The sequence below is a fragment of the Pantherophis guttatus genome, chromosome 9, assembly GCF_059756535.1.
Source record: "Pantherophis guttatus breed Tessera chromosome 9, ASM5975653v1, whole genome shotgun sequence".
NCBI classification, from domain to species: Eukaryota; Metazoa; Chordata; class Lepidosauria; order Squamata; family Colubridae; genus Pantherophis; species Pantherophis guttatus.
This window is the reverse complement of record NC_142071.1, coordinates 31,620,495-31,864,287: the sequence shown is the minus strand read 5'-3', so window position 1 is coordinate 31,864,287 and position 243,793 is coordinate 31,620,495. Positions and strand designations below refer to the sequence as shown.

Sequence of the window (243,793 nt, the reverse complement as noted above, 5' to 3'; positions counted from 1 at the left end):
CCGCGCCTCCTTAGGATCGAGCGCAGCCGACGGCGGGGCATTTCCCGGGCGCTGCGCCCGCGGGCACCAGGCTGGCGGCGGAGAGAGATGGTGCGGGTGGGGGTCTGCACCCCCCCTCCTCCTTTCGGAGCCGAGTCCTGCAGCGGCCGCTCCCATCATCCCCAGCCGGGCGGGGAGCGATGGGGCGGCGAGTGCGAGCGCTGCGGAGGCGGCCGGACCGGGCGCTCATTTGCGTACGGGGCGTGGCCGAGCGTTGCGGCCCCGCCCCCGGCGGCGACTGGCTGGCGGGCGTGGGCGGGGCGAGCGCGGGGCGCGCTGGCTGGCGGGCGGCGAGGCCCCGCCCCGTGACGTCGCGCGTCTCGTGAGGCGCCGGCTCGCTGGCGCGGCGGGTTCGGGCGGCGCTGCCAGAGCCGAGCAGGTGCCCGAGGATGGCGAGCCGCAGCCGGACGAGCGCGCCGCAGAGGCGGCGGCCGCAGCCCCACCAGCCGCCCCACCGGCAGCCGCCGCAGCAGCACCGGCCCCGGCCCGCCCCGCCGCCCACGCCGCCGCCCGCCCTCCTGCTGCTCCTGCTGGCCGCCGCCGCCGCCGCCTCCCTCCTGCCCACAGGTAGGAGCGCCGCCGCCGCCCAGCACCATGGGCCGCGCAGTCCGCCCGCACAGGCTCCCCGGGGGCCGCCCCCCGCCTCCCCCCCCGGCGCCCCTCGCGCTCCCCCGGCGCCGCCGCGCTCCGGCTGCCGCCACAGGTGTGGGGAGGAGGGGAGGGGGCTGCGCGGGACCCTCCGGGGAAGAGAAGCGCCGCTGCCGCCCCCCCTCCCCCCCTCCCCCCCTCCCCGCAGAGCGGAGCAGAGCGGAGCCCCCCGGGCGGCGGGAAGGGGCTGCCGCCGTTGCCATGGAGCCGCTGCGGGCGCCCCGCTTCCCCCTGCAGCCTCCGGGCGGGAGATTTCCGGGCGGCGACTCGCCTTGCGGTCCTTCGCCCCCCCCCACCGCCCGTCCGCCCCGCTTCTCCGTCCGCCTGCCTCCAGCGCTGCGGCGGGAACTTCGGGCCGCTTCCCGGGGGCTTCGGGGAGGCCGCGGGGGTCGATCCGGGAGGGAGGCAGCAGGGCGCTCGAGAAGAAGGCGGCGGGGAAGCCGCCCGTCCCCGGGTGCCGATCCGCAGGCAGCGCAGCCCGTTGGCGGAGTGCTGCCGTGGGGGGGGGGGGGGTCGGCTGTGTCCCGCAGGGCATCCTCGGGGAGGTGGGGAGGGGGCAGCGCGGAGGGCTCCTTCTTTCCCTCCCTCCCTCCTAAAGCCGGGGGCAGGGGAGGGTCTCGGGGCCTGCCCGGGACCGCTTTGCCGGGGAGGAGCCGCCGCGCCGTTGAGCGGCCCTTTGCGCGGGGAAGGCGAGCCGGGAGCTCCGGCGGGAACAAAGAGCGGCATTCATGGGGAGGCAGGTTGCACTTTGTCAAGTTCTGCAGAAGGGCCCTTCGGGGGGGGGGGGCGGCCGCGGAGGGGAGCCTCGCGGGCTGCGCCACCTTCCCCGGGAGCATCGCGCCTGCCAGGCTGGCACTGCGGCTGCCGCGGTCCCAAGGCTGGCTCTTCCGGGCATCTGCACCCCCCCCAGTGCCGGAGGGCTTCCTTGTGGCTTCGGGGGGCTGACGGGAAAGCGGCCTCCGTGGACGATGGGTGGGGGGTGGGGGGGGTCTTCCGAGAGGGGCTGCCCGCAATGCCAGACACCCGGCATGCCTCGACTCAAAGGCGGCTGGTCCGCTTCTGCGACCCTCTTCCCCCTTTCCGGAGGATCCCCCGGTGCGGGACCGATTCTGTTGGAAGGACTCGCCTATCCTGCCGCGGTCTTTGTGCACTCCGGACAAGGTTTTTGATCTTTCCGGGTCTGTTTTTTGGCCTGGAGGAGCCTTTAGGAATTCCAGTGGCTTCCTTTGGGGAGGTGGGCTGGTGGTGGAATGACTGCCGGTTCTCTCATCTGGACACGAACATCTGGTACTTCACCCTCTCCCTATTGAAAGCCCATCGGACTGGTAAAGAGCAGCCTCTTTGGTGCCTGCTATCCCTCCGCCTCTTCTTCCTGAAATCTGGCCAAGGCAGGCAAGGCAGAGGCTGAGCTCAAACAGCCCCGACCCTCTTTCAAGGCAATAGGAGAAGGAGCCGTTGGGAGTTTGGCTGCCTCCCTGAAACCCTCCATCTCAGCTTAGAAGGGCCCCAGCCTTGGGATCCCCCCAAAGGAATCTGCAGCCGAATGAAAAGGCTTTGAATGGGTGCAGAGCAAAGACGGGGCTGGCTCTTGCCCTGGGCATTTATCCCCTGGGATGCTTGACAGGGAGAGACCACTAAGCACGGATGCTCTGCTTTTGGAGCTTGTAAGCCTCAAATGGGCAAAGAGATTTTCCTGATTCTTATTCCACGGAAGACGGGGTCAGGAAACAGACCCTGTAAGGAGGATCGTTGTTGATACCCGAATCTCAAAAGGTTTCCTGGGGGTGCCCTTTGCCCCCATTATACCAGGCAGGATGCAGGCAGGGCTTCTCCTGGCCTCACCTTTCCCAGGGCGAAGATAGTTTCCGTTGTCCCTTATTTGCAAACCCTTGTATACCTTTGCCATATTTATTTCTCTTTTCCTGACTGATACAGTGTATTTATCTTTGTTTTTCCTTAACCGATACAGTCTGCACCTAGCTGTTGCTGCTGGTAATACTGCTTAAATATGTTAGTAAGAATTTGAGATATTCTTGTTTCTTCGTTCCTGGTCTGGAAGAGGCCTCAGATGTTTGGGCCGTGTTCCCCCCCCAGGGATGTTGCAAGATTCTGCACTTGGCAGGGTCCTCCGTAGCATTTGTGAGTCAAAGGACAAGCCTTCCTTTGAAGGAAATAGCTCTTGTGTCTATATAATGATGTTTGGTCCCTAGGATTGTTTCCCCCAGAGTCCGGTGGGCTTCTCTTTGGTTAATGTGGGTCTTGGAAGCTATCTCTGAAAAGGTTGAAATCTTGAAACGATCTCCCACGATATGATATGGTAATCAGGGGCGTGTTATTGAGCATGTAGGAATTGTAGCAGAAAACCCAATTCTAGCTTGGATAATTGTAATGGAGCTAGGTAATATTAAAACGTGGTTTAAAAAAAGCTGGTACTTTAATCTGTGCCTTCCTATGGCGCCTTTCATCTGAAGATCACTCTTGCTTTACAGTTAATTAAGCTTAGAAGCTGGAAAAAGGGCCAAGATTCCAAGTGTTATTGAAATCTGGTCTTCAGTGGGAAGAGGCTGTGAACAGAGAGTGGATACTGTACTGCAACCCCCCTCCTCAAAACAACAACAGCACAACAAGGCTGTGGTGCAAACAGACTGATTGGATCTTGGGGCTGTTTGGGGCTTTGGGTGGCCCCGCGGAAGCATTGCGATCGGAGTTCCTGCCATGTGCTTAAGGATCACATCTCCCCAGGAGAGAACTCGGTAAAGGAAGATTGCTTGATGCTTTAAATAATATAAACAAAAATATAAATATGGGAAATGGATTTGAACAGTTGGGACAACAGCATCGTCATTAAGCTTCTCTGTGGTTTGTCTCGTACTTGTGTTGAGTGCTTTATCATTCAGAGGGAACAAATTGCTTAGGCAGCTTTCCTTAACTTGCTACCTCCCTCCCCTCCTCATTTTTTTTTTGTGGTTCAATGCCCAGAATCCACATCTGGAGGCAACCACGTTGAGGACAGCTGTCACAGCTCCTGTAATTTAAAGCTGGAAGGGCAATATTGTGTATAACCAAGGCATTTCTCCAAAACTACCAATCTCCAGATCAGTCACGAGTACGTTCTGGTATTTTGCACAGATACGATGAGGCGAATTTAGCTGGTTTTATTGTGGTCAGTTTCTTGCTTCCCATCCAGAATCGCTGTTGGTTGCATCATTGTTTAGAGTGCAGTTTTACTGTTTTCATCCTAGAAGCTGGAATTTTAAAAAATCCACGATTCGTTATTTACAATAGCGATGCAGTTGCAGAAGGGCCAGTGAGTTGGTGTCAAAGGGAGGCCCGGGAGATGGGGGTCCTTGATCCAGCCTCATGCACGGAGGCTCAGAGCCTCTGGGTCAGCCTGTCTCTCTGCCCAGCCTAAATCCTGGCTTTGTTGTGATGGGCATCTAACGGGAGCCTCTGTTTGAGGTGGGGGAAGAATCTAGGAAATGCACAGAGTGGATGCTTGCTTGCTTCCAGGAGGGATTCGGATGTCCAAAGCCCTTGAAGTGATGGATGAAGGGGACGGTGTGGGCGGTTGCAAGGCATCGGCAGCCTCGGCCGCGTGGCCTTGCGGCTTGCCGTTGGCATCTGCTTCCTTGTCTCTTTGCTTTCCTTGGCTAGTGATGGTGCCTCGCCCTTTGCCCCGGGGGCAGAGATGGTTTAATAATATGTTCTGCCAGGGCAGCAGACAATAGACACGGTCTCTGCCCTGCTACTAAATGACAGTGCCGCATGTGAGAAGTGTCAGCTCCTAACCCTGTGCGTGTGCCTGGTCAGAGTTAATAAAATGTATTTTGCTTTGGATCAGGCGTGCTGTTTCATTCCACATCAAAAAGGGCCTATTTAAATGCTATTACCATTCTGTTTGTATGCACCAGAAGTGACTTACCTAGTAATTTCCTCAGGGTTATACATATAGTGTGCATTTGTTGACGGGCTTTGGGCTGACTTGACTGTAGAAACACAATAATTTTACCTCTCTAAAGTGCCTTTTCTTTGACTGCATCTCGCGTTTTGCACAAAATAGGTTGGAGCACCGCAACATCCATTTCCAGAGGCCCTTTCTCCACCCTTCAGGGCCAGGGATGTGAATGATACTTTAAAGGCTTTGTGAGTCGACATCTCTTTCGGTTGCGTGGATGCGGGTGGGACGGTGGCTGCAGGTACAAATAAGTCGAGTGCCTGAGCTGAGCAGATCTCCTTTGGGCGAGGATGAGGCGAGGGCTTCACCTTTGAAGTTTCTCCCTAGATGGGCTCCTCCCAACCACGGAGCGACCCATGGCCATCCCAGAGCCTCTGGGCCTGCTTGGAAAGCTGGCCTGGAGGCCCTTCGGCCAAGCTGCCTGGTGACCTGAAGGAGCTAGAGGGCTGCTCTTGAGGATGGAGCTGGCCAGGGTAGGTCACCCTCCCAGGTTAACCAAGTCTTGGTGGGTTGGGTGAGGCTCTTCTGCTAAATGCACCATTTGCTGCTGCTGCTGCTGTCTTTTTACATGCCAGTGTTTGGAGACGTTTAAGTCAGTGATGGTTTGGCCTCTCAAGAATAGAATTTGTATGCGCTGCCTAACTGGGCCGGATTATGTTTCCTCGTGAAGTCAAGTTTGCTTTTGGGTGCTCCTCAACATCTCTCTCGTCTCATTTGTTCTGGAGTTTTTAATCCCCTCCTCCTGGAACAGCACCTTCATTACCAACTCTTGGGTGCTCCTCCTCATTTCTAATTCCTCCCCCCACCCACCCTCGCGCATCATTCACAGAAGGAGCAGGACGTGTGATGGATGCCGGGCCCTCACCTGTTACTGGCGGGAAAGTCTTCCTACTCTCTTTCGGGTGGTTGTGTGTGTGTGTGTGTGTGTGATTGATTAAGCCGAGAGACCATTTCTTCGGCGGAAGTCAGTTGCCAGGATCCGACTCGCACACCTTGCATATTAAGAGGGAGAAGCTGGCCTGGTTATTGCCTGCCCAGAGCACAAAACGAGGCACTCAATGTCTCTTCCTGCTTTTTCCAAGCAATAAGTAAAATGACACAGCAGTGTGTGGCTTTGTTTTTGTGGGTGTAGTGTGCACCATTGCAGCATAACGTTGTACTTTTCCTTTGGTTGTGCTTCAAAATAGATGGGTGTGTGTGTGAGAAGGATCTCGTGCGTCTCTCGGACAGCACACGGGAGCCTTTGAAAGGTGGAGGGTCCCTTGGGGTCATGCTTTCAGCATGGTGGGTGTGACTAGTTGCAAAATATCCATATACCAGTAAACCAAAACAATGATATTCTGCACCCCCCTGCCCTTTTAGTTTCTACCCGTGGCTCAGAGACATTTCTGGAAATACAGAGAATGCTTTGAAGGGAGATGCTTGGCTTTAAACCACGCTTGCTCCTTGATCGTTTTCTAAATTAAAGGTATTTTTTAAAAATAAGCTTGCACGGCTCGGTGAAATGCAACAGTTTGTTAACCTGCTGCTGCTTCCTGGGGCCCCGTGGGGTTTATTGTCTTCCACGACACCAGTGGAAACGTGTCTCCCGAGTGGAAGAAAGGGCTCAGATCATGGCATTTGACAGCATTCATACCGAAACGAATATTTTCTATCTTTGGTACTGAACTAATTCTACAAGCCATAAGACAGGATTTGTTATGTGTCAGTGCTCTCTCTAATGGCGTGTTCGGAAGGAGGTAGCTCTCTGCTAGAGGAAATAATGAAGTAGAAAAAGACTGACAACTAGGCTGGACGAGTTGAAGGCCTGATGTGGCAGAGAAGAAGAAGGAGGAGGAGGAGGAGACCTGGGTTTGCAGTCACACATCCTGGCTCCTTGTCGCTACGTTGGCTGGTTTTGCTCGGAACGCAAGAGTTTTGTTTTTCAATATGGAGAAGGATTTTCTGAAGATTTGGGGCTTAGCTGTGCTATTGCTCAAAAGGTGGTTGGGATTGCCTTGAACCCGGATTGTCCCTGGATTGTCATTTTGTGTTCTGGGAAGATGCCACACCCAGCAGAGGGGTGCAGATTCCGGTGCCTCCTGAATTGCAGCATGTGAAGAGGAGCCTTTTCCTTCCTTGGTTCCAGAGAGCTGTGCTTCCAGGGGACATGAAGCATTAAGGACGAGGCTGACGTGGTTTCATGGTGGATCAATTTAATTTTAGCTCTTTTTTGCCTCCCAGTTTGGAGAAGCATTTCAAGCTTTTTAAGAAGCTGGAGAATCTTTGTCAGGCAGAAAATCAGCCAGGCCTGGTTGAAGGCCAGCTCCTATCAGAAAGACCATAGAAATTAGTGCACAAATTGGGATAATTAAGGTTAAACTGACATGGGGTGGTTATTCCAGTATTTATTCTAGCATTATTATGTGCATTATTTATGGTTGTTGAATTTTGGTGTGAATATTAATGCGCGCCTTGAAATCTTACGATGGGAACTAAAAATAAAAATTGCAATAGCGTCCGTGCCTGTTTGGAAGTTCTACTGAACTCATTAAGATCGATTCCCTCGGACGTGATGAGAATATGGAGCTTCTTCACATTTCTCCAGATCGAGCAGGGAAGGCCGCGTGGCTGGTTGGCAGAGAGAGACTCACTTCTCCGGTCATCCCGCTGGAAGTCCTGAGCAAGCCCAGAACCATCTGGGTTCAAGGTCAGCCCGTCAGTTGCACTGCCCTGTGTCTGTCTGGGCCTCTCAACGGGGACCAGGACTAATGGTTCCATTAGCTTCATTAAGTCCCACAGGTGCTTTTTCCAAAGGCAGCTGGACTTTGTTTTTCCTTGAAGGCTTCTCATCCAAGAAGCTGAAGAACTGAAGAAGCCTCTTGGATGAGAAGCAAAACGTCTTCAAGGAAAAACAAAGACCAGTTGCCTTTTGAAAAAAAACACCTTTGGATCAACCATGACCTGGATGACTGAGAATCTCCATAGAGGTTTAGCTTCCCTAAAGATTTATAACCAGGCACGTGAGTTGGAATTCTGACCCACTTGGAGGAATTGTGAGCGTTGCTCATCCTGCTCTTGTGTATTTTGAGGCACTGGTGCTGTGCCCCACGCCCTCCCTCAACATGCACCTGAGCTTTGGGTAGGCGTGTGGCTGAGGAGCTCCGGCCAGGGGGAACCATGTCTAACGCTCCCTTGGTGCAACTTCCCTTTTGAGTCGCGGTCTCAACTTGCTTTGCGTAGGCCGTTAGTGAAAACGGGAAAAGGTAGTTCCTCCTCCTCCTCTTCCATTGTAGTCACATTGCGGTAATTACCTGCCATCCCGATTGTAGAGCGCCTTCAACAAAAACCGTTCCGATCGATCCTGTTTTTTAAGTTAGAAATTACTGCAGCGAGTCAGTCATGCCTCTACCTGCGGACAAGCACTTCGCCCTTCCAGAACTCCCGAGTTGCTTTAGTGGTTGTCTTAATTATAGCCTTGACTTCAAATGCACTTCTTCCTTCATGCAGGGGTGGGTTCACTTTTCTCCTAACAGGAGTGAAGGTCAGTGAGGGTGCTGGGAGGTGCTGACAGGGGGACTCTTTTGCCCTGGCGGAGCCTGTAGTGCTCCAGGAGAGATTCAGGTGAGCCTGGAGGTGCTGCTTCTCCATGAAATTCGATCCCTGGGCTGGTCTTCTCCAGAAATAGTTGGCCTCTTGCCAGTGCCTGCGTTGGGTGATGAAACAGAATATCAAAGGGCGTGTCAAAATTAATAACTTCTTAAGCCTTCATATGAGAGAGGATTTCTTTTAGAGTTTATAAGAGACTGTTATTAACAGCGAAGGTTTGAAAATCCTTGATTTAGTGTCTGAGATTAATCCCACAGTAGGATGGGACCTGGGCTTGTGAAGATAACTTTCCTCCCTGCATTATTGCCTATGAATCTTTTTTCTTTTTTTTGGTCTCCCAGTGTTAGTTCAGAACCAACTGGCTTTGTAATTATTTCCACCCATGAGGGTGCTTCCAGATGGATGGTTTCCAGGCATCCTGACAGTTTGTAGGCCAACACTGTTGCTTCTGAGATGGAGAGAACATCTAGGATACCTCCTTGTTTCATGAAGGAAGCAAGATAAGGCCCTCGTGTCAACCTCAGCACTGCCCTTTAACCGGAGAATTAAACCTGGCTAATTCGCTCATTGCTGTAATGAAGGACAATAGCTTGCTGTGGTTTCCAAGCAAACCAGCAATATATTAGTATACCAGCAAGTGTTTACCCGAGTGCCACGTGCACATCTCATGCCAATGTGATGATCAATATGAAAAAAAGGACGTGGCAGCAGCTGGGACCCCTGAAGAAAGTGAATGAGGGTCAAATGCAAAACAAATAGGTGAAGGAACAGCAGAGTAGCCAAGAGGAAGGCGAAGGCTAAGGAGGTGGGTTGGATGGAGTTGATGAGATCCTCAGAAGAATTCATGGCTGGTGGAAGCCAGGAGGTTTTGCCAGGAAAGAAAAGAGGTGGAAGGGGGAGGGGCGGTGAATATTCTTGATAGTCAGTCAGTCGTTTTTATTCCGGTCATTGACCAGCAAAAGCGCTTGGTAGACCTTGCCTTGATCTTACCTGAAGGCTTTGATTCCTTTGCTTTAGTGCTTCTTACTCTGTCTCTGGGCCAAAGGGGAGCCATGCGTTGAGTCTGTATTGCAAGTTCCGTAAATGCCTTACTTTTGGTTCAGCTTTCGTAGGAGAGGAAGCATCCTTTGTGGTCACAAATCTCAACAATTTATGTTGCTATTTTCACTTAAAACTTGGAAAATCTCTTGCTCCTTTTACAGGAAGAGCTTAGAAATTGCAGCCACATGAACGATGATGAGTGATACTTTAAGTCCATTTTATTCCAACCCCACTTCCTTAGTTTCATTTTCTGCTGGACTAAATTGTTGTCTGGCTGTTCCAAAATGAAATGTTTTAAGACTTGTTGGCTGTGCTTTTTGCTTGGAAATGACAGAAGTGTAGTTGGAAGCGTAGCACGGCAGTCATACAAAGAGTGATGGGGGGGGGGGTGTTTGGTCACCCAGGGGCTTTTCTTTCCTTTATTACAATGCCTGATTGTATCCTTTTGGAATGCAAATTAAAGATGGAACCCACCGGCAGCAAATGTATGCTGGCCAGCTGGATGTTGGTGTAGTTTCCAAAGTTGTATTTCAAAATACCCAGAATTGGAGGGTTTTGTCTTTTGTTGGCAATATCCTTACGGAGGTTGAAACCTTCTTGTTAATCTTTTGTTGTGAGATTGTCCTGGAATGAAAAACTGTGGTGAACTCCAAAGCATTCTGGGCTTCCAAGCAGACCTACATTGAACCTCTGTGCCATCCTGGGGTCGGTCTGGTGGCATCTAGAAGTCATTTCTCCAAACTCCGGACAGTTTGAAATGCCCAGCCAAGGAGGGTATGTCCCAGCCCTTAAACAGACCCGATTGGGTTGAAATGACGGATCAAAGTTTACATCCTCCTATCATCTTTTGTGCGAGAATTTTCTCATGCTGAGTGTCCCCCATAACACTGATTTGGCACACAATTCGGGCCTCTATATTGCTTTTCCCGTCACTCACCTGGAGCCCTGCTTGCCTTTGGAAGCAGTGATGGGTTATATATCAGGGCATGTGCATTTGCTGGGGAGGGGGAGGTAGGTAGGTAGACTTGATGGAAGGCCAAGAGAGGCGTTGAGATCCCATGAACATTCCCATGGTTTCCCCAGACGGCTCTTCCTCTGAGGTCCCAGAGGTTGGGAGTTTTCTAAAAAAAAAATATTGGGATGAGGGCGGGCAGAGTTCTTGCCTTAAATATCGAATTTGGACCTCCTGTTTGAAAGCATCATGTTTGGATGGATGTTCAGGAGGAAAGCAGAGGTGGTTATAACCCTGCAGAGGTCTCTTCCTACGCTTCATGGCCCCCTGCATGGAGGAGCTTGGGGGAAATTTACCGTGGCCAGGCTTGAAAGCAGCTGCTTCTCCCTGTTCAGAAACAGAAATATGAGCCGGTGTCGACCATCTCAAAAGATACATCAGAGTTATCGGATTAAGCATGAGAAACTGCCTGTTTTTGCAATTCTGTCTTGTAAATGAGCTTGCGATGCAGCTCCCTTGCCGTGTGAGGACACTTTAAAATATTTGCTCTATTAATCTCCGAAGTTGCTTTCTGTTAGCGGTTATAGGGCTTTGTCTGAAAAATTGAGTGGAAAATAAATTGTCCTCAAACGGTTGCTATTTTTTTTTTTTTTTAATATACCTCTAAGGTGAAAAGGTTACAGATGGACCCACTTAGATAAAAATCCCATTCCGGGGAGAATCTTCGGGCTTTGCAATTTATGGACTCTCTTAGTTGCTGTAACACGTCGGTGGCCAGTCTTTCCAACTCCTTAAAGTATTGTAGGTAGCCATCGACTTGTCACCGTTCATTTAACGACTGTTCGAAGTTATGACGGTCCTGGAAAAGGTGGCTTACGACCAGTCCTTGCACCTACAACTTCTGCAGCCACCCTGCAGTCGAGGGATCAAAATTTGGGCATTTGGCAACTGACCTGCATTTAAGGAGGGTTGCAGCATCCCAGGGTCACTCGGTCGCCATTGGAGGCCTTATCCAGGGGGTGGTCAGTGGGGGGAAGCTGGACTTGCTTCACACTGCATGATTTGCTTAATGACCACGGCAAAAACGGTGGTAAAATCAACCGCAACGCAACTTGCGTGTTGGCCCCAATCAGCCATCATCATGGAAGGTGCCAGGCGTTGGGCTCGTGCCATAGAAGAAGCCAGAATAAAACCAGCAACGTTTGCTGGCTTTGTGCATTGTGTGACAGGGTGGCATGTTGGGGCCTGTCTGGGGAGGCTTTGTGGGAAACGAAAGGCTTTTCTACTTAAGAGCATAATTGCAACAATTGTGTGCCTCCTTTGTGATGTGCACATTGTCATTTTGACATCATTATGGCCTGCTGTTGACTCCTAGGTCTCCTTCGTAACATTTTCGGATTCCGGCATTATCTCGGTTTGAGAGCTTTGGTGAACTAGATGGGCCTCCTGGGGTTTTAAGGACAATGTTCTCATTTTGCATCCATGCTTCTGCGTCTGGACTCTTGCCATCTCATGCCAGCTGAACTCCCGACTGCCCATCATTGGGCTCAGTCAAGTGTTGAAGTTGTGGGGAAGGAATTTTATTCCAGTTTGTACCCATGAAAGGTGGATGCCAAAGGCTGGCCTGGCAGAGGGATTAAATCGGTCTGCAGAGCAATCCTGCCTGGCCTCGGGTTGCAGGATGTTGTTTTTCCTCTCAAGATCCCTTGGCAGCGTGGAGGGCTTTGCTTCCAGATGAAGTCCAAGGGAGCAGGCCACCAGATATGGCCAGTGGCTGGTGTTGATCATGTTTGTTTGTATGCGTTGATGGCACTCTTTCTGCTCAAATTGAATTTCTTGGATCTCGGCCTCATAACATAATTTGGGGAAATAGCTGAACAACTGCTAGATGTGACTGTGGGAGGGAAGCCTTGTCTGCTTGCAGGCAGTTCGTAGCTTCTCCATTCTCGAATGTCTTCTGCTTATTTGACCTCCCCGTTTCCCCTGGAGCAGACTGGCTGTCAGCTGTTTTCTTAGCTGCTGCCACCCTTGCAGCTGCACAGTTGGTCATCTTGGGTTCCACATCTGTATTTCTGTTAAAGTCTTGCAGAGCTCACCTGGGCTGCTTTGTTTTTGTTTTTTTAAGAGAATTTTTCTGCAGCTTTCCTGCAGCACTGAGAGATGTCCCGTGCTCTTTCTAGATCAATATCCCCGCTGAATTTGTGCCAAAGGAGCAGGATGAATCACAGAGGCCCATGAAACGCTTGTCAGGAGGCACTGCTTTGAGCAAGCCTTCCTTTGCGGAGTTTGGGGCCGATGAATTGACCAGAAGCAGAGCAAATCAAGCTGGTTAGAAGGGATAGTTGCTCCACAGCAGATCCCACCATTCTGCAGAGATGCTTTCCCGCTGCCTCTCTAGGTAGCTTTCCCTTCTGCTTTCCCTCTGAAGCTCTGAAGAAAGGAAGCCGAGAGCTGCAGAATCAAGTTCAGAGCACAGAAACTGCCTCCCATATTTGAAAGCAATCAATTTTGGTGAAGGTTAAGGGCCTCGGATACCCTCGGCGGAATGAAGAAAAGTGGAGCTTATTCTTAGTCACGACAACATGTCCCATGCTGGGGTGGGCAGAAACATTGCTGCTCTGTTTACGCACATGCTGCCTACCTCTGGAGTGTGTGTGTGTGTGTGTGTGTATGTGTGTAGTTAAACCTTTTGTGGGTCCCCCACCACCCAGTATTACTTAATCGTTCTTTTCAGCTTTTCGTCTTCCAGCCTTTCGGTGCCAGCTGCTTTTCTGTGAAAAAGCAGGAAGGTAAAACCTATGAAATGCAGGCCCACCCAAAATGCAGCACTTTGCAAAAATAATGGCCTTAATGGTGGCAAGGAAGCTTTTGTCTTCAGAACGGTTCTTTTTCCAACTCAGAACTCCGTCCCTCGTTCCCTTGGAGTGGCTGATTCTTTTTGGGTACTGAGATGGAAATAAGTGAAGTGGACATGCTGTTTTCCGGTTAAAATGCAGGCAGCTTTGGGGTGGTGGTGGGGAGGGAGGGTTGGATGCCAGCTTTTATTGGAAACACTCAGCATTTAAGCCCTGCATTTTAAGTAAGAAAAATAATTGTTTGGATTGGCCAGGATCGGGGGAAAGGAAAACTATTTTGTACAGCTGTTTTAACACTAATATACAGAATGCTGCAGGAACAGTTCATAGCTAGAAAGCCAAGCTGGAAACTTCTCCAGGCCTGTGAAAGCTGCTGGAGGTCAGTGGGGCTTTGTGCCCAGTTTGCCTGGGTGAGTGGGGGAGGAGAAGGGGGTTTAAATTGCCCTCTTGGTCAGGTGGGGCCGGGTGACCATCCAAAAAGACAGGATCCTCTGAAGGGAAGCAGAACGACCGGGACCAGTTCAGCTGCAACTGACCTTTTCTCTCCTTGTTGCCCTGCTTTTGAAGCAGGCTATCCAAGGAAGCCCAGCATCGTCCTTCAGTATCTACTCGTCAGCAGGATTCTGGAATTAAATTGATTTGTGATACTTGGCTCCATAGTGAAGGTCTGTTTCCTCCTAATATTTCTCCCTGTTGAGGGAAAAGAAAGCGGGTTTTAATGCAGGAGCATCCATCCAGAATGTTTCCACCTCACCTGCAGGAAGGAGCAAGTAAAAGGTGGCAAATCTTATCCCTGGGGCTAGAAGATGATCAGGGGAAGAGGGAGTTTCCTTGGGTTGGGTCATTGCCACCCAGCTCAGAGGTCCTGCATCTTGCCATGGACCACCTCTCCTTTTCAACCCATGCTGCCTGTCCTGGCAACACAGCTCCATCTGGACCGTTGGAGACCATTCAAGGTAGTGACAAGCAGAGGCAGGAGATGGGTTGAGGAGACATTTCTTATAGAAAACGAGCCATTGTAGAAGAAAAGATCAGCTCTGCTCGGGTGTGGCACTAGGAGAGAAGAAAGAAGACTCGGATGGGAGTTGGTGCACAGGACCTTCTGCGGAAGAGACTCCTTGTGTACCTGACTGACACCGATTCATCATCCAGTCCCTTTGGGAGATCCTTCATGGGTGACCAGCTGCCCCTTGTCTGGCATCCTAAGGTCCCTGCACCAAGAGACCGAGTCTTAGGATGCCCAGTGTAGGCATATGGTGCTCCCCACCCCTTCGGCCCTTAGTTCCTTTCACTGGGGCATCCATAGCTTTGAAGAACTGCCATTGCTTCTTAATGGGAGGCTGAAAGAAGGTCCCCCAGTCCGGCTCACAGAAATTGTGTCAAGTTCATTGCTTCCTATCAGCCCGCAGAATATCAGGGCTCCTTCCTGGTTCTAACCTCGCAAGGGCTGGGCAGCCGTAAGTGCAGCAGGTGGAATAATTCTAGCCAGGCATCCAAATAGGTTGGCCTGAGAGCTGAAGGAAGGGCATAAAAGCGTCTGGATGCCAAGGAGGCTTTTCCATGTTGCAGGATCCGAAACCTCATGTGGGGATGAACGTCGCAAGAACAGGAAGGGAGCCGGCATCCGTTTAGGTGGGAGGAACAGATGGTGACGGGCTGAAGTCGAGCGCTCGTTTCTGGCCTTCGTATTAAAAATGGCGGGAGAAGTTATTGAAGTACTCAGAGCTTAGGGGTGAAATCCTTGCCATAAAGGCCTTTTCGGGGATTAGAGAGGCCTTCGCCTGAATCTGCCTCAGAGGTATAAGGTGGCTCACGTCTGCTTATAGAGTATTAAAATAATTTATGGTTTGGGGCACTTGGAAAGAAAAAGTAACATCATGAATGGCTGCACGGAACAGGTTAGAACGTCCCAGCAACTTGGATCGGTCTGCTTGGCCAGAACATCTCTCCAGAGTTTGACCTCGTTTCAGACATGGCGCAGCTGCTTCTCTGGAAATTGGGGATGGCTGTACAGGGTGGTTGTCGGTGTAGTACGTGCTCCAACTGAGCTCCTGGTGGCTGCATGTCCTTGTTGGTGTTGTTTATTTGTGTTGCGTCTTAGGAAGTTTTGGTGGGGGAGGAATGACATTTCAGGGTAGCTCTTGGGTTTCCCAGTAGTCTCCTGTCCAAGGAAGGGTCAGGCCGAATGATGCTTCGCTTCTTTGGAGATCACCCAAGATCTACCAGGATCAGGGTGGATAAAAATCAATGATTTTTTAAAAAAATAATAAAAAAAATCAGATTTTTTTGATTTAAATCGGATTTTTTTGATTTTTATCGAATTTATTTTAATAAAAAACTTTTGGGATAAAAATCTATCGTAAGATAGTTTTCTATTTAAGATACATAAATAATTTAGTTTATTCAGCATGAAATGGAGCTTAGTTATGTAGCATGAGGCTGTATATTCTGCAACACTGGGACTATCGGTGAGTCAACAGTGGGTCAAAGGAGTAGCAGAGATGACAGTTGCTCTTTAAAAATTATGATTTAAATCAAGTTGATTTAAATCAAGCCTTTTTACTAGTGATTTAAATCATGATTTAAATTGTGATTTAAATCAACTCGATTTAAATCAAATCCACCCTGACCAGGATCTAGAAGGGCTTCCACTAAACAACCCCAAAGCTAGGTAATCCTGGATTCATGGGATTTTTGTAGCGTTGGTTTTACATGATTGGGTGAGCCTCTCAAGCCCGGATGAAAACACTGCACAGTAACCTGCAATAAGGCTTATTTCAAATGTTTGATGAAGAATTCACACTCTAATTTTGATTATTCTGTATTATGACAAGTCCCTCGCCTGTTTGCTTGTCTGTTAGCGGTTTTGTCTTGTTCTCCTCTTGGATAATTTTCCTAACAGTGACAATATTTCATCCACCTTTGCGTGAATATTCCGAGAGGTGTGCTTGCTACTCCAGAAAGAATTAATTACAACGGAGAGGTTAAAAAGTTGCCCCTGCTATCTGCAGAGAATAATGGCATAGCAGCCTCCGTCTGAATGAGCTGCATCAAAGTGGTAGGAGGTGGGCTTACGTTGGGAAGAGCCCAGCAGCGGCTGAGCAGTGAAGGGTTTGGGCTCAGGGCCAACGGGGTCCCGGGGTCAGGAATTGCAGAGAAGCGGCTATTTGCTTCATGACACGGATAAGCCAGTTTCACACGACTGGGGAAAAAAATGGAAAGCTGTACATTTAGAGTACCTTCATTCTTAAGAGGGATTCCTAAGAAATTGGGAAGAAGACTTTCTCCTAATTTTCAAGGGGAAGCGGGATACTGAAAGATTTCCTGAAGCTGTTGAAGAGACAGCAAATGCTGGTTGGGGGCTCTCCAGGAGCAGCAGGCTTCGGCTGGGGGCTGCCAGGACTTCCATCTATATTTGTGTTTGGTATCTGCTTGCAGTGTTTGGCAAGGAGGGGGGGGGTCTCAAATCAGCAGCACCTTCCTTTCAGCTGAATTGGGTCTTTAGGAGAAACATGCAAGGCATTTACTGTCTGTAGCAAAAGGTTGGACTTCTCTTCGTCTTGGGATGTTCTCTAAAGAGTTTCACCCAGAACTGCAGAAACAAAACAAACAAAAAAAGTTGATAAACCCACATGTGCCTGAGTAAAATTGGTCCCATGAACTAACTTTTCCAGGGGGGGTTACATAAGGAACTTGAGCGATCTTGTTGAAAAACAAATAATTCATTATGCAGTGATGAATAATCAAGCCTTACCGTTTCATTTCTGGAGATGCCTTTTTTTGGTGGCGATTTTGATAAGTTTGGTAATTGAAAGCTAAAAGCTATTACACCACCTGCGTGCTGATCAACTGGTAATTAAAAAATTGATGGTAGATACGGCATTTTATGGGACTGAATGGCTGAAGTCCATTCCCTTCCTATCTTTAAACTTGCCATTTTACCGTGGCCTCGACCTGGGTGAGCTTCTTGAGTCGAATCTTATAAATATCAGTGAATTATCAAAATTTGCATACTATAATTTGAGACGTTAATAGATCACATTACTTCAGTGCAATCCAATTTAAGCAGGTTTCTTTTTTTCTTTTGCATATGTAAAATGCCATCTTTTTTTAGAGTGGCTTTTAATTAGATCTGACTGTGTCCGTGTAGGATTTAGATCTTAGGAGGATTTAATAGCAGCCCAAAGCAAAGAGCAGAACCTTCCTTTCAAAGCAGACAGAGAAGAAAAGGAGGGCAGTGGGAAGGGAGGGCTACCATTGCTGTCCTTTCTCCGTCCCCTCCTTCCTCTGAAAGTTCTCCCCAAGTACAGTTTCTACTCCTGAGGGTAGATGGGTCCAAGAAATGTGGATGGATAGAACTCAATGGTTGGGGGGGAGGAAAGGGTCCTGGGACCCTCCTTTTATAAGCTGCTGCGTATGTTCCTCACCGTAAGGGAAACAAGTAGAAGAAAAGCAACTGGCATCAGTGGGATGTCCAGGATAGGTTTTCTAGAAGAATTTTTATGCATGTGCATTTTCTATTATGTTTTTAAAAAAAAACAGGTTAAGGAATCAAGAGAACATGTTCTGAATGATCTGCCTTCTTTTCCCTGTGGAATGTAACCTCGTGGCCCTCAAGAATAAGTTGGCTACATTGCCTAGGTGCTTGCTGTAGTTCAGCCGTAGCAACTTCAAGAGGTATGGACTTCAACTCCCAGAATTCTCCAGCCAGCATGGATGGCAGGAGAATTCTGGACGTTGAAGTCCACACGTCTTAAAATTGCCAAGGTTGAGAAACGCTGCTGTGATTGCTTCCTGCTTCCTGTTCTGAAACTTGGATCCTGGTCTTCACACGTTGTGTTAGCAAAGAAGTATACCCCCAGCACCCTTGCTTGAATTTCCTATTTAGTCTCCAGACCCATCTTGAGTAATGAACGGTTCATTCAGTTGACCAGACGTTTAGAGGACACCTATGAAACACAATACGTTGGGGTGAAAATTCTGCACTGCAGCACTGCAGATCCAATTCTCCTAACCAACCTTGCCCTTCAGAGGCCTCACAGATGTGTGACCTGGAGTCAGAAGGGTTCCTATGTGGTTTAATGGTCTGAATTCGGTTCTGTTATGAGAAAGGCAACAGCTGCTGCATCTAATCCTCAGGATCTCTTTGCTCTGTGGAGACTTCTGTTTTGGTTTTCCCCAAAGGTGCTGAGTTTGTTATTTCACCTCACTTAAGAGTTCCCCATATGAATGGTTTAACATGGTCTAGCTGAGATTGGAAGTATGCAGTGTTTTGTGTTGGAAGTACAGTGAATTAGGGGGTCCTTGAAGTTGAATTTCATTTTTGTTGGCTGCCAGGCAGACAACCATTAAAGACAACCATTTGGAGAGTATCTTGTGATTTAATAGGATGACAAGAGATTGGAGATGACTGTGTGACAATATTCTTGAGTAGCCTAGTCTGAGTGTTTATGTGTATGGTTACCATTCCAAAACATCTTGGAGGAAGATGGAAGAAAATGTGAGTGTACAGACAACATATTTTAATCTGTTACGATAATTTTGCCCTGTGTATAAGCCAAACAGTGCTTTGTTGTATAGCATCTACTTACGGCACAATAAATCTCTTTTCTAACCCAACCTCCCCGGTCCAGCCCCGTAGATTTCTTCTAATAGGCATAGAAGACGTCCTCTCCATGCAAATGGGATTTGCATACCTTCTGCGCGACACAGTTAGCTCTAATTCTTAATGCTTGCCTGAGGCTCAGAATACCGGTTCTTAGGAAAGCTACTTTTCCTCATCCCAGCTAGATGATTATAAGTCTGAGGGTTGCAGTGTCCAGTCTTAGAAGGTACAGAAAGAGGAGTGGGCTTCAGTAATTCTGGATTGTATTACATCATGTGGTTATGGGCTTTGAAGACCTTGGGTTGCCTTCCAGAATCGGCTCTCTTTATAAGGCGGAGCGTGTAATGGACCTTCGGTAATTGAAAGACGAGCAAAACAGAGGCTGCTAGCATTGGTAGATCAGCCTTGCGTCTCCTGGTTTTGGAAGTGCCTGGGGGATTTTGAGATTAATGGGTTTCTGAGCACAAAGAGCTCCATGGATTCCAAGAGAGGTTGGTTCCTTTGGCATAAACGCCAGTTCTCTTCTTCCCCATTTCAAATTCTGATAAAGCCAAGGCAGAAAATACTTTTTGGCTAAAGCTTAATCTGGCAGGCTCCACTAAAGAATTAAACATGCTCCCGCTCGTAGTGAAAATGATCTGAAAATGATAAATGCGTACGCCGGGGAAAAAAAGAGTTTCAAAACAGTCTTTCATAATCAGGAAACATTTTTTTTTCAAAAAAAAAATATATATATCCCTGGAATGCTGTCTGAGGTAGTTTATTTATAGCCCGTGCATTAAAGTGAAAAAGTACAGGAGGGGTCTTAAGTGGCAGGGTGCCTTGAAATATTGCTTTGTTTAAATAACAGAATTACTCAGACTGATTTGTTGGGAGGAGAAATCAAAAGATGTGCTTAAAAGCAGGGGAGTGGAAGGGCTGAGGGAAATTACCGAAGGCGGATGTCCCCCCCCCCCCCAAGCCTTTCTCCGACTGATCGGTTCCTCTGCAAAAAGTTTTGCCTTTGGAGATGTGAGGAAGTGACACACGAGGACCACAACCCAAGGGGGAAGATGCGCAGCCGGTTCTGAATGGTGGCTTGGGCCTTGTCAGCCCATTGCTGTAGCCGAATTGAGTGGGAGGGGGTTGAAATTTGGGCTAGTGGTGCAGAGGAGGTGCACATCTCCAGCTGAAAGTGTGGAGGGTAGATCTACATTTAAAGTTTCCCTCTGCACAATAAGAAGGCCTTCCCATTTGCCACTGAATTCCCTGCGGGGATTTTTTTTTTTTAATGGTAGGAATTAAAAAGAAGAGTCTCGTCATTGGCGGCATCAAGAAGCTGTTCTGGTCCAGTCCAATCATCTGTTTTGCTCTGCTTCATGTGGGCTCCTTGGCAGGTGGATTATTTTTTTTTTTAATTTGATTTATATGCCGCCCTTCTCCGGAGACTCAGGGCAGCTTACAATGCGCTAAGCAATAGCCTTCATCCTTTTGTATATTTATACAAAGTCAGCTTATTGCCCCCACAAACTGGGTCCTCATTTCACCTCCCTTAGAAAGGATGGAAGGCTGAGTCAACCTTGAGCCTTGGAGAGATTTGAACTTGCAGTAATTGCAGACAGCTGGTGTTAATCACAATGCTTTTAGTCTGCTGAGCTCCCAGGCCCGTAATGCCTCGGTTGGACCTCCAAGCAGAGGAAGGAAATGTTCTTTTTCTCCGCAAAGACTTCCCTCCTCTTCCGTGTCAAGAAGGCACCGGGTACATTTCTGTTTGCAGGGAAGGTTCTTCTCCTTCTTCATACATAGCTGATCTCTCACCTGTTTGAGTTCCTTCTGCCGAATGCGTAGGCCAACGGCAGGAAAGATCACGTTTCCGCCCTTCCTGGACCCTCTCACACAAGAAATGCCACTCGGGGGTTGTTGCTGGGCTGCCGGGGCTCCTGGTGACCTTTTTTGAGAGAAAGACGGTTAAGCGCAATTCCTGCGGATTAAGCTGTATTGCTCCTGGAGATGAGGTGGGCGGGAAAGGTGGAAATGTGTTGTCTAGAAGATAATCGACATGTAAAGGACCCTCTCTGCGTTTTGTTCTGTTTTCTGAGAACCCAGCCTTTAAAGTGTATGGGATTTTAATATGAATCTGCCCCCGTGACACCTCTAGAGCTCAGCTCCAATGTTTTGATGTGCAGAACTTGTGGGCTGGCGATGCTTGGTTTGAACTAATGATTTAAACATTCTTACAACTGCTTTCATTGCCTTGTACATCAATACAGGCGAGATGGCTGTTTAGCTGCATGGAGGGAGGGAGAATGTAGATAAAGCAGTCGACACTTCAAAATATTAATCAACTCAGCCACAGTCAGGTACTAGAATGTTTTCTGGGGGAAAAAGAGAGAGAGAGACTTAAATAGCTTAGTATCCTTAGCTGCGTTGGTGTGTGACAGCTGGTTCCAGTAATTTGCTTTTATAGAGCGGTTTGTTGTAAATGAATGGCATGTTGAATATTTTACCACAATTTCAGATTATCTGAAGAATATTTTCTGGTTTACTAATTGGTAGCTAATGCTCAGTACATTGATGTTGACATGAGCAAATGGATTTAAAATGATTTTGAAGTGAGCTTCATTAGAAGATGCTCTAATTCAGAGTCAACAAGAAATGTCAACCATTATGCCTCCTCTTGCTCCTCATCTCCATCTTGGCAAGCTGCACAAAGCAAACCTTATCCGGGCCTGGCTTTGCTGAAAAGGATGTGTGCCATTAACCCAACAGGGTTATTCGGAAGTAGGAAAGGACAGAATTCATAGGCCCGTCTGGTTTGCGGTGGTTCATGCAGAAATGGAGACCTGCGTATTTGGTCTGAAGGGGAACCAAAGTAAGGCTGTGGGATTCTGGATTGAGACCGAGACGTGATTGCCTTGCACAGGAGCGTTTCAGGAGGAGGGAACAGCTGGAAGAAGCCAAGGTCAGTGGTGGCAGGTGAGGTTGAGGTGAAGCCGGGAAGGGGTGGGAAAACCATGGGTTGCCAGATGAGCTATGGCTCAGGGAGATGGGTGCAACAGACACCAGCCGGCCTGACTGGCTCTGTGAAGGACTCTGGTGCCCTTGTGGTTTTTGTTTCTGCTGACCACTTCTGAAGGCTTTGGCCGAAATGCAGCGTGCTCAGCTCCAAAACAAAAGACATCTTCTACTCTGGACGGACCTTGGACAGGTATTCCTGCTTGGAATGCTCCTGTTCATGTGCTGCACACCTGGTGAAACACGTGGAAGCCCCTGGATGCCTTAAGATTGCAAATTTGACATTAATATTTGATGCCTGTGAGACGTTATTGTGTGGAGCATGCTGTGGCATAAAACATTCAGCTGCTGCGGATGAATACGTGTGGCTCAGAAAAATCTGGATGTCCGAGTACTGTAAAATCCCTATGTGAGTTAGCAGCAGTGTTATGCTTCAAGATTTGCTATACATAGTTCTTTACTGAATTAGCTTCAACCTGGTGCTGTCAGATCAGGGAAAGAAATTTAAATTCCAGGTAGGGTGGAAACCCATCATAGGGGCACCAAAAGAGCCCTGTTTGATGCATCTCATTCCTGGTTCCTGGCCCAGAACTGCCACCGGTTGCACCTGGGAAGGCAGTGAGGCCTGAATGAGATGCTCTCCTTCCACGTCAGCCCTCCCAGCTGGGATTTTGGGTCTCCTGTCTGGGAACCAAGGGGTTAGAAACAGCCCTCAGAACTAGGAGCCTCTCTGGTGGCTCAGCCAGGTCACCTTTCAAAAAGTTCTGAGTTGGTAATGCTCTGCTTTCTTTCCTCTTGGCAGCAAGAAACCGCTAATACTTAAAAAGAGAGAGAGAGAGAGAGAGAGAGAGAGGGGGGAAAATAGGTGATGGGGGTCTGGGGTGCAGAGAGAAGCCTTGAATCCAATTTCTCTGGGCTTTCAAAAGATTGTATGCAGTGACTTGGAACTGGCGACCTGGGGCTGCTGGATGTTTAGGCTTCCTGCCTGGGCCTTGCTCAATTATAAAGCAATCCAGCAGGAAGTGAGTTGTACCATAGACCTGAAGGTGAACAAATGAGACCGAGATCAAGATGAAGAACTGGGTTGAGCACTCAACATGGAAGGGCCCCAGCTGGATGACGAACGACTCCGCAGTGCAGCTCTGGGTGTAATTGTGCAATACTGTTGTTCTGCTGAGTTAGTTCCCGTGGCTTAAGGCCCTTTGGTCTCAAGGTGAATTCAGGGCATCCTTGTCAAAGGGAGGAGTAAGTGGACTCCTGGAGGTCGTGCTTTCCTTGTTCTGAGAGCCTTTGACCTTGCTGAAGGTCACCAGGGCTTTGAGCAGGACTGACCGTCTGTGGTAGACCAGAAGGTGGGAGAAGCCTTCTCGGAGGGCTGCAGGTGAATGGGCGCCTAGGAAGAAGGAATGGGTCTCTCCTCGCTTATCTGATGTCCAGCAGGGTTGGGACATTTAGCTTTGAGGGGGACAGGTGCAGCCAGCTAAGAAATGACCGCATTGTGTCATCTAATTGTCCACAGCACAACCATTTGTTTCTGATAAACCATCTTCGGGATGCATATTGTGATCTTCCTCCTGTGGCAAAGATGCATTTTGAAACAGTTGACTGATCAGTGGAGGCAAGAGTGAACGGCGCTTGAGAGGGGCTGCCGAGGAGCCATTCTCATTAAAGGGGCAGAGGTGAGCACGAGGGTCTAAAAGTCTTCGCTCCCAACCTTCAGGAATCTATCCCCGGAATGAAGGCCGCTTGGTTGCTTTGGCAAGATACTCTTCCAATGATGAGCCTCCGTGCTTTCCTTCCACCTCAATCCAGGCAGCTGGAGGGCAGCTTCATGCAACTCGCTTCTCCTCTCCCAAGTGGGGCAAAATGGCTGCTGCCTTTGTGGTTTTGGGTTCTTGGAAAGCAAGATGGGTTGGTATCATTATGGGGTGGTGTCTGTTTGCATACATGAAAGGGAAGGGTGAGAGGCCGTCTGTTCCCTGCCGTGTTTTGGATCGATCGTTTGTTCATCCATCCATCCATCCATCCATCCATCCATCCATCCATTTTTCTACCATCCATCTCACCACCGGAGGACTCTTCATAGTTCTTCAATGGGTCTGACATGCATGCAATGAAAAATCTCTACTTGGTCCCCTAGCCAGTTTGATTCATTGTTGCTTGGATTGGTGTCTGGACCATTCACACTCCTGGGCTAGCTAAGTTTTCCTCCCTCCATGTGAATACACCAGAGGCGGTAACATAACACCTTGTTTCTGCAGAGTGACTCCTGTCATGGGCTTATGCACAAATCAAATTATTCATCCGAAAACTAATGTTGCAACTTCAGAGGAAACGTGGTGGCCCTTGTCCTTGTCCTGCTCAGTCTTTGGTGCTGGGGAGGGCGCAACACTCAGCCCCCAGCTCCAGATAGACAAAAAATTGCAAAGCCCACTGGTGGAAGATTCTGGTTGGGATCTTTAAGTGCATTGCTAGGGAGCTCTGCTCTGTTTTAAGCACGAGGCCTTGAGGATTTAGAGGCTGTTGGGAGTGGAACTGACATTATTACTTCAGTCACTCGAGTCCTTCTGTTTGTTTATGTGTTCATCTTAATGTGTTCATTTTGCCTGAATTCATTTTGTTTGCTCCACTTCCGGTCCATTTCCTGTCTTGCACTTTTCTTGGCTGTTCAGTGGCATAAGACTAATGTGTTAAATATTTAACACTGTTAATTGATTCAATAGAAAGGGGAAAAAAAAATGAAGACCTGGAGATTGCTCAAAGCTGCGGTCAGCATTTTATCTTAAGCAGCCGAGCGATCCACTCTCTGTGGGCCATGGTGGGTGGATTCTGGAGTCCTGTTGGTGCCACGTCCACGAAACTATGTCAAGGAACTTTTGGGGTTCCTCTTTCAGTTTGGTTTCTGGTCAGGGCTTCTTGTGGGCTGCCAAGGAGGAAGCGCAGCCCCATTTTTCCCAGGGGACCATCCTCAGAAGGTAAAAAACACAGAGTGCCGGATTGGCCTGGGTCTCCTCTCGGCCTCATCTTGGCACAAAATACCAATTCTGGAGCTACTTTGGCATTCATTGAGTGCTGCAGGTTAATCAAATATATTTTGAAAATAGTGCTTCTGCTGCAGAACTCTTTGAAGAGATGATACGTAGAGGCACAATTTAAGGGTGTTTAACATTTCTCAACGCAGGTAATGCAATATTCCTCCCTGAGCTTTGAAAGTAATCTGCAGAGAGATCTGATATGAAGATGCACAAAAGGTTAGTTGAACGAAGACGGGAACTAAAGCATCAAACTGAATAGAAAACCGGTATTGTGCAAGCAACACTGCTCTTTGCCATTCATTACTGCAATTATAATTACGCGACTCAAACATATTTAATTGGCATAAGGTATTTTTTTACACTGAATAGGTCTCATTGTTTTCCCTGGGGAAAACACCCACCCCCTTTTGGCTTCTCCGTGGTGTGTGTGCATCTCTCGTGTACTCAAGAGCCCCTTTGTTTACCTGGAAGAGATTAATGGAATTATGATTCTTGTAAGGTAGAATTGACAGCGCGGATCAAAGGAGGGGAAGCTTCTTCAGGCCCTCCTTTTCAAAGAGAAGCTTTATGAAGCAGTCACATTCATCCTGATTTGAGTGTCACAGCAGACCTGGATGTGTTCGGGAGATGCCAGAGAAGTGGCGGGAAATTGTGTCACCAAGTCTTCTCCAAAAGGAGAGTCCACATTCTTTGTGCTGGATAAGGGACAGCTTTTGGGGACCAGATGCTGCTGTAGCCCATTTGGGGATTTGGGAGATAAGCAACCAAGAAGGGCGAATAAAGACCAGCAAGTGATCCAGAACTGGTGGCTTTTTGATTAGGTTTTACGTAATGCCAGCTAGAACCTCCGTGGTGCTGTTAACAATCCCAAAAAAGCATTTTCTGTCTTACTGAACACAACTTTCCCCTCCCCTTCTTAGCAGCTTAGAAGAATGTCTCTGCCTAAGATGTAGGATAAATCAGTGGGGAGCAAGTTAGGGTTTATCATTAAGAGGAGTTCTCTCTTTGCATTGTTAGTGGCAGCATAAAGGAATCCTATGGGGTTGAATGAAGTCATGGTAGATACAATTCATTCTAAAAATAAATTCTCAGTTTAATAATATGGTAAGTTCTTAACATTTTGTGAATAGTTTGGCTACTAGTACAAACTACTAATAGTTTGGCTGGGAACTGTTGGTAGTCAAGTACACCCATTTCTCTATATACTAACTAGAACATTGCAAATGGAGCAACATTAATTTTCAGTAAGTCATTTTTCAAAGAGCTGTGAGAAGAGACAGGAAGCATGTTTATGACAAAAATCCGTAAAGGCATCAAAGATGGAAAAAGACACAGCAAAATAGAAGGGCTGTGAACTCAGAAGGAGGTCATAACCTCAAAGTGGTATGCTAAAGGATCAGTGGTAAATAGTCACTGATTCAAAGAAAATCAAAGAAAGATGGAAGGGTTCTACTGAAATTCTGGGCAATAGGTAAGTCAGCATCGAAGATTCTCTTAACAAGAACCTCTAGGACTAGAAGAAGATGATAGATCTGCAGTTCGATCTTGAGTGGGTCAGTCGGCTACAGGGGTTGATAGAATATCTACAGGATTAGGACAAACAATAGAATAAGAATCAATAATGGTTCTAATCAAACTAGGCCAGCAAATCTGGAGGACAGCAGATTGGAAGAGGTCGGGCTACATACCAATACAAAGAAAGGAGGATATCAACAGAATATTCACACTGTTGCACAATACTCTTAATTTACATGCTGTCAAAAGTGCTTAAGCTCATCCACTGCAGATTAGAATCATGCAAGGAGATGCCAGATGTTCAGGCTTGTTTTGGAAAAAGATGAGGAACACGAGACAGTATTGCTGATGCCTGCTGGATAATTGAGACAGCCAAAGCATATCAAAAAGAAGTCAACATGTGCCTCATCAATTATAGAAAGGCTTTGATTGTGTCAGTCATGCCGGGCTGTGGGATATCTTTGGGAAAATGGGCATCCCAGAATACTTCACTTGTCCTTATGGGAAATTTGTACCCAGGACAGGAAGCCACAGTCTAGAGGAGGGGTGTCAGACTTGTGGCCTGTGGCTCGGATGCGTCATGTGCTGGCCACGCCTACACCCGGTTTAGCAAAGGGGAAAAAAGTCACGTGACGACTCTGTGACGACGCGACTTTGACACCCTGGTCTAGAGAGCAGAGGTGAATCTGGCTGGCTCCAGTTTGACCAAGGAGTGAAACAAAGCGCTATGCTCTCCCTTTATTCATGCTATTTGTATGCTGGATAGGAAGAAGATGGGCGTGGCTTTACATTTGGAGGAGGAAATCTGTGCAGTACTGATAACACTACTCTGGGTAGTAGAAATTTTAGTAACAAAAGTAAAGGAGCCTTGTAAATAATAGAAGTAAGATTAAATTATAAAGAAGACCAAACTATTGATAATAGGTACAGCAACCAGCCTTAGAACTGATAATGAAGATACCGAAATGTCGGATAGCTTCTGCTTTGTAGGACTATCTATTAACTGATAATAGTCAAGAACTAGAACTTGGCTGGTAGCAATGAAGGCGTAGGAAAAGATACTCAGGTTCTATGATGTGTCTCTGTCTACAAAGATCAGAATTATGCAGCCCAAGTTTTTCCCCATGACCCTTTAAGGATGCAACATTTGGACTTTGAAGAAGCAGAAATAGAAAGAATATTGACCATTTGCAATGTTGATGTTAGATGTTCTGAAAATACCATGGATAGCAAAGAAATAATAAAATGGATTTTAGGAGAAATCAGTCCAGAGTTCATATTTGAGGTACAGCCCCAAATTGTTCTACTTCAGACGCATTATGTGATGACCTAGCTCCTTGGAGAAGGTCTGCAGAGCCGGGAAAGCTGGAAGGAAAGAGAACAGCCAGCAGCAAGGGGGATGGATTAGTTGCAGTGGCGATGGTGCATTGTTGGAAGACCAGAAAGACCAGGTTAGGGACAGATGGTCATAGAGAAAAACCTATTAATGCGGTTGCTAAGAGTCAACACCAACTTGATGTCCCACCATCTATTGTCCTAGCTTCCCATTGCAATTGAAATGGAATCTGTACTTCCTGTACCTTCTTGTGCAGCTACAGTAAGATGGCTTTGGGTAGTAACTCTGTTCTTGTTGCTACTGGTGGGTTTTGAAGCATGTGCCAGAATGCACCATTGAGCTAATGGGAAGGCTTTGGCCTGTAAGCAGAAAGGTGGGGTTGACTAAGCATTCACTGACCCTGTGTGTTCCTTGTTTCCTATTGCATTCAGTGGTCAGTGTGTTTTCCATTGGCGGTTGAGCCTGTTGGATGCTATCTGGGACGCCAGTCTTCACCCGGTCACAGTCCAGGGGAATCTTCTTTCCTCAGCTCAGTGCCGCCGGATGCTGAGGGCTCCTGGTTCAATTTCTTGCTGGAATGAATTCCTCACAAATATGGATAATTCTTCGTTTGATGTGTAGTCACTTGAATACCTCCCTGTATTCTTCACCGTCCACATCAAGTCTTTGCAATTTTTTATTTATCCTTGCCGGTTCGTGCTTATTCATTAGATTTTATATATATATATATTAGAGTTATGGTTGAGGTGGCACTTTCATTTCACTGTTCCCTTTTCAAAGGCATATAACTTTCCAGAACAATTGCGCTTGATAGAATAAAAAGTGTGTTACTGCAAAGTTTTAAAAAACGTTGAAGGGCATTTGATAACGCAGAGGCACAATAGGTTAGAAACCAGACGTACTTGCTTCCTTGAAATAAAACTGTTCATTTTCAACAGTCTTAAGATTTGGTCTGAATTTGATTGATCCCATTTGACAATACTTTATTACAATAAGTAGATACATCTTTTCTTAGAGATAATAATAAAAATAAATGCAAAAAGTAATGTATATACAGGGATAATATAAGGTTTACCCTCATCTGGAGAAGTTTTTAGTGTGGAATTGGGAAATCTATAACTATCTTGGCAGCTTATCTGATTTTATTTAATTTTATGCTTTTAATTTTTTTTTCATTTTGTTTGTCCATAGATAAAGTGCTTGGCTTTATATAAAGATGGGGAATAACTAAACAAACTAACTAATAATTTTAATCCTTGAAAAAAGGAAATGAAAATACAAGCATTCCTACTCATAGTTTCCACTGTGGTGGTTTTGTGACCTCACCTGATGGAGTGGAGGCTTCTAGTCTGGAGCATAAATTAGATGTGTAAAGCCTTCCCAAAGATTAGTAGTAGATTTGCCTAAGGCTATTAGGAATACTTAGAAGCTTAGGATAACTGTAGAAACTGAACTTCTACAAGCCGAATGAGCTGATTCAAGACAGGAGTTGTGCGTACAAAAGCTTCCCTCTGAAGGTCTCTTGTAAAACCCTAACTGATAATGAAATGAGCAAAAGGACTAAGATTATGCTATGGCGATTTCAAATTGCTCTGGAAAAATAAAAAAATATGTCAGGAAGAACATCAAATAGGCCCCACAGGTAGAGGCTGGGCCCACGGAGGTAGCCCCACGGTCCTTGCGTAGAGAAGGTCCTTTTGGTGAGAAGACCTTAGGGAGGAGTTTCCTCGGAAGGTCTCAAAGCACGGCCAATCCTTTGTGTTTCGAACTCTCTGGGCTTTACTAGCGTTCTGCTTTCTTGCACAGTGTTGTACATTTGCATTAATTGCATGCCACGGCTAAGTCACAACATGGAGGGTGGGCCACAATTAAGGAACAGTGTGAAGAGTTCTGTGCCTGCAAGTGATCTTTCAATCTGTTGTGTTCAGCAGAGCCCGTCTCAGGCACTTGCTGCTGCTTCACAGCATCCCAGCAAGGGAGGGAGAGAGGGAAGGCTGTGATTTGCAAAAGATGATTCAGAGCCTTCCATCTTTTCTGCTTTTCTAGTTAGTTAACTTTATTTTCTGGAGGCAAGAAGATCCCGGCGCAGGAGAAGGCCTTCTCTCGCTTGAGCGTGGCTCTCCTCTACCTCTCCCCCAGCTTTGGTTTGGTGCTGTTGTCGCCCCTGTAAATTGGGGGTGGGGGGGGGAAGGCAGGCTAAGTCCAGCAGCTGCTTTAGGTCATGAACTTAACAGAATTGCTGAGCAGTTGAGGAGACCCGGTTGCACAGCTGCTGCTTGGACCTTGTGTGAATCATGAACAATTGCCCTCATGCCCTTGGCTGTTGTGAAGGGCTAGAAACTATGGTTGCTTCCTGGCTTCAAGGAAGGACACATCTTCACCCCCCCCCCCAGGAGGCATGAATCTGAAGCTCAGCCTTGCTTGTCTTCCGCCATCCCAAGAGGTCATCCATCCCTTGAAGCTTGTTCCTAGACCTCCTGATGGATGAAGGAGGGAGGCTAAGGCTGCTTTCTAATCTGGGGTAACCGCTGGGGCTGCCTCCTGTGTCAGCGTATCATAAAAATACTTTTTTGCCCTTGGAGTGACATGCCTGACTCGAGAGCAATTGGAGCCGAGACTCTGCAGAAGGAATCCTATTCTTTAATTTTCTCTCCCCTCTTCCCCCCAAGGTCAGGCACATCTTGGTAAAATAGAATTTAGTTACCCTTGTTCCACCCTTGATAAGAACAGGATCACCTGTCATCATCCTGAGCAGGAGCTGGTTCCCATGCCTTCCCTGCCTGCTGTGTCATCCAAAATAATAACAAGAAAAATGGGGGGATTTAAGGCGTCCTTATTAGTCCATCAAGAAGACATTGGGCTTCTGAAAACAAGTGACGCCAGCCTTAAATCCCAGACCAAGGACAGTGCTTGCCTCTTTCTTTGAACCACGGTGTCCTCCTCCCTCGGCCTTCATGTGTTGGGAGCTGCAGCTGAGCTTCCTGAACCCTCAGAAGGTGATTTCTTTTTTGGGGTGGGTGGGGTAGGTTAGTGCTCCTGTTCTCCCCTTCGCTTCCTGCAGTCCAGGTGGCCCCAAATGTGGGGGCCCTTTTTGTGGGTGGGGAAATAGAGGATGGCTTCCTGGGGGCTTCCAGCTCCTTTTCCCTCTCCACCCTCACTTTTTCTTTTGAGAAAGCCTGAAAAATCACAATAGAAATTTGAGCATTTTGGCCACTGAAGGTTGCCTTCGGGATGCCACCTGTTGCAGGGCCTATAATTGGACCCAGATTTATTTCACTGGCAAGACCAAAACAGAAAACTCTGATTTGAAATTTCCAGGTTCACCCACAGAGTGAGGAGCAAAGAGTTTTCTTTTGCAGCACAATCTTCCTTCAACTCTCTGTAAATCATTCCTTGGGTTGGTCTGAAGGAGGCGTCGTGAGGCAGAGGGGCATGGAGAGCGCTTGATCCACAGAGTGGCCGAGGGTTGGACAAGACCGAAAGGCTGATGGCGATGATGATACCCCAAATGCTATGATCTTCCCAACTCCATATGTCAGTGCACCCAGAACTAGAAGAGATGCAGAATAAGCCTCATTTAGAAGGCAGTCCTGATGGCAGGACAAAGCGTGAGCAGCAGAAGATAGAGGTCAGTTATGCAGAAGATGCGTTGCTGCCTGCTAGATCTGGGCACAAGTTGGTTTCAAATTCACTTGGCCTTGGGCATCAGGCCTCCTTCTTTTGACTGCCCAAGAGTTGTTGCAGAGAGAATGTTCTCCTCCCATTTGCAGGGAAAAATGGTAAAAGAAAGTTCCGGTAACTGAAATCACGTTTGCTTCAAATCCAAGCCTCGGAGGAGATGCGTAAAAGCAGTGAAACTTGACTGACAACCCATTTGGGAATCATTGCCAGTGTGAGCCCAAAAGTGATATTTGCAGCTTACATAGCAATTTGGGTGGGTGTGGAGGAGGAAGGGGGGAGGGAGAGAAGCAATACGAAATCAGAGGAAAGTGTGCTCTGCACACTTCAGAGCAGGCTGGGGGCTGCATCTGTCCAAGATGCCTTCAGGGTGCACAATGCCAGCCTGCCCAACCCTTCATCTTTCGGGTTGCTTTCGAAATGCTTTGTGTACCCTGGACATGTTGCATGAATAATTAAATTCTGCAAAAGCTAAAATAATTTTAGATGTTTATGTTCTCGCTGTTCCAGGTCTAGTAAAGTAGGTGGCTCTGCATATCTTTTTGGATCTGGTTATAATTAATTCCTAATTAATTACAAGATGAAAGTTAGCAGAGGTTTGAAAAAAAACCCAGCTCTCCCCATAGGTGTTCAGCGACAGATGGTGACCGTATCACCAGTGCTTCCTACAGTCTGTCTTTGGGGCTTTGCATTTTGGAACTGACCATAAAGAAGCAATTTTTTAACGTTATGAGTCCTCGAATAAGGCACCGCGCTCCCCAAATGCAGTAGGAAATGAAATCACTAAAGGGAGGCACCATTTTTTCTGGGGCATAAATTCCGAGCGATTGTCCCCATCCGTCCCCATCCCCAGTTTTGGAAGCTGCAGCTCGTTCGTCTGTTGGTTAATCTTCTCAGCAGAGTGGGCGAGGAGAATATGATAGGCAGATATATTGTGTGTAACACTTGGCAGCGAGACTTGGAATTGGATTACAAGCTGCTATTCTAGCAAGTGAGCCCAAATGGTGTTTTTATAGCTTATCTCTCTTCATCTGTGTTCTGTGGGCTTTGCTTGCCAAGTGTTAACGGAAACATTCTCCATGCTCTCAGCCCATCAGCCTCCCTGAAATCCCTCCTCCTCCTCCTCCTCTTCCTCCTCCTCCTCCTCCTCCTCACGTGTTCCTTTTTGAAAAAGGTTGTACAATCATAAATCAAAACTTAGCAGAACTGCAGATGAAATGACTTTCCCCAACTGCATAAAATGCAACCATGATTTCCCACCTGAGTCCACAAATTCAGATTGGTTAAGTGGGTTGAGCTCACAGAGGGGTGGAGAAAAGGGCCTGAGATGATCACTTCGGATGCTGTTCCTAATCATCTGTTTTTTCCCGCCTCTCCCTTTCTTTAGACAAAATGCATTGTCTGAATGCGTCTTGTTGGACATAGCCATGGGTTCTACCAGGTTAGACTTGGAGTTCTCCTTACTGCCTGTTGTGACCTAGGCCCAAGTAGTTATTACCAGACACAATCAGTCCTAAACAAGCATATTTTATTAGAACAGCTGAGAATTACTTCATTCTCAATTTAGTCCAAATTAATTCCAAAACAAGTCCTTCAGAAAAAGTCCTTTGGCCTTATCACAAACCTTTGTCTTCTTTCGCACCCTGCCAAAGGCTTTTCTTGGCAAAGCCCCACAAAGTTCAGAAACGAGACGCCGACAAGAAACAAATGTAGCAACATAGCTTTCCTACAAAGAGCCCAAGAGCCATTGCTGGTCTTTTAAGCCTTATGGGAGGGGCCAATCATCTCCTGGCCTTACTCCCGAGTCGTCCTTTTTGCTTTAGCTGCGCTTGCCTTCTGGCAGCTCTGCACATGCGTGCACTAGGAATAGGCTCCTCCTGTTCCTCTGCCTCTCTGCTGTCAGCCTCTGGAGGCTCCGGAGTCTGCACATCGCTCCCAGATGGCCCTGGCCCCATCTCTGATGCAGAGCCCTCGTCCGGGCCTTCCCCAGACACCAGGACTGGCCCATGTTCTTCCCCAGCCTCCTCCGGCTCCGCTGCCAGCTCCGCAGCCTGCTGGTGGACCACAGCACTGCCCATATATGATTCTGAATCCTATCCTGAATGCCCAGCATAAAATGGTGATGCTGGCTACCTTCTGTCTATAATTCCATGAAAGCAGAGAGTGCAGTCAAATAGGGAATTCTTCCATTTGCAACATTCTCTGCCCTAAGTATTGTAGTAATTCAGGTGCTATCAGAATGCCCAACTGTAAATATTGACCCAGCCTTGACAGGCCGAGATAAGAGTCCCACTAAGAATCTGCCAACAGCAGCAGCAATGGAAATGCAAATTGCCCGCTGGGGAGATGGGACTGCACCACCACTGACCTCTTGGTCACACTGAGGTCTGACCCCTCCCCTCGGTGGGCTAATGCTTTCTCTTCTCTCAGAGTAAAGCAAAAGCTGCATTTATCCCACATCCTTGGAGAAAGAGCAAATCCAGTTACCGTTTTTTTGCCTTAGCATCCTGGCCTTTGGCCATGATAGACCTCATGCAGTTGAGGTTCCTCTCACGTGAAGGGTCAGCTTCAGATGTCTTTCCCTCGTCTTCTGGTGATTATATGGACTTACTTTGTTGCTGCGTTTTGGGATGTTTTTCAGTTGTCCAGTGTGACCTGCAGCTCTGGGATTCTGTTGGTGATGTACTGTTCCAGGATTAACCAGGGGCAACCTAGTTAGCCTCCAGGCCTAGCTGTAAACTAGCGTGGCAGCTGTGTTGTGCACAAAGGTTTCGGCACTCCCAGCCAAAGGGTGTGATTCAGTGACCCTTGAAGTGAATAGAAGCTGACATAACCTCTACATGGCACAAAACTTTTCTACCAGTTTGAACGTATCTTATTATTCATTTGTCATTTGCTCATACAGTCATATTAATAATAATAGAATTGTAGCAGCTGCAGAAGTTTGGACACCCTTCCAATTGACTCCCGCTGAAGGGAATCTCACACCTTCAGTGGATCCAGGGCGATGCTAAGACTATTTCTGAGCTAGCTAAGTTCTTCAAGGAAAAATGGAAGACAATTCCATGTAGCAAGAAGAGAAGACATGTCCCAGAGCTGCTACTTTTACTTAAAGAAAGATGATCTAAACATCTTCACTTTGCCATATTTGTGGTTTTCTTATGTTGACTCTAAACAAATTTTCAGGAGCGTCTAAACTTTGCGGGTAATTTCACTTCACTAATAATGTTTCTGAATAAGTTATTGGCTGCGTTCAGAGCTTTGGCAAAAGAAGAATTGAGAAGGGAAACTGGAAGAGACATGGCCCAATGTTGATGCCTGCTTCTGCTTTGTGGGCTTAACAAAGCACTTTCTGCCCTAACCACCCATTTTTAACACTTTGCAGTAATAAATAGTTCTTGGACGGCCTCGTTTCTGGCAAGAAGGATCGGGCTAAGCCATTACCTGCTCACAGCCTTTCCCCTCCGCAGTGACTGAGAGGATGAGCTGCTTGATTCTCCATCACTAGGCTTTGCATTTGATCTATGTTCTTGGCGGTTTTTCTGCCAATGACATCTCATAATTAACCTGTCCAGATGTTGACAAGTGGCGAGTCTTGCTTGGACAAGGCCTGGTTTTTCAGGGCTTGATTATATGGGGGAAGATGCTAAAATCAATTAGCGTGGCTTGCAGGTAAAATAATGGGAAATTCGCAGCTGGCAGGGAGTTGGCTTCTGTGATGGCTTTGCTGAGCTGGAAGGTGCCACAGCAACGGCGGAATGGGCATCCTGTCACGGTTTATTGATTGACGGAAGATAGCTATATTTTCTCACTGAACCAAAACGTTCCTGAGTCTAGAAGTAAAGTTTTAAGATATAAAATAAATACAAGCACAACCATTTTGTGGCTTTCCACCCAGTAAAATCCCAGTAACATCATTGTCTCGGTGAAACACTTCCTTTTGACCATTAAGGGAAGTTGTTTTATGATTATATCAACAAACATAAAGCTTTTTTTTTTTTTTTGGCTTTATGCAATGCATTAATAAGGTTCTTATTCTTAGTTAAGTTAGTGTGAACCTTCAAGGGTTTCAGTATTGCAGTTTTATTATTTGTTTATCCATCTTGGATACTGTAATTGGTGTTGGTTTATTATCTCATTTTCCTGTTCCTTTGGTTTTATGAAAGCCACCGCAAATAGCTGCTTTGGCAAGTTTTTGAGCCAACGAGAACCTTCAGAACAGTTCTGTGGCCTTCGCTGGGTGAGTCTCTCAGGTTCTCAAGGACTGGGCTGCTGTGTTCCTTTAGTTCTGGGGATGTCTCTCCTTTGAATTTCATGGGAGCTGTGCCTAGGACGGGTCAGCAACCTTAAACACTCAAAGAGCCATTTGGACCCATTTCCCACAGAAAAGAAAACACCACAAAACCCTTCCTGTGCTTGACTATTTCTTGAGCAGCCACAAAACTAGCACGTGTAGTTGAATTAAATGTTCTGTTTTCTTCTGAAACTTTTTTTGGATTTATCCATGGTTGGCCTACTGGGGGTTGAAAAGCTCAATAAATCGCATATTGGCGGGTGTCGCACATTGGCAGTTGTGACGCATATTTTGAATGACAGGGAGCCGCAGCAGAGGGGTGAAAGAGTTGCTGACCCCTGGTCTAAGAAAACCCTCTAAAATCTAAATGGTTAGATGATTATTGTTCCTCTTTTGGTGACGGTGGGGGCTTCTAATGGGAATGGAAAGGTTATTGGCTTCCTGTTCTAAATTCCTAAAGTGAGTGGGATTGATGGGGCAGAAGGCCTGGTGATCTGTGGTTGGCAAGAACTACTTCTGATTTTTGGAGCCATTGTCCATCTTGATGTCAATCAAGGAAACCACAGATGAATCTTCTCCGTGGCCAGGGATGAAGGGAAGGAGTGAACATGCCTTCTGATAAACCCTCGGCAGAAGGCTGTCCTGAGCTGTGGGAACATTCTGGAGATGTCAACACCTACCTGCCGCGTTCTTCTTAGGCATAAGCTTAACTTTTTTTTCAAAGCCTATAGAGAACGCTCGCGAATCAACCAAGCAACGTGAGGCAAGATGAAAAGCGTGGGTGGAGATGGCAGAACTCAGCCATGTTTCCTTCTCTTTTAATCGTGTAGTGAAAAACAGACCTCCTCGCAGTGCAGGGAGTAAATAAACCTTGCTTGTCGTATCTATCAGGAGTGGAGTGTGTGCGCACGCACAAATGCACAGAAGATGGCATGAATTTTTCATTCAGTTCCTTGTGTCTTCATCCAAGAGGTGGAAGATCCAGCCTGTTGTATTAATAAGCAAGGAGAGGCCATATTTGATCCTGCAGTAATCTTCCCATCTGCAGCGCTGGGCTCGTCCAAGGTGTATCTACCTGCGTTAAGGACAAAAGGCTTTTTGCTGATGGCCGGACACGTGGGGCATTTGGGAACACTTCCTGCCCCCATTTCTAATCATCTGCACCATCCGAGATGTCAAGTCTTCTTAGGACCCCGTCCACATCTCTATGGAAAACGAAAGTGATCAGCTCTCATGCTGACAAATGGAAACTGTCATTTCATTTTTATCCCCAATTATACAGCTCCGGGACCAATTTTTCAGGTGGAATGTTGGAGCCATTAAAAAGAAATAAGTAAACTATACCACATTCCATCATTTTCTGGCAGCTGCCCAATGGTCTGTACCCTTATTACACGTTCGTTTTTATATAGATATTTTTCTCTTGGCTTCCCCTGTTTTTACTCCCTATTGTCTTCTGTTGAGGCAAGAATCTAAAAGCAAGAACATGGCTCCGTGTTCTTTCTTTCTTTCTTTCTTTCTTTCTTTCTTTCTTTCTTTCTTTCTTTCTTTCTTTCTTTCCTTCCTTCCTTCCTTCCTTCCTTCCTTCCTTCCTTCCTTCCTTCCTTTCTTCCTTCCTTCCTTCTTCCTTCCCTTCCCTTCCCTTCCCTTCCCTTCCCTTCCCTTCCCTCCTTTCTTCTCTTTCTTTCTCTCTCTCCCCCTCCCTCCCTCTCTCCCCCCCTCTCTCTTCTTGAATGGAGACAAACCTCCTTGTCTTTGGATTCATAGATGGTTCCTTCTGCCCAGAGATGGCCCCTCCTGTGGCCCCTTTCCCTCAAGATGTCAGGGTGGCTCCAGACTCACATGCTGTTGCAAGAGGTTGAGTTTGCAGCAGACCTCACTGGACAGTTTGCAAAACAACTCCATTTTAATAGCGCCGAGAAAGCTGTTTTATTAAAAGGAATTCTTGCCGAAGAAATATCTCTTAGACATTTCCCTCTTATTTATCAAGGGAAGTTTATAAGTTGCAGACTTGGGTTTGTGACATATACAATATTGGGGGATGAAACAGCTTTTTGAACCTGATCCTGTTTATTAAAATTCTTTTGTAGTATCGGGAGATAAAAATCTAAATTCTTGTATTGTTCAGTTATGCGTACATTCCTGTTTCTGGGTTTTTTCCCCTTTTTGGCTGATGGAGAGCTTCTTTTGGCAGCTGTTGGAAACATCCCACTGACATTTTTGTTTTCTAGTGTGTGAGTGAAATTATATGGTGCCTTGGTCCTTTCTTTGTTCCTCTCTGGTTTGTTGGCCAGACAACAATAGCAAGGAGCAGCCGCTTGCTTGGTACTTGAATATGGCTCCTCCGAGGAGACTGCCTGGTTTCTTTCCACACTAAAAATCTGCAGGCTGCAACCTACCAAGGAGGTTCAGAAAGCCCATCTTAAAATCCCTACAATAGCAGGCCCCTGGTTTATACAAAAGAGGCTTCAGCAGCAGGGGTATGCACAAAATGGGCAAAATGCTTTGTTTCACATTAGAAAAAAAATACAGCATCAATTAAAATACTCTGTTGGAAAAATCTGACAGAAGAACATTTACATTTTTCAAGGGTTCCAGCCCTAATAATAAAAGAAACTGGGAACAATTTCCTCACCTGTTGATTTCCTCAGCCCAGAAGCTCCAAAGTAGCTGAGACTCCATTCTTACTGCTACCCAACACCCAACCCTACAGCAAGGTTGGCCAAGGGGATGATTTTTTAAACGTTAAAAAGGTCTCCATAGGAAACAGTGGGCGAATATTTTGATTTGATTTACCGGGTAACTGGTGTGAATCATTACTCCCAGATGTAAAGGAGGAAAGGAAATATACCCCGTTTCGGTGAGCAGTCTTAGCATATTCACATTCTAATCTACTCTGCAACTGGAAGATTATATTCTTTCCAGAGTAAGAGGGGGCTTATGCGGGCAGAATGATATCAGTGAGTTTGCAAGTGAACCTAATCAAGTTAACATGCCAGTGAGCATATGGTGAAATTTTTTTTCTATTTGGTACTAGTAATGTCATTATTTTGCACAGGCAAGGGGCAGAATTTAAAACCCTCTGTTCTGTTTCCTCTTTGCCCCAGTGGAACCAGTCACCCCACCTGTCCTTTTCTACCTGCAATCCTGTGTTGTACCTGCTGGAGCCTAAGCATCTTTAGAAGACTCAGAGAAGCCCCGGCCATTCCAGGTCATCCATCTGTCTGTCCTTGGCCCAAAACATGTTTATTAACTGGCCTCCTTTAACTATGAGCCCTCTTGAGTGTCATCAATTTCCAGATGTTCTGGTACCATAAAACCTTCCAACTGCTCCAGTTAAATGCCTGCTATAGCTTTTACCAGAACAGCTTGTTAAATCTCCAACTAAGTTTTTAAATCCGTTAGGTGGAATTCTAACTAGTCTCTAGAAAACCTACAGGTTGTTTTTCCCCCCCACTCCTAAGAAGATCATCGTAGAGAATACGGAAGTAGAGGAAGGAGTAGATGGTTCTAGAATACCCAGGTGGGAGATGCTTCAGGAGAGAAGAGTTGAGGATGTTGGTTGATTTTGTCTGGTCTTTGACCCTCTGTTAGCACATAGAAGCCATTAGATGAACGTGACAGATTCTTCATAATGAACGTAGTTTCATAAATCCTGTTTTTGTTGTTTGTTTGCGCCAACAGCATATGGTGTAGCAGGGCTCCCTCCCAGACAGCCTCTCGGAAATAGCCTCTCTTTCTATTAGGGAGGCCATAAAAGATGTCACAGTTGGAGAAGGGAAAAGGAAATGCTGCACTGCAAATGAAATATATTTTATAAAACTGTCCGTGACCCCAAAGTCAAACGTGCCGAAGACTTGATGGGCAGAGTTGTTTTGCCAGCAACGATCCAATTATAAATGCCATATTTCCCTTCTGCTACAGTGTCTGTTCTGCTAAAAGTCTTCTCATCAACCCCTTCTCCCCGAGCGCCCCCCCCCCCCCAATTTCGTGCATCTCTTGCCATTTCTCTTGGTGTATCATCTTGTGGTTCTGCAGGATGCAAGAAAGGGCCCGGTCCTGACTATGCCAGGAAGGGCTGGGTGGCAGCAGGCAGGAGAACAGAATTTGGCACAGAGGAGGATGGCCCAGCCTACTTTTCATGTTGAACTTGGCTTCAGAGAATTTTGCAAGGCCATTAAAAGCCCCTTTTCTCCTCTTTATGATTAGTAGATGGATTTATGCTTTGATCTGCTTAAAAAATGTGTTGATCAGAATCAAAGAAGAAATCAGCCTATCTTAGATGGAGCTAAAGCAGAAAGCTCTGGAAATCTATTTTGATACATGCAGAACGAAGCTAATGCTGAACACCAGCGTGCGTAGAGAAAAAACGGACACTGTTTTTGAGAGAAAAGGGAATCTGTTGGAGCGGTGAGCATGTTGTGGGGTGTGTTTACATATATCACCCATCCCCCATGATTTCTCTGCATGCATTTATGTATAATTTAGAAGCATCCCCTGTAAATCTAGCAGCAAACCTGCCATTCATGCCTTCATTTTATCCACGACAGTCACCTGTGGGGAGGTCGATCTGTGGGCCATGGGTCCACAGCACTCAGTGACTGAGGACAGACTTGAAACAGGGTTCCTGCCTCTATTTCATGTTCCTGCTTTTAATGGTCTGGTCATTATAATACATGTTGCAACACCTTTGTTTTGGAGCCCTGGCTCACAAGGCCATTGAGTTGACCCTTGAGCTTGGAGTGGTGGGCCTGCCCTGTCCCTTCTCATCACTCGAGGATAGCCTTGGGTGCCAAATACATGGGAAAGGAGCATATTCTTCTCTTTCTAACCGCAGGCATTCTCTTCCCTTAGACTGCTAAGGTGCATTTATAGGAAGTGACTCATCAAATTGGTAGATTCCTTGGCGGAGGATGGGTACCATAAGTCTTCTAGGAAGGGGCTGATCCAGGGGTGAAATCCTACCGGTTCGGACCGGATTGGGCAAACCTCTAGGGATTATTGGCATCAGTTTGCCGAACCGGTAGTAATCGCCCCTCGTTGGCCCCACCCACGCCCGACCGGTCGCCACTCACCTCTTCTGGCCACTTGATATTCTGCAGAATTCAATGTTAAATGCAGCAGAGAGAATGCTAACTTTTCTCCCTCCATTCAGAACGAGCCTGTCCCTTTTAAGGTAGTCCCTAGGAGGGAGGGGGATGGGGGGGGGAGCAGCTGGAATGGAGTTATTTTCGTGAGAGGCAGGAAAATGGGGAAGGGGATTTTCCTGTCTGTCATCCATTCCTCAATCTCAGCACAGACTGAGGGAAGGATGGTAGGCAGGAATATTCTCCTCCCCATTTTCCTGCCATTCGCGACAAGGAGTGGCTGGGAGGCGAGGGGCCAGTGAGGAGCCCCTTGATGTGAGTGATATCGAGTTGGCCATGCCCACCCAGTCACATGACCTCCCCCCCAACAAGCCACGCCCACAGAACCGGTAGGGGAAATTTTTTAATTTCACCACTGGGGTGATGCTAATGTTTAATGTATTCCCCCATTACACATTTAAGGAGCTTTCCTCAGTTTTCTTGTGAGTTGGTTGTTTGTGTCTGTAGGCACATTGCATTCCATGGAGGGCCTTCCTGGAGATGACCAGGCCAGGAAGATAACAAAGACCATCCAATCCCCTTTTATGGCCAACCCTAGACAGCTATGCTCGACCTCTTGTAAATCACCCTGATTACGCGAAGCCTCTTATGGTCTTCCTGTGTGGATCGTCACGGGAGAGCCTAATTTGAAAAGCATTGCTCGGTTGAGGAATTGTGGGGGGGTTGGGGTGGGGTGAGAGGTTTGAATCCCTTCCCTGAGACCCCTTGAGCCTTTTCCCTGTTTGATATGTAGTGTCATATTTGATGACCTCTCTGGGGGTGGGAGGAATTGGCGAGCTGCCAGTTGCTTACTTAAATATATAGATGTTTGCCTTGAAACAACAATTCTTGAATGCTGGCAGGCTAATGAATTCAGGGGGCTGTTTCAAACCCTCTCGGTGTAAAATGTAATCCTATTAAAATAATGGAGTATTTCCAGAATTCCCTCATCTGCCTGTCCACCAGGGAGATGGGAGTCATAAAAAGCTGGCTCGCCCATCCTCTGGATGACCTTGGACTGGTTGGGGTGTTCATGCATTCCTTCTGGGAACTGTCAATCAGCAGGGCAGCTTGGAGGTCATAACATGAGGGGCCGCATCTCAGATTGTCTTACTTGAGTTGAGTTGAGTCCTTCCTTCCATGTAAGGGTAGCATTTCAGGGCAGGGCGTGGCTTCCCGTTTGAACCCCCGTCTTGTGCAGAAGGCCAGAAGTTTACCTTTCCATGATGTGGGGGTTCAGAGGAGAAGCCACCCCTCTTTTGACATTGCACTGCTCCCGGAGCGAGGTCATTGCCCCAAAATGCTACCCCTACATGGAAGTAACAACTCAATTGGTTTGTATTTTTGCATTTTAGTTTTATTTAAATATTGATACGGTGCCTTCCGTGCAGAGTATCCACAAATGGGGTGCAATAATTTGGACAGAAGATAAACTGAGAAGGCAACTATTTCTGCCACAGTTTGGTGCAGAAAGCGAATGTTGTGGGCAGTAACGTGGGTGTTGTTAGATCACCCGAGTGGAAAGAGATGTGTTGGTTTTCCCCGTTTAATTAGGAAAGTCACCATCCCATTTGCTCTAACAAGCACTTGAAAAGAAATGAGAGGCTTTGATCCTCTGGGGGGGCCTTTCTTACGTTGCTTCTATTTCCAAAGAATGGGGTTTTCTTTCCCTTGAACAATTAACTGTCCACAAAATATACGTGGAGGAAAGCAGTGGTGCCATTTCCGGTGTGTGCAGCTCTATTTTTAAGGAAATGGCTGCCCTGAGAATTAGTGTACCCAGTGTCAGCAGCTGAGAAAAGGACTTCTTGTTGGGGAAGATCCTTGGGGGTATCTAAGGTTTTGTGCCAAGTCCAAAAAGGGCTCCCCTCTTTTTTGGGGTGTGTGTGTGTGTTTAAAGAGTCCCATCCTTGAATTCCCTCAGTTGGTGAGGTGCCACGTCATTCTCTAAAGCTGCCAGGATGGCATCACTGCAGTTCTGGAGCATTGGCCCTTTGGTCACGTTGGACGATACGCTGCAGAGCCTGATGGAGCTGGATGTCCTTTGGGACTGGATGCAGAACGTGGGGCTGTTCGGCATTACCCAAGGGCAAGAGGCGTTTTCCCCACTGTGTCTTCTGCAGGGAGAAAGAGGTGGTGATTGTTGAACTCTTCCCGGTGTGTATTTTGGGGAGATGAAGAAAAAGCACTTTGCAGTGATATCTGTCAAACGTAGGAGTGCCATAATGGCTTGGTTTGTACCTGGAAAGGTGGCTTGATAGCATCTCCTTATTATGCACATGTTTAAAAGCCTCACACTGGGAAGGGAATCTGTCATTGTGCTTGGTGTGCATCCCTCTCCTGCCTGGGAACGAGGGTTTGAAATGTATCCTTGCCGCTTTGATTCTGCTTCCTGGCTGCTTACGATGCAGGATTCAGAAGAGAGCATCACAGAAGGGGAGTCAGGAGTGCGGGGTCTTCAGGCTCCCTCCCCTGCCTGGAGACAGGCGTCCCACTGCGCCAGTAAAAAAGGCAGATGGGTTGTTACAGCAGGGGCCTTGGCCAAAGGTAGGGGGAAGCCAAGGCCTCCTCGCCTTGAGGCAGGATAATCTTGTCTGGAGGAGGATAACCAAGAGGGGCCCACTGTCTTATTGTGGGGGGCGAACGTGCTTGTGGCTTGATCTCTAGAAAGGGGGGAATTGCTGCCCTTCCTCCTTACCAAAGATAGACCATTCCTGGTTGAGCTTGAAGCGAATGGAGCCTCCACTGAAGGATTCCACCTGCAAAGGCTCAGGGATTTCCCAGCCAAGATGGTTGCCCACCCCCCCAGCCCTGAATAGAGGAATGACTTGGGTGGTCAACGGGCATAACTTCCATCCTGCCTGAGTACTGTGTCATCTTGAAGCTGAAACCAGCAAAGCAAGGAAGGGCAGAGAAGCACAAAACCTTTTGATGGGGCTCAAGCCGAGAGAAGTGACGGAGCAGCTGTTTTCCGTGACGTTCCCTCAAAAGTGAAGCGGTCATGTCTGCCCTGACTTGGATGCTGAGATTAATGCGGCATCCTTACTAGAAATGCCGAGCATCGCAGCTGGCCTGGAAGGTTGGGGTGGTTTTTAGTTCCTGAAAAATAGATCACGTGCTTGGTTGAGTCAGCTGACTTTGTGGTTGACTAAATCTTCCAGGGATCCCTAGACAATCCATGCCTCAGTGGGGGAGAAAGGTTTCAGATCTTTCATGGAGCCCATCAGGCGACGGTGGGCGAGAGAGTTTGGTGGTGTCCGCAGTGGCTTTATTCTCAAGGAGACGGACTCGGCTGGTTGGACAATGAGGACTTTCATCTGGGTGAAACTGGTTAACCTCCAACCTTCCTAAATCTGGTCTTGCCTGGAGAAAGAGCTCTTTGGAGAACCGGCATCTGTATTTTAGCCATTCTCTTATATTTGGGTACGAGGGGCGTGTTTTTCTTCGCCGGATGGGAAAGACGCTCTCTGTGTATTTTCAGAGGCATTTTTGTTGTGTTTCCAGAGCCAGCAAGAATGGAATCATGTTTAGCTATTAAGACCAGCAAAAAAGAAAATAATGTTGATTCATCTACTGTGGCATTCTGTACTTAATCCCGTCCTTGCCAGCCAGTGGAAACCACAGTTTAGTGTTTGTTTTGCGGTTCTCATTAGAAATTAGGTATTTACAACTTGCTGCTGCTCGGCTGGATGAAATCCCTCATGGGAACAAAATCGCCAAGCTGGCCTGGACACTTCTGAGTTTTATATCTTGTTTGTTCAGCTTTTCTTGCCCTTTATTCCTGCTTGGAAGATGGAACTTCATTTCTAATCATTGTAATTGAGGACGGAGAAGTTCTCGTGGGCAGATTGGCAGCTCCAAATGCCAAGGAAAGAGGGAAACTGAGCCAGGATCTGAATTAGGAGCGGGGGCTTGGCTAGGATGGCTGCTGGCATCTTGGCCGCGGAATTTAGATTTCTGAAATTGCAACTCTATTCCTTTTATTAGGCTATCTTCATAACGCGCACATATTTATTTTAATTATTTTTTCCTAATGCATATGTAAAACGCTAGACTTTTCCTTAAAAAAGTAACAGTAATTTATTTTATCTTAGAAGCATTAAATTAGCTGTCAGCCATGCTGCACAGGTGAATAGTGACTTTTGAATAGAATTATCAAATTGTTCTTCCCAAAGCATTTTTCATCCTTCTTCTACGATTAAAGGAGCTGGGGAGGGGGCAAAACGGAACATTAAGGTAGCGGTCACACTGCTTCAAGAGGTGTCTCAGCCTAGATTCTGTTTTTCTGTGCTCATTACAGAAATTTGGTAACCTCCGTTTTCACAGGTGCCTCACCGGGACAGTTAGCCAAGCTGCAAACTGAGGGGTGGGGGGCTGAGGAGCCATGGTGGGTTAACCTGACATGGGGCCATGCCGGAAACTTCACAGAGCGGTGCCGTCCCCTTCTCTTGGCTGCATGGCAATTTAACATAGGTTCCTCATGCGGGAGGGTGCCATGTATAAGTCTAGACAAAACTAAACTTAAGACTGTAAATGTAAATCTGTTGTTTTGAACCTTTCTGGCCAAACTGCATGGTCTAGAGAGGAGTCTCCAACCTTGGCAACTTTAAGACTTGTGGACTTCTGGGAGTTGAAGTCCACAAGTCTTTAAGTTGCCAAGGTTGGAGACCCCTGCTTTAGAGTCAGGTGTTAGGACTGGTAAGGAGCTGAATTTGGCAGTGTCAGACCAGAATTCACCTGATGAAGCTTTCCTCCTTCTGATCCTGATACGAGGCCCTCTCACCCATACTTGGGGTCTCATGTAGGTTTGATCCTGGGTTGTGCCGCAGGAGGCTCACCTCCTGTGGAGAGATGTCCTCCCACTTCTGGTTTTTGAAATCGCAGGTGTCATGCTGCTAGCGTCATGACGATGGAAGATTTTCCTCTCTTGGTTCCAGACAGGAATGATGGGGAAACATGGAGATTTTTCTTGAGGGGCCAGAGATGGCGCTGACCTTCTCTGCTGAAGGAGTATGTGGCCTGCTAGTGCACATTGAGTAGCAGGATGATGGGTTTGGTGGTTCGGCTACGTGGGGTTAAACCCATTGGTCAGAGAAAGTCTCAACAACGTTAATTGGCATGCAGTGAGTTAAAGGTAGGGAGATGTCAAGTGTACGAGTCTAGGCAGTTCATATGAATTTATAGGTTTATTGTATGCTTAAGCTCTCTACAAGAATCTGAGCTACTAACGGTCAAAACAAGTTGGTGGCAGATAAGAGTGGAATTCAAGGTGGGCTGGTTGTAGATCTCTTGTGGGTACAAAGGGTCTCGAGACCGATGACATGCTTGACTCCTCCCTCCCTCAGGCTCAGCTGGGTCATCTCCTCCAGGAGAGTTGGGATGGCAGCTGGTCACGTGATCCGCTGGCTTCCTGTGGCCTTTGGGCTTAGCCCTAAACTGCACATTGTTCATTCCTGCTCTCTAAGCAGTGTAGTGAGTTACTATCTGATAAATGGGACTTGCAGTTTTCCCCACAGCCCCTTTTCCTCCAGATTTGTTGTTTTACTGCTTGTAAACATTGCTTCTAGCCCAACTTGTTTTTCAGCATAATAAGGTCTTCCGCGAAGAGCGGCTGGAGGAGGGGGAGGCCCCTGCAGCAAGCAGTTTCTTTTCTACTCAGCCTTGCATGCCTACCAGCGGCCCCTCCATGCCCCAGCCATGTCCCTCTTCCGCTCGGTTATTAACCCATCTTTCAGCTCTCGTTGGCAGAGGCTGCCGGGGATGCAAGCTGCTGGGGGTGGGCCTGGGTAGTTGGGAACTGGGTCATGCCAGGATTAGAGCGTACAAAACACAGTCATTTGGCTGGACAGAAAGGCAATTCTGCTCTGTGAAAGGCTGTCCAGGGCAGTCATGGGAGCAGAGCAAAGGCAGGCTCTCCCTCCGGGCCCCACAGCAGAAGGGCTGCAGACACGGCAGGGCTCCCTTGCGGAAGCGGCCACGGATCACTTGGGACTGATCCGGGAAGGCTTCATCAAAATCCGGCTGGGGGATTTGAGGCCAGTCCCTCTTTCTCTGCTCAACCCACCTGGCAGGGAGCTGTTGGAGGGGGAGGCAGATAGGAGGAGGAAGGGTCATTGAGTATGTTCTCCCACTTGCATTATTTATAAAAATGGTATAGGCGGGATATAAATAAGCAATACATAAATAAATCTCCGTATCCTCACGAAGCCCTTTCTTCTTTCGGCCCATGTCCTGAATTGATTTGAGAAGCCATTTGAGAGGTTGACTCTTCGGCACCCTCACCGATCGAATTGACTTAGATGATAATAAGCCGTGAGTTTGCTGAAGTTTTAAGAAAACACAAGATTACGGCCATGTGCCAGGTTGGGGTACGTCAATTAAGCTGCGAGAGGAAAATGCTTGAATTGCACTTGCCGTTTCAACATTACGCTACGTGGCCAAGATTCAAGGTGCTGGTAATTACCTATAAAGCCCTACATGGCTTAGGCCCAGGATACCTGGCGGACCAGCTGCGGCCAGCGACAGCTCCCCATCGCCCGGTGCGTTCTCACAGGGAGGGCCTCCTTGGGGTCCCGTCGGCCAGAGAGTGTCGACTGGTGACTCCCAGGGAGTGGTCCTTCCCTGTGGGCACGCCTACTCTGTGGAATCAGCTCTCCCTGGAGCTCCGGGTGGCTCCTGACCTTCGGGCCTTCCGCCGTGATCTTAAAACATTGTTATTTGGCCTGGCCGGATTGGACTGAAGGGGTTTTAAATGTGATTTTAACGGGTTCTTATATTTGTTATATTTTATAATTGAATTTTGTATTTATTGTTGTGAGCCGCCCTGAGTCCTTTGGAGAGAGGGCGACATACAAGCCCAAATAATTAATAAATAAATAAATAAATAATAAATAAATAAATAAATAATAAATAAATAAATAATAAATAAATAAATAAATAAATAATAAATAAATAATAATAATAATAATAATAATAATAATAATAATAATAATAATAATAAATAAATTAATAAATAAACAAACAAACAGCTTCACAGTGCTTTACAGCCCTTCCTAAGCAGTTTACAGAGTCAGCATATAACTTACAGTATCTATATGTTATAATATAGCTAATCTGTTGCACTCTTCCGATGCTTTGTTCTTCTGTGGAAGGTCTCTTGGCCTTTGAGGAATGCCGGAGCAATGGCCATTCCCTAAACCAGGGATCTCCAAACTCGGCAACTTTAAGACTTGTGGACTTCAACTCCACCTGGCTGGATGAGGAATTCTGGGAGTTGAAATCCACAAGTCTTAAAGTTGCCAAGTTGGGAGAACCCAGCCCTAAACACAAGGCCTTTCTAACTTTCTGGAAATTCATCGTGAGACCAAAGAAGCTCTACAGCTTAAGGAGCCTTGGAAGATTCTTCTTCTCTTTAGAAACTTTTCCACATTGGGTTAGCAAAGGGAATTGCCAATGATGAAGAGGTTGACTATTCCAAAGGCATTCATGCAGGAAGAAAATCCGGGGCTTCAAAGTTTCGGTCTATGTCTTATCCTTCAGTGTGTACTGTACCAACAAACCTACTTCAAAGGTTCTCTGGTCCAGGTGCATCCATTCTGCCTGGGTCATGAGATCTTCCTGGGAGCTCCTCCTTTACGCGCCTCTCTTAAGGGAAAGTTGGTGGAACTCTTTGTCTGACATCTCCTTCCAAAAAGATGGTCCTGGCACCTATCTCACAAGCTTTGGGGCATCAGGTTGGGACTCATATTTCACCAGATAGTTTAAATGTATACAGCACCCAGAATTTTAATGAGCAGGTTTCATTTTAGAAAAACCGTGTATCATCTTGAAGCATCATTGCTTGAAGAATGTTATTACACTGTTGTTCATTAAATAAAGCTGGGAATTGTCAGCCATTTTCTAAGGCTTCCATATCATTGAACATTGCAAAATTCTTTACTTTGATTTTTTACTTTATTCTGATCCTATTACCAGTCAGTCCAAATTGGATTTGCTTGGGCGTAGAACAAATGCTTGCTACATCCTGACTCAAAGGAGAAAGGTGATCCTTCCTGTTGCAACCTCCTGCACAATAAGATGTCATTCAGTTGGACTTGGTGAGCATCGCCCACTCCACCACCCTGTCTACTCAGTAGAAGGAGATGAGCTTCTACCGCCCTTCCCTCTCCCCTGAGTCCTTTCCTCCGACGGAAAAGGAATCATTTGGTCACAGCCTGCTTCCTTCCTTTGGGTTGGAAGGAGCCACGGGCTGCCCAGGCAAATTACTAATGCTTCTCCCATAGATTCCAGGCCGGAGTTTCTCCTGAGTTGCATCTGGAGATGCTATGGGTTGGGTGTGGGGCCATCTGCATGCAAAACATGCCCTCTTCCCCTGAGCTGATCTGCCACCTCTGGACCCTTTTGCAGAGAAAGGGTGAAAACACAACCCTTTTGTGAAAGGGTTGTGTTTGACCGGAGCATTTGTGCTTTGTTAAGAGCTGCTTTGGCAAAGCTCTGATGGTGATGATGGTGTTGACCAAAGAAAAGGACTAATAGGAGCAGGGAGGCCATCCTGCCAGTTCAGGAACCCAGTTCCTCCTTCCTCTTCCCCAAACTCTCATGGCTTCTGCAAGGAATGATGTTCCCTTCCTCTTTTCATCCTTTGCTCCTCTGGAATGGGCTGTTGATGATCTCCTCCAGGTGCAGCTTGCCTTGAGTCCCAGGCCTCTTCCTGAGATCTGGAGGTTGCTCCCCATAGCAGGACTTTCCATTACAGTCTTCAAGATTAATTTGAGAAAACACAGCACCCACAACTCCCCCAAAGCCTGCAGTTGGGGACAAAAGCAGATCTGGTAAAATGTAAATAACTGACTTCTGGTCACATGTGTACCTTCCCTCCCTCCCTCCCTCCCAGCCCAGCACTAAACACCAAATCATAATTCCTGCCATTCCCGTAATTAAATCACACGCACAATGTTAAGTAATAAAATTCATTTATATGAAACGTCAGAAGTGACACTGTCTCTGTGATTAGAGACAAATTTATAACGGTCGATGGTAAATGTTGCGTTCAGCTACTCAATTCTGTTTCGAGAGCTGGCCATTTTCAAGTGCAGCCCTGACAATTTTTGGCTCGCACGTTTTAAACATAATAAAATAAACTCCTGCATGTAAAAAGGCTAGTCTCACAAGTCAAACACTCTCATTTGGCAATTTGTTTTATTCTGTTTGCCTGTGTTGTGGATGATCACAGAGGCTGAGCTGGATCAGACATGAAGATTGTCCTTCCGACCTCTTCCAGAGGGCTTTTGCACAGTCTACCCTTCCTTTATTTCTTCCTTCACTAATATTTTGTCTTTATAAGAACCTATGAAATCAACACAGCCCATGAAATTAAAAAAAATAAAATAAAAGCATCATATTGCTGCTGCATTGTTCACATGACCTTGATAGCAGGAGAAACAGCTGCTGGTTGCGGCAGGAAGATGGATGGCCAGGGTTGGTGGATTGATGCAGGATGAAACCCCCCTTCTTCTTCTCATTCGAGGGGACCCGGAAGCTGGGAGGCAGGGGCGAGGTGGCTGCTTCTGATCAGAATTTCTAAGGAAGGGAAGAATCTGAATCCAAGTAGCTTCTGGAATTTTAAGAAATCAAGGTGTCTCCTGGACCCAAAAAGGTAGAAGGAAGAGTGGGGAGGGGGAATCCTTGGGTTAATGAATGAGGAACGGGGAGTTAAGAACCTTCCCACTGAACGAGCTTCATTCTCCAGCCTAGCCCCATCCCCAACGGTGGTGGTAGTGCCGGCCTCTGGGCTTCTCGGGTGAGAAGGTGCAAGCCATTTCATGCTCTAGATTCTTGGCTGCCAGGATGTCCCCAGGGAAGACGCTGCTCCAGAATCTCGGGGAAAGGCAGAACATCCCAAAACTTTGACCAGCCTGAGAATTCCTTCTGTTTTGGAGTCTCGTAAGATGGTGTTTGAGAAGAGCCGCTTGTTGTTAGATAGTCAAATAGCTACGATGGAAAATAGTCTTGGAAATTTACTCAATGATATTAATGCTGCTGCGTTTTAACTGCAGGTTGGAGCTAAAAGTGGTGAAAATGTGAGAATGGAATGAGGTCTTCCCATCTCCACCGAGGACAGACAGTGCCCGCTCCTAGTTGCACAAGGCACGGGAAGAGTCTGGCTGTGTGGTTCTTAGATAACCTATCTTCTTAGGAATGGCGTAATAACCTCAGTCTTGTATGTCCCATCGAAGTTTCATTTGGTTTTTCACCTTTCCAGCAGTCCCAAATACCTTGATGTGAATCTCAAGGGCTTTTAGAAGGGACCATGTCTCTCTGGGCTCAGCCCTATTCTGCCTGCACAGAGGGGCTTCTGGTCAACTGCGCGGAGTCATCACCCAGAGGAAGGTCAAGGCTTTGTCCCGTGGGGCCTCCAGCCCTACCGTTTATCCTTCCTAACATCCCTTCTTCTTCTGCACCGGGGCCTGGACTCTCTTCTGCTGCATCAGGCCTGGGCTGAGTCTCCTCTCTCGGGCTGTGGAAACGCTGTGCATTGTACCTGAACTGGCATTCCGCTTTTCGTCGCAGCTCTCCATAATTCATCTCCTTCCCTCCATAAATAACACTGTGCTGCCACCACTTCAGTAAACTGTGAATAGCTTTCTCACTGTAAAACACAAATCCAAGACGATTCCTTTTTATAAGGTGCGAAGTCAGAGATTTGCCCAATTTAGATAAAGAGAGCTTACTCTGAGAGGAATGTTTGCCTCCGAGAAATAAATAAATGTCGACATAGCTTAGATTGGAGAAATGTTTGACTTCATAATAAGTTTGCCAGGCTACAGTGCTTGAATTTTCATTTCCCCGGTGTCCACAATGCATTGCTTGTTGAGCAGGTGGCCCTTGCTAGATGTGGGCTTCTGTTCCGGCCTGAAATGGCGAAGGAGGAGACTGCAAACCGATGGCCATCCTCTTCCTCCCATAGAGACCGCAGAAGCCGCAATTGCCAGAGTCCTGGTCAGAGGTAAGGGGTCTGCCCAATCTCAGCAACCCCCACAGCCATCTTGGTGAGCCTCAAGAGCTCCATTGGCCATGCTGGCATCCAGCAGTCTTGCCGGAAGACTTCTCCTCAAAGATGGCCAAGGAGCTGCTGGGAGTGAAGAGACCAGCATGACTGGACAGAAAGGGGTCTCTCCTCCATCACCAGCCATGTGAAGCGGGGTGGGGGGAGAAGATGATCACCAGGTGTCCCAAGGAAGCTACAGGGAGCCTGGATCCCATGGTAGCACGGTGAGATCTGGTGTAATTGAATATGGAGAAGAGGGAAGTGTGTATTGTGTAGATAACCCAACACTGTCTTTTAGAAAGTATGCATCTGCTATTTTGCTCACACTTAAAAAAAGAAACAAGCAAATAAAAAAAAAACAAGACCAAATCTACAGCTACAAAAAGTCTTTAATTGTGGTCTTGGTTAAACACAAATCTGTGTAAGCACAGGTGAGAAAACCACAGGTAGCGAGGAACGCCCATGGGTCTCTCTCTTTTGCTTCTGAAGGGAGGACGCATCTGTTAAGGGTTCCTTCATTGGCAGCCCAGAAGACATTCCCTGCTTCTGTATTTACATCCTGGAAAGGGAGAGATGGGCTTCAGCGGCACAAATCCACAGGAGAAGGCCTGCCTGTTGGTGGCCACTGTGTGGCTGGCCAAGAGGTCCTCCCCAGAGGCAGAGTTGGTGGGACATGACTTGAGAAAGAGGCAATTTCCCTCACATTAACAGCCCCAGTTAACAAAGATGCCGTTCCCGCTCCTGCCTGTTTTGTTAAGAGCGCACGGAATGATTGTTACGGAAATGATAGGAAAGGATCTGCTTTTATCTGGTGAGAATTAAAATCTGCAGTGTTGGAAAATATCGTAAAAGACTTCAGAGAACGAAAAGCTTAAGAAGGAGAAGCAGCAGCCCAGTGCCAAACCGGGGGATGATTTTCTGGGGGGAAATCCTTTGCTTGCTGCTCAGAGGGGCTCCCCCCATTTAAAAGAGAGGCGCATTTGCTGCATAATAGCTTGAACTGCTGAAGTCACACTGGCGGTTACCTAGCAACAGGTGGGAGCGTAACGAGAGAAGAAGGCGCGCATGTCTCTCTTTGAAGTGGGTGAAAGATACAGTGTGCGGCTGGCTTGCTTTGCCTCCCTTCTCAGAAAAACCAAGAGAAAAGGGGAGTTTCAGCTTTGCATTTTCTTCAGCGCCATCGGGGTGTGTCTGTACGTGTGTGTTTATTCCCCTTCTACCCAGCTGATTCCTCACCATCCGCTGGAGAGAAGCAATGGTCGGTTGCAAGTCAACCAGCCCCCTTGTTCTTCTGAACTGCAGGGCTTTTGACACGTTCCCACGTTTGCCTCCCATCAGGGCTGGGAGACACGCTCATCCCACCGAGGGCTTTTGGCAGGGAGGGGAGAAACCCATTTTGGCTTTGACAGACGTTGGCAAAGAAGACGTGATGGGGTCTCTTTCAGAGATTCTGGGTTTCTCGCTCTTTGAAGAAACACTATTCCCACTCTGGACACTCCCAATTTAGAATAGGTGGCTTGCATTCTGAGCAGTGGTGGGTTGCTACCGGTTTGCCCCGGATCGGGCAAACCGGTAGTACCGGTGGAGGGAGGCTCCGCCCACCTTCCCGGATGCTTCTGTGCATGCACACGAGTGAATTGGTAGCAAACTAAATTGAAACCCACTACTGATTCTGAGCATTGTTTACGTAACATTTTGGAGTTTTTTTCTGGAAAGTGGAGTATATGTAGGCAATCTCGGGATAAAATCCAGCAAGGGTGTGACCATGTTTTAAATCTCTTTTGGGAGCATTGAGAAAGCCGCTTTCTTCAACGGGGTCTTTGTTCCACAGCAGGCCCCGTCCTCTCCTCTCCCACCATGGGCGACTCTGTTGAATGATACCAACCACAAGATCCGCAAACTCCTATTCGAGGCGTCGTTGGTATGTGTTGTTGTGCAGAGCAGTGTAAACATATTTCCCACACAGTGACTCACATTTAGAATAAGCCTCTCTCTCTCTCTCTCTCGAAAACAACCTACCTCTTCTCCTCCCTTTTCTTCCGAGTTCTTCTGAGTAAAAGGCTCTTCTGTTTCCACCAAGGGGCCATCACACTTTCCATGTTTACCTATTTCTTTCTCCCAGTTCCGCTCTCAAGATGCCTTGTAAATAATTGCCTGATAAGCAGATATCACTAGAAGCACTGGAGTGCCGTCCTGCTGTTCTGTCTTAAGTATTTCTAGGGCTATTGCATTTGGCACCTTCTTGGAAAGTTAAAACAGCTTTAACCACACAAGACAGTTTTTATTATGAAAAGTTGAGGACGAAGTTCTACGTAACTCAAGTGTCAATAAAAAGAGACTCTCAAAACATCAGGATGAAGGATGTGAGCCGAGTGCATTTGTGGTATTGAAATGCCGTATTATTGATTCTCGCTGTGTGTAGTTGGAAGTGTCCATCCACAGGGAGACATTTTCCCTGGCAAAAACAGCAGGTAGGCTTCCTAATGGCTTGTTTAATTGCTAAGTGCCGCCTTGCCAATAAGTCCTCAGAAGTCACCAACCCGCACACAGCTATGCTAAGCCACAGGCTGAGACGAAGCGAGTGAGCTCTGAGCGTGGCTGGTTTAGCCATGATGGTTAACGCGACTGGGAGGTGCCTCCGAAGCTGCAGACAAGAGTTTTTAACCTTCTACCATGCTAGGCAGCTGGCTGTTGAACCTGGGACCTTCATTTTTGGAAACCAAGCTTCCATTAGGAATGGGATAGAAGTCCACTTTGGTCAATCCTTTCTGCCTGGCCACTTGAGGACCCTCATTTGTTCTTCTCTGAGACTTTGGCCATCCCGGGCTCCTTTCCGAAATGCCGTAGAACTCAGCTAATTCCATCTCTCCAAGCGACCCTGTGTTTCGTCCGTCAGTGGCTTCAGAAGTGGGGAGGGGGAGGGACAGGGGGGCGGCTAAGGAAGCTTCCTCAGGCATGCCTGTGCCATTTCCATGATTACTTCTCCTCTTCCTTTGTCTTTGCCATCAAGGGGATTCTGAACTTGGCAGGCACCCCCAGCCTTTCGCTCCCCGTATCCTGATGCCGTAGGATGCGTCTGTGTAGCAGATGGAGCTATTAGTGAGCTGTGCTATCTTGAAGAATTGCTTTCCCAGGTAATCAGCCAAGCTCATTTAGGTTGCCGTTTCCCCACCTCGATATGTCAGCTCGGAAAGCGGGAATGATTAATGGCTGCAGCCTGGATACTGCACTAGAACCACCACACTGGGGTGTGTGTGGGTGTGTATGTGTGTGTGTGTGTGGGTCGTTCCAGGGAGTGCCAGCACCCCAGGGAGCTTAAAGCACTCGGATGCAGAGAGAGGGAGACGGGAGGAACGGGGAGGATTGTGGCTGCTGTGTGCAGAGTTTCTGTGGCAACTGAACGTTGGCCCCGCGCGAGAGGGACAGGAGCCCCCACGGCTCCATGGCTGCCTCCCTGTTATTGCCGTGTTGAACTGACTCCATCAGCATCTCTCAGCTTTTCCCTAACTGACTCCAGTCACGCTTGGAGGAACACATCACAACGGAGAGTAATACATAGAATGAGCCCTGTTAAATATATAGGCCAGTTATATTTTAAATGAGTTGGAAGTAATTTTGGGGGGAGGGCGCGGAAATCAATATAGGTTAATGGTGTTTCTAGTCAGTGATTTTTATCTGAGAACCTCTATTTTTGTGGAGCAGGACTTCTACACGAGCCACCGAGCGGAGGGGGAGATGTCCTACTCCTGCTCCGAGGCTGAAAGGCTGGAGAAGCTGAGGTGGAAAGTGGATCTCCTTGCTAAAGCGAGCAGGTTTTTCTCTTGGGGGGGATGAGAACCACAGAGCAGGGGTCTTCAGCAGAAGGGGCTCCCTGCCAGCCCTTAGCCTGCTTAGCAGTGGTGGAATTCCAATTTTTTAACTACAGGTTCTGTGGGCGTGGTTTGGTGGGCGTGGTAGGGGAAGGATACTGCAAAATCCCCATTCCTTCCCCACTCCAGGGGGAAGGATATTGAAAAATCTCCATTCCCACCTCACTCCTGGGGCCATCCAGAGGTGGTATTTGCTGGTTCTCTGAACTACTCAAAATTTCTGCTACCGGTTCTCCAGAACCTGTCAGAACCTGCTGGATTTCACCCCTGCTGTTTAGAGACTCCGGAGCAAGATCTGGGCTTTGTTGTTAGGTCTGAGTAGCCAGTGCTGAGCTTTATGAGTTGGGTGCCATCCAGGCTGCCATTATAGCTGGGTCAAGGGCTCCACCCAGGAGACCCTGCATGTCGATCATAAATGAGCAAGGAAATCTTTTCTCCCTCTTTAATTGAGTGTCTGTGGGATAGAAAAGTGGCAGGATAAAAACTGAAATAACAATAGCAATGCCAAATAATATCACTACCACCAGTTTTGCTCAAACAGAAAAAAAAATTTTCACTGTAGCTTTTGACATATCAAACATTGACGCCTCTCTTAATAAAGATAGTTGACGCTCGGGAATTTTATATATTCATTTATTTGGTCTCGCAAAAGCTGGATTCAATTTGTCTCGCAATTTACGGCCTCTGCTTCCGCAGGAGGAGGAACATGTACAGTCTTGTAAAGCAGACCAAAGGCAGTTTTTAGCTGAACTGCAGAGAAGTGCCTGCAATGAGATTTATTTTCCTTTTTAAAAAAATGTATTTATTTATTTGTTCAATTTATAAGCCACCTCAATCAACTCAAGCCACCAAGCAACTCAGGTGATGTACGGTGTAGGGCAAATGAAAAACAGTAATAAAGAAGCCAGGAAGGATTTGCTGCAGTGAGGTAGAGAGATGCCATCTTGTGCCAGCTGTGGAAGAGGACCAAACCCAAGTCATGTGCCAGGACACGGTTCCGTCTGCTGGGTCTTAGGGGTGGGGGGCAGGCTCTTTCACAGGAGCTCTTGTGGGACTTAATGACCTTCTCAGACATTTCTATTTCTGCTTATTCCATCTCATGAGCCAAGATCTGCCACATGGAGTTCTTCTTGGAAGAGCATCTCTGCTCATGGAACCGTACTTGAGGCTGGTTTTATGTGGGAGGGGGCCACAGCATGTTTTTTTTTAAATTTGATTTATATGCCGCCCTTCTCCGGAGACTCAGGGCGGCTCACAATGTGTTAAGCAATAGCCTTCATCCTTTTGTATATTTATACAAAGTCAGTTTATTGCCCCCACAAACTGGGTCCTCATTTCACCTCCCTTAGAAAGGATGGAAGGCTGAGTCAAGCTTGAGCCTTGGAGAGATTCGAACCAGCAGTAAATTGCAGGCAGCTGTGTTAATAACAGGGTGCGTAGACCACTGTACTATCAAGGCTGTACTATCAAGTCATGTTCTCTGTTTTCCAAGCAGTGAACTCCGAAGTCCAGTTTCGTGATCCTTGTTACTTTCCATTTCAAAAGAGGTGTGTGCAAATGGGTGGATGTTTGTGCTGTTTTGTGGGCACGTCCAGGTAGTCCATGGCTGGGGAACTATGGCCCTTTTATGACCTGTGGACTTCAACTCCCAGAATTCCATGCTGGCTCAGGAATTCTGGGAGTTGAAACCCACAGGTCATAAAGGGGCCATAGTTCCCCACCCGTGACTGGTCCTTCATAAAATGGTTCATAGTTGGCGTAATAAATCATTTATAGAGGCATATTTCCTGAGTGGTGACTACGTATGTAGGGCCAGGACTTCAGACTGTTGGGCTGTTTGGCCCTTGAACAGGTGAATGGCACCTGACCCAAACACTAAATCTAGCGCTGACAGGCTGGAGAAGGTGGAATGGCTAGTCCGTTTCATCAGGAATATGGCTTATGACCTCTGTTTTAAGGTGCTTTCTTTCATGCAAGAAGGGGTTGCAACCCACAAGAAGCCAGCTCTAAATTAAAGGGCAGCAGTTAAAATATTTATGTCTTCCCTTTGCATCACAATAGACCCACGCGTTGGCTTACAGCTAAGCAATAAAACAATAATAAAACTATTAAATGTGCAAGAGGGGATTTTGCTCTGAAGGCAGCCAAGTGCTCCAGGTAGAGCTGAAGGAACCTGTGAGTAAAGCAAAGGAATGAATGCGTGTTAAGAACGTTGTGATGGCTACTAGCTCTTCGCCTCCTTCTCTTTGAGAAGATCTACCGTGTCTCTTTTCTACGTCAGGGCTGGAAGCCGTGAGGCATTTTCTTGGGGCTTCCTATGTTATTCCGGGGCCTGGATGCTTTGGCTGCCCAGCAGAAGAACACCCCTTTGGCTGTGTAGCTATTATGGGAGAAGCAGGAAAAGCCAAGCTGACCTTCCCGGTGATCTGCCCAAGAATAGAGACGGAATCCATAATGTGTAGTGATGGCTTAACCGTGGAAAGATGCGTATTTCGTGAAGTTGTGTTAATGCGGCTGAGACACACTAAGCGAAATAGGGAGATTTCCTCAAAACTCACATTTGTTTTTATTTGGGAAGTAACGAATGCCTGTAGCAAGATTTTGAAGTTTAATTGCCCAGATGTAGATGGCAAGCAAGATGAAGCATTACAAGAAGACAGCTGTAGATGAATGGATTGAGAGAATAACCTCCGGGCATTTGCCTACGAGCAGACATGTATAAATGCATTAATTCTGAACCTCTGACATCAAATATTTTGTATAGAAATGTTTAAGTGATGTTTGATCATTTTGAATCAGAGGACCTTTTTTTTGTGGATATTGGAACTTCTGAAACCCGTCATCCATTCAAGGTTCTCTGAAGTTATCAAATACATTTTCCATCCATAATCTCTGATGGAAACCGGTGGCAACAGCCCCAAACGGACCTTCCCTGCCTGCCAGGGGTGGGGTTGCCTTCTGAATCCCTGCTGCTTCATGCTTTCCTGGAGGCTTTAATGCCCTGAAGCTTCTGCCTCACTGGAAGGTTTTATTTTGCAGGTTTGCCCGTCCTCCTTCTGGAGTTGACTTGATTTATCATTTGAAATTGGAGGCTGCCGTGAAAGAGGTGAGCGTGGTCATCTCTAAGACTCTGGGGAAAAAGAGGCTCCAGCAAGACTCGGAACTGACTGCAGCTGCTAATTGAAAGGACGCCTAATCAGATTTTCACACCATTATGTTCCCCCCAAAAAGGGTTTTTATGCATTCAATGGCTCTTCGTCTATGTAATTTGCAATCTTGATGGAATAGAAGCGATGAGCCTGTATCGCTCAGGATTAAAAACGGTCTCTCTTGGCAATTCCGTACGTCCAGTTCAGTAGACATGCCCAAAACTGCTGTAAATAAACAAACAATAAATGTTGGTGATTTAAGTGAGCCTTGTGGCATTGTGGGACCATCTGATGATGTGCTTCTTCCAAACTCATAGATTAAAAAAGGTTCTTGAAAATACTGTTATTCATGCTGGCATTTGTGAACTTTGGACTAATCTTGGGTCCATCCTTACCTTTCTCTACTTTTTATAATTCAGTGGTCCCCAGGCTTTGTGGATTGATGGGGGAGGGAGGGAAATGGTTGCGTGTGAGCAGCAGGCTTCCATGTGCAGTTCCATTGGCACAAGCAGCGAGCACTCCCTCATGCGTGTGAAGCTCCATAGGTGTGAGCGGCGGGCGTGCCCACAGCTTGTGCAAATGGAGCTTCACGTGTGCGTGGGTGTGCCCGCCACTCGCACCAATGGAGCTGCCCACTGCTTGCACGGCCTGGTCCCGAATGGGCCACCGACCGGGGGTTGGGGGCTCCTGCTGCATTGTTTATAGGAAGGGGTGTCAGAGGCCAAGGGATTCTTGCTTTGGGCCTCTAAAAATCTGGATCTTGTTACAAATTCCCAATTTTGTTTTGCTTTCGTGACCTTCCTTCTCTTTCTGTTGGCTTTCTTCTAAGGATAGTAGTGTAACAAGAAGCTGGGAAACGTACAATCTGCCAGCATGAGAGAGCCATAAAAAGAACACTGCATTCTTCATTAAGATAAGGAACTCCATTGTCCTTGATATCAGAGTAAGCAAACAAAGAAAATAAGCAGCTGGTAGAAAGAAGAGATCAAAAGAAGCAATTTAAATGCCAGTGGGCACATCCTTGACTTTGACTTGAGACATCTTTTGAATTCTGGCTTGGACCTGGCCAGACCAAATGGTTAACTTGTAAGGAGTAGCTGAAAAAGACGTGAACATAAAAAGAAAGGAAAGATCAGAAGGCCCCATGTTTATAGTCCCTGCAGTTCAGAAATGAAGTAAAAAAGGGGAAAAAAATCCCCACAAGAAGAGATTTGACGGCCTCCCCTTTTCCCCAGCGCTTCTCCAGTTGGCACAACCATCTTCCACTGGCAGAGGCAGCACCTTTTGGTGGACTGTCGCTGGTGGACCCCAGACTATGGTAAATGAGGTGGGAAAATGGAAAACAGGCTTGCCAGGAACAAAGATGAGTGAAATAATTCACTAGCGGGTGGGAGAAGAGCCACCTGGCGTGTTTGAGAGTTCATTTATTTCAAAAACTTTTATGGGCTCCTCTCTTAAAACCCACAATTCTGGGTGGCTCACAACAGTTCTAGAGAACCAAATGCCATAAAAAGATAAAGTCTCCCCCTCCCCAAAAAAGCAGAAAGAAAGAATTCTGTTGCCATCGTCAATCTCCCTTGATGCAACCAACCTACAATCGATCCTCCAGCCTCAACTTCCTGGGCTTTACAGAAGGGGAAGAGGTAGGGGCTGGCTGGATCTCAAGGGAAAGGATGTTCCAGAGGGCAGGGGTTGCCATGGAAAAGTCACATTCTGGTCCTGGGGAACAAAATTATGGATGCTGGGTATTAGAATCTGAACCCTGAAAGTGATTTGGACAAATATCTGGGTATGTTTCTTTACACAAGGCGTTTTGTGGCCACCAAGAGCAGGAGGCTTTAGTTGTGTTCCCTTTCTTGATTTCCCACCTTCTGAATGGAATAGGGCCTTTGATCCAGAACTGTTCATGTCATATTCCAGGAGAGTGATGGGTCAGTTCAGGGACCACATTGATCTTGAAAAAATCATATCAAGTGCCACACCTCCAAAAATTGGGAGAGGCATGACCCAAATCAGCCTAAAGTTTTGGGAACACCTAACAACATAAAGGATGAAATGGAGAAAAGAGCTTATTTTTTCTCACTGTGTTAAGACTTCAAATGTAATGACTGAAAGTCAATTGGTCCAAGTTGGAACAGAGGTTCCATTCTGCCTTTTGTAACTATAGACACAAATCGTTTGAAATGCAGGGAAGGTCCTGGAAGGTGGACTTGGGGATAAGGCACTGGCACACTTCTCTCTTGGTGTCAGGACAACCTTAGCCCAAATATTGGATTGTCTGTTTCTCTAGAGGAAACCCCGTAAGAGCACTTTCTGTCTGCTTGTAAGTCGGCTGGGGGTACAAACAGAAGGTGTGGACAAGAGAGTGGAAAGGAGGGTTTGGAATAGCAAAATGTAGAGAAGCTGAAAGGAAAAGCAGAGAGGTGGAGGCAGATACGGGAAGCATGGAGTGAGGGGCTTCTGGTGGGCTGCCTCCAACTTCTCCCCTCTGCTTCCCTTTTAGCAGCTCTGTTTTTCCGTCATTCTTTCCTAGGGTTGGGGGGCAGAACTGGGAAAGACATGATGGTCCCCATGAGCTCAGACCGAAACACGCTTTGCAAAAGTTGTACTTGAGCTGCTTCTGAAGAAAAGTTTGAACCCACAAACCCCTTCTTGTTATGGGCTCCGTTGTTGCCATCTTTTCCAGCCGTTAAATTTAAATGCAGCTTCCTTTTCTGTCTGGCTTTTGCCTGTTAGAACTGGGCCACTTCTGCCGTTGGGGCTCTCGTTCCCTCTGATCTTTCAACCAACACACACACAGCTTATTTGACGCTCGGTTGTTCAACCGGTTTGGCAAGCCTTGAAACTTTTATTATTGTTTGAAAATGCATCGCGCCTGATCTCTCGGCCTTTGTAACCACAGGAAAAAAACCCTGTGCCTGTTGAACAGGAGACTCAACCGTTTCCCTCTGTCTCATGAGGGAATGGGTGCTCTGGGCCTCCATGGGCATTGCTGATTTTGGCTCCATGCGAAGGGTGCCTGGGCCTGGCTTCCAGGACTTAGGAAGGGAGGCTTTGTTGAAGATAAATTCCAGGGAAAAGGGTTGGGCTGATGGAGCCCCTAAATGTCTACCACTTGAGGTTCAGTGGGAACTAAGGATTTGCTGGTTTAAAGCTTGCAAGCTATGCCTCCATGAATGTAGCTTTGGAAGAGACGATGGGCAGGTGGGTTTGAGCCTCTTCTTTGGAAACCATTTCAGGGACCCCTTGTCTTCTCTCAACTTCCACAGCTCTTCCTAAACCTTGCAGGCCACAAGAGAGAACCTAGTCAGGTGTTGTTTTTCTCTTTTCAAACACGGCTTTGTGTTCCATTGGTGAAAATTGGGAAACCAATGTTGCTGAAGAATAACTTGGTCATCGTTGGGTGTGTTTGTGCCGAGGCTGATGGGAATTGTAGTTTAACAAGCTGTTAGAGATGCCACACGTCTGCTTTTCACTCCAATGGAAAGAGTGATAGACATTCACACGGAGAGGCAACCCTTACAAATACTAAATATAGAATTCAAGATATGTTTTAATTGTGGAATCCGACGGTTTGATGTTAACGACATGAAAAGACATGAAAAGATTGATCTCTGTTATCTCCTCATAACATTTAGAGCATATCATTAATGGAGTTTTATAGCCCTGAGAGTATAGAACACCCACTACCTGAATTGGTTATAATTTTGTAACCGCGTATTTGGGCAGCTTTTACTAGAGATTATGCTAAAAAAAAACCATCCCGCTTTTTAAAAAACAGATTTAATATTTTAGGAATTAATTAGGAATGAGATGAAATGTTTATTGGACCCAGTCGGTTTCTGAATATATAGTATTTAAGGAGAAGGATGAGTCGTATATTCCTGTTGGGACATGTGTTAATGGGGAGCTTCCCAGTTCAGGTCCACAGTTCTGGAAAAAAATGTTTGTCTGAAATCCTGGAAAACTATTCGGAGGGCAGCCCAGGGCTCAGTGAAAACAGGATGGAGAATCTGAAGAATGCATGCAAATTCCCTCCACAAACTCACAAGGGGCCATGATAACCACAGCATGCTATCTTAATGGTCTATAAATATTTCTGGACTCCTGAAACAATAATCCTGTTCAAGGAGGAGTGACGTGATAGGCTTCTATCTAGCTGTCTCTCTGACTCTCGGAGCTCAGTTTTAGAACTCCTTGGTAATTTCCATTGTTTGAATTTGCAGAGATTCCACTTGCTTTCCAGAAAATGCCACGTTTGAGTCCATCCTGCCGCTGCCTTTGTTCCAGCCGAAGCCTAATCTTCCAAGATGTGTTGTCAGGGTCTCCTTGACTTGGATTTAAGGCATGTAATGCTCAATGGGATGCTTAACTCTGGAGTTCCTAATTAATTTGGGGGTAGCTGATAAACTTTGGCATTTGGTCCACGCAATCTTTTTGACATTAATATGTATAAATCCAGCAATGAATTAGAGATCAACTTGAAACTGGCTCAGTGCATTTATAAAGCATATCTCGCTAAAACCTAATTGTGGCTGCAGAAGAAAGCATGAAATAATAATTTCTCTTCTGCCTGCAGTGGCCTCTGCCTCGTCTTCCTGTGGATTGTAGGGTCCCCCCCCTGCCCCCCACCCAATCTGCCTGGCTGGATCAAAGAGGCAAAGGACCCAGGCGTGAACTATTTCTTGCTACACAAAATGATTCTTGACAGGATCCCTCATTTCTCCTGCTTAGAGCTGCAAGATGGCAAGGAAATGTGTGTTTGTCTGTGGCTTCTCCCGCTTCGCAGCGGCCAACGCCTGCACCAACTTTGCCTTCCTTGGGTTCAAAAAACTTCCTTAATGTAGGAACCAATCAACCGCACTAAAAATGATACAACGCGTGGTGAGAAAATGGTTGGAATATTAATGTTGAATGCTTTCATTTTCACTTCAAAAAAAAAAATCAATGAAAAACCAGGTTACCCAGGGCACAACATTGAGGGTGGATCGGGTCCATGTTGCCATGAATGATCACCAGGGCTTCACCACCCCGTGGCCTGTTTTATCTGCTGATTTGATTTGTGGTGGAAACATGATTAGACGGTTCTGCACGGAGAGATAAGTCCACAACTGCTAAGCCTAATTCAAGTTCATCTAATTGGATTGAAGGAAAATCTGCCCTTTAGGCACTCTGCAGTCCAGTGAAATGGCTGCTGCATGTGACTCTGGTTATTAACCTAGGTGTCTTTATGGAGAGATTCGACAGAGGTTAGGAGGGGAGATAGATGTGTTTTTGCTAACAGTGTGTGTTGCAATGAAACTCAGTTGCTGGAGTTAAAATCCCGGTTGCCACAGTCAACAAGCGGTGTGTGTATGTTTGTGTGTGCATGATTTTCAGGTCTTGCCTGTGGATTTCCTGAAAACTTCTGCTGGCTTGTCCTAATTGGAAGCTGGATTTTAAGAAGAGCAGCCGCTTCTTAAAATCCAGACACTGCCACTTGTCTGGAATAGGCTTTCCTGCTCAGGCAGGGGGTTGGACTAGAAGACCTCCAAGGTCCCTTCCAGCTCTGTTACCCTCTTCCATTCCGTTCTGGATGCTGAACTAGATATAAACCTTCCATGTTGTCCAGTAGGATGTTCTGGAAGGGAACGATGAGATAACGCTAGGAAGGTTTTGCCTTCATGGTAAGACTTAATCAAGATACAGAAGCTTTGGATGGATCGGACCAGAAGGAACCAGGCGAAATCGATGAGGGAGAGGATGAGAAAAGGCTTGGCTTAGGATGCCGCCAGGATCTGGGCGTTTCTACAGGATAACAAACTGATAATCCAGCAGAACAAGCCAATCTTCGGCTGGCTTACCTGAACCGCAGAGCCCAAGGCCTCGGCTGCAGCCTCCCTGGCTCTGTCCAGAAATGAGCAGTCAGGAAGCTCAGGGGATTGGAAACCGGATCCCATGGGAGACGGTGGAAGAGAAAATCAATGCAGGGCATAAATACAGCCCTCAAAATATTTGAAAAAGAGTTCTGCTGACTTGATCTCTGGTGGCTTCGGAGGGCAAGACGAGGGTGTGTGTGTTTTTTTGTTTTCCTTCCGGTAAAGAAAAGGTGTTTGGCAGTGGAACAAAAGTCTTCAAGGAAGAAGAGGCTCCTTCCACCAAGGGCCTGAAGAAGACGGTGGGCAGCCACTGGTCAGGACGGCCCAGGAGCGTTGGTGCTACAGAGCCTGCTGTGGCCTGGAGACGTGGCCTGCGGTGCTTCTTCCAACCCTTTTAGTTCAGGATTAAGCAGCCTTGGCCTTCATTTCCCAGAGCAACGATGGTCTGTAGCAATGCTAGTTCTGATGCCGTTCATGGTGGAAAAGGAGCCGCCTTTTGTTTCCAGCTTGCAGAAAAGACCCATTTTATCTACTGCCACCTGATAGGTCATTCGGTTTAAGGAGGAGGGGGGGGGAAGGGAAGAGTTGAGCCAGGTTTGCACTTCAGAATGAACCTGACAGGGATCTTTGATCTGGATTCCAATCTCTACGGCATGTGTGACTCAATGGATGGAGCTGTTCTGCTCTTCCGCTGGTGCAGATGGTGCTAAAAGCCCAGGGGGAGAAAAAAACAAAACAAAACACATATTGGAACAATGCAGTCGTGTCAGATGCAGATTCATTTCTGTATTTTATTGGAAAAATTGTACCGGGTTTTATAAGAGATATTTGCTTACTCATGTAAACCTAATCAAGGAAAGCAGTGAGTCAGAGACACGTATGAGAAAGTGGCATTTGATATTAATGAGTGGCAATTAGATGTGCAATTAATAAGTGTAACCAGGGCCTTAAAGGGGGATATTAGAGTTCCTGTCATCCTTTTTGATTGATGGCCCCATTTTGCCCTTACAAGAAATTATTCTGATTTCATGTTTGGTATGTTTTTGCCTCCAATAAATCTTCGATAGGCATGTGAGCAACAGAAATGTTCTGTTCCAGAGGTCTGAGCAGTCAGGATTAGCAGATGAGGGGAGCAAAACTTGGCTTTGCTTACTGAATGAGCTGCGATCCTTTCCCCACGATCATCCCATGCCTGAATTTCTTTCCATTGTGGGGTCTCCCTGAAAATCTGTACTCCTTGAACATTGGTTCTCATTTTCATGCTGATTTCCTTACACAGTTTCTTTTTGTTTTGCAAGCAAGCAGGTTTCTCTAATACACCTTTCCACCGATGCCCACTTTCCGATTGGAAACCACACCGCCAAACTTAGATAAATGTGATAGCCAAAGGGTAATTATATTCCAATTCGCCAGTTGCTTTGAGAAGTGCAGATGAGTTTTGATCCATATTAAAATTGGACCATGTTGCCTTTCCATCTCTATTTGTTCTCCGTTCTCTGCTGCGGTGGAGGAGCTTGGCGTCTCTTTTGGCAAACCGACACGAGGCCTGCTGAGTTTGAGGGCGAGGTGAAATGGGGCTTTGGGGTGTTGGTTTAGCAGGAAGTGTAAATTCTTCTGCTAGGGCCTCTCAGGGTGAGTCTAATGCAGTTCGCCAGACCCTCGGCAAATTGAAATATTGATCATTAAAAGAACTCCAGTGTAGAAGTCAACATTAAAATTTCCTCTCACCTCTTCAGATATATCCACTTTCTTCCCTGCCCTTTGAAGTGATGAAAGGGTGGGAACCAACCTGACCTCAGGGAGCATGGTGTCCCACAGAGAAGCAGCTGTTCATCCTGCAGGGGTCATCCTGCAGGGTCCCTCTCCCAAACCCCGCCAGATGATGTGGAAGAGCTTCCTCCTGAATAGACACTCCCCAAAAAGTGAACAAAGAAAGCAAGGCTTTATTAGGAGACCTTGTCCTGGGACTTAACCCGAAGACCCCTCAGCTTCCAGAGAAACCCTTGGCCTCGTCTTTGCAATCTGCAAGACTTCTTCAGATGAAGCTTCCCACACATGTTTCCCGCCGGATTATGGCTACCCTAGATTTGAAAATAGCAATATGTGAAGCATTTCAAAATCCACCATTTCCAGAGGGTTCAAGATGGGTTTTTTCTCTCTCGCTCGCTCTCACTTGCAATAAACATTTTTCTCCCCAGGCAAATGTGTTTCCTACAGCTGTGAACTCCATGGAGGCAAACCCTGTTAGATTTAGTAAAGGAAGACAAATATTTTTTTTTCCAGTCCAAAGGACATGAATCCCCCTCCTCACTCGATGGCCTTCGAGGGATAGTCCCCACCTTTGGGAGTGTCCCCGTTTCAGTAGGGCCCAGAGACAGTCGTACAGCACCTGTGTGGCTGTAGCTCTTTGCAGGTTTGCTGGGAATTTAATGAGCCCCATCCATTACCACCTGAGAGAGCCCAGAAGGAAAGTGGTGTGAACTCTGTCCAGGGACCCATTAAGGCCTCTTAATGCTCCCTACTTATTATCCAGAGCTGAAAATGTTCGGTCCTGCTGCAAGCTTTTGCAATCAGACACATATTTTGGACTAATAGTTCATTCCCCTCCCCCCTCTCTCCCTTAGATAAGTGAATAATTTGTGGGTGTGCCAATTGTTCTGGGCCTGTTCTGCCGCGTGTAGCCATGTAGAAGTGGATGGAAAGAAGGAATAGAAAGATCCTGCACCAGGAAAGCTAAAAAGGAATAACGGTGTGTCTCTGGGTGCACAAGGTGTGCATTGCTTCATAGGTTCTTTATGCATGCCGGAGAAGATATTCATCTGATGTTGGCATTTTAAACGTAACCAATTTGAGATGGGCCTTCCTGTCTTCTCCTATATGGGCCATGGCCTGGTAGTATCTCTGTTGGCTTTTGCAGAACCCAATTCTGAGCCAAACGTAAGGATGGAGGTTTTTCTTCATTGATTGACCTGATTAAAGAATAGTTTTCCACTCAAGGCAGACTGGAGTCCCCTAAAAGTCCAAAGTACCTTCAGACCGTATCACAAAAGCAAAGTATGGAACTAAGAGGTACAGCGGGAATGAAAAAGGAAGACTAGAAGGAGCTCATTTTCTCCTGGCAGCAACAGAAGACCTTCAAAGCTGGGGAAGGACCCCTCTTTGGGCACAGGGAGCTCCCAGTCAATGGGCTGCTGCAGAGAAGCCCTTGTCTGAATCCTACCAGTTGGGGTGGGAGATGTGGTAGACCCCCTTGGTTGTCCTGTACGAAATAGTCCCTGGATCCTGAAGATGGGATCCACTCATCCAGGGAAGTTCAATTTCCCCTCCTCCCAAGTTTGCAGTTGCCATATTAAATCTCACCGACTCTATAATTCTTCTTGTGTGGAATGGAGCACTGCTGCCAAAGGTTTTTCCACAACCACCACCACCCCTTTCTCAGCAGGGTTTTGTAGAGGGCCATCAAGGGCACCTCTGGAGGTTCAGATTGAACGAAGCATGGAAAGGTTCACCTTCAGACGAGCCCAATTTGGGGAGCCTTGGCCAGGCCACCCAAGGGAAAAAAAACCCCAAGAGGCGATTCCGTGGCGAGTTCTTTCTGCCTGCCGTTCGGTGCAGTGGGACTGCCGTGCAAATAGAAGCGTGCTGAGAGTTTGGCACAAAGACTTGACATGCACGGCACACCCTTCCAAGAGAATCTTTCTTTTGTGGGGTAAGAATGGCAAAGGGGCTTCAGGGAAATCAGCTTCTGCAGAGGAAACAGCCGGTCTCCCGCCGTGGACCTCTTCCGTGGACACGTCTGTTAAGCCACTCTGTGTAGCCGCGCAGGGACACAGACCACAAAAGCCCCTTTGTGTGGCCGTGAGTGCGTGAGTGGGCTTTGGAGCAGGACTCCCCGTCAAACAGGCTTTGTGGGAATCCGTGGCTCTTCCTCGCGGGGAAGGGGACGGGATCAGGAAGGGGACGTGAGTTTGCCTGGAGCCCCTCTCTGACTCCAATGTCGCTCCTAATTATGCTGAGAGTGAGTTAGCCATGATGCCTCGCCTGCTTTCCGGTAGCTCATTGCATGTGTAAGCGCTGCGATCATTCCCATGGTAACCAACCGGTGCCTGCAGCCGAGGATGATTAAATGGCAAGAGTGCATTAAAATATAATGTTACAGGCCTGGCGTTCAGAGGTTCACGTTCAGGCAAGCTTCCGCACAATGTCTACAAACCATTTTCTTTTTCAAGCTGCCACGACTCCTACAGAAGCAGCAGCTCATCACCCGTCCCCTCCCTTCCCTTCCCCTCCCCTCCCCAGCTGAGCCAGAGCCAGAGCCGGAGCGACTGGCTGCTGGTTGGGGAGAAGACTTGTGGCGGGGCTTCAAACGGCCAGTTTGTTGCCATGGAAACAGCCGCATCCCAAAGAGGACCGGAGTCTGCGTGTCCAGTGGGGGAGAAGGAAGGGCCTTTAGAGATGTTGCTAGGGTCTCTGGATCAGAAATTTAGAAGGGAGGCCTTGTTGAGCAGACCTTGGTGGCATCTGGGAAGCGTTTGATGCCAGGGAAGGACAGGGTTTGGACGGGTATCTTGTGCCACCAGCAAGCTTTGGGGGCTGCTTGGCTCTCATTGGGAGGCATGTCTTTGTCTGGAGTGGAGCATGGGCTTTTCAGATGTTGGGCAGCTGGCTGGGAGGAATTGGGGGCAGAAATCTTCTCTCTCCAGACCGTCTGTCTCCAATCAAGAGCCCGTATTTGCCAAGAGTTTCTTCCCAGCTCCTATCAGAAAGCTACCTTTCTGCCTAATGACGGGTGGGGAGTTTCTTGCTGGAGGTGGGAAGCCATTTTCCTAATTTACGGTTATAGCCAGAGCTCTAAAATGCAGCATTTGGCGATATATTGCAAGGTCCATTTAGATTTTGCATTCTATTAGGAGAAGGGAGCTTCTGGAGCGAAGGGATGTTCTCCCTGCTCCTATTACAGGTTTGTTGGTAATCTCTTCCTGTTTGAGTAGCAGCATTGTTGGTGTTCAGGGAGGTTAGGATTTGAAATAGTGAATTTAACTCCTGTCACATCCTTAAGGGAAAATAACGCAAATGCCCTGGGATTGCTGTTAAACTCTTTAAAAAAATCCTTGTCTCGGAGAAGATTAACAATGAGCACACACTAAGCTTTTTATGATGGAAGCCAGAGAAAATGAAATGTGAACATGGAAGCAATGAATATTTTTATGGTGACTTTAACTTTCATTTCATTTCTTTACTTGTTCAGACGTAGCTTTAAAAAAAGGTGACGGCATCCTTTCCTTAAAGGAAAACGGTCCATAAGTAGGCCCCTAGGTGGCCGTCACTGAAAGTCGGGGGCTTTTTACCCCTAATAGCCCTAATCCCATCCATCGGAGCTTGGGTAATAGGATCAAAGCAGCCACCACAGAGCATTGAATCGCTGTCCATTCTTGATCTTTGTTGTGCCATCGTGGACGCCATTTTGAGATTCTTGGTCACGCTCCCTGGACACCCTTGTCGGTTTGGGAGAGGGAAGTAGAAGCTGCTGGAAGTGAAACCCTGGTAATCCCAAGAGCAAGATTTAGCATTCCTATTATTTAGGGTTAATAACAATAATCAGAGCATCGGAGATCTAGAGGGCTCCTTTGTACAGACCAGGATGAAAGAGACACCCTGGCTATATCCTGCCCGTAGGTGCCGTCTCAGGCTTATGGGAACTAACTTCCAAGTATCTGCCTTAGTAACGAGTTTTCCGATGGTCTGCTTTCCTTTGGACAGGTATTTAGTGTTTTTCAAACTTGGTATGTGAACGTTAACTCCCAGGATTTCCCCAGCCTGGGCCAAGTTTGAAAAACACAGTCCCCCTACTTGTATGGCTTATCCTCAAGATCTCCATCCAATTGGTAGCCCATAACCTTGCTGTGATGTATTCATATCAAGGGGCCCACAGTCTGCCTCCAAGTGATGGGCCGAGGGACCCGACTGCTCCTTGGAACTGGTGGCCAGGAATCCGTTTTCCCTGGATGGAGAGGGGAGCTGGTATAACCCTCTGAGCCCTGACCAGCGGCAGATCCTTCAGCCTGAAGGTTTGGACATCAGATGTCTCTCTCTATGAGGGGTGTGTGTGTGTGTGTGTGTGTGTGTGTGTGTGTGTGTGTGTTGAGTGCTGTGTTTCCAGGCACCCCAATTCTAGGCAACCTCCCTTTTTTGTTTTCCTTCAACCACCACACACACCATTATTGGCAGCCATCAGGGTGGGGTAGAGAGAGCTGGACCAGAAAAAACCGGCCAGGGGAGGCCTTGCAGAGCCGATCAATCTTGCCACTTGGTTTAAAGCAGGAGCTGATCAATCCAGGTTTTCCGGTTGACTGAGATTTCTTTAATACTCTTAAGGTAGAATTTCGGGTTCCGTCTGATGGCTTTGTGTGACTCCCATCGGAAGCTCTACAAACTAGTCTGAATTATTCATTGAGGCATGATCACAATTGTGCATTTATGCAAAGGCTGCAGCCACCTTTGACTCTTCCTCTATTTGACACGTTCACAGCCCATTGTTGGCCTCAGCCAAGAATCTCTGGCTTATCCCTCGTGTGACTGATGACAAGAACGCGTCTTAAGATGGGAACTCCACCACGGGCTGCTTAATTTGGAGCCTTCTTTGCAACCGATTTAGGGATAAATGCTTCATCGCCCTCCCTACCATCATGAGGGTTAGGGTTACAGTAAAAGCCCCATCCTTTTCGAAAATGAGGATATTCTAAGGATGAAGTGCTTTATTTTGTTCACTTGATGAATGATCTAAACCAGGGGTCTCCAAACTTGGCAACTTCAAGACTTGTAGGCTTCAACTCCACAAGTCTTAAGGTTGCCAAGTTTGGAGACTCCTGATCTAGAACATTGATCTAGTTGTGCCCAGTTCTTACAGTCTGTTGCTGATAGGTTAATAGTTGCAAGGCACAACATACGTGGATCCTTTTCCTCATGAATGACTCATTGATTCAGCTCTGCTCTGGGCAAATGCCAGATGGGTGTGAATAAGACTGGGATGGTTCTCCTTGGAAGCTGGGTTTCATTGATTGCTGGCAAACATATCTGACACCAAACGACTGTCTTCTATGCAGCAGAGGGCCACCGGTGGCCCTTCTGGAAGTTCTTGAAGCAATCCCTGGTGGCCCCCAACCAGTATGGCCAACAGAGAGGAATTCTATGGCTTCTAGTAGGCTCTCCAGGGTGGAGGGTCTTCCATTCTTGGTATCTGATGCGGCTCTGAGTTACCTGAATTGTTAAGGTGTTGTTTTGATCAATCACTGAATAGAAGCGGAACTTTTTTGCAAATGTGTTGGATTCACAAGGTTTGGGGGTTCAAGGGCAAAACTTTGAAACAAACTCTTAATGCAAACTGTGTTTGTTCTCAGATTTCAACTGCCAAGATTTGGGTACAAATTACTGATTATCCATTCCCTGGCTCTTCTGTGGATTTAACTGAGTGGTTATCTGGATTAAATATTAATCTGTCAAACTTCTGATAAAATCAGCAGCCTTGTAAGCTCCCCTTCTAGGCCTATAAATCTGTGGGTTGTCTTAGAATGAAAAAGGGGACAAGCCACGCTGCATTTTCCATAACAGAAGGGGGGTGGGGGGAGGATGCGAGTTTCCTCACATGCTTCAGAAGGAGTCAGATGAAGATGGAGACAGTTGAAGCCGAGGATCACGCAACAAGAGATGCGTCTCTTCCAGGCCGTGTAGCATTCAGACAACCGCACGACCCCATATGAGCAATTGCGTGGCCCAAAACTCAGATGCCCCTATTCCAGCTGTCTGATAAGGAGGAAAGCTCTGGAAATCCTATGATGGGCGGTTATGTGCACATATATTCATGCTGCAGTAATGGAGTACTTCTGTCATTATCCACCAAGGCTACAATAAATTCTGCTGTATAAAATCCCAGCCAACATTTGATTATAAAAGCAAATTGTTTGCTGGTTGGTTGTTTTGTTTTGTTTTTTGAGCAGCAGGAAAAACGCATTGCAAGTTCTATTGGTAAAGCAATTCTCATTGTAATGACTCCCAACACTCAATATACACACACTAGATATGTGTGTGTGTGTATAAAAAAAAAACACTGCCGAATTTTGGGCTGATCTGGAGAAATAAATTTGGCTAATTCAGACACTTTCAACTGTCTTCAGTGGAAAAAGAATTTATTTACTGGCATGTTTCCTTGGAAGATCCAGGGGACGGATTTTTTTTTGTACACATCATGTTTGCTTGCAAGGGCTGGAATAAGTTCCACCAAGTGGGTCCATTTGACTTTGGTTGAGGCACAGGAAGGGAGAGAGGGAGGGGGAGGGAGACCCTTGTTTGAAAAGCACAAGACCAGGAGCAGCCACATGACATGAGGTTCCTTCAGGAGCTGCTCATTCATCTGATGTGGCCCGAGAGACCCGAGGGGAGGCATCTTCTCTTGAGTCCCTTTTTCTTGGCTGTCTTTAAGTGAGGGGTGGGTGTGGATGAATGTGTGTGAGGGCCAAAGCGTCTGTCTTGTCTGGTCATCCAACTCTTTTCAGAGCTTGGATTCACTCAACGGAGCCAGAGTTTTTGCACTGCTTCCGCTAAAAGAGCTCCCTTCCACGTTGGACAAGGGTGTCCTTTGGAGACATGTGAAAACGATGTTAACTCTGAAAACAACAACTTTTGTTTACTGCTTCCTGGCTGCTGGTTTTTTGTTTTTTGCTTTTTTGCTTTTGACAGGATTGATTTAGATTAAACCTGCAGTCTGTGGGAGGCCAGGGGTGTTTCCCCCGGCTGCTTTGAATCTTTTAACATTTACAGGATTCAAGTGTGGAATTTTCACTGCTCGGACATGTTCTGGCTTACATTCTTGTCTATTTGGGAGGGTGGGAGATGCTTTTGTTTGGATAGCCTGGAAGCCCCCTCCCTTTGCCAAGCACGGCTCTATATTAAAGAGATGTCTTTTCTTCTTCTGCCCTCGATCCTTTCTCTACCCTTCCCACTTTAACCGCTTGCAAAATCCATTTTCGTTACCCAGAACAATAATAAGTATATATGATATCCAGGAGTGTTGAGAAGGCTACAATAAGTCTGAGTGCCGCTTCTTTTAATAAGGGGTCTGGAGAGCCTGATTTAAGCCCCACCGTAGCAAGGAGGAGGGCCATCCATCACCAGCACGAGCCTTTGCGTCTTCGGCTCGGATTACGGCACACAAAGAAAGATGGATGGGAGGCTCCTTCCTGGCGCCTTGTACCCCAAACACGAAATGAAATCTAAAGACTCTCGCAGAAAGCTTCAATTATGTTGGCAAATAGCTTGATCAGAGCTGCTGAAAGGAGGGGTGGGGGTGGGACACCAGGATATCAATTGCTGATTTCTACAGGTTAAAATGAAAACATTATTTTGATTAGCTGGTTTCCACCCACTTTTCAAGCTGCTGTTGTTAGGGGGTGATCTTTCCTAGCCTGGCTGGCTGGCTTTATACAGCCTGGGATTCGGGTTTTCTTCACGTCACTCTTTCCTTCCTTTTGCTGGTATGATGTGCTCTAAAAGCCCAAGCAGGGTCCAAGCGTATTTCTGGTGCATTTTGAAGGACCCATGTTCTCCGATGACCCCAACACCGCCACCCGGTAAAGAGGGCACTTATGAAGGGGACGCCTCGAATGAAAAAGGGGTGGATGCGTCGTGTTTCTAAACAGTTTTAGGCAGATACGATAAACGCATGTTATCATTCACTTGGTCAAGCTGAAGTCCAGCCCTCTTTAGACCCAGAGATGTTGGTCAGAGATGTTGGTCAGGGATGGTGCAGGAATACAGCTGATGATTAGACAACTGGTTGTACAAGTTAATGAGGGAAGGTTTGATCTTCTAAAAGCAGTTTGTTAGTTTAGGGGAAGGAAGTCAATCCCAAACTCTGCTTTGGCTTGAATGATGTAATTCAGTCTGTTATACTTGGTTGCCTTCAGGCAAGTTGTCATTGTGTGTGTGTGTGTGTGTGTGTGTGTGTGTGTAAAAAAGGGTTGTGTCTTGCTTTCTTTCATTACTGAATATGCATGTTAATTAGCCACTAATGCTAAGGTGGGTGCTTTGAAATGAGTTGCAAGAACTATTCATTTGCAAGGGTTCTTTAAAAAAAAATCAATGGTGTACCAGCCACCGGAATTAACATCAATATGACAGTGATTCAATAATACTCCAAATCTCTCTGCTTTTTGCCGCTTAGCTAATAGAAGAGCCTAATTAGCCATTAAGATGCTTTTCCCTTTGCACTCTCCCAACCACACAGGCATAGTTGCCTCCTGTGCCAAACAAGGCCCTTGTAGCTCACCTTTGCACTACTTTTACTTTTAAGTGAATTTGTGGGCTTGGATTTGCCTGCTCACCGAGTGCTTCTCAACGCAGCTCTACTACTTGGGGATCATTAAACCTATTTCATTTTTCTCTTTCACATATCTGGGGAGTGGGGGGAGAGAGAGACAGAGGGATGGACTCATTAGGATGAAATGTTGGCTGATGCAGGCAGCTAGGTAGGGTTTGTAGGTGTCTCTCCCCTTTGTGATTGACTTGTGATGTTCCGGGTAACTCTGGGAAGCATCTGGAGTGCTTCTGAGGTCCCTCATGAGGGAATGGACGAGCCCCCTCGCCTTCCTTCCAGGGGCAAGTATCTCATATTCATGAGACCTTTAAAAAAAAAAGATTAAAAATGTACCTCTTCCTTTGGTTGGTTGTCCTCCTGCCATTTTTTGGTGACTATCATTCCATCTTCAGTTTTTAGTGGCTTCTATGGTCCTCGAAGGTTGATTTGTACATTTGAGGATCCGGTTGTGGCTTGAATAAACTGAAGGAGATCATGTCTGAAGCTCTTCTTTCTTCTTAAATCAGAGGATAACAGAGCAAGAAGTGGTTGCATCTGAGTATTGAGGTTCCAGATCCATCAGCTGTTGTGGAGATCTGATAACTAAATATCTTGAGCGCAAAGCCACAATGGGTTAAAATAGAGCAACAATTACCAATCTATATCAGGAAAATAAGATTCTTATTTGGCACCCAGGAGTCTGGCACACATTTAGACAAAGACTGTGTTAGCATCAGATGTGGGGAGAAAGTTTTGTGTGTGTGTGTGTCTAGTTTCCAGAAGCTATGGAGGACCAGAGTCAGTGACACAAAGCTTGGTTGTATCAACCTAATTGGTGCTCACTGGTGGTCTAATAAAACTAATTGAGTATCTTTAATACTTGTCATCTTCTGCTGTCATTGTGATCATATTTCTTATAGAGGTGATCTTCAGCATAAAAAGTATTTCCTCCCCAACTCTTCATTTACCTGAGCAAGAGGAGCACTTCATGATCCATCAGTCTCCAGCCGTGATCAAAAGCTATTAATTAAATCGTTGTGTTTTTTTTTTTATAAAAAGCAAAATGGCCAATTTTGGATTCCTTTCTCTGCTGCCTTCTGGGGGATACCCACTTTCCAAAGGTCGTCTTCAAAAATTAAACCATTTAAGAAAAACGTATCAGCAAACTAGCACTGTTATGAATTATGCACAATTAATATCATGGTGAAGCTTGTTACAGTGGAAAAGGACTCCATTTATGTGTGATCACAGCAACCGGGGCTTCATCGTCTTAGTATCTCTGTCTCCAGAGAGCCAAGAAGAAGAACCTCTTCTGATGACGTTAAAGCCTTGGGGAAGTAGATGTGAGTAGCTGCAAAGCATTTTCGGTCCCGATACAAGAGAAGTTTTTTAGCCTAGGGTTCAATTGAGGGGCCCTTGATGCTCTCTGAGCTCGGTGCTTTTCTTGCAGATGTTTCATGACCCAACTAGGGAACATCATCAGTGCTAGAAACCCTCCGCTCTTCTGGGTCATGAAACATCTGCAAGAAAGTAACCGAGGCCAGAGAGCACCAAGGATCTCACACATTTAGGGGTTTAAAAGGAATAGCATCCTCCTCCTATCCCTGAGGCTACTCAGAGTCAGACTGTTTGAGTTGGGCAGCCTTATACATCCAATCCATCCGTCCGTCTCGGGAACTGGGATGTTTGCATTCTCTCCACCCGTTCCTCAGTACCAATTATCCACTAATAAAAGCTTCATATCTTCCTTGGCCAAAACCCTGATTGCTTTACAGGTCGGTGTCATATTTCTTGGTCGAAGCATCTGCCACGGATCCTGTTTTCGGGGCTGCCTCTATTCCTCTGAGAAATTCCGGAGCACCTGGAGCTGGATGCAGGTTCTATCAGGGGCAACGCATCTTTCCCCCTTATCTCTACCTGCATCCTTTGTTCTCAGGTGTCTGCGCAGCCACAGATCTGTGTAGTACCTGATCTATGTTATCCATTTCTAAGGAACAATTTGTTCTTTTGAGTGTCTCTGAATTGAATGGGAGCTAATCTTGGCTTGAGTGAAGATGAATATAGAATATTGCACTTCTATCAGGCAGATAATATTTTAATTATACTTTGCACGCTGCTCTTTGCGAATGTGTTACATTCTGTTTTTTTTGCAAAAAACCCATTCTTTGTTTGGCTTTGCCTTTCCTTATCTCCCAGCTCCGCCGGGCTAAATGTCTGTTTGTTCTTCCCAGGCGTGATGAAGGGCAACCCCTGAATCTCGGCTCTGGTTTTCCACACCTTTGGGTAGCCTTGCCCAGCCTCAGAAGGATGCTTCCCATAAGTGGAGCTCCCGGCCCTGCTGATAACTCGATACGCTTCCCTCCGTTTTCCGTCCCCCATGTGCACTGAGTACCGATCCCACAAATGGCTCAGAAATCAAGTTTCACCATTTGTCTATTTCAGGGAGATGAAGTCATTGCCTGCTCAACTTTCCAGTTAGAATAATTGAGTCTTATATTCCTCATCTATTCTTCTCTCCCCCTTAGGATGGTGGGATATAGTAAACTTCTTTTCTTGAGAGGTGCGTATTTATGGGCACATGACTAATGCATTAGTCACTCCTTTTCAATCCTTCTCTCAAATGGTTTTTCAGTTACCCTGCTCCTTTTCAATTGCCTGGCTTGAGTTCTTTTCCAATTTCGGCATAATAAGCCATCCCTTTGTTGCTAAAGACCCAGAGAGAGCTGTACTGGACATCTCCATCTGCCCAGAGTGACCTCTGTTAAGATCCTTGTTTGCATCCACCATTTTCATCTGATCTGTGGGCTTCATTTCAGCAAAAGCTGAAATTGTAGGTTCTTTCCAATTAAAGTAATTTGGGTATTACTCAAATTGGAGTAATCAGTTGCTTGTTGGAGTTGAATTATCCAGGTGCCTGCTGTGCAGCTGAGATGTGCGACGGAAGCCTTGGGGCCCCAACATCCCTGCTTCTAATGCGTCCTCTGGGCTCCATCGCTGGATAATGCCTAGTGGAAATTCTCCAAGCTCTAGTGAAGCTCCAGAACCCAAGAGGAAGGGCAAATCTGGTTCTCGGGTGGCACGGCGTGTGGTATTCATGCTTCACCCATGGGCACGACAAGGAATAATTTAGCTGTCAACCATGAATTACCATCTTAGGTTGGGGATGGGTGTCTGGGGAAGCTGCCTCCCTCCACAGTGGGAGCAAGGAGCCTTTAAGGAAGACCTACTTTAGTGATTCCCTCAAAAGACATCATTATGTTCCCCTCCAACCCATCAGCAGTGATAAATAACAAGGCACATCACTGATCTCACTTGCTGACGGTGCATCTCTGGCCTTGGAGATTTTCCAGTCAGCCTCCCTTGCTGAAGTTCTGGTCCCAGTGCCACATCCTGGAAAAAGCATCCTATGTTTTTGTTTACAAATGCCAAACCCAACTTCAGTATCTAGGATAAAAATACGCCCTGTTCTGTTGACTTTGGCCACCTGCCTTTCCCAACCTGGATTGACAAAAAGCACAAGGTGGAACGTGCCCCTGTGGTGAGGGGCAAAGTGTTCTTCGAGGCTTGGAGATTAATGGTGGGCAGAAGTTTGTGGTGGGACCCTCCCCATTAATTCCCGAGGGGGTGAGCTGGGAGTGCTCCTTCCCTTCCCTCAAAGGCTCAGCTTGCTCATAAACCCTCTAGCACTTTTTCATCTGACATCACAGGTGGATGTTTATCCCTTATAAATAGGAAAGTGCTCCTTGAAGCTCACCACCGTTGTCTCCAGCAGAAGGGCCTCCTTCTACTTCTGCAGCTCCTTTCTCCCCCACTTTCTTGAAGAGCTACCTGTGTGGCTAGTTAATAAATTCAGGGTTCTCTCTTCTTCAAATAGGTGGTCCTAGGAGATCTGCAGACCCCATCGGCTCATGCATTTTTTGTGTGTGCCTTACGATGTCCAAAAGACAGAATGCCCATGAATTCCCAGGCTCATAAATGCAACCTTCTCCTAGTCTTTTCAGAAATGTTTTTGAGTTGGCAGCCTGGGATTCTTGTGGGCTCCCAACCCAGAACTAGCCACCCCCATCCTTCATAACTTCTGAGCCCCAGTGGGGTTGACTCTGGCTTGCCACAGTTGAGGTGAGAGAATGAAAATGCCCCCAAAGATGATAAACTAACACAGAAACAATCAATCAATCGTCTTCTGTCAATCTTTGACACTTGGCATCTCCAATTCAGAACGTCCACACACGCACGTTCTCCTGACACACAAAATGGACCCTCCCACCCCTACAGAAGTATCCCCCCCACCCTTTGAGTGTTGAAAAGAGACCCTCCCTTGGCCAGGTGGCCAGGTGACTGTGGTCGTCATGGCATCTTCTGCCTTCCACACCTTTCCTGCTGGTCCTTTGTGCTGGTACACCAGGTTCTGTAGGTCAGCTGCCATTCTGCTTACCAAAAAGAGAGAAGAATTAAAATTGACTTTAAAGGACAACTCTGACACGGTCAATTAATAATTAAAACAGTTTTTAATGAGCTATGCAATTACCTGTGTGTCCCTGGAGAGGATAGTTTATGGGACTGTAACAGCGTGCCCTTTCTTTCGTCATGGCGGGTGACATCTGTAATTTAAAGCAGGCCGGGCCTTCTCGTGACAGAACTTTCATTAACCTTGTCTAAAGTTGGCTAGTGACAAATGCCTCTCCAAAGTGCTTTTGTCAAAACATGCCGGATTAAATTGAAAAGGGGGACTTCATACAAGGAGATGGAGACTTATTCCTTCCCCTGACAAATGTGCATGAATAGTTTTAATTAGCAAGGAGTGACACACATGAGCTCCGCAAACCGTGATGCCTCTGCCTTGGGCCGCCTTGGCCTTGGGGGGGCCCTTTTCGTCGGCCCTCCCCTGCCTTCTCCAGAGCCGTTTCCCACCCCCAGATTTTCGGGGTGTAGAGTGAGGGCCCTAACCCTGAAGAGCTCATCCTGCTCAAGAAAACATCTGCTTTTGGGGCATGAGTTTGGGCCCACCAGGAGAAGCCCTCCGAAAGCCATTTCATTCCAGCTTCAGTCCTTTGCCCTCAATTCGAACTGTTTTTGCCTAGAGACAAAACAGCTGTGTGTGTGTGTGTGTGTGTGTGTGTGTGTGTGTGTGTCTGAAGCAATGGAACAGATAGAAATTTCTGGCAAATCTGGGCTGATCGCATCCTTTTCTTTTCCACCACTCAGGGTTTGCTGGCTGCCTCTTGCTGTCACCTGCCGAAAACCTGATGGAACTTAAAACTTGCGGGATTCAGTCCTGCCTGCAGTGAGAAGTTAATTTGCTTTTCCACTGAAGCTGGGATTAGAGAGTAAAAATTATCTTAGAGAAAGAAACTGGCAGCAGTGAATTCCCTGCCAAAAGAAAATGCCTTCTTTAAGGGCAACGTTAAAAGAGATGCGTCTGATAGTAATGACTTAGTGTGGGATGTCAGGCAGTTGGGCAATGGAACAGGTCTGAGCAGTTGCTCCTCCTCCTCCTCCTCCTCCTTCCTTTTCCTCCTCCTCCTTCCTCCTCCTCCTCCTCCTCCTCCTCCTCCTCCTCCTCCTCCTCCTCCTCCTCCTCCTCGTTTTAAGATACAAAATGCATTTGGATTGTTTGCCAGCTAAGAGAAGTCCCAGAATAGGGCTGTTTTGGGGGCAGGCTAACGAAATTCAAATTCAAATCTTTATTGTCGGTGCACAACACATGTACAATGAGATTGGTTGAGCTCCCTCAGTGCACCCCCCCCCCAACACAATACAACTCACAGTGAAGACAGAAAATCCCTAACCCAATAAATCATATTAACAAAACACCCAGTCCTATTGCACCAGTGTGAACATGTTACACTTTGCACCAGCCTTGCAAGTCCATCGTACTACGTAGTTATGATGTTATTTCTCATCCAGGAGTCTGACAGCCCACGGATAAAAACTAAAATGCTTATCCCAAACTCGTTTAGCTCTGTTCTGGCGAGAAGCTGCTCACCATATATCTCTGGCATTGCTCAGAAAAATGGAATATTTGGGATTGCATTTCGTCATATAAAAATAGAGAGAAATGACAAAAAAGAAAAAGAAAAAAGAAAAAGAAAGAAAGAAAAAGAAAGAAAGAAAGGGAGAAAGTGAAGCACCAGTTCTTTTTCAATCCTTCTCAGTCAATGTGTGAATATGCCAGTATGTGGCTGGCCGAGATCCTTGTTTATTTTTAACACGGAGAATGAATGAATCCTTGGGAAGGAGCTGAAAAGGTTTTGTCTCCTTCTCTGCGTTGTCACCGGTAGCATTTGAGGCTACGGATTGAGAGGCTCCATTGTGAGCAGGAATGCATTCTTTCCTCGGGGCAAGACAACCTCGGCTCCAGGTAAGTACATGGAGGTCATTTGTGTCGAAGCCAGTGCTGCTACGTAAACAAAACAGACAAACAAACAAACAAACTTCTCCCCCCTCCCCTCCCCGATGGCAATGGTGGTTAAGATGCCTCTGGAGATGTTTTAGATCAGGGGTCTCCAACCTTGGCAACTTTAAGCCTGGCAGACGTCAACTCCCAGAATTCCCCAGCCAGCTGGCTGGGGAATTCTGGGAGTTGACGTCTGCCGGAATTCTGGGAGTTGAAGTCTGTCAGGCTTAAAGTTGCCAAGGTTGGAGACCCCTCTTGTAGATGGTTGATTTTCTCTGGTGGATTGTAGCTTTCCAGCAAGATGGAGGCAGCTGGAACAGAAGCTGCAGCAACAGTAGCTGTGTTCCCCCACCCCCCCTTCTTCCATTGTCTACTGTAGGTTTATTTTTTTCCTGTAATTTTTCATTGTAATTGGGGTGTTGCGCTAAGATGGCCCTTTCTCAAAGGGCATTAACAGAACATTTGTAACTAAACTCCGGCTTCAGAGAATTTGCTCTCCTTCAGTGAGTCTGGTGACTCATTTTTACTCTAATGAACATCGCTGAGGCTCTACCTGAGTCTACATTTCGGGACTCATTTAGCCAAAAATACTTGCTTATGCGTATATAGTTTCCATCAGCGTCAAGGGAGTAGAGGAAAGTCTAGCTTTAAATGATACAAATCTGATTCATGGACCGAAATGCTCTTATTTCCCATTCTTTGGGGAGAATTTGGAGACTCCGTGTGATTCCGAGGCTGTTCCTCAGCCTCAGCTTCCTTTGTGTCGGTTCCCACCTGCCAACCAGACCAACAAGACTAAGACTAAGAGCTTTGGTGGCGCAGCAGACTAAAGCACTGTTAAATAGCACCAGCTGCCTGCAATTACTGCGAGTTCAAATCTCACCAAGCTCAAGGTTGACTCAGCCTTCCATTCTTTCGAGGTAGGTAAAATGAGGACCCGGATTGTGGGGGCAATAAGCTGACTTTGTATAAAAAAGAACACCGCTTGAGGCCCCCCAAAAGCCCTACTAAGCAGGTGTATACAAAAGTATGAAGGCTATTGCTTAACGCATTGTAATCCGCCCTGAGTCTCCGGAGAAGGGCAGCATATAAATCGAACCAATAAATAAATAAATAAATAAATAAATAATAAATAAATAAATAAATAAATAAATAAATAAATAAATAAATAAATAAATAAATAAAAATAGCTCATTGCCCCTTCCAGCTGACTGGGGTTCAGCCCAATTCAACCTGCCTTCCACCCACAGACCTTGAGGCCCGACATCTTTGTAGACGTGATGCTCCTGTATGTGGCCAGGGTTGTGCTTAGCTGCCTATCCTGAAAATACTGTATGCTTAAACTACATAAATTTGTTGAAAGGCTACTTTTCAACTCCATCACTTGTTTCTTGTAAGTTCATTGGCCTGAACATCTGGGGAAGTTCTGCTGTTTTTGGCTTGGAGTCTTTGCTTCAAGACTCAATGAGAGATTCCTTGCTGCTAGACCTCCATACAGTATATTGCAACTTGATAAAAAGTGTCCATGAAAGAGACCTGAAACAAGATGGATGGACAATGTCAGCAAATATGGCGGGTCTATTTGGCCAAAGAAAGCTCAGGACGGTATGGGTTGGAAACACGTGGAAGAGGCCTTCCTCCTGCAGTGGTTAGACAATGGCTAGGATGATGGGGATGACATTGCAGCTAAACAAAAGAAGAACTCCACACCAGTGGTGAAATCCAATTTTTTTTACTACCAGTTCCGTGGGCATGGCTTGGTGGTCGTGGTGTGGCTTTGTGGGTGTGGCTTTGTGGGCGTGGCAGGAGAAAGATACTGCAAAAACTTCATTCCCACCCCACTCGGGGGCCAGCCAGAGGTGGTATTTGCCGGTTCTCTGAACTACTCAACATTTCCGCTACTGGTTCTCCAGAACCTGCTGGATTTCACCCCTGCTCCACACCCCTTCAAGGAAAGCCCTACGTTGCTCCCACCCTTACTTTCTGCATGAACCCAAGGTGCTCCTGCCATTTTAAAAGCAATTTAATTGGAGGAAAAAAGGTGTTTCCTTTCATGAAAATAAGTACGACGTACGATGCTCTCCACTTTGTGGTATTCTCCATATTCGTCCTTCTCAAGGCTGCCCACAGACTGTCGGTGAAGGACCGTGATGGGGTGATGGGAACGTTGGTTTACCTGCACCTGCCCTTCTGTCAGTTTGAGCTTGGCACAGTTGGCTTGAAGGCTTTGAGGGTGAATTTCTGTTTCATTGACTGAACATCATGCCCTCTCCTTCTCTCTTCTTGCATTTTTCATCACTTCATCTGAGTGAACCAACATTCAAGGGTAGTCACTGCAGCAAGTACCCATATTGCTCACTCCTTTTGCTTCACAATGTGGGGGCTGGAGCTGCCAAGGTGGGCAACGAAGTTTGGGAATGGAAAGGGTAGAAGCAGGGAGGACCGAAGTCCATCTTAGCCACCGTCCATTGACCAGCCAGTCTGAGGAAAGGACCACAAGTGCTTTGCTAGAGAAGAACAAGGGGAAGATGGGTTGCGTCGTATGTACAGCCAGACTCAGTTTGTTAGTAGCTCCTCATCTGACTAAGATTACCTACGTTAGCAAGAAGGAACCTGAAATGTTTCCATGGAGGAGAAGCCAGTGATTGTGGGTTTTTAAATAACCACTCAGGTTAGATCAGGAACCATGTATCGGTTGGGGTATCAAGGATGATTCGGTCTCTGATTTCCAGGGTGGAAAAGGGCTTTGTGTTTTTATTGAAGATCCATACAGATTTACTCAACCTCCCTTTCTTTCTTTCAAGCTTTCCCGTTGCATAGCAACCACTGCTTGCCTTCTAGACTGGTATGTTATCTGTGGCTGATGGGAATTGGAACCCAAAACATTTGAAGGGTACCAAATTGCTTGTTGCCTAATAAGTTTTGAAATGCTGGTTTGTTTTAGTGCCTTTCTAGATACGTGCAACCATCTGGGGAAGTGATGGAAGCAGGAGAGGTCTATCACTTCTTTCGGTGCTCGGTGGTGATGTCTGCCAGTCCCCTACGAGGTTTTGCATTTATATTTTGAATTCCACCCGTTTTCAAGCAGCAGCCTCTGAGTTGTTGCGTGATGCAGAAACGTACCACTTTCAGGGACTGTAATCGTGTATAAGAAGCCAGAAACGGGCTGGTACCAGCTAGCTCGCTTACGATCATGCTATTTATTTACTGCGTTTATATGCCACTCAGTCTCTCTCCTAAAAGCAACGCAGAAAGAACACAATAAAAAAAGGTAACATAAAAATTATATCACAAAATAGAAAACCAATAACAGCCACCACAATAAATCTTTTTCTATCCATCATCTCACCGAGGAAACTCATTCTCCGTAACAACTGACTCCTGCGGAATGGAAGCCCAACCCCATTAGGCCTCCAAAAGCTTTCTGAAGCAGCTTAGTGGCTTTCCTCCGTGCCAGAGAAGCTGATGCCCAACTAGCATTGGGGGAGGGGGGGAGAGGGGAGGGAAGCATTCTCCTGAGGGACGAGGGCAATTAGAAAGGGACTGTTTGGTTTTTACCCAGCACTGCTCAGCTTCTTGGAGGGAGAAGGTGCCAGCCCGGGCTGCTCTATTGGATTATTGCAGTAACTGGAGTCCCCCCACCCCCACCCCACCGTTGCAAAAATTGGAAACTGCTGCGCCTCCGACACTTATTGAGGAAAATAGCAAGCAAAACAAGGTTAAATAGAAAGCTCACACCTTTCACGACACATCTCATTATTCATTGCTAATAGAAGTCTGAACCATCTGTCTCTGCAAGGATTTAGATGCAACATGTGTATTGCAATTTTGCAAAAAAAAAAAAAATCCTCCTCTTCGGTCAAATATTTATTTATGGCTGTCTCTGCAGTAGTGGATTTTGTGCAGCTCTTTGGCACGTGCCGCAGAGAGGCTTCCTTGTTTCTGAAAGCCGCTTGGACAATCCGAGGCTTGCAGAGATGACCAGGGTCAGCCCGAGCCCCAGAATTACCAGCTCTGGCCGTGTCTCCACTTGCTGAAGATGAGCTGGCAGAAGCAGCCCATAAAATTGGGCTTTCCAGCAGACCTTGGGCCTCGATGGACGTCTCGTGTCTCCATTCAAAGGTGCTTGAGAGGTCTAATCTTGCGTTTTAGATGCTCAGAGAGCTGCACTCAAATCTTGGATGGACTTAAAGTGGTTTTTCTTCCTGCCGATCGGTCGGAAGGAGGCCATGTCCATATTCAATACTGAGACTTGGCTCCTGGAAGAGTCTGGCTGAGCTTTAAAAAAAGGCCGGGAAGTTGAAAGACGGGGTTGCTTGTTGGATGGAAAGGATCTTTCAGTGAATGGATATTTTTAGACTGGAATGTGGCAAGAGCATCAAAGCAGAGCTGTTTGGATGGATAAAGGATAGCTGGGCATGGAGTCCTTCCCCTTCCACTGCCCCTCATTTCTTCTGAAGGTTCTGGAGAAGAAAAGCCAAGGATTGGAGCTCATCGGTGTTGCTTCTCCAAAGCCTGGCTGGTGGTTTTCCAGGCACCGTGGGGGCTGCCCCAAAAGGGAGGAAGCTTTGGGGCTTTCCTGACAGCATCAACCATCCAAGGCCCATCGTCCACTTGTAAGTATCAGCAGAAGTAGAGGTAGAATTGCTGCCTTTGCATCATGTCAACAATTTAATCAGAGAATGTGCCAACATTCGCAACAGGCAGAATATGAAATTTTGAAGGACTTCTGTCTTTTGTAATCTTTTATCTTCCATATTCTTCTGGCGATATTGTTAATTCCCATAATTCAATAGAGGATGTAATTTGCATGGTGCTTTGTTCTCAGTCTGTCTCCATCCATCCATCCATCCATCCATCCATCCATCCAATGTAAAATCTCTCTAGACGCTTCTAACAACCTCCTTCCCAAAATATATTTTTGTAATAACTTTCCAAATCCATATCTTGACACGGCCTCTTTTGGCAGTTTTAAATCTGGGATTGAAGAGTAATGATGTGGATGTTCTAACAATGATTCAGAGTAAAGCAAGGGAACAGAAGACGCTGCACTTCATCCCCTAGAGAAGGTCACATGAGTTGCTTTAGCATGGAGGAGAAATCCGAGGGTGAAAAGAATATGAAGGGATCCATTCTTGGTGTCCACTGAGATTATATAGCCATTTAATACATCCATGCCATAGAAAGCAGGGTACAAATGTGAACCAGAGTACCTTCTAATACCCATTTCTAATCCTTCAAATGTCCTCTGCCGAGTCTTTCCAGCAAACCAGCAATGCAGTTGCCAAGAAGTCTTTATCTGCTTTATCTGCGGCTTCAGCCTTCTGCCCGTTAATATGGACACAATTTTCTTTTATGTTAACAGAATCCACAGAGCTGGCAGGGACCTTGGAGGTCTTCTAGTCCAGCCCCCTGCTCAAGCAGGAGACCCTAGACCATTTCAGACAAGTGGCTGTCCAATCTCTTCTTGAACCCCCCCTCCCCCCCAGTGGGGTTATTCCATGTGACTTTGCTGTAGAAGAGAAGCTTTCCTTGTGTTGATCTCACAGACATTGCCCTAGCTTTTCCCAGGTTTGCTGCTAGGATGTTTGTTTGTTTGTTTTTGGACGTTTGGGGATTTTGTTTTGCTTCTTCAGCTTTGGGATTTCTCATCCAGGCACTAATGAAGCCTGACCTTCCCTTATTCAAGATCAGCCAAGACTGGCTAAGAGCTGCTTTGGTTCTAATGCCACTTGGCCTCGATATTATAATCTCTTGAACATCTCCTGAGCCAAACAGGCTGAGCTTTGGGCCCGGGCAAGGACTGCAGTTAATTGTCAGGCTCTTGTTTCTAGATGGACTTTTTCTTTTTTAATATAAAAAATAAATATTGTAGGCCATGTCAGACAGGAACAAACTTTGGATGTCAGTTGTTTAGAGACCCAGTGACCCTTGGCAGTTCTTTACTAGGCAGATGTGACCGATAGCTCATCTGGGAAAGAAGCCGCATCTGTCTGGAAGGTAGCTCTCTATAACAAGGGCATTAAAAATAGATTATTGCAGCAGATAGCTAGCCTTTTCTCCTCCCTCCACTGCTACGGGATGCCATTTGTGGTGTACGTTTACAAAATATTATGGTGGCAAAGAGAAGTTTTAATAGGAGAAGAAAGGGATTGCTAACCTTGCCATCTGCATCCAATCTCGGTCGGCAGGGCAGAGCCTCCGAGCTGCATGTTCAACCAGTCAGCTGGAAAATTGTCAGCCTGACGTGGAAATTATATTTTAGTTGAGAGGAACATCTGTAGAACACTGCTCTCCTCAAAATTCGCTGTCATTTGATGGGTAAGGCAGATGCGACACTATTCTTGCAATATGTACGAAATAATAATGATTTTTTAAAAAACCCAACAACCATGGTGGCGATCTGTCCTTAGAACAAATAAGGGAATTTCCTGGAGAAACTTCTCTTCTGCTTGAAAAATGAGGAGACCAGTGACCTTTCCAGAGGAGATGCGATGCATGGATGAGATTCCATGATAAAGCACAAGAAGAGCTTATTAGCAGCCATTGTTAAGCCTGGATGGAAAGAACTGGCCATCTCCCTGTTAAATTGGACCCCAGAGAGGACAGCGTATGATCAGTTCATCATGGTGGTTACTGGGCTGCTACACCTTCATGTTGACCTCCTCTTTCTCCCTTGCTCTGGCCAAGAGACTCACCTTGATTCATGCCATTTTTCTCAGGTGCAGGATTCCTGCAGCAGGTGCTCTGGGTTACAGTTCTGAGGATCTCCTGGTTGTAATTGTACTCCAACTAGGGAAGGGGGGGTCTTTTATGCTGAATTGAGTGCGAAGGGGAGGCCATTGAGATGACATTGGTCTGAGGAAAACACGAGGGATTCCCCCCCCCCCCCGGTAATTCTGTTGGGCCATTGGGATGGCCGTCTGGGTTGAGGGGCATCACAATTTGCATGGGTGGCCGATTGTGGGGAAGCCTCCTTGCCGGTTGTTGGATGGCGCAATGGGGCAGGCCCCACCTAAGCGCATCGGCATCACTTGGGCGTTCCCCGTTCTGAGTGAAGTGCCTGTTTCCAGGGAAGAGGGAAGATGTGGGTTCTCCATCACTGGAGGTTTTTAAGAAGAGACTGGACAGTCACTTGTGCGAGATGGTAGGTTCTCCTGCTTGAGCAGGGGGCTGGACTAGAAGACCTCCAAGGTCCCTTCCAGCTCTATTCTAGTCTAAATTCATTCTCAAGATTTGCATGAAAACAGGTGCCTGAGCACTTTTCCATTAGTCATGCAAGCGCTGCATAGCACGCCTTTACTCCCCCCTCCCCAAAGCTGGGCTGGTGGGCTTTTGTCTCAGAATATTTACTTTGACGTGTTGTGTTAACATGCTTACAAAAGGCAAAGGGCAAGTTGTTTGGCGTCCCGCTGAGCTCCTTGCAAGTCCCTAATTCCTCGCGCCCCGCAGAGCCGGGGAGCACCCCGCCGGTGCATAATGCTGCTGGCGTGGGCGCCACTTCGTTGCTGAGGCAATGCGCAGGTGAGGGGCTGTGGAATTGGACAAGGCCCTGACAAGCTCTGGAGGTTTGCTCCATTGTTGGGCGAAGAAGAGGTGGGCTCCCTTTTATTTGGCTGGGTGCACTTAGGCCTGTTTAAATAGCTTTGACTATAATTTGCCTTTCTGTTAATATGCTAATGTTACATTAAGGTTCTGAGGAGTTGACTGCAGTGCTTCATTACCTCGGAAGTACTAAAGGCGCAACGTTGCCTTCATTCAAGAGAGGCTGCAGCCCAGAGTCCTGTCTCTGCTTGGATCTCTTTGTCCTATTTTGGAAAGCCACAGCCAGCCTTGGCTTCAGGGGATGTGGGGTCAGGGCTTGGAGCACTTTCTAATTTCATTCTGAAATGCCCAACAGTTGCCAGTGAGGGACTGTGAGGTGGCCCCTCTAGTTGCCCCTGGAAGATGTAGAGCCATGGCTCACAGGAGTCATTGGTCCTCCTGACCATCTTGCTTCTCGTGTTGAGCTGCATTGTGGCACAATGGAGCACAAGAAAGAAGGAAGGAAGGAAGGAGGGAGGGAGGGAGGGAGGGAGGGAGGGAGGGAGGGAAGGAAGGAAGGAAGGAAATAACAATGCAATCTACAAAGTAGAGGTCACCATTACACAATTGAGGTTGTCAGCCTCAAATGACCAACACCCTTTTCCAACAAAACTCCTCTGCACATTTATTGATTGATTGATTGATTGGTCATATTTCTATGCCGCCCACTCTCCGAGGACTCTGGGCGGCTTACACCAAAGACAGTATACTAAATAGCATATTGCCCCCTAACAATCTGGGTCCTCATTTTACCCACCTCGGAAGGATGGAAGGCTGCATCAACCTTGAGCCGGTGAGATTTGATCCGCTGATCTGCTGAACTAGCAGTCAGCTGAAGTAGCTGCAGTACTGCACTCTAACCACTGCGCCACCTCAGCTCATGTTAGTATCCTTATAGTTGGACTTGATGTAAACCAACAAGGGTGGAAAGGCTACCAAGAACCACAGAGGGTCTTTTGATCCAGCCCTGGAGCTGTTCCAGCTGTCATCACAAATAACTGGAAGACCCTCTGATGTGGGATGGGAGGGGGCAGTCCATTCCTTCGTGATGAAGAAAGTTCTGACCCCTTGTAAGTCAACAGCCTGTTGGATTCAGAAGGTTGGTTTTCGGTGATCATCATTGTGTCCTTCTGAATGCTAACTGTGAAAAGTGTAGGTCCTGTGGGAAGGGGAAAATATTAAGACAAGCCGCCCAGTAGCTCTGGGGACAGAATAACCAATGGCTTCTGTTTGTTTAAATCACAGGGTTGTTTTTTTTTAAAATAAAAAAACGTATCCCTACTTACTTTGTTTGTTTCTTTGCTTGAAACCATGTCTATCTGCCAACCTTTCTGAAATGTCATGATGTAATTATTTTAACAGGCAGTGTGTGTTCCTTTATTTGGGAGATATTAACCTTTGTAAACAAAAGGAGCGTTAATATCCACTGGAGACTCAACTAATGGGATTTCATTTTTCTTGTTAGGCGAGAGACATGAATTCTTTTTAAAATTATTGTAAAAAAGAATGCAGCAGGAGAAATAATTGCCTTAAGCTAATCCATGATAGCAATTTTAAATGTGAATATCCAGATCATTTTTGTGTGTGGATTGGAAAGAATAATGTGATTTTCTTGTTTGTATTTGCTTTGCCTAAACAGTGTTGAAGGATGATATAAATTCATTGAGTTCAAAACAAAGGGGATGCTAATTTATGCACTGTGGGTACCCCTCCCCCCTGTACTATAAAGCCTTGGATATTTTCTTCCTCTTTGGGAAAAAAAAAAACCCCTGTGGCCTATTTAAGTCTAGTTATTGCATTTCTGGATGGTTGGGAGATGTTTTTCTAATGCATTAAGCTCAGTAAAACCCTTCACTTTTCTCTCTCTCTCTTTCTCTCTTTTTAACCACTCCTCCATATTTCATTCACGCTTGTTTACAATATCAATTAATTTCTCCTCTTGCCTTCAGGATTTTGAAGAATGGGTGAGAGGCTGGGCCCTTTTCTCCTAGGTTTCTTCCATGAAGAGGTTGTCTCTTCCTCCTTCCTCCTCCTCCTCCTCCTCCCACTCCCCAAACTTTATGTACTGAAAGAAATACAGAGTGGAGGAAACTGAAGGCATCATGTACAAAGAAGGGGAGAAAATAACCATTAACATTTGCATATTAACAGAATGGCAAATTATAGTCAAAGTTATTTAAATAGGCCTAAGTGAGGCAAATAAAAGGAAAAAGCTGCCTTTTCTTCCCCCAACAATGGAAGAAAAATCCCTTTCCCAGAGCAAAATGAGCCCACTGGTAGAAGCCAACCTCTTTGTCTGCCTGTGGGTTCAGGAGGAGGAGGGGGGGACTTCCTGTAGGGGGGCCAAGACTGGTGACTGTGGCCTCCCCAAGGGGCTCAGCATGGGCCACAGAGAAGCCTTGGGTTGCAAGGCAACCTCTTCTTGTTTCTGACCTCTCTGAAGAGACCACACTAGGCCATGGTTCATGGAATAAGCCATCAATGGCTGGGTTTGCACACTTAAGCCATCACCAGAACGGTGCAACCAGAAACTCTGGAGCAGCCTCCGAAAACATTCTGCTGTCTCCAGAGATCACCAGAAGTTGCTCCCAGGTTGTAGTTAATCAGACAGAAGGGGAAAATATTTAACTGGGGAGTGATCATATTCATTTTGATTAATTTAATTTTAATTGCATTGAGAGGTAAATGAAATCAAATCTAGTGCTTGTCTTGGAACCATCCACCCACAACATTGTAGTGTGTGATCCTCAGCTGGTACCCTTGAGCTGGAAGAAGAGGCTTTGGAAACACAACTGTTGGGCTGCCATAGGTGCTAAGTCCAAAGCAAAACGACCCGCGGGGTCTCGGAAGGACACGTGGGACCCTTCCCAATTCCTGGTGTGGGGGATACGCAATGGCCTCAAATACCTTCCCCTCCCCTGGGTCTCTCTTTCCATTTCTTTTTCTTGCTTGCTTTCTTCTCCAGTTAGTTTGGTGTTTAGGTGAAGCTCACACGGACTGCTTCTCTTCTTGGCCCTCTTGCAAACTTCAAAGTGTAGCATCTCCTGTTGAAACATGCTGGCTGGAATTTAATACAACCCTCAATGTAGAAAGAGGAGGAGTAAAATTGGGGTTGATTGTGTGTCTGAGAGAATATCTGTGTTTGATTTATGCCCTAATTTTAGAACAGAATCTCCTTTTGTGCTGCTAAAATGTCACATTAGCATCTCTCTTTTTAATATAATAGAGTTCCAGAGAAAACACATGCTTGTGTTGAGTCTGCAGCGGAGATCAACTCTATCTATCTTCTGTTGACTTTGTCTTCCCATCACAGACAGAACTTGTACTTACCAACAGGTTACACTGTGGGCCTTAAGAGACTGAGAGTCCAATTGACTCTGGCCAGTTGGTTCACGAAAAGACAGCAGTGCTGCTCTGTTGGTCCCATTTAAAAAGTTAATCATCTCTCCTCTTCTGTCTTCCTTCCTTCCTTCCTTCCTTCCTTCCTTCCTTCCTTCCTTCCTTCCTTCCTTCCTTCCTCCCTCCCTCCCTCCCTCCCTCCCCTCCCCTCCCCTCCCCTCCCCTCCCCTCCCCTCCCTTCCGTTATTTGACAACAGTAGCTTTAATATTTGCAACAGGGGTTTGTTAATAGGGATTTTCACAACCTTCAAGGTCCAGTAGGCATTTGATTTCAGATAATATTTTGGAGTGATTCAAATATCTCCAGATTTCACTTGGGTTATCAGCCTGATCCTATGTCTAACGAAGTTGGTTAATGTTTTCCATCTTTATGAAGAATGGGAAATGATGCATTTCAGACAGAGTCCCCTGCCGCAAAGAAAAATGGAAAAATCTACACTATTTCATAGCTGAATTAATAGAATTGTGAGGTTTCCAAAAATAGGAAAAACAGCATTGTGTTTTGTGGGGTCTGTTTGTGGGGGGATGGCTGGTGTCAGCAATGCTTTTCCCTGCAGAAGGGCAACCGCAGGGAATAGAAGAGAACGGACCTCATTTGAAGCTGTCTGGGGCAAATGCCTCCGGAAGGATGGAAGGATGGATGGATGGGGAGCCTCTGCAGCTTGGGTGCGTTTTGGAAGGACAAATGCCATCCAAGGAATCCAGGTGGACACCCCTCCCTCTCGGCTTCCTTTTGCGGACATGTCATGAAACTTCCCACTGGGAAGTTATTTAAACTTCAGCAGAGTCTTCTGGCTCCCCTCCCGTTTATCTTTTCAACCCACCTAGTTTAATAAATAAGATTCTATCTTCGGAACTCAGCCAATGCATACTGTTGTTGTTAGGCTGGGTTTTTTTTTCTCCTCCTCCTAAAAAATGCTCAACGCTTTCTTTCATTGTGAGCAAGGCGGCTTGAATCTCAGGCGAGCAAGGAAAAAAGTGGGGAATGGCTTTTAATGGGATTGCAATACAGTATTTATTTGGACTTAATTTTACACGAAGTAGGGAGCTTCGTGTGCTTGGAGGAGATGAGGTCTTTCTCGGGGCTAAAGCTGCAAAAAAGGCTCCCTGCTTTGCTAAAGTGTCTCTCTCTCTTGCTCAGCGGTTGAGATAGTACAATCTTAAAGTGAATTGGCGCAGGGGAGTGCCAGCTGGTCCATCTCTTTGGAAAGGGTACAAAGGCTCCCTCAGAAGACGCCTGGTATTTAAGCACACCACAAGCCTCCCACCCCCCTGCAATCCTAGACTCTCCCAGTGTCTTTTGTGGGATTCTTTGATCTAAGTGGCACTGCCTAAATGATGGTTTGCCATGGTAATTACTGGAATGCAGCCAAGTTCCTAAGTTTTAGGAGGGCTTTCAGCCGAGCTCTGTTCTCCTTCCCTTCTCTCTCCTTCTCACCTTCGTCCTGGATAGTCCAGTGCCCCAGGGCAACGGGATTGGTTCACCGTTCTCCAGCCAAGCCTACAGCTGTCCTACGGAGAGGTCAGACAGGGAAAAGCAATCGTCTCTGGCATCCTTGTCTCCTTGCACCATTCCATTTCTTCTGCTTTATGGGCTAATGAAGGGAAAGCTAGGGAGCTCTTTATTTTGTCCAAAGAAAAGCTTCTGCTATGAAATTTAGTAGCTGTTCTACCATACAGATTCCCACGACCATCATTCCCATCCAGGGCTCTTCTGAGACCGCAGGCAGGACCTGTCAGTCTCCCTTGAAGGAAAGATAGGCGGTAATGCAATCAAGTGCCTAGTGAGGAGCTTCTCTATAGATGCTGGACAACAGTTGTCTTCCCTCTGGCCAGCCGACTTGGTGGAGACACGTGGTCAGAGAGCTTTAGAGGAAAGCTGAAGAAAGCAGGCATGGGTGTGCTGGGTCCAAAAGATGTCAGAGTGGACAGGCAGACTTGAATCTGTTTATCCGGTAGAGCTATCTTGTGCGTCAGATCTCTCCGTTGTTAATCTCTGCTCAGAGGCCATGCTTGTTACAACAGACCTGTCATTTCTCCCCTTAGTCCATTGTCTTTAATAAATGAGGCCCTTTGGGTTCAGCTGTTATCCTCCTGTCCTCCATCTAGTTAACAGAATCTGAGTTTTCCAGCCTTAGTTTCCACGCAAGAGTTATTTTTTTTTACTCCTGTAGTTTCAAAATAATGTGCGCTTTGATCATGTTGTCATGCTTAAAACCATGTTATGCATCTCTTCATCTAGAGAGACTTTTCAGGATATCTAATAACTGACTTCTAAGGAATCAGATTAAAGTAATCTCTTACCAGAGTAGGATAGAATTTGCTCACAGAGATGTTGCATTGTCACCATAGTTCTCAAGGTAAGTTAAAGTTATTTCAGTTTTTTATTTATCTTAGGAATGAGAAACATGACAAATAACTGGCATAATTCCTTTGAGTTGGCTGATCAGTATGAAACGAAACTCTTCCTGAAATTCATCAAATTTTTGTTGAGGAACATTGAATTAGGTACCGGAATGTTTAAAGCTGACAAGCCAAATGTAAATTGCACTGATTTCAGCTCCAGCTTGTAAAATTCAATTTTTGAAATGCTATCGTGGTAACTTTCCATTGCCAGATTAGTTAATGTGCATGGAGGTCAGGACGGTTATTTAATGTCTAGTTGGGCCATAAACTCCCCAGGAATCATTATTGCAGGGTGTTCTCTTTTAATCCGGCAATGATTCTCTCTTCAAGGACAGATCATTCCGGCAAACGACAAGAGGGTTGCAGTTATGGAAATCAGCCCACTTTTTGGACCTCAGCATCCATTTTTGTGCCGTTATCAAGCTGAAAAATGTGCAATATGTGGCGTTATCCACTACATTGAACGCTGAACTCCTTGCTTCCTGACCCATCTGGACCCATTCAGCCCTGGATCTGGGCTGATCCGGATGGCAAGGGAGCCTTGTCTGAAAAAGGAAAGAAGAAAGGAAACAGCAGGTCAGAGGAATGTGGAATTACTTTTACCAGCTATCAAAGGCTTGTTTCTGGGTGCCTGACTGAACTTTCCTGTGGCTCCATCTCCAGGTTGCCTTTCAGTCTATCAGGATTCAAGTGTGGGCTCACATGATTACAAACTTGAGCCTTTGTTGTGAGGCTCAACGTCTCCTTCTGTCACACCTGCTGCAGCTTAAACCTCTAAATGGAAACCATCCTTGGTTCCGTTTGTTGAGAAAGGTTTATAGTGTTATTAGAAGTCAAGTGCGTTGCAATAGCGCATAGCCAGAACTGAGAATCGCACCCCAATATGCTAAGTTCAAATTTCCTCAGCTGCCTCCCATCACTGCCCCCACCCAACCAATCAGGTTCAAGCAAGATGTTTTGAGAATGGTCACTTCAAGCAGAGGTTGGTATGCAGCTACCTTCTTCTGACCTTGAAACACTGTTGTGGGGAGATACAGCAAGCTGAGTCTTGGGTGGGGGATACAGCTCCTCTCATTTTCCCCAAGCAGCAGTCACTATTGCTTTCCCCCAAGCAGCCCCTCTCCCATCCATCCTCCCCATAGTCCATGGCAGATTATCACCGTACGTATCCAAGCACAAACGAGAGTGAGATGGCAGTTGACACCTTCAAACTATCTACCAAAAAGAAGCTCTACATCCTGAATGGAAATTTGATAGATCTTCCCATGATGGAGAATGCCACATAATCAGTGTGCCTTCAAACTGTTTCCAGCTCCTAGTGTCCATGTAGACATTCTCTCCCTGGTCTTCCAGGGTGCCCCATTGTCCCTGTAACTTGGGTCCATCCATCTTGCTGCTGGCTGTCCTCGTCTTCTCTCTCCTTCCGCCTCCTTCCCACTTTGGTTTGCTTTAATGTGTGCTCTGGCTTGTCTTATGTCCAGTGGGATCCAAGAGTGGCAGCCACAACTCTGTGCATTTGCAATATATAATGCCTCCTCGTTGCTTCCCTTGGCCATCGATGTTTCCACCTGCCTGGAGGCCTGTCCATGAAACAGGGAAGACTCTTGCATCAGGAGATGCAGGGGGACAGAGAACTGCAGGCAGCCGACCCCATCTGGAGAGGGAACCCTCTGGATGTTCATTCAAGTGCCTGGCATGGAGCAGGTGTTGGCTATGAGAGGCCATCTCATGGGGAACAAAAACTAACCGGGGAGAAGAGACTAAAGACAGTTCGTAATTGGTCCTTCTTTGAGAAAGGGCCACCAAAGTGCTGAGACTCGCTCATTAACAGAGCTTCTCTGTGCATTGAAAAGGGAGGCAACTGGTGTGCTAATTAATCTCATGCGAAGCTAAAAGTCTTGGAGTTGTAGGCATAGGAGGGGGGCAGCATATGAAAGAGCACCAGGGAGATGAGGTCCTATTAGGATGTCAAGAGTGCTCCCGCAAACAAATCCCGGGAATATTAGGAGTTTTATCTTGCGAATATCCTTCAAACCCAAGATTTTATTGGGAGGGGCCCCCGTTAATCAAAAAAGGAGCGCTGGCTACTTGAAACAGTTGGAAGTCCTTAGGTATTTAGTAGCAGGACTGCAATTATATTACATTATTGAAATCTTTGTGCCAGAACTCCTTCTGGACTCACCACAGCTTACAATAGCAATACACGGGATAAAATGTTCAGGTAGAAAATGAACCTCCAATCCCATTACCTAATAAACAGAAATGGCAGTTCAATAAATAACATAATACCTAGCAAAAACAGTTACCAATTGACTGGGGGAGAGGGGGAAATCATTCTTCAAGGACTCTCTGAAAGCACATGAAGATCCAGGAGGAGGGAGCTAGCAGAGCTTCTGGGGAGGGGTGAGTGGTATGGTGGGAAAGAGACCAAGCCGCTTGAGTGCCTCGTTCTTCTCTCAACTCAGGGGTGTCCAACCTTGGCAACTTTAAGACTTGTGGTCTTCAACTCCCAGACTTCCCCACCCAGCTGACCCTGACCCTAACCTTACCCCCTGCTCTAATTCAATGTCCCTCTTTTCTTCTGGGTTTTAATTCTCTTGATCAGTCGTCCCACTGGATTGTATTCCTAGGACCAACCTGATGATAGAATTTAGAATAGAATAGAATAGAATTCTTTATTGGCCAAGTGTGATTGGACACACAAGGAATTTGTCTTGGTGCATACGCCTTTGGAGAACATAAAGGAAAAGATGCATTCGTCAGGAATCCTAAGGTACAACTCTTAAATGATAGTCATAGGACTATCAATGATAGTCACAAAAAAGCAATCAGGAAACAATATCAATATAAATCGTAAGGATACAAGCAACAATCAAAAATGAGATTTTTGTTACTCCCAATTGGTGATACCCCTAGAAAGCCAGAGAGAGCTGGGTTGGGAGACCTCTGGAATGGCGGCTGTTGCTTTTCCTGGCCTGGATTCTCCAAGGAATTCGGAGCCTGCAGAGTCTCTTCACGTCTCTGGAGCTTTTAAGAGTTGGCGATGTCACAAGATGACGTCTGATAAGGCACAGTTTAGTGGCCTGTTCCTTGCCGTCTGAGTAAAAGAATAAAATAAAATAAAACCCACTTCTTCACTTGGTTCCTCCTTTGACCCAGATTCTCTAGCTAGTTTATTTTTTTTATTTATTTATTTATTTATTTATTTATTTATTTATTTATTTATTTATTTATTTATTTTGATTTGATTTGATTTGATTTGTATGCTGCCCTATCTCCATAGGACTCAGGGCGGCTCACAACAATTAAAATCAAACCATATAAAAACATATTAAAATACAAATTAAACGTATGTTAAAACTCATTAAAATAATCAAACCCCATCAGTCCAGGCTGGGGGATTTTAACAGCCATGTCTTTAGTTCGCAGCGGAAAGTGCGAAGGTCAGGGGCCAACCGGAGCCCCAGGGGGAGTTGATTCCAAAGAGTGGGCGCGCCCACAGAGAAGGCTCTATCTCTGTGGGCCGCCAGCCGACATTGTCTGGCCGACGGCACCCTGAGTAGGCCCTCCCTGTGAGAACGCACCGGGCGATGGGGAGCTGTTGCTGGTTGCAGATGGTCCGACAAATATCCTGGGCCTAAGCCATGTAGGGCTTTATAGGTCATCACCAGCTAGTTTACGCGGTCAAGAGTTCTTGGAGAAAATGGTGGGCTTTTGTCTTCTCTAAAAGAAAAGGGTGACTTTCCAGTTGTTTGTTGTGTGTTCTCCACACCGCACATGTTGCCTTTGAGGGAAAGGGATCTTGTGGTGGTTGAGTGCCCTGTTTGTCAGATCACTCCTCATTCCCCCAACCCACAACTTGTTTATCTTTGAGTTGTTGGTTGACTATTGAGGTTCTCGTTGGGTAGGTTAGTTGCAAAGGCAAATCCTTTCTCAAGACAGCCACAACAAAGAATAGGCACCACCATCACCACAACAAGAAATAATTCACAAGAGATGGTAGCAACTAGATTAGAGTAACTTGTGCTGATGGGGGCAGCCTAGCCTGAGCTACCTGCCCTTCAGACCCACCTCTCTTCCTTGGCTGCTCCATTTCCAGTGTCCCATCTTGGCTGTAGCTCCATTGAGAGTCACAGTGTTGGGAAGGTGCTCCGGTCTTCTTCAGAGCCCCTGGAATGGCCTTCGCAGCTCAGAGCTGGGACACGGGAGGAGCCCAAGGTTGGTTTCTGAGCTTCTTCCTTCTGGAGTGATGTTCAGGAGGACCCCAGGCAGAAGGTGGGCCTCTCCAGGAACCGAGGGAGTCGGCCTGGGCAAGTGCCTTTTCTCATTCTCATGCTGGAATTAGTCTGCCTTAAATTAGAGATTTTTTTTTTTTAAATGGGGTTTTAAATGCCAAGCGCCAAGGAGGGAGATTTGATATTAATATTAATGAGGCTTAAAAAGTTATTTAGTGAAATATTTGTGTAATTCAATTTTGTTCATAATCAAGCTTGATGATGGAGCTGAGAAGTCTGAGGGAGAGGAGTTGTCTGGTTTACTCTTGCATGGGTATTGTTTTACATGCATGGATGAATCAATTAATCTTGATTATTTTATTATATTTTATTGTTTTGCTGAATTCGGTGCAGATTCCTTGTTCTGAGATGAGCTGGTAGAAAAGCTGTGTCTCTGCAGGGCTAGAGAGAGGCAGCTCCTGGGTCTCCTCTGGTCCCAGCCTCCTGTCACCCCACCCCACTTCCAGCTTGCAGTTCTTCTGTTGAAGCCACCTTCTTCTGGATTCAGTTTTACTGAGCCCTGTGAAGCATTTCAGAAAAACAGAAAAAGGCGAGAGCAGCATTTTTGTTTTCAAAATCCACCCCCCTATTTCATCAGACAGAGACGAGAGAGGAGACCCAAGCTCCTTCAGCTTGGCTAAGATAGACATCTCCAACAGAGCCTGCCCTCCCTCCACCCTCATTCCCTCAAGGGAAGGATGATTTAATTTGAAGAATTAGCATCTGACTTGGCATTTTTCCCCTCCTTTCCCATCCTTTTCTGTCTTTGTGTTGTGCTTTGTAGACCTCAAGTCTGCAAGCAGAAACGATGTCACTTTTATTGATTGAATGTAAGCTCTTTGGAGTTCTTCCAGCAGCATTTAATTACAAAGAAATAAAGTAATAAATAATATACTGCCTTGGGAGCAACTCAACTTTGGAAAAACAGGTGATGTCCCTGGATGGGGAGAAGTGGGCGATGTTGTTGAAGATGCTGCTTTTATTTTTGTCCGGCTTCTTCTTCCTATAAAATGTTTCTGGAATATTTCCTGGTTTTTAAATTGGTACCTAAAACGTTACAGACATTCTGATGTGTTTAGAAATACGCCAAATGAAGAAATAGATGTGTGAAAGAATAGAAAAGCTTCTCTTCAATGCCAGGAAACCTTCCGTTTTTAGATCTGATGAAGATGATATAAAATTAAATAATTTGAGTAGAAAATGCTGCAAGAAAATGTTTTTCGGTTTCAGAAAATTGGGCTAATTTAAAAAATGAATATTTTGTGCATCTTTTCCTCTTCCCCATTTTTTTCTCAACTTATTTTTGAAAATAATTTTAGGTTATTAGTTTGCGAGAGGAGAGAACAAAAATGCAGAACATATTGCTGGAAAGATGGTAGTTTTCAGGCAAATTGATGTCTTTGTCACCTAGGAAAAGTAAACAACTCATATTAATATCTTGGGGTGCTCACATTTTCACACTTGTTAGGCCTTTAAACCATCTTGTCGTGGCAGCATATCCTAAAAAGTAGGATAATTACATTTTTCAGCCCAAAGAATGTAGGATCTAAATATCTGCTTATGGGACTTATGGCTGGTGAGAAAACCTGACATGATTTAGGAAGATCTACCATCTGAAAGATGCCTCTTGACTACCATGGTCAAACGAGCAGAAGGAAGCATGTTTTTTTGGGGGGGGGAGAAAAGGTACTGGGGGGTGTAATCCATCCCAGTTGGATTTCTCCAACGTCTTGGTGTAGATTCCTAGTTATGATCATTGATGGAAATAAATGAGGATTGCCTGGTGGTGGGGATGCACTGATGGAGAACCAATCAATGCTCCTGGCATGGTTACAGCTCTTTTTACCAGAGTTAGGACTAAGGAAATGCATCGTGTTGCAGGAACCCTTCTGCTGGGGAGAAGGGAAGAGTGGCTTGCCAAGGGCGAAGCCAGGTCAGTGCCACACTCAGCTGTTCACCTGCATTTCAGTGGCACACAGTGAACGTGTGACGTGGCAACAGTCCTATTGTTTGGGTCCATCATAATTAAAGCATTTTTATCCCATTCATCTACGTCGAGTTCCTTCTGCTTTCCCTGATAAAATCCCACTAGATTAGCCAGTGGAATCGGGAACTGTTGGCTTCAGGAGTGGGACAGCTTGCTTCTCCTGGCGATCCCTGCCCTGTTAAGAAAGCTTCCTTGGCACCTCCCTGCCAGCTTCTCTCCGACCTTGAACCTTTATCTTCAGCATGTTGAGGTATCCTCTCTCCCCAGTTGTCCCCAGGTTATTGAGGCCTGAGGTGTTGGAAACGGGCTGATTAGAGAATCCCAGAATGACCCCTGAGGCCTTTAGAAACTCTGCACATGTCCAATAGGAGGAAACATAAGTGGGGATCGCTCACTCTGAGGTACAGGGTGGACTTTTATCTTGTGTTGTGTTCATCTTGAAGACCCCGCTGTTTTTCGACTTGCCAGGGTGAGTCTGGAAATCTGGCCTCTTTCAATGGCTCCGGGTGGGTTTCCCGTGGCCTACTGGCCCACGTGAAGTGCTCTGGTATGGCTCGGTCAGCCAACGCAGGGAAAGGAAGGAGAGCGCCCGTGTAAATGCTCCAGGCCAGAGCATTCGGTAGCCTCGTCTTTTCTGCCAGGCGTTTGCTTCCACCTACAGGAAGCGGGAGGCAAAACGGGCCTTTCAGGGCCATCAGACGTCCTTGCGCTTCCAGCATATCGTGGGATGGGCTGCTGGTGGGACCCCTCCCCTCTGTCATCCTTCATTGAGGAAGGAAAGCAGGCAGGTCCGAGGTCAGCAGCATATGGACACGGCCTGCAATTTGCTTGGCCCACAGCTTGCTTCCCTGGGAATCGGTTCATGGCTTTGAAAAGAAAAACCGGTGAACATTTTTGGAAAAATAGCGAATGGGTGGGGCCGGTTAACGCTCATTCTTAAAACCCACCACCCTCCTCCAGCCCCGTCTAGTTCTGAGACAAATTCATTTGTTTGCTTCCAGGACTTATAGGGCCATCTAGCTCATTCTTGTCGGCTCACAGTAATTCATAAAAAACAAATATACCCTTTTCCCCAGGATCATGTACCGGTATTTATTTATTTATCTTATTCGTATCATTTGCATAGCTTCTCACACGAGGGACACCAGGTGGGTTATAAGATTAAAAATAAGCAGCACCCCCAAACCTAACCCTCTTGGTACCTTAGCCACCCAGAGCTCATCTCCACCCCGACCCAGATCCCCGAGGGATCAGGCAGGGCTTCAGTGCCTTGTCAAAGGCTTCATAGGGTTGGGTCCCTCTGCGGGGAGGCTGTTTCAGGATGGCATTGTTTAACAGAAGGGATTTAGAGCATGTCCTGTGCCAATTGCTTGTAGCCCGGGCTTTTCTTCCTTGCCCTGGCATCACGGAGAAGGGGGTCACCTAACTTTTTGAGCCCAACCCTCTGAACCAGGGGTCACCAACCCTTCAGACCTCAGGGACCACTACATTCATAATTTTAAATCCTGCGGACCACTAATATGATCTGCCTACTGACTGGTTGGGTGGGCGTGTCCAACTCAATGTCACTCACGTCAAAGAGCACCTCGCCTCGGCCTCTCCTTGCCCCTCCCCTGCCAGCTGCTCCTTGCCTCCCCACCCGGGCTCCTTAGGGCCCCAACAGGAAGCAGTTGTTGGAGCTAAGCAGCCACCACGAGAAAGAGTTGGCAAAACAGCTGGCTCAGTTCAAATTGGATCTGAGCGAGAAGGAGGCTCAGCAGAAGCACCTCACTGAGGACTAGGAGCATAGGCTTTCCAAGCAGAGGGAAGACCTGTGGGAGTGCAAGACAGGGTACCGGCGCCTGGAGGCTCAGCGGGCTGAGACGGTCAGCCAATTCCAGGCCATGAAGCAATCCCACTGAAACAAGGCGCTCCAGCTCTTCACCACTAGTGGTGCTTCCCTCCAGCCTTCGCCCAAAGCCCCCTACCAGGAGGCTGAAGCAGACCCCAAATCAGAATTTCTGCCCCCTCCGACCCACACAAAAAGATACCGAAGGGGGAGACTCTCTGCGCGTATCATTGCACGTATCTGGCCCGGGGGGCGTAGTCTGAGGACCCCTGATTTAGTTCAACATAAAAAATGCAAATAATTTTTTCTGCGGATCACCAACATTTTCTCATGGACCACAAGTGGGTCCACGGGCCACCAGTTGGTGGCCGCTGCTCTGAACTGTGCAGGAATTCATTGAAGGCCTCCTGGACAGATGGCTGTTCAGCCTCTGAAGTCTCCTGGTGAAGAACAGTCCCCCACTTCCCTGGGTCTTTGGCTGATTCCGTGGCTGGACGGTTCCCCCTGTTAGCAATGCTTTCCTTAAGGCTCAGTTGGTGTTTCCCTCCTATATTTTAAAGACATTGTGATGGAAAGCAGTGCTCAACCTTCTGTGAAGCATCCTCTCCCAGGTGAAGAGGGTATATCCAGCCTCATTCTCTCCTTCTCAAGGCTAACTAAATTTATCAAACATTGCAGGGATAATTCTGTTTTCAGAGCTGTGCATTTCCTTTCACTGGTTGATTTAAAAAACCTTTACTCTAGTGTGCATTTCCTTTCTGATCTCATAGCTTGATATTCAAGGTGCTTTAGACTATGATGGCTGTTTTAAAAGAAAAAAAATGACAATAACGGAGAAATGTCAATTTATGGCTTATGATATTGGCTTTCTCTGACTGCGGAAAGCCCTTGAGTCTCAGAATAGACCTTTTTCACAGAACTGCTCTCGTAGCTAACATATTTGCAAGAGAGAGAATGATAAAAACATTTGGGCAGAGAAATTACATGGAATCCATCAAGAGGGTCTCACCAGATGGACCTTCCTTAAGGAAGAAGTTGGCATCCTCAGCCCAAATCACAATCCTTGCTCAGATGGTCCAAGCATCTCGCATGTCTCTTTTTTTTCCAAGAAAGACCCCCTAACATGCCTCTCCCCACATGAGCGCGCAGATTAATCTGCCTCGGTTTTTCTCATCAGTGCCATATGCGCAATAATCAAAATGAAATACACTCACTTACTGGCTCTCCACGTTGATCTATGAGGAGTTTTTAATCTGACTGTGGTTGCCTTGCGCATGTGAGCCTCATTTGTCTTGGGGGTGGCTCTCTTTGTGGGAGTTTGATATTAAATCTGAGCCCAGGAAGAAACGCTGGAACAAAACCATTTAGTGTAAACTTCATTCTGGGAATCGGTGGCAGCCCTCAAACTTGGTTTTGCCGGACCAAGGAGGAAGGAGAAAAGGCCTTGTTAAATCTCTTACGGAAATTTCCATGGCATCTTATTTGATTCTAGGAATTTTGCAAAGTTCAGATCGCTTGTAGGTTGCAACTTAATTTTTTTCTCCTTCCCTGACACGTGTTCTACCATCGTGGTTATTTCTACGCTATTTCTATGTGTTCCTCCTTGAAAGTAGCCTGGCTGAATTTGCACCTGGCTCCCACTTGGGGATTGTCCTTTGTGGCAGTTGAAGAGCTCTCCTGGCCTGTGAGGTTGGCGGGTTGAGGAGCAGCCCAGCTAAAACGCTTTCCTTTAGGAAGATCTGCCTCTTCCTTAGAGGAAAAGGGATTGTGCACATGGCAGGACACAACTAGCAGACATGGTTGTGGGTCTGATTCGGCACTAAAACTGAGCACTAAGGGCCCTACTTCATGGGGTACATCTTTCAAATAATGCAGGGTGGTGGGGTAGAAATTGGGGCATGGCAGAAGTTGAGGGGATTGCAGTAGGTAAATGGAAAGGTACGGAGAAAAATAGAAGTAGGTGGCCTAATCTGTACCAACTTAGGTTGGAACCTAAGTTGGTGAGTTATGACCATTTGGTGTCCCTTCTCCCCTCAACAGATCTCCCCACCAGGATTTTTAGAGCACACCAGCACTGATGCATTTTTGTATGGGGAAGTGAAGGTCAATGATTGGTCTGCTCTGATTTGGTTGGCTCTTACGGTGGTTGAGGGAGGAAGTATGATTGTCAGGAAACAGGAGTGGGTTCCCACATCTTGGTGGGAACCAAGGCTTCCCTCTTCAAATGCTTGGCTTTAGTTCTCACTGTGAAGGATTCCTCCCTAAAGGAAGAAGGAGTAGCCATTCCACTCTTGAGAGAAACAAAATGAATCTGTTCAGCTGCAGAGCTGCCTGGACAGACTCAAGCTAAAGAGTGATGTTAAATATGGAGGCATTTGCTAGCAGGAGGGGAAAAAACAATTGCAAATGTGCCTCTTTAACTGAGAACCTCAGCTGGAAGAGATGGGAAAGAAAGAAAAAGAAAGAAAGAAAGAGAAAAAGGAAGGAAAGAAAGAGAGAGAAAAAAGGAAAGAAAAGAAAGAAAAAGAAGAAGGAAAGAAAAAAGGGAGGGAGGGGGAAGGAAGGAAGAAGAAGAGAAGGAGGAAGGAAGGAAGGAAGGAATTTGACTCAAGGAAAGTGGGGGTCATTGGTATATTTTTCTGGAAGACCCACTTTAAAGGTGGTCTGTGGTCATTGATGACTTGGCTCAGTGCCACCTTTGTAGGTGCTCTCCTACTTCAAGTAGCTGGGGATGAGCCGAGAGGAATAATTGCTACTATGAAATAATTTTGCAATTAGCTCTGTAATTAAGGGCAGTTTGTTAATGGGAGTGCTTGGTGAATAATGACTGCAGGGCAGCTCCACGCAGAGCCCGGGGTTGGCGTGATGGAAGCGGGTGGGGAATTAGCGACACAGCTGTTATGGTAACACAACGGCTGCAGCAACAGTGGGCTCTTAGGGCCACCGTTAGCTTCCCACCCTCGGACAAAGCCTGTCCGAGAAAGCGGAAGCTTCGGATGGAAACACTGGGTGCATCCAGCCATGCCGAAGCCCCCGCGCCCCCCCATTTCATGGGCTTTAAAGCATTGCCCGTGTCAGGCCGAGATCTACGTGGGTGATTTGACTTCAGGAACTTCTCGTTGTTGTGGGTTGTTGGGCTGTGCTGTGAAGAACCTTTCCAAGGAAGCTTTGTGTGCGGAATCAGAGCGGGGAAAAAAATGAAGGATAAGTTGGAGACTCTCAACTAATAAAACCTCGGTGCCCAGGTGGACAAAAGAGAAGGAAGAAGGGCTTGGCGTCTCCACAACGCCATCAGTCCAGAAAGGAGAATCACAAATTACGAGACATTAAAACATTAACCAAAGAGAATTTGTAATGTTCCCGTGGTATTATTACTATTGTTACTGTTGGCATTTGGCCACAGGAGGTAATGCTACCGAAAAGCCATGGCGACAGGCATCTCTATTCGAGGACCGAGGACTGCTGAGAGATACCTAATTATAAAATTGGCTGGTTGAAAGTCCTCCCCAAATCCTGGTCGCTTCCCATTAGAGAGAAAGAGCTAATGAGTCTCCAATTTTTCCCCTTCCATTTTATGAAAGTCTGGCTGCCTTCTGATAATAATGCCTGCAATATTTTTTTATAGTTTTGCTGATGCTTTGGCAGAATAACAGCCTAGATCTTCGGAGAAACCTTAAAGACTCACCGTGTTTCTTTTTCTTTTAATTTGCAGGTAAGAAATGCGGATCCTTATCACCTGCAGCTTCTCACCCATTGGCTGATTATAGCCAGTCAGAATTCTGCGATAGATCAGATTTGACAAGCTGCCGATGAGCTTTGTTAACCTCTGCTGAAGTTTAAAGCTGACATAAATGGCTGCTGACTCCAGGCATCCTAATGTTTCCTTCTGGCAGTAAGAACCTCTCTTTAAGATTACGGCTTTTTTAAAACTTCAAACATGAATGCATAAAGTATAGAGGCTCAAACTTTGGCAGTGTCTGTTCATGAAAGTTTGCTATGCCAGGGATTTTATAGACTGCTCAACTCCCATCTTACGCTCTCATATTTTACCTCCTCTGCTTGAATCCTCCTGGCCTCACGGATGTCAAGGAGCAATTTTATATGGTGGTGTTGCGGGCTTTGATTTAGCCCGGAGGTACACAGAGGAGGGGGTAAACGTCTTAATAATTCTTTACAATTATTATATATTGGCATTAAACCACAGTTCCAGCCTTGAACAGGAGACATGAAAACCTGCTGGGCTTTGAAAAGCACATTTTAGAGACCTTGTGATTTTTATTTTTTTTTAAAAAATTCCGCTCAGAGACGATGAAACATTGATATAAGTTCCGTTTTATTGACCCAAGCATTCATACGAAGCCCTGTTCAGCCATTATTTGCCGGGGCTTTTGATGTTCCCTCTGCATGCTCTCTCTCTCTCTCTCTCCTCTCCCCGCCCTCCTTGAGAGGCTTAGGGTTTCCCTCCCGGGGGTCTCCTGGGGCTCCATGCCCAGCAATGCTCCATTAATGGGCAGAAACTGCAGAACTGGAAAAAAAAACCCACCACAGATAATTGCTGCTCTGGGCCTTCTGGCCCAGCGTTGTCGCTCATCACATCTGGATGGGCAAATGTTGTGACAATCCTTCCGTGGCGGGGATGTCACAGCGCTGATCCGTGGGTGTTTATCCTTCTGCTCTTTGCTTTTGGCAGCTTTGATTTGTGGGTCAGGTAACCAAGAGGAAAATCCTAACACCAAACAGGGACTGTTAGGAAAGCAGGCAGCGAAGCTGAGCCGGGAATCGAGGCTTCCTGCCCACGAGTTCTTCTCTGCCGCCACCGCCCCCCCAGCTGTGGGTTATGACGAAGGCCCAAAGCAAGAATGGTTGTTTTTGCCTCTAAGCAAACCACAGGGACACCTTAACCTCTCTTTGTCCCAAGCTCCCCCACATTTGGTGGCCTTGCTCCCCCCACCCCCACTTTGGCCACCTCTCTCTCTCTCTCTCGTGGCCTCTCTGAAGATACACAGCCCAAATCTCAAGTGGTACCTATTTATCTACTTGCATTTGCAGGCTTTCGAACTGTTAGTTAGTTGGGCAGGAGCAGTTAACAGTATGGGCATGCCAAATTATGTGAAGAAAGTGTATGTGCCATTCTGTTCTTTTTCTATTGTTCAGAGAGGGTGAGGGTTGGTGCTTTTGAACCAGACAAACCTGAAATATTTGGGAAGGTAAGGTAAAGGTTTCCCTGTCCAGTTGTGTCCTATTCTAGGGCAGGGTGCTCATCTCCGTTTCTTGGCTGAGAGAGACAGTGTTGTCCGAAGACATTTCCGTGGTCATGTGCCCAGCATAGCTATACGCCGAAGGCACACGGAACGCTCTTACCTTCCTACTGAAGTGGTACCTATTGATCTACTCACACTTGCATGCTTTTGAACAGGAGCTGGCGAGGAGCCCCTCCTAAACTGGTGGCTTTACTGCGATAGAAGGGAAAAAGTGAACAGGGAAAGTGAAGGATCCAAGGTGTATTTATTTGCTTAAATATAAGGTCAATATTTGTGGGCTTGCTTTTTATCTTCTCCACCTGTTTTTTTTTTTTTGTTTGTTTGTTTTGTTTTGTCTCAAGAGATTTCACTGAGGGATTAAGTGTGGCCCTTGAATTGAAAACTGTGGTAAATTCCTGGTCAGAGGGGTAATCGCTTTTTTGAAAAGTCCCCCCATAATTTGAGGAAAACCTTTGGGCAACATCTTCTTGATTACCTAGTTACATAGTTCATTCAAGATTTTTGGAAGGCACCCTGGCTTCCGTTTTGATTGACACGGTTTCCTTTTCTATCTTCCCCTTTGCTCTGTTCCTGTTGTTTTCTTTAATTTGCTGAACGGTGGTTTTTATTTATTGAAATTATTCGTAGAAATGCCTTGATCTATAAATAGCTAAGTGGCTATTTTTGTCTTTTTGTTTTTGTCAGATTCCATAGTAAAAACCCCGAAGAATCCGTTGTAAACCTTGCAGGATCACTCAGCTCTCTATTTTTAGTCCAAAAAGTGGTAGCTGAGTATTTGTTTCGTGTAGGTTAACTATTTTTCCTTACAGCTTCCCTACCTAACACCCTGGGCTTCTTTTTCCCTTTTATTGGAGGGGGAAACAAATGGAAAGGCTGGGATTTACTGGAGCTGCTTAAATAAACCCGGGAGTGTGAATGATTCGAGTCCTCGGTGGGTCTGGGTTTGTTCAGGAGACGGTGGGGAGGTGGGGTGACCTTTCTCGCGGTTTCTGTTCGGTGGGTTTAGAAGTGTGGCTTAAGCAGGACAGCAGAAGACCTGTCAACCAAAGGAAGGGGGAGGGGCGCTTGGAGGTTGTGGAGAGGATTATAGGGGCAGCAGAACAGGTCAGCCTCTCCAGGTAATATTGTCAAAGCAATTTTTTTTCATTTGTTATCTTTCTCTCCTGATTTTGGAGTGAAAAATAAGAGTACGCACGTGGAACCTTTCCCCCTCCATCAATTTAGATCAGGGGTGTCAAACTCAATTTAATTGAGGGCTGAATCACGGTTGTGTTTGATCTTGGGGGCCGGGTGGGCGTGGCCAACTTGACATCACTCGTCTTGGGGGCGCCTGTAGTGGCCCATGGTGCCTCCGCCAGTGAAGACGGAGCTCGGGAGGCTGCGACGGACTCATGCAACCTTCTGCCAGCAGCCCTCCCGAGCTCCGTTTTCGCTGGCAGAGGCACTGCAGGCCAGTCCTTCGGTGTTTCCAGGGTGGCCCTGCAGGCCAGATTCAAGCACCCCATGGGTCAGATATGTCCCACGGGCCTTGAGTTTGACCCAGCAGTGAAATGCAACCAGTTCTATCCACCTCGGCTGAACTGGTAGCGCTGGTGACGGGAAGCTCCGTCCACCCTCCTGGATGTCATCACGTCCCGTTTTTGACACTCTGCACATGCACAAAGGTGTCATGTGCAAGCGCACTCCCATTTGCAAACTGGTAGCGAAGGTAAGTGGATTTCACCCCTGGTTTGACACCCCACCCCCCTGATTTAGTTCTAAATGGGCCCACGTAGATACGTACACATACGCAAACGCACCCACAGAGACAGACGAGCTTACAAAAATGCAGGCCCCCAAATGGGAGGAGAGCTATTGATTTAATTTTCTCTCTTTATTTGGGAGATTAGCGAAGAGATAGCAAGTCGCTGTCGGCATTAGAAAAGAGTGGTGAGAAGGACCCCATCTTATCCTTCACCTTCTCCATGAGTGATGTCTTAAGTTGGAGGAAGATTTACAGTTTAGTTGCTAGGTTGAATATTTATTTATTTATTTATTTGCTTGTTGCGGTTGACACTTTTCTTAATTGACTGTCCCCTGTCTTCCCCCTAGCAACCATTTTACTGGAATCCGCCCAAGGATTCCGATCACGTTTCTCTCGAGTTCCCTGTCGAAAGAGGCTTGGGGTTTGTCTATGAAATGAATCCCTTCCCCTCTTCTCTGCTCCCGTCTTTGGACTGCCTGATGTCCTCTCACCTGGTTCAGTTTTGATCCAGGTGAGCTTTGCGGGCAGAATATCCAGAGGGCCAGATTGGAAGTACAAGATCTCACAGTTGTTCCCAATTTCTGCATTGCTACCGTAGCAATACTGTAGGAATACCTGAGGATAGAACAAGAAGCAATGGGTGGAAACTAATCAAGGAGAAAAGCAACTTAGAACTAAGGAGAAATTTCCTGACAGTTAGAACCATTAATCAGTGGAACAGGTTGCCTGCAGAAGTAGTAAATGCTCCAACACTGGAAGTTTTTAAGAAGATGTTGGATAACCATTTGTCTGAAGTGATGTAGGGTTTCCTGCCTGGGCAGGGGGTTGGACTAGAAGACCTCCAAGCTCCCTTCCAACAATTATTCTATATTTTGGCATAAAGTGGCAGCAGCTTTTTAAGTTCCCTTGATCAGGGCATGGCTAAAATGGGGGAGTCGTTCATGAAGCCCCTGAAATCAAGTCTGTCTAGGAGCAGCAACCATCTTCATCCTCAGGAGGCCAGTGGTCCATCTTCTTCAAGAAGCCGCCTGTCCCTGCCTGACTGGTGGGTGTGGCTGCTTCCTTTCCCTGGGTGAGGCAAAGCTAGCCAGTTGGTTCACTTTGGAGAGCTTGTTGATCAACCACGAAAATCCATCCCTGTTTAGAAAATACACAAAAGCAAAGAAACTTAAGGAGAAGGTCTTCCGAGTCCCACTTATGCTGCCTGGTTTTTACTTCCAGGCCTTCAAGACAATTTGATACTTGCTAGGAAAAGTTGGGTGAGCTCGGGGTAAAAGATGGGAATCCTCCAGCTCCCTCGGAGCTTCCAACTTCAATGCAGCTCTTGTTGGAAATCACAAGCCCCCTTTACTTAGGAAGAGTTCCATCAGTCTCATTGTGACTTGGACACATGTCCAAGGTTAGCTTTGTGGGTGTGCAGACATCCAGAGGCAGCCAAAAGAAGAAAGGGAGGGAGGGAAGGATTCTTTTTTTTCCTTCTCTCTGTCTCTTTGATGTGCTCCAGCTCTCTCTCTCTCTTTTTTTTTTAATTTGATTTATATGCCGCCCTTCTCCGGAGACTCAGGGTGGCTTACAATGTGTTAAGCAATAGCCTTCATACTTTTGTGTATTTTATACAAAGTCAGTTTATTGCCCCCACAAACTGGGTCCTCATTTCACCTACCTTAGAAAGGATGGAAGGCTGAGTCAACCTTGAGCCTGGCGAGATTCGATCTTACTTTAATTGCAGACAGCTGGTGTTAAATTACAGAGCTCTGTCTGTTGAGCTATCCAGGCTCCTGGATAGCTCAACCTTTTATTCATTGCTTGGTCCTCCATTGGGCAGGTTCTACTAATGCCAACCTCTGTGCTGAAGTTCATTTACTTATTCAATTTGTCCTTTTGAAATGTTTCAAGAAAAAGCTCTCACAGGATCCAATCTGAATCGATCACCGGGACCAGAGGTTGACAAATTACAAGGATGGGCTCCAGCACGAGACCAAAAGCTTGGAAGAAAAACCTCTGGTCCCGGTGACCAGATTGGAGCCTGCAACACTATTCTGGGACAGGGAGACATGTATTTGCCTTCATTCGTCAAGGCTCTTGTCTTGCTCCTGGCTGATGATGGGACATATCAAGATTAGACTTAAACATCTTGTTCATTTTATGAGGGTGGTTTTGCAGCCGTTACGTCCTTTGAGTAGGTTTTCTTCTTCATTTAAATGGCAAGACCTTTTCTGCTGAGCTCTTCCATACTACCTCCAGCGGTCCAGGGCCTGGGTGCTTTTTTCTTTGAATTCAAGAACAGAACTATCTACCTGGAGTAGGTGGAGCAGAGATTGTCTGCATCGCTATTTGCCTGTTTGTTTATCTCCTCCTCTCTCCTCTCTCTTGTGCGTAACAGAGGAGTTGAGTCCCAGGGCCTGGGAAATGCTTCTCCACACTCAGCCAATAGATTTACGCTGCCTTAGCCCTGTCCCTTGTACAGAACCCAGCACACAAATCAATAGGAAGAGAGGGAGAATGTAGAGAGTGTTGAAATGAGTTTGATTGTCTCGCTTAATATATACTCTTTAAGTCTTTCTAATGCAACAGCATGATGCTAACTTCCTTTGACATTCTAACTGTGCATTACTCACTACATCAATCGATCATAGTTCTTCCCTGCATGGAGTATTGATGGACAACTTAAATTCTCTCTCTCTCTCTCTCTCTCTCTCTCCCCCCCTCCCCCTCCCTCTTCCTCTCTCTCTCTCTCCCCTCCCTCCCCCCTCCCTTTTTAAGAGAAGCATGGGTAATTAAGCAATGCACTCCGCAAGTGAGGCTGGGTGTCTTTCATAAAGAACCCATAATGAATAAAAAGTGCATTAACCAAATTAAACTCTTGCATGCCTCTAGCTCAGTAATGATGGGTTTAGCTTTTATGAATTTCATTACTAGAGAGCAGGCTCTCTTCATCAAAGGCTGCAACAGGAAATGTCCGTGCATCTAAGACGTTCCTCTGGTTGATAGCTGGCCTTTGGGAGGATGTAAATATCATGGCAGCTGATAGAGAAGTGCCTCATTTGTTGCCTGGTCCCTTTTTTAAAACAAGAAAAAAAACCCTCAAGAGTGCAGGTGAAGGATACAGCCTCTCCAGAAGACCAACCATCACAAGAGTCCAAAACTGGGGCATCCTCAAAGACCTGAAGAATCCTGCTTTTTCAGCATTTCTAGCTTTGTATCCTGCTTTCTCTAAGGCTGACGTGCAGTAGGTAGATCAAGAGCCCAGCTCCTGAAAATAACTCAGCCAAGCCCCTGTTGCGTTGGACACAACCGACTGAACCAAGCAAGAAGCTCAGATGTTCTGCACTTCAAGTTGGTGAAGAGTCAGAAAAGTAGCAAGAAGAGAATGTAATTTCTTGAGGGTCTCCGGTTGCTAGTTCAGTGAGGTTTCATGTTTGAAGGGGGTGTGAGAACTCTATTACTTTGCACCCAGAAGAAATGGAGGTCAGTTCTCTTGTGGATAGAAGCGAAGCAGCCGAATCCTTCAGGAGGCGGGTGGAAAGGAGAGTGTTTGTTTCTCATGAAGTCAGGCCTGTTGATGGATGCTTAGTTTATACATCCATGTGCCTCAAGGGACATAAGGAACCTGTAGGGTAGGGAACATTCAGGGAAATGGAGGGAAATTAAGCAGGTTAAGCAGCCCAGAACTCCTTGGCATTTCTAGAACCAAGCAGTGTTTCAAATTGCGCAGGGACCTGGGATGTCTTTTGATCTTCTTTATCATCAGGGGGCTTCCGTGATCAAAAGGTTCCCACTTGGTAGCTTATGGCTTCCTATGTGAAGTTATTTGTAAAGTTATGGCTCCTTGTGTAAGAGAAATGCCCCAGCACGTCTTAGGGGCTGCCACTGAGTTCCACAGAGTTCTCCCATCATTTCTGTCTGCCAAATTTCTGGAACTGTTGCTCTCCTTCTCCTCACTCAACCATCAGCCTTAGAAAACCATCAATTAAAGGAGAAACTGTCCTGGCTCAGCTCTGCGGAGTGAGTCGCTTTGGCCAAAGTGCCACCGTTGCAGAGCTGGACAGGAAGTGCAGCTTATTTGCTCCATGGCAAGTCTGTTTTTTTTTTAAATGGACTGTCAAATTAGGTTTGTATTGCGTGTTTTAGATAAAGCTTTTTGATCCTTGTTTCTGTAAGATAATCCTAAATTCTTAGTTGGAGAATAGAGGACCGTGATTGGTTTAATTCCTCAAAGAAATCAGCCACGTGGAATGTAAATGCAGGAGTCTGAGAAGGTAGGATTTCCTAGTTGCTATAGTAACCCCCGGGTCACGAGCCCGAGAAAATAAAGTGAGGCCTGAAGCGGTGAAGATGATTATAAAATTTAACTGTCATTCTTCATTTGGACTTGATGGCAAACATTATTTACTTAAGTTTATCTCCTGGCAGGCAAAGATTCATCGAGCTGGGGTGCAGATCCCTGGATTGGGCATGTTTGACATGATGTGAACCCCACATTTATTACTCTAACCAGGCAATTTGTACATAATATTCTTCTAAGCAGCGACACCTACTAAGAAACCAACAGCCTTCTCTTGCAAATCCAACTGGGAAAAGCTTTTGTGCCTCCCTCCCTCTGCTGCATGGCGCTGCCCTTCACCACCAAGCCAGCCTGGAGGAGGGTGCCAGGAGAGGAAATGGGTGGGGCTGGCCCGGGTTCAGGTCCCTCAGATCACAAGGTGGGCTGGATGGGCAGCCGAGCAGAGCTCGGGGTACCTCCCTGGGTCTTGGAGGGAACACCTGGAGGCCATGTTCGGTTTCAGCAGCAGTCATAGTTAGTGGCTTGTAACATGGGAGGTTCTGACCCTCTGCTTGGCAGGTCCCGTCCCATGAAAGGCTGACAGTGTGTAGCTTGGTCTGACATTGTGTTGGTGGCAGTGCACACTTGCCAGGTGTGGTGGCTGCTGACTGGAGCCCTTGAACGTCTGTGGAGTTTAGAAGGAAGATAGGAAATGTTTCCTGGTTCTCACCAACCTGGCCTACAGCAACTCAGAGGGGTCCTGGTTGCTCTCTGAGCTTGGTGGTTTTCTTGGAGACGTTTCATGACCCAAAGTAGGTAACATCATCAGGGCAACTGATGTGCTACAACTTCAGTGCAACAACATCAACACTAGCACTGATGATGCTACCTAGTTTGGGTCATGAAACGTCTCCAAGAAAACCACCAAGCTCAAAGGGCACCAAGGACCCCTCAATTCAACCCCGAGCTACAAATACTCTCCTTTATTGGTCCCAGCAACCCAATGTGACAATTGAGTTCCTTCAAAAAAGGCAGCCTTTGAACCAGTGGTGAAATCCAGCAGGTTCTGACAGGTTCTGGAGAACTGGTAGCGGAAATTTTGATAAGTTCGGAGAACCAGCCAATGCCACCTCTGGCTGGCCACAGAGTGGGGTGGGAATGGGGATTTTGCAATATCCTTCCCTTGCCACACCCACCAAGCCACACCATGCCCATTAAGCCACACCCACAGAACTGGTAGTAAAAAAAATTGGATTTCACCACTGCTTTGAATCCAGTGGGATTGGGTTGGCAGTGCCCAAGCTTGGTGTGCCAGGGTGACCTTCCTTACAACCAGCCTTGATTCTTTCCCCTGGAAGATTTCTCAAGGCAAAGACTAATTCTTGTTGTTAAGGCTACTTTGCACTAGTTTACCTGGAGTAGAAGGAAAGGGTGGGTGTCATTTCCTGCACCCTTTTGAAAAGAGAGTTAATTGGCTGCCTTACAACTCTTGAAAAGGCTTTTCATGTTTGGAAAGACAGAGAGGTTGCTTGGGCAGCTTCCAAGGGGAAGCCTTGGGTGGGAATGGCTGAAGCATCGGGACCCCCACACCATCTCTTCCTGGGATCCAGCACTTGAGAAGGTCCAGCTGAGTAACCCATCCGTGGGCATCAGTTGAAGAGGAGTCCAGTCTCTTTCCACCTCCCCTCCAAGGAAAAGGTGTGCCAATGTGGGCCACGCACCGATTTATTTTTAAGATCCTGCAGAAGAGAAACTGAAGCCAGCAATAATTCACTCTAAAAGTATTCACACAATATGAACAGCCAGTTATTTTTGCCCATTTAAATCATCTGGCATGTTTTTCCTTCCCTATTTATAGCTTAATTTTAACTTGGGTGAAATGAAAAATGGCTACATTTGCCAAAAGAAGTGCCGTTAAAGTAGCTAATGTGAATTTCTCATTTTCAATCAGAAGAGAATTATGAGGGGTTTTATGCAACAGATTATTCCTAAACGTGTCTCTTTTTTTGCCTGTAAGTGTTTAAATATTAAGCTGAATGTTATTTCATTCCAGGGTTGGTATAACATTTCCTAACCCAAGCAAGGAAGCTTTCATTTCTGTATGACTGAAGAGTTGTAGGTGTTGCTGAGTTTTGTTGTGTCTTCTTACTTCCAGCAACAAAAGAGTCCATTTCTCCATGGTTGTCCCAAAGATGCTTTTTTCAAGAGGCAACTGGATTTTCTGGTTCTTCTTTGAAGACGTTTTGCTTCTCATTCAGGAAGCTTCTTCAACTCTGACTGGATGGTGGGTCTTAAGAGTCAGAGCTGAAGAAGCTTCTTGGATGAGAAGCAAAACGTCTTCAAAGAAAAACCAGAAAGTCCAGTTGTTTCTTAAAGAAAACACCATGACCTGGAGGACGGAGAATCTTCATAGACATTTCTCCATGGTCTTTCTCACGTCCACCAATGGGACTGATGAGAAAGTTGATGGGTTTTTTCTGAAGGTATCTTGTTCTTCTGATGCTTTGCTCCATGAGACACACCAACTCCAGCAAGAACCAGGCCAAATTTTTCATACTGAATTGAAAATTATATTAAAGCAGGAATCCCAGAAAAGATGCTTTGAAGTCTCTGTGATTATTGCCTTAAACAGAAACATGGAGATAACCAAACATGATGCCTCCAAGCCTTAATGTTTTACAATGCTTTAGTACCCTCCTGAGTTCTGGAGGTTTCATAGTTCAGGGATATCACATCTCCCAGTTTTGTCTTTGCCACTGGGACACTGTTGTCCTCCTTTCAAAATATCTAACACAATTCAGTGTTTGGGATAGACCTTTCAAGCATCTCTCCAGACATCTGGGGAGAGGCAGCCCTTGAGAGGTTTGGGGTCACGTTTCTGGGATAGCAGCAGTTTTTCCCTCAAGCATCCTAGTTTGCTTCCTTTCCTGAAGAAAATGCCCCCCCCCTTTTTAGAGAGAGCTGGTGACAGAGAAATCCATGAGGTTTTGAGTCTTCCTCCTTGAGATGGAAGCGGCCAGGGCTCCAAGCATGACACGGCCCTGCAGACCCAGTTCCAGGAACAGCCTCCATCACTGAACAAGAGAAGGTCTCTACCCCAGGAGCTTCCTCCAGGAAGACCTGCCTGCAGGCTGAGGCCAGGAGAACTGGCCAACCTGACTTGCAACGGGCTGCCAAGATGGGATTGAGAGACTCAAATGCAGCCACCGAGCCTTGGCAGAAGTCAATAACAATGCAGCTGGTTCTGAGAGAAGCAAAGCCACAACATAAGAAAGCTCTGGGGCTTTTTTGCAAAATTTCCATTCCATGCCAGGCCTTTTTTCGCCCCGATGTGTGAATGTATCCAGTCGGTTGGGACGACTGATCTTGCAGTCAATTATTCACGAACATATGGAGCTCAATTTGCACACAAGATGAGGCGACTTGTTGACTCCAGAAGGAAAGTTTTCTAGGCAAGAGTGGCCATCTGTCTCAGAAACGGTAATTAAGCCAGACAGTCATCTCCTCTCCAAAAAGGTGGGGAGATTTTGCTGGATGGAGCCCGGCTGCTGTCCTGCTGCCCTCCTCTGGGAAGAGTCCGTGCTGGGGCGAGGCACACCTAGGCACCACCATGTGAACTAATAGATTCCTCGTGGTTTACAGATAGCTCTGCATTTCCTGCTCCTGGGCGGGATCGCTCCTTGGGCAGGTTTGGTGAGAAAAGAGATCCCGGAGTTGCCTTGGGAAGTGGCTCCGCTTCTTCTCTTTTGCAAGTCCCTGATTCCAGAGTTGAGGAGGAGGCAGCCAACACTTTCCTTCCTTCGTTCCGTGCCTGCTTTTCTTTCTGCTGTGGCCGCTGTGGGCTGGGAGCAGGCAGAAGAGGATGTTGCGTGCATCTATGGAGGCCATAGATGTGGAGTTGGGGACAGGCAACTTCTGTGGGTCCAGTTGGTGCTCCAGTGGTGAATGTTCTTGGATGGGATGGTTGTTTCCCAGCGGTGAGGGGTGCAGTTCATTAGCAGTAAGAGGCAACTCAGTTGTTGTGGCTCCGTTACCTGAGCCTGTGTCATCGGCAGGAGAGGACTCCGAGAGTGAAGGAGAGGAGTTGGCCAGGCCTCCCTCTCCAGGACCCTCCTCTCTGGCAATGCCTTTGGTGTCTGCCGAAGGTCAAGAGATAGGGCCAGGGCCAAGCACGTCCACGCAGCCACAGGTGGACAGTGATGAGGGAAATGAGTATTGGCTGGATCCTCGGCAGCATCGCAGAGATAAGCGCGCGCAACAGAAGAAGAGGCATGCCAGAGATTAGGCTGAGTCACTGGACCACACCTCACAGGGTATAAAAGGGAACATGGTGGCCAGTCAAGCCTTGTGACGAATAAAGCTGAAAGCTTCCATGCCATTCTGCATTGCCGGACTTTTGCTATAGACTTTGCTGGATTATATTTGGACTTAAGTTACTCTGTAATTATTGAACATTTTACTTTGATGTACCAGAAGCGGAGAGAAGTTATCTCTTCATGAGTAATAAACTCTTGGCAGGCAGCCACTAGGTTGCTGCCAAGTTCCGTTATCATAAGGAAAAGGATTTTGTCGGCTGGTTTGGTTTTTAACTCTTGGACGTCTGTTGGTGTGTGTGCGTGTGGGACGGGGACAGAACATCAGTCAGGATGTTGCATGTGAGAGAAAGAGGGTGGGGACAGCCCCTTCCTAATAATTCTCAAAGTATACGGTAGATGCAAGTAGTGGAGTCTGGCAAGATCTTGTTTACAGGTGTGAGACAATAGAGAACTGGGCTTGGAAGGATCACCACGTGTCATTCTTGGTTTGGGGTCTGACATCCGTTCAATTCCTTGTGGGTCCCACATTTTGGGGAGAAGCGGAGAAGAGCGTTCTGGCCAATCCCTAAGGAAGAAATGAATGGCAGCCAGCATTTCCCCCCAGAGGTCAATGTGAAGATTCGGAATGCTCCAGACTGAGCTGTGTTTGCTACCCCAAAACAACCCGTGCTGTGGAAAATGTACAGAAGATGCTTTTCTGTGCGTGGGGCGCATTTACTTTGCGAAGGGAGTGGAAGTGAGTGTGTATGTGCGAGAGAGAGAGAGAGACCTGCCTCTCTTTGTGAGGGAAAGGTCACGTTAGTGAGGCTTTCTGAGCAGGGAGTCCCTGTTTGCTGGGAATGAGAATGAGTATCTGATTTTCTTTCTCTCCTGACCTTTAAAGATGCTGCTTTTAGATTGATAAGCAGGTTGGTGCTTTTAGTAACTGAATCCAAATTTTATTTCATGCATTAGTCTTTTTTTGTATCTTTTCAAACGCAAGCTGATATTGCTTGCAGAAAAAGATTTCTCTTTTGGCAAAACTCTGGAGGAAAGAATACAATGATTAGCTTATCTGTTGCAGGAGAAAAGGAGGAGGAGGAGGAGGAGGAAATATCGGAGCCTACTGTAAGTTAAATTATGGGTGGGAAAAAAAGTGTGCCTGGTGCTAATCTTCTCTTTAGAGCAATTACTGTACTCAGAACAGCTCTTCAAGTATTTGCATTCAGGTCTGGTTTCCACCACCACCACCACACACACACTTCAATCTGCACCACAAAATTGTTATTTCCCCATTTATTTTATCAGTGGATCAGAATTGGCAGGTGGCACAGCAGAGAACATTGTCCTGGCTCAATATAAGGAGAGGAAGCAAGAGAGGACCAGGTGAAGATCTCCAGGACCTACATTTTTCAGAAAACTCAGCAATCTTAGAACCTCAGGTGCTTGTTTCATAGTCAAGAGAGGCCTGCCTCACCAGTAGCCCAGCCCTCTCTTCATCAGCTAGCTGCACGTCCAAAATCGGATGAAGGGTCTAAACCTTTTGCTGAAGGCTACTTCATCTTGACCAATTGGAGATGGAGGGGCCTCGTAGCTGGGTCTTTCCTTACTGATTCTGTGATGGAGATTGTAGAACGATTGTTTGGCGTTGGCAAAAGCAGTTCAATTAGAATTAGTTTTTCAGTTAAACAGACTGCATGGAATTGGAGGCTGTTCCTGAAAGAGATGCTTTGATTTTCTCCATCTCTTGAGCCCCCTCTTCATCATCTGAGAGCTTTCTGTTGATGGTCCAGATACCTTCCCGGCTTCCGGCTTCTTCATCCCTCCAGCCCAGGGACGGGAAAGTGATAACTGTGAATAGAGCCACTCTGGTCCCCTCTTACTATAAAGACCCCTGGTTTAGGCCCTTGCGGGAAGACTGGCACACAGAATTGTTCACTGAATTGGCGAACAATTCGGATTCCAGCTTCCTCTTTGTGCCACTTCTAACCTACAGACCTCAGCATCAAGAATTGCTGTTTTAAAATGGAAGTACGATAACGTGAACCAAATCCAGGGAAGGATTTAGAAGATAACCAGGTGGGTGAAGTGGCAGGAAACTACATCCTAGAAGGAAAGGAAAGAAGACGAAGACCAGTCAAGATCCTACCTTCAAAGGGGGTGTTTTGTAGCTAGGCCCAAAGTAGAGCGAGCTCATGTTCCCTGGGCCACAGTAGGCAGAACAAAAGCTCACAAAAGAAAACGGCAGGAGTAGATTTTGGCCTAACATTACGGGAAATTGGCTCTTCCAGAAAGAGGTGGACAATGCAGAATCAACTGGCTCCGGAGGTGGTTTGCTTCCTTTCCCGTTGGGTTGTCTGAACAGGGATGTGGGATACTGGGGTGATCTCTTGCTGGGATCAGGGATTCCACTCTGGGGTTCTTTCTCCTGTAATCCTTCCTGTTAGTTCAGGTAATGAGAAGTTGGCAGGGATTTTTCATTAGAGCGAAATTCTGCAAAGGAAAGTATTAGCTCGTGCATCAGCAGTGAGGAAAAAATAATAATAAATGCTTAATAATATCCCTGCAGGATGGATCGATGGAGTAGAAATATGGCAATATGTAAAATAATGGGTCAGCCACAGCTTGGCTTTTGACAGTGAGATGCATCAGTACGGCGAGGACCCCCCAGACGTGTCCAAATGTTTCTTTTCCATTAGGGGTGGGGGGGTGGGGGGGTTGCAGGGCAGGGGGTGTCTGGCCTGGAGGTCCACATCTCCTCCCTCCTGGACAGCCTCAGCCTTCTGTAGGTTTCCTTAGCCATCTGTAGCCACTGATAATCCACCAAGCAAACCTCCCAGAGCTCTTAGTCATTGTATGAGTTGGTTTCTTTCCCATTGAGCCATTGAACGAAGGACCACCTGTGATGTAAAGTCCGTCTTTGGGCGATTCCTTTCAAGGGGGCCGAAAAAGGCCAGTGGCCCCTGTTTCTCTCTCGGCTCCTTTTCCTGGGCTTGATGCTCTGACCCACAGATCGGGAGAGCATCTGAAACGGCAGTTGTCAGGAGGGCTGCCCAAGAATTAGCCCGAGAGCCACAATATTGACAGGAAAATCTCTAATGAGTGAAAAATGATGAAACCGAGGAAAAATCAGGCTCTGTCAACAAACATGCATTTATTCTCTTTATTGGGAAGCCGAGATGCTGAACAGCCATTTCACTTTGGCCGCTTCGGTGGCGGTGTTTTTTCATTAGGCAGAACACCAATATTTGGCTTTGTTCCTGGATTGTTGTGTAACATTTGTTCCAAGATCATGTGTAGGAGGATTTAATCTAGGAAAACCATCCCATTAAGAGCTGCTGCTGCTCTTCTTCTTCCTTCCTTCTTGCTCGACTCTGACTTTTCCTGGTTCTCTTCCTTGCTCATTGCCTAGCCGGGGTGGGGTGGGGGGTGGGGGGGTTGCAGGGGTATGTGTGTCTGGCCTGGAGGTCCACATCTCCTCCCTCCTGGGCAGCCTCAGCCTTCTGTAGGTTTCCTGTAGCCACTGATAATCCACCAAGCAAACCTCTCAGAGCTCTTGGTCATTGTATGGGTTGGTTAAGGTTACAGTGAAGGTTAAGACAGAAGCTTCCCCCCAGATCCTGGCTAGCACTGATGAGGTTACCTAGTTGGGTAATGAAATGTCTGCAATAAAGCAGCCAAGCTCAGCGGGCATCAAGCACCCCACAGGCCCTCTAAGTTTAGTTGAGAACCTAAAAGTAAGGAGTCAATGCCCGGACCATTTTCTCCCCCATGTTTAATGGCAAGGGGAGGAGGCCCCTTTCCCGTGAAGCAGCACAAACTCTACCGGTCTTGGGGAACCTCTAAATCTTTATCTGTGTGAGCAACCTGTATCGCTCTGCTGGTCCGTCTTCCCTAGCCATCTCTCTGCTGGCCCTCTCCCTTGCCTAGAGGGTGCGATGCTGCCTCAGAAGCAGTGCCCACTATGGGGGATGAAAAGGGGGTGCTTGGTACGAGAGCTTCTCCCCTCTTGCTGGGGGCTCACTAGGCAGGCTGATCCTTCCAGCCTGCAGGTTGACATAACACTCAGCAGTGTGACTTGTCTGGTCTGTGTTTTCAGCCCTACAAGTTACTATTGTGGAGCTCAGAAAACTGTTGCGTGATGATGAGTTGGAGGCCTCTGAGAGGAAGAGCCTTTGATCAATCACCTACAGGGGATGTCGGGATTAGCTCAACAATTCCCAGTAGCCATCGGAGGAAGGGGAATCCTGGAATGTGTAGCCCCGAGGAGGCTTGGGAGGCTGGGGAGAACTTGTTTGGAAAGTGTAACACCATAAAATGGGTGAAAATGATGTATGGTTGGCGTTTGCTACTAGAGAAATTGTCTAGACCAGGGACAACTTTAAGATGTGTGGATGACAACTCCCAGAATTCCCCAGCCAGCCTTGCTTCTTCCCCCATTCTTCTTCCATTTTTAGCTTCCATCTCTTTTTTCCCCCTTTTTCCTTTCTTTACATCATTTTCGTCTTCTTTTAAAAATAACTTGCAGTAACATTCTTTTTAAAAAGTGTGTGCAACCTTCCGTCCTTCCTTCCTCGAGCTTCTTCCAAGTTCCAGTTTTTGCTCCTGAAGAAACTGGGCAGAGCATCCTGTTGGAGCCGCAAAGGGCTTTATAATTTGGAAGCTCCTGTTCCACGCTGCCCTTCGACTGAACTGCCAGACGCCGTTTCTGCGACTGTAATACAGCAAAAAGCAGCTGGCATTTCCTGTCCTTTTATTGAAAGTGAGCTTGTCCTGATTCATCGTTCCATCTGAAAGTTGATTATATTAAGTGGCTACTGGCAGCTTGCAGATGTCACGAGTGGCCACTTTAATTCTGTACATTGCGCAGAATCTTCTTCTCGTTTCCAAGGTCTGGCCTTTGTTTTGGCTGGTCTCCTCGTCTGCAGTAACCCTTTCCTCTTGCTGGGTTCTGGGTCCAGATGTGCAGCTGTTCCTGAAGATGCTCTGGGTCTGCAACTGGCTTTCCCAGGGGTACAGCACAATCCATAAAAAGCAGCAGGCCCAGAAAATCTCAAAATTCACGAGTCTGTTATAATAATGCACCCTAAAGTAAGACCTCCTTCACGACTCTGAATTACTGGAAGACAAAGACATGCCATCTAGGGCAGTTTCACATTGACTTCTCCTCGCTGGTCTACTATGAGATGTTGACACTCTACATGATGGTCTTTATGGAGTGTTTGATGCAGTTGAGTTCTGGCTGGCCCAGATTCCTGTTTTTGCACACCAGACAATGCCTGGAGAAGCTCACAAGTAGGACGTGAGACAAATGCAGCTTTCTTAGTGCTGGTGGGTTGAGGCCTATCAACACAACATAGCAACACAAAAGAAAATAGCCTTGGCTCCCTTCCTCCATTTGTGAGTCTGTCCCCCTTTTCAAGATGTCCAAGTGGGCGGTGATTGTGGCCGGCTAGAAACCAGTGCCGTGATGAGACTGGTGCTGTGGGAAGAAGTCCTTCCCATTTGACTTCTGCTGGGTTCTGGCACGATCAGCCAAGGAACCAAATCCTTCCCCCTCTTGTTTCTCTGAATCACGTATGAGTTTAGATACATCTGTCAGTGTGTCATCACCTGGAGCTTGGGGACGTTGCTTGGGTGTCTCCTTTTCTGAAGTTTTCAGTTCTGCGATGCCCTTGTGAAGGTGTAGCCACTTGAAATGCATGCAGCGGTGTGACCCTGGTTGTGGAGCTGTTTTCTCTGCCCCCGTCACTCCTTTGCTGCCAAACAACCTTGCCGAGGGACTGCCGGCCAGTTGATCCCCTAATTCCCGCTGCTTTGCCAATCTCTTGTTTAATAAGAATTGAAGATATTTTAAGCAAGCACACACTACACCTGAAATGTCAAATGGATTGAAGTGAGAATGTCTTTGCCTCTCCACCATAGCTGTTCCTTAACCTCTAAGAACGAGAATTAAAGCACACTTTGACACATTATATAATCGCTGCAGAGAAGCTTTTTTTAAAAAAAAAGAAAAAAAAAGAAAGAGCAGTTATATATTTCTTTCCTCTTTTTCTTCATTTTAAAGTTATGAGTCAGAAAGCCCTGAAATTAAATACAGTTAATGCAGATAAGTAATCTTCTCTGACTTTTGTTCATGAAATGGATAACCGCCTGTGTTTAAAATGCTGCATAGCTCCGAGAAGGTAGAATAAATTGAAAATTGCCTCTAATAAGCTCAGTGAGGGCTTTTTTTTCTAAGTATGGCTTTCAGCTGGATAAAAACAAGGAATGTTGAACTTTAAATAGGGATGTCTCCATTGTCTTCCGCTTGGCTCTTTGCAAAGAGGGCCTCTCCCAGTAAATAAAATAAAGAACGGTCACCTACAAATGAAGCGAAGGGTAACCTTGACACCTCATTTATTGAACAAGCCATGATGTATGTTACATTTTGGAGGCCCAGTCACAGTTCAGACGTGAACGTACCCCAAGCACAATGAAAATTTCAAGAGACACTTGAAGGGGTCTAGAGAGGGTCCCACTGAACAGTTTCTGCAGGAGGAGAAAACGCTTCAAAGCATCTCCTTCACCCAAGAATGGATGGCTTCTCCAAAAGGCTCAGACGCTACTGAGAAGGTACTGGGAGCTCTCCAGAGGGAAACAGGAGGGGAAGACCAGGGTAGCTGCACTTCCAGAAAAGCCAAAGAAGCCTGAAAGAACAGCAAATGCATATAAGTTTAATTAGCAACTAATCATAGCATGTCAGTGGCTCAGTTAGCGAATAGATCAATGGCCACTTTTGGAACCAGTTTTTAAGAAAAAATTTGGGACAATAGATCCAATTTTCCAGGGCAGTTTCCCTCCCCAGTTTCTAGGCTGGACTGTAATCCCCATCTGTAGGGGTTGATCTTCCAGAAGAGATGGAATAGTCCATCTCTTTGGGGGTGGGCAGTTCACTCTCTTCTGTACTTCTTGTATCCAGAAGGAAATTGCTCTAGAAGTGTTTCTAGGAGAAGACTTCCAAGGCCTGGTCTACCTCTCATCCTGTGAATTGAGCGGCATTTCTAGACAGGCGAGGCCGTTAGTAGAGCTGCATAGTCACGACGGGACATGAAATCTGGATATACAAACAGGAACTCATGTTTTCCTTTCCCTTCCATTTTTTATTTTATTTTATTAGTTTGTAGAGGGAGGTTAAACTAGTGGTGGAAAACACGTTGAGTGAGATAAAATTCCTGGCTTCGTGATATCTGCTAGCTTCCTTTGTGGGCTGGGTGCCCCTGGGTAGATGTTTCTTCTAAGAAGGAAAATGCTTGGCAGCCAAAAGAGTGAAACGGGGATGAATGAAGGTAATTGCTGGATTTCCACTGATCCCACCTTGAACCCTTTCAGAGTTCCATCAAAGAGACTTTTTCTGTCTGAAACCTCTCTCCTTTCAGCCTCCAGCAGCTTTGGCAGAAGATTCCATTGCCAGATGTTCTGGAGATGGGATGGTACATGTGAATCACTATTATTTTTATTTCTGCATTAATCCACAAACATTCACAAAGTGTTTCCAGCCAAGAAGTAAATCTTGCTTCTCTCCACCAGCTGTTTTCTCCTTCTGGGCAATGCATCTCCCTTGGGTGATCAAGGACACTCTAAAAAGGGAAAGGCTCCCGCTGGGCATCACCCTTTAAAAGCTCCTGCTTTGGGACTCACCGCCACAGTTCTTGAGGAGGCATCTTAGCCAGTAAACAAGGGAACCAGATAGTTATTAAGCCCTGGGGCTCTGCAATGATCCAAAGGGATGCCAAGCAGATGGGCACAAGCTTCACACTCATTCTTGGCTCGTGCCAACCTGCTTTGCAAAATATTCCTTCAGATGCTTTGCAGAGATGTCCACGGAGCAGACCTATGGCCCTGACCACATGGTGTCCTTCTCTGGGTATTTAAAAATAGCTGAATAGCTCTCGCTTGTGAGGATGGGGTCTTAACAGATTAACAGAGCTGGAAGGGACTTTGTAGGTCATCTAGTCCAACCCCCGCCCAAACAGGAGATCCTACAACATTTCTGACAAATGGCAGTCCAATCTCTTTTTGAAAGCTTTTGATGAAGCTCCCACAACTTCTGTTCCATTGGTTGATCGTTCTCATTGTCAGAAAATTCCTCCTTATTTCCAGGTGGAATCTCTCCTAGATCAATTTCCACCCATTGCTTCTTGTCCTGCCTTTGGGTGCTTTGGAGAATAGCTTGACCCCTCCTCTCTGTGGCAGCCCCTCAAATACTGGAAGACGGCTATCATGTCTCCCCTGGTCCTTCTTTCATTTTCATTTTTCATTTTATTAAATTTGTATACCGCCCTACTCCCGAAGGACTTCTCTTCTCTAGACTAACATTTGTGTGTGAAAAGAATGAGACACGCTTCAGGGGTTGCCACCTTGGGCCCCTGCTTTTCCATATTCTTCTAGACGGAGCTCTGAACATACTCCACGATTTCTAGAAGCTCACAAGGTCCTAATTGGACAGGTGGTCCTCTTTTAGCAACTGCCTCATTTAGTGGCCATTCGCAGTTATGTCAGTGCTGAAGAAGCAACTTCCTGGCGTCTACAACCTTTGTAGGTCTGTAAAGCAAAGGAAAGCTGAAGATTGTAAGCACAGTTGTGGGTTCACTTAGCAACCATTTAGCTTAGTGACTGAGTTGCCAGCTCTGGTTGTGTTTCGGGGGGCAGGGATGCCCTGAAGTTCCATACTGACATGTATGTCCTTGTTCCTGACTTTGCTGTTAAAATATGGACTGGAGGCTAAAACATACGAAGAGCCGCCCTGAGTCTCCGGAGAAAGGCAGCGTATAAATTGAACTAATAATAATAGTAATAATAAAGAGCAGTTGTAGGAATTGGATATCTCTAGTTTAAAGGGATGAGATGATAGCAGTCTTGCAATGTTTGAGGGGCTGCCACAGAGAGGAGGGTATGTATGTGTCAACCTCTCCTCCAAAGCACCTGAGGGCAGGACAAGAAGCAATGGATGGAAAGTAATCAAGGAGAGGAGCAACGAAGGAGAAATTTCCTGACAATGAGAACAATTAATCAGAGGAACAGCTTGCCTCCAGAAGCTGTGGGTGCTGCATCACTAGAGTTTCTAAAAAGAGATTGGACTACCATCTGTCTAAAATGGGCATAGGTTTTCCTGCTTGGAGCAGAAGGTTGGACTAGAAGACCTCCAAGGTCCCTTCCCCCTCGGTTACCCTGTAGTTCTGAATGCACGAGGATGGCGTGTGCTGTGGCTGGCCCATTACATGTGTCTCAGACTAAGAGCAAACCTCGTTCCTTTGTGGAGCTTTTAGTCACCCGAGAGGCCCAAAGTGATTCCCAGGTCCGGGGCAAAGATCCACCCGGTGAGATTTCTGGCCGTGGAAACCGGTGGCGCCCAGGTTCCTTTTGGAACCGGCTCTAAATCTTTCGGTGTGTCGGGTGGGCTGTGCAGATTCCTTCTTCAAGGAAGGTGCCACTTTCTTCCCTAGATGCCATCCGTTTAATATTCCTTTCCTTTGCTGCATTCAGACCTGTAAGAGGAAATTAACATTTCAGTCAAGGAGATGAGAATATGAAACGCGAAGCCTTCTCCCCCCCGTTTGCTGTCTTGTTTTGCCTTAAAGCCTGCTTTTTCAAAGACGGAGGAGAATGTAAGTCTCTTGCTGTAGTCAGTCCTTTTTTTTTTTCTTCTTGTCTCCGGGCGCTGTTTTGATAAATGTTGATGAGTTTATAACTGTAAAACCAAATGACATTTCTAGAGTGGCACGTGTTTTACCCACTGCGTAATTATATTTAATGGTGGTGCATGCAAAAAGGCATTTACCATATACTTGGCTTAAAACCACCATTTAAACCCCAAGGCCTCCACATTTCTTCGAATACGAGCAAAAAGGCTTAATTAAAAACTAAACACAGTTTAGCGTATCAGGTTTACCAAAGGGAAGTGCTGCTTGGTTTTGCAGTGCAGCTAAAATAAAATAAAATAAAATGACAAATGCCAGGGTCTACTTTGACCCAGAAAATGCATCAGCACCACCGGAGTTCCAACTTGAAGTGGGAGCTCTTATTTTTGTGCAGGAGGAGCTCCAAAATAACGTGGCCCTTCCCTTTGATCTTCTTCTTTGGAATACAGATAGTCCTCGACTTACAACAGTGGCCGTTTGAAGTTAGAACGGCATTGAAAAAAGTGACTGGCGATCATTTTTCACCCTCAGGGCTGTTGCACCGTCCCCATGGCCAGGCGATTAAAATGTGGCCGCATGGCAACTGTCTCATATCTATGATGGGAGGGGCGGGGGCATGTGATTTCCCCTTTTGTGACCTTCTGTTGAGCAAAGCCCCCAGGGAAAGCCAGATTCACTTAACAACCGTGTGATTAAGGTAACAACTGCAGTGATTCATTTAATGTCTGTGGCAAGAGGCAAATCTCACTTAACAACTTTCTCCCTTAGCAACCAAACTTTTGAGCTCAACTGTGGTCGTAAGTGGAAGACTGCCTGTAAGTTTCTTTCCACAATCGGTGGCTCAAGAGCCCGCAGATGCTTCGAAATAGGAGGTCCGTTTCCTTTCCCTGGGTTGCAGTTGGTGCCTGTCTAGGGAGGGGGGCTGCATTCTGGCATTCCCCGTCTTCCCTCTTTCTTTAGCCCAGGGGTCAGCAACCTGCAGCTCCGGAGCCACATGCGGCTCTTTGGGCCCTCTGCTGTGGCTCCCTGTCGGGTGATCCCACCACTGGCTGCCCCCCCTCGCCCTCCCCTCCCAGTCACTCCTTGCCTGGCCTGAGAAGGTAAGGGCGATGGTGGGGGATGGAGAAATGGCCAGGGCAGAGACAGAGAGATACAGAGAGAGGGCGAGAGAGAGAGGGGGGAGGGAGGTAGTTCTCTGCCCTTGGCCGAGTGTACCTGTAGACCAGAGGTCCCCAACCCCTGGTCGACGGATGGGCTCCAGGCCGCAGCATGCCAGCAACCAGGCCACACAAACAAGCGAAGCCCCATCCACGGGATGCAGGCAGCATGCGAAAAGATGCCCCCTTCGGTCCATGGAAAAACCTCCCTCCACAGAACCGGTCTCTTGTTGGGTGCCACTGCTCTGGACACATCCAGATTGTGCCCAATGAAATGACAGATTTCTCTGAAAGGTTTAATAATGATTGTGGCTTTTTTTGTTTGGTGGACTAGAACTCTGTTCTTCTTATCCATGAACTGCTATCCCCAGTTAACTGCACTATGATATTTTGGGATTGTAAGAGTTGACATCTGTTGCATCTGAAAAACCCTAAGCTCCATCTCCCTCCCTCCCTTCCCCTCCTTCCTTCCCATCTTCCTTCCTTCCTTCCTTCCTTCCTTCCTTCCTTCCTTCCTTCCTTCCTTCCTTCCTTCCTTCCTTTCTTCCTTCCCCCTTCCCTCCCTTCCTCCCTCCCTCCCAGCAGAGAACAGCTCTTTTTGTGTCCTCTGTGTAGTGGAAAAACCAAATTGTATTGTGAGTAGATTACTATGTAAGACCCCTGCATCAATCTCCCCCCCTACATTTATAACTTCAGCACTGGCAGGTAGAGGACTAAATCAACATTCTCCCATCCTCTCTCAAATAATAAATACAGCAAAGTAGCTTTATGTAGCCTTTATCAGAAAAATAAATCAAATCACAACCGGAGCTTAAAACTTATGAATGGATGGACTTTGGAGCTTCCGTTCATCACCCGCCAAGCCTGATTTGATATTTAAAGTGCTCTTGTTTCTTTGCACTTGCTTTCTTCCTGGCCAAGCAGAACTCAGCATCCCTAAGCCTGCAAAGTCACACAAGTTGTACAACCCCTTTTGTGGCTCTTTTCAGGGGCCTTATCCCCAACACAGGGCATGTACCTGGTTTGGGACATTGGGAGGCATCTACACCAGGCATGAGAAGAAACTGTATACAGGTTGCAAATTATTCTTAGCTTAAGGACGCAGAGAATAAAGCTTGGCTGGTTGATTCTGTTCTGCACTAAAAATTAGTGGTTTGAGGCAGTAGTGAAATCCAAATTATTTTACTACTGGTTCTGTGAGCGTGGCTTGGTGGGCGTGGCTTGGTGGCAGGGGAAGGATACTGCAAAATCCCCATTCCCACCCCACTCTGGGGCCAGCCAGAGGTGGTATTTGCCAGTTCTCCGAACTACTCAAAATTTCCGCTACCGGTTCTCCAGAACCTGTCAGAGCCTGCTGGATTTCACCCCTGGTTTGAGGTAAATCCATGGATCTGTAATATGGAAGTAGAGGGTCTGATCTACAGAGTACTGAGAGGGTTCCTGCTTGCCTTCCCTTGAACCATTGAAAGCCGTAGAGGTCTTCACCCGGAATCTTCCAGATCCTCCTTCCCAACCCAGTTGACTTCTCAGTTGCGTCCTTCCTCTTCCCGTCTGTCTCTTTTCATTGGTGGTGAAAAATGTCCAACGTTGCTTTCCTTTGTTCTGCTAGTGAAGAACAAGGAGCGTTCTGTCACCGTTTCTTCTAGCCAACTCTCTTCATTCGGAGGCCATGGATCGCTTTCTCTTTGAAAACCAGAAAAGGTGACACCTTTGTCAGTTGTGCCTGGCTCAGATCTCGTTCGTGGGTGTGTCCCACAGAGTATTTACTTGCAGAAGAAATGTGAGCAAAACCAGCCTATATATCCAGAGCCTTGGAAGCCGTCGTACCCATCTGTATTCTAAGAAAACTCGGAGGGTCTCACAAGCCAGTGGAATGCTAATGAATTTCAGTTAATCTAGTATAAGATGTTCTCCTGCGCTTTTGCTGTTTGGTTCATTAAAAATTTAAATTAGTAGGTTTTAATCATGGCTGTTTGATTGGCACAGTGTCTCTCCCCCCTCCCCCTCCGCTCTTCAGCAGAGCCCCTCGTGCAGAACTGCAGAATCTTAACAAGTTCATTTGCTCACGTGATTTTGGGAGAGGAGCCGCCACCGAATATGTGGGTGTTAGTGTCTTACTTGGAGTGTGAGGAGCCCCCCAGGAGAAGGTGTTTGTGGCTTGTCCATCTTCCCGTGGCCGAGGGCTACCGAGAAGCTGCTTTTGCATCTGGGCAAAGAGGAAACTTTCCCTTCACCCCTCCCATCAACTGGAGAACCGCCTATATTAAATTTAATTCACTTGGCCCAACCAGCCAGGGTTTTTAATCACCTCCCCAAATAATAATCAGTCTCTTCTCCATCAATCCATCAATCCTATTTGGTTTTAACCCTTCGGACAGAACTGTGTCCCCATTCTGCTTCTGAATTGTTCTTAGGAAGAGCTGATCATTTTCTGAAGCTTGAACAATTTTGAATAGAGGAGAAAAGACACGATGGAAAAGAGGTGCCAAAATCGGTTGTGTGCACCCTGCTTGGTGGTGAAACAGGCTGAATGCTATGTTGGTTTTATCGAATTAACATCCTGCCATTCCACTTCAGGGATGCCCGAGGTGGCTCGCGCAACAGCAGAAAAAGATACAAAAATCACAATAAGCGAATCAATTAAAAACACACGAGAAAGAGAACGAGGCAGCCTTTCACGTGGGAATCTTCTCCCATTAATTTCCTATGATGAGACTCCTGCATTACTTTGACAGGCCATACTGCACCTTAATTGTATTTTCCCCCAGTGCTTTGGATGGCACGCTTTCATCATTTTTAAAGCAGATATGATAAAGTATTGACAGAACGGAAGGTTTCCTAAAGAAAAACTGCATTTTTACCAACGTTCCGGCTTGTGCTGCCCTCTAAAATAAAGATGTTTTGGCTTTGAAAGATGGGAAGGAGCAGTAGATGTTATGCCAGCAACATTCATCAGCCGTAACCATGTTAAAAAGGCTGGCCTTCCTGATTGCAGCCTTGACATGGGGATTTCATTTCGTAGAAGGCATCCAAATTTTGCTCTACTATTTTTGTAAAATACGCAGCCCTTGGACCACATCAATTTTCTGTTATTTGGTTTTATTTCGATTTTTATCTGCTGTCTCGGAATTGGTCTTCTCTTTAGAATTGATCAATGACTGTAATAAAGTTGATTGATTGATTGGTACCTGTGTCTGATAGAGGGTCTTTTATCTTAAAAGCCCAATTGAGCTTCCAGGAGGAGGAGGGGGGTGTCCTTTGAAGGGCCCTGCCACCCCCCTCGCCCATTTCTCCAAAGGGGAAGGAAGAACAGTCAAATAGCCTTTCCTTTCTTCTGACTGTGCAGCATCAATATTCATTCTGACCTTTGGAAGAGACAGCCAGCGATTCGACAGTGTTTTGTAGTTCTGGCGACTTCCTTCACAAAGCCAAGTTAGAGATTCATCCTGGCTGACAAAGGAGCCGGCCTGACAGGATTTCTCATTAAGTTGTATCCCTGCAAGGGGGAGGCTGACAGCTTTAAATTCTGGAGGGGAAAAAATAACACAAAACGGACATTGCAGAGATGCCAGCCTGCACATCCAGGCCTCCTGCCCGTCTCCCCCAACCCCCAATGCTTACTGTCCTGTGTTAACCAAGCATTGGAAGAAAACACAGAAACATACATGCTGGGATAAATAAGGGGCTGGGCAGAGTCCTTGAGATGTGGTGTCAAACTGTAAACCCTTATCTGCAGGGACCGTCGAGCTTGTGTGTGTTTGTGTTGGATTCTTTTTCTCCTTTATTTGCCCTCTGGGGTGTTAGATCACCATTCCTGTGCTGTAACCCCTAACCAAGGGATTCTCCGAGTGCTAATTCAAAACACGAGGAAGATACCGTGTGGGGCAAGGCGGACGGGTTCTGTGGTCGTCTCTGTATTTTACCTTTTACTCCAAGATAAAAGTCTGAATTAGTTCAGATGGGTGAAAGACAGAGTCTAATGAAGATTAAGAAGATGTCTTGGTGGTGATAGGCTAAAGAGGGCAGCTGTTCTCCACATTTGCTGCTTTCTTGGGGCGACCTCCCTTCCTCTCTCGCCCTTTTGGTAGCTCCCCTGTTTTGAGTTGCCTATTTCTGGTGGTGCTTTAAAGACAACACTCCACAGGCCACCTCAGATAATGTCTGGTGCATGAACCACAGAAAGAGCCACTTCAGTGTTGTTCTGGAGGTGCCCACACAGTCCTTCTTCTTTCCTATAGAGATGTGCACTAATGGGGTCTATGGTAAAATGCTGGGGTGTTCAGGATGCCAACAAGCCAAGTTTAGGGCACTCTCTTCTCACCCATTTCCCCTCTCCTGAGCTGTCCTACTAGCTGGGTCCACTGAAGATCAGCCCTTTGGGGTTGCGGAGCTTGTTTATCCTTTGGAGGCAACAAAGAGCCATTTCTGGCCAGAATTGATGCCGATTGATTCTTTGTTCAGGTTTCTCAGTTGACTTTGAAATATAATCCAGTTGGTATTTCCAACCCAATTCTATATTGCAGAGTAATAAAATGTCTCCATGTACCAATATTGTAAAGCCATAGATGAGACTGTAGAGATTCACAGTCTTCCAGGTCATGGTTGTCCCAAAAGTGCTTTTTCTGGAGGCAACTGGACTTTCCTGTTCTTTTCTTTGAAGACGTTTCACTTCTCACCCAAGAAGCTTCTTCAGCTGACAGGATCCTTCTGACATTCCCCACTATCCTGTCAGAGCTGAAGAAGCTTCTCGGATGAGAAGTGAAACGTCTTCGAAGAAAAAAACAAGGAAGTCCAGTTGCCTCCAGAAAAAGCACCTTTGGTCCTAGATGAGACAAAAAAGTCGTAATCTCCTCTCTGTGGTAGGTAGCGGTAGGCTTCTGAGGATGGAGTTCTTGGGACTAGGAACTGTAATCTCCGCCTCACCCCTTCATCTTGGTGCTTTTTTGGTGAGCGAAAGAGCAAAATGAGAACCTTAAATGAAAACGACTGTTAAATCTTTTCTGACTGCACCTGACTTTGGTGACCTCGGCGTGCCTTGTTGAATGGCTTATTGGAAGACTCCAGTGGCACGTTGGGTGCTCAGATGTTCCTCCGTGCTCCTCAGGCCTGGCTGGCAATCTGTTTCTCAACTGAGTTTTCAAAAACTTATTTGCAGGCATAAGGCGACCACGTGGGAGTCCTCCTGTGACTTGCAATTATGTCTGCCGGTGGGAAGTCTTGCAGGCAAGCATACTTGCCTCTGTAAAAATATAAGTGGATATTTAATCTTGTCTTTTCTGCCACTGGCTCCTTTCCCCCCAAAAAAACAGAGATGTATTGGAGAAAATTCTGCTTCCCCTGGGCTCGGGAGTGGCATGATTTTTAATCGGTTGCTCTTTCTGATGCATAGAAGCAAAGCCTCCCCAATGGCTGCCATTGCTTTTTCTCCACTTGGTCTCTCGTGGCTAAAGGTACTTTGGTTTCTGGTTCATCTTTTCTCCCGGTAGAATCATGGCCTATTTCGGGGACCGAGGAAGCTACAGCCCGTCTCGTTCTATTCATGGCAAACGGTAGGTTGTTCCTGCCTGGGTCAAATATTAGGCACAAACACGGGTGTGCAAATGTGTAAGCAAGGCCCTTGCAGGAGAGAGAGGACAACTGGTTGGTGGTCCTTCAGCTGAAGAAGGGACAGTTTTCTGTTCTTTTTTCTTCTTTTTCGTCTTCTTCCTTCCTCTTTAGTCACCTGAAAAGGCTGAAATATCTGTTTTGGAAAAGTCTGTAGGTCAGGGATTTTTTCCCCTTGACCCAGTAGGAATATATGTACTTATGTACCCAGCGTGTCTTCCTTTCTTAACCTCCCTGACATTACCGCGATAGTTATGTGTACTCTGTTGAAGCTCACAGTTCATATTTTTTAATGTTATCCAGGAACATGAGCTTGTCAGCTAGTATAAAAGACAAATTTTCTCTTCACTATGAAATGTATTTCTCTTCTTCCAGCAAGGAATAAAAATGAAAAACTGGGTCTTCAGAGCAGAATTAGGGTGGGGACGGGGGTTGCGGGGGAGAGAAACGGTTCCACACCAAGTGTTTTCTTCATTCTGTCTGAATCCATAGTGGCCCATCTCATTGGTAATGTTTTTTCTTGAGGGTTGTGACAGATAAGATCCATATTGATTTTGGAGTATCTACTGGCAGTAACCTTTGAAAGGTCAGGCAACGCACTGCCATAGAATATTATCTATCAATATCAGGGGGAGCATAGAGACAGGGATGACACCTAATCACAACACAGTTGGCAAGTCATAAATCTAAACTTGATGTGGCTGGATTCAGGTAATGGAGAGCTGTGGTCAGGAGGTGGGAAATGCTGCAATCCCATGAACTGGAGGGGAGCCGAGAGGGTGGCCCCCAAATCAGAGAGCCACGTTGGTTCCTTCCAGCAGTTAATCGGGAGAATCATCTGCTGGGAAGTGGGTCCACTAAAAGAAAGTCTTGGAACATGCAGGTGGATTTTTTTCACACACACACACACACACCCACCCAAAAAAAAGCTTGGATGTATTTTTATGCTTTAAGGACAGGGTTTCCCAACCTTGGCCACTTGAAGACCTGGGGACTTCATCTCCCAGAGTTCCCAGGCAGCTAGGGGAATTCTGGGAGTTGAAGTCCATGTGTCTTAAAGGGAAATTCTGCTTTAGGAAATGAAAGGTCTCTCTCTCTCTCTCTCTCCCTCCCTCCCTCCCTCCCTCTCTCAAAAAAAGTTAACCCCTTTGATTAATTATTTTCACTCTAGCACGATACACTTTGTGTCATGTGTGGGAGATGGCCGTGTATGTGACATGTCCTGGCATATCTATTTATATTTATTTTTATTTATATGCCGCCCTTCTCCGGAGACTCAGGGCTGTTTACAAGGCGTTAAGCAATAGCCTTCATCCTTTTGTATATTTATACAAAGTCAGCTTATTGTCCCCACAAACTGGGTCCTCAATTTACCTACCTTAGAAAGGATGGAAGGCTGAGTCAACCTTGAGCCTGGTGAGAATTGAACTCGCAGTAATTGCAGGCAGCTGGATGTTAAATGCTGCCTCAGTAGGAGGCATTAGCCTCCTACGCCACTCAGGCTCCTAATATCTATGGCAGTGATATCTATGACTCACTGCCAGGATAATGTGTGAATTGTAACCACCATCAGCCACTGCCTCGCTCTACAACCAAGCACTTGCTCATAAACCAGATTTTGGTTCAAGACTTTCAAAAACGACCCAGGGGACTTTTCTCTTATTGGTTGTCCTGAGTGGCCATTCAGTATTTGGAAAACATTTCCTGGGGTAGTTACGAGTGTGGAGATTATAAGGGGTTTTTACAGAAGTCAAGAGTTGTGTGTCTGTGCTGTGTTCGGTGTCCCTTGAACCGTTGGGCCAAACGCTGCCAGTGACCTTGGTTAAACTCTCCCCACTCGTCAGCGGTGATGCCAAAGAAGGTTGTGTGCAAGTTGTGGCGCCAGCTGAGCCGTCGTGTTCTCTGATTCGGAGATTCAAGGGCTTCTTTGAACCTCACAGTTACTGGTTTAATTGCCTCTGGTTTCAGGTCAGAGCTGAAAAGAAGAAGTTTGTGGGAACAGAGTCTTCACTCTGGCAGCTTCTGCGTGTTTGAATGGCCCCCGATGCGGATGAAAACCCATCACAATAAGCTTGCAGGCATGAGTCACCGAAACCTAATTTTCCACTAAGAAATTGCCCCTTTCACATAATAATCCAGGCCCATTTGGCTCCTTTTGTGAGAAACGCAATTTTCACCTTGCGGTATTGTTCAGCCTGATCATTATCATCTGTTTACACCTGTCTCATGAACAAAATGTCCTGTTTTCCATCTGCTCGCGGCAGCCCCACTTTCTCTCCCTTCCCCTTTGCTCCCCACCCCACCCCACCCACATTTCATGCAGTTTTGGGGTGATGTCCGTGGATGGTGACCCCCTACTATGGTAGCGTTCCACACGAACCCTTCCTGCTCTCCGTGTTCGATGTGAGATTGGGTTTGGGCCACTTTCAGAGCCTCCGGTTGGCAGGAGAAGTGACTTGGGAGACGCAGACAAATTTTCCTCTCAGTCAGATTTCGGACATGCTGATTCTTGGCCTTAAAAATGCCCTTGAAGCAGGCATGGTAAACAGCCGAGTCCAGAGTTTTACTGCTTTTTAAGAAGAGCAAAACTACCCAGGTGACTGCAGCTGCCACAAGCTCTGTCTGCAAAAACCGTTGGCCCCTTCCATTGGAGATCCTAGATACTTGGTTGAGGTCTGAGGACCCTCATCTTAGATTTCAGTACTGTAGAGTTTGAAGTAAAAAATAGTGGCCGTATCTTCCATAAATGCCCCTGTCTCCGTCAGTTGATTCCTGCTTAGGGAAACATTAGATACCGTCATGCCATCTGCCGTCTTCCAAACTTCTTTAGAGACTGTTCAGTGGGGCCATTGCAAGGTCTCTGCTCCGCCTGGGCTTCCACGTCATGTGAAAGCTTCATGAGTTTTGAGGAGGTCTTGGCACTCAGCGGTTACTTCCATGAGAGGCTTCTTAGTTCTGTCTTCATTGGGTCATCTGGTAGCCCAAAAGGGCATCTGGGAGAAGCAACTGCCATCTCCAATGAGGTTTTGACCTAGGGGGTTCTCCAGCTGGGGACTAACCCCCGTGTCATCTCAAAAAAGACTAAATGGCCATAATACATTGGCTGATAGATATGAGGTGGATTCCTTGCTTAGAGTTCCTTGATTTTTATGTTCCCGTTTTCTCTAACTCCAGTTAGTTATTTGTGAGGAAGAATGTTGAGCCCACAGTTGCTCCCATCTGGGATACTACATGGCTTCTGTCTCCCCCCATTTCACTCAACGTCTGCATGAAGTGGCTGGAAGAGATAATTTTGGGGTGAGGAATCATTGGGATGACTTTGCAATGCCAATTTTTTTCTTAACAAGGAACATTTTTAAAAAGAGATAAAAAGAACAATAAAATACACTTTTAACAATGCTCATTTTTTTATCTTTAACATATAGATGATGGTCAAAAGGCTGTGTGAACATGGCTAGGGTTGCATATTTCATCAATGCGATGTACTAAAATCATAAAATTCGTCTGATGGTTTGACTAATTTGGTGTTTGGCCGAGGTAGTTGTGAATGTTGAAAATCCACCTTTACAAATAGATATAGATACAGATATGGAAAAGCCAATAAAATCTTCAGTGCCTTTTCACTTAAACGCTTGTATTCTTTGTAACCTTTCACCAGAAGTGATTCTCCTTCTACCCACTCTCCCCAGTTTCAGTCTGACATTTGAGGAGAGTTGAGCAGCGTCTCCTCTTTATTTGTCAATAAGGCAGTTCTTCAGTGAATGAAATTGAGTAGATGTCAAATCAACAGAAAATGTTATCTCAGATCTTCAGGTGGTTCAGCTAAATGACATTCCACATAATATCGCTTCAGAAGCATTGCAGACGAGCATTTTTAATTGAAAGATGCACCAGCTTTAAGGATGGCACGAAAAGGAGCTCTTCATTTCCATGTGTTCTGTAAGCAAAATAAACATTGCAGGTCCACTGGAGAAGAGAATCACGGCTTATCTTCTGTGACCCTCTTAAGTGTTTTGAACTTGAAGCTTTGAGTTCAGGAAAGAGAAGGCCTTGTTCAGATAATGAAGGTAAAAGAGATTTCATAAAATGCGCTGGGCCATCAAACACATCTTCTGCTTTAAGTGTCCTCATCAGGGTGTTTAAGAAGCAAGACGTGTTTTGTGAAAGAGATGAGTGCTTCTTTATGGAGAACAATCGGACGTCATGAAGTGGACATTTTGTGAAGGACTCGTTTCTGGTACCTGCTGTGCAATTCATCCTGTGCTGAACAATCATCTGGGGAAGCATAGGTCAGTGTTTGGGGTGCACAGAGTGAGAAGTTATACTCAAAAACGTTTTTCCTGACATGGTGCTTTCCAAATGTTTTGGAATCACAGTCGATAAAATTCCAAAATGACTCAACTACAAGGACCATGATTAGAAATTCTGGGCAGGAGAGTCCCAGCAGATCCAGAAGATATCACATTGAGGGAAGTTCTCAAGAACATACCATCTCTCTACTTCTTGTTCAGGATTTTGTTCTTGGGAAGCCAACCAGAAGCTTCTGAAAAGCAAAGCAATGAATGGCCAGGAGGAGCTCTGGCACAGTCAGTCTCCTCCTGGTTTCATTCACCACCCTCCTCCTCCCCAAGCCCCAAAAGCCCCCTTCTTCCTTCTCTGCCCTCATTGTGGCTCCTGCCAAAAAGCCCTATCTTGCTTGAAGACGGATCCATGTAGATGACGTGGGCCATATCTAGAGAGCAGCGGCTGCATTTTTCCTTCACGAAACCCACGTGGCCTTGTCAGTCCTGCTGCTGCTGCATATTTGAAAAGGCTAAAATGCATCAGGCGGGTTTGTCATTCCTATTTTCTTGCAATAATTCTGGCCGGAAAAAGCGAAAGGAAGGCACATCATGTTGATGTTTTCTTCCCGACAGCTTCGTCTTAAATCGCCCCTTGTATTTTCTTGGACTTGAACAGATGTCACTAAATTAACTCCATTGAAAGAGAATGTTTTATATTGTCAGCATAATTAACATACATTGTCCATTCTTCTCAAAACTTTCAGTTTTTGTAATTGAGCATCGTTTTTTAAAACAGCCTGACGATTTCCCACCCAGATGGAGCAACTTGTGGTGATAGTCTTAACAAAGCCCACAAGGGGTGGCTCAGAGGCAGCGTTTCCTCCCCCAACTTTTCACAGCCAGCTTCCTATTTCAGCCCTCTGCGTCTCGGAGGGTGACGGTCCCACTGCAGATCAGAGGAGGTTGGAGAAGTCGGCTTTGATTCCTGAATATGCCTCTCACCAAAGAACCCAGGAAGAGATGGAGACACAGATGTTGTGCATGCCTCAGGCAAGATCCCAGATGGGACCTGCTCAGATAGAGGTTTGGTTTTCTTACCAGGATCTGGGATGTACTTTTTAATTGATTCACTTTATTGTCCAACTGAATCCTTTCTGAGGGGCTTCACAAGCGAGAATTCTCTGCTGGTTGCCATCTTGGTTCCCCTGGATGCTCTTTGGACCAGGTGTCAAACTGGAAGGCAGCTGGAGTGCTTCACTTCTTGGCAACGCCCCTTAAAGAAACATCTGTCCCTACGTGGTACAGAGGTGTGACAGAGTACGTGTAACACTACTAGGCTTCCCAGGAGAACCTGAGTATGACCCAAGTTAAAGCTGGGTGTGATTTATGACAGAAGGGAGACCAAGGTTGCTGTCAGTTACGTGAAACTAACAGGGGCTTCCTTATTTGACCTTGAGAAAGGAATGGAAACCACTTTGCTAAGGTTATAGGTTGATCTATAAGCCTATGAAAAGTCACGTGAGTCTCCATGCCCGATGACCTCATGTAACTTTTTTGACAGCACCGTGGAAGCCGTTCACTCCTCCCTTGTTAGAGGATATTTCTTTAGCTTCCCAGTCCTAACTGGGGTGGGAGATCCCTGGAAGATTTCATGGGATATCTTCCATCTACATTCTGAAGGGGTTTGATCCCACTTAGCTTTTCTGAAGCCTTCTGCATGTTACTGGGGTCACATTGGTAGGGTTGTGAGATCTGAGCCATCGGAAAGGGCAAATGAAGGAAAAGAAATGACTTTGGATTTTGGTGTGGGAGAAATGTCTCCAGGGCCCCTTGGATTGCAAAAAGAACAGATTGTTCAGTGTTACCAGAAGTAAGGCCAGTGTGCTCACTGAAGTACTAATAATGAAATTGAGGTTAAATATTTTGGACAGATAGCATGAAAACAAGAGTCATAAGAGCCGATTCTAATACTAGGAAAAAATGAAGGCAATCGAAGCAGAGGCCCCCAGAAGAGAAGATACCATCAACAACGACACAAGCAGGAGCTCACAAGAACTCCTGGGAGCAGCTGCTGACAGCCAATCCCATTCAAGTGATGACTCTGCGGTGGCCTAGAGGTGGAGCTCTTGCCTTACAATCAGGAGGTTGTGAGTTCAATCCTAGGTAGAGGCAGATGTAGGGTCTCCTGCTTGGGCAGGGGGTTGGACTAGATGACCTGCAAGGTCCCTTCCAACTCTTGTTAATCTGTTAAAATAGACATCTGTCAAATCACAAAGAGTTGTAGGGAGCTGAACAGCAAATGCCAGCCCCCTTCACGCAGGCAGATTGAGCCAGTGGTGAAATCCAATTTTTTTTACTACCGGTTCTGTGGGTGTGGCTTGGTGGGCGTGGCTTGGTGGGCGTGGCTTGGTGGGCGTGGCAGGGGAAGGATACTGCAAAATCTCCATTCCCACCCAACTTGGGGGCCAGCCAGAGGTGGTATTTGCCAGTTCTCCGAACTACTCAAAATTTCCACTACCAGTTCTCCAGAACCTGTCAGAACCTGCTGGATTTCACCCCTGGATTGAGCCCATTGAGACAAAGGGACGGGAGTGTTTTGAACACGCTAGAAGTATTGCCTCACTGCCAGTTGAATTGCTGCACAATTTAGCTCCGTAGATAGAGCCAAACAAATTGTGTTATTTTGCAGGCCTAGCCGTCGCAAAGCCTCCATTGATCTCATTTTGGAAGAAAAAGACCCATCCTCATTTATGAGCTGGGATTCAAGAAATTCCAGAAGTAATTTCCTCTTTGTTGATTTACCTTCACTCTCCCTGCGTAGCCTATCTGTATTTTGCTGGAGCATCAATCAAGCAGCCTGAAAGAGGAAGCATTGGTTTGTCATTATACCGGAAGAAATACAATTAGGAAAGAGACCAAGGATGTCTCCGTTCCACCCATTGCAAAGGCGGGCAACTTGCAACCGGCCATTGTGAGATGTCCATCCAGTCTTCGAGCTGCTGCTCAGATTTTTTTTTTTTTAATCTCCATCACAGCTGAGAAGCCTCCTCCCGTTTTCCTTCCCTCGCAGAGCCAATGAAGGGAAGGTGCAAACGGAATCCGTCTCTCTCCCTCTCCCCTGTTGCTACATCAACCAAGCCCTGCATTTCTCCAATTTGTTAAACTCACCAGCGCATCTCAGTCATAATATTTCAGGCACGATAAGTGCGGGGTCTTTTAAAGCGTAGCAACTATATTATGTTTGACAGCCATTTACATTTGTGGATTTCATTTAGTGATTAGAGCTTTCTGGAATGTAAGCCAAAGGGAGCGGACTCTGGGAAAGGGATCCCTTCCTTTGGAAGCCCAGATTAGATTAGATTAAGATTAGATTAAAAGGGCACTCTTCAGGGGTGGGTTCTAATTTTTTTTACTACCGGTTCTGTGGGCGTGGCTCATTTTGTGGGCGTGGCTTGATGACCATGTGACAATTATTTAGGATTTAGCAGAGGTACTGGTCTACCAGGCTGTACCGATCTACTCATGTATTTTTGCAGGCACTGATCTACTCATTTGTTTTTTTTTTAACACTGATCAGCTGTAGGGCGGCCCTTTGAAGCTCCAGGGCAAGAGTTTAAACAGTTTGTTTCCCTCTAGCCATCACCTGGGACTCAGGAGGCAGCAATAGATTAGGGGTGGGGCCAAATGAAAGGTAAGAATAACGCAGGGGTGGGTGGGAGGGGGCGGGGGGGCAGAATCAGTTCGGTGATGTCATATCGTCACCGCTACCGGCTTGGCGGAACTGAGAGGAACCCACCCCTGGCACTCTTGTGGCCGAAGGAAAGCCCGTTACAGTTGCACCCAATTCAGCATTTGATAGAACAATTAAAACCCCAAGTATATCCCTTTCGGGGAGTGGGTGAGTTCTAAAATGCTTTCAGTATTTTATTTATGCCAAAATCTAAATCATTAAAAAAAAAAATCATAAACGAACCATCTGCCTGAGACGTTCTGTTTTTGAGGATAATGCTGGATGATACGCATTGCTTTTTCTTTTGGCCAGAGTGCAATCCCATCAGCTAACTTTCATTAAGCAACAATAAAAGTATACTCCCCAAAGCATCAAAACAGCGTAAAGTGACATTAAAAGCTAATGAGCACCATATCAGAATTGAAACACATGCATTAAGAAGCAGAAGATCTTAAAGGACAGAGCGAGCAACCCAATGAGCGTCATCTAGGCTCCCGAGATGCCTCACGGCCATTCTTTGGAACAGGGAGAGAAAGAGGCCCTCCCCAGGGTGGGTCTGTGCTACCCAAGAGGCTCTTCTGGAATCCCCGGGATATTTGGGCGGGGTCATGGAGGAGAAAAACTGGCCTTCAGGTTATTCTCTCCCTCCCCACCAGAAAGTAAGTAAGAACCAACCAGGATAGATGCTACCACCAGGTGGTGGGAAGCCATTTTCGAAGCTGGTCTGTTGGACCACACATTCAATCCCTTCAGCCACCGATTGAGGTAATCCTATCTCTTCTTATAAAGAGATGAACTTCTTTCTGCAAACTTTCGCTTTTTAAGCCCAACCAAGTGTGGAAGCAGGGTAGACGGAGCCTTCCACACATCAGGGCTGATCTTGAAGAAGACCAGTCTGAATGAGAGGGAGGGGTTAAGTGCATCATTGCATCACTTCATGCCCACAAGAGATCTAAATCAGCCCACCTTAAATCCCATTGACTCTTATCTGCCGCCTATTTGTTTTGACCATCCGTAGTTTAGATTCTTGCAAGGAGCACAAACTTGTAGTAAACCTCTTTATTCATTTCAACGGCCTGGACTTCCTGATTTTCCCGCTCTTGACCAGTGACTTTCTCCAAATTTGGCTGTTTTCCTGGATTTGTTTGAACCTTTTTGCTTTCGCATTGATGGGTTTACTTTGTTGCCTCACCAAATCAAGCAGGAGGATCTCTGAGGCAATCAGTGGAGACAATCGCCTTTAATCGTTGTCAGGAAGATGCTATGAGGAAGTGTAGGAGATGCCCATGGAGCTGATCGAACGCAGAAGGGAGCCCCACTTGTGTGACAGAGCCGTCCTCCAGCACGCATTTCGCACTATTGCCAGGGTGTCTCCTATTTACTCTGAGTTCTAATGATTCCAAAGGAGCTATTATGGACTGTTATGTGACTTACATCCTTAAACGGCGTAGTTAAAAACCTTTTGGAATTTAAAACTCATCAAGAAGCTTCTATGGTGAATATCCAAGCTGGGAAGATAGGATTCTAACTTAACATTAAAAATTACAATAGCAGATTAATTAAACGAAAGAAAGAGTGAAAAAGAAAGCATACAGATTACCATGTGTTCCATTTGGGCATAATTAACTTTAATTGGGGGGGAAATGTGCATTGTGAATATCTGCCAGAAATATTCCACTTCTCTACCCCCATCCTTAGACCAAAATGTATTGCTTGTGTGGTGTTTTTTCGTCAGATACGGTTTACCAAAGAATTTTCTTTTGCATTGCTGATTTCATTAAAAAAAAAAACTTTTTAAAGAGAGAAAGAGGCAGGCAGGAATGTAGGGGGACTTTAAACCATCGGGGCTTGCAGCCCATACCTTAGTTCAACCCCCCCCCTTTTGAACTAGAAGGCCTCAAGGAAGTCAATTTCCAAGGGGGTCTGCAGAGGATGCTTGGAGTACCACCTTGCCTGCATCATCTGCCTGTTCTAAGTGACTGGAGAGGAGGAAGTCTTCAGCAAAGAAGCCGATATGGGGAGCTCTGCAGATGTTTTGGTTACCACAACGTAAAAAAGATGTTGAGCGCAGAGAAGAGCAACCAAGATGATGAGGGGGCTGGAGGCTAAAACATATGAAGAACGGTTGCTGGAACTGGATATGTCTAGTCTTATGAAAAGAAGGACCAGGGGTGACATGATAGCAGTGTTCCGATCTCTCAGGGGCTGCCCCAAAGAAGAGGGAGTCAAGCTATTCTCCAAAGCACCTGAAGGCAGGACAAGAAGCAATGGATGGAAACTAATCCAGGAGAGAAGCAACCTAGAACTAAGGTGGAATTTCCTGACAGTGAAAACAATTAACCAGTGGAACAACTTGCCTCCAGAAGTTGTGAATGCTCCAACACTGGAAGTTTTTAAGAAGAAGTTGGGTAACCATTTGTCTGAAGTGGTGTAGCGTTTCCTGCCTAAGCAGGGGGTTGGACTAGAAGACCTCCAAGGTCCCTTCCAACTCTGTTATTCTGTATAGATGCCTCTCCCAATAGTCTAAAGGAAGGCATTTCCATCTCATGGGATCCTGGCAGGAAACAGCCTCCCATGATCCCAATAGGAAGCTTCCTGTGAAGTTTCAGGGCAACAGATATCATGGGAACAGTTCAAATTCTAATCCTCAGTGAGTATTTGGTGGTTGGATTTATATCTGAGAACAACTTTTGAACATACAAGAATGGCCACCTGGAAATGCTTTCTTCTCCTCTTCTACTGCCCTAGAAATCCTTTGGCCATTTCCAACACAGAGAACGGTATTTCTTAAATCAACAACTTCACTGTCCTGAACCTCAGATTATCTATTCCCAAATTAGCTTCCCCCATAAATTCTTATTAATTCGTATAGGATTTTGATTTGATATAAAACTGGGTAAATGGGGGGAGATGAGATTAATTAATTGAAAGATAGGATTGTCTTCAAGTAAATGTTTAAAAGAATATGGTGATAATGGCTGAGATGGAAATCAAATCTTAATGACTTTAATTTGCTGAGAGCTCTGGGTTGATGAAAAAAATAGGAAGTTTCCTGCAGAATTTTTTCCCCTCCCTGCAGTACTCATTAGTTTTGGTTTGATAGCATTATGAAAGATTCGGCTATTGGCTCTGCAGGCTTGCGCTGGAGAAATGATTTTCTCTTTGTTTGTGAGCAGTTAGCAACACAAATTAGCAACACAAAACTTGCAATAGATTGGGACTGAAACTGCAGTCCAGCAGGCTAACATGGGCCAGCAAGTTCTGTTCAGAGGTTCACCAGATATCTCCTCATTTCCCTACAGGTAATCCTTGATTTATGGCTGTTCACTTACTGACCATTCAAAGTTAGGACAGACTCCTCAAAAGGTACTAAAGACCCAGTTCCGAAGTTCTGACAGCCACCGAGTCCATGGTCACCTAACCAGATTTTGGGCACTCGGCAACCAGCCCATATTTAAGAGCCTTGGTAGCACAGTGGTTTAATGCACCCTGTTATTAACACAGCTGCCTGCAATTTCTGCAGGTTCGAATCTCGCCAGGCTCAAGGTTGACTCAGCCTTCCATCCTTTCTAAGGTAGGTTAAATGAGGACCCAGTTTGTGGGGGCAATAAGCTGATTTTGTATAAAATATACAAAAGTATGAAGGCTATTGCTTAATGCCTTGTAAGCCGCCCTGAGTCTCCGGAGAAGGGCGGCATATAAATCAAATTTAAAAAAAAAAAAAAAAAGACTCTTTGCAGGGTCCCACAATCACCTGATTGATAAAAACCAGTATTTGCTACAAGGGGCTTTGCTTATCGACGGCTCCGAACAGAGGTCGTAAAATTGGATTAGTCACACGAATGACTTGCTTTAGGACGATCATAACTTAACAGTCTTAATTACGGTCATAAGTTGATGCCCATGTATAACAGGTTCTTGAGGTCCAGATATTTTTTGCATAATATTTCTGGAGAGGTGGAGTTTTTGCAAGCATCTAATTTGATGGGGATTTCTGGATTCTGAGCCATCCTGGTTAATAGGCATCCAAAGTCTTACGCCTTACATCTTTGTAATGTTTGGGGTGGGGGAATGTTTGTTTTAACATTTGTGTATTTGTATTGTGTTATTATTATTGAGCAATGCCAAAGTCCTATGAGAAAGAACAGAGGGGCATCTCTTCATGCATTTAGCAACCCCAGCCTGGATTTCTCCTCTAGACAAGCGGTTGCCCATTCGCGGCCTTTAAGCTGCACTGCACTCCGGATCTGTCCACAGTCGATCTGTGACATAAACATGGGGATTAAATGGATATTGTTGTGGTTAATTCTATTTATATACCGCTAAATCAGCACAGACTCGAGGCGCTTTGCAAACAAAGGTCAGAAGCATCCCTAGCCGTTAAAACAAGCCATGGGTCTCAATCAATAATTCTGGAGCGAACCTGATCATCATTTTGGAGTTTGCTGTGGAGTTTCTTACATTTTTACTCTCACTCCTGTGTTTGTTGTAGCAAAGGGAACTTTGAATTCTTGGGGTCAAGTACCAGCATGCAGAGGTTCCTGGTCCCCTTGACTGACTCAGTAAAACCTGCCTAAAATTCTACGGGTGTTTTATTTCTAACAAGGAAAAGAAAAGGCGAAATGTTGCCCAGCCAGTCGGTGCATGGAGAGGCCATGAATGCTGCTTTCCTTTGTTCTGGGCCTTTGGGCTTTAGCAGCGCCCCCTCCTCTTTTAAATGTAATAAGGGAAAGCCAGTCCTGGAAACAAATGCCGCCCAACGAAGCGCCCTCTTCTTTGTGGCTTTTTAGGCAAATCTCTTGTGCAAATTTTTCCCTCGGCTGCTCTGCAGCTGCCGGTCGCTATCAAAGGACAACATCAATTCGGATTTGTGCATTGGGTGGGTTTGGCACAGACTCAACTGGGGGGGGGGGAACTCCCTGGACCGTTTCTGATCTGAGATCAGCTAAGCTGAAGGGGGACCACCTGTGTCTTTCTGAACTGCAGATGGACTGGGTGGTCTCCTGTCCATCAATCATTGTCTCAGAAAAAGACCGTAAGTGGCATCCATAGGATGCCAAGAAAACTATATAGATGGGGAAGAGGCCAGGAATGGAACATGGTTTGAAGGTGGGTTTATTGGGGGGGGGATGAGGTTGGGGGGGGGAGGAGAGGCTTTGACACAAAGAGGACCTGGGGGCAACCCCTTGCCAGCTTTTGAGAACCCAACTGAAATTGTGCAGCTGTTCTCCTACTCTCTGCTGTGAAGAAAGAAAGCTGCCTTGCCCAGTTGTTGTGGCTCCCTGCAGCCCCCTTGCCACCCCCTCCTGCCAGTGGGGGGGAGGCAGTGATGTTGTCCTCAAGGGGGGGATTCCCCCCAAACCCTTCCACTCGGGAGCAAGCCTGGACTTGCTGCATTTCTTGGCACAGCGGGGAGGGCTTTGCAGGAGGGAGGGAAGGGCCAACGAGGGGGGTGAATGGTCAGAGGGACATCATGGGCCCTTCCCTAAACATGGGGAATGAAAAGGAAGGGATTGGATGGGAAAAGGCGCTTCCGGAAGGGTCTCTGGGTTCTCTCTGCAGAAAAGGAAATGAGGCGGCACAGAAAACAAAGGCGGCCCTTGCTAAGAAGAAAGCCAACCCCAAATCCTGGCCTGTTTCTCATCCTGCAAACCCCCTTGAGGGCCAAACTGGGCGGGGAGTCGAGGGCTGCACTTCTCCTCCCTCTCTGCCTTCCTGCCTGGGGGTTGAAAGGAGTTCGGTTTGTGCAGCTGGAATTGTTGTTTTTAAGAAACAGCCCATCTCACTGCTTCATTGTGAAAATCCAGGACAGTAAGATGCTCTGCTGTGGCACCCAACAACAACAACACACACACACACACTGTGCATTAGTGATGTGTTTTCGATTTCTCGTCTAACCCAACCTTCCCCCACCCACTCTCCAAATCTGCATTAAATGGTTTTCTTCTTGTTTTCCTCCCTTGCCCCCCCCACCACTCTTTTTAATGAATATGGACTTAATCTGTGTGTTTTTTATTGATTGCACGCTGGTGTTTGTTTGAAATGGGTTTGCACAGGGAGTGATGTGAAATATAAATTTTTAAGAATATAATTACATAATTACGCCTGTACTGCCAGCCATTTTCAGCGTGAGCTTGGACAAATCTTAACCGAAGAGCCTCATTTGCTGCACTAATTCTCCGGGTTCTGTTTTGAGGAGAAATCTTGGTGGATGGGCAGGAAGGATTAGCAGCAGAGAGGTAAGACAGGTGCTGTCCATCTGAACCAGCAAATCAGGGGAAAATCTTCCGTAAGATAAAATATTCTGAGCAAGGACGTCAATTAAGTCAGCCAAGGGACTTCATGCACCAACCTTCAATTCACAGTTAACGTGCCACTTCCCTGGGAATTCTGTGACGATCTTCTGACTTTGCACACCTTTGGCTGAGTGTGCTGAACCTCAGTCTTGGGACACCCACGGCCGGAACGGCTGGCTCAGCCAAGACCCTCAGCCAGCCCTGCTCTCTGTGAGCGGGTAGGCAAGAAAGCCAAACCTACCAAGGTTGACATCTGCTTTTCTTTCTCTCCCACCTCTTCAGGGGATGGACAGAACTTGGTGACAGAGGATGTAACCGTGGTAGAGGGAGAGGTGGCCACCATCAGCTGCAGAGTCAAAAACAGCGACGACTCCGTGATTCAGCTCTTGAATCCCAACAGGCAAACTATTTATTTCAGAGACTTCAGACGTGAGTTCAAGGCCAACGGCCAACCTCTTTGATCTCAATATTTGGGGGAAGGGTTTGGGAGGCCCAGGATGTTTCTCTCCCCCTTTGGCTGCCAGGATCAGCCTTCTAGGGCAGTTGGCACTCTTGTTCTTTTGCTGGGGTTGATTGTTTACATGCCACAGGTTTTGTCATCTTCATGTGGTTGGCACAGTGGTTAGAATGCAGTATGGCAGTCTAACTCTGCCCACAGCCTGGAGTTCAATCCTGACCAGCTCAAGGTATGGCTAGTCTACAGAAAAGAAGGATTAAGGGCAACAGAAGGCAGGACAAGAAACAGTGGTTGGAAACTAACCAAAGAGAGAAGCAACCTGGAATTGAGGAGAAACTTCCTAACGTGAGAACAATTAACTTGGAATAGGGTTTCCTGCTTCAGCTGGGGGTTGGACTAGAAGACCTCCAAGGTTCTTCCAGCTCTATTCTGATTCTGATTCTGATGGTTGAATCAGCCTCCCATATTTCTGAGGTTGGTAAAATTAGGGGGTGGGGGGGCAATATGCTGACTCTGTGAACTGCTCAGGGAGTGCCACAAAGCACTATGGAGCAAATATGTAAGTCTAAGTGCTATTGTGCCTTGCTTGCAGCCTCTAGGTGGCCCAGCCAGCAAAGGACACCCCCCCCCATCTTGGGCAGCCAATTTACTAACCTATTTGTGTGCTAAACAAGCAGAGTGAAAGGGGGGGGGATAAGCTGTAGGAAGTAATTACAAGTACTTGTTAAGGGGCATTTGTTTATTTATCTTGATTGGCAAGGAAGCCTGCTGGTTAAATCCAAATTGCAGCGGAACAATAGGAAATGAGAGGATGTGGGGAAGAGGGAACAGTTGCTTTTGCCAGTCAAAACCCTTTGAGCTCTGGAGTTCCTTTGTGCTCCCTCGGCCTGATTCCCATTGTCTCTTCCTTCCGCAGCCTTGAAGGACAGCAGGTTTCAGTTAGTGAATTTCTCTAGCAGCGAGCTCCGAGTGTCACTGACCAACGTCTCCATTTCGGATGAGGGAAGATACTTCTGCCAGCTCTACACGGACCCCCCACAAGAGTACTACATGACCATTACGGTGCTCGGTAAGAATCCCATCTCCATCTTCAGCTCCTTTGGAGGCATCAGGAGGAGGTTGGAGAAAGCAGGGTAGGTCCAGGGTTTTCTTGCCATCCATTCCGCAGCCTTGAAAGAAATCCTCACGGCTTACATCGTACTCTGAAGTCCGTGACCCCATTATCTGTGGGGGTTAGGACGGATGTGACAAAAGGGGAAGCTGGAAGAAGCAACTAAAGTGTAATTTAGGGCCAGAATGTAGAGAAAATGAAGATAAAACGTGTTCTCCTTCAACCTGAAAGCCTGCGCCATTTAATGGTGTACACCCAGTCTTCTCTTGTCTCTAACATTTTTATTAAGTTTTAAGGTATTATAAAATACAAAATACAAAAGCAAATAAGAGGACAGTGTAGGGGAAGGGAAAAGGGGAGAAGAAAAGTAAGGAAGGGTAGGAAAAGAAAAAGAAACCTTGACTTCCGACTCTTATCTGTTGCAGTAGAATAAAGCATTAACAACAAATCACAACTTTTTGTTTTACCACAATTGTATGAACCAGTCATTTCTACAGAAATCTTATCAGTCAATCTGGGAAACCCAAAATCAAAGTTTCATTCTTTTCCACATCAGGCACAAAGTTCAGAAGCGGTTTCCATGTGGAAACAAAAGTACTTAGGTTCTTTTCTTTGAGCCAATTTTGCCATTTCACCAGGTCTTCTCTGAAGGAGCAGACCTTCCATGCTCTTTGCTCTTCAGGCTTTAGCCCATCCTATGCCATCTACGAATGCCTCCCCGCCTCCTTTTCTGTTGGGCTAAGGAAGTCTAGCCCTACTTTTGCCACCAAGCCAGCTGGGGAACTGGTCCTCCCAGACTGTCCTCCGGTTCCTCGTCATTCCCAAAAGTAACCGTGGGCTGAGCGGATCCATCAATAGTGGTTAACGAATTCCGCAAGAGCCCCGGCTTCTGATTATGGCAGCCTCTGATGCTCTTGGTAATGAGGGAGCTTGAATTGCAGCAAGAAATCTCCAAGTGAGATTGCTCTCGTTGATTAGTTACCGGGGTTCTCCTCTCCTTCTGCATTTCATGAGGTTCAGTTCTTAGTTTGATAGTATATTATGAGAGTTTAAAATTAGCCTGCAGTGTGAATTACAAATTGGACTACTTCAGCTTTGGGAATTGCTTCCTAGTGTGGCTTCATGGCCAGCCTTCCTTTCCTGCCTGGCTGAGACTGGAGCCCTGAGAAGGGCTGTGCTTTTCCTCCGGAGTGTTGTGACCCAGGCCCAAGTAGGTATTATCAGACGCAATCAGTTCTAAACAAACAGACTTTATTAGAAGAGCTGAGAATTAACTCCAAACTAATTCAAAACAAATTCTTCATAACACAATTCTTCAGCCTTATCACCAACCTTGGTCTAATTAGGCAACCTGCCAAAGGCTTCTCTTGGCAAAAGTTCAGAAGCAGAAGACGCCGACAAGAAATAAATGCAGCAAGACAAGAAACAAATCTATCAACGTTGTTTTCCAACAAAGAGCCCAAGAGCCTTTGCTGGTCTTTTAAGCCTTATGGGAGGGGCCAATCGTCTCTTGGCCTTACTCCTGAGTCGTCCTTTTTTACTTTAGCTGCTCTTGCCTTCTGGCAGCTCTTCTCATGCGTGCACTAGGAACAGGCTCCTCCTGTTCCTCTGCCTCTCTGCTGTCAGCCTCTGGAGGCTCCGAAGTCCGCACATCACTCCCCGATGGCCCTGGCCCCATCTCTGCCTCCGACGCAGAGCCTTCATCCGGGCCTTCCCCAGCCTCCAGGACTGGCCCATGTTCTTCCTCAGCCTCCTCACTGTCTGACTCCGCTGCCAGCTCCGCAGGCTGCTGGAGGACCACCACACTGGGCTCCTTTCCCTTCCTGGACCCAACAAGATTGCCTTCTGCCTTGCTGAAAGGCATCTCCTGGGATACCCTCCATGCTGAACACACACACACACACACACACACACACACACACACACACACACACACACAGAGTGAATAGCCCTGGCATTTCTTGGGAGAGTTGGGGAGAAACGACTGCTGTGAGATGCGTCCTTGCCCAGCCTGGAAGGTGTCGGAGGCCAACTTTTTTCTTCTTCCGCTTTTTTGAACCCCCAGATGATTTTTGGAATATCCTTGCTCCTCAGCTGAGAAAAAACAACCCCGCCCTGTTTTTCCTAGCTGAATCACTCAACCGCATCATCAGAACAAATCAGAACCAAAAAAGCCACTTATTCGCAACAACACGAATTTAAATCTTTGTTTCAGAGCTTTGTTAAATGCCAGCAATCATCTCTTAATGCCGGGATCGCTGATTAAAAAGTAGAAGCCGCCCAGCTCTTCCATCCCTCCCCTCCTCCCCCCTTTCTCTCTCTCTTCTCTAAGGGATTGGGGGGGTCCTCTTGCAGATGTTTTCGTTGGTTCACGGTTCTCTAGTTATGCCTCAGATTATCCTCAGTTCAAGACGCGGCTGGATTTGTTTCATCCCTTCGGCTTTGAGAGTCACTAATATGAGAAGCCTGCACAGAATGCGAGCTTGAAGAGGAAGGAGAAATCTCCCCCCTCTTAAAAAAAAAATGGTTTTTTGCAGCCATAACGACTCTTCTGGGCATATGGATGCTGCCTCTTTGCGATTTACAAGGTGGGGGTCATTTCTGAAGTTCTGGATTTTTTTAAATAGCCATTTGATTAAGATTTACTATTAAAGAGATAAAACTAATATTAAAAAAATGAAAGGAACAAAAACTAGGAAGTGCCAGAAAGAAAAAGAAAAAAACAGAAAAGAAGAAATGAGAATATAGTAAAGAAAAATAAAAGAAATATATAGCAAAATGACTTTCCCCTTCATCACAAGTATAAAAACTTACCACCTTCTCTAAAAAACACATGATCTCTTCCTCCCAAATCTCACCTCTTATCTGTAAACAAATCCTTAAAGCCTCAGCTGCAGCCCTGATCAGTAAAGCCCATTAAGGTTACCAGAGATAACAACATACCTATTTTAACTTTGATCAAAAAAACCAACTTTAAAGTTCTTCGTTTTACTTTTAACAATCTTGATCTTTAGTCCCTTCAAATAATGTCCTAGAATTTGATCTCTTTTCATTTCTACTTTGTCCCTTCTCACAAAATTCTTCAAAGCTTTAACAAGTCGCTTTTGTAAATCCAATATAGGAAAGTTATCCAGGTCAGTCTTGTGGTTTGTTTTTTGTGTATCCCTTTTAATTATGAAGACATTACATCATTGCGTCCATAGAGGCAGACACAAAATCAGAATTGACTTCTGGGTTCATTCTGGCTTGGGGTTTTTTAGGAGAGAAATCACGCTGCTTCTCTTAGTCAGCCTTGGTCATCCCGCTAGAATATGTAATGTCATTCAGTATTTGTGGGTAGTAAAAATGGGGAATTGGTGCTCCAGAGAAGTCAAAGAACAGGAAGGAGCTCTGAAAATGCAGGTAAGAGCTGCTTTGGTGTTAAAATCCTGGTAAATTTCTTAATGGTGCCTTGTTGGATTACAAGTCACTGAGATTGTCCCCTTTTGTGTTTTTGACCTGTTTCGTTCCAGTCCCGCCACGTAACCTGAGGATTGAATCCCAGAAGGACACTGCGGTGGAAGGAGAGGAGATAGAGCTGAATTGCACGTCCATGGCCAGCCGGCCAGCCACGATGATCAAATGGTTCAAAGGCAGCAAGGAGCTCTTTGGTAGATCCACCCCCTCCTCCAACCCACCAACTTAATGGTGTAGATTTAGAGGTGCCTTGGGAGGATGAGGATGAGAGGTGATCTGATCTCAGATGTGGAGACCGGGCCTGGTGTGGCTTCTGCTGATCACCTTGGTTTTATTCTCCAGGGATTGACTCATATTATGAGTTTCCTACCTGAGACCCAACCATCAAAATATTTGAGGACAACCTCAGAACCTGAAATTAGGCAGCTCACCCAATATGTTCTTGAAACACCAATACAGTCTATCCAGAACCAGCAGAAAGCCTCTCCCCACAAGTTCCTCCTAGGAAAAAAGATGGGGTGCTTTGTCTGTTAGCTTTACTATAGACCCCTTGACCCCTGGCAGAGGACACGCCATTCTTTGCTATCTAATCCAACTCCTTCCAAGGTCACATTTGTAGTTTCTTATAGTTGGTAAGCCAGCACTGGGAAGCAAAGTCCAATCCTTGCCATCACCTAGTCCTTCCGAGTTTGACCCCTCACATTTTACTTATTTGCCTTGTCTTCCACCCTTGCTCTTCTTACTCAAGAGAAGACTTCCCAAATGTTTCAACTGTGTAACTGAGCCAAGATTACCATGCCATGCTTCAAAGGCCTGGCTATCTCAGTGCGGCATCTCACCCTCCCTGCCAGCATTGTAGTTGAGAAGAGCCATTTCATCCCTGAAAACAGACAGATCTTCACCACAAGAGTGGCATCAAGGACCAAGCAGATGCTCCCATGCCCATCGAGAAAAACACGCTCTGACTTCCAGGATAACATCTACTGAACGTGGCCTTCACTGGTCTCTCCCCTAAATCTTTACCAAGCGAGTGTAGCAGCCCATAGTTGTAATGCAAGGGGTGCAGATTTTCTAATTAGACTTTTCTGTTGATTTTGCCTGCCGAGACAGTGCGACAGCCCCTTCCAGACCAGGAAGCTCTAAGGCAGCCAGTGACACTTCCCACATCTGTGGGGGCCCCCCACCCATCCCTCCCTTCATCGCAGCCCTCCTCATGTTCTGCCCTTCTCCTTCCCCTTCCTTTTGGCAGGGAGCCCTGTGGGATGTCTCCGTTTCCACCCGCTGCCACCGCATTTTTCTGGTCTTCAATAGTACCCGTGCTTAAATATTTTAATTACTACTTTTAATTATGTAAATCCATGGAGTCACTTTCCCTCTTAATTATTGATGATGGCTTTTGGCAGTGGCATCAGAGGAAGAGGGTAGAGGATTTTTGGCTCTGTTGACTTGCGTATTTGGAAGACATCCTGGAATCCTAATCCTGGCGGTTGAGGGTTGTAGATCTTATGTTTAATAACACGAGGCGAAGGTGGGGTCTCCCTTCCCTTTGAATCCAGGAGCCAGGAAGAGCTCGAGCTGGCCGGCTTCATTTTGCTGGTAGGGGAGATTCATGACCTCGGAATTCAGTCTTTTCTCTCCCCTTCATTCAAGTCTCCACTCAGGCAGGTGGGCAAAATGCTTCCGTGGGAGTAGGGCCTACCCCAAGGCAACTGATTTGGCTGTCTGCATCTTTGGGATGTGCCAGAATGGATGTCAGCACAAGATGTGGAAGATCAGGAGATGTTCTGTGTCTTGAGGTCTCCAAAGAGAGAAGGAACACATGCCCCAGTGGGATTTTTTTTTCTCCAAATTACAAACCTGTGGGAAACTCCAGGGTAGTTGTGAGATCCAATTAGGTTGTAGAAGAGCACAGCAGGCAGTGAGGTGGCCACGTGTGGTCCTTCGTGGCTGACCTTCTCTCTTGTCTCCCTGGTCTCTCTTGTCCTGCAGGCAAAACAGAAGTGGAGCAGTGGTCAGACATGTACACAGTGACCAGCCAGCTCTTACTAAAGGTCAAGCGGGAGGATGATGGGGTCCCAGTTGTCTGTCAGGTAGACCATCCTGCCGTTAAAGACTTGCAGACCAAGTACTACCTTGATGTAATGTGTGAGTACCAAGATCACAAGCACTTCACTCTATGCCTATGCTGTTTATGTCTGCCTTTCTGAAGTTGGATCTTTGGAGTATTGAATGTTAGCTTAAAGCTTTTCCTGCAGTTTTTTTTTCATGTCTCTTTTGAAAAAGTTCTGCTGTTCACTCTTGGGCGAACCACACAAATCTGCCTGTAATTTTAATGCAGACATCTGACTTTCATGAGCTGGTACCTTCCAGATAATTTGGGACTATACTTTCCATAAATCCCAGCCATAGGTCCACATTGGCTAGAATCTGTGAGAGGTTCAGTCCAGCAACATCTGGAGGATATCGGCTTAAGTAAGACCAGAGGGTCAGTATAGTTATAGATTTCCACAAAGCCCTGAAATCCTGAACAAACCTTTAGAATACGTGTTGAAGAGGACTTTTCTTGCAGTAGAGGTCCTCCAGTTGGGTTGGAATAGGATTCCTGTATCTTCTGGTCTTCTGGCCATTGTGTCTTCTCAGTTCCTCATTATATCTCAAGACAACAATTTTGGCCTTGGGCTCTGTTAAAGCTGTGTTGAATGAACTCCTCCTGAAGTTCAATTCTCATCTTAACAGTCGCCAGCAGCCTTTGAGCTGGCCGTTCTGGGCCACTTCAGACATCAAGCAGCAGCGAGTTCAGGTTCACCATCGAATTATGTTGAAATATCAGCAGCAGCCCTTCCAGAGACCCTGTCAACATTGGCATGGCTCCTTGGTGGTTCACGCTTCTCCAACCAACTGCTTTTCCCATTTATGCTGTTTTCCCCCCGAATCTTTTGTTGCCAATATTGCTTGATGCTGAAATGCTGCATAAGCACGTATCCTATAAATATTGTCATTAGAGGATAACTTTCTGTAAATCCACAAAGTTGAATTACTGGCTTGGCACTAAGCTGTGGCTTCCTGTTTCAGGCAGTTAGAGGACCAGAGGGTGGCAGAAAAGACCTGGGCCCTGCCTGTGGTTCCTTTTGCTGCTTGCCTTGAAATATTGCCCAGGACTGTGGCAGCTGTGACCAGCACCCCGGGGGTTGGCATGCACCCCATCCCGTCCGAATGCCATTCAGATGCAGTGCCATACGAAGCATGGAAGGATCCGTGGCTTAAGCAGCCCGCCACTTTCATCACAGAGCCAGAACTACAGCAGGGCAATGCCTGCCTTTTGTGTTTGCAACTCAACCATAACGCTACACAAAGAACCCTCCCCCGTGTTAATTTATTTCTTCTGCTTCATTATGTTGTTCCATTATGAGCATTTTGCTTACAATTTTCATATCACCCCAAAGTATTGGGGAAGGAACATCCCTATAATAATGGGCGGGGGGGGGACACCCAAACCATCAGATATTACCTAAATTGGCCGGTTGTGGTAGCCTAGTCACTGTGCTGATGTGTAATTCATTTATGCAAACGTTTTGTCCATTAGCATTTCTGGTAGAGCCCCATTAGCTTTAATAACATATTAGCACCTTTGCTGGGTCTGATCGGAGGAGCTTTCCCAGATACTTACAGACGCCTGTCAGTACGCAGAGTGGAGCTTCCTTGGAAGATGGTCAGGACCTCCATCCTTCCAGCACCAGGGAGAACCGTGCAGGAGAACTCCAGGGGCTTCATCTCAAAGAGTAATGAGCAAAAGTGTCATGGCCACGCAGTTATTTATTTACAGGGATCTAATCAGAACATTTCTGAGGTTAAAGATGACTTGGATTAATTCTGTCAGTGGAGAAACGGTGGTATTTGAAGAATGTAGTATCTTCTCTCTAATTGGGTCTCTCTTACCTAAACCAAACCTTACCTGCTTCTCTTTTGGCATCCTGATGCCACAGCAGTTTAGAGAGAAGCAGACTCTATTTGTCTGTTGCTTGAAGTTCAGATTACTACACCCCCTGGCAGCTGCTCAGAAAAATAACACTTTGTAAACACCAGGCCCAGTGACAACCCATTCTCAAAGGCTTGTTGGGGTCTGGAATTTGCAATCTGAGCCTAGAGCTGGGCTCACTTTTACCACTTCATATCTGTTAGATGACCATCCTGTTGTTGCCATGCACGGGGAGCCCAAAACGCCAAGCCAGGAGGGTCTTAACATTGGACCGCAGGGCTGCATCCAAACTTCTGCTCCCCAATTGGCAGCTGGAGAGAGAGACCTGGTGGAAGAGGACACGGAAGGTCCTGGATCTCAGTTCTCCCTGCCTGGCCCAGGTGTGAGCTGATCCTGCCATCCTCTTTCCCTGAACCAATGAATGCACAGTCATAGCCCGTTATTTTTTCACTTGGGCATATTTAGTAGAAGATAGAAGTCAGAAGGTAGCAGCTTGTGATAAAAAGGAAGGTATTAGTAGGTGAAATTCAAATTATCTATGGAGCTTTTTTCAAGGCTGAGAGCTAATTCGTGTTTGCTCAAAGGCTTGAATAGGCAGCTGCATGTTAGCATTAGCACAGAAATGGAAGGAGGAGTGAAAATGAGAAAGATGGTTGCAGGGTAGGTGAGGCTGGCATTTGGGAGCCCTTCACCTTGAGCAAAAGATTCTGGACAAGTTCTTAGAAGGAGAACATTTACTTGAGATCCATGTAGAGCCGTAGAAGGTTTGATATGAGAAGGAGCAAAAGGCAACTTTTCATGCATGAATGAAGAACACCGAAAGCTTCCTGAGCAATTAGCTTCAATGTGGTTAACTGTGGTTTGCCCAAACACCATTGCCGCATATCCAAGTAAGTTGGTTTGTGGCCTATAACAACTGGAATCTCTGCTCGTGTCTAGAAGAAGTGTGATCAGGCTAGTCTTGGGCTCGTATCTATGCACGTTGGAAGCCTCTTGTTGGGCCAAAGGATATTCCTCCTTGGAACATGCCTTGTCTCTCTTCAGTCCTACAGCTATAAAGATGCTTGAATAAATAGGGAGTGGTGGGCTGATGCCTTCTTCCACCACTTCTAGCTAAGAGTTGCTGGAATATTGGGGTGATGAGGACAATAATCAAATCAGATGGCAAAGTGAGAGGTACTTTGGACAACAAGCAAGGCTTATGGTTCCTCTTCCTCATAGTTGAAGAAGGCAGGAAGGTTGGACTAGAAGACCTCCAAGGTCCCTTCAAACTCTGTTATTCTATTCTATTCTATAGTTAATATTTTGAAGTTTGGAGCAAGTTGTTAAAGGTATTTGTAACTCATACACACAAGAGGGGAGAGAAAGGAGGCTTTCAGTTAGGGCAGAGATCTTTCAGGCAGGAAGCTACATTTTGCATCTGGCAGAGCCTTTTTTATATGACGGCATTTCAAAGAGTTTGGTCTAAGCCATGAGTGGCTTCATTGGAAGTAACCTTACTGCTTTACAAATTCAAAAATTCCTCATGCAGGACCTCTGGATGAGAAATTTGGCCTGTCAAAAGAAAAGGATTAAAGCGGAAGAACTAAAAGGATTAGAGTGGGAGAAGTGAAACTAAATATGTGTCCCAAACTCTCCTCTCCGTGTTGTTGACATCCATGAGGGTCTGAAACTGACCTGCTTCAGATGTTCCTAAATCAAAGGGTTTCAGTGTTTGGGTTCTGTGGCATTTTGAGATCCGCTGTCCTAAGTCCAGAAGCTCGTCAGCATGGTTTCCCCTTCTACAAGCAGAAGGGAGGGAACCGTTTTGGCTTTCCCCTTGTCCTTCAGGAGTATCCAGAGGACCAACTAGGTTAAAGTGTTGGCTATCTTGCTTGACTTAGACGTTGAGGGCCACAATCTCTATTCTTGCTTTAACACCCATCAGAGTATTTCATTAACACGTCCAGGGGCAAAATTACTGTGGCAGGGCTGACTTTACAGGTCTCACCAGCTGAGCCGTCATTCTGCGAAGTTCATCCAGGGTAGAGATAAAGGGCTTTTCAGAAGTTGGAAAAGAGGATGGCGAGTTGCAAAGTATCGTAAATTCAGGGGAGCTTCAGGTTCTTGACCAGGTAGCTGTACCTGGTAGCTTCCTGAAAGCTATATCCCCAAAGAGAAGTTGGTAGGCGAATCAAGAAATGTCCGCAATAAAAATGTAGAGATAAATTGGGTTTTTTGAAGTACAGCTCTCCAAAATATTTGTAAACCAATGCCTTCCCCCTTTCAATAAATCTGGATAAAGAAGATTTGAGAATTTTGCTTGGGGTTTTTAGCTGCCAGAATAGGAAGGCATTGACCGTAGGCCATTTCGAGGTGCGTCTGTCTGCATCGGTTGACATCCACAGTTGAGGAGGTGATGGTGTGCAAATTCACTTCTAAATACAGAAATGGAGCCTTGAAGCAGATGAAGACATCATTAAGGTCTTGTGCTAAAGAAGCGAAGAGGAGGGAGGGGCTGCCTTCCTGCCTGTGCTTGATGTGCCGGGGTCTCCCCTGTGTTTCCCCTCCTTGGGTGAAGCCATGTTGAGGGGGAGGCAGCGGAGCCTTAAAGCCAGAGGAGGAGAAACGCAGAAGAGAGTCATAATTAATAAAATCCAGATATTTGTAATGCCTGCTTGTATGCTTATGAAAACATACACCCAGGGAAACTGCTGTAACCTCTGTTTGTTGTTTATACCAAGAGAATACCCGGTGCCCAATTATGTCTAACAAAGAAAGGAAGATGCCAACCGATGTAGGCACCTCGTGTTTCTATTAATCTGCCTGCTTCTGGTGAGTGCAGATATTAATTGCACCAGTATGCAGTGAAGTGATTAACTTCAATATAATTTATCATCTGGAGATTTCTGAACATAAATAAATGAGCTGTTTTGTTCGGCGAGGTGTTGACCCTTTCAGAATATCTGATTTAAAGGGGGTCCTATATTAATTGTAGCGTTATTGTAAATATGAAAGGCCCCCAATCAGCTGACTGTACCCTTATTTGATTTTCTGGCGCATTAGCCTCTCTTGTTTGTGACATTTCCCAGTTGGGTGCTCGTTTGCGAGCTCATTAATAAGCCTTTCTCAGAGGGATTTGGTGGAAAGCGAAGAGCGAAGGTAGGAGCAGCGCAGGGCTCCCACGCCCGGCAAGGGGGCAAGGGTGGGGGGAGAGAGACACCCGATCCTGAGCCAAAAGGCCTGAGATCTTAGAGCAGAGGTCTTCAAACTTGGCAGCTTTAAGACTTGTGGACTTCAACTCCCGCTGGAGAATTCTGGGAGTTGAAGTCCACAAGTCTTAAAGCTGCCAAGTTTGAAGGCCTCTGTCTTAGAGGGACTAAAAAGCCATGTTAATTGGAATAAAATGGGTGGGGGGTGTCGTTCCCCTACCATCCTTGATACCAAAAAGGGACCACGCCTTGTTCCTTGAGGGTGTCTCATCCTCTGATCTGAAGGCTTTCTCTTCCTTGCACGGAGGCAAATTGTGAGTGCAAGTTGCGATTGGTGGTAAATGCCGAAGGACTTGCAGTCTTTAACCAGCTAATTTAACAAGAAGTCAGCAGGGTTTTTTTCCAAGAACAAGGAAGCGAATGCATTTTGAAGGTTATTTAGCAAATCCAGGCCTAATCTCCAGACTGAAATATCTATTACTTTGTAAAGGGAATAAGGGAATCGGTACAGATTTGTGCCTGGGAGTGAAGATGATTCAATTTTTATCTGAATACTCTGAATAATGCCGAACTATTTGGTTTGTTTTTCTGTCTTCCTTGACTTTCACTGCTCCCCAGCATCCTTCAGGGGATGACGGGCTCAAGTCTGCCCCAAAGCATTTCTGTGCCTGAAGTGGCTCTAATGTCCCTTCCCCATCATTGACCCATTTGGTCTGGTTGAGGTCCAGCTGCTCTGCTTGTTCTCCTGCCCTGCTTGGATTGCTTCTCTGGCCCACCATTTCCTGCCTCATCTCTTCCATGATTTGCACCTCTGGGGCTGCCACCCATGAGGGCCGGAAGTGCCATGGCTGATGCAAGGGTTGTGGCCTAGGAGTTCAGTGGCTTCTGCCGTCAAGATAGGAGGGAAGGGTTAGTCAAGCTTCGGTTTCACAAGTAGCGGGAACAGCCAAATGTCTTCTTCAGCCTGATTTATCATTGCTAAGTGACTGTGTATCATAACTTCTGAGTGTTGCAGAGAAGAAACTATTGGACACAGTGTCTAGATGCAAACCAGCTGCCTTTGGAGCCCAGAAAGGTAGGTTTGCTGAATTTCCAAGAGGTCACTGCGACATAAATGCAGTCTTCTCCCTGATTTCAGAGGACGTGTATTGACCTTCTGTGTGCAATGTCACTTGCAAAACATGCCATCCATTCATAAAAGTGTACTTGGCCTTGGATGGTCTCCCAAAATGTTTCCAGTTGTGGGGGCATCTCATTTGGGGTTATTCTGTTTCCTGATGAAGGTGTGTCATTTCCATCCCTCTGAAAAACAGCCGTCTTGTTCTCAGACCATGACAAGAGAAATAGGTTAATTCATTGAAGACGAGCTGGAAAGTGAGGTCAAGTGATTGTCTGAGTGTTCCAGAATGTAATCATTCTCTACATTGTGGGAAGCTGATTTTCTAGATGGGGAGAGATTTTGTAGTTATTGGGCTTGTTCCATGTCCCAACTACAAGGGAGCCCACATGAGCAAAGCTCCCTTAGGAGCACCCCAGTCCCAGTGGAAGAGGCAGCATTGTGCATTTGATCAGAAACTACTAGAGGTCCAAAGACATGGGATCATACTCCTTCTGAGTAGGTCAATGTTTATTCTTCCAAGCCCTGTTGAAATATACCTAAGAATACTGAGGGGCTCTTAGGACCTCTGTCTGTTAAACTTTGAGCAAACCTGGAGAATTGGGATGCGCCAGGCAGCTGGAAAAAAGCCAGTGCAACCCCCTCTTCAAGAAAGAAAGAAAACCCTGTAATTATCAACCAGTGAACTTAACATCAATACCCAGAAAGATGCTAGCGCAAATAATAAAGCAGGCCATTTGTAAGCATCTTGAAGATAATGCCATTATTGCTGAGAGTCAGCAAGGCTTTGTGAAAAACAGGTCATGTGAGACAAATCTTGTCTCCTTCTTTGACAAGGGAGCTACTTTATTGGAAAAAGGGGAAGGCAGTGGGATAATCTACCTCGATATCAGCAAAGTTTCCACATGACATTCTCATTGACAAGCTGCTAAAGTCTGATTTGGATGGCACAGCGGTAATATGGATCCCTCCCTGCCTGGCTAAATGCGATCAGGGAGCCAAGGACCGGAGGACGTGGCCTGCCAGGAAGGCTGAAGGCACTTGAGAGATGTTCAGTCTGGAGAAGAGAGGTCTCAGGGGTGTCCTCAGGGTGCAGATCCGCAGAAGGGAAGAGAGGGAGGAATTATTTTTCGTTGTTACAAAAATAAGGCCAGAAATAACGAGTGCAAATTACAGCTACCTGGGTTTCATTTAACTATCATGAAAATATTCTTGTCAGTAAGATCTGTGCAATAATTGAACTGTCTATCCGCGGAGCTTTTGGGTTCTCCATCTCTGGAGGCTTTTCAGGAGAGGTTGGACGTCACAGATGGTTGACTTGATTTTCTTACATGTTGCAGAAGATTTGGACCAGAGGATCCTTGAAATCTTTCCTAACACCGCAATTCTTTTATTCTATGACATGCATTATTAAAACTGATTTTCTCTTGTGAAAAGATGGTACTGATGCTCAGTTTTGCTTGCTGTCGCCTCCACTTTCGGTGCTTTTCACGAAACCTTTTTTTTTTTTTTTTTTTTACAGCTCTGTGGTCAGCCTTTCTTTCATGCTGGGAGATTCTTCAGTTTCTGATTTCTTTTCATGCTAAGAATTCTCTTATTCCAGGAGGATGAGGAGGATGGCTTAATCTTTACTACCTCTGGTCCATGTCCTTAAAGAAAACAAAAACCTTTCATTTTGTTGCTATTGATCCCACATTTTCGTAAAAAAAAAAAAAACCCTTTCAGGGACAGGATGTCTTGTTTCCTCCCCACCCCCACCCCCACCCCACCCCGGATGCTTCCCTTCCTGCTCTTCCTATTATGTAGAATGCGTGTGGTTTTAATCTCAAAATCAAAACTATTGATTTATTAGGTTTACTAAATTCATACTTGCTGTTATCCACAGACGCCGAGTGGTTAATGATAGCCCAATATCAGTCAACAGTACAATAATACTACTATTTAAATTGTATTTTTGCTCTTCATTTTTCATTATTAATTGCATCTTGACCCATTTTCCTGTTAATAAGCTATGCCAAACTATTACTATTCCCATTAGTTCTGTCTGCAGTGGCTCTTCTCCCCTTATTTCATCCTCGTGAGTCTGTTAAAATGGCTTTATCCAGTGTTTCCTTTTCCCACTTTCAAAGTCCCCTTGTTTCTAGATACTCAGTGTGCAACAATAATCATGCCTCTCTGTTTTATTTTATTTTTTTCTTTTCTCCTTTGCTAGTTACCTTTCTGCTTTTCATGTACGGTTTAAGATCCTGTTCCTCTCCTCCTGGTGCCTTTCGTTTCTGCTTCTCCCTGGTTTCCTCGTCAGTCTTTCTTGTTTTGGGGAGGGGGGGGGGCGAAGAGAACTGATTGCTCATTAAACCAGCGTGGATCCCCCACTCTTTTCTTTTCTTATCCGTGAAACTCTGTCCTAGCTGATTTTTATTTAATTGATTCCCTTCATTTTTCCCCACAAATGTCAAAAGAGTCACTCACTCCAATTTGCTTCCTTCCTCTTTCAGTTTTGGAGTTTTCTTAAAAATTGACTTTCTTTCTCAATCCAAGTGTATCAAAGCCTACTTTTCTTGAATCGAACACAACGAGGAGATCCTGGGGTATTTCAGCACTCATCCTGGCTTCCCCTTCTTTCCAAGACCTTCTTTTGTGTGGGACTTGCAATGGTGGCCAGTGGGGGAAAATTGGGGGAGGGGCGGGGGGCTGACGGGGACTTCAGAATTTCAGACTTGGGTTATGTTATGATGAGAGGTCCAGATACTTTCCTCATCTCTCATTCTGACCTGGAGATTGTTGTACAGCTTTGTGTAGTTGCATCAGTGGAGTCCAACTCTTGCCCTCCAATAGTGTCCAAAGAGCAGCCCCCTCCTTCCTTCTGGAAAAGCTGTGGGTTGTGTTGCATTGGTGCATGTGCCTTGAGAGTCTGCTTTGCATTACAGTTGTGATACTTTTTTTACTTATCTATCTTAAACGATACCGTCAATTCCATAATTGCGTTTTCAAATTATAACCACTGACCGGGGGGGAGGGGAGGGCTGTGTGAGTCTGTTACAGAGAAAATGAGTTTTGTGGCATGAGATGTTGATGCGTTAATAAACTTGTGACTCTTTTAAGGTGTAGCACGTTCTCTCCTCTCCTCTAGCTTTTTTCAATCTTGTTGTGTGTCATACTATAGAATTTGCAAACTGTGATGCCTAAGACACCTTATTAAGCTATTTTCTTATAGGATAATTGGAAACCTTACACTTGGTTATAACTCAGTCGTGGTGTTGACTGTTATTTACAGTGTTCCTTGTATCGTCCTCTCATTATGAGGACTGAGTTGAAGACTCCCTATCTGATCAATTAAGGGCCAGGGTCTACTCCAATTCTCTGCCTCTAGGTTTTGCAAAGGGATCCAACTTCACTGACACTCTCGCCGGGACAGAAAATGTGATTGCTAAAAGTGTTTTGCATTTAATTGTGAATGTCTTGTGTTTGTCTTTTAATCCGTACATGTCTATTCCTAACCTGGCTTCTATCCCAGGATTCGTAGGGGGAAAAAAAATAACCAGAATCTAACATGTTTCTTTATTATTGGCCATTCCTAAAATTACCACAGGCGCTGCTGATTCAGTGTGTCTGGTGCGAACAACCAAATCCACACATGAAGAGTTCAATTAGCTACTTTATTGCTCATGACTATAACACAGGAATCTTCCCTGACTGTTGGTTTGTACCTGGGCCACTCTAGATAAGGTTCAATGGCGTTCAAGGGGAGTCAGTTACCCTTTTGTGCCTACACAAGGATTCCAGACTTATTCCCTGCTTGACTCCTCCTACTGGTTTGGCCAGTCTGTCTCCCCCAAAATATCCATGGCAAGGAAGAGATGGTCTTGCTCTGAAGGTGTCCTGGTGACGTTGGGTATTGCGTCTGTGCGGTGGTTGTGGTTTAGGGCAACCTTCTCCATAACTTCTCTTCTCCTGCAGGGTCTTTCCAAAGGGTTCCCAGATTCTCTCCCTGGGTGTGAAATGCTTTCATCCCCTTGCGGCTTTTGGGGGCATTTGAGAATTTCTTGGCTCTTGCAGAAACCAGTGCGTGGCTCAGCCTACACCTTCTCGTCAAATGCTCCCACAAGAGCCCAGCCTATTAATTTGCCACCGCACAAAGGATCGCCAGCCCATAAAATATGATGCATGATAAAAGGTATCAATTCTGAACACCGCAAATCTGCCTTTTCACCACAGCGTGAAGGCAAATGAGTTTCCTTTAGCTCGAATGAGTTCAGAGATAAACTTCAATTTAACAAAATTTCTTTTTGCAAGAACCAGGGGGAGCCGCTGCCTTGGCGTGCAGGTTTCTTATCAACATGTTAGGTTTGGAGCTTATTAGTCAACTTAATTTGGGGAAACGCCAGGATAATTTACAGATCTAAAGGTCCAACTGCCGGGGAAGCCCTTGACCGTTTTCTTCTGCAGGACCGGTCTTTTTAAAGAATTAACCAAATGAGCCATTTGCTCGGTGTCTTTTTGTAATGGGGTGACTCATTCATTCATTCGTTCATTCATTCTTATTTTTTTTCCTCTCTTTTTCATTGTCTGTGTTGTGTCTTTGATGTGCAGATAAGCCCGAAGTACAAGTTTTGCAGAATTCTCCTCCGCAGCCGCTCACAAGGGAAGGAGACCTGCTCGAACTCCTCTGCCAAGTCAAAGGGAAACCAGAGTAAGTGAGGCTCTCACGTGGGGTTGGCTTGCTGCGAGAGAGCAGGGCCTCTCTTGAGTTGCTGTGTGGCAAAACCTCCTTTCTGGCTTGCCACCCTGTGGCGGCTCTCCCCTTCTTGAACCCCTGCGTCTCTCGGCACCTTCTCTATCCTGCTCTTCGTCCTGGTCTTTGTGGCCATCAGGCAGTGGAGGCACCAAGATGGCCTCTGCGGAAGCCGCTGCCATCAACCATCCTGCTTGAAGCAATTGGTGGCCTTCAGTCATTCTAGAGCACAGAAGTTGTCTCCATGGCGGCCTTCAGTCATTCTAGAGCAGAAACCGTGTCTCCATGGTGGCCTTCAGTCATTCTAGAGCAGAGAAGGTGTCTCCATGGCGGCCTTCAGTCATTCTAGAGCAGAGAAGGTGTCTCCATGGCGGCCTTCAGTCATTCTAGAGCAGAGAAGGTGTCTCCATGGCGGCCTTCAGTCATTCTAGAGCAGAGAAGGTGTCTCCATGGCGGTCTTCAGTCATTCTAGAGCAGAGAAGGTGACTGCATGGCAGCCTTCAGTCATTCTAGAGCAGAAACTGTGTCTCCACTGCGACCTTCAGTCATTCTAGAGCAGAGAAGGTGACTGCATGGCAGCCTCCATTCATTCTAGAGCAGAGGTGAATATATGTTTCCAGAAAGAGAAGATGTCATCAGAAAACCCTGGACGTCTGCTGGGCCGCGGATGTGAACTAAGTAGAAGGACTGGGAGAGGCCTCCTAGTTGAGCATGGTAGGGATGGAATTATAGGAGAGAAAGATCCCTTCTCACCCAGGCTAAGTACTTCATATTTGTCAGGTTTTCATTTCCCTAAGCCCCCAAATCCCTAAATGGAAGGTGCTAATAAGCTGTTGCAAAAATTGAAGCATTATACCAGTTTTTTCGGCAGCTTTTTATATCCAGGCTCTTAAGAGCCATTTCTGAGCAGGAGTCTGGTGAAATCTTTTTGCAGAGCATTAGTGCAGAAGAAACGACAAATATTTCAAGCAAGGAAAGGGTTCTTTGGAGGCTGGGTTTTACTTACTATGAATTCTTTACAACTCACAGCTTTTGCATCCGAGCCTTCCTTTTTCAGTCTCCCAAAGGAATTAACCAGAACCAGAGATAACTCTAATCCAGCGTTTCTTGCCCTTTGCACCGTTAAGATGTCTGGACTCGAAGGCCCCACATCTCAAAGGTGCCAAGGTTAAGAAACTCACTGCTCTAATCGATACGTTCCTGGTTGGGCCAACTCAGTTAGCATGCGCGCGCGCGCACACACACACCCCAGTTGATCCACTGTTTCCCACCCTGCCTTCCAATCTAAAGCTGACACACAGCTATTCTGTTCAGTGAGGCTCTCTTGCAAGGAAAGGTGCATTGGACAGAAGAGACACATTTCGCTAGGTAAAGTCTTTCGGCTTCGTCTCTCTTTCTTTCTTTCTTCTTCTTCTTTTTTTTAATTTCCCCCGCCTGTTGGCTTGGCTTGGTTGCATGTTTCTGGGTTTTGCTTTTGAGTGTTGTATTTTTGCGGTGTTGTCTTTCCTGTTCTCTGTGATATATTCTAATTTATTCATTGTGTGGAACCCATCACACATTGTGGCTTAACATTAATGTTTACTCTTCCTATGAAGGAATGAGAGAGAAACAGATTGCTATCTTGGCAATTACATTCCAGGTGCCCAGAGTAATTCAGAAAGCCATAAGATTTACCACTGATTTATGTAGTGGTTGGGTTATGTCTGACTTGAAAGAAAATGCTCAGCTTCTGGCTTGGACAGATCAGGGATGGGGAAATCATTTCAACCCCCCCACCCCACCCCACCCCCACCTTCGCCCAAGGATGCTTTTCTGTTTATGATTAGCTGATTCCTCCGTGTGGAGACAGTTTTCACCACCCAGCTCTCTCTCTCTCTCTTCTCTCTCTCTCTTCCCTCTCTCTCTCTCTCCCTCCCTTTCCTCTCTCTCTCTCTCTCTCTTTCTTTCTTTCTCTCTCCCCCTCTCTCTCTTCTCTCTCTCTCTGTCTCTCTCTTCCCTCCCTCTCTCTCTCCCTTTCCTTTCCCTCTCTTTTCTCTCTCTCTCTCTCTCTTTCTTTCTCTCTCTCTCTTCCCTCCCTCCCTCTCTTCCCCTCCCCTCCCCTCTCTCTTTCTTTCTTTCTTTCTTTCTGTCTCTCTTCCCTCCCTCCCTTTCTTCCCCTCTTTCTTTCTTTCTTTCTTTCTTTCTTTCTTTCTTTCTTTCTTTCTTTCCTTCCTTCCTTCCTTCCTTCCTTCCTTCCTTCCTTCCTTCCTTCCTTCCTTCCCTCCCTCCCTCCCTCCCTCCCTCCCTCCTTTCTTTCTTTCTTTCTTTCTTTCTTTCTTTCTTTCTTTCTTTCTTTCTTTCTTTCTTTCTCAGACAGACTCATTGGGGCTGGAGTTTATGTTCACAGGGATGGGGGAGCCGCGTGGCCCGGGAAGCTCTTTCACGATGTTCTTCTTTGGGTCTTCTTCTCAGGCCTGTTGATGTGACGTGGTTAAGAGTCGACGATGAGATGCCCCAGCACGTTTTGGTGTCAGGGTCAAACCTCCACATTGACAGCCTAAACAAAAGCGATAACGGCACATACCGTTGTGAGGCTTCCAACCAAGTGGGGACGGCCTATTCTGATTACACGCTTTATGTATACGGTACGTGAGACCAGCACGTCTTTCTTCCAGATGCCTTGATGCCGAATTGCTCTCGAGGTCTTTGGGGAGGGGGCATGGTGTCGGCAAATAAGCCGCCTTTGGCTGGGGTCAGCTGCCTTCCTTGGACCCAGGCCCAGCATGAGCACATTGTGTTGAAAGCGTAACTGGAACGAAGCCGGTTAGCTTCTTCCTTGTTCCTTCCTTCCTTCCTTCCTTGCTTCCTTCCTCCGCCTGACTCCGGGGTCACCTTCTCCTTGCACCGAGTAGACCAGTCCTGCCCTTACGGTTTTGCTAGTGGGAGGAGCCGTCCCAAACAAAGGAGAAAAAAGGCTTGGGCTGGAGGTGGGAAACACTCCCGTCTGGCAGGACAAGTTCAGCCATGTCTCCAAACTTATTTTATTGAAGTTGTGTAAACTGTGAAGGAAACCGAGAAGGGGGGGGGAGGGGAGGATTTTTGTTTTAATGTTTGAACCACAACTCCTCAGGTCACCAGCTGAGAATGCCACCGAGGCACAATCTAGGGGAACACAGCCCCATTCTGTCAATCTTTCGCAACCAAAACCTCTCTGAAAACTGCTCTATGCCGCTCGGCTATTTCCTTTCCTTTGACCAGGCCTTCACGCTGGGCATCAACAGCCATAAACTCGGGCCCCCGAGCAGAACCCTGGATCTGCTTGCAAATGGGTTCAACCCTGTCGAGAGTCTGGTGGGTTGAAGGAAGGCCACGACAGCCAGCCTCTCGGTGACAGAGAGGGCACATTGACTCCGAAGCCCGCAAATGAAAGCAGGCCCTGCAGCCCCGAATGGCAGCGGCTCTTGTCGGAAGTCCCGTTCAGTGAAATATCACAATGGAAACTCAGGGAATTAGTTGACCGAGCCAGCTCAGCAGGAAATGTGAAAGCTTAGGTAATTGAGTGGAGGCATTACAAGCATCCTTCCTCTTCCCCCCTTTGAACTCTTCCCTCCCCACGCCTGCTCTGGCCCCCAGTGGTACTCCCTGCAAGAATTCATCTTTGTAGTGATTCATACGGAAGCTTCCTCTGTGCTCCAAGCCAAGGAGCCAAGTTGTTCCTCTTGCGGGCCAGTAGAAAGCTTCCATCAGTCAACCCATAGCAAGGCCTTCCCCTCCCAGACCATTAATGGTCCACCATTAATTACTGCCTTTAATCAGAATAAGCGTGTGTGTGTATAGAAAATGGGTGAGAAACGTAGACTCACCATTATAGAGAGAGACGTTATCTGATTGCAGGTGTGGACAGGTAGACATCTTCGCTAGTGGTGCCAAGTTTTGGAAAGCTGAGAGCATTTTGGTGTAGTCAGCCCTCTGGTTTCTCTGAGGAACTTTTACATTCTAAAAAAACACACACACCTCTTCTTCCTGTATGACTGAGCTTCCAGGTGTTCTCTAACTTTCCCAATGAAACAAAGGACCTTGGATGATCCAGGATCAGTGTTCAGGAGTAGACCCTGGTTGGGCCAGGAAGATCAAGAAGAAGGACAGGTTAGATGAGACACTCTCCTTACAGGGTTGGGCCCCCTCTTCTTTTAAGACCCAAATAGAATCATCATCATTCCTGCCCAAATTGATACCTCTCACGGGACCTGACCAGGTGCTGTCCTTCCTGTGGTTCCTCTGGAAAAACAAAGCAATCCCAATGGCAGAGCAGTTGTTGAATCCCAGAGGAATTGGTAACCGAATGAAGCCATGCTTAAATTTCCAGATCAGTCTCCTGGCCTGCTCTCCTGCATCTAAAACACGATAGACCAGCGCTGGTCTCCCTTGGCTAGAAGTCAAATGTGGATTCCAAACCCAAATCTCTTGCTTGGCTTAGTTTTTAGGAGAACCCTTCCTGGTTGAGGGTCAGCTGGGCAGAAGGTGACATGCCTGGCATATCTGAATGATGATCGGCATCTCTACTCTCTCCAAACAATGACGGGTCAGGTCAGCCACTCCAAACTGGTGCTTTTCACATGGGCTGGAAGTTGAGTTCTCTAGAGTTTTCAGCCAACTTGGCTGCTGTTGGCCAACTTTGTTCTTGCGTGGAGAAGTCAGAGATCCTGGACCTCAAGACATCTCAGTACCTTTTCCCTTTGATCTCCTTCTATGCTTGATCAGCTGTCTAGAATAAATATATTTCACTGCCTTTTGAGTAGGAAAATGGTGTTTCTCAAAACACCTTTTCCTGGAGGAGATCATAAAAGGATCCTCCTTTGCAAATAATCTCGCAAGAGGATATGATTTCCTTGATGATCTCCTGTATCAAACCATGGATCACAATGGTCCCAAGCAACAGAAAGGCAGCAGAGAATCTTGTTTACCAAACAAGGATGATCCCTGCCAGTTGCCTAAGAGAGATAACAAGCTACTGTTGTGTTTGCCTCTTGGACTCATACCCAGGGGGTAAATTTTCCTGGCCTCCTTTCCATTCTGGAAAATTGTGGCCTTCTTCATCACGGAAGAGACAGAGAGTCTGGTCCTGGTGCACATATCCCAGTGAAATCAATAGCAGAACTGCCGTTTCCAAACTCATCCTCAACCATAAACCATCCAGATGCTGTTTATATGGAAAGCAGCTGTGACCTGGAGCAGCAGCCTGACTTTGGAGACCACCATCTTGCTGCAGATGAATGCGGCCACCTTGTAAAACGAGTCTTGGCACATTTGTGTGGGAGCTGATTTAGGGACATAGAAGAAATAGATGAAAATGGGGCCTCTGTTTTGATCCAAGATCAAACTCAAGAGGGCCACCTGTGTTGTGTGCTGCTGCTGGGTGTCCCAGAGGCTTTGGAGGCTGATTGCTGGAGTCAGATCAAGCAGGGCAGCCTCTCTGAAACTGGACTCCAGGAACAAAGCCACGGCCTTCCCAGATGGTCCAGTCCTTTAATTTGGTGCCCAAAAGGCCTCCAAAGGGATCTCGAGAGGGTTGGGCAGCCAAACGCCGCTTCCTCAACAGCCCTGCATCCCGGCTACATCTACGCCCTCCTGAAGAAGTTGTGCCAAGCGCACAATAAAGGTGAAATGCATAATTCAAGTTTGGATTTATTAATTAGAAAATCCGAGAGCTCTCTTGAAGATAAAAGAGCAGTAGATGTGTCGGTGATGAGAAGTTTGACATGCTTAAGATAAAACTTGAAATCAAAAGCCTCCGAACCGTTTCAAGCTCCATTACTGACGATTCGTTCCCAAGTTCAAAGTCGGGTGTTGTGCTTAACACATTCAGTTTGATCATTTGGGCAGCGAAATGTGGCACTTCCTCTCCCCACCCCCCCACCCCAGTGTCTTCTCTCCCTCTCCTCCCTTCTGTCCTCCATCCAGAGGAACTCGGTAGGCAGTCAAGAGGCCGCCACTTCTTTGCAAACGTTGGGTGCCCTTAGGAGAGATCGTGGCTGGCATTTACAGGCCAACCACCTTCTAGACCCAAGGGCCTTTTCTTCCCTTCCCTTTTGTGGTCCGAAAGCAAAAGGGGAGAATCCCCCTTTATTTCCACCCACTGGAGGGTGAAATGTACTAACCAGAAGAAAAATGCCCGAATCCTGGGCTGGGTATGAATATTTATAAGTCCCAAAGACATTGACTTTATGTTAAAAGAAATCTCACTAAAATCTTCCATGCATCCAACTTGATATTTAGTCGTGACATTCTCGTTCCCTTTTGTATTTATTACTGGCTTAGAAGTAGTTTTATATCCTGCTGGGATGGCTTGATGGAGGGGGGAATAATGAAGTTAACTGCTCTGGAGAAAGCAGAGAGGAAGAGGGGCAGGCTTATTTGGTGTTGATATTTGCTCTGCTAAACATAGCGGGCGAATGGGGGGGGACTCTGCCCGCACCCGCTCGCCTGGCCCCTCTTTTGCAGATGTCAAAGCACCAACCGAAGAAACCAAAAAACTAAATGGTGCAAACAGCCCTCCTTCCTGTGGGGAGCATGCAAGCTCAGTGGGGTCTTTCTCTGGTGGGTCCTGGAGGAGGGCCATTCCATGCGGTCTTGCATCTGTAACTAATTTTTGTGTTCCATCTCCTCTCCATCTCCCCTCCCCCCCCACCCCCAATCTCCCTATCCCGGGTGGGAGGGGCGGGGAGTGGGGAGGGCTGTTGGATCTCACCCACCCCAACCAAGCAAGAGCTGCATCGTCCGTCACCCTCTGGCCACCATCAGTGACGGCAGGACCAAGCCAAGCTGCTAACCGCCATCCTTTCGTTCGGCTTCTTTGTTGATTTGTTGATCATTTTTGTGTTCTGCTCATTTCTTTTTAATTTGCTTTTTTTTTTCTGTTTTCTTTTTCTTTGTTTATGTGTTTTTTTTTATCTAGATCTTCCCACAACTCTCCCTCCTCCCACCACCACACTTTCCACCATCATCACCATCACCACCAACATCGCCGCAGGTATAGTACCTTCCCCGGCCCTACGGGTCGAAGCCTCCAGGTGTTGCTGTGCTTTCCCTAAGGAGGGGACCGGGGGAGGGGCGTGTGGAGGGGAGGGGCTGCAAAAGAGAGAGGAGAAGGCTTCTTTCCAATTCCGTTTATTCCTGAGTTATTTTGGTGTTGTTTGGTTTTTTCCCCCCTCGCCTGGGTAATGGGTTTGGGAAGTTGGCAAGCTGGCAAGGGGCTCTTTAGCATCTGCATCATCCTCCGCAACAGAGGCAAACGTGGCTGGAATCTTTAGGGTACTGTAGTCCGTAAGTGGATGTGACCAACTTTGGCTCAACCTGAGTTCTGCTTTTCTTTCTTTAAAATACAGAGACCTGGTTCTCCTTTTCAGCTCTGGTCCGCAGGCATCACTCTTCATAAAGACAATTAATTTGACTTTTGGTTTCCATGCAACTACCTCAGCCCCTGCAGCTGCCAGCCCCGTTGCACCCAAGATGGCTGCTGTGCCACCCTTTCGCTCAGCACCTTGAAGCCCCACCCTGACCCTTCCCAGGCATCATCCTGAGCCACCCTTTGGCCGCCACGCACCTGCCTTTCCCAGGGAAATTGCCTCCGCTCCAGCTGATCACCTGAGAGTAGCCATATCCCACCTCCCTCGACCTATCCCATCCCCCCCCTCCGGCTCTTCTGTTGCAGGGGTTTCTCTTCTTCTTCTTCTTCCCTCTTGGGCTCCTGGGCAGAAGTGGACTTGTGGATCGAGTCCAGCACGGGAGGCGAGATTGTGCTCTTCTCACTTCAGAAGCAGCCCGCGTGACTTCCACCTTGCTTCACCTGGCAGTCTTTGGCCTTCTGTCTATCTGTCACGATGCTCTCATCCCTCTCCTAGAACACACACGCTCTGCTTTCTCTGAGGACACTCAGAAATGTTGGGTCTACTGAAATAACAAAACCTTTCCTCTCCTCTCCATGTGCCTTAACCCTCATTTTTTCTTGTGTTGACCGTCACGTATTTTGCCTCATTACAATTTTCTCCTTCCAGACTCTTAAGAAAGCCGGTACCTTGAGTCCTTGTTTGTGTGGCTTATTTATTTCCACAGTTGTATAGTCGTAGGGTCTCGCCTACTCTGTGGGTTGCTCAGTGGTGTCGATTCCAGGTGACCTTTCACCCCCTCCAAGGAGCAGATCAAAGGCAAGCGGGGCGGAGGGGGCATAAAGTCAGCATTCCTCTCGTCATGCTCACATCTGACCATATGAAAGAGCTTCATTAATTTGAATTAATGCTGTGTGCCTTTTGGTGTCTTGGGGTGCTAATTTGATGACTGGGAGAACTTGCAAGTGTGAGAATTCCTGCAGCCTCAGTGTGCTCTTCCTGAAAGCAACCCAAGGAAACTGCCTTCGGTTGGGTCACAGTGTCCCGCCGTGTGCTGGTCGCTCTCCTTCCCAGCTCATTGCTCTTAATTGTGCTCCCTGAGCTGCAGAAGGAGACGGGCCCTTTTTCATTCCCGTTGATCATCCGTGAGACCGTCAGGCGTTTGGACTGACTCCTGAAAGCAAAATCTGGGAGGTTTCAGAAAATAATGTATGTGGGTCGGAGTTGGCTAGTAAATCAGGGGTGCTAATCTCAAAGTCAGAGGCTTTAGAAAGGGAAGATGGGATTAGGAATAGTTGACCTTGGTGGAGAAGGATTCAGCTGCTCACCAAGAGAAGAAGTCCAGCCTCAGCAGAGCAAGGGGTTTGACTCAAGACCAGCTCTGGCCTCTTGGGCCAGGTGGGGTTGGGGAGGACATGGGCTGGGCAGCCCCTGCCTCTTTTTCTCTTACTCAGTATTTTGTTGAACTACCTTCGGCCGGACTCTCTACTCCCCTGAAGCCTGTGGTGTCCCCCCAGTCACAGCTCTACAGTCCCAGAGCAGAGCCCTGACCTGGTTGTCCCAGGATCTGAGGAGTCCTTCCAGCTGTGGTGTCCTCAACCAGAGCATGTGCTCCGAAGGGCTCATTTGGGGGGATTCAAGATCTATGGTAGAAGGATCTACAGACACCAACAAAAATACTCTTTTCCAAATGGGCCGTAGGGCACCTTCCTCTGTTTCTAAGATGAGAGATATCCCCTTTTTTCCCTGCTCAATTTGCTTCTCCTCACCTGAGAGCCCTCCTCTCTGCCAAGACGTTCCTTTCACTACCTTTTCCCCTCTGACTTTCTGTGTGTGATGAAGATACGCTTTCCCTCCCATCTCTTAAGCTCGATTCCTCCTGAGCTGGTATGTCGCTTAATTTTGTTGCCAGATTGCTGCTGACAGACGCTAATCTTCTTTGTAGAGGGTTTGTGCATCTTCCTTCTCCTCGTTTCCCTGTTTCTCTTCCTGCTGTGTGTCACCTGCAGCCACAGAGACGAGACAAATAGGCCCTTTTGTGTTGCCTGAATGGGGCATCTTTCCTATCTGTGGAATCCAGTCTCCTCTTACAGGTTCCCCTGGGCTTTGCGTGTTTGTGTGGGCGCCCAAGGGTTTGGCTATCAAGGGGGAAGAAAGGATTAATTCAGTGAGTTTAAGCTAATTGATTCGGCATAAATTTGTCCTTGGTGGAAAGCACTATTCCTGAATCCAGAAGCCTGTTTTCCTCTTTAGGAGATGCCTCCTCTAGATAGCATGGAAGAGGCCTTCCTCCCGTAGGAAGAAGGATGAGATGCTTTTCTAGAAGACTGGGCTGGACCTCTGCAGCAGGGATCTCCAACCTTGGCAACCTTAAGACTTGTGGACTTCAACTCCCAGGATTCCTCAGCCAGCAAAGTTGCCCGGGTGGGAGACTCCTGCTCTGCGGAAGGTGCATTCATGCCTTTCCCAAGATCTGCTCCTGGCTCCAGTTCTGCTCGACAGCTCAGGTTTCCTTTCCCCACTTGGAAGACTCCAGAAGAGCCAAGAAGCCAGTGGGAGGATCTGGCGGAAGAAGCCAGAGGGTGGTGGGCCACCCTTTGCGCTCCTCTGAGTAGACCTATTGGAAGAGCCTGCAGTGTGAAAGGCAGGGAAATGCAAACCAACCTTCTTGATTTGGAATTGATAATTGAATACTGCTCTTCACGGACAAAAGAGCATGAGATGGTTGCACCTCCCAGTTATGGTTGCAGGAATCTCGTTGTCTGGAGTCCTTAGTGCTCTCTGACCTTTGTTTCCTTGCCATTGTTTCATTACCCAACTAGGTAACAACCTCAGTGCTAGAAGGAGTGGGGTTTGCTCTCTGTTGATATATCATAGCTTGCCCTGTCGGTGTTGGTGGGGCTGTTCTTGCGGGTTCCTTGATTAGGTTGTTAAGGAACCACCAAGAACACTCCCACCAACCGACAGGGCAAGCTATTTATATATTAAAAGCAAGCAAATCCCACTTTTACAACTGATGATGTTACCTAATAGGGTCATAAAACGTCTGCAAAACAACCCAGCTCAGAGGGCACCAAAGACATTACAGTTCAACCCTGAGCTAGAAAGACTGTCTTCTGTTGGTAGTTGGTCATGGAATTCCCTTTTAAACACTCACCCACCCATTCCCCTTCCCCCCAAAAATCTGTCCCAAAAGGCCCCTTAGTCTTCAGCCCGTACGGCTCCCATCTCAAGGATTTGTCCATCTTCTTCCTTCCTCCTTTCAGCCCCAAAACGCTCTTGTTGCAACTCACCATCTGGTGCCGAGGTGCAGTTAAGCTGAGATTGCCACTCGAGCAATTTTGTCAAATCCCCTCTTTTGACGGATAGGATCTCGCCACGTTGCTGTGTCTTAGTAGACAAGCTGTGTATGTATTTATCTTATCCGGAAGCCTTGATATCGCCCGCCTGGAATTTAACTTAGGCTCTCTCTCTCTCTCCCTTCAAACAGAGGAAAGGTGAGGGGACCCAATGCTGACCTCCTCCTTTTTGTCTGCCAGGGAGTGGGTGGCCTGCTTAAATTTGCTTGGGTGTATTATCTCCTGTCAAATGGCTACAGAAATGAATTTCTGTGGCACTCGGAGCCACCCATTAGCCTTAAAAGCCTCCACAGGCAAACACCGGTGATTAAGTGCCAGCATAAAACTCCGGGAGTCTATTTTCTTCTCCTGTGCTAAAGGTTTGCATAACGGAAACCATTCTCCAAATGAAATTAGCATAATTACCCACATTTTATGCAGGACTCGCTAGGAAGAACGCTTGCCTAAAAGCCTTGCAGGTCCGCTGCCGCTCTTACCTTCCCGTGCAGCCCCCTCCCCTTTATGCACAAGGTGTATTGTCTAAAGACCCAAGTAGGAACTCTCATGCATTCATCCCAGTAAGGCTGAACCTTGGATTTTCTCTGGCGCTTCATATGGATCCGGTCTGCTGCAGGAGGGATCTTAGGGATTTCCCTTTCAATCCATAGGCTCCCAATTGTCCAGGTGATCATCCCAAAGGGGCAAACAACCCTGCGAATTGACTTAACAACGGGCAAAATGCGATCAAAGCATTGGATAGAGGTCACTTAACAACCACAGTGAAAGTTCCGGTCCCAGTTGCGGTCGTAAACCAAGGACTACCTTTTAATGTCCTGGATTTCCTCAGGAAGTGACCTCTTTTTTAGGACTTTGGAAATAACCAAATGTCAACCAGTCCCCCCCTCTCTCCCCCCCCCCCTTGGATAAGGCGCATCACGTCCTCTTCTCTGAGAGTGTTGTTATTGCGTGGTGCACAATGGAGCGAAGTCGCCAGCACCGTTTCACAGATTGCGGGAAAAAGATTTAGTTCTCACCAGTTATTTATTCTCTTCTTTGGCTGCTTGTGCCTCTGGTAAAATGTCAAGTTAATTTAGCGTGGTCCCTGCGATTGCCTGACCTTTCCAGCCTCTCTGCAACCACATTAAAAGGGAGGAGCTGCCCTCCCTCCCTCCCAAAGCGGCGAAGTTTCTGCCGCTGAGCTTGGCTGGCGCCCAGGAAGGACATCTTGTCTTCTTGCGTTGAGACGTGTGCAGGTTTTGCGTCCAGCCTGAAATCAAGTGTTGCATCTGAGAAGGGCTGCCAAAAGTTTGGGTCAGCCATAGCTCATCAGAAGCAAAACCCAGAATGTTTTAGTCGTTCCGGTTTTGGCTGGAATGAAATCTGGAGGGATTTGGTGGGAGAACTTTGGTAAAACTGGAACAGGCCCTTCCTTCTCTCCCTTGCACAGTCCATGCCCTGCCCTCTGGATCTTCCCAGCCCTTCTCTGCCTCCCGTCTTCTTCTCCAAGGAAGCCCTGGGAGCTGCTCCCAGCCTCCTCCTGCCCAGAAGGACTCAGCTTGGTCCACCTCCATCTTCTCTATATATGGACCCCACATCCAAACCACACATTTCAGTGCCTACACAGACCACCCCAAGCCCAGGGATTCCATGCTGACCACAACTCCTTGCTTTGCATCCCAGGAGGCCTGACTTGCCTTTTGCTGTTCTCCTAGATGCTCCCGTGTAGCTAAGAAGGCTCTCCACCTTCAGGGGCCTCCAATGCTCCGTCAGCAAAAGGGAACCCACCTGGATCCCCTTGGGAAGCCCTGCTTAGCGCAGCAAATGCAAATTGCCCTGATATTCCCCCCCTGATTGAGGGGGGAAAACAAAGAGCTGAGCAAGGCTTCATTGCACGGGTGCTTATGCAGGAGACCTTTGATTAAACCGCTCTTCGGAGGTGTGTTTCTTGCTGATGCAAGACTCTTTCCATTTTGCCAGGGAAGGAAGCCTGGGAGGAGAGCAGAGAAGGGTGAAGCATTAAATCGCAGCCCCCTGTGCGCTGCCGTGCTTCAAAGAATAACAACAATAATTTGCTCCACAAAATTTCTAAACGGATCCTGATTATTTTTACAAAACATCCAGTCTCAAGGGGGTTGTGCAAACCGACCACTCTCTCGACGGACTCCTGTGACTTGTCTTGCAGCTCTGCTGGTCTCCATCCCTCTTCTTCTTCCTCTCTCCAGTTCTTGTGTGGCTCTGCCTGTTCACGTTCTGGTGTGAACTGAGCCATTCTTGAGTTTCCCTGAAATGTAATCCAGAACGAAGGCAACATAACAAATGCAGGTTTCCAACCACTCTTTACAATCACAGGAACGTAGTTCCATCCTGTTCTGCTTCTAAGAAACTTGGGCGGGCTCCAGATTTTCCATCTTGGGTGCTGCCCAATTTGAAACAAAAATACGGTATATTGCAGTCTTGGATCTGAAATCCAGTAAGATAAATAAAACTTAATACATTGTGAATTATTCAATAATGTTCATATGTAAGCCGAGTTATCTCTGCCGAAAGTCATTTTGTTCTGTCACGGTGATCTTCCTGTGGCATTGAGCCCCAGATCTTGAGAAGGAAACTTGGCTCCGTGTCTGGAGTCTGCCCCCATCCCCCTCAGCCTGGGCCTTTTCTGGGATCGGGCCGATGCCTCGTCCTGGGGCTGGTGGGGGAAAACAGGGGTGGGCAACTGAAGGCCAGGCAGTTTTTCAAGGCCGACTCCTTTTATCCGATTTCTAGACGCCAGGCTTTGCCTGTGCAAACTTTTAGGGCATTTATTAAAAAATGTGTCCTTGGGTTTTCATTTTCATTTTAAAAATCCATTCTGCGAGAGACTGTGGACTAATTTTATGGATTAGTTTTTAAACCCTCAGTCTGTCACATTCAGTGAACAATTTTAAGTTGGAGAGAAGCCATCTGAATAGATCAAACTCTGCCGCAAAGCAGGTTCAGCTCCACCGTTTCCCATGAATATTGCTAAGCTGTCTCGGGGCGTGTGGGGAGGGGGGATGGCGGGGGGGGAGGGCTTGTTAGTGATTTCCTCTTCACAACCTAGTTAAAAAAAATGATCTGAAAGGCCTGGACCCTTTTCCCACTTCGGTGTTGCGTAGTTGGATGGAGAAGGTAGAAACCCACCTGCCCCCTTAGGTGGAGTCCCAGCAATTACTCTGGAATTGGGTTTTGAACTGTTTCCTGGTGCTCTTTCCAAAGACTGAAATGGGTGCTGGGTTTTGCACTTCAGAAGGAGCGGGTGGGTGGGTGTGTTGCTGGAAAGTGCCTTATGCGGGTTTCTCCCTCAGCGCCTCCACCTCTTTCGCCAGGGAAAGGCAGCATTGAAGTAGGAAGGCTGTAGCAGAGGCTGCCTTGCCCGGAGAGGCCGGGGGCCCTTTTATCAACTCCGCTGCTCGCTGTGGCTCATCCACCCCCCCGTCCATCTAATCGCAACTTTGCCATTCCAGCTGCAGCCAACATGATGTTGTTTGACTTGGAATATTTGTTCGCCTTAACCGCTTGAAACTTTTGTGTTCCATTTTTGTTTGTTTGTCTCCTGCTCTGTCCCTGGACGGGAAAAGCGAGCTGCACTGTGGGCGCGGAACCAGGCTCCTTAACCGATCCTCTTTTTCCAGCGCACGGACGGGGGTCCTGATTCCTGCAGGGTTTGGCGCCTCCTGCAGCCACCCAGGAGGGCACAGGGGGTTCCTTACGGAGACGCCACCAAATGGCAGAAGAGAAAGGCCCAGCTCAGGCTGACTCAGCTGGGCCAAGCCCTCCGTCTTGTCCCCACCCCACACCTGCACACGAGCTTCCGGGTGCCCTTCCTAGGAAGGCCTTCTTGGGCAGGCCATGGTGGTAACAGAGGGCCAACCTCCTCAAGCTTTCTGTGTTGCTTGCACTGCCCTGGGGTAGTTTTGATGCTCTGCCTTGGCTGGAGCTCCCCGTGTCAGAACATCTCCTGATGTCCTTCAAAAGGCGTCTGTGAAGGAAGGGGGTCTCAGACCACTTGTAGGTGAATTGCAGTCACCCCACTTTGGGCCAGATGCCTCTTGCAGCCGTGCAGGAGAGGTGGTTTTCTGTCAATGTAAAACATATTAGAAGGTTCCATCTGTAAGTATGATGCCGCCTGGCCCTGCCCCACCAGCACTGGGGTAGTACAGGTATTCCTTTATTTTGTCCTGGCCCCTGCTCTGGGGAGCCCAGCCCTGGCTGCAAGAGGAAAGGAGCCCGGACTTTCAGCCAAGTGGGAAGGTCGACTGTGCCCTTGCTTTCCAAAGTGGGAGGTCGTTTGTAGTAGGCTCAGTTGTGTGTTGCAGTGCTTTGCACAAAGGCGTCCTTTTGCCATTTCAACATTGCCTCTGCTGGCACGAGAAAGCCTCTGGGGGGGTCCCTCAGCGGGTCCTTGGGTCTGCACCAGGGAATTAGGATTGTGTCGGGTGACAATGTCACCCAACAGAGCCGCATCGAGAGAGCGGAGATGCTGCTGAAGACCCCCGTGGTGGTCTCCGCTGCCGAAACAGTCCATGCCGGGTCCGGCTTCTGCTGTGATGCTTTAGGACCTGGGTGTCAGAGAGCAGAAGGATGGGCTGTCCGGTCAACATGGCAGGCCAAGGCAGCACTACCTCCGGCATAAAACTTTGAGGTTGAGCAAAGTCCAGTCAATCTTTGGGGTTGCTCCTCTGAGCCCCAAAAGAGATACAGGCCTATCCGGAGGGTGGGTATCGGGGGGGAGGGGGGGCTGGTCCCTGGAGAACAAAGCCCCTGCGAAGGGCTGTATTGTGATCTTGACACCCCAAGAGACACTCACAATTATCTGATCCCCTTCCGCCTGGCTCTCAGAGATGTCTTCCGCTCACCCACACCCACCCTGGGGGAACAATGTGTGTGTATGTTGGTGTCCAAACGGACTTGTCATTTTTAACAAGCAGACACAGCCTTCTGGCCCTGCTCCGTTTGGCCAACCACAGCAATGGGGAAACGGCGAAACGCTGGAGAGCGGAGGGGGTGGTTTTCGCAGAGCCCCTCTCTTCTCCCTCTGCCAAGATGGCGCCCGCTCGTTCTGCTGTCTCCCTCCATCATCTCTGCATGGTTTGCTGGAGGCAAAGCTCCTCTCCCGCCACAGCAATGGCAAGAAGGCAGCGGTGGGTGCCTTCCCGCCCTTCCTGCGCCTGGGGAAGGGGACGGAGGCCGTAGACCCTCCAGCAGTCACGCACAGAGGGAGGCCCCACCCGCAGAGGCAATGTTTGAATGTACGAAGCCTTCAGAGGACTCCCACCCCCACCTCTCCTGTCTCAATCTGGAGCTGCTTTCGGCTTCCCTGGGGGGAGCAGGGGTCTCTTCAGCTTTGCATGCACCCCGCCAGAAAGCAGTGCCGATGCCAACCTCTGGATGCCAGGCAGCCCAGGGGTCTTTCCCCTCCCCCTCCCCCTCTAGGCTCCCGGCTTAAAAGCGCAAGGCATGACTCTTAAAACAGTGCAACTCACTTCAAATGCTTTGGCCTTTCATTTTATGATTGCTTGTCACGCAATGTTCTTGGAAAGCTTGCTCTCATATATGATCTGTTCCATTTTTTTTCCATTTCCCTTTTTTGCATGCTGTACCTCCTGTTTCTTCCCTTCCTCCAAACTCTGTTCCCGTGTGTAGACACAACGGCGGCGACAGAACCGGCAGCTCACGGTTGGTATTGCATTCCTGTTTTCTCTTTTCGCTGGGCTGAGCTAAGGGGGCAAGGCAAGCCTGGGAGAAAAAGGAGGGCGAGGAGCGGGGAGGGGCCGAGAGGAAATTGGGGCAGGGGAAAACCACCTTTCCAGAAGGGCCGGTCTCAGAACCTCTCCTGGCTTTTAAGGCCTGAAAGGGGCCCCCAGTTTGGCCCCTTCTGCGTGCATTTAATTGCATTCCACACAACCACTTCCCCACATCTGCAGAAGCATCAGGATAGATCAGAGCAGAAAAGGGACCAGGTCCCCACTTCTACGTTTAATACCCTCTCTGCATGTCTCGGGGATTTCCTGAAGTGGGCCAGAGAAGCGTGAAACTTTCATATCCCCAAGACAGAGGCACAGCCTGAATCTTTCAGCAGAGGAGGCTGCCTCACACGTGTTGCCATCCCTGGTTCAGGACCGATGAGTAAGGCAGGCTCTCTCTCGCCTCTTTCCGAAGTTGCCACACTGATCCTTGGACAGCTTCCTCCCCCGAGTGTCAAGGTTCCAAGTGGGATGACTGTTGGGGTCTTGGCCAGAGTGGAAAAAAATATTGGAGAAATGACTTTAATTCATTAAGTTGACGGTGCTTCAGTTGAAACAGTCCTCCCGATATTTATGGCTTAAAATGCTCCCCTTCTGTCTTAAGAGACACTGAGCTTGGCAGCTCATTAGAATAACTGTCGGGAAGAATAAAAGAGAGCATTGGTTGTTTATGTACAGGTTAAGAATCCTGATCAGACGCGGTAGAGTTTGTGCCTCAGCTGGTCCAGCAGAATTTCATTGCTGACTTCATCAGAAGCTGCCTTTATGCAGGTGGCTCGTCAGAGGAGGGCTGCTGTACTCCTCTAAGTAGTACATTTGCAGTACAGTAGTAGCACAAGATTAGAGATCTTGAAAATTAGCCTCGTTCTGTAGCAAAGCTCTGCTCTGCTTCTAAATGATGGCTCGTCCCCAATTTTATTTTACCAGGAAAGATACGTGTTCCGTGCATCTTGATCATTCAGTTGAAAGATTGAAAACTCATGAAGATTGCCAGGAGTCTTAAGCAGTCTTTTCCAATTAGCTGACCTTGCTCTGTGTTGGGAAACTGCCAGATAGGCTGAAAGGAGAGGTCAAGCGAGGACCTAGCTTGGAGTCCTTGCACAGGCACAAGCAGCATCAGCTTGACTTCCCCCCAAGATTCATGAAGCCTTATCTCGCCCTTCCCAGGGGAAGACAAGCAGTCTAGTGAGATCCTTGTAATGTAGGTTAGGCTAGACAATGAAGCTAATGATTTTCCTTATTCACGGGTGGTTGTTTGCATCAGACAGTTTGAGTGGAAATCCAGTAAAGTAGCCAATTATCTACTGTTGGACCAAAGTTTTTCAAGGTTTATCAGCAGAAAACAAAATTCCATAAGAGTCTGCAACTGTCTCTTGTGACCATCTCGGTATTATGGAGAAAGTGGGATGTTTCATTGCCTATTCCTTTTTGGAGTTATTGTAGCTTGCCCAATGCTGCTTCTTCCAGAGAAAGCCATTATTTCTTGAAGGGTTGCCATTATGTACAGCAGCACAAATTGTGCGATGTGATTGCCTCTCATTTGACGGTGCCTCACAATGTGAGCCACAGTGAGGTCCAGAATAGTTGAATAGTTTGCTTCCATCGTCAAAAGAGGAGACTTCCAACTTTGGTTTTTCAGCAACGGCAGAAGAATATTTCAGGTAAAGTTAAAAGAGAATAAAACAAAGCAAGTTAGAGAAGCACTGGCCTGAGAAATCTCAGTATTGGGATTTTCAGTCTGTGTCATGAATCATTCTGGATAGTAAGGTAGGCGGCATATAAATAGATGGATCCATAACAACCAAGGTTGGTGTGGTAGCTCAGCGGTTAAGATTCTGGGTTTGTCAGCTGGAAAGCCAGCAGCCCAGATTAGAGACCTGAGCGCCATACAACGGGATGAGCTCCCATCCTCGCCCCATCCTGCCAACCTAGCAGTTCGAAAGCACGCAAATGCGAGTAGATAAATAGGTACCACTTCGGTGGGAAGGTCACAGCGCTCTGTGATATCATGCTGGCCACATGACTGCAGAAATGTCTTCAGTGCTGTTATTTATCTTTTTCGAAAGCCTCTTTGGGAGACTTCGATCCTGAGAAGCAAATCAGGATCAGATCCAAGGAAAAGGAGCAGAAAAGATTGCCTTTGTTTTGAGGTAGAGTCAGTTGTTTCCCAGTATCATTGGCCATCGTTCCATCACTCTCCAGTTTGCAAATTTACTTACCTTGCACTTTCTGCCTTAAAAAATGGGAGGGGGATTCCTTGAGACCCTCTTTAGCAAGGTGGCTCTTCCCCCCCCCACACACAGCTCCTCGCCGTCTCCTTCCAAGCTTGCATTGCCAGAGTGTGTCTGAAGTTGATCGGGTGTTTCTCGTGTGTGTTGGCCATTCTGTTCTGACCAGTGTCCAAATAAGCATCAGCATGTCTGTGGATGGGGAGAAATGCATGATGGGCATGGACCTCCCGTGGAACCCAGGGAGCTCCGGCCAAAGCAGCCCAGGTTAGAGGACGGTCCCAGAAGGCACCTGTTTCCAGAGTGTCTGGAAGGGAGCAAGCTGCTTGGCCCTGTCCCTTCCTCCTTCCCTCCCTCGCACCCTCCCTCCCTCCCTCTTTGGGGAACCTGTCCCAGAGAAGAGATGAGTTTGTAGAGTGCATGCAAGACTGCAGCCCCCCACTCCCACCCCCAGACCTTCTCTCACCACACGGGGCTGACCCACAGCAATGCATGGCAAGTTTAAAGCACGGAAACTTAACTCTTTCCTCTACCTAATGCCAGGAATTCCAAGCTTCCAGATTTCTGTATGTGTCTCTGCCCTTTCCCGGCTGCCTTCCTTGCCCCAGAACTCTGGTCCAAACATGCTCCGGACTCAGCTGCCCTTCCGAACTCTCCTCTCCTCTCCACTCAACTCTCCCTCATCTTTTCAGATGCCTTTTTGGACAAATTCACTCCCCCAGATCACTTGGAACAAGGAGACCAAGGCTTGTTTTTCCAGCCGCTTCCCAGGACATACTTTGTATTCCTGGACAGGCCCAGTGGCACTTTCTCCCTCTGGAATGCTTTTCTTCTCTCTGCACACGGTGCTCATGTGCCCTTTATCCTCAGCCACCCCTCGGTGCCTGCCTGAGAACTGGAGAGCCCTTTCAAAGCCCAATCTGCATTTCAATGATACCAATGTTGACAAAGAGAGGAAATAGACCCGGAGCTCTCCAGAGCTCCCTGTGGCGAGGCCAGGTGTAACCCCCCCAGGCAGGCAGCCTCTCTGCAGCCCCCTCCCCGCAATAAAAGTGGAGAAACCCTCTTAGGGGTGCTGGAGGGCCATGTGTTCCTCTCCCTCAATTATTCCCATTCATTGTGGCCTTTAGGAGAACCTGGCATCCCTCACAACTTCTTCCTCCTCTCCTAATGGTCCTAGCGTAGAAACTCCATAGCCTATAAATCCACGCCATTTACAATTTAGTGCTCCAGCATGTTCAGAACTCCAATCTCCATGAAGGGAGTGAAGAAACTCCATGTCATTCTCAAAGCTGATGAAGCCAACTCAGAGCAGAAGACAGAGAAATGAAGTTCATGCTGTGAATTATGTTTGTGTGTGTAAATCGAAAATACCACAAATTGGCTTTTTTGCAGAAAACGGTCTTGAACCCAGCCCATTAAATTTCAACAACTACAACAGGCCATAATAATGTCATAAACTGTCCTTTAAAAAAAGTCCATGCAAAAACGGGGAGGGGGAGGAAAGGTGGCGGGGAAATGCTCTATCTGTCCAATCAAATATGATTAAATAGTAACTTTGCAGCAGGATCAAGCAACTGATCACACGGGAAGATCCTTTAGAACAGGGTTTCTCAACCTTGGTGACTTTAAGTTGTGTGGCCTGCAACTCCCAGAGTTTTAGCCAGCTGTGCTAGAAGTTTATGCTCACCAAGGTTGAGAAACATTGCTCTAGACCAGTGTTTCTCAACCTTGGTAGCTTGAAGATGCATGGACTTCAACTCCCGCTGGCTGGGGGATTCTGGGAGTTGAAGTCCACCCATCTTCAAGCTTCCAAGGTCGAGAAACACTGCTCTAGACTGAAGGCTGAATCCAAACTTAGTCAAACTGAAATGAGAATAAGCTGAAACTATTCACAGGGACCTTCTGCCAGCATCATTAATTCTGGGTTGAGGTGGTTGCATGCTGCCCTTGTTTATAGGCAAGAACTTCCAGAGCAGCTTTGAAGGTGATGGCTTAGGCCTGGCTTCCTGCACTTCACTTGAGCAGCTTCACGCAGAAAGGAAGGCGACATTTTGCCTTGCTCCGTCTAGGGCCACCTGCGGGTGGAGATTAAGTGGCGCTTCAGCTCTGCGGTGGCTTAAACTATAATGCCAAGCACCCACTTTGATTGGACATAACTCAATCCAAAGAAGAGGGAGCCATTGTTGCAATGTGGAGGCTGCCTGCTTGAACCATCTCTGACTCTTGATGTGTTGGGCAGATCTGTCTTCCTCCTGATTTCATGGCTTGGTTTGAAGAGCATGTGGAAAACGTAGCATGGGAGCTTTGGTAGAGCTTTAGCTGGCTCACCAACTGTGGCCTTACTTGAAAAGGGAGATGGCCTTGTTATCTCTAGATTAGGGTGATGGAATTTACTCTAATGAGGCTGCCCTTGAAGGCCTCCCGCACTAAAAAAAAAAAAACCCTTCAGCTAGTCCAGGATGCTTCTTAATAGTCAGTCACACTATGGTCAGGTTACGCCTCCACTGTTGAAAGGTTTTGAGTGTAATTCCAGGTGCCGGTCACTATCTAGAAAGCCCTGTATGGCTTGGGGAAGGAATGTCTGCTAGGAGCCCCCACCTACCAGGTGGTAGAGCAGGAGGGAGCCCCCCAACAGGTCCTCTCCATAGCAGCTGCTCTACTTCAGACTCCCATCCTCATGGCCATCTGGAACCCGGTGGAGATTTGGGTCTTCCAGTTGGCCTTCAGGAATTAAGTAGCAACAGAGGTACATACTCAGTAAATTTAACTCACATAGATTACTCCTTTAATTGATCATTACCCTGATTTGCATTGCATTTTATACCGTTATAAGCTGCCCCAAAATCCTGGTTTTAAATCTCAGAAGTGATTTTCTATTTATGATTTTTCAGCGATCACCTGATTTCTGCCAATCAAACCCTCCAGCCCCATAAAATTTTCATTTTTCCTATCGGAGCTATTCGAAAGGGGGGTCCCCTCCGCTCATTTACATTCAAGCTAAGCAGGGGCACCTTTATGTTCAGACGGATGTTTTGTCTGCTGGTGGCATCCCATCAAAGCCACTTTCTTATTTAGATGTTAACCAGCTGTTTTATATCCTGTCTGGAAACTTGAATAAGTGTATTTGCATTATTTAATAGCTCTGCAGACTTATGCCATAAACACATTTCAGGATAATATTTTCTTAATTTTTGATTTAAATTTTTAAAGGAAGGAAAATTGATCGCTGCTCTCAGATCAATTCTGGAAGCAAGAGGAATCGTGCTGGGCAAATACATATGTGCAGAAGGAAAACTGTTTTCTCATTTCAGTCCAAAACTCCCTGTTCGGCTGATTTTCACTTCTTTAAATCCATATGGTAGAAGGACTGTAAGCAGGAGAAACGTATTTTTCATTTATCCAGAAAGATTGCAAGAATATCCAAATGCTTTCTTATAAAAATGAAGCACAAGGACTTTAAATAGCCAAGTGCATTTAAAAAGGAAGCCAAGGCATTTGTGTGACATGCTTTTAAGATCCCTCTTGACTACTTCTCCAAATATTTGTTGACATTTATGTGAAAAAAAGTTGAACTATTCCATTTCCTTTGCTTTGTAAAAGATGCAGCTTTGCTCTTTTTTTATGGCTCAGGAAAAAAAAATTCTGACAGTGAAAACAACCTGAAAATAATGTGATCTTAAGTTAGTTTGCTCCAAATCCATAGATTTAAATAGCTCATTAATCTTAAAGCTTTCTCCTCTTCAGCAGGGAATTGATCAAGTCTAGATGCTTAGCTCACCCAAACTGGGTTCCCTGCAAGAAGCTAGTTAGAAGCGAGAACCAGTAGGATGGACAGCACTGGGGTTACTGATTATAATGGACCATCTAAGATCCAAGTCTGCCCAAGTCCTACAGATGAACGGAAATGTACCCTGTGTTTAGTGCAACTCTGTTCTTGCCAATGGAGTGACCCATGTGGAGGTAGAAGCACATAAGTCTTGAGTGCTTCTGGTCTCTTTTTACTGACATCTTTATTACAAGTCTGCCTGTTTCTGAAGTTGGAACTTGGAGATGTTACCCAAGTTGCACTAACCAAGTAGCTCCTCAACCATTCCAAGAGCTTCAGCATTGTAAGGGCTAACAATAATCTTCATCAGGGAGGGAGGCCTTCTCAGCCACAGGAGTGCCAAAGGCTGAAATTACAAAGATCTTTCTCCAAACACCAGAATTGTAAGATGGCCTGATTTCACTAGTAAAAGCAATGGATGTGGAGGGCCACTTGTCGGTTGGGGCTGATGTGTCTCCTTAGAGTTTGGGGTGTATAGGAATGGGTTACCATTCTAGAGTACTTCAGAGTCACAGCTCAGACTAGAGTATCCGTCTATGAAGCTGCTCTCCAAGATGACAGCGCAATGTCAAAGTCAACAGGAGTTCCTGGATGAAAGTGTTTTCCCTGGCCACGGTGCACAAAGCCATAAGAAGTCTAAGAGCTCCTTGTTTGCCCAGAAGAAGGATCATTTGGCTGTAAACAAAAGTCTATAGAGGCAGCTAAACCGGTGGCATAATTGATAGCCAACCTCCGTTACTCTTCCCACATTCAGTGGCCAGGAGGTAGCCTCCTCCTTGAAGTTAACTCTGCAATTCAGCAACTATAACTTGAACAGCCAGCGAAGCACCAGAATAAAAAAATGAATTAACCAGCTGACAGCCCACATTGTGCAGCAGAGATGGCTCTACCTTTGTCAACGCCAGCCTCAGTTCAGAGGGGAAGTTCTCCTAGGACCAACTTGAACATTGCAGAGTTGGGAAGTGGAAGGAAACAGAAAAGAGTCACCTGTCATTTGTCAACTCAAAACATGCCCTTAAAGTGCCCTTTCTTTTTTTTTTAAATATACTTTATTGATTTTAAAATTTTAAAAAACATCAAATCTCTGTTAACCCTAACAGATGTTAACAGAGAAAGTGTTCCTCTTTCTCCGAGGCGAGAGAGGTGGAGATGACCAGCTCTACCATCCGCCTTCTCTTCTCCCAGGGGTTTTCTTCTCCCGGCCTTGTCTCTGTCTCCAAACAAAACACATTGTCTTTGTGGGAGATCGAGAGACCTTGGTGCTCTTCTCTCTTCCATAACCTTGAGCTGAAACAGCATCCCCATCAAACAGCCATTTCAAAACTAGCGAAGGGGCACCTGTCTGAGCATACACACTTCAGGTTTGGATAACAAGGTAGTTTCAGGAAAGCTGGAGGAGGTTTCTGCCCCTCTCCCCCAAAAAACCCCACATACTTACTTTATCAGCTTTGAGATGACTTTCTAAGCAACAGACCCTCCTTGATTACCCCAAAACATTTCCCATAAAAACACCCAACTTACCCCAACTATAAACCTGTTGTTTTGAAAATGCAGCCCAGCAGAGCTCTATATTGGTAAGAGAATATTCTAACTGGCCTGGCCACAAGACTGACATGTATACAGAAACCTGGAAAAAAACATGCCACAGGTTAAGCATCTAAGCGGAGCGGTTCGTTAGAAGAACCCCTTCATCCTGGGAAATTTTGCAGTAGCACAAGTTGGGAAAAAACTTTTTGCATGTACTTAATGGGTGAGTGGCTTTGAATGTTCCCCTTTGTGTTTTGTGCTTTTCAAATAGAGCAGACCAAGATTTTTTTCCCCCCCTGACACTGTATTGGTCTTCTTGTAGATTTAAAAGACACGAGAGATCTGCCTGCATGTGTGTTTATATATGTGTATGTACACACACATGCGTATCTCTGATAGAAATTGGCCAAGGAGCCTCCTTTGCAGGCCAACTCCAGTCAGATGGCAAATTACTTCATGGAGAACGTCCTCCTCTTGTTCTTAAGTGTTTTGTTTTTCTTGCCCTGTGGAACCCAGAGAAACACGAGTTTGTTTTTATTTGTAAGGCTTTACTCAGTTGCCCAATACTGCCGAAGAGCTGGACTATGGGGATCTCTCAGGTAAGGGCTGGCCTCCGTGTGCTTGTCTGCATCTGCTCCACGCCTTGTTTGCATTTGGCCGCTTCTCCCAGCACCCCCTGCAGCTGTGACCCTCCGCAGCATCCCGGCCCTTTGGACTCGGAGGAACCGTCTCCCCCACCCCGAGCCCACCCTTCCCTCTTCCCGGCTGCCAGAAGCCTCCCCAGCCTCGGTTGCCCAAGATGGGGGCATCAGCCACAGTGGCCAGAAGGTCTAAGGGGTGGGGAGAAATTACCTAACCAATTGGGATTTGCAGCTTTGTTGTTGGGGAAGGAGGAGGGATTCTGACTCCATTGGAAAGCCTTTTTTCCCTTGAAATGTGGATTATTTTGTCAAAGGCGTAAGAGGGAGGGAGGGAGGGAAGGGCGCAGCCTCCAGATTGCTGCAGCTGGGAGGGGGGGAGCTGGGCATGGACGCCTGTCCCATCAGTGGAGCAGAGGAGGTGGATTCCTCGCCTGCCCACCCAGCCCTCACATTAATTGCACCCCGACTTTATTCCTTTACAGCAAATGGCCCGCCTGCCAGGACAGGGGGTGGGCGAGAAGAGCGCCCCTCCCACCCTAATGCCTGCCCTTTGCTTTGCACAGGACGCTGCCCTGAGCCTGTAGTGCAGAGGGTGGGAGCCCTCCCAGTGCAGCCTGTTCTGCTTTGTGCTTTATCTTCTAATCAGCAGCTGCAAATCCAGGTTAAGAAGGCCTCCCTTCTCTCCTGCCTTGTAGATGGTTATCCTCCCATTCTTTTCCAGTTTCCGTAGGCTAAGCGGGCGCCTGTTTATGCAGCCCCCAGAGCTTCCTTCCCTTTCTGCAGGTTGTAGAGCATGGCACAATCAAAAGGGACCTGTGTAGTTTGATTAACTAATCAAAAACTGATTAGCACCTTTGTTCATAGGGGATGCTGATTAATCAATTACTATTGATTGCAAGCATGGCTTTGGAAAAGAGATGTCTGGAGAAGCAGCCAATAAAAATTGAGCACCTGTCATAGTGATTAAATTTATTAAAACAAAATACATTATTTTTTATGAAGCTATCTTGAAATGGGTCACTGAAGGGGAACGTATTGATTGGGGAAGGATGAACTCCTTGAATTTCACTCGCTTAAATTAGAGACCAAATTCAATTATATCACAAGACAAACCCTGGGTTTAAATAGCCCATCACTAAATTAGAGAAGGTGAGGGGATAAACTGGGCTAATGAATAATACCAGGCAGCCAGGAGGGTCCCCATCCCCCTTTCCGGATTGCTCTCATGGGAATAAACATTCCTGAGTTGTCCCCGTAAATGAGGGCCATCCGTCAAGCTTTGAGCCAATCCAGAAAGCAAGGCTTCCCTCCGCAGGCCAGAGCCCCACAGCGGCCCCGAGCTGCATACGTTTCTTCTCCAAGCCCGTCTAGTTGATCTCTGGAAGCCCATCGGTGAATTCCAGGGAGACGGAGAGATTGAATTAGGTCTCTCTCTTTGTCAGGCTGCAGAAGAAATCCAGAGAATCTTGATCAGATACCAGCTTTAATCTGCTGCAGGAAGGTGGCAGTGAGCACAGTTTTTCCCAGGGGTTCCCAAGAGCCATCAGGGCAGAATTGGGGACCTGCACCCAGTAGAGGAAGGGAAGGCTATAGATTTGGCCTTGCCTGAAGCAAGGCTGCCCCTTCCTTAGTTGGGGTGGAGTTAGTGCTGTGAAGGTGAAGCAGGTTGGGTTGGGTTTGGGTCACGCTGGGAGGAAAAGCGCCAGGGCTGCAGTTTATTTATTTATTTATTTTGTCGCATTTCTATGCCGCCCAACTCCCAAGGGACTCTGGGCGGCATAGTTGGGGTGGGCCTTGGCCCCTCCATTCTCCGGATTCTGAGGTGGCAAGAAGACCTCCCGGTCTCAACTGCAGCCTTTCCGGGAAAATTGGATTTGCCACCAGCTTCCATTGTGCGAGGCAGATTTTGCTGGGGGGCAAAAGTGAGTCAGGGAGGCCCCGTCTGCCTTTGGGCGTTTCCGGTGGTGGCGACTGCAGTATAGTTCAGAGGCGAAGGTGATGGGGAAAGGGAAGTGTTTCTGCAGGGGTGAAGGAGGCCGCTCTGCACCGAGCATCACTCCTGGCCGTGCCCTTGCTCCGATGCTGATGGATGGCCCTGCAGCCTGGAAGGAGAGGCCGGAGGGGAAGGAAGGAGGGAGGGGGCGCAGGTGCAACAGAACAGCAGTTTGGAGCATTCCTTTACAACAGGAGCTGTTAAAACTTCTGTAAGAGGGAGCCCTAAATCTAAATTTGCCACAATTAACAGCCATGCTGAGCCCGCTCGGTAACCATCCATCAGCCCTTTGCTTTTACAGCACAAATGCGGTTGGGAGGAACTTCGGGCCGGTTGGTCTGGCGCTGCCCCTCCCGTCCCCTAAAGAGAACCCTTTAATACCTGGGTCTACATAACTTAGCAGGAGAAAATGAGACCCCGCGGAGCACAAGAGGTAAATCACAGCAATAAAACATCCTGGGTTCCTTAAGTGCTCCGGCTTCTATGGTGCCCTGGGTATTCGGCATATCAACCGCCATGGCCAAGCTGTTTGCAGCCGGCGCTTATTTGGGAGCAAGAGGAAGCCCTCCGTGCAAGTTGCACCCAGTTTGTGGGCAGCCGTGTTCTTCCTCTCCCAGCACTCCCAGTACGTGACACGGCCGGTGCTAGAGATGCCGGTGTGGTTCAGGGGAAGCCTGGATTTCCAGGGTCCCAGCCTGCTCTGCATATTCTCTGTTAGGAGAACCTACTCCGACTCCTGAGATCCTAAAGCCAGGCGGTCCTGCCCTCCTCCATTTCCTTCGGGCTGAGAACGTGCCTAGTTCCAGCTTCATTCCAAGGAGGACGAGAGTCTCAAGCTTTGGGGAATGTCAAGGGAGATGTAGGCAGTTGGGCAGGCAGGAGGAATCGGTCACAATGGAGGGAAACAGCATTGATTCCACTGAAGTTGCTTTTTTCCTCAAGCGGTCTGCCTGATAGTTCCTCCGTCCCATTCCCACTTTTTGCAACCCGTCGTTCAGCTGTGCAAACAACGTTGATTTCTTAAGAGCTGACATCTTTTGAGGTGATTTCACCGCTGGGAATGGGCCTCCTTGAAAGCTGTTCTAAGCGCTGCCTCTCGCCCATCCTTACTTGCAGAATTTTGTGGGCTAAATTTTGGGAGTAGGATGTGAGGAAAATGCTCACTGGCTGCTGAAATCTTAGAAGAGCTAACATGTTTCTGAGATCTCGTCTTAAATTCTGGGTGTGAGTGAGATAACTCATGGTTCCTCGGATTGATAAATGTCTGAAGTTTGGCAGTGTGTAGTTAAGATCGTACAAATTTGTGGCTGGGTCATTACAATTAAGTCAGTTTTTGAAATGCGGGTGGGGGGTTGTGAGTGTCCGTGTAAAAACAACAAATATTCTCTTTTAAAAAACTATTTCATTTCTAATGGAAAGCCTGCCCCTAAAATGTTGTCCAATTAACTTTTTAACTAGGCCAGATCACAGTTGTGGAATCCTTGGTGCGTGCCCTCTGAGCTTACTTATTTCCTTGCAGACATTTCATTACCCAACTAGGGTATCTCTTCCATGCCAGTGAGTGTGGGGTTTTTCACTTCACGTCCCTCACACCCACCGCCCTCCTTTGCACTGATGGTGTTCCCTAGTTAGGTAAAGAAACGCCAGCAAGCGAACGACCGAGCTCAGAGAGCACCCAAGACCCCACAGTTCACTCTTGAGTGACAGAGATTGTCTTCTATTAAAATCACAATTGTATTGGCAGAAGACAGTTCCCTGTATGTGCTTTTTCTCTACACTAGACATGCCAATAATACAGAAAATAAAATCCGTGTACTAAGCAAAGCCAAGATTTTAAATGATCCTTGGTTAAATATGGCAACAATTTTCACTGTTCTCATAGTCCCAAAGCAGTGGTTGTGTTGATGCTGTCCAGTTTTGTGAAGCATCTCCTAGCTTTGCAGAGGCGCTTCTGAGCTGCAGCTCAGGGCCAGGCAGCAGGACCATCAGTGGGGATGGTCCTGCTGCCGAGCCATCGCTTGGCATCCCTACCGATGGTCCTGCCCCCAAGTCAGAGGTCATGGAGTAAGCTTGCAGTGGGATTCTCTGGGGCCCTCCAAAGTAAAGGCTCTGATGCCAAGGTTAGATTTGTTTCCTGCCCATTGCACGGCAGGTGCTTAAGTAGCATGATTTGGGGGTTTGGTGAGTGGCATAGACAGCTGCCCCACAGAGTAGGCACCCCCTTCCCCAGAGTGTGGGGCTCCCTTCCCTCTGCTGGTTGCCCTTTTGCCCCTGGGCACAGAGCGTTGGGCAAAGGCCTGCCCCCCGTTCCCCGTCCCTCTTTCTGGGAGGCACCTGGATAGAAATGCTAGGAGGCTAAGATGTATATTAACATCTTAATGAAAACGCCGTGCATGGATCTACGTTTACTGCTCGGTCTGACAAGAAGGAATTAAATGTCAGAAGGATTTGTAGCATCTGTAATTGAATTGGTGCTGAGAAAAGCAAACCTTAAGGAAGAAAGAATAACACATTAGGATTAGCAAAAAATGTGGCATTTTCTCAGAATTTGCCAGTGAAAGTCTGCCTGCTCAGCTCTGAATTGGCGTCTTTGAGCTTCCGTCTCCCTCTTAAGAGAGCAGGGGAACTGGGACGGCGTTTTTCAGCTACCCCTTATTTTTAAGGTCAAACAATAGTTTTCCACACAGGTACAGTAACTCTGGGATTTCCCCCAGTTGTTCAGTGGAGGCCCTTTGATTTCATCAGTCGGCGAGGGTCCCTTCTAAGATGGAATGACTTCCATTCTGTGCTTTGTTAAGACATGTCAACAGGCAGCTGGACAGCCTAGGGTAGACCCCCAACTGCTAAATTGCCAGGTTGATCAGCAGATAAATCTTCTTTGACACTCAGAATACCCCCCAACAGAAAGTGATATATAAAATGAAATAGCCTAAACTGTCCATAAATCATCTGAGTCTCCCCTTGGCCTTTTTCCATTTAAAAGCTGGACTTCAGCTCCCAGAATTCCCCGCCCACCTGGCTGTGCCTGCCTGTGAATTCTGGAGGTGATGTCCACCTAGATAAACGTTGCCCAGCCTCGGATGTGCCCCGGGGGCCTTAAACTGCCCAGGGTCTCAATGAGGAACAGTTCCTTGAAGCCTGTCCTCAACCATAGACCCTCAGTCACAAATGAGGGTTAAGACATTGAATTGGGAGAAGCTGCTGGGAGCCTTTAAGATCCCCATTAACATCAACTGAAATGTTCTGAAAGAGAAAAAAAAAACAAGAAAGCTGCTGGCTGGGGGATTCTGGGAGTTGAAGTCCACCCATCTTCAAGCTACCAAGGTTGAGAAACACTGCTCTAGGCACTTGGCAAAGGCAGCAACCCCCAGCAAAGCACAGAGCCCCCCCCCAAAAGCAGCCAAGAGGGACCCAATTGGTCTGTCCCAGTAGGCTCTCCCATCTCCCACCTGAGCCAAAGCTAACAGGTAGAATTGGGGGTGCTTTTGGCTGGGGAATTCTGAGAGTTGAAGTCCCCCCAATTTAAGAGTTGTGAAGGTTGAGAATCGCTGGTCTAGACACACCCCTACTCACCCTGGAGGAAGAAGGACCATTGTAAATTGTGTCAAAGTACCTAGATTTGACTCAAGTCATGCCAAGGGCTCATTGAGGCACGTGAAAAGGAGATTTACCGGCCCTCTTAGGTGCCCTCCTCAAGACCACGCTCCTCACCCTGCCTGATCCTCTTCCCTTACCACGGGTGGAAGGTTGGTGGTTGACCCACGGCAGTGGCAGCCTTGTTCCCTCTAGCACCCTCCAGGTGAGGGTGGCCGTTGCCCGTACCTGTCTCCTCCTCTTCCCTGGTGGGAACCAGGATTTTGCTCTTCATATGCCAGGGAGACCGTTCGCCTGGACAGCATCTAACGGGGCCTCTGGAAGACACTTAATTGGAACTATATATTTTTTTAATTAAACTTCATTTTGCAGCAATTTTCGGCCAGGAGTTATTTACTTAACTCTGAGCGTTTAATGATGGCGCAGATTTGATGCTATTCATGGGGATCGTAAATCCTTTTCCCCGACTGAAAGCCTCCTACCTGGCCTCTCCTCCTCCTCCAAGAAGCCCCGTTACCTGCAGCTGTCATGGAGCTGCACACTTGATCGATAAACTTCAAATATTATTAGAGGCGGGCAGGGGCCTCCGAGAGAGGACCCACTCGGGGGAGAGATCAATCTTTCTTAAAAATGGGCTGAAATTTGCACAACCGGCTCTTCCTGGCGAAACGCATTTCTCTCTGGCACCCGGGCAGGCAGGGGGGAGTGGGGGGCTTTATTGGCCAGGCGCTTCTTGTAGTGGAAGATTTAAATGGCAAATCCTTCACATCGGACTTCACAAATCATGTAAAGTTAAAAGAATTTTACCATTTCAGTTGCTGCTGTGCTTAAATTGTAAGGGACGGCCAGTAAATCATTTTAATGGAGGTGTCACGGTTAAACTCGATCAAAAAAATAAAAAAAGAGAGAGGTGGGGAAAGGCGACCATGGCTGAGCTTCCATTCCAAAATGTTAATGTATTAATCAACAGGAGAATAATTGTCTTTTGCTCCCTTATAAATCTCGGTTGCCATTAGAGTTGCAGGGAGGGCTGCTGGAGCCGCGTCCCTAAATTAAAATTGTTTACATTGCTATACATTAATTTTACGTGGCCATCCCTCACTCGGGGTTCACTGCGGCTTCTCCCCAGCTGAGCGAGTCATTCCTCTTCTGACAGAAAGCATTGGGGGGGGGAGTAGAAGAGGGCGAGCAGCTCGTAAAAGCAAATTAATTGCAAGGCAAGATGTTAAATAAATAAAATAAAAGCAATAGGCAATGATTGCTTTTTGTCTTCAGTTCAGAAGAGGTTGATGGCCCGTTTTTAAATCTCCCAGAATGGGGACGGGCGCAGAGAGAGGTTCAGGGTTGACCCACCACAATCCGCCCCCCTCCTTTGACAGGGGAGAAGGTAGCAGCTCCTGCCTCCCTGTTGCTCCTTCAGAGAAATTTGATCTTTGTTTGAAGGTGGGGGGACATTTGTTCATGGGGTTGCGGCTACAAGGTATGGATTCCCTATATTGGAAGGGTCCCCCAAACAACGTCTCCGTGCTTCCAGTTGCTTCCCCTTCTGATAGCATCTAGTAATTCTCACCACCCAGATGCATTCCAGAAGTGCCCAGCAGCCTGAACCACTTCCCGGGGTCCCATTTGGGACCCTCTTGGTCTAAAACGGAGGCGTCCAACCTTGGCAACTTTTAAGTCTTGTGGACTTTGATTCCCAACTCTGGGAGTTGAAGTCCACAAGTCCTGGGGTTGCCAGGGTTGGACACCCCTGGCCCAAAATAAGTCACACCCCTGCGAGGAAGGGTGATTGAGGTTGCCAGGGACCATCCTGACCATCTCCTAATTGTGGCAGATTCTCGAGCAGGAGAAGAGAGCGCCATCACGGCGGTGGACCATGCGGTGATCGGAGGAGTGGTGGCCGTGGTGGTCTTCGCGATGCTCTGTCTCCTGATCATCTTGGGGCGGTACTTCGCAAGACACAAAGGTCAGTGCAAGTGGAACGCTTGTCGACAAAGGTGGGATTGGGGCAGAAGGGATCTTGGACATCCCCTGTCCTCTCCCTGCCTGCTCTATGGGCTTGGGGGGAGGGGTGTCTCATATGTTCAGCTTCTTCCCTGCCTTCTGCCCAATCAAACAGAGCCCTTCTCTGGCAGTCCATGCAGCCAGAAGCAAAATGTGGTAAGAGGTCCTCCCTCACAGGACTTGTAGAAAGTTAAAGATGGCTGAAGCAGCTGTGCCATTGGTCCCATGGTAGGGCCAGTCCAGGGGAGGGATTCAGCCGGTTCTGACCAGTTCAGGCATACCAGTAGCTCCGATGATCAGCTGAGAGCGAACCGGTTTGCTCTGACGATCAGATGGGCCCACCCGCCTTCCCCTGCGCTATAACCTACCTAAATTTCTTTTGTTTTAAGCCCAGCTGATAGGCGCGGCAGAGCGGATTGCCGCCCCTCAGCTGTTTTACTCTCTCTGGATTCAGTAGAAGGTAACTTCCGATTGTAATGTGCATGCACGGAAGCGCGAGTTAGATGCACAACAAACTGGTTGTAACAACCGGTGAATCCCACCACTGGGCCAGTCCCAATTTTTCTGGGGATCTTTTAACAAATCAAGAATCGCGGAGGCTACAAAACCAGTTGGTGTGAAGGTCTCACTCTGATGGACATATGTCCATCATATGTCACCCTGCATATTAGATATTGGACATTGGACATATGTCACCCTGCATATTAGATATTCCTTAAAGTGTGTGCGAAAGCTTCATAGGGCTAAGAGCTTTTCAAAATGCTTTCCCTCCCCCCACCCCACAAAGAAACGGAGGGACTTCCACATAGTTCATACATCAGGCAGGCCCTACACAGTCCCATCCTGGAGCCACGTCTGTAGAGGAAGAGGACATTTTTCAAGACCGTCAGAAGGCCAGCTCTCTTGCATCATAAATTGGGCAGACCCCTTCGAAAGATGCAGGGTGGCATTGCAGGTGGGCTGCATTCATCCGTGTTGCTTGGATTCTTGCTATGGATGCCCCCTTTTGACCCGTGCAGAAGGTTGCCAACATCTCTCATCGATAGACTGGGATTGGGGAGCTGTTGTTGGCTGTGGGGGGCAACTGCCAGGTACACATGGACCTCTGGGAGGGCAGCCTACCAGAAAGGATGCATAAAGACCTCCAAGGCCAACTTTTCCTTAGAATACTCCTCAAAGTAGGGTGAGGAGAGGCCGCTTGGTTGCCATGGATCAAAGGCCGGCGCCTAATGGCCCCTAATGGACGCCAGCTGCCGATGCGTCTCTTGGTGCAATTCTGTCCAAATTTGTCTAAATCCAGATGAATCCTCACATGACTCTTGAGAACCTCATGGAGGACTGATTTGACTTTGAGCTGATTTTGATCAGCTTCCTGGCTGGGGATTTTGGGAGCTTTTCTCCATCACATCAGGAAGACCCAGAATTAGGGAAGGCCGTTCTCCATTCGTCCCTCCCCAAGGGCAGTGGGGGAGGGTGAAGAAGGGCCTGGCAGGGCGGAGCAGAAGAGGTCCTAGCCAAAAGCTTGCATCATGAGACGGGAAACAGGGAGGGGGAGGCCTGGTGGGAAGAGGCCTGGGGGCTGAGCTGGAGTCTGTCCCTGAGGCCTCTCTCCTTGGTGCAGGTACATATTTCACTCACGAAGCCAAAGGAGCTGACGATGCAGCGGATGCCGACACTGCCATCATCAACGCCGAGGGGGGACAGAACAATTCTGAAGAGAAGAAGGAGTACTTCATTTAGAGCCCCCTTGTTCCAGGAGGCGTCCAACGGGCCGGGCTGAGGGAGGCCCCGGCCCTTCCAAGAAGATAAAGACAATGATGTTGGAAGTTGCTACCAGCTTACAGCTTTTTTAATTTGTCTCTTTGTATGTCTTTCTTTCTTTCTTTCTTTCTTTCTTTCTTTCTTTCTTTCTTTCTTTTCTTTCCTTTTCTTTCGTTTTCTTTCTTTTTATTTTCTAAAATTATCGGCTGGCAAGTGTATGGGAGTTGAGGAGTCCCAACGTAAAAAAAAGTGTTCTTTGTAAAGTACACTCTGCTGTGTGACACTTCTGTATCATTGGGTTGTTAATTCTCTGGCCAAGTTCAGCTTGGATTTAGTTTAGTTCCATCATTTACAGAAAATTCTGTGCCTTGTTTTATTTTTTATTTCATTGGAGGGAGGGGAGGAGGGAGGGGGAGAGAACTTACAGTTTCATACAGTTCTTACTTTTTGGTTTTTCTTCCTAGCCTTTCTTGGAATTGTCTGCTGGAATCCCTTGAGAAGAGATTTGGGCTGGTTGGTTATTGTTGTTTTTTTTTTTAAAAAAAAAATCTCTCGTTTGGTTTTGTTAGTTTTTCTCTTCTTCTACTATTTCTTCTTCTTCTTCTCCCTTTTCTTTCTTTTTCTTTCTTTTTTGTTTTGTTTGAGATTCTGGGTTCTATTTTGTTGTTGTTGTTTGAAACCGTGTCATCAAAGGAGAACCAGCACACCTTAGATTTCATTGTTTGAAACTGAGTGTATCCATCATCCATCATAATCCCTTGTTGTGAGAGCTTGGACCAATAGGCTTTGTAGGAGAAGGGGCAGCCGCTGCCTCAGTTTCCAGTGCAGCAAAGACGAGCACCTGGGCTGGTTCTGCTTCTCACCGAGAGCCCAAAGTGTGCTGACTTGAGCACCTGCAAGCAAAGTGTGTGCCTAGGGAGCCAAACCGCCTTTCCTTCCGTGCTTTTCCATGCTCCCGAGTGTCTGGACAGGCACAATCAGCCTGCAGATATCTTGTCCAAGATCTTCCCCGAAACGATTGCCATGAACCGGGGGGGCAGATCCTTTGGGGACAACAGACAAAGCCGAGTCGAAGGAGGGGGAGGAAAGGTTGAGTTTGGCTCTGATTATTTTGGTTCCAAAGGTCCCGTCGGTGGCTCCCAATTTGGCCCAGCATCGCTGTAATTTGCTGGAGACAGAAAACTCTGTGAATCGGCCAACTTGTCCCCTTTTGCTTTTTAAAAAATTTTTCCTCCCTGTTTTCATTCTGCGTATTCTTTCGGCCTCGTTTTATCCCTTCTTCCCTTTTGTGCTTGGCGACAGAGGTCACAGTGTGATCTCAGCCTGCAAACCCTGTGCGTGACCCATATTGGGCACCCCGAAGTCACCAAGGCAGAGGCTGGGTGAAGCCTGCCACGCCTTCGGATGTGATTGTCGGACAAAAGGCAGGGGGGGATGGAAGAGAAGCGAGCCTTGCTCTCCGGCTGGACAGCCCCTGCGCCTCTGTCCCCAGGAAATCAGCGCAGTGGCTGGTGCAGAAGCTTTTTGTTTACTTGATCCAAATTTTTTCAGGCTGAGTGGGTGTGCACGACAGAGAGAGAGAGAGAGAGAGAGAAATATTATTTTCTTTTTCCTTTTCCCTGACTACAGCTTCCAAATGGACTCCCTTCCCCAGGCTTAATTGCCACCTACCAATAATTGTTCAACCTTTCCATGGTGGCAGTAGTAGTGAAGAGGTAACCACCGCTACATTTTTTTCTGGTGGGTGTTGGAAGCCTGAAGCTCTGAGAGAAGCTTTCTTCTCTTCCCCAAGGCTGGAAATGGGGGCACCTCCCTCTTGGAAAGCCTGGGGGAAGGAAGGAGGAAGGCAGGGTTTCTCAACCTTAGCACAAGTGGACTTCAATTCCCAGAATCCCCCAGCAGCAACACAACGCTGGAATTCTGGGAGTTGAAGTCCACTTGTCTTAAAGTTGCTAAGGTTGGGAAACTCTGCCCTTGGAAAACGGGGTCTCTCCGGGAGGAATCCACTTTGGAAGCAGGGCTCGCTGACAGGGAAGCACTTAAAGGATACTGACTGACAGATTTGTATGGCTGTCCTGTTATATACTTGCAAAGATTTATCGTGGGGAGGGTGGGAGGGAGAGAGAGACTATCATCTCTTTACGTCAACATCTTTTTTTTAAGAAAAGAAAGGCTTTTGAAAATATTTATTTTTAAATTATTGGCAGAAACATTTAGAGACAACCTTTCGCTGAAGAATTTGGCACGCGAATCCCGTCCTTTTTAAAAGAACCTTCCCGTCTTCCCTCCCCTGACAAACTCCCCACCCCCACCTTGCCATCCTTAAGCCATGAACCCAAACCCGGCCTTTGGCTGCCCCCCCCAACCCGTTTTGTACCACGCCATCTTGTTTCTCAGCCTTCGGAACCACCGGAGACCCCAGTCGGGGGGCACACTGGCAGGCAGGCCATGGACAGCTTCTGAACGATTTTCAAGAGGGAGGGGGGCTTTTTTTAACCACCACCGATCCCAGAACTGGCACATCCTCTGCGCTGAGCGGCTCATCTTTGTTTTCGAAAGTGTACAGTAGTGCCGTGTTCCCGATGTAACTTTGACTTAATACTGTTGAGATGTCTCAGGTTCACGTGTTTTGATTGGTGTTTCCGTCTCAGGTAGATTGCAAACTTTTTGGATCCCACACCTTGGAAGAGACTGCAAGGAGCAACCCCTCCCCCCCAGGAAAGGACGGGCGGTGGTCTTCCGCCATCGCCCGGGAAGGAGGCTCTTTTGAGGAGGGGGCGGCGGTGGGTGTTCCTGCAAGTGTTCCGTGCACTGTTTGAAATGTATTGTTAGCTATTGATTTGTGCAGGCTTAGATTCCAAGAGTTAGGAGTTGAGAAAGAACAAACTTGTTTTTTGGGCTTTGGTCATTCGGATGTGGTTTTATTTTTTCCCCCTTTTCCTTTTCCTTAAGACAGAACAAAAAGGAAAGTTGAGGAGGAAAATGAAGGGTGCGTAGCTAATGCCAAATAAGCTTGTTCTTGACTCGCCCTTTGACCTGTTTTAATTTTGCCCCCTTAGGCCGATTCTGTTTAAGGTGTCCATGGATGATGTTACAGTGTAAGAAAACGCATAACCATCTCTTCCCATTCACATTTTGTATTGGTTCATGTATACCATTTTTACAAAAGAGAAAGAAGTACTATAAAGTATCTGTCTTCTTAATAAAAACAAATTAATGTTACAAAACTAGTGACGGCCCCGGTTGGTGCTTATTTCTCACTTCTGTCTCCTTGAGCCTCCTGGCTCTCCTCCATGGCTCACTTTCTGAAGCTGAGAGGGTGTTACCCATGGAGCCCCTTCCAAAGGCAACTTTAAGACAAGCGGGCCTCAACTCGCACAATTCAGAACTGCTTCTGAATGGTCGTTGGTGGCCCTGCTGACACCAGGACCTTGTTTGAGGCCTTCTGTTAGCCAGAAGGTCAGGCTGAGGGCCTCCCCTGATCCAGCAGCACTGAAAAACCTCATGAATACCCAACGTTTGGATTCTGCTTCCTTGATCTCTCTAGGAACTTGACCAGCAATGATCCAAAAGACCTTTTCTCCAATGGGCCTGCCTGTTGAGGGCTCCCACAGTGGCATTCACGAAAGCCCAGTGATGCCAATAGGTAATGAAATGCCTCTGAATTCTGGGCTTTTTTGTTCCTCCCTCAAGGGTGTGCTGTAGTATTTTCAAGCTTTGCCATTAAATTATTTGTGAAGAAATGCTCTCCAATGGAGCTGTAGGGGAGATTTTTTCACTGACAAGTCTCAGTAGTTTCTTGTCTAATTTCAAAAGAAGATCAAGGGAAACCTGATTCCTTCAGGGCAGGCATTGGAGTTGGCAGATGACGTTTCCCTGGACATTGGTGTTGGCAGGAAGGCGAAATGGGTTCTCTAATGGCCCCATCATTCATTGTCCTATGAAAACCATAAAAGGAAAACTCTACTCAATAGAAGAGAGTTCTTCCTCTGGAGAAATCTTGCTCTTTTCTGCTGGAAAAACAGCCTGCCTTTCTCAACATCTTGTCCTTTGTCAAAAGGAAGCTTCATCTGACTATGTTTTTTGAGTGTCAGGCTGAAGGGGAAGGGGATCTGGACTTCCCTCTCAGGATTTGGTTCTTTCCCTTGATCTGCTACCTAGTTTGATCTACTATCTGGTTTGAGCACACTTAATACTGTCATAGTCCCTTTCTTCTCATTGGCTGAGCTGTGATAGAAAAGGTGGCAAGAAGGGACAACCAGCTATATTTATTTGGCCAGAAACGGCTGGACTATCTAATCTAAAACCGGATAGTTGCTAATTCTCTTTCCTCCTTAAGCTAAATTCCTTGAGCGAGTTGAACTTGTGGGCCTGCTCCAAGATGTCTCTTCCTCTTCCTTTGCTCATTTGTTCCAGAAGAGGAGTTTTTTTCTTGAATGAATGCTGGCTTGAATTGGATCAAAATCTAGAATTAACTCCTCAGCCTATTTTCCCAGGCAATTCCTATAGAACTGAGTTGCCTTTTGGTTAACGGTCATCCCAACATTCCCAGTCTTCTTGGAATGGATCATCTTTAGCTTTGGGTGTTCCTCTTCTGTGTCCCCAGAATATCTGAGTGCATTTTAAGGAGCATACATCAACCGTGATGCAACTCTTGTGGACTCCAGGCCCGTACATGATGTTGACCACAATGAAAGTCAACATTCGTTTGGGCAAACTGAGGCAGCCCTCCTCTGTGGTTGATGTCCAAGCAGTTGACCATTTGCAGTCTGTTCCACAAAATCCAAGTCTCTGCTTTCCTGCAGCTCCAAGGGTTAAGAAAGGGTTCATGAGTTTGCAAATAGGACAATAAAGTAGCAAACACCAGGCTGATGGTAATCTACCAGAACATAGCAACAGCTAGGATTCCCCAAAAGATAACTGCTAGTTTCTCTTCCCTGATTGATATCTGTTCATATCAATAAGGAAACCTAACTATTTGCCCCAAACCTATTGACTCAGTCCTCAATAGGGAACAAACCCCAAAGCCTTTGGATCAGGGGTGAAATCCAGCAGGTTCTGGAGGTTCTGGATAACCGGTAGCAGAAAGTTTGAGCAGTTCAGAGAACCGGTAGCGGACATTTTGAGTACCACCTCTGGCTGGCCCCAGAGTGGGGTGGGAATGGGGATTTTGCAGTATCCTTCCCCTGCCACGCCCACCAAGCCACGCCCACAGAACCAATAGTAAAAAAATTTGGATTTCACCACTGCTTTGGAGGTCTCCTTTAGAAGAGATTGTCATGACGTGGAGCTTTTCAAACACTTTCTTAGTTCTTTGGATTGTGCACCAGAATTATTTTAAGAGCCTGTGGCTTTACCATGGTTTATCTACGAAAGGAGAATGCCCCTGTTTCTGACGCTGATCTTTAAAGCCAGGAAAACAAGAGCCCCAACCACAGAAGAAATCAAAGTTTGCTGCTCCTTTCTAGAAACTCACTGCCTTCTTAATATGCCTGGTTGCTTCATTTTCCCAAACCTGATCGCCTTAAATCTTCCTTAAGTGATATCTCCTCAGGTTAATTAATCTCCAAGCTTAAACTTGCTGTGAGCAGCAGGCAGTCGGTCCTGAAGTCAGCAATGCTACGATTGCATCTCCTAATGCTGTTTATCCTGCATTAGTGTTTACTTAAGGAGAAAATTGATCTGTAATTGATATTTCAATCTTCCAGAGCTGATGTGGGGAGAGACTAAAAAAGCAGACTTTAGCAACGCAGAAAAATTTGCATGTCCATCTCTCTTCTGCTCTGCCTGTCCCATATTAATGCCAAAAATACAAGTTGGATTACAATTGGCTGTTCTTTAAAAGAACTTTAATTTGGAGGAGGTGGGGAGTCTGTCAGGGATTATTGCGAAGATGGCAACAGCCCCAAGTATCCGTGATTGGAGACGGAATCCTTGCGGGAGGCAAAGTCTGCCCCACCAGGCCCTGCTTGCTGGATGCTGACTTTCCACTAGCAACCCAAGGAGCGCAAAGTGCTTTTTTGACTGAAGGCTCCCCTTGATGCAACCATGCAAGGTTTTCTGCTCCCCTCCCTCCCTCCCTCTGGGTCCTCTGCTATATTGCTTGATAAAATGTCAGAACTGGCTATTTGGTCCCCCAGCAGTGCCCTCTTCAGGAACAGCTGCCTTGTGAAGAATGTTCTGTCCCTCAAAAAGTCACAGGTTGGGGAAATGGCAGCTTTGCTCAGGAAAAGAACAAAGTTGCTCTGGAAGTGGTGATTCTACTCATAGTTTCCCTGGTCAAGCTGCATCTGGAATGCGATGTCCATTTTTGGTTGCCATGATGCACACAAGAAGGCTCCTGAAAAATGGGAGAGTACAGAAGAAAGCAGCAATGCTGATGAAGGTCTTGGAGCCAATCCAAGGAAGAACTGCTAAAGGACTGGGGTGCCTGTAGCCTGAAGAAGAGGAGGCTGAGTGGTTGGCAGCCGTTTTCCCCTGCTTGAAAGACCGTCATTGAAGAGGGGGCAGGGCATTTATTCTGCGTGGTCCCTGTGGTTGGGCAAAACCCAGCAGGTGGCACTTCATAGAATTCCAGATTTAAAATACGGAGGAACTTTCTCTGCATGAGAACTATGAAGCTGTTGGGCAGCATGGCCGCTGGGGTGGTTTCTAGCAAAGGTTGAACTGTCTGGGATGATCTGAGGATTTCCACCAAGATCCTGAGCACATTCCAAGCCGATGCTCCAGTTCCCTCTGCCCACCTGAGGAGCTTTAACTCACCACAGAGAAGACTGGAGCGTCTCTTCCGGGTTTTAGCCTGCGGGGTTCCTTGGAGCTCTCCTTGGTCCTGATTTGGCTGCCTGCTCCACACAGAATTGCTGCTGTGCCTGACAGGGCTGCTTGCTGGCTTCTTAAGCGACCCACCCGATCTAAACTTGCTCCATGTGAGTTCAACTCCCCCTGCCTGGATGTAGCCCAATCAGAAATCATTGGGTTTTCCGTGTGAGTCCTCTTGGGTAATCAGAGCATTCTCTTGCTCATATTATTTTAGCTCATAAGATTCCTAGTTGAACCCTCGCAGCCCTCTTGGTAAAAACGTCTCAAAGTAGTTTGAGGTTCCCCACTGCTCCCACCTCCAGTTTTCCTCTGCTTTTATACCCCCTTCCCCAGCTAAACCTAATCCTGAACATATTTCTATCTGACGGTTTACTGAGATACTTTCGGTTTACAAGAATGTCCGTTACATTACACAAAAAGACTGTTTTCTTATAAGAAAGGCAGTAAGGTTGGAACTTTTACAATTTCTGGTCCAAATCTGCATAAGTATTAAACATGTAACCACAAACCCTTTTGAGAAACTGAGCTGGATAAGAACTTCCTATCTTCGGGTGTTTTCCAGAGCTATCTCGTGGCCTACCTTTGGTTTCCAGAAACTGCAAGAGCTGCGTGCCTGCTCTGGATGTGGTGTATTGTTCTTTGGCTGAGCTGAACCATTATTCTTACTCTGTGCACATCCTCTTAGAAATACCTGAAGTTTATGCGGCTGCCCGGCTAGAACCAGTGAAATCTTTTGTAACCTAATCTGCCTGCAATGCATCTTTGGACAACTTCCAAGAGAGGCTACAATTCCATTATAGCTTCCCACATACTGCATGGGGTGGAACAACAGAGAGAGAGAGAGAGAGAAAGAAAGCACAGCTCCATTTTTGGGATATTACAACCGTGTGCTTTGAGAGAACTGTTGCCAGAGACAACAAGGTTAAATCATTCCTTTGTGTTTCACCACAGAGCTACAGCTTGAAACCCTCAGATTCATCCTGCCGCGCTCTTCTGCTCTCATGGACCAGCTAAGGTGCCATGTCTGTGAATGAGAGGAGGGGGAGAAAGAGGAAGGGGAGGCTTAAATGCAAGATGTCCATTATCTGAAGGCTCTATAGGCAAAGCAATTTGGCCAAAGGTGTGATTTGCCATTATCCAGTAGATACATCCTACCTGGTCTGTGGCAAGGGCAGAACTGAAGTCATGAGTCTGAAGCTAAATTGGTTCAGCAACTGTGGCCCCTTGTTGCCAGGGAAGCCTCTGCAACCTGTTCCAGGTCCCAAGGACACTTCCTACTTCAGTGTACCCACACGTGGGACTCAGAGATACAATCAAATGCTGGGTACAAACTGCCATTTAAGCTCCTCACAGCCTGGGACATCTAGACAGCCTTTGAGCCTCAGTTAGCACAACCATTTCTCCTTCTGCACAATTGTCCTGCTGCTTTTCAAACTGTAAAAATGCTCCTTGTTTGGAGTGGCAGAAGTGCAGGAGACCATTTTGTTTGCTTGCTTGCTTGTTTAGTCAAATGAGGGATGTGGGCAGTCAGCTATCTTAAACCACAGCAATAATGGCCACAGTTGAATTTTGGTGGGTTAACCATTCTTGCAAGTATCCAATATCAGCCAGAAAAAAATGCTGCTATTTGTATCTCGTGTGGGGAAAACAGAAGGGCATAATAGAGATTTTCAATCTATTTCTGGGCCACGGTGCTCTTTTCCCTTTGCCAATTGTTCTTGCTAAGGATGAATTACAGTCTGCATATTGAGCCAGAATTGTAAAATTCTGGGTCTCGGCCAACATTTTGATCTGTCTCCCCAAGTGAACTCTCTTGCGCCGAGCAATTTTGTCCTGAGCACACCATCTGTTTTGCACCATTTGGAGGAGGAGGAACTCAATGCACTTGCAAAAGCAGTGACAATGCACGCTGGTCGCCCGAGTTTGTGGAGCTCTGGGGAGCCTCCATGGAAACCCAAATTTGGAAGAGGAGCGCTGTGTAATGGGCTGGTTTTGAGAGAAGCTCACAAGACAGGAAAACTTTCTTGGGCAGGATGAGTGCTTATGCAAGGCGCTTGCTAGCTGGGACACGAGCATGAGTGTGTTGCCCATGTGCTAGTGCAACAGTTTGTAAATGGCACCCCGTTGTCAGTCTGGAACTGCTTTCTACTCTTTAACCAGAGGGTGAAATGCAGAAATGGCTGGAGATGAAGAAAATAAAACTGAGAATTAGAAAAATACTTTGCAGATTACTTAAGCAAGAGGACTCCAGAAAATCTGTAGCATTGAGGCAGCTTTGTTAAAGGCCAAACCAACTTAGTACTTGAGCAATTGGCTTTTGAAGTGCACAAGAGTGGGTTTGTCATCAGGATGGCCCAGAACGAAGCATTGGAGAGAGCCTGCAGCGCTGCCCCTCACCTGCGAGGGGCAAAAGATGCTTTGCAGCCCCTGGAAACACACACACACACACATACACACACACACACAGCCCTTCTCTGCCCTTCCTTCAGCCAAATGCATCTTACTCCATGCCAGATCTCAACTGGCAGAGTCAGGAAAGGATGCAGCTGCTTTAAAGAGCAGTAGGCAAGGATTTCCTTATGTGTCACCCTTTCTTCTGAAGTGTCATTTTGTCTTTAAATCCAAGAATGGCACAGCCATAACAGCCTTCAAAAAGAGCAATATTCTGCTCCTGGAAACTGGGGATGGGCAGGGAAGAATATTAAGGTGAGGAAACCTGGTTTGTCATCTGTCCCTCCCCCACCTTCAGGGTTGATCTCCAAACTCTTTCCTGGTGCTTGGTGATCGTTTTTCATCCTGCCCACAACATGGAGGGATTCTAACGGATCTCAGGTCTCCTGGAAGCCCGTGAACTTTGATTTAAAGTACATTGTTTGCAGTAGTAAGTTGAACACTTCTAAAAGAATGAATAATTTCCCCCTAATTGCACAATTATTTTATTTTGTAGTCTTCGGATCCGTGGAACTTCAGCTACACCGAGTGAGGTATTACTTTAATTAATAAATAGTTTTGCTTCTGATAATTACTGCCTTGACTTTTCTGAAAACTTAATGCTACTAAAAGTCAAGGCTTTCATCTCTAGTGCTGCATAAAGTAATTGTGCAATTAGTGATAAATGTTGCTTTGACTTGTGGCATGTTAAGGAACAAAAGCAGGGAGGGCCGTCATGTTGAACGTTAGAGATGTCACGGAGAGGAATCGGGAGACGATGCCACCTCGAAGCACGGATCTGAGATAACTCGTCATTGATTGAGAAAAGGGCTTGACAGCAGGCTAATAGGTTTTCTGATGCTTCAGTCACAACTCCTAGATATCGGTTTGTGATGCCGCACAACGCATCGGTTCTCCTCATCCCCTCCTATCTTCCAACATTACTGTATTGATTTGAAAGTCCCTGAGTTCAGCGCCTCCAACTTCCCATTTGTCATCTGGGTAGCCTTTACTCGGGCAAAATACAGTTGGGCTAGGAGAAGTCAAAAGGAGGATTTCTTCTCCTTCGGATATTTATACCATTGCAGGATCCGAAGTCTTTCCCTCTACAGCCCCTCCTCTCCATTGCCTTAAGGGGAATTCCATTTTTTAGGGTTGAGCAAACCTTTGCAGGATGCGGCCTTCTGCTTTATCAGTTGGTGTCTCAGAGACGGCAGAAAACAGGAGTAGGTTTGGGGTGGGCCATGCTGCCTTCCACCCTGTTTTCAACCACGTGTTGCCTTTAAGGATGGACACAACTGTTGAGTCTCTCATTTTCAAAAAAAAAAAAAGGCTGCTCTCTCTGTTTATCCCAGTAGCTCCTGGATGGGGAAGAGTCTTGGGTTCCAGCACCCCAAACTCACTAGGAAGTTGGCATCTTCTTCAACTTTCCTTCGAAACTCTGATCAAGTAGCCTTCATACCTTCCACATTATATCCCCTTTTGGCCATCATGGCTTTCCCCACCCCCACCCCAGTCCTTCCTTTCCCTATCATTCTGCCCAAAGAAGAAAGTTGGAGGTCTGTAAAATCTGTCTTTCTTAAAAGTAAGGTGTACTCTTTTCATCTCATCAAGTTTCCCCCCCCCCCATAACCAGGGGTAAAATCCAGCAGGTTCTGACAGGTTCTGGAGAACCGGTAGCGGGAATTTTGAGTAGTTCGGAGAACTGGCAAATACCACCTCTGGCTGGCCTCAGAGTGGGGAGGGAATGGAGATTTTGCAGTATCCTTCCCCTGCCACGCCCACCAAGCCACGCCCACAGAACCAGTAGTAAAAAAAATTGGATTTCACCAGTGCCCCTGACTCTAACTCAGAGTTTCACAAATTAGTTGCAGATCTACCTTTTAATTCTTAAAACTCACCTTTCCAGGAAATTGAATACTTAGCTTTTTCATGAATGAAGGCAAATTTACGTGTCCCAGGATAATGTTGCAAGATCCAATCTTGGTTGGTCACAAAGAAGTTCCCTGAAGATGGGCTCCAGCAACAGTCTGAAAGCTCAGAAGAGTAAATCTCTGGTCCCAGTGACCCACCCAGATTGAATCTTGCAATTTAGGTTTTTGCCTAAATCAAATCTTCTTTTGCAGGGGACAATTACAAACAGAGTTCAAGTCATCCGCCTCATCATGGGCTAAATGCAGGTTTTCATTTGTCCAACTCTTCTAAATAGCAATCAGCCCAGGCCAAAATGAACCTATTCAGAAGCATTTCTTGACCCTACATTTTTCTTCTATGGCAGTACGATGCGAGTTATTCAAAAGCAAGCATTTATATGGAAGTGAAAAAGAAAAGAATGATTCTATTTATAGTCTTTCCATAGGGTGTTAATACCAAAGCCTCGGAACCAACTTGCATAATGAGTTAAGGAAATACAAAACAGGAAAATTCATAAAAGACATCAAAGCAACAGATGAAATGTTTATTTTTTTTAAAAAAAGCAAGCAAATCCCATAATATGCATTGAGCCACCAGTAATGAATGGAAAATAGAAGAGTCAGAAACAGGCAGCCCTTAAAAGGTTTGGAGAATTGGGATGAGCGTCACCATAGACATCTCTCCCTCCCTCCCTCCCTCTCTCCCACCATCCCTCCCTCTCTCTCTCTCCACCTATCTGTCTGTCTGTCTGTCTGTCTTTCTACCAGATTTACGTAGCCCACCAGCTCACCAAAGTTTCTGTTCCCAGAAAGTTCTCCTCTCATGTGAGCGTGGAACTCCTGTCACTCACCTTGAAGGAAGGGACACAGATTTGCTTGACAAGATGAGCTGGTGAAAAGCTTCGATGAGAAAGGGGGTTCCCTACATGGGGTTCCCCACCATGAATTCTGGATGAAAAGGCAGGACAGAAATGTAACGCTGAAATATTATTTATGGAAAACTCATGAGATAAGTTAGAGAACATAGCTAGGGAGCTTCTATGTATTCGGCATCCGCTGTGGTTCTCAGGATAACTATATGTGATTTTATAGCACACACACATGCCGGAGAGGAATCACTGTTCCTAGAACTGACTTCCAGCTCTGGCACTGTGTTTTAAGGAAGAGATTGACAGATTGAGAAGAAGATCACCAAAAGAGCAACCAAGGTGACAGGGCGCCTGGGAGGAAAGCCCCACGAGGGATGGATTGGAGGTGTTGTGTATGGAGAAGACAGGCTTGTAGAAGACATAATAACTGTCCTCCAAGATCTGTAGGGCTGTCATGTAGATGATGGGGCAGAATTGTTCAGAGTGTTCCAGAAACAAGGCAAGAAACAAAGCATTGAAATTACAAAGGAGGCAGAAAACAGCTGGACATCAGAAAAACATGGAAAGCCCTGTTCAACAATGGGCTGCTCTGCCTTGGGAGACAATGAGTGTCCTTCACGAGAAGTATTTAAACAGAGGCTGGAGGGTGATGTGCCAGAAATGCTTTTATGGTGGTCTGCGTGGAGAAGGGAGCTAGTCCAGGTAGTAACCCTCAAATTCCTTTCCAAACGTTACGTTTGATCCTACTGTTACATATGCCTCCTGCATTAATGAAAACAAACAGATTCATTCAAGGCATCTAGGTTTCACACCCATCCCTCTCCCACCACTTTCTATTGACCCAAAAGCATCTCCTTAAAACATTGCAGAACCAACAAATTCCAAATAAAGACAGATCTACGACATTCCATACTTCCTTCTGTTCCTGTAGAGAAACTCCCTGGAACTTTGTTGACTCCTCCGTCGTGAAATGTGCAAGGCCTCCAATTTCTTCTCCAGACCATCACAAATTGCCTGGTTGCTAGACACACAAAGGGCCACCCCTGACATTTGACCCTTGAGAAGGAAAAATCAGCCACTGGCCACTATGGTTGTCCACCATCCTTCTTTCTCAAAGACGACCACTCAAAAAAAAAAAAAACCCACAACCTTGGTCTTTGTGGGCAAGTTTGAACAGGCAACAACATGCAGGTTCACATCTCCAAACCCTCCAGCATGAGAGGGGTTTTTGTGCCCCTCCCAGCCCCCAAACTGGTCTGAACAAGGAAGGGAGTTATAGGCACCAAACAGAGTGCTGAAATCCTCTGGGTTACAAAGTGGCTGGATCCCTTCCAGATGCAGAAGAGGGTTTCCCATCATGTTAACACTCCTTGTGAAAGGACTTATCTTTTCCCTTTCTCTATCTACCATGGCTTAAACATGGAAGTGTGACTATTATTCCCTCCCGCTCCCCCACCCTCATCTCCCCAACTCCAGATCTCCCAAGAACATTGCATTGGCAACTACCCTGGGAGCATCTGGTAGGGAACGGATTGTGCCCACAGTATGGATCTACCCCTCATCGGAGTTGCGTTTGGGGGTTCCAGGACAGATGGTGTTCCTTCCAATTTTCTCCCCATTGGCCACCAAATGCCTTCTCCTACATATGTTGGCATCGCCTACTCTGTTCTGTGAAACTTTAATTTGGGAGACCAGTTTACAGCAGCGACCGACATCCTAGTGAATCAGCTCTCTGTAAATGCTCTAGTTAATATAACTGTGCCCGTAGTCAATAAATGACAGATGAAGAGTATCATCAATCAAAAGACTTGGCTAAAGCCATGGCAGCACCATGTACTCTTACGTAGGAATAGAAGCCCCCTCCCTGAGGTCAGTACGGTTCCCACCTACCCACCACGCCCTAAGAGAGACCCATAAGTCTCTCCAAACCTGTCTTTACTCCCAGGCCTGGGATGCAATGGCAGCTGAGCTCAGTCATTTTGGGGGGAGGCATTGTGTCTTTCCATTTTGGTTTCTTTTGTTACACTGTTTGTGATTTTTAGAACATAAACCATCCAGACTCATTTGGCAGCCTCTAAATTATTGGGCCTGGGAGTCAGGAGCAGGGGAGGGGGGAGAACTGAGCCTCTCCATTGGTTAGGTTGACTTGTGACTTCTGCATAATAGCCAGCATCTGCTTGGTGAAGTTTTCAACTCAGACAAGATGAGCCCAGACAGCCAGCTAAAAGGCAACCTTCCCAACACGGAACCCTTCCAAGTCACTTGAACCCCAGTTTCTCTTTGGCTGTGCTAGATGAGACTTCTGGAAGTTTTTAGCCCATCTGGAGGGCACCTGGAGGGCAGAAGGAGGAGATCTGATTCTGCCCCCAGAGACAGCAGGATGCTTCCCTTTCAGCAAGAGTTAACAAGAGGCTCAGCAATGCCTCCCGGGAGGCCTTGATCCCAGCACCCCCTACATGTTGCAAAGCGAGCATCTGCGACTCCTTTGCCCCCGTTGCCTGCCCTCCCTTTGCTGTCAGATGGCACTGGGGTCCCCAAGTCTTCAGAGCTGCTGCTGGAGCAAACCACATTCAAGGAGACATGAAACAAACAGGGAAACAGAGAAGCAGCTGGCTGTAAAAGGAATTTTTGATCACAAGCCCTCTGTCCGCTCTGTGCTCGGCTCCCCTGAATCCCCTGGGAAGCCCCCTCCTCAGATACAAGGCTGCCACGTGCCTCTCATCCACACAGGGCTCTTCCTTCCCCCATCAGGCTGCCCCTCCTTGTCCCCTGCCCTCTTCCATCTGGGCCTGTCTCTTCCAGCCCCCCCCTTCCCCAGGAAGCCCATCACTCTCCTGACACAGGCCCTCCACTCTTCCAGAGGCCTAAAAGGTTCTCCCCATAGGCCTGAAATGTGTCACAAGGCCTCTTGTGATCTGGTAGCAGACTGAGGGCTCTGGACTCTTGCTTTCTGATGACCATTGACGTTCTGATGAATGTCAGATGTCCATTAGTTGGCCTATATTATTTTGTAAATCCAACTCCATCGTGACTCCAGGTGGCAAGCAATATACACAACTTTGAGCCATTCACATGGCACCCAAAGAAGATCCAGACCAGAGCAACCCCCGTCTTCCAACTCAGGCCAGTCATTTGGGGCCGGCCACCCACCCCACCCTACCCCAGGCCCTGGGAGAAGATCTTGAGGGACCATCTCATGGACGTCGTGATTCTCTGGTTTGCATATATTTTTAATAAATATGGAATCTATTTCAAGCCTTAAAACCATCCCCGTGTGCTGAGCCAATCCAGTCCGTTGCTAATGGCACGTGTCCAACCTTAGAAAAGCATCTGAACCAGCAGCACCCATAGTTCACTCTTTGGAGGCTCTTCTCCCCATTGTGAGGTGGGGAGAAGGTGGGGGGGGGGAAGACTAGAACCAGAGACAGATTTGGTGTATCAGATCCAAGGGACCCGCCCTCTTTCTTCCCCTTCTTCCCTATCACCACAGTACCACATCTCAGGGCTGCGCTGATTGCCCTTGATTTGATTCCTTGGAAGATGAGGATCCTGTCTCTGCAAAGCAGGGGGTGGGGTGGGGGCTGCTGCAGATCCAGCTGCACTCCTTCTTTTCGCGGCAGAGTGCCAATACACTTCACAGAGTGGCTTCAAAAGGTTCCTGGATGAGCCTTTGATCAAAGCACCCTTTTAAGAATGGCACGGCCCTAATGCACATGCTTATTCTTTTGCAAATAAGAGGTTTCCCAGAGTGGGGAGGAGAGAGACTGCTTCAGAAATGATCCAGGGCTGGCACCACGAGGCTCACCCAGACAATGCCACCTTTCTCAGAGAAAGACCTTGGGCTCGCTTGGCTGGTCCTGAAGAGAAGACCAAGGGGCTCTGGCCAGGCCCATGGCTTCCTGGTGAAAATGAAGGAGAGCGTCCCAGAGCACTGAAGCTGGGCTGGGGATGTCTGTTCCCTAATACCATGACCAAGCCCTAGAAACAGTGGAGCTAAAGAAACGGGGAACTCCCTTACAGTAGTGGGCAAATGGAATATTCCTTTGGCCCAGGAAACCAAGAGCTCCATCTGCCCTCTTCTCAGCCGAATCACCCTCTCCTAACACTATGATTCAGTTCCACATCACAGCACCTTCTGGGAGGGCAGGGAAGTGCTATCTCTCATGCCCCAAACATCACAGGGGGTGGGGGTGGGGGGGAGAGAGGTGATTGCAGGGGTCATTTTGGTGAAAACTCGAGGTGCCTCCTCGAGTTCAGGATGCTGGAAGAGGCCCTTTTGCATCTCTCTTGCTTTTTCTCACCTCGCCTGGGACTGAGCATCCGAGGCCAACGTCTTTCAAACCGAGCATATTCTGAACGTCAAAGGCCAACTTTGCAGCCATCTGCTTTGCCATGCTGCCCTTCTGTTCCTTCTAGCTGGGGGTCTGGAGCATTTCCCTCCCAGCTCTTGCCTTGTTGGAAAGGATTCTTACAATGTTTAGCTCAGATCAGAAATAGCAAAGTCATGTCTTCAGTTTATGGGTCACACACACACACACAAACACACATCCACTGTCCTGTTGAGGTGGGGGGTTCCAAGAGGAGCCCCCCCACCCAACTGCTTGTTTCTGCCCATCAACTTTGTCCAAATGACAGCCAAGCAAATCCGCACTCTGAAGGCTAATAACGGGAAGATAAATCCATCAGGGATTCAACTGGCAACCTTACGAAGGGGCATCGCAAATCCTTTTTGAAGATTGTCATCCCTTGTCACAGAGGGCCAGGGTCAGCCTGTGTAATTTTGCCTGTCTCAGGCAGAAAGAGGTTGGGGTGACAAGGAGAGGAGAGGAAGGCCTCCATCCAGACGTTTTGGAACAGCAGGATGGAAAGAAGGGGCTTGCCCAAAGACAATGGAGGGGCTCAGCAAAGCTTCATTGGGGGGAAACATGGGAGTTGCAAGAAGTGGGGATGCAGAGGCAGCTCCCGTGGCTGCCAACCACAGCAAAGAAGTCTTCCTGCTGCTTAGACAGGAGAACCCAGAAGGGAGGTCTTGGGACGTGGATGAGAAGGATCCCAACATCCAAGCTCGAGTCCAGAGATCCTGGGCAAAGGACTCAAGTCATCAGGGTGTGGCTCTTGGGCAGGGCCGGACTTTGGCTCACTGGACAGCACCACCTGACTTTTTGCTACCAAGCAGGCAGCACCCCCACTGGCCAAAATTGTGTGGCTCATAAAACAGCCAAGTCCCTCTGGATGGAAGAAGCCCAGAAGAGAAGGAATCTGTCCCTATGCACATATTCGTTGAATGCATGTGCGGTTAATATATCTCTATATAGACACCTTCTGGAAACACTGCACCACCGTCCTATCAATTTCTGACATTCACTTTCTGCTTGTGTACATTTCCTCCGAGCGGAGCTTTGTCTGTCTTGCCTACACATTCAAAGCTCTGAAGTGTCTGTCAGTTTCTCTCTCAGCTACTCCAACGTGCCGGCTGGCGACACCCAGAGAGCTGTTCTGGGTGAGTCTCTTCCTACCTTCTTTTCTTAATTAGTGATTCTGTATTGCTGGGCAGAGCTCTTGGTGACGACGGCCTTTTCAGAATAATTTTCAAAAACAAGACACAAATAAGTGTGTAAGGGCTATGCAACGGCTGACGCTATTAGCAAAAGGCTCAGACGCTTGGAAAAGGCAGGGCTGGGGTTTTTTTTAGTCATAAAAAAAAGCTTTTGCCTTTCTGGGAGGGTAGCTAAGGTGGATTTCTGGAAGGCAGTGCTGGGTGGAGGATGAATATTTTATGCTTTTCAACGTACTAGAATGCTGGGAAGAGTCGAGGAGTTTCTCTCTTGACTGGGAAAATCAGTCAAAACATTTATCAGAAATCTGTATTGCTGGGCTAAGCATTACTGAGAGCCAATCGCTGCAAGATTGGAAGATGCGGAGAGACCTGGCCCATAGAACTGCCAAAAGCCAGTCTTGACTGAATGGATAATATCTTCTTCTTCTTCTTCTTCTTCTTCTTCTTCTTCTTCTTCTTCTTCTTCTTCTTCTTCTTCTTCTTCTTCTTCTTCTTCTTCTTCTTCTTCTTCTTCTTCTTCTTCTTCTTCTTCTTCTTCTTCTTCTTCATCATCATCATCATCATCATCATCATCATCATCAATGTCTGCATGGCTAATCAGAGTGAGCCAATTCAACGCAGGCTTGTCCTGGGTGCCTCCATGGAGATGTTCCAAGAGAAAACATCAGCATGGAGAGTCCCATGGGCAGCTCAAGGAGGGACCACAAAGACCAGCAAGAAGAGTCAGAAGTTGAGGTTGAGTGGAGAATCTCACTAAGCCAAACCAAGAGGCTACGTTCATTTAGATGGGGCCAAATAGAAATGGCTATGTATTATTCTTAACGTGGAGTTTCTTGGAGAACTGCTACTTGAAGCTAGATTCCAGGTATACTTAAATACACGTATTCTCCTTGGCTGATCTCGGAGGCTCCCAAATTCTTCTTCTCCTCCGCTGACTATTTTTGACCTTTTTCATGTTTATTGGGTGCTCTGCCTCCCTCTCAGGCTCCGCACAGATGAGCCACCGGCTGCTTCTGCTGCTTCTGCTGGCATGAATCCAGTCCTCGGATAGTCCATGTCGCTCTGGGTCAGACAGAAAAGTTGTCTCTTGAGGGGTTCCAGCAAATTTCCCTTCACAGCAGACCCCAGGGGCAAAACTGCCTACTTCTGGGAAGTCACTCTGGCTTTTCAGTAAATGAAGCCTGAGCTCTCCAGCTTGGATCTTCTGCAGCAGAGTTTGCTTTAAGCCTGATGTGTTTTTATAGTTCCTCTGAAATACAACCACATTTCCACCTTCTCTTCATGCCTCCCAGGCAACCTCAGGTGATGGGTGGTGGGTGTGGGGTTGCACCCGAGTTTACAGGGATTGTGTTTGTTCCAACTGCAGGACAGGAGAACCCCTGATGCAAAACCATGATGCTTCTGTCTCTTCTGAACTTCTACCTCCTCCTTGTCCTCCTCCCACTGAGTCCACCTCTTTCTGGGATTTTGGCAAAGAAGTGGCCCACCTCCACCCCACCCCAGAGCTCATGGCCCTTAAATGGAAATACTGCCATCCAATCTCTTTTCTGGCTGAGGCCAAATCAGAAGGATACCCCCCTTCCCACACATTTACTCCTTTAGCCCAAGAAAGTCTTCTGTTAGATTTTGTCCCTTGGTTGCTGGAGGTGGGTGGGAAGAAGGACACCCGAGGACCTATTTCTGAAAACTTACCAACTTCACTCCACTGTCTGCCAGCTGCACTTCAGGACATTAAGTAGACTCAAGTTCTCTTCTTCATCCCCTCTTGCGTTAGGGTTAGGATTGTAAAGCCCTCTTCCCTTTTTTTGTCTCACCTCCTTTGTCCCACAATTTCTGGGACTGCAATCCACTAGTTATTTTGCATCCATTTTATTTACTAACTTGGCCTTATCTCCTCTATAGTGATGGCTCCACAACCCTGAGATGGCTCCAAAATTTCCTGCAGAATTTCTTCGCCTAAAAGGGCTACTGCAATCCCTTCCCCTTCTCAGCACCTCCCCTCTTCCCCCCTCCCCCACGCCCCCAGCGAGAAGGCCAGTGGAGGGGCTCATTTTGTAGTGAAATAAATCTTCTTTCCTGCCAACCAGCTCAAGTGTTGTCTGGAGAGACCCAAAGTGAAGACCACATTTAGAAATCTCATTTAAGCTAATACAAAGAGAGGACTCTGGGGTGGGGGGAGAATTAATTAATTTTACACAGTTGCAGATACTTTTAATTAAATAGGAGTGTGCTTCCTTTTTAAACCCATATTTTAAAAAACCCAAACCTGGGCTTTTGTGCAACTTCGGCGAATGAAAGAAGGAGTTGCTGAACTTATTGGGGAAGAAAAGAAATCTATTGAAGCCAGAGGGGAGAATAGTCAGCGGCAGAAATTGGTGGGGTTTTTTTGGCTTTTATCAGGGTGCAGGTTTGGGTAGGTGTGAATGTGTAGGTTGGGGAGGGGTGGAGCAGGAATGAAATTCAAAAATTTTCCCTACTGGTTCTGTGGGCGTGGCTTGGTGGGCGTGGCAGGGGAAGGTTACTGCAGAATCTCCATTCCCTCCCCACTCCAGGGGAAGATTACTGCAAAATCTCCATTCACCCCACTCAAGGATATTGCAAAATCCCCATTCCCTCCCCACTCCTAGGGGAAGGATATTGCAAAATCCCCATTCCCACCCCACTCTGGGGCCAGCCAGAGGTGGCATTTGCTGGTTCTCTGAACTGCTCAAAATTTCCGCTAGCAGTTCTCCAGAACCTGTCAGAACCTGCTGGATTTCACCACTGGGGTGGAGAAAACATGATGGAAGTTTAATTGCAATGCAAAAGAAGTTGTGTCATTGGCAAGCCTGGAAAAAGATGGTGTGTTGGTCCTCTGTGGAAGGTGTTGCTGACAGGAGAAAGATGATCTAGTTTGCCTCGGAAAAGGAGATGGACTGGGTGACATTTCTGAGGCCTCATGATCCAACAAACCACCAGATGGTTTCCTGACCATCACCCTCTTCCCATGAATGCAAGTGGCCTGCAGACCAGTCAGTTCCAGACCTGGCTTCTTAGCCTGTCATCTAAACCAGAATAATTGGTCTTGTTTCGAGGGGAAAGTTTCATTTCACTTTCAACAAAATCCCAAAGAAGCCGTCCACCTCTGGGGCCTTCACCTCGCCCCCTCTTGGGAGAAGCCAGAGGGGCTTCTTTTTGTTCTGGTGGACAGGACCCTCTGGGTGAGGTTCATAAATCAACGAAGGAATGAGGTCAAAGTGGGCATCTTGGTTTGTTGCAAGACCTAGTCATTGTTGGAGGAAGGGGCTCATAGTACCCACGAGTAGCTGGTTGGGGCTGAAGGGAGTTGCCAATATATTCCACAGGTCCAGCTGTAGCAGAGCAAGCACGAAGCACCTCTGGCAGTACCAGGAAGAAGACGGAAGCCTCCACCCCCCCCCAAAAGGCTCCTTGCCTTCCCTGGGGAGCTCACACTTTCCACATTGATTCTGCCATGTTGCTGTTTTCTCTTCCTTCTCAGAGAAGCAGTTCCTTTAATTTCAGCTGTGAAAATGCACCGGGCAGATCAAAGTCTGATTTTCCTCCACTCTCCACAGCTGGCTGTCCTTTCCTGATATTAAACAGGCTTGCAAACCAGTTTGGGCAAGCATTGCCAGCAGGACACCTGATTGGGGTGACGGTGGGTGGGAGAAGAGGCTGCAGATGAGCTTCAGGAAATTGCACCTCATGCAAGAACCTGCAAATATGAATTTCCAGGCTGCTCCTACTCCCCCTGAGAAAGGCATAGCTTCCTGCCTAATTCTGGCCCGTCCTTCCCACAGGAAATCTATGGCTATGTAATCTCACAGGACTGACCTTGGGAGATGGTCCATCTCTGCGGCATGTGAGCTGCACCAAGGTTGTCGGAGGTCCATCTTCACATGTATTGTTGTAAATTAACCACCTCGTGGGCAGATGCTCCTGCTCTTAGAAAATAGGAATCATGGAAAAATGAGTCATTCATTGAATCATCCTGATGGAATACATGGATTTCTAGACAGATGGAATCTAACCTGGTTCTCTGTTTTTACAGAACACATCAGTTCTGCCTTGAGTATGTTACTTTTACAAAGTGTTTAGCAGTGGAATTAGGACACTTAGAAGAAAGGCAGCCATCTCGGCTACTAAAAAGGTATTTCTATGCATCTGGGCATGAATAGTTGTCCCATTTTCTTACAAAAAACCTGGGGCTTTAATTTTGAAGGCCAAGACTTTTGTACCCAACTGTTGTAATTCAACAGCTTTGGTTAAAGCGAAGCAACTGTTTCTTAATTCAACAGAGTGGATGAAAGCAAAGCCAGTTTGTCCAGAAACATGGGTGACCACACACAGATGGCTTTATCATCGCCCCCTGCTTGACAAATTCTTTTAGACATCTAATGGCTTTCTCAGAAATTCTCGACATACAAAGAACTATTTTTATACCATCATCTGTTGTCTTGCAAGCTCCAAAGTTGGTATCGAATTTGAAGAAGATTCACAAAGACAAGAAATGAAACCTTGGTCTCTTAGCTCAGAATTGTCCATGCTGATAGCAGATTTGGGGATTTTCAGAATGAGATTTTGATAAACGAGGAGGCCACTTTAGACCCTCCTGCATTACGTGAGAGATGCACCCTACCAACTGGCCACAGCCCTTTCTCCAGGAGAGGAGATATTATTAGAGGCTCCCAATCATCTCACACACAATCACAGCTGACTTGATTTCAAATAATATGATACTTGAGTTGACAAAACCAGATGAATGGTTGCTAAGCAACTGAGTAGGCCAGTGCCTCTAATATGCGTAGGGTCAATAACGCTGGTTACCTGAGTACTGGGACTGCGAGCATGGGCCCACTTAATATACATACGACCACCTCCTTCTATGTCCTTCTCTCCCTCTGGAACAGATTGTGGGTCAGTCAGACAGAGGGGAGTCCTGGGGCATGGACTGCCATTGAGGGGAGCAATCAGATTCCAAGGCTAGCAAGTGCCCAGGGTCTGTGGTAGGGGAGGAAGCATTCCCTGGAACTCTGGGTTTATCTCTCATCTTTTCTCTCTCTCTCACACACACACACTCCCACCCCTTTAATTTGACTTCTCATTGAACCTGATGAACATAATACTCCAGGGTGCACTATTATCTCAAGTATGTATCATCAACATTCGGTAGCTGCGGATTGCAGGCGAATGTCCTTAATCCATTGACATTTTCAACTGGCTTCACAACAACTTAGCTGCTATCATCAGTTCAGCTCAAAAACACGAGACATTTCCAAGGTAGCTGCATCTGGGAAGCTGGCATCACCTTGTGTAGGGCATTGTCCCTGTGTCCATGCAGGTTTTCCTCGGGAGTTATTGATGTGCAACTTCACAAATAAGCAAGTTTTAGGATGAAGGGGAAAGCTGTTGGGACATCAGTGGTGTCATAGAGGAACTAGAAAGAGAGAGAAGAGACAGAAAGAGAGATGGATGCCTTCCTGCAGCAGCTGATCTGCTTTTGACAAGATTCTAACACAGACTGAAAGCTCCTTTTTGCTGAACGTTACTTGAGTTTTAGACATTTTCTTAGTTCAGAAAAATGCTAGAACATCTGAAGCTGAGCCAAGGAAATAAATAAGGAGAAATATTGTCATGGTTTTCATTTTCCAAACTTAGCAAAACAGCTTCAATCGTCCATGGAGATTCTCAATCATCCAGGTCATGGTTGTCCCAAAAGTGCTTTTCCAAAAGGAAACTGGACTTTTTTGGGGGTTTTCTTTGCTTCTCATCCAAGAAGCTTCTTCAGAAGCAGAGTAGAAGCTTCTTGGATGAGAAAGAAAACATTTTCAAAGGAAAAAACCAAGAAAGTTCATTTGCTTTTGGAAAAAACCATGCCTTTGGGAAACAGCTTCAGTCTTACCTCTGCCGTGTTCCAGTGAAGCCTCCTATTGGCTGAGAACTTCTCCAAAGAGTCCCAATGGAGACATCTCCAGCCTTTCAGCTATACTGAGTTTGTGTGTTTGTGTAGGTCTCTGTGTACATAGTTTTCTTGCATAAATGTTTGGTTTGTAATCTTCAGGATCCGGAATGAAAGAAAAATAAACGGATGGGCACTTAGAGCTTTGCCCTTTAAAACGAGACCACTTGGGGTGATGGGATTCTGGCAGGGTCCCGGATGAAAGTATCGGCGATGGTTGATTGATATAAAAACATTAAAAATAGCCTGCGGGTGTTGGGACTACTGTGGGACTGAAATGTCACAAGAAAAATAACTCTGAAGTAAAGGCCGGCTTTGGCCAAATGTTCTGCTTTTGAAACAAAATCCCAGCTCACCCAGTCTGAATTGGATTCAGCTCCGATTTTATTCTCACACACACACACTTCCGTGGCAGTTAATTTCCTGTATTCCCAGGGCCACAGGATGTACTTAGTTTTAATGAAGCTGGTCCCCAGCTGTACAAACCTGCCGCTCCACATTTTGGGCAGAGGGTTGTTCTCCCTGACACTTTTACAGAGCAGAGAAGCTGGTGTGATGATGGTTACAATACTGGTTGTTCAACCACAGGAGGCTGTATAGACAGCTGTGGAATTTGTCTCTCGGTCCTTGTTGGGAATGACAAGAGAACATTGACCAAGCAACTTTTATCTTTTATAAAGCACATTCAAGAAGCTTTACTTTGACTGTGTGCATGAGGTTCAGAAAACTGGTCTGGTCAGTTGCAGCGTCAACTGTATCATGTCAATTTCATCAAAGCTGCCCATCACTTTTCTTTCTGCTTCACCTGAGGCTCCTCCGTCAGATTATTCAGGAATGCTGGGTAGGGAACTCCTGCAGTGGGCAGGGATCTGACTGGATGACCAGCTCTCTTCTGACCTTTCCATTTGGTGCTTCTCATGACTGGGGCATTTTATGGGGGAAAGGCCGAAGCATCCCTTCAGACTACACGGGGCTGTGATCGTTTTATCAACCAGGAATGGTTAAATATTGCAACCATGAACAAACTGGTCAATTCTGAATGGGACTCCAATAGGTCCAGCCTGTGACTAAGTTCATCCAATAAACTCTGGTTTGTTTAAATAAGGTATCTTGAAGAGGCCCCCAGGGAGCTGGACGTGCCAATGACACAAAATGATAATGCCTGATTTCCCAGCTAAGCCAACTGAGCTAACTCATACGCAAGATGTGTGCTCCACCTTTAAGGTTCTAAAGTCCAGAACATCTTGGAGCTCACCAGCATTTCCCTCTGCCCCCTTCCAGGTGTCCCTCTCATTCTGCTGGTATCTTCATCTCTCCTGGAGTCTCATCTGCTTGGCTCTCCATTCGCTTCTGGTCCACTGGACAACTCACTCATGGGAGGAAAGTCCAGCTTCACAGACTCCACATTTCCTGAGTGCAGAGAGATGCCTCGAATCCTTCGCCCCACGTTTTTGCTCCTCTAATTCTTGTCCCTTCGTGCTTCATGACTTTCTGCCAATAGAGAAGAGGAGCCACTCTGCTGGGCCCAGGTGGCTCCCGTTCTTCCTCACTCCCTTCTCTGTGCCTTTCTTTCTTTTCTTCCTTCTCCTTCCTTCTCTCCTCTCCTCTCCTTTTCCCCTCAGTCACCCTTAAAACAGGCCCTGAATCTGTCTTGGTCCTGGCTGGCTACTCAATGGGATTCTCCCTCCCCCAACTAGTCTCTTCGGCTCCCCCCTTCTTGCTCTGCCTGACCTTTAGCATCTGGGGCAGGTTAAAGGTTGTTGGGGTGGTGGTGCTAGAGGGAGATTCTTCCTCACCTTTCCGGCAACTTCCTTGCCAGCCCTGGATGGCACTGCTAGCCCTTCGGCCCCTTCCACAGGCCATCTTCAGCGGGGGAGGCCATGGAGGGGCCCGTGGCGTATAGCTCAAGCAAAGAGCTCGGCGAAGCCAAGACGACCAAGAGTGCCGCCATTGTTTCAACGGCTAATTACTGCCAAATGGGACGAAGGCAAAGAATAACCACCTGCCAACTTTAAAAAATGCTACCTGAGTTTCCATAGCAACCAGCTCTTTTGCACAAAAGCCAAACAGGAGGCCTGCTGGGGTTTGCTCCGTGGGGCTCTCTTCTTGCCCCCCACAAGCCTTTTGTTAGCGACTTATTCACCATTTATTGACCTTTCCCCCATGGCTGGGCTATTGGGCCCCCACAACTTGTTTTTTGACTCTGGAAGAAAGTGGCATTTCTGTTTGGATGCTCAGATCTTCAAAAGCTGCTCCACCTTGTCCTTCAGGAGCAGCTGTGGCTTCCAGGGGGAGCAGAAAGGAACAAGTTAGGCGGTGCTGAGTGGACCGTCTCAGTCTCCGTCTCAGGGGTTTCCAACCTTGGCAACTTTAATATTTCACCTCCCAGAATTCCCCAGCCTTAAGTCCACAGGTCTTAACGTTGCCAAGGTTGGACACTTCTGCCCTAAGCTGACCTGCTCCCGTGGGAGATGCTCCCTCATTTCAAGGACTGAGCAAAGATTCAGTGCTACTCTACCATCTTTAAGAGAAAAGGGGGCAGATGCCCCATCTTATCCTTTGTCCCAGGACACGGGAATTTCCCAGGCTCTCCAAATGTGGAGCTTGGGTGTAGATGGTTAACAGATGTTAGAATTCCCTGCAGGTGCACTGTGGATGCCGAGAGAAGTCTTTGCAGCTGGGTGAGCAAAGGGGATGGATGGCTTCTGTTGATTCCACACCTTTTTAGTCTAAACACTGAGCTCTTAGCTGCTCACAGGGGAGCTGACAAACATCCTGATAACTTCAGAAGCTGCAATTCAGTGGAGGAGGAGGAGGAGGAGGATGGGAAGGGGACAGTAAGAGAAGATTGCACAGTTAAGTCTTCTTCTAAATGCTAAGCATGATTCTAGTCAATTGGGATTTCGAAGGAGAAAAGCTGCAATTTATTTGACCCCTCCAGAAAACGAATGTGACTTTCTTACATTGGGTACATCCATAATCTCCAGAGAATGCCTCTGGAGGACATATCAATTTGAAAAACCCCACAGGTGCTTTTTCTCCAAACAGCAATTGGGCTTGCTTGATTTTTCTTGAAGACTTCTCATCCCAGAAGCTTCTTCAGTTCTAACTAACTGGGGAATGGAAAGGTTAAAGGTTCAGTTAGTTAGAACTGAAGAAGCTTCTGGGATGAGAAGTCTTCAAGAAAAATCAAAGAAGTCCAATTACTACTTGGAGAGAAAAGGCACCTCTGTAACAGCCCTGATCTGGATGATTGAAAATTTCCACAGACACTTAGGTAATTGTTTCTATGTAATTTGATGGCTTCATTGCTGAACAAGACCTAATGTTCACCAGATCCAGGGGTGAAATCTAGCAGGTTCTGACAGGTTCTGGAGAACCAGTAGCAGAAATTTTGAGCAGTTCGGAGAACCAGCAAATACCACCTCTGGCTGGCCCCAGAGTGGGTGGGAATGGAGATTTTGCAGTATCCTTCCCCCAGGAGTGGAGAGGGAATGGGGATTTTGCAGTATCCTTCCCCTGCCACGCCCACCAAGCCACGCCCACAGAACCGGTAGTAAAAAAATTTGGATTTCACCACTGACCAGACCCCTCTTTTTTTCTGCCCGTTGACATGATCCAGGACAGAAATGGGAACCTTGGAGAACCCTTATTGGCCTCTTGACTTTCCACATACCACCTCTCACTCACCAGCTGTGGTCTGGCAGGGAGTTAAAAATAAAGCATCTTCTGATATGTTCAAGAAGACAGCTCTGAGCCTTCCCCTTCTTTAACAGCTTCACATTTTCTGGAGGAGGGACTTATAATGGAGGAGAGGCTCATTATGCCTCTCATTTTCCCAAGACGGCCTTATTAGGTGGTTGGGTAAAAGGCAGGCTTTGTTACACTGGAGCCATGCAAGAAAAACAGCCGTTGCCTGGAAGGGAGAGAGGGATCGGAAAGAAGCCTTCCCTTCTTTCTGTCTTTCTCACACACACAAATGAGGACCAATATCTCACCGTTGGTCTTGCTTTGTTGCATCGTTTGTAGGGCAAAATGCACGTGCAGAAACCAGCAGGGCTGAAGCTACAAGGAAAGACCCGTTGAAGTCAAAGAATTCCAATGTGCCCAGTAGCTCCCTCCGAGCCTGAGTGGGTCCCTCCCTCCCTTCCTACTTTGGTGTTTGGTATTATTATTTTTAAAGTCAGTCTAATCAAAGGGTGAATTGGCCACAATCACTTCTTCAGCTAACCTTCAGCTGGAGATGATTAATATGCATGGAGTTCATTAGGGGGAGTTTAATTTTTATTTTTGGAAATGAGAACCTGATAAATGGAGCCGAGGAGGAAGTACCGGAAAAGAAAGCGAGAGGAAGATAACAGATTCCCAACAGATCAGCGGCTTAATCCACAAGCTTGCTCATCGTTCGATTGTAGGCAGCTGAGTCCACTTGATGTTCAAATCCCAACAGGGATGAGTTTGCTACTAATATGCCTACTGTAAAAGGTCGGCTAAGCTGCCGAAGTGATAAGAACAGCACTGAGCTTTGGAGCTGGGGCTTAAGGGAGCAGAGCTCATGGGAACTTAAGGAAGGGCAACCAGATCTGAGGAATTGCTCTGTCAACTCAGGAAAGCTGGACCTTCTTTGCCCCGTCCAGAAGGTCCTCTCAAGGGTTGGCCAGCTGCTCTTCTGTAATGACCCTTCTCAGCGGGTGTAGGTCAGCCTCACAGCCTGAGTTTGATGGTTAGCCCCATACCGTGCCCCTTTCACTTGAGCCCTCCCACCTGACACGGGTGCAAGGACAAGGGGGCTTGGAAGAGAAGAAACTGAAGCAGCCCCTTTGACAAACCTTTGGAGAGCCTTCAGGAGGAAAGGTGGGATTGGGAATGGGAAAATGTTATAAAAATACCAGCCATTCCCCAGCGGGGGTGCTGGTATTTAAAAGCAGAGCATTGAATTAAACATCACCCCTTTCCCCCCAAGACTCCCTTCCCACATTTTCCAAAGGTCAGCTCCACCAGCCACCTCCCCTTCCAGCTTCCCTGGCAGCTGCCAGCGCTACCTATGGCTGCCTTTGCTCATTATCTGCCCCTCTCTTTTATCTCTCTGTCTAGCGTGGTGCCTCCCTTCCCTCCCAGCTGAAGGAAAGAGGAGAACAGAAAAATAAAAGCTACCCGATTAGTGATGCAGTTTGAGCAGACTTGGTATCTTCTTCCCCTTCTCTCTTAAATATTAAGCAGAGCCCAGAGGGTCCACCGAGTCGGAGACACTCAGTTTCTCAGAGAGGTGACTGTGTGGGTGGGCACCAGGGTGGGGACGCATTCATCTACTTAGTAAAAGGAGATGGATCTCGCCTTTCTCCAGTCTCTGTGTAGTGGTTTTTATCAGGGAAATGGAGACAATCATTGTAGGCAGGGAAGGATGTCTATATGACAATAGTGCTTAGACTTATATACCACTTCATGGTGCTTTACAGCCCTCTCTAAGCAGTTTACAGGGTCAGCCTCTTGCCCCCCAACAATCTGGGTTCTTGTTTTACCCACCTCGGAAGGACGGAAGGCTGAATCAACCTTGAGCCGGTCAGGATCGAACCCCTGGCAATTGGCAGAATTAGCCTGCAATACTGCATTCTAACAGGAGGGAGGGAGAGAGGGAGGGAGGGAGGGAGGGAAGGAAGGAAGGAAGGAAGGAAGGAAGGAAGGAAGGAAGGAAGGAAGGAAGGAAGGAAGGAAGGAAGGAAGGAATAGCAATAGCAGTTAGACTTATATACTACTTCACAGTCCTTTACAGCCCTCTCTAAATGGTTTACAGAGGCAGCCTCTTGGCCCCCAATCTGGGTCCTCATTTTACTGACCTCAGAAGGATGGAAGGCTGAGTCAACCCTGAGTCTATATGTAGGGTCCTGCAATGTTTTTTCCCCTCGTGCTCCCTTCCTTCCCCTTCTCAGCTGAGTAGACCAAGACGAGGGATAGGATACCCAGGAGGAATGGCCAAGTGCTGGCATTACCACTAAAAGAAAAAAGGCCAATGGTGCGCTCTGCATAGCACGCTAGAGGGCACTGAGGGCGCTTCTCGGGTAGGGTTATGGAAAATGTCACACTGGGTATCCAAGGAATTTCTTATGGAAGACGAGACAGATTTCCTATCCAGCAGCCATGGGAATTGTAGGTCCAGATTGCTGCAGGGGTTAACAAATTGAGCTAAGATGGAGATGCTTGGGTTCAAGTCAACCCTTGGAATCTCATTGGGTGACTTGGGGCCAGTTGCTCTCTTTAGCCCAACAAACACAACCCTGTTGTGGAGGTGAGAATAGAATATATTGTACACAGCTTTGATCAACCCTCATCGGTGCTAGAAGGGGTTTGTTCTCTGTTTAGTTACAGTCCCTTCCAGCACAGCTGATGTTAGCTAGTTCGGTAATGAAATATCTGCAAGCGAACCACCAAGCTCAGAAAGCACCATAAGGTCTCCACAGGGGGAAGAGGTCCAGCACAATCAGGCTTGCAAAATCCTGTTGTTCTAGCCAACAAAAGTAGTTTTAGTCTTGCTTTGGAGTTGATTTCTTGGCCCGGTCTACACAGGAGAGCTGACATGTGACCCATATGGTGAGACCATGGCAATGGCCCAGCACTTTGGACGTCTGGTGGTTGGGAAGCTTCAGGTCCCCTTTCTGTGGGATTCTGCCTGACTGAGGTCCACCTCACCCCCTCGTTCTCCAGCTTGCCAGTTGGTAAACAATAGTTTAGTTTAGCATCTCTTGAGCTGAGCTTGAGAAACCAAACCAAACACAACACAACACAACACAAAGAAGACAACGTAGAAGCTTTGGGATAGAGTTCAAAGCTTCTTCCCTGCAGCCTCATTTTTTTGGACCTGTGGTCAGGCAGGACGTTTTCAAATGCTCCAACCCCCTTATCGAAAGGGTGAGCAAAAATGAGGATTCCCCATGTAGTTTTCCAAAAAGAGGAATTTAACTCAAAGCCTGTATTAATTTGCCATCTCCCTCCCCCTACCAATATCCCCCCCTGAATACGAATTGGGAACCACTTAACAAAAATAGGTCATTTTCTATTGATTCTGGGAACACATTCATCCACCCACCCATCCATTCAGAATACACTCATTGTCTTCCCAATGAGTCTCCCAATGAGGTATATTTATTTTATGTACCTGTCATAATTGAACCCTTTTGTGGGCTGAGCTTCTTCTGTTTGTCTCGAGAGAATAGCCTGGGAATAAACCGGCTTACGTGCAACATTTTAAACTTTCTTGTTTTAAAGAAAAAGAAAGGGGGGAAGTGTCTTTATTAAACAGAGTGGTGAGTGAAAAAGAAAAGAAATAGTTTATAGCAGTGGTTCTTAAGTGGTGGTCTGTGGACCCCCAGGGGGCTTCAATGTCATCGCAGGGGATCCACGAAGACTTGAGGGAATATTATGATTTAAATCTTGAGTTAAGTCTTGGGGGGGGGAGCACAGCCATCATCTGTGGCCACAAAAGTTATTTAAAGGGGATGCATGGGGAAGAAAAGATTAAGAACCACTGGTTTATAGTAATAAAATAAACTAACTGGAACAGCAACAACAGAAATAGAAAAAAAACCCCATCCATGTTATTAAATAAGTATAAATGCTTCGTATACCTAGAAAAAGAACTTCATTTTGACATATTCCTCTTGCAGTGCAGAAGTGGAACAAAGTAGGACTACACAACTCACTCGGCAGTGAGTGAAACACATGGGAAGTGAAAAAGAGTGACAGAACTGAAGATTTTTTTTAAAGAGTTGATTGAATTGATATTGAATAGCAGGCTTCTGTGCCCCACCCCCTCTTAGGAGAGATGGAAAAATAACTTGTTATATGACATTCCCCATTAGGGTTTTCACACTCTAATGATAAAAGGGGCATTTTGCAACATCTCCGGTGCTTCCAGCTTCCGAAAATATGAAGGCTGGTGGTAGATAATTTTGGCAAAGGAACAAAAATTGAACAGCCTCCTCACTGGCGGTTCTTGATCCTTTTTCTCTCGTGCCACACTCCTCTTATAGCAACTTGGAGGGATCAAAAGAACTTCCTTCAAGGGTGGATTTTCAAAGAACTGCAGAGTTGTTTGTTTTGAAAAGCTGCTCCTCTGTTAATAAACAAATACCTAAATAATTAACTTTCTGGCCAGATTTCTTTCTGGTGTGAATATGGGGTACCTGCATCGCTGCTGTTTTCCCCAATGCTGGATCAGTCCTCTGGTGGTTTCAACACAGGACTTAAGCCAACACCCATGTTAGAGTTCATTCAAACTGAGATGGAGCAGGTAGAATTGAAACACCCAGTTCCTCTGGGTCTTCAAGGCTGCTCAAAAACTCTCCAGGGTGGTCTTTGCAGGAGCCACTCCGGCACTCATTCGCCCTGTCCATCCTGGAGGCTTCCAGATGTGTGCCAAGCCACAATGTCATCAGGTTTTCCATCAGCACCATGACATTTGTGGGTCATGCCCCCCCCTCCGATAATGCAACTGAAGACAATGGGAAGGCACTCTCGGACTCCCCCCCCCAGGTGTGTACCATCCCCAGCCCTGCAAACTCCTGTCTCTCAAGTAATAATTTTGGATGCCTGCCAGCGACAGTCACCAATAACTTCTGCACCAACGGCTGCTGGGTTTCTTAGTTTCAAACAACACGCTTTATCATCTTTCCAGGTACTCTTCTTCTGGAGAGCTTCTAGCAAAAAAAAAGATATGAAAAGATATGAAAAGGATAACACTGCCATACATCAAAAACATCTCAGAAACAACCCAAAACCACAGGGCATTACCGTAGTCACAAACCAATTAAAGTCCTCCAAAACATCTTAAGTAAACCAAAAGACTCAGTAGCTCAAGAAAACAAAAAGAAGTCATCTACCACAGAGATCCCTTACTCCTGGTTTGTGGCCTGGCAACAGTCAGTGGCAATGGTGAAATCCAATTTTTTTTACTACTGGTTCTGTGGGCATGGCTTGGTGGGTGTGGCAGGGGAAGGATATTGCAAAATCCCCATTCCCACCCCACTCTGGGGCCAGCCAGAGGTGGTATTTGCCAGTTCTCCGAATTGCTCAAAATTTCTGCTACTGGTTCTCCAGAACCTGCTGGATTTCATCCCTGGTCTGTGGCCTACCAAGAACTGGGCTGCACAAGCAAGTGAAGCCCCATCTATGTATGGGTGAGATTCCAGCAGCATGCAAAACCATATCCCATGTCCCTCCAGTCTGTGGAAAAACCACCCTCCACGGAATCAGTCCCTGGTGCCCAAAAGGTTGGGAGCCAGTGATCTACAATGTATAGTGTGAGGACCATAACAGCCACTATGTAGGACAGATGGACAGAAAGCATCTAGTCTGAAGACACCATGAAAACTCCTTAATCATATGACACGCTTAACAGACTCAATCATAATTTCAACTGGGAAACTGGGAAAATCCTAGATCAAGCTAAATCCCCCCCAAAATGCTAGGGAATTCCTAGAAGCTTGGCATTCAGACAAATCAGCCATCAACAGACACACAGAAATCAATCACATTTACATACCATTCAAAAGGGACAACAAAAAAGCTACGAGAAGACCAGAATACATCCTTTACATCAGCCAGCCTCCAGATAAGCAGGGATTAACACCAGACAAACAATCAAGCAAAGAAAAAAAGTACCCTAATCAAGAAATTATCAAGATGAAAAACACAGCCCACCAACACTGGAAGGGCAAACTATTGAATATAAACAGGGAGCAAACTTCACAGACGCTAACAGTGGTCAGGTTACCTAGTTGAGTAATGAAACATCTGCAAGCAAAAGAGAAAGCACCAAGGACTCCAACCAAAGAGATCTTGTGAGAAGGGCTGTGCAAGAGATGCAACCTGGCTGATGCAGGAAGAAGCCAGCTTGATCTTTGGCAGCAGGTGACATTCAAGCTGATTAAAGGAGGGATTATTATTAGTATTATTGCTGTTTGTTGTATTTTAGATCCATCCCATGAGTGAAATTCTCTGGATGGTTGCTTTCCTCTGTACCTGTTTAAAGCATGACTGAAATGGTCGGGGAGTCAAACATCTCCAGTCCCCACTGAAACACCAAAGTCAGTATGGGTGAGATTTCCTTCAAATACATTTTAGAATTCTGTCTTTTGAGGGGCTTCTGTCACTTAGCAACTGAGTTATGATCAAGCAGAAGCTGAAGAATTGAAGCTGGCTTAGAGAGGTCCCAGACCGCATGGGACTTCCACCCAACCAGAAGCTCATGGGAACTCACATCTCTCCCTTTGTTCCTCAAAGAAAGATCCTCAAGCATCTCTCTTGTAGCCCCGCATATGGAGGCAAACATGTGCATATTTAACTCACTGGGCCTCAAAAAGATGGGAAGGGGCAGGGAACTCTTCTACTCATGTTCTTCCTCCCTCTGACAAAGGAGGCTGCTTTCTCTGCTTTGACAGACTCCTCCTGTTCAGCACTGAGGCTCCCATCAAGATCAAGCAGATGCCTCCAGAGCTTCATCCAGGACAGGAGAATCATCATCATCTCACTTGTGCTCCTGGGCAATTGGGCATCCAATCCATGGGCTCTTGAACACTTCAGAAGGATTTGGGTGGGTTTTTTTTTACCACTGCATGAGGTTGCTGCAATGTAGAATATTCTGGGGCCCAGCTTGTCCAATAGTCAAACTCTGTGAATTTTCCCCATAATCAAGCTGGATGACCCATACAGGAAGGAACTACATGCTAGCCTGCCAAACTGATTAATGGCCTTTTCCAAGTTCATCCACAAAGTCTATCAATTAGCCAGCCTGTTGCAGAGAAGATTCTTCCTGCTAGTCCACTAATTATCTCTTGGAAACAGGCACTGGGGCTCCCAGATCTCTACGGAGCATCTTCTGGGTTGGAAAGAAAAAGCATTTTGCCCTTAGCTGCAGGACTCTTCAAACTCCTGGACAATTTGGTCGTCAACTCTTCCTGGTAGAAAGTAGCAAACAGGATCTTCTTAAAGTTTAAGTGGATTTTCTTTGAAATGCCTGGATTCTTTACAAGTCATTATTATCTATTCCTCTCTCTCTCCCTCTCTCCCTCCCTCTCTCCCTCTCTGCCTATCCTATCGTCTCTATCTCGCCACCATCTCTCTTCCCTTCCTCACCAAACAGCCATGAGACTTCCTCCCCAAGTAATGGTCGCTGACGAGGAGGGTAAGAAACCACAGCTTCTCTTTGCTCCGGGTCTCAAAGCCATCTCCTGGGCCCCCTTAATGGGTTCATAAGATTGCTGTTTATGTATTTATCTGTGAGAAAAGGAGAATATCTGGTAACCTGGAGTAGGAGAGACAGGAAGGAAAAGGGGGGGTGGGAAGAGATCTATAATGATTAAATCCAGTTCTCCTCATATGAGCGACATTAAATACAACCGGCGTAATGACGACTCCGTGATCAGATAAAATATGGAGGGCTGAAAATACAGGGCTTGTATTTTTCCCTGATGTATCGTAATGGTCACATTTTTCTTCTCCAATGGTTTTTTTCTGAGATAAAGAACAAATTAAACTGATTTTGATTGCTACTTGGAAATACTTAAAATTGAAAAAGGCAGCAGGTGGGCCTTGCTGGGAGAAATGATGGTTATTTTAGCATAACAGATGCATGCATAAAACATTGTGTGCCCCCCCTCTTTGAAAAAAAAAAGGGGGGGGAACCCTCCCTTTCTTTCCAAAGGGCCAAAACTCCCAGGCTTTGAATGTGCTGAAACGATGGAGGAGGCTTGAGACAAGCTGGGGCTAATGGGAGGGGGTGGTCCAGAAAGTGGGAGGGGGCTCCTTGCTTGCCAAATGCTTCCTGCAGGAAAATGTGTCTCCTGCAGGAGGTAGAGCAGCTGTGCGGAATGTGACTCTACCATCGCCCCCTCCTCTCTGTTGTTGAAAAAGGAGCCAGAGGAGGCCAAAGCCACCCAATCAGCTAGCTTCTCTTCGCTCCCAAAGGCCAAAGACGGGGCCATCAACTTCCTCAGAAATGTCCAGAAATGTTTGGGTGAACCATTCAGCACCATCTTTCCTAAATTGTTAAGTGTTGCCCATCTCTGCCGAAGTGGCTGTTTTCAGAGCAGGAGGTCTTTGGTTCACCTTATTTGCCCTGCCATGGAGAGGCCATCCAAGTCCTCCCACTGTGGACTCTGTTCTCTGCCTGACTTACAGCCCCTGGGAAATGCCCTTCAGCTGAAAACCAGGGTAACTTCTCAGGATTTATTCGTTTCTGCAAAGAATGTAGATGGTTGCCCACTTTTCAAACATTGCAACTCTGGAGAGGTATGCAATAATCCTCCCCCCGCCCCCCGAAACAGAACAGGGTGAACAATTTCTGTCAAAATCCAAATACCCAATGGCCAGGAGTTCACATTCATACCACCTCTCTTCATACAGGAACACCTGTATGAATCCCTGATATTCCAGGGAAAAGTTGAGCTTTCACTACCTTTCCGAAAGCAACGAAGTTGGTGTCAGATACTATATGTCAGGCAGAGGGATGGAGTTTCAGATGGCATTGGGAAAGGGAACCCCCTGGACTGCATCAGGAGGCCTTGTTTCACAGAAGATTGTCCCCCCCCGCCCCGCCAGTCTCTTTCTGGGAAGCACATCCTGATGATGGCCCCTTGAGAGATGGGGGGAGGCCAATGACTGCATGTTCTTGGCCAACGGTGCACGTCTCTCTGGGGAAGATGGAACTGTGACCCTTTGCCTTCATTCCAAATTGCTCTCCTCTTCCAAGTGCAAATATCAGCCGTCCGAGCAGAAGACAGATTTATGGGTCTCTTTCCCCTATCACCCGTGAGTTGGAGGGGGAGCCGAGTCCCCAGGAAGGCAGGAGAAAACCAGAGAGCTCAACTACATGATTCATTTGACTCTAGCCTCAGTAATTCAGGATAAACCACTCAGGTAAATCATTGTCCGTGCTCCCAAGATGTCCAACCTGCAGTGGAAGGAAGCTGAGCCAATATCAGTGAACCAAGCTGGGGATGTGGCTCTGTGTGTGTGTGTGTGATATAGAAGTGGGGGAGGTCTGGAAACTCTGGCCGGCATCAAATCTTGCTAGCAATGAGACCTGTCTGCCTTGTGGTTTCCTGACCTGTGACCACTTGGCCTTTACTCATAGCAGGAAGCAATCCCTCCTTATGTTCAGAAGAGATTTAACACCCGAGTTTTTCGGCCCATTAATTGATTTACTCTTAAATACGGCTGCACAACTTTGAAATTTCCTTGAAGGAGCAGCCTTCGTTCCCATTAGCCTCAAAAACTTTAAAATATAATAAACGGCCTTCATACTTGGAAGCAGAGCAACCTTTAATACAGCTATTCCATCAAAAGATGGGCGTTCGGTCACTTCGGTATTGCAGTGATGCAACATCTTTGGAAGTTGTAAGCCTGGTGCATCTCTCCAGGTTCAAAGATGGCATTGACATTTTCCATTGAGCCACTGAGTCCTACGTGCCTGCAGGCCTTGGGAAGTAGATATATTGGCAATTCGCTCTGAAAATCAAGCCCCTGTGCAAATCCTACGATCAGGGCTTTAATTTGGACTTGTTTCCCTCATTCCTTTGCTAATTGTGCTAAGTTGTCTCTGAAATATATATGGATGCTCTGTGTATTTCATTGTAGCAAGCTGCCTTGGCTGTTGCTATAAACAGAAAAGTGAGGTATAAAATAAATAAAATAAGAAAGCTATTCAGCTTTCAATAGTTCAACACGAGTTGAGCACAGCAGGAGATGAGATACGATGGCTCCTGCTTTTCTATGGGGTGAGGGGAGAAGGGGAAATGGGAGTCACCACCCTGGGTAACAAATTTGATCTGAAACAGGAACAACGACTGAGCCGAGGTGGCGCAGTGGTTAGGGTGCAGTACTGCAGCTACTTCAGCTGACTGCTAGTTCAGCAGATCAGCGGATCAAATCTCACCGGCTCAAGGTTGACTCAGCCTTCCATCCTTCCGAGGTGGGTAAAATGAGGACCCAGATTGTTGGGGGCAATATGCTATTTAGTATACTGTCTTTGGTGTAAGCCGCCCAGAGTCCTCGGAGAGTGAGAGGCATAGAAATATAACTAATAAATAAATGAATAAATAAACTTGGGGGGGACCTTTCTCAATGAATCCACACGCCCATCATAGTCACCATAACGCTCAAGCAACCCCCCCCCAAGGTGTTGTTGTTGGCCCCTTGAGGTGGTCCAGACAAGACAATCAACCAGGAGCATCAAGACTCTATTATAAGGTTACCTTATGCCCAATTTTTGCAAGACTGAAAGTATTCCTCCCACCCTCTCATTCCAGTCTCCAGAAAACAAAAGTGGGGGGGATGTATGTGTCTTCTGAAACGGTTCCCCCTCCCTGCCTCTCCTGTGGGCTGAGATGACCCTTATCCTCCCTTTGTCCCGATTGTGGATCTTCTTCCTGCTGCCTCCCAAGCAGGCCTCAGAGGTGTGCAGAAAGTTTCAGGTTGCGTTTCAAGAATTCCAGCTTGGCCTCGGAAAACTGGGCTCTGACTCAGGGCAAGAATGTCAAGCCATTTAATTGCCTCCCGACTCGGTTTGTATTGTCAATGCAACTGATCCATTTGTAGCCAAGATACCCAGATTAACATGTATCCTGCCCTCCCCAAAAACAATTCCATTTAAAATCATGACTTTCTTTAACTACGCTGCCTCTACTTTGGACTTGTGTTCCTTTAAGTTGCAGCTTCCAAGGTAGGATTATGGGATCAAAGCCACGTTTCCCCAAATTATATGGGTCCTTTAAAGGCTGTGAAAGGAAGATATGGGACACACAAGGGAAGACCGTTTTTTCAACCCCAGCTACTCTGGCTTTAACTCAAACTTCCAAACTTCTTTTATTTTAGCCATTGGCCACCAGAAGGGTCACCACCAAGCTGAGGCTCCATCTTTCCTTCCTGGGGTCAAGATCAGGTTCTCACCTTCTTCTCCTGCTGCTTCAGAAGCGCCTTTGGCCCCTTGCTGACCGGAGGGCAGATCATTAGCAAGTGAGATGGGGGAAGAAGGGAGCCGTGCCCTACATGGCTTAACACCAGGGTGAGGACATTAAGTCCACAATTTGCAGCTTTTTGCAATAAGATTTGGCCTGGGCTTGGCTTGGAGGTGACAAAAAACCCCGATGTGTGCAAGGGAGCTAATTTTAGCTCTTTTGTTCTCACTTTCCCCTTTTTCAAAATCCCAGCCTATTCACCGGAGCCTTCCTTCAAGAAAGTGTGGATTTGTCTGGCATTTGTGTTTAATCCCAAATCTGTCAAGGCTTGTTATATTTGATGGGGCCTGAAAGGTCTGGTGTTAAGCAAATACACAGTGACCAGAGTTTTTGATGAGAATCAAACTGAACTCTAATCCTGTGGTAATGGCTTTTGCCGTAAGCCTGCCGGTGCCCCAGGATAAATGGGGGAGGGGAGCTGGCCCAGGGCATAGAGATGCGGACGTGACAGTTTCTTTCTGAAGCGAGTTTTAAAAATGATTATTATTTCCTGAGGAGGGTCTTTGAAAGCACAACATTGGCACATCTTGTTTGCTCTTCTGCCTCCAGTGGTGGCAGCTTAATCCAGATCTTGAACTTCTTTTCCGGTTTTGAAAAATCTTCATACATGTCAGAAAAGGGAAGCTGAGTTTCCCCAGGAATGTTGGTTGGCTGTGTTGGTTGGCTGTCATCAACCAAAGGGATCCTCCTGGCACCAGAGGCCGGAATAACTGAAGGGAGTGGATTGTTAGATGTGGAAGGTTCTTGGAATCTACAAGATCCCTTGGCTGGATTTCAAACTCCATCATAGGCCAGAATCAACACAACTCATTGATTTCTCTTTCCTCCTCTTTGATATGGATCCTACCCAGATCCAATTAACGAGGGGGAATTGACCAGAGAAAGCAATTATGTTTGGAAGAGTTAGTGGTAAAAGGAAACCAGGCTGCCAAAGAACATGGTGGCTGGACCTCCTCCTCCTCCTCCTCCTCCTCCTCCTCCTCCTCCCTCGCTCTTCCCTTCTCCCTTCTTCCTCCTCCTCCTCTTTGTTCTACAGCTAGAGTTAATGGGAAGGGGATTGCATATACTATAGCTACAGTATATGGATAAGAGTTTCAACTTTTCTACTTTCTGTTGATTTTTCTACCCACTCTTTCTAAGATAGGTAAGTTGCAATGTCAGCATTGCAAAATTGGAGCTGCCAGTTCACTGCCGAAGTCTATTTAGAATGGTCCTAATTTTAACTCTTACTTTTACTCTTCATGTAACCTCATGTATCACGTCGGGCAGCTTGTACACCTTTCTTAATGCAAACTTTGCTTTTAATTTGGTATCTTCTCTCTCACAGTTATTGAGCACTTCTAGATCACGTTAGAAGTATCCTGTGTGTATATCTTGCATTGTCTGCATTTATCTCACTGAATATTATTGCTTATTTATTAATGAGAAAACATTCATCTCATTCAGAACCACAGTACAGGAACTGCATCCTTCAGGAGAGCATGAAAAGCATAGACTGCTGATCTTTAGAGCCAGGTTCTTGACTGAGAGTTACCCAATGATACTAAAGGGGCAAATATGATTATAGTCACTCCGGTCTTAGCTGTGAGTTCCCCCAGAGACTCGGACAGGAGTGTTGGTGTAAGGACATGTATGTCAGAATGACCTTGGAAAGACTGGGCAAAGGAGGCTGCCCAGAAAATGATCAGATAAGAGACAGCATAGCCCACAGCTGGAGAGTGGGCAGGGCAAGAGGCTCAGAAGAGACCCCCCCTAATTCCTTGCAGTGTAATGGAGGCAGTAGGAGAATTCTACTTTTGGGCTTGCAAGATTTTGTTAAAAAAGCTGTACAATAAAGTAGAATTAGCTCATGTGGTCGTGTTTCCAACCTGGTCCACGTTGTAGGGCTGATAGGTGGACTAGAATGGAGCATTAGGTAGCCCAGTTCAGCTCCAGGTTCCTTCCTCAATTAGCGAAGTTAGGGATATGTGTCAAAGCAAAGCAAGGTAGCTTCCCTCCCATCCACCAAGGTCACTCAATTGGAGGTCACTCAATATCTGCACGATATTGAATGTCAGCAGCCCAAAAAAGAGGGGGAGAAGGGAAAGGGGAGACCCTGAGCAGGAATGTTGCAAAAGAATGCTACAAGCTTTTGAGGAAGGTCTCCTTGGTGCTCTTAGGGTTTGAGTTGTCAAACGCTAAATAAATAAATAGGGTTTGAGGGCAGAATTGACTATGATTATTAGTACTGCAGGCTCTTTCCAAAAGTGGGTTCAGGAAATGCCCTCCTGGGCACCTGCCTGCCCAAATATGACCTGGGCATATGAGCATTTCCACTCCCCCCCACCCCCGGTGCCAAACGATCTGCTTGCCTCTCTGCCACAGCCCCCCCCATCTCCACCCTCCAGCAATGGCTTCCGCGGCGCCTGCCTGTTCCCGCTGATTGATCCCTTCCCTCGAGTTACTCGGGGTTTTAACTCTCCAATTGTTTGCTCACAGAAGCAACTCCGAAGCCCATCACGGGAGAGAGAGCTTTTACTGTTTTCTGTAGAATAATGCAATCCTTCATATTTTATTAACCATAATAACCGCACGTCTCATGACACTAGTAAATCCATACCGAGATTATTTTTCCCCCTGAATTTCCTAGGCCTTGTAGCTTTCGGAGCAAAACTGTCAGAAAATGCAATTCAGCTCAGTGAGGCTTGCTGCGTGCACAACGAAGCCTCCTGCAGCACATTAAACATAAGCGGAGACACGCTAACCAATGCGCCAGGCCTCTTCCGACTGCCCTGAAAAGGGGAAGGGGGAGTGTTTGGCACCGGCTTCCCCCAACCCTTTGCCCCCATTTTCTTCATTAGCTCCCCGTATTTGGTCTTCTCCCGACCTGCCAGGGCCCATAAATCCTTTCCCACCATAGTTGTGGGTCAGGATGGAGAACAATAGCAAAACTCCCAGTGATTTATCCTCCACTAAAAACCCAGCAGCTCTCTGATGCACTTTTTCTTAAATGGATAATAAAACTGATAGATTCACAAAGCTCCGGATAACTTTACAGAACCTTCAGCAAGGTGAGGGTGGGCTGCGTCCCCTCCTTCCCCTCCCCATTCAGGGAGGACCCCCGATGACACTCAGCTCCTGAACTTGCGGATTAAATTGGGAAGGTTTTCCCTGCCTTTCTCTGAAGCAGGGCCCGCTCCATGAACCACATTAGTTTGGGTTACGTTATTTTCCTAAAAACACATTCCGGAGGAATAACACCAATTTGTGTTGCATTTTATAGAGCAAAATAATTGAATGGCGGCTGTTCGTAATTTTAGCAATCTCTTAACCTTAATCATATTTAATGGCTTTTCACTTCAGGCTAACCGGAGGGGGAGGAGAAAGACTTGAGCGGAGCACTTGCTGTTCTCTGGCAGCTCCAGTAAATTCTTGCTTTCTGAACTGTCGGTTCAGGACCATCATTCAGAAGGGGAATTACTTTCTCATCGGGGAAATAAATGAGACGTTGAACTCGTTGGCTGCTTCCTGTGGCACCAATGGGGCAATGCGCAGCCCCGTGGGAGGGGCAGGCCAATGCCAGGGCCCCATTGTGGGCAAGGCACCAGGGGTGGGCGGTGGGCAATGGGGGGGGGATTGGTGTTACTCAACGGTGCTTGAAAGGGGGCCCTGCAGGCTGGAGCACCCAGTACCCAGCTCCTGGCAAGTGGAACGTTCTTGCAATTCTTTGTCTATCAAATGAGAGAGTTTTAATTAATTCGCTAAATGTCCTTGCAATTTGCACATTTGTTAAAGCTTAATTTTGCAGGAAAGAGTTGTGTGTGTGTGTGTGTGTTTGAGAGAGAGAGAGACTGTGTGTTCCATGGCAGAAGAAGTCCGCTTTTATACAGGAAAGAGAATGCCTCCTCTAAGAAGTCTCCCCCTGTCCACAGATATTTTGTTCCCTGTTTGTATTTAGAAGTAATCACCCTTTTAAAACGCCTGATTAATTGGGAATGGCAGCTTTGGAAGAGGAAAAATTGCAGATTGAAACTAACTAATCTCCACGCATGAC

General features: G+C 46.8%; 1 protein-coding gene and 1 long non-coding RNA gene across 11 annotated transcripts; both read left to right on the top strand.

Annotated features, from left to right (window-relative positions):
• Positions 1 to 339: 339 nt before the first annotated feature.
• On the top strand, positions 340 to 204,435 carry CADM1 (cell adhesion molecule 1). 9 transcript variants are annotated; one of them, XM_087875987.1, is made up of 12 exons: positions 340 to 606; positions 149,404 to 149,550; positions 150,495 to 150,647; positions 154,202 to 154,339; positions 156,135 to 156,290; positions 167,020 to 167,119; positions 169,613 to 169,785; positions 174,096 to 174,170; positions 183,528 to 183,560; positions 191,758 to 191,811; positions 199,275 to 199,406; positions 201,066 to 204,435. In XM_087875987.1, the coding sequence occupies exons 1-12, from the start codon at positions 429 to 431 to the stop codon at positions 201,182 to 201,184; spliced, it is 1,458 nt and encodes a 485-aa protein (XP_087732113.1). In that variant the 5' UTR covers positions 340 to 428; the 3' UTR covers positions 201,185 to 204,435. The 9 variants fall into 9 exon arrangements, with proteins under 9 accessions (XP_087732113.1, XP_087732117.1, XP_087732115.1 ...); XM_034425224.2 differs by lacking the exon at positions 340 to 606 and adding an exon at positions 106,520 to 106,699; XM_087875989.1 differs by lacking the exon at positions 191,758 to 191,811 and having other exon boundaries at positions 345 to 606.
• On the top strand, positions 57,311 to 79,373 carry LOC148112518 (uncharacterized). Of its 2 annotated transcripts, none has more exons than XR_015729397.1 (2): positions 57,311 to 57,429; positions 59,561 to 79,373. It is a non-coding gene; the product is annotated as an uncharacterized LOC148112518 (long non-coding RNA). The 2 variants fall into 2 exon arrangements; XR_015729398.1 differs by having other exon boundaries at positions 57,311 to 57,752.
• Positions 204,436 to 243,793: the final 39,358 nt, after the last annotated feature.

What these genes read in the sequence shown, in the direction of transcription:
- CADM1 (XM_087875987.1), top strand. Translation starts at nt 429, where the DNA reads ATGGCGAGCCGCAGCCGGACGAGCGCGCCGCAGAGGCGGCGGCCGCAG. An exon ending in CGCCTCCCTCCTGCCCACAG is followed by an intron (nt 607 to 149,403) that starts GTAGGAGCGCCG and finishes CCACCTCTTCAG; the next exon opens with GGGATGGACAGAACTTGGTG. An exon ending in TTACACGCTTTATGTATACG is followed by an intron (nt 169,786 to 174,095) that starts GTACGTGAGACC and finishes TTTTTTATCTAG; the next exon opens with ATCTTCCCACAACTCTCCCT.